Below are 288,358 nucleotides of genomic sequence, written 5' to 3' on the forward strand. Positions count from 1 at the left end.
ACCTAGCTGTGTGGCCTTGGGCAAGCCACTTAACCCCATTTGCTTTGCAAAAAACCCAAAAAAACAAACCTAAAAAAAAAGTCTCAGTGTACCTGTGAGGTCGAATTTGCCTCCTTGCTCTCAGAGTTCCAGTTATCTGACCTTTTGCATTTTGGTCTAGATACTTGAGACCATGGCTTCATCCTCACTTTCTTTGTGTCTGGGAAATTTCTAGGTTTGATAAAACTGTTCTTTGTCATACATTGTAGTGTATGTAGAGGCAGCTAGATGATACAATGAATGGAGCAATGGGTCTGGAGACAGGAAGACCTGAGTTCAAATCCAGCCTCAGACCCTGTGTGACCCTGGGCAAGACACTTCAGTGCTGACTGCCTGAGTTTCCTCAACTGCAAACTGTAGATAGCATTTGTTTCTCAGAGTTACTGTGAAGATCAATTGGCCTAATACTATCTGTAGGTGTGTGACACATAGTAGGGATTAATAAATATTTGTTTTCTTCTCTCTCCCTTTCTCTTGCGGTGTCTACCCTGATCCCTGCAGAGCAGATGAGCTCACCATAGTAGAGGATGAAGGGGTTCACTCTTATTTGCCACCCATAGATGGAAACGGACAGTCAGCCATTTGACAATCAGCAGCTAGACCCAAGCACTTGAAAAACAGCAGTGTAACCCCCTGACCCTGGTCCTGGCCCTGGTCCAACTCAGATCCCCCAGGCATCAGCCAGGGCAGCAAATCTTGTGTAATCCTATAGGACTTGGCAACTGCTTCTGCAGGTGCTGCAGCCCTACCTCCTCAGCCAACACAGCCTCCAAAGGCCTGGAATAGAAAATTCCTGACCCCAAAGCCCTCAGGGACACAGTCAAGTAGTTCAACATCAGAAACAGATAGGATTTTATCATCAGAAATAACTCTAAAGAGGAGGAATTCTCATCTGCTTTAACATTGCATCTTAAGGATTAGGAGACCTTTCCATCTGACTTGTTACTTTTCACCCCTATTAGAATTCTAGTGCCTTGACAACAGGAGAGGTCTTGGTTTTCTATTTATATCACTAGGGATTAATATGATGCTTTTGTACAAAGAAAGTGCTTAATAAATGATTTTTTATTCATTCATACATATATAATATAATATAGATAGGTAGATAAAGATAGAGAGAGGATAGGTAGGTGATAGAAAGATGGCTAGAGCTTAGAAGACAGATAAGAATAGATGGGTGATATATAGATAAACAGAGGATAGAGCATAGAAGATAGAGAGATGATCACTAAAGGACAGACGATCTTTTTCAGTCATATTCAGCTCTTCATGATACCATTTGAGGTTTCCTTATCAAAGATGCTGGAGTGGTTTTCCATTTCCTTCTCCAGTTCATTTTACAAATGAGGAAACTGAGGCCACTAGGGTTAAATGACTTCCTAGGTCAGACAGCTAGAAGTATCTGAGGCCAGATTTGGATTCAGAAAGATAAGTCTTCTTCACTTAATAACTTACCTCCAAATTGCCTAGTCAATAGATAGAAAGATAGATAGCTGGATAGATGGATGATAGATGGATGGACAGACAGATTGATGATAGATAGAGGATAGATTCATAGATGAAAGGAAGGAAGGAAGGAAGGAAGGATGAAAGAAAGATGAATGGATAGATGGATGGGTGTGGATGGATGGATGGGTGGGTGGATGGATGAATGGATGGACAGACAGACAGATAGATTGATGACAGATGATAGATTGATAGATGAAAGATAGATAGATAGATAGATAGACTCTTCTCTCTCCTTGTTCTTTTACAATTAAAGCTTTTTTGATTAAATTTGAAGACTCCAAGCAATTATATTTTAACCAGCTCTTGTTAAGTGCACTTCATCCCTGGTCAAAAATGCATAATTCCTTTATTTTAAGTAACATTCAGGAAAAATTAACCCCCTAAATGGCACCTTCTACAGGCTCTTCACAGGTCTTAAATTCAGTTAAGACTAATACTTTTCTGAACTTTGGTTTTCAAGCTCCACCCACTTCCCCTTCCCTGAAGCTTTCTTTGATGATTCAAAGTCCCTTTTCCTCCTGCCCTGTCTCCTCCCTTTCACCAATCACCTCTCCTCCTTTTCCCCCAGCCAAGGGTAGAGGTTCTCCAGAATTGATTTCAACTTTACAATATTGCAATTACCTCTGTAGAATTCATCAAACCTAGAAGGAAGAACTTTGGGTTTGGAGCCAGGAGACTTGTGCTCAAATGCTGCCTCTTAAACTTAAAACTGCTACGACCTTGATCAAATGGCTCGACCTCTGTGGTCCTTGGTTTCCTCATCACAAAGAAAAGTAGGGCTATTTTTCCTCATGCAACATTATTTTATTAAATTCTGTTCAGTTAATTTTCTAGGCCTACCTGACTCTTCATGAGCCTATTTGTAATTTTCTTGGCAAAGATACTCGAGTGGCTTGTCATTTCCTTCCCTAGCTCATTTTACACAGGAGAAAACTGAGGCAAACAAGGTAAAGTGTTTTGTCTAGGGTCACACAGCTCCTAAGTGTCAGAAGTATGATTCGGACTCAGGAAGAGGAATCTTCTGAACTCTCTATCCACTGTGCTGCCTAGCTGCCCATTTATAATTTCTATGAACCTGAAATTCTCTGAAAGTATATTTACATAAAAGGAGACACTTGTAGCTTGTGTCTTCCTGTGCAGAGGAAGCAACCAGAATTGTTCTGTACAATAAAGGATGACTCTCAGGAAGTCACGTCTCCTCTCCAAACCTCAGTTTCCTCATCTATAAAATGAAAGGGTTAGAGATCTGTAGAATTTTAATGACCCATTTTGTCTGTCTTTCCTTGGAGAGATGAGGAATGATGGTTAAAGAAGGTTGCCTCCACTAACAGTTGGGCTGTCTCCCTTGGCAAGTTTTTGCATTAGTTTCTTTGTTATAAGGGGAAGGCCTCCTAGGTAAGGATCACAGTAAGAGAGAGCTAAGGAATTATGCAGAAATGGTAGCATTTAAAAAAATATCATTCGTCAAACTTTTTTTTAATAAGAGGAAGATAACCTCCAAGGGCCCTCAGCTCCCAGTTCTATGATCTTATGACTAAAGCAGGAGGGAAGCCAATCTGAGATGAACCATTTGTCATAAAAAATCCACAGAATAGATAACCCAAACGTAAATAATTAAAGCATTTGAAGTTACTTTAAAAAAAAGGAAGAAACAATCACCTTTAAGTAGGCCACCCAGCTTGACAGAATAACCCCCAAAAACTCAACACCTTCTGAAGTCCTTGTCTTTGATGATGACCTATATTTAATGTTTCAGGAGAAATTCCATTTACAGTTGGTGTTTGTGGCATCACCGGTCTGATCAATGCCATATATCCGCTGGGTAAGGCTGCTGTAACTCAGCTACGGGCTGAAATGGCATGCCAAGTTTTAATGTTGAGTCACCATGTTCTCTCTCTCTCTCCCTGCCCTTTCCTGACTACCAGGAAGGAATGAGTTGGTTCCCCATGTGTCCCCACCTTCAACACTCTCCCCCATCACCAATAGTCATATACCTTTGCCTTTCCAGAGTCAAAAGGATGCTAATAACGACTTGTTTCCTCCTTCCATCCTTTCCTTTCTCCTTCTCCCCTCCCTCCCCCATCCAATCAGTACTACTCCCAAGTAGAGTTTGATGGCCATGTCTTCAAACTGATGCCCTTTGTACTCTCCTCCTTATCAAACCAATTTTATTCAACAAACACTCACTGAAGATCTTCTGTGTATCAGGCATGGGCAATCCCAAGGAAAAAAAGAAATCATTTGAATACCAAATGGAGGTATTTGTATTCTTGAGTGATAGGAAGCTTCCCAAGCATTTTGAGCAAGGGGATGCCATGGTCAGCCCTATAGATGAGGACTATCCCATGGTAACACAAGGAATAGAAGTAGAACCCTAAAGGCAGCCTCACTCAGGACTGGTTTCCTCCCCATCACTTGGGAGCTCAGCACTCCCAACACCCCATCGAAACTTCAGAGGCATGGCTTGGGATTGACGCCATATGCGGCAGATCATGAGGCTCCCATGCAGGAGGCATGATGTCAGATGATCTGATGAGAGTCCAGATTTCTTGCAGCTGGCAAACTCAGCTGTTTCATTTTATTTCCAATGTCAGCACCACCCTGTTAATCCCACTGGTCTATGAGATCTGAGCACATTTGCCTGGGGGGAGGTGGGGGTGGTATTTCTCTGGATGTCTCACGCATCTAAATAATTTCTCTACAGATTCTCATCCCCAAGAGACCCCCATAAACACTACTTATATCCTTATGACAGACTAAAAAGTTCACACTGTTGTGGAATAAATTAAAGAAAACCATAGTAGACCTTTGGTGAGAAAAGTTGTTATCCATAGCTCTGTGTTCTTTGAATTATTCTTCTACTGTCAAGGTTAAAAAAAATAAAAATAAAAATAAATCAGAAAACATCTCCCTATTTTTCTGGGACTTGAATGAAATGTATGAAAATATTTAACCAAATCTAATGCTTGGGTGGGGGATTTGTTTTCTTTTAAACCATCCAATCTCTTGAGAAGGCAATAAATGTTGGTCATTGACAGGAACACTTTCCCAGGAGGCTCAGAGGGCCTATCTTGGGGGTTATCTTAGTCAATCCTCTGTCATCCAGAAAAAGCCTCCAAGGCCTTCACTCAAGGTGCTTTACCTTGCACAAAATGTCTCAAAAGTTCTCAGTGTCAATTTTGATGTTGGTTTTTGTAAGCCTGGGTTTAGAAGTTGGAAGTTGCTACTAGTAGCTGCCTATGATTTAACAAAAAGTTATATTAAAAATAAATGCTGAGAAGGCACTTTCTGGGTTTCTTTTTTAATTAATGTTGGAGTTCAATGCATCAGCACTTATGAAATATCAACTGTGTACAGAAGTTGGAACTAGATGTTGAGGATGCAAATACAAAAAAGTAAGACCTCAAGAATATCTGAATTCAGATCCTGTCTCAAACATTTACTAGTTGTGTGACCTTGAGCAAGTCACGGCTCTCATCCCTAACCTCTCTTTACTGCAGTTTCTTCATCTTTAAAATGGGGATAACCATAGCAATTATCTCCCAAGGTTATTATGAGCATCAAATGAGAAGACATATGAAAAATACTTTGTAAATCTTAAACTAGTTAAATGCAAACTATTCTTAATAATCACTCATATTCTCAATACAAATAAACATTAGTGATTCATCATAAAATACCATGATTAATTATATGTTAATTATTCATGTGCTGCTCATAATAATATGAATATACTATTATTACTATAATGAATAATAATATTTTCTTAGGTTACAGTTTTTCATGATTTTCTACAGAATCTACCATTTTGCATTTGATCTCCTGTCCTGTTTTAGCAGGTCCCTGTTAATCATAGCATCTTAGAATTGGATGAGATTTTCTAGCTAATTCATTGAATTGTAAATTTAGAGCCAGGATATTGAATCCAATACTAATTTACTGATGAAAAAAGCTAAGATCCAGAGAAGTCATGTGCTTTTCTAAGATCTCAACATACATTTGAATAAGAATTTCATTTACAATTTCTCTGGTGAGCATTCAACCATCCTCTCTTCTTGTGAAGTCCTCAGGGGAGACAGAGTCCAATACAGTCACACTTTGAGATAGGTTCATTCTGGGTCTGAGACTTGGACAATAGGAGGAATTTCATTGAATTTTCCTCCTTTTCCTTATGAGGAATTTCTTTGCATTTACAAAGACTAACCTTCATTTAGGGGTGGGAAGAGGGTGAGGGGAGGAGACATGGCAAGCAGCTGAATTCTGTCAAACCGAGTCCCAAAGCTGAGCATGTATGACCTCTGGTTCTCCTCTCAGAATTCTTGTACTTTCATAGTTCATAGTATTGTTAATCTCGTGCATACAAAAATGAAGAAAGCTTTATTAGGATCCTTATCACAATCTCCCTCATTTAGCCTCCATGGTGTTTGCTTGTTCAATGATTATATCATTTGCATTGTTTTCATTTATTTATTATGGCTATTGTTTTTTAAGATTAAAAATTCAATTACATAGACATTGAGTATGGATGAAGGTTAAAGGAGTATAAATTTGAGGGACTCAAGAACACTTACAATTTGTTCCACTGAAATGAATGTTAATTATATATTCAGTTATGAGAATTTACTCCATGACGTTTTTTTTTCCAGGAATAAATTACTCTCATAAGATGGGAGGTGAAGGATGACTCAATCTCCAAAATATACCATTCCGCTTTGAGACAATTCTCAGTCTGAGGAAGTTTTCACCTAACATCAAACTGAAATTTTGTGTCTCTCTAATTTCTACCTCTCAATTCCAGTTTTGCTCTTTAAAATATTGGTTTGCATCACTCTTCACCATGATAAAGGAAATACATGAAGGCAACTTTTAGATCCTCCCCCCCAACCCCCCACAGACCATGTCTTCTCTGCTCCAGGCTAAACATACTTAGTTCCTTCAATAAGTTTCCTCATATGACATAAAATCAAGTGCTTTAATTGTTCTGGTTACCCTTCTCTGTAAAAGGAAGGAAGGAAGGGAGGCAGGGAGTAAGGAAGGAAAAAGGAGGGGAGGAAAAGAAAGGAAGGAAGGAAGGAAGAAAAGAGAGGGAGAAAGAAAGAGGAAAAAAGAAAAAGAAAAGAAGGAAGAAAAGAGAAAAAAAGGAAAGAGGAGTTTATGTTCTAACAGAGAAAGATAACATGTAAAAGAGGGGGAGATGTATGTGTCATGGGAACAGAATGGGAATAGTTATTGTAGTCATAGGGTAACAGACTTTCAGATCCTTTCCTAGAATGGTGTTGATTTGATTACCAATGGACTTCCTCTCTCAAGTATGGTGCCCAGAACTGAATTAGGTACCTCAAAGCAACAGCAGGATGGTCATCTAACTAATCTTAAGATCTTTTTCTCCTTTACCCAGTCTAATCTCTCTACTTAGAGGATTCTGAACAAGGAAGCCTCTGTCTCTGTATGCTCACCAGCATCTAGCAGAGTCCTTGGCACCCAGTAGGTGTTTAATAAATATTTGTTGACTGACTGGAAGTTAGTTGATGAGGTGAACTAATGTAGTTCATATGACAATAATTCCTCCCCATAATGCTCTATTGTGTTTTCATAATTTTGGATAGAAAAAAATTATTTCATTTCTCCTTTTGCTCTTGTCTTTGGAAAAAGCAAGAAGCTTCTACCTACTAAGCAGCTCAGGGGCCCAGCTTTAATCCTGGCATGTCTGGATTTGTGAACTAGCAAACACCCTGTGGCGAGTTTTCTGCTGTCGTAGGACTTGGGGTTGGAAGGGACCTTTGAGGTCTCTCTCTGGTCTAACCCATTCAGGTTTTTTATGAGATTACTGGATCCCTGGAAGCCCAAGATCCTATGGGTCTGATGGAGCTCTCCCTTCAAATCTCCAGCTCTTTTCACTACCCCCAGGCTGCCATGTTGGCTCTCTTCTGTATTTGGCTCTGGTTCTTCTTAGATCTGTTCTTTCACCAGGGTGGGGATCACCCAGTGAGGAAACCGATTTCTACCCAGAGTTTATCAGGAACCAGTTGGGCTCCAGAAGTTGGCCTGTGGGCAGAGAGGTCAAGTAACTCTCCCAGGATGTGGCAACACCAGAGTCACCTGGATTCAAGGCCAGTTCTCTGCCTTGCCTGTACATACTTGGTCCAATTAAGTGCAGGTGGGGGCTATTTCATTCTTGTCTTCATATCTCTGGAATCTTGTATCCAGGGCTAAGTACATAATACAAGTTTATTAGATTGGATTGGATTCAGTTTAGAAACTGGTTCTTAATATTGGGGTCACTAATTAAGCTTCTCAGTCTGAAGTGTTTATGACAATGATTGGGAATTATTTCAGAGGTCCTTGAGGGTAGAGTTTCCTGGTGGGGAAAAAAGAAAAACTGACTTTAGTGGTTGGACACTTAATGTTTCAAGGATCTTGAACCTTTTGCCTGTGAGTGAAATTGTGACCTTTGATGGGGAAGACCACTTTTTTTTAGGGTTTTTTTTTTTGCAAGGCAAATGGGGTTAACACAGCTAGGTAATTATTAAGTGTCTGAGGCCAGATTTGAGCTCAGGCACTCCTGACTCCAGGGCCGGTGCTCTATCCACTGTACCACCTAGCCACCCCTGGAAGACCACTTCTAAGAGTGATTATAAACAAAAAAGTCATAGTCCTGAAGTGGGGAGTGGGGGAGGGGAGGATGTACACAGAGCACCTACATTATTATAATTTTCTTTCAGTACTTTTTAAGTCTAGACAATCAACAAAACAACAAATCAAGCCCTGATCTACCACCTTTACCAATTTTCCAGGTAGAAATAAACACTCCCACTGAAAAAATAAGTGTCTTCCTTAAACTGGTTCAAGATGGTCCCAGGACACCCCTTCCTGAAATAAATCAGCTGCTGTTGATCCTCTCCAAAAGCTGATCCCCAGTCAAAATAGGTGTCTACAGCTCATCTTTATATACATATGTCTGGAGCCTTTCCAGCTTAGTAGGACCTCCCTGTGATTATACTCTGCTAATAGAACCTTTGGGAATTCAGGATCATCTCCATGTCATGGCAGCATCAGAATCTTTGTGGCGGCATCAGGGAAAGGTAAATATATATACATGACAGATGAGATGGTGATTATAGATAGGTAAGTAGATTGATAGATCGATGGATTGATGGATGGATGGATGGATGATGGATGGATGGATGGATGGATGGATGGATAAATAGATAGACAGACAGATAGACAGAACACTCATCAAATGTTTGTTATGTTCTAAGCAACCTGTAAAGTGATGAGTTTACATTCTACTGAGGGGAAATAATACATAAAGGGATACTAGAAAGGGCAGAAGAAGAAGGTACCCATGAGGGTACTTGGTAAGAAGATAGCCAGGAAGTAGAAGTATGGGCTATGGAAAGATAAGGCTTACCTATTAAGGGAGGGGAGTGAGAAATAGAAGCCAGGTTTTCCTTGGAGTGAAGATAGAAGGAAAGTAAGGCCCTTTTTAAAAGTATAAAATGAGGTTGGACTAATTAATCTCTCTCTTCTTAGTCTCTATCTCTGCCTCTCTGTCTCTGTAACTCTATCACTCTGTCTCTGTCTCTCTGTCTCTGTAGCTCTCTCTATTGCTCTGTCTGTCTCTTTGTTCTCTGTTTCCCTCTCAAGTTTTTGAAGTCTTCCAGACAGATTTTGTTGCTTTATTCCCCACCCTTCTTCTCTCTCATTTCTCCCAAGTCCAACTCTAGGAGAACTGCTCTGCTTTGGGTGGCCCTCATTATTATTTTTTTTTTGGGGTTTTTGCAAGGCAAATGGAGTTAAGGGGCTTGCCCAAGGCCACACAGCTAGGTAACTATTAAGTGTCTGAGATCGGATTTGAACCCAGGTTACTCCTGACTCCAAGGCTGGTGCTTTATCTACTACGCCACCTAGCCGCCCCAGTGGCCCTCATTCTCAATGGGGCAGCCCTAACCACACTGCATTGACACCTTCCAAGTTTCCTGACATTTTCAGGAAGCCCTGGAATGGTTGAAAGGAGGAGCCTCCTGAGACCAGGGCTGGCCTAGGTTTGGGCTGCCAGTGGACCTCGGGGCTTGGCACTTCTCACAATAAGGCAGGCAAGTTAATGCTAGTGCTCATCTAGGAAAATGAGATGATTTGCATGGAGGCCGGATGGGAATCCTAGGAGTCATGCCCACTCCCCTTGACTTGTGAAAGTCCCAGTTTCAGATCTCAGTGAATGAGCTCAACTAGGGATGTGTCTGTGGAGTCCTCATGATTCACACTCCCATCAAGCTAAGCTTTTTATTAGCACTCTTATTGATTGCCTTGTGATGAATATGGATCTTTTGAAGGAGGACTTGCTGGAATCTGCCACTTGTGAAATTCTTTCACAATTTAAAAAATGGTATTGTATCACAGGTTGGATTTTATGGAGTTGCCTTTTAAATCAATCAATCAAACTATCAGTCTCTATGTATCATCTAGCTATCCCTCTATTCATCTTATCTATCTCTCTATTTATCCATTCAATCTATTCATCTACTTTTACATACTATCTTGCTATCTATTCATTCTATCTATCCATCTATTCATCCTATATACATCTCTCTATACATTCTATCAATCTATCTACCTATCTATTCATATATCTTTTATCTCTCTCTATCTAGTCTATCTCTATCAATCCCCCATCCCTTCACTATCTATCTAATCTATCATCTCTCTTTCCATCCATCTATTCATCCTATTATCTCTGTCTCTTTATTCTATCTAATCTATCATCTCTCTTTCCATCCATCTGTTCATCCTATCTCTCTATCTATGCATTCTATCTATCCATCCGTTTACTTATACCACCCATGCAGTCATACTGTATTTCTCACTATCTCTTAATCCATTATATCTATCTCTCCATCCATCATCCTATCTATCCATTCTCTCTCTATCTATTCATTCCATCTCCCTCTCTATCCATTCTATCTCTCTATCTATATCTATATCTATCTATCATCTATCTATCTATTCTGTCATCTATCTCTCTATCTCTCTATTATTTTTACAATGTTGCCTTCAAATTCCCTTCCAACCCCACACCTCCCTTGAACTTAATAGATGACTCATCCTGGAACTGAATCAAGCTGTTAACGCTTTCATTTAAGACAATTCTAGACCTTCTACGATGGGAAGGAAGGACTGCCACCCTTCTCCTCCATGGAGCTAAGTGTCCTCAGAACTTTTGCGCTAGCTAACTTTCTCTCTCTCTGAAGTTTGGTAAAAGATGCAAAGGATGATGATTTGCTATAACAGATAGCAGGGATTGTTTCCCTTCCCCTCCATTCCACTAGTGTCTCTTAGGGAGGAGTGTATGTATTCTTCCTGCAGCAACTCTCCCATCCTGGGGCGGGGGGCTGCAGAGTAGGCCGGGCTGATTTGGATAATCTCATCCAGTTGTCCCCAAGTGAAAGTTGAGAAAAAACAAAGAGAAAATGAAGTGTTATGTTAAGCTGTGAAAATAGAGGTTCTTAGACTTAGGCTGATGAGCTTTAGGAAATGCTATGTTGTATTTTGCTATCCTTTGATTTCCTTTGTAACCCTATGGATTTGATTTTGTGCCTCTAAAAATATTATTTTTGAGAAAGGATGCATGGGCTTCATCAGCTGCCCAAGGGGTCCAAGAGATACAAGAAAAATTCAGAATCTCTGACTTGGAATGTTAGGAAAGGCTTAGAGGGCAGGAGAAGTGCTGGAAGGATAGACAGGAGATCTCAGTATTTGGATCACCCTATGTGAATCTGGGCCTGTTAACAGATGTAATAAGAGGAACAGTGTGTTCCTAGACACTCAGCAAACTTCTGGGAAGTCAGAAGTTATTGGGACCATTAGAGCCAGAATGAAAATCCAGGGTACAAGCTCCTTAACCAGCATTAGAGCTGTGTCCCTAGAAAAACTATGTCATCTGCTAAGATAAGGACATTATGGAATATTCTTGGCAGAGGCATGATGAGGCTCATGACAAAAACAGGTTTTCTCTGGCAAAAGGCAATATGGACTCCACCCGATGGTCACCATGTAGGGTGACCAGAAAGACAGAGTGGCATGAACCAACCCAAGGAGAACTATGGAAATACCATCTGTGGAAGAAATGAGCAAGGCAGAGACTGCCAGGAGCCTCAACTAGTGAATGAAGAAATGACTGGGGCATTAGGCATATCTCTGGGGAGAGCACAGCTCATTGGCAGGTGTCCTGAGTTTCCATGAGTTCTGAAGTGAATTCCATGCTATTTTCTTCAGACTCTAAATAAAACTTCCCTTACTTGAGCTTTAGGCACTATTTGAGCATAGAGGAGATGGTTCTCTTTCCAAACCTAGAGTCCTTTCCACCACACACCACACGGGATGACTCTGTCTTTATAGGCAGACTGGTGGTACCTTGGAATCAGGAAGAGTGAATTTCAAATGTGGACTCACACATTTACTTTGTGACCCTGGGTAAGTCACTTCACTGCTGTCTACAGTTTTTCCTACTGTAAGTGGAGATACTACTTCCCAGGATTATTGTGAGGAATAAATGAGATATTTTTAAAGCACTTTTGCAAACTTTAAAATACTTTACAAAAGAGAATTGTTATTATTATTATTATTATTATTAATGTGGTAGGTAAGAGGATCTCATTGGTGAAGGAAGTCTCAAAGAGGAAAACCCTTACCTGCCAGTGTCTGTCAGTCAGTTTGGTCATTCATCATTTATTTTGCTTTATTTTTGTTTATTTTTATTTCATTTTTAAAATTAATATCTAACTTTATTTTTTTCAAGTACATGCCTTGATAGTTTTTTCAACAATCATCCACTTGCAAATCTTTAAGTTACTTAGTTTTCTATCCCTCTCCCTCCCCTCCTCTCTCCCCTTGGCAGTGTGTGTTCTGGTAAAAGTTGTGCATGGACATTTACATATTAGTCATTTTGTGTAAGAGGAATTAGAAGTAAGGGGAAAGAAAAGAAACATGAATAGGAAGGAAAAACATAAGAGAAACTTTAAAAACCACTCATCATTTATATAGTCAACCTGAGAATCTGTTTCTTCACTTGGACTCTTGTTCCTCTGTTCTTCCTACCCTCAATAGAATGCAAGCTCCCTGGAGCCAGGGACAGTTTTATTTTTGTCTTTGTCTTCTTGGAGCTTAGTATGGAGTCTTGTAGGTTCTGCTGTTCCAGACCTGTGTTTCCATCAGCCTAGGAAACTTCCACCGAGGAAGCCCCCTTGTGTCAGTGTACATAAACAACTCATTTCCTGCTTACTTAGGGGCAAGAAAACCTAAGAGTGTTGTTGACCACTGAGTTAGGTGTTGCACACATCAAATGGTGACATGCAGCAAATTTCTCAGATCTTCTGGGAAAGGGCTATAAACCAGAGAGGGAGAGAAAATCTCCCCAAATATTGTTGTATCCTTCACATCAATTGATAGCCTCTGACTCCAGGGTCATCAAGCATGATGTGTAAGGCCTCCCCTTACTAACTAAAGGCACAGTATGGATCCAAGAAGAAATACTTTCTTTGGAAAACTATCACCCTCACCTCCACATCAAAAGTCCCTCAGCATTATCTCCTAACAACCTGTATATCCCAGAATGAGGAGGCTGGCCTTCAAAAAGACTATGGAGGCTAATTGAAAATGACTAGTAGAGGCAGGAGCTGAGGCAAGCATAGAGTAGAAGAGACACGCTTTTGTCAAACAAGGCTCATGTGGCTGATTTATTTTGCCTTATTATACTTATTATGAGGGAAAGTTCTCCAGAAAGCAGAGGAGGGGGAAGTGAGAGTGAAGAAGGAGAGATCAAGGCTCAGGTCATTGAGCAAGACAGAAACCTTAGTCAATGATTAAAATATCTATTTGGTCTCAAGTAAAATCTGTCTAGACACATAGAAATGGGGAGTTAGGGGAAGATAAAGGGAGGATGGGGTAGGCCTTATATTTTGGACATCCTTGCCCTATGGTTCAATGATGAATGCCTCTTCCACATCCAGTTGGAAAATCTGGGAACCAAACGGGATCCCAGAAATGGAATGTGGCAGCCAATGATATCAAAGAAACTCTGGTGATAAAATTCTCAATGGTTGGGAAATATTGCTTCTAAAATGCCAGGGGCCCAGGATGAGAGGACATTTCCCCAAGGAGTAAATGTAATTTTCAGTCTGATAGATCATATATAGCAGAACACTGAGAAGAAAAAATAATTATCATAGTGGCAACTATCTATATTATTTTTTTCCCCCGGGTTTGTTTTTTAAAGAAAGCTAACATAGGAGAATGTGGATGGAAACAAGATTATCTTGAGTTTTAAAAGGATCAAGTTTAGAACTCAAGCTCCCGGGATTCTGAGAATATTCTTGGTTTGGTAATAACTCATCTGAGATATGAAGAGGAGTTGATGGGTGAGTTTGGCCTGAAGACCTAGGATATCAATGGACTGGACTACAGCTGCATCCTTCCCTTCCCTCTCCCAGATGTCTACAACTACCACTGGCCTTTTTTTGCTTTTTTAACTTCTAAATGAACCAATGTTGATCATAAAGAGGGCACAAAGGAAAAGAGTTCAAATTTCATAGGCCTTGGATTCAAATCTTACCTCAAGCACTTACTACTCTTGAGCTTAGGAAAATCTCCCAGAGCTGTTTCCTCTTTTATAATATGGAAGTCAGTGGGTTAGATGATCCTCTAACCTCTTAAGAACTATCTAATCTTTCATAGTCACAAGTGCTCCAGAAAGTCTCCTAAGTTACTTTCCAGAATGCAGAGAACTATAGGGGTAGCAGTTGTACCCTGGGCAGGCTTGACAGGCTTGACAAAAGCTTCCACTCAGGGGATGATGAAGAGGAGGGCAATCTGAAAGACAGAATGCTAGGTTTGGGGGAGAAATGATAGTGATTGAGAGGAAGGCAGTTTGCCCATTTGCCTTAAAACAGAGAGACTCAGATGGCCAAACAATAGAGAAATTCAATAGACTTCTCTGGAGAAATCCAACATTCCCTCCCCACCACCTCCCCAGTATTGGAGGGAAAGAGGCACAATCAAAACATGCATCTAGTTTTTAATCAAGGGCAAATCTAATGCTGCACATGGTCCAGGCAGGACCATTGACAATACTTGGGATACCTTAGAGTTCTAGCATTCTTGAGAATAGTCTGAATTTATTTGAGAGTTTGAGAGACCACACCTTCTGTGAATGAATTGCCTTTGTTCAATCCCCCCCCCCCCCACTATGCTCCTCACTGGGAGCTTCTGAAATCTGAACTTCTGGATTCTTGCCTGGCCTGTTGCTTAGGAAGTAGAGAAGGGCTTAAAGAGGCACAATATGGGATGCCTATTTTGAGAATTGCATACTTATGCTTTTTTTTCCCTTTGTCTTTGCAATCTGGCTTCTGACCTCCTCATTCGTCTGAAACCTCTCCAAAGTCAATGACAATTAATTGCTAAATCAGATGGTCTTTGCTTAGATCTCATCCTCCTTGACCCCTCTGCAGCAGAGGAAGTTGGTCATCCTCTGACCCTAGATACTCATTCCACTCTGAGATATCATGATGCTTCTTTTTTCCTAGTTCTTTTCTCATCAATATGACAATACCTTTTCGATTTCCTTTGTTGGCTCATAAACCATAAGATACTCTTTTCCTGGTTATGTTCCCCAAAATTCTATCCTAAATCCACTTCTTGTCTCTCTCTACACACTCTCATTCATGAGACCCTCAACAGTTTGCATGAATTTAATTATCATTTCAATGTAAACACTGACCTCAGTTTCTCCCCTGAGCTATATAGTTCAAATCACCAATCGCCCATTGAACCTTACGAACTGAGTGCCCTGGAAACATCTCAAACTTCAAACCTCAAACCAATTCCTCTTCCTAACTCTCTCTTTCTGTTGGTACCACCATATAATCGTCATCATTATTCTCAACTTTCAACTTTCATTCACCCCAAATAACCAATCAGTTGTCAATTCTTGCCATTTCAACCCCCTTAGATAGTCCCAGCATTGACAATGTCTTGTCTCTCCTCTTACAGCTACCTCCTTAGATCAAGACCACGTCCCCTCCTGCCTAAATGGTCTCCTCACTTCTTCTCTCTCTCCTCTGGTTCATCCTCTACATTGTCTCCAAAGCTATTTTCCTAATTGGAGACCTAATCATGCTCAATCACCTTGAGGATCAAAAGCTCTGCTAATTTTTTGAAACCCTACATAGCTTGACTCTACAATGATCCTGTCTTCCCAGTTTCAGTGTATGTGATTTCTCTTCCTGCCTGCAATGATCCAGTCACCCTGCCTTGTCTCCATTCCTCTATTTCTATTTCTGTCCCTCCTTCTCTCCACCTGAGAATCCTTTGTCTTCCACAGCTTGAACACCACCTTCTATAGGAAGTCTTTCCTGATCTCCTCCTCTAGCGCCCTTTCTCCCCAGTTATCCGGATGCCAATCAGCCTTTCAACAAGCATTTGATGTTTACTATGTCATGGTGCTGAACTTGGAGGCACCCTGTTCCAAACACCCTCATGGAACAGAATTCCTTGTTTGCTTTTCCATAATATGTGCCAACTCAGGTGAAATGCTTCTGATTTCATTTTCACTGTGGCAGCAAGTTCATGTCCCATAATGCCACCATTTCTATAGTATTTATTTCAATCCCATTCTCTGTGTGTGTGTGTGTGTATGTGTCTCTTCTTTTTCCTCTCCCCCCTCTTCCCCTCCTTCTCTCCCTCTCCCTCTCTCTTGTCCAAACACAGTATCCTAGATAGTATGACCCTGACTCAACCCACAGAACTGTCTGAACTATTGGGCTTTTTTTTAAATCAGTGACCACGAGTCTTGAATAATCCGAGCCTATTAAACTTCCTATCATAATGACAAACATATTGGGTAATCATCATAAGCAACATCCTAGGCAGATGTCAAGCACGATTTCACATTTTTTCAAAAACTAGACAGTGTGTACTCTTGCTTCCCTGGTCCAGCTCACCAGTTGTACATTTTGAGATGCTGGGTACTTGAAATAGTCCGTAGGACAATACCAAGGGAAATCGGCTCCCTAATGGTGACCAGCTGCCCCTACTGAACATTCCCTTTTGGTTTTCATCACGTCAGATTACCCACAGCAGCTCGAAAATGCTGAGGCAGCCAAATATGGGCAGAGCTGATGAGTGAACTCTATTTAACCTTGAGCACAGGCCCTCCCCGCCATGCCGGACCCCTAGCCGAATTGTCTACATGCCATTTTGTATTTGGATGAGAGGACTAATTGCTTTTGAACACTATCCTCTCTCATCAGAGATCTCATCAGCCAACTTGGGGCTGGGCTGTTTTGCTGGGTAGGGGTCAAGATATCAATTTTGTTTTTCTTTTCTTTTTTTAAAGACGCTATAGGATTTCTTCCAATCACTTACTTATTAAGGGTTTGCTGAAAACAATGATGCAGGGACTTGATGAAAGTTTGGGGGTCTCTCCTTTGCCTCCCAAGGAGAATTTCTAGATAGAGACATTTGATAAATAGCTGCATTTGCACTTAGAAAGGAAACTGTAGAAACTGGTTGGCTAAAGAAGATGGGATAGAATGAGCTGGATGACTTTTCTTTGGAGCAATTTATGGGCAAGCTAGAAGCAACATCAGACACAGGAGAGCCTTTATTACCTGCAAATGGAGGCCAGAGTGACCAGCAAAACAAATGAGAATAAATATACCATGGTTCTATATATTGTTTAAAACATCTACTGTGGAGGGAGAATAAAACAAACTTCCATAAGATTTCACCTGATCTTGTCATTATTCTGCCTTGCCAAATGGGGCAAAAAAGGGTCATGCTAAATTAGAATGCTAGTAGATGTTTGTAGGGTCTGTAAAATGGGTTTAACCCAAGTTCCCAATGCACACAGAAGAAGGAAATGAACATACAAATCATATATGCCAACCTTCTTAGAATAATTTTTCTTAAGAATTGAGAGAGCTTCAAAGACAATGAATTTTAAGAAGGAAAAAGGGAAGGTGATTCTCATATAATCAGGGTTTATTGTAAACCAAATTACTCAAGCCTAGAGCCTGTCTAAAGTTCAGAGTTTCTCAGAGCACAGGCAGAGTTTTAGAGAATCATAGAATATTGGAATTGGTTTCTAGGCCAGGGCTTCTTACCCTTTTTTGAGTCATGCTCCCCTTGAGTAGTCTAAAGAAGCTTTTGGACTTCTTATAGTAATGTTAGATGCAGAAAATAAAATGCATAGGATTACAAAGGATTATATTGAAATTACATTATCTGGAAACAGAGTTATCAGAATATTTTTAAAAATTTGATGAATCTGAGGTCCAGAGGAGGAAAGGGCAATTGCTATGTACCAGCACTATGATAAGCACCAATACCCTCATTTTACAGGGTGAGGAAACTGAGGTACTTGAGTCAATGGATATTAAAGACTTGGCCAGGACTAGGAGGAAAAGAAGAACCTTATTCAGACAGATTCCTTTCACTGGCTCTTTGATACACCCTTCCACAGCCTCATCTGGGAACATCCCAAACATGACAATGGACAGCTTTGTCCCATATAGCTTCTGAAAACAAGACAAGAGAATGCTTAGTGGGGCAGCCTATACTTAATTCCTGCTCTTGTTTAAAAACACATGTCAAAATAGTCAAAGCAAGCCAAAAAGAGAGTTCAATAGATGGAATTTTGCTTACCCACAATTCTTCAGATATGTTTCTAATTTTGTGTACCTAGAGATATATGTGTTGTCCTGACTCCCGACTGGGAATGTCTTTACCGGAAGTTTTGTAAAGGAAGAGGCATCATTGGTTTGTGGATTGGGGGTTGGAAGGGAATTTTAGAGACCATTTGGTCCCACATCCTCATTTTACAGATAAGAAAACTGAGATTGAAAGAGGCAGGGCAACTTTACAAAGGTCACATAGGCCTTATAGGCAGTAAGGACTCTAAGTCTTCTTTTGACCAATCCAGGAGTTTCTCTTCAAAATCACTCCACCTCTTGTGAAAATTATCTCCTCCTTCTATAAAGGGGTAGGAGTGCCAGTGACTTTTTGATTGGTTGTTAATGAGCTGGGAGAGAAGATGGAGCCATGAGAAGGGAAGAAGATGAAGGGAGGGAAATTCAATGTGTAGGTTTGTTCTGAGCAAATAAACCCCAGGAGGGGGTTAGCCTTCAGCATTTTGGTCTACTCAGGAGAGAGGTTGCTGACAGCATTATCTCATCTGCCATCTAAAGGGACTCCAATCCCCTATAGCGTCTCATAAGATTTAGATCACTCTCATCACCTGCATGAAAGAATTCTAACTCCACAGTCACTGAGCCATAAAGTACTTTTCTCCATTTTCTAAAATTACCACTTTGAGAAAAGAGTAACCAGAATAAAAGATGTCATCAAAGCCATGTGAATTTAAAAAAAAGATAGGTTTGTTATGAGTGAGATTGAAATATAACTGATGACTGGTATGCCACATTATTATTTTTGGAAGGTTGCAAAGAAAGCATCTAGCCTGTTGGGTAGGTGAAACCCTTTGTCAAATTTATAATAGAATAATAGGATAAGAAAATACACCTGGTAGGCAGATATGATTGGGAGGGATCTACCCATTGAAAGGACTACCCCCAGCTGATGAGATCCCAGTTTCATTGGAATATTGGAAGTTTAAGAAAACAGAGACGTCACTTGGAAATGAACCAAGAGTTGGGAACCATAATCAGCTTCACACAGTAGGCTCTATTCAGTATTTCAGAAGAATAACATGACTCATGACTTGGTTTGTTCACAATGGATATCTCAGCTCTTAGTCCTCTTATGTGACAATCCAATTTTTAACCTAAAATAGGAGAACTTAGCAAGTTTTAATATTGTGTGTGTGTGTGTTTGAGGAAATGCTGTACAGCCAAAGATATGAACCTTTTCAAAATTTAATTAAACATGTCTAATCCTTTTTTAGAAAAAAAGTATTGAGTTGATGGTTAGTATTTATATTCTCATTCTCTTGGTTTACATTATTGTTGTAGTAATAATAATTCAGATTCTGGCAGTTTTGAAATAGAATTACAGCTGTTGTACTGTTTTGTTGGCTCATTGTCATGCCTAACCTTTTCCTCATTCCAGCCTGGACCTGGGATGTCATAGGTGTAGACTAACCAACTCTTATGGACTCCATGGATGTGATGAATCCCAGGGAACTTAGTTCTGAGTTCCCTGGGTTCCTGAGAATCTGTACCTAGCCTATCTAAAGAGAGAGCTTGACTCAAAAGCCATCCTTAAATCCACTGTCCCCAGATGCTCCCCACATATGCTCTTACTAAATAAATGTTAGTAACACCAAATAAATATTACCTGTAATTCATATTACACAGGAAGTTCAAATTATGCTAAATCAAATAAAAAGACATCTTCTTTGTTCCATTTGAAATTTTCTTATTTATTGTCTTATTTATTCATTCAATCAACAAATGTGTAGTATCCACTGTATACAAAGAGTTTATCGAGTATGTAGGGGCAGCTAGGTAGGTAGCACAATGGACAGAACATTGGACTGGGAATGGGGAAGATTCATTTTCCGGAATTCAAATCTGGCCTCAGACGCTTACTAGCTGGGTGACCCCGGGCAAGTCACTTAACCCTGTTTACCTCAGTTTCCTCATCTATAAAATGAACTGGAAAAGAAAACAGCAAACTACTTTGCCAAGAAAAAACCTCAAATGGAGTCAGAAAGAGTACAACACAACCAAACAACAATTCCTGCTGTTAAGGAGTTTACAGTCTAAGGAAATGATAAAACCCAGAAAGGGTGGACAGTGGGGACATCAGGGGCATGACTGGTGGAGGGAGCTGAGAAGCACCATGGAGGCCTGCTCTCCTCCCCACCTCTCACAGGTAAGGCAAAAACTGACCTGTCAGAGCCAAGGGATCCATGAGCAGAATCTAAGCTCCTCCTGCAGAGGAGGTAGAGATGATTGAGTAGAGAAAGCATGCCTTACATTTACTGGTGCAGGTGGGGAGAGTACAAGTCTACACACTTGCAATTTAAACAAATTCAATCCAAGGCAAGGCAACAAATCTTTATTTTGCATTTACTCTGTACAAATTACTGTGCTCCAAAACTCCAAATACAAAGAATATAAAGGAGATGGGCCTTGCCCTAGAAGAGCCTTCTGAGATGGGGGAGAATACAACATCTTCATCTTCATTTCTACCCAATTCAAGTGTTAAAATTATGTAATCTACATTTAGGCTGGGCTCAGGGTCAAGAAAACCTGAGTTCAGACCTAATGTCAGAAATGGCTTAGCGGTATGACCTTGGGCACTTAACCCTGTTTACCTCAGTTTCCTCATCTGTAAAATGAACTGGAAAAGAAAACAGTAAACCACTTCAGGATCTTTGCCAAGAAAACCACAAATGGGGTCAGGAAGAGTCCAATTCAACTGAACAACAATTCCTGCCCTCAAGGAGTTTACATTCTAATGATAGTAAAAACACTGAAAGGAGATCTGGAAAAGCTGGTTGTCTATGGATTGATGATCCATTGGATAAGGAAATGGCAAACCACTCCATCATCTTTACCAAGAGAGCCTCATAGAGATGCTGTGGTCCAAGGGACAAGAAGAGTTGGACATGACTGGATGCTCTGCATCTACTCCATCTGAGGCACTGGACTGGGACCTGGAGAGGTAAAGGCAACAAATAACACAATCCCTCCCTTCAAAAAGTCGGCATTCTCCTGAGAGTCAATACTATCTCTGTACACAGATTCAAATTACTTTAACAAGCACTTATTTTACTAGGCATCTATATGCCAAGTAATAAGAATATAAAGACAAAAAGAGAATCATGCCTGCCCTCAATGAGCTTCTATTCTACCAGAGGACATACAATGTGTGTGCTGGTACGGTTCCTCCAATAAAGTCCTCCTCTGTCCATCTAGCAATGTGTTTACTATAGTAGACACAAAGACAAAAATGAAGAGTCCTTATTCTTCAGGAACTTTTACTTCTGGGGAGAAATAGCATAACCAGAGGGCAATTAAATATGAAACATGCACAATGGAATTTCAAGAGGGACCATCCTTGTTCTCTTGCCCTTTTTATGTTCCCCCCACCAAGGGAGGATAACTGCCATATACCTCTATCAAAATAATTATGCAGAAGTTTCACTTTCCCATATTTTTTATTTTTATTTTTTAAATAGAGAGGACATTACATCTGAAATCAATCAATGTCTCTTTGTCCAGATGAGATGGGAGCTGTCCTCCATCTCTAGTCCGGATGGTGTGCTGTCCTCCTCATTGCTTCCCAGGCCTCCATGTCTTGGGACCATCGCTTTTTTTCAGATGTTCTCTCTAGACGTTTGAACATGGGTTAAACTGAAACAGAAAACTTGTATGGGGCTTCTTCTTGTTTTTTATTTCCTCTGGCGAGCATGCAGCCTTAGTAAACAGCAGCAGCCTGCAGGAAGTGAGTCTAGCCACAGCAAATCTGTAGTTGTTTTTGTGAGAGAAGATGGGAAGAAGGAATATTTGCCCCATGGCATCAATTTCCTGTTTAAGATTCTTTCTCCAAGAGCCATTTGGAAATGGCTCCAGAAACACAGATGTTACATAAATACCATACATAACTGGTTTTCATGGATGGAAAGAAAGGTTGGTAATATTTGAAGGAGACTCATTTAAGCCTCACCTCAGAACCAGTCATGAGTCACCCTACCTTTCATTTAACAATTTGAGAGTAGATTATTCCAGGTGTCAGTAATGGGTTGTTGTGAAGGAGAGAAATAACCTCCCCTCTTGCCCCTAAGCCTTTGGGTCACATTCTGTTAAAGAGGCTTCCATCCACAAACTTGCCTGTGGTTGCTGATGATGGCCTACACATTTTCTGCAATTAAATTTATAAAATAATATTCATTGCCATTGACATTTATGTAGCATGTTAAATTACAAAGCACTATACACCTTCGCATACAATGACAGATAGATTAAATACACATACACACACACGCACACACACACACACACACACACCTACAAAGAGTCTGACCTGAGCTTCACAATAGATCTGTAAGATGAGTACCACAGGTATCATTAACTATTTTACAGATGAAGAGATTTCTCAGAATAGTTAAGGGACTTGCTCAAGTGACCCAGCTAATAAGTGATAAAAGTGCACTTTGGTCTTAGGTCTTCCTTTTGTCAAATCCTGTACTCTTTCCTCTTTGCCACCCTACATCAGGGCTGTTTTCTCAAGAATAGAAATAACTCTGGGGTGTGATAGACAAAGGTTTTTTAGAATCAAAGGACCATGTGTATCTCATCTGATATCTACCCCAGGAGGCTTGAGCCAAGGTTATTTTCAAAATGTCTATAGGAGCTTAGGAGATGCAGCTGTTGTCAGATTTTTTTCAACGATGATCATGCCCAACGTTCATTTTTTTTTTATTTAGCTTACATTGTGTGAGTATCTAAGTCATCTGGAGAAGTAGAAATGGAAAGGTAGGTTTGGACAGAAAAAAGAATTGGTTTAGCAAATGGTCCCTTTGAACATACAGCATTGGGCCACTTTCTCACATTAAGAGGGGGAAAAAAGCACATATTCTGGGATGATCAAAAGGAAGACAACCGTCTGCTCATGTGCCCTTTCTCTCTTTGGTAGATGAAGCGAAGATGAGATTTTCCAGAATCAATGGTCTGACTTTGAATACTGAAACCCATTTATCAAAATTGTAATTGTGAAATGTAGTTGATAATTGGGTTAAAAGTACTTGGGTAATAGATGAATAAAAGGCTTCAGAATCTCAGATAATCTCTTCTCCAGGCTTTTCTTCTTCCTTTCGTCATGGACTACACCAGTACAGACACATGGAAATGATGTGGATGCTGGCACTTGCAGAGGGGTAGAAGGGGTAGGGTTGGGGTGAATGGTGGGGAGAGTCAGAGAACATTAAACGGGACTGGGATGAGAGGGAAATGGAGCTCCACTCATGGTATTGCTATGTTATCCTGTCAGCACATACGCCTATAATTGTAGCTTGGTAAGGAATGATTAAACAGGGATCACGAAAAGAGCTTAGACCTCAGAATTTCAATCAAGTGTTTCCTCATTTCCCCTAAGCATCCCCTCCACTCACCTCCCCTGGTTTACGGATGTGGCTAGTCCAACTCAGGATATTTTAGGAGGAAGGTGTGAAGCCCAATGACTAAGCATCACTGCCTAACAATTATAATAATTTTGTTCTTATAACCACACCTTAGAGCTAAGAATCTCTGTGGTTTCCAGCACCCAGCTTAGGCAGTCTCCTGTCCCTCGAGGGAGAAAGGTGTAAAGATCTTATAGTATGATTCCTTCCCCTCCCCACCCAACTTCACAGCTTTCAGATAAAGAAACAGTCACACAATGATCTCAACGTCAAATGCAGAAAGAATGGAAAGATGAGTTTTAAAAACAATCAAACAAATTTAAAAAAAAAACAAAAAAAATTCTCCCTTTCCTTTTTTTCTGTGCTTTTTCAAGTCAAATGCAGAAAGAATGGAAAGATGAGTTTTAAAAACAATCAAACAAATTTAAAAAAAACTCAAAAAAAATTCTCCCTTTCCTTTTTTTCTGTGCTTTTTCAAGTTTTTATCCCCACCCCCAGGATGCCCTGTGTCACCTCTCACCTTTCCCCCCATTAGGCTCTACCTTAGGAAGCCCCTTGAGGTTAAAGCTGCTCTGCTTTACCCCTTACCTTCCTTCTCAACAGGTTCCACCTTGGGGACCCCTTGAGGTCAGAGCTGCTCTGCTTCATCCCTTACCTAAGGGTTGTTGTGATAATCTAATGAGATAATCTTTGTAAAAAGCACTTAGCACTAGTATTCAGTAGGTACTATCTACATGCTTATTCCCCTCCCCCTCACTCAACTGAACATGCATGCAATGAGCAACTACTATTTATCAGAGACAGTAGCAAGACTGAGGATGAAAACTAAAAATGGTGCCAAACCATAATGGTTTTACATTCTTCCAAGGGAAACTACATGCACAAAGATAAATCAACCCCAAATTGATTAAGAGGCAGGGACAGAGAGCTAATAATGACTCTGGAAAGGTCTTAAATGTCATTTGGACTGAGTCTTGAATATCCCAGGATTCCTAGAAGTCCAGGTGAATAAGGGAGAGCATTCCAGACCCAGAGAGAGGTGGGAAACATAACAATATTTGAAGGAAAGGCAGGAAAAATGGAAATCAAAAAATAGAAAGGAAGACACCTACCATGCTTTATAAATTGTATCTCATGAGGTCCTAACAACATCCTTGGCAGTTTTGGTAGGTGGCATGATTACCCCCCATTTTACAGATGGGGAAACTGAGATAGAGGTAAAGTGACTTCCCCAGGGTCATATTGCTAGTAAGTGACTGATAATGCATTTGAGCCTAATGACTAGAGGTCCACTGCTCCATCCACTCCACTACCTACCTGCAAATGGCAGCATGAAGGTCACTAGTTATTCAAGTACCGACTATGTGAAAGGAGCTGTACTTTACAAACTAGTTGGGTTTTCTTTAGGTTTTTGCAAGGCAAACGGGGTTAAGTGGCTTGCCCAAGGCCACACAGCTAGGTAGGTGATTATTAAGTGTCTGAGACCGATTTGAACCCAGGTACTCCTGACTCCAGGGCCGGTGCTTTATCCACTATACCACTTAGCTACCCCCTACAAACTAGTTTTAATATATATGTGTATGTGTCTCTTTTAGAAACTAGGAGATTTGAAAAAAAATTAAGAAAAAAGGATTTCTCTTAAAAGAACCTTATGGGGTGGCTAGGTTGTGTAGTGGATAAAGCACCGGCCCTGGAGTCAGGAGTACCTGGGTTCAAATCTGGCCTCAGATACTTAATAATCACCCAGCTGTGTGGCCTTGGGCAAGCCACTTAACCCCGTTTGCCTTGCAAAAACCTAAAAAAAAAAACTTATGACTTCACTATTAACAACTCACATTTTAAGGGTTACTTAAATGCCTTCCTCTTCCCAACAAACCTGTAAGATCAGGTTTACAAATTTACCAATGAAGAAGCAAGTCTCTTTGTGTCTCTTCAATGACACAAAACAGGTGTCAGTCTTTCCTGACCCCAAATTTCTCCTGACCCAAATGTCTCTTAGTCAATATAAATTCTAAGAACCCTACAAATCTTGATGAACCACAGGGCACCTAAGGGACAAGGTCACTATTTCGGTCTAACTATTCCTCAAATTCAATATTCCACCTTCTCTCTCATTCCTGAACTTTTTCAGAAGTTGCCTGCCCCACTTCACCCCCATTGCCCAGGGTACCCTCGTTTATATTTCTTCCTTCAAAGCTTCAGCTTCCATGAAGCTCTCTCTGATTCCCCACAGTTCCCCACACACTCCTTCCTCAAATTCTCTTGCATTAACGTACTTGGCAATATCGTATCCTCCAGAAGAAGGGAGTGCAGGGACTGTCCAATTACTGTCTTAACTTTTCCAGACCCTAGCACAATGTCTGGTAAATAATATTCACTTAAAGTTTCTCAAACTGAATGAATTCTCTCCGATGAGATGTCTCTATAATCACACTGACTTGGTTTTTATTGCTAAGATGGCCATGAGTCAAGTGAAATCTCAGAGGAGATAGAAATAATCTTGGGATCAGTGAGTCCACAACTACCTTCACTCTCAAGGCCAGCACACTAGAGCTAATAAGAGAAGTATTTGGGAGGAGGGTTTACGTCCCTCATACCCACTCTATGTGGATCCATTGAGGAAACAAAGAAATGGAGCAGCTTTGGGCATGGGCAGGGATGGTACTGAGCTGCTTGAAGACTGACTCACCATCGGCAAGGTGGCCCATTACCTTAGAAGGTCATGAAGAAATCCTTGGAGGACGTAGAGAAGGGTTGGGGAGCAGCAGACAATCAGGGAAATGGGGCTAGGAAGGCATGCCTCTGGGAGGCAAAGAAGACTAAGTGGAGGGTGAGGGTAGAAAGGAATGGAAATATTGGAGGCCATTCAGGATGAAAACCCTCAAAGGCAGCATGGCAGAAGAGACTAGCTTTGAATCCCACTTCTAACACTTTGATACTGTGGACCTTTCTTAGGCAGGTTGCATTTCATTCACATGTAATTCATGTTTAAAATGAGGCTGGTGATATCAAGAAGGTCTACCTTGCAGCACTAAGTAAATCAAGTAAATAGGGATTTATTGAGCTCCCATTACGTCCAGACACCGTGCTAAGCATGGAGAATATCTAAGTGCAAACGATACATACACCCATGAGTCAGGAGGACAGTAGTTTGAATTGGGTCTCAGACATTTACTAGCTGTTTGACCTTGGGCAAGTCACTTAACCCTGATTACCTCACCTCCAGGGCCACCTAGTCATCCTAATTCAGATCTGACTGCTGGATCCAGATGACTCTGGAGGAGAAACAGGTTAGTGATGTAGCACAACATCCCCTCACTCAAATCCATTTCATGTGCTTGTCATGGCATCACCTCCCTGATGTCATGGTCTTCTTCAAGAGTGAAGGACAACTATTATTATTAAATGTATATAAAATAGACACATATACATAAAGGCAGACCTACTTACATCATGTTTCTGTGTCACAATTTGGTGGTTCTTTAATATATCAAACTTTTTCATTATTAATGTATCTGTTATAGTAATCTCTGATCAGTGATCTTTGATGTTACTGTTGTCATTGTTTGGGGGTGCCACAAACCACACTCATCCCAGACATAAACTTAATTGATAAAGGTGTGCGTTCTGAATGCTCCCCTGACCGACCTTATCCCCATCTCTCTCCTACTCAGACCCCTCTATCCTCTGAGAACCAACAATACTGAAGAATATTACATAAACCTAGATGATAAAGCAGTAGCAGAGTTTGAGAGAAGTGCCTCAACTTTTGAAAGAAGTTCGAGGATGAGTAAACTTATCAAAGAGTATTGCATGCTGCAAAGAAATCTTTCATGAAAAATTGTAAGAAAGATTGAAAGAAAGTAAGAAACGGACTCAGTCAACTCACCCTTCAGTGACCACCCTGATCAATGAACAGACATCAACATGGAGGCAAGACCTTCCCGTGGTAAAAAGATGACAACTCACTGAAAACTCAGAAGATGATTGGCATTTTTCAAAACAATGAAGTATTTTTAATTAAGGTATTACATTGTTTTTTTCCAGACATAATACTATTGCACGCTTAATAAACTATAGTAGAGTATAAATATAACTTTTATATGCACAGGGAAAGCAAAACCCTCCACTTTATTACCACATTTGCTTTACTGTGGTAGTCTGGAACTGAACCTGCAAAATCTCTGAACTAGGCCTGCATATTTCTACAAACATCTGCACACATGTTCAAGGAGCTTACACTCTAAAGGAAGACAATACATATAAAAGAGCTGAGATGGGTGGAGGGAGAAGGTCCCCAAGGAGGGGCCTGGTAGATAAAATCTATGGCAATCCAGAATAGGACCTAGAGAGGAATTAATACGGCTATTTAGAAGAGCTCAGACCCTGAAATGTTTGCTGCCCAAAGCAGAAACTTGGAACAAAGGGTTGAAGAAGGGTCAAGTGACTTTCTCTTCCTCTGCAGGGTCTCTTTTATTCCCATGGGGTGTTCAAAGAATCTTGGAGAAGGGCCATGAGAGTCAGAAAGTATATGACAGTCATTGAAAGGTGATATCTAAAATTGATATTTAAAGAGGGTAGGTTGGCTCCAAGAATGCAAAGGAAAAGAAGGGGACTTCCTTGGCCTAATTCAGACTGGCTGAGTATAGACATCTTGATTATTGTAAGAAGAAGGAAATGAGAATCTTTAAGTGCCTAGAGGGACTTCTTAGCTATTGCTATTTAAAGGACCTGCCTCCAGTAAAGAGCTGAAGCTTAAACCTCAAGGAGATGACCCCTTCTAGGAGGACTCCAATTAAGTCATTTGCTTAAGGGAGTCAGAGAACCACCGAGCAAGGATTGCAGAATAGGCAAGACCAGAGCACTGGGGAGCAGCTCCATCCAAGCATCACCAAAAGGCAATGGTGGCCTTGCAGTGTCAGAGGCAAAAGTTGTCCCTCCACACGCATACCTTAGCTACACATGTTCTCCCTGCACATGCAAGAGGGAGGATGCCCCAAGTGCCACAGATGTCAAATGCTATATAATTACCAGCTATTTAGGGGAAAGTGGGGGTGGGATGCCTTCCCTTTCCTGTAGGTCAGACTATAAAGCAATGAGATTGAGATGGAAATCTATCTCCCAATTTACTGTCAGATCTCACAAATACTTGTTCTCACTACTATTTTTAGACCGCAAATTTTCAGAGGTAGGGCCCAGGTGGTTTTTAAGTTTTGCTTTTGTAGATAAGCGAGAAAAGGTTTGTGGTGCATGTGCCGGTGGTTGAAGTGGGGGGGGGGGGACGCACAACTGTTATTTGTTTTGAGGAAGAGGAGGCTTGTGCAAATTTGAGTAGGTGGAAAGGGTTGATGAATTTGTCTGTGGTGGAACGATCTGAGTATTTGTAGTGAAGAGGTTACTTAGTGAATCAGTTCTGATGGACTCTTCATGACCCATGGATCTTGTTGTCAATAGGGTTTTCTTGGCAAAGATACTGGAGGAGTTTGCCATTTCCTTCTCCAATGGCTTAAGGAAAACAGAGATTAAATCACTTGCCCAGGGTCATGCCGCTAATACATATCTGAGGCTGGATTTGATCTCTAGTCTTCCTGACTCTAAGTCCATTCTAAACTCAGAGTCACCTAGCTGCCTCCTATGAAAATGTAGGTTAAGTGACTAGCCCAAGTCACACAATTAGTAAGTGTATGACGTGAAATTTGACTTGGGTCTCCTGACTCCAGGCCTAACACCCTATCCACTGAGCCATCTGGCTGCCTTTGTAGAAAAGAGAATCAGGGTTCAAATCTTAGTAGGGTCTGTGTCCCTCTGAAATAAGCCACTTAATTTCTCTGAGATTCCATTTTCTCACCTATAAAAATGGAAAGATTGAACTAGAGGATTTCTATGATCCCTTCCAGCTTAGGTCCCAATACTTGATGGAGATGCCATTCCTTTGTTGACATCCTCTGGCAATATCAGTTTGTTGACTGGTTTATTATTGTGAAAAGGTGTATAATAATGAGAGTATTAGCTTTGGTATCAGAAAACTCAGGTTTGAGCCTTGACTAATGGTCATGAGCATTATCCGGCATTTACTAAGTATCCACTATGTTTTAGGGCTTAAAACCTAGACCCTGTGTTGGTCATCAAACTTCTCAGACCTTCCATTCCTTACCTGGAAAATGGGCATAATTATGCTAGTAGGACCCAAGTCATGGGAATGAGGGTCAAAAAAGAGATTGGCATAAGTTTTCTGTGAATGTCAACTATTTTAGCATGAAGCACCATCCCTAGAAGATAGTTTAAATGCAGAAACACGGCCTTTGAGACAGATTTTGAGCTAACTTAAAGATGTAAGCTTGTTTAGATCCACAAGTTGAGGCCATATGTTCAGTGTCTTAGAATGATGATGGCATGTGTTTGAAGCACCAGTGTGAAGGATGAGCTGCCGTTCAGTCACCCAGGAGGCTTCCGAATCACGATAATAAGGAAACATTCATTAACATCAAACAGCCTGGACTTCCTTCCTGGGAGATCGGGCCAGAGCGGTATCATCATGGTTCCTGGATATGTTCCAGGCTCAGAAAGGGAAGGAGAGTCCCCGAGAATGTTAAAAGGAAGAAGTCAGACTACAGACCCTTCTGCCAATTGCAACGATATGCTTTTTCTTGCAAAAAGTTAGACTTTAATGAATAAGGATATATTTCTAACCCTAAAACAAAAAGAGTAAAAAAACCCTCACTCCTTCAGAGAGGATATATACATATATATGTATATATGTATATGTATATGTATATATATTACTTGAATTATGGAATCTTAAAAGAAGTCTATCCCTTTTTATGAAAAAAGTTATCACATGTGTTAACTTTACATAGTTTGACTTATAGAATCCATGTGAGGAATTTACAAGCTGATGTCAATGCTCACAAGTTGAATGGCTACTGAATGTATGAGAAAATCACAGTCAGAAGAGCCCTGACTTTAGAGTCAGAACATCTGGATTTGAAGGGGTGCCATTTATTAATTTATTCTCTATGTGACCATGAGCAGATTAAGTAGCCCTGTTGAATCTCAGTTTCCTCAGCTGCAAAATGGGAGTAATCTCCTCTTGTAGTAACTACTTGGGTGGTAGATGAGCCCTCTCTACCTCCAGTCTCATCTCAGAGTTGTCACAGATTTCCTCTGACTCCTTTCTGTGAAGCACAAAAATGTTTAAGCAATGACTGATCCTGAAAGCAATGAGTCCTACCACATACATGTTGCCAACCTTGAGGCAAAAGAATGATTCTCTGATTTCAAAGGGTAGGAGGGAGATCTTCTTCCACCATCACTCCCCCCCCCCCATTCTCCTGGACCCTTCTTTGTGGATACATGATCTTTCAGGTAAGTTTGAGTCTAGGTTGTAACCAGCTCTTCTGTATGTCTTCTTTCTTTGGTAGAGGGTCTTGTGATATCTCAAAAGGAAGTTGATGTTCTCCTGTCCTTGCCTCCCTAAGCAGGGGACTGGTTCCTGATCAAGAAGCTACCAGAATCAAATGGGACTACTCAGGTTCATTGGGGTACCTCAGGGTGGTGGTGAAAAATAGAACAGTAAGTGCAGATCCTTATTACAAATGGTCCAATGTTATACACTGAATTGATTACAATCATTCTCCAAGTATGTGATGCTTGAGCATTCCCAGTCCACACCTGTCTCTCATTTGAACATTTGAATTCTGGATGCCCTTTGTACCTACCTTCCCCAACTGATCTCTCCCCTCCCCCCCTTAACCCCTCCTATTACCAGCCACTGGGAAAGATCCCTCACACTAAAGCCAAAAATAGAATCATTTCTCAGGAATCCAAAGTGGGCTAGATTGACAGCACTAAGCAATTTGTTTTCCTATTAAGGAGACTGGAAACCCCAGAGCAAGAAACCCAGGGGGAGTTCATGAGGTTGCCAGTTTCTGTGCCCTCAGCCTTAACCATACCAGGCCAGGAAGGAGCCAGATTTGCACCACCTTCCTTGAAGCATTATGATTTGCCAAGTCATAATGCTTAATATAAATTGGATTTGAAACTCCTTGAGAGCAGGGGCTGTCTTTTACCTGTTTTTGCATTTCCAGTACAAAGCCTGGCTCATAGCATTGAATATCAATAATTCAATATTGATGGATTGATTGCTATTAAATAGGAAGTATTCCTGTTATCTTTTCAGTGAATTTCAGTTAGAAATGGTCCTAGGACATATTTTATGACTATTTTTAAAAATAATTTAATATTCCACTAGTAGTGAAAAAATTGCTCGTGTTTAGTTAAATAAAAGTATTGAGATAGATGTAGAGACTCAGAGTGGTGTGGGGAATGGAGAACTGATCATGAAACCCTAAGATGTCCGACTTTAGATGCATACAAAGTAAAGCACCAGAGTCCCCAGGGTTCCCCTAGACTCTCTCTAGATCTGTAAGCTTCACAGAAGATAGAGGGAGTTTTCTCACCATGTTCCTGCACCATTGACATGTCAGCTCACTTTTGACCCTATGGGGGACAAAATTATATCCCCCACAGGGATATAAAAATTCCTAAATTCCTAAAAATTCCTTAAAATAATCATCCTTTTATATAAGAATATTGTGTGTTTGGTATAGCTAAGCAGGTCGGGTGCGGCTCACCCTTTGAGATCTGTGCTTTCTCTGTAAAAGAGAACCTCAGAAATGTGGAAAATAAATCCATCACTTTGTGGAGAGCAAACCCAGTACCTTTGTTGGCCTCAGTGTCCCCACCGAGGAAAGGATGGAATGAGATGGGCTCTAAGTTTTCAGCTCTAGATATGGTATTCTAGAGTTCTTTTAAATTGTATTTGTACTTTTTATTTACTTATTAAGCTGTTTTTCTCTCATAAAAAGTATAAAGATGGATTTTAGTTCAGTCTCTATCCAGAATTGATTAATTTTCCAGTAAATCAGTCAATTGATAAAACTTTGGGCCAGGCACTGTGCTAAGTTCTAAGGATACAAATACAAAAAAGGAAGTCCTCAAGGAGCTTGCAGTCTAATGGGAGAAGACAACTCACAAAAGGAAGCTGAAAGGGAGGGTACAATGGAGAAGTCAAAAGGGCTATAGCCATGTGGGAAATTAAGAGATTCCCATCCTGGGCACCCTCCTTAAATGATGGTTTGGGAAGAAGAGTTTCTCTCTACCCTGCAATCAGAGGGGCAGAGGGCACTGATGAGATGTGGCACCTAATCCTTTCACTGCACAAATGAGGAAACTGAGGCCTTGAGGGATTAAGAGATTTTCCCCAGATAATTGGCAAGACTAGAATTCAGATATAGGTCTTCTTCCTCCAAATAAACTCAGTGCCCAATGCCTAAGTAGTAGAGCCATAACTAGGACAGTGTGCCTGGAGCTTTGACTCAGGCAGCTGATCTAGAAAGGGCGCAAACACTTATTACTAGAGTTCCCTCCCTCACAACAGCATAAGGAAGGATAACAGTCAGAAAGAGAAGGTGAGTTTCAGGTTTCAGGGATGCTGGTCTGTGCAAAGGTTTCTACTTTGGGGATTCTAATGCCAGACTTTTTTTAGATACAAATAGAAATTAGGAAAGAGAAGGTTCAGATTCTTGGCATCTGTGGGGACAAAGGACTACAGCTGTTCACACCCTTCACCTACTAAAGAAATCCTTTTATGTACTCTAGGGTTTCCCTTTCCTTCTCTGCCTTCAAGGTAGACCCACATCTCTCCAACCCTTCCTCCAGCAGTAGTGACACTACCTCCTCATAAATGCAAGCCATCTTCCCTGCCATGCTTCAAGTGATAGGGACCCTGGCCCTAGTCTTTTTACTGAAGAAGAAAAATTCATGGAACCCCAAATTCCAGAAGATGGATGATCTATGTGGTCCCTTCCAATCCTCAAATTCTATGTCCTCAGCATTCTAGTCACTCATTTTCCTTCCCAATAAATAGAATTAACCTTAATAATTTAAATACTTGTAGTATTTCCCCTATGAATGAATTAGAGTTAATTTGAGATCATATTGATTCTATTTGACCCAGTTGTGTTTCCTACAACTTGACCTAGCATCAAAATGGCTAATTATGACTGTCCCTGCTCTCCACTACTAATGACATAACACTAAAAGTACCTTTCATTACCAGTACCACAGTAGGCAATCCCTGAGAAATATTTTTTTAAAAATAACATTCATACCCCTCCAAGGTGAGGGAGATAGTTTATGCCAAGAGAATAAGGGCTTGGGAGTTCCCTGATTTCTGGCTTGGACAATACTTATCCAAAGTCTAACTTGGGTTACACATCTTCTCGATTAGATGGAACCTGCCTGCCTCCCCAGAACCCCTTCTGTTCATCTGGGGGACATACTTGAATTTAAGTTTTTTCCTTTAAAAATTAATGAATTATTACAAGAAGAATAATGGGATTTATTAAAGATGGCAGGCCAGAGCCCAGCCAAATAGTTTGTGGTTTTTGTGGAAACACAGTAAAGGTAGTCATTGGTATTATAATAAATGAGGGTCTAGGCAAGTCCCAGCTGCTAAACATATGACTGTTACTTGTAAGGACAAATAGGAATATTTTTTCCATCTTCTGCTCTAGAAACACCAGCATAGCTATAATTAACATTAATGAGCATTCTATACAGAGAAAAGAGACTCGATTTCTTTTCTGCTGCTTCTATGTAACTACATTGATTCTATATCCGAAAGCAGGCCATGACTGTCAGTAAGCATTTATTTAATTGCACAAAGAATTGATGGTACAAAACAAGCAGAAAGAAGACAGCCCCTGCCTAAAGGAGCTTACATTCAAATTTGGGAAGACAACACATCAAATGAATCTGGAAGGGGTGTGGGGGAAGGGAGAGGGAAGAGAAGAAAGCATGCCATGGTCATGAAATACAGACAGGAGACCACATGGAAGGGGAATGAAGCCTCCCTTCCATCATCCTGGCTTTGCAAGGAAGGGGAATGCCCAACCTGGCCCATGCTCAAGGTGGAGACCCTGGAGAAAGGGAATAAGAAACTCTCTTAATAGTACAAAGTAGGGAGTGGATTATTTTTATAACCTTAGACAAGTAACTTAATCTTTCTGGGTCTTGGATTTTTAATCAACAAAATGAGGAGTTTGGTCCAGGGACCCTCCAACAGCACTTCAGTTCTAAAATTATGATCCAGCAAAGGAGCTGGAGAAGCAAAGGTCAGACATGTAGGAGAACCAAGGAAGACTAGAGTCACAGAATCCAAGGGAGGAGCGGAAGGACTATCTAGGAGACCTAGTCAGGCAAGACTCTCATTCTTCTCAATCATTTTGGAAAAATGCTAGGTGGCAGAAGTAAATCTGACTGAGTGATGAAGTCCATGGCAGAAGTTGACGGAAAGATTTATTGGTTTGGAGATTGGGGAGGAGGAGGAGTAATGGAGAGGAGAGGTTCTCGGGTCTCAGACCTCATGAATCCTATGGACTCACCAGAATGGGACAGGGACAACAGCTGAGAAAATAGAGAGTGAAGGGGATGGCTGTGAGTGAATCAATCTGAAGGCTCCTCCTTGAAGGCAAAGCTCTGAGGATTTCCTGGGTAGGCCATCATGCGGTCAATGAATCACTCAGGTTCTAAGGATGGCTTTTCCAGGCAGAGCAGGGCAGGGAAGGAGGCAGGAGTTAACTTTGGTAGGGATTATGTGGAGTCAACAGTAGCTTTCTGGTCCCTCCTATAGACAATGAACCTTCCCCTTTGGCACACACATTCAGAAGTGAATGAAATCTAAGAGGTTCAAGCCCCTCATTTTTTGTGAGTAAACAGACCCAGAGATATTAAATAATTTGCCCGAGTTCATACAGGTGGGGATCTGAGCCAAGGTCTCTTAACTTAAAATCCAATATCCTTTCCATTGCACCATGTTACCCCAGCATAAAGTATCCACTTCCACCTGGCATCTCTACTCTTGGATGATGAGATGCTGTGGGCTGTGGAGGTCTAAATGGCAGCAAAGTCTTCTCTGTTTTTGGAAATAATTTTTAGCCTCATTGTGACCTAATCTAGGCCACTTTCAAATAAAGCCTGAGGACACAATACAAGTCCTCTCCATTGGCCCATTCTGAAGCCTGCAAACTTTACCTTGCCTTGAGAAATCTATTCCAGTGCAGAACAGTAAATTGTGGTAATAAAAGAGGCCTTTTTGGAGTAAGTTGTCATTTAATTTTCCACTTTCCTCTGTCCTGTGAATGGTGTAGCCCTCCCCGGAATTTTATCTGTGTGTCCATATAGAACAAGGAATCCTGATTTGCTGACTCCCAGAGACAACCCTTTGCTGTGGTACATTTGCAAAGCCAGGATGATGTAACACAGAGCTAGAACATTTGTCCCGTTCCCACCCAGCAAGTCAGGATTCTGATTTGGATTACTGAGAATCTTAGTAACACACATGGAATGCTACCTGGTCCTCCAGTCTTTGTTTAGAGATCTCCAGTGGCGAGGTCCCTTCTCAAAGGCAGACCATTTCACTTCTGAATCCTGTTAATTGCTAAGAAGTTGTTTGTTTTGCTGTCATTAAACCTATTTGGGGCCCTTTGCCTTTCATACATTGCTCTAAATCCTCTCTTCTGGAGCCCAGGACAACAGGTCTAATCAGTCTTCCACATAACTCTGGAAATTCTTGAAGTCACCTATCCTGCCCACTTTCCCTTCTCACTCAAGGACTGGTCCAGATGAGATGGGAAAAGTAAACTTTTCTTGGAAGTAATGAGAGAGATTGGGAAGGTGGGAGGAGAAAAGGAAGCAGATAGTGGAAGGCCACCACTGAGGACTGAGGAATGTAGATGCCATACGGTAGGCCACAAGAAGTCATTACTAGTGAGCAGGAGAGTGATTTGATGAAAATTGTGTTTAAGGTTGAATATCCAGAGATGAGCAGAGGAACCAGCTAATAGATTATCCCAGTAATCCAGGTGGGAAGGAAAGAGGACTGGACTGGACTGAACTGAGAGCAGGAAAATAAAAATGAAGACACGGGATGACATTATCTGACTGATGACTGAGAGGTGATGCAGAGAAAATCAGTGTGTGAGAGATCCAAGCTTTAAGGCTGGGGAACAGGGAGGACAGAGGGATCACTCTGTTGGAATTTAGAGAGAAAGAATGAGGGGCTGTCATGTGAGAAGGACCAAAATCTGTAATAAGTCGCATATTTGTGTGTATGTCTATGAGAAAGAAAAGAGAGACAGAGACAGAGAGAAAGAAACAGAACAGAAAGAGACAGAGAGGGAGAGATAGATATACAGCAGTGAGGAGAGAGACAGAGCCAAATAGACAGAAAGGCAGAGAGAGAGAGAGAGAGAGAGAGAGAGAGAGAACAAACAGAAAGACAGAAATGGACAAGCAAATGGAGAGACAGAGAAAGAGAGAAAAATGAGGAGAGAAAAGAGAGGAGACAGAAATAGAGACAGAGAGGGGAGAGAGACAAGCCCAGACAAACGCACAGATAGACATACACACAGAGAGACTGAGATAGAGGTAGAGGTAGATAGCATGTGTATATTTTAAGATATGAAAACCACTTTACGTATATTATTTCACTTGAGCCCTACAAAGTCCCTCAGTGATATAATGATTTGCATTTTACATATGAGAAGCATGACACTCAGGACAAGTGACTTGTTCATGATCACCCAGCTAAGAGCCACAATGCAGGATTCGAACCCAGGTCTTCTAGAATCCAGGGTTTGCATTCCTTTCACAGTCTCACCCTGAAAATGCTTTGTTCCTAACCTTCACTACATCATCCATTTAGATTTGGGAATTTGCTCATTATTTCACACTTTGGTTAAGAGCTCCAATTATGATTTGTGAATAGTTTTGGTCCTGATAGGAAATATAGTAAGAAGTTCCAATGCAGAAAGCCTTTGGATCATTGCCAAGCTCCATCACTGCCATTGGTGCATCAAGCCTATTAATCAGACCCATGTTACTGAGATGCTTTGAACAGATCCCTGACCAATTCTTCATCTTGAGATATGTCTTAGCCGACCTTTCACACTCTTGAGTCCTGGCTCCTAGGATCTATTCTTCTTTGTTTTAGCCGATATATATAGTGTGCTTTCTGCTGATGGAACCTTACTCTTGTCTGGATATTAGACCTCATTGGACAGCTCAGTGTCTCTGCTTTCCAAATTTCAATATAACAAAAAGTTCTGTGGAAGAAATATAGACTTGTGTGGTAATAGTAGGAAAGTCATATGAAAAATGGCTACACATCCAGAAATAAATTTATATAATAGCATCTACTGGTACTCATGCAAATTATATGTGAGTCTTTATAACACAGGGAATAGTTGTCAGGGTCCATTACAATAGAGAAAATGCAGAAAGGCACATATTCCATCTTCTCCTTTCTGCTATCACTCTAGTATATAATCTTGATCTCATCATTGTCCACAAGACTTCCACTTCCATAGTCCATAATTCCAAATTCCTCTGACTGTAACTATTTATCATTCCATCCCTTCCTCTTGTTCCTAACCTCTGACAGACAATCCTGTTCTTCTAGTATTTACTACATTGCCTGGTATATAACAGCAGCTTAATAAGTATTCATTAACTTATTCACTTGACTCCCCACAGCCTCCAATCCTTTTTTCCTCCAATCCAAACATGCTTCCCTGGTTTCCCAAGTTATCATCACTGCTCTGGTCTTCTGAAGGAATTTGAAGGAATATCTGCATCAAGGAAGTCCTACCTCATACAATTCCTAGTTGTATGACCCTGGGCAAATCACTTAATCTCGGAGTAGGAGTTAGTAAGAGCACTTATTTTCCAGAGTCATGGTGAGGATCAAATGTGATGACATGGCTAAAGTCCTTTGCAAACCTTAAAACGCTACATAAATAATGGCTATTATTCTCCATAGTAGTAGTACCAACCTCATAGGGCTACAGTGAGAAACCAATGAGGGGATATGAGAATTCATTTTGCCATTTTGAAAGTGCTATAGACATGTTATATGTTGTTATCTTCATTATTATAATTTTGTGAAGCCCTTAGCACAGTGCCTAGATATAGTATTATATAAATGTCTTATTTGAAGTTTTAAAGATTGACAGGTGTACACAGGGAGATTCTAGTTTCTGAAGGATTGGTTTTCAGAAGTGTGTTGTTTGTTAGTTTGGAACTTGGAATCCAATTTCTCAAGGAAAAAAAGGTTCCATTAAATGGTTGGAGACTCAGACTAGCCAGCAGACATCTATTTAACCCATAATACAGCTGGGGTCCACTACCATAAACCTTAATCATGTGGATTGGAATTTCTTTAAGGAAATAGCCTCTGAAATGCACTTGAAATATTTCCTGCCACCCCAGGGGATGGAGGATTTCCCTTCCATTTCCATATCTTCTGCCTGTCCAAGCAATGGATATATGGGGTCTTCTTGTGCCAAGATATTGGTAGAATGCCTAGAACCAAGGAGAGGTGGAGATGGAAGCTGGAGGGCAGGGATAGGGGGAGAGTACTCCAGAAGGTCATGGGCAAAGATCAATCTAGAATCTCCTTTTGATATAAACTGCCTCCACCCCCTGGTTCTCAGCAGTCTTCATGCACACAAAGAAATGAGACTAGGTACCGCAAATCTTAAGAATTTCCTCCTCCTAAGATTTCCTTCTCCCAGGAATGGAAGGAAAAGGGAATAAGCATTCATTAAGCTCCTACCATGTACCAGACACTGGGCTTTATAAATAATATTCCATTTGATAATACCTCTTCCCAGGAGCTAGAATACAATGTCTCGGGATGTCAAAGGTTTGGTATGTTAAATAGCTAGGTATCCGTGGATCTGGAGATTCTGCTAAAGAACCCAGCTCTAGGATCATGGAAGGCAGCAATTAATTAAAAAGCATCTCTTAAGGGTCTGCTATGTATTTGGTATAGCACTTAGCAAGGGACACAAAACCAAAATAAAGCCATCTTTCCCCTTAAGATGTTTATATTCTAGGTCAAAATTGCAACTGTGACAGGACACTGGGAAATTAAAGTATTTTGGGGGAGAGCTGATTTTTAATCAACCAGAATTTGTTCAACCAACCTGCTGTTGAAGCTGATTTTTTTCTTTTTGTTTTGATATGTAACCAATTGTTGCTGTTGTTTTTGTTGTTGCTGTTATTTCTGTTCTTGTTCAGTCATGTCCCACTCTCCATGACCCCGTTTGGGGTTTTTGGATAGAGATACTGGGATGCTTTGTCATTTCCTTCTCCAGATCATTTTACAGATGAGGAAACTGAGGCAAAAAGAGTTAAGTGACTTGCCCAGGATCACACACCTAATAAATCTGAGAATAGATTTGAATCCAAGAAGTTCTTGACTCCAGACCTGACATTCTATCCACTGTACCATCCAGGTTCCCCTTATGTAATCACACATCCATGTAACATGACACAACTGTGTAATCAAGGACTTTATTGTAACCTCTTAGATGCTTCAGGAAACTCTCTCACTTATATCTGGATTCTTCCTCCTGATTCCATTCTTCTCATCTGTCATATTGTTCTGAGGGGACAGGCAAGGACCAATAGGATTGATCTCCTAGAGTATACCTGTCCCTTGTCCTATCCCTATCTGACACTATGTGATGACAACTTTTCCTTCCTCCCTCCCTCCCTCCCTCCCTCCCTCCCTCCCTCCCTTCCTTCCTTCCTTCCTTCCTTCCTTCCTTCCTTCCTTCCTTCCTTCCTTCCTTCCATCCTTCCTTCCTTCTTTCCTCCCTTCCTTCCTTCCTTCCTTCCTTCCTTCCTTCCTTCATTCTTTCTTTTTTCTTTTCTTTTTTTTTTTTACCAAGTTAGGCCCAATATTTTCACACCATTTATTAAGATGAGAAAAAATAATATAAAAAATAAGATAAAGTTGATTGATAGAAGACAGAAAGCAACAGTCAAAAACTTGGTTCCATGGACTCTGAAGGCTTTGAGCTTTTGGACAAACTGCAGATCTTTAGCCTAGGAAAGAAAAGATAGCAACTTTCAAATATCTAGGAGACTTTCCAGTGGAAGAAGGATTAATGTGTTCTGTTTGGCCTCAGAGAAAAGCACTTGGCACAAGAACCTACAGGAAAACTTCTTTTTTCCTTAATTACATTTTAGCAGCAAGTCTGTTATAAGTTAGGTATGTGTGAGGACAAAAGAAATTAATAATAATGACTTAGAGAGAATTTACACTAAAGCACCTACTGCATTTCACTCTCTCTTGAAAAATGACTGTCTTACTTTCTATATCTCTGCTTCTATTTATCTATGTATACGTTGGATTGTGGGTAGAGTGAAAGCTTTCCAAGGGCAGGAAGAACTGTGTCATTTCAATCTTTGTATCCTTGACACCCAGCAGAATTCCTTGCAAATAGTAGGAACTTAATAAATGCATGTTGGATTGAAATGAAGCCAGGAAACAGTAAATTACTTACTCAGAGTTATACAGCTAATAAGTATCAGAGGCATGACTGATGCCAGGCCCTCTTGATTCTGATGTAAAATAAGGTGTTCCTTCTACTATACTATACTAGTCCCCAGGGGAGGGGAAATTTGACCAAAAGACCAGGTATGTATGATCATATTGCCTTGGTTCTTACTTAACTACATGGGCACAGTGTTCACCAAAAGTCAATAATTTTCTACAATATAATTTCTTTACTCAGAATTGGAATTATCTCAGAAAATACAGAACTTAAATTTGTGCTGTATATGAATTCATGGATCACTGAAGTAGTCTGAAGTATTCTAATTTGAACTACTCAGTAATTTAGCTAAATTCGAGAAGTGATGTGTGAAGAGATTTGAAGAAACTCTTAAGGTTTTGTCAATTCTGACTGGTTTTCTTGTTCATCTGAAATGCTAGTCCAAGATCTATGTACAGATGGATCAGTAATACAGGGCAAATATCCAGATCTAGACAACAGGCATTTTTCATGCACTTGAGTTTTCCTGTGTGGATAGTTAGACTAATCTCATTTGGGAGAATATAGATTTAATAAAGAATCGCTGCAATGTCCCTAGGACTTATACAATCCATATGCTATCAACCATAGTAAAGCTGCATCTGGAGATGCATCACCACCTATAAAAAGCTCATGCTTTCATTTAGAATCTAAGATGAATATGATATGACTAATGCAAACAGCTTTGACCAGTAGCTTCCTGCATTATTCCTTTCTTAAAATTAATAATCAGAGGATTGCCTAAAAAAGGTGCCTCTGTTTCTGTGAATTGTGGAATATTTAGATATGTATGAAGCATTCTTCATTGGAGGAAAACTTTTAAGGGAGCATTTTGTTTGAACTAATCACACATGGGTGTTTTTCTAGTAATTGTGTGATGATAAAGATGGATTTGTCATAGTAATATCTAACAAAACCTGCTGAAGGTTTTGAATAATGAAGGATATCCTGAATAGGGTAGGAATAGGGACCTAGACTAAGGATTTCCTTGGTAGATGACACTCTATGGGGAGGATCCTCTTACTAATGCAAATTGGCACTATAGTCACAGAGAGCTCCTAGAGGAATGAAAGTTTAAATGACATACCTAGGATCACAAGATCGATATGTATCAGAGACGGATTTCCCTTATTGAAAGGCCAGCTCTAATCACTATACCACATTACCTATAGTGTCCATGACAAGTGTTTCAATTAATAAAGATTTTGTGGAGTTGAGAACAGAGGCACATGGGCAAGTAATTGTCAATATCCTCTTGAGGATCACTATTTTTGGTAGTAATAAAATCGATGGGGGTTTTTCTCCCCAAGCACTTGTATAATTCCCTCTTTCATTATTTGTGGACCTGGTTCCATGATGCTCTTAAGGTTGTGTCATGCTGTGTAAAGAACACCTCACTGCATGCTTATCCAGGCTGACTGCTTTTCCAAGTCCCATTTTTGCTTTTTCACACAACACATGGTATTCAATGGCCCTCAGTCTTTTGCATGAAACCATGACTCATCTTTTTAACATCAATATTCTTCCATTGAGGTCTGTAAATCATGAAATACCGTAGTCTCCAAAAGATCAAAATTATTGTGTCTCAAAGGACATGGTGAATGCAAGAAGGCTATGTTTTATTACCAATGTTGAATTGTGGGAAAAAATAAACAGCATAAAAGATTTCAAAGAAATATGAGAGAAAGGAAGGTGGGCCAGTCATATAATGAAAGGGAGTAACTACAGAGGGACAGGCTATAAGATCAAAAGACTTAAAAGGGTTTGGTGGACCTCCTATGGAGGATCTCTGGGAGGGCACAGATGATAACAGTACCGGATGAGAAGGGTGAGAGTGGGTTTCACTCTGTACTATGATTGGGAGGAGCACTAACATCAATGCAAACAGACTCACTGAAGAAAAATGGAAAAAAAATGGAAAGATTTGGGTGTGTCAATAGGTCGCTTTTCATTGTAATGACTAACAATGAATCACTTTAAAACTTTATTATATTTTTATATATATATATATTCAATTTTACTATGTCTTTTCCTTCAGTGGTAGAGCTTCTTGCTTTCTTCATATTTATATATTCCTTTTTTCTAGCATAATATTTGGCACATTGTAGGTGGTTAACAAATACTTTTTGATTAATCTATTTATGCAATCAATATAATTGTCAAGGTACTAGGAAGAGACCAACCTGCCCTATGGATGACTGTATGAAAATGTATCACTTTGAAGCTATAATACTAGCTATGTCACATAGTTAAGTCTTTTGTCCTCTTACAAATTGAATGCAGTTGTTGAGAAGCCTGATCTCTATTAAGTTGACTGTCTGCCTTCAATGCGGGTATGGATTCTTTAATATTTCTGTTTCAAGTACCACTTGGCAGGCTCAACAGCAGCTCAACTGAACCGTGAACGAGTCTGAATACTCTTAGAATAAGGACAACTCCCTGGGTAGGATATTTTTCTTATTTATTAGAAATTCCAAATGTGGTAATAAACATGTGCTTATTTGCAACGTTTTGTTTGGTTGCCCATATGTTGCCTTAAGTCTTGGCCATTGATGTCTGCCCATAGTGTTCCTTCTAAGACTGATTAACAGAATTAAGGCTTTACAAAAGTAGGAATTGAGGACCATTCCTTAGGGTTCCTCCTAGCTAATATAACATAGCAGGGGAAGTTTCTGATCCAAGTCTCCTCTTTGTCTTCCTGATTTCCTTTCTAACATTCCCACCACTCCTCCTAGGAGATGCTAGGGGAGAGAAGATTCAAAAGGTAGTAAAGCACCCCGAAGCCACATGAAATCGAATAGGGAGACATGCTTAGAAGATGCAATACAGTAGGGCCTTTATTAGCTGAGCCGCCTTTTGCCCCAACATACAGCTCTGCTCAGGGGTGAAGAAGGACTAGAATATTGGGCTGTATTTGCCTGCAGTGGTAGCAAAGAAACTCTTCCAATTTAAACGTGAATAGTTTAATAAAACACACCATATCAGACCAAGAGGAATGCAGATAAACAGGATAGCTTGTCAAGTTACACATTGAATCAATTATATTTTAAAGAAGAAAATCAAGCTGACCATAGTAGGAATTCTCAGTTTAATATACAACCCTCCCTCTCTGCCCTACTGTGTGTTTGAAAGTGCCTGTTTTAATTGGTGTTTGTTCAGTTCAGAATAGGAAAAGGGGAAAACCATGAAAACCTAAAGCAAGTAAATAGAAAAATGGCCTATTACATGATTGAATTTAGTTGCCACAAAAACCAGGGGTCAGTATAATGGATAAAAGCTGGGAAGTGAGCAAATAATGAATGTGACTTTATGTCACCATAGTGAGTGCTTAATAATTTGTCATTCATTCATTTAAACCCTCCCCATTGCATTCTTAGTCAGTCAGTCTCAGCCCAGTTCTCTCAGTTTTGCAGGGTACCTACTCCTCCCTAGGTGGGTCAGCTTTATTTCCATTTGAGACCAGAGTGAACTTTGTCCTCCAAAAGTCACACTAAGCCACTGCCCCAACTAAATGAAAGGGAAGCCCCTAAACCTTGGTTGTGGTTTCTGATGGCTATCTTCCAGTTTCATTGTTTCTGCCTAAAGGTAGAGACACGATCTGGCCCTCTGGGGAGTCATAGTAATTCCCTTTGGGGTTGCAGGTGGGAGGGCCTTTAAATTATATTCATTCCTACACTTAGTTCCAATCTGTTGTTGCATTCTCCAGGCATGTCTTGATTGATTCCTACATTCCAACCCAACACAGCCTGCCTTGTCAGGTCTCCATGACTTATTTTGCCTTTTCTGGGATAGCCCCAAGGTGTGGAAGCTGATTTTCTTTGACCTGGACTCAGCCCCACCCTTCACTTGTTTAAACACCATCTGTAACTACTTCATCTAGCTCTGAGGTATCTGATGACCCCTACTTGGCTTTCATCTGGAATTCTCCCTTTTTCCTTATTGCTCATATAGGTCATTTTTCATTCAGTTTAAGGCTCACTTAGGGAGAGCAGGGAGGGCCCATATAATAATATAATAGTTGACATTTCCATATTACTCTGTTTGCACAGTGCTATGCATCCATTGCCTCCCTGGGAATGAGGTAAGGACAACAGGTCACAGGGTCTTAGATGTATAGCTAGGAAGAAGGACCTTGGAGGTCACCTAGTCTACCATTTTGTAGATGTGACTTCCAAAGCCCAGGTTGGTTAGGTGACTTGGAAAAAATATGTGTTGGGGAGACAAAAACACGAAACCATGCTGTTCCTTTCTTTTAGTGATTAATTCTACTGAAAAAAAGACAATGTGAAAAAGGACTCCGAAAAAGAAGCAAATGGATCTCCACAGAGTCAGAGTTTGGAAGTGGTTTAAAGGGTCTAATTTCTGGGTAAAATGAGGTGACAGTTCACTGTTTAGAGCCCTGTGTCCCATGGGCAGAGAATAAAGTTCTGGTGGAAAGGGTATGAGAAGGATGAGGAGGAAGGTCTAAGTGTGAGGTAGCAGGGCTTAGAAATGACCCCTATCCCTGCATCCCCTAAATTGCTTTGTTTTCATTTCATTTGTATTTTGTGTATTCTTCTAGGTGTACAGGTTTAGAGTGTAAGATCCCTGAGGGCAAGGATTGCATCAGTTTTGTGGCTGCATCCCGGGATCTAGTATAATGGTTAATTGCAGCAACTAACCTTGCTTGCTGATCACCACTGCTATTTTGGTGGCAATGTTTAAGGTGCTGTGGGAAATGAATACAATTGTCTGGCTATTAGATCATCACCCTCCTTATGACCTGATGTTTATGAGATTAACCTGTGGTGTGTAAAGTGCTGTCCTAGGAGCTTGGGACCCTCTATTAACATCACCTAATGATTTCAGAGAAGGCATTTTCATGACCTGATTCAGGTCAATAATTACATCAATCCACTTAGTTGCATAGATCACAGGATAATTCTTTCAACCTCTTTGAGCGAATTTTCATGTCCTTCAAATACTGATCTCTCAAGACTCCATTACTTTATTACTTCAGGAATTTTTGTTGAAAAATAGAAATTCTCTAGTTGGTGGTTTTTTTTGTTTTTTGTTTTTAAGTATTGAAAGCTTGCTTTCTTCATAGATCCAAAGCTGGAAGGAAAACTAAGAGATCATGTAATGGAGTTCAACTGCCTAATGTTACAGAAGAGGAAACCGAGAGCTGTCCAAGATCACAGCCACATCCAACCTGAGAGGTGAGATGTGAACTCCAGTTCTCTGACTACAAAGCCAGTGTATTTGCTTTTCATGGAATCACAGTTTCAGAGTTAGATGGGACTTAATGGCAGTCATCCCTAGCTATCCCTCTCACACCACACTGGAAGATGGTCATTCAGCTTTACTCCTAGATTTGTCTTTATTGAACATGATGGGTGATCTGCTACCTCCAAGGAAGACCATTTCACTTTTGAATAGCTGTAATAGATGGGAAGCTCTAATTTACCCCAACTTAAATTTGTCTCTTTCCAATTGTAAATCCTTATTCCCTACTCTGCCCTCAAAGGTACCGGGAAAAGCAAGTCTAACCCCTCCCATTCACGAAAACCATAAAATAGTTTGAAAGCAGCTATCCTGACTCCGGATTGTTCTCTTTTCTGAATGTTCCCAGGGGCTTTGATGAATTCTTATTCAATATGATCTCAAGGATTATAAATTTAATCACCAAACTGACTTCCCAACCATCATTAGAAAGAGAATGAATTCTGGGAGCTATTATAAAGTCATAATACTTTTATGATGCCATTTTACATTAATGTCAAATTGCTATTTATAGTATCCATTTTATGGAAACATGTACACTTGTTCCTATGTTAATAAGCCATATATAATCTAATTTATGGTCATCAAAACTCAATAACAGCTAATTGACCTCATGGCTAAAGTTCTAGAGCAATGATCATAACTTGAAAGCCCAATGAGACATTCGCTCTTACCATCCATCCACCCAGGATTTCAAAATCAAATCATTATTCAGGGCCTATTGAATCACTCATCTATTTGCATCTTTTTCTGTCCAAGTATGGCCTAGTCAGGTCACTAACTCCTGAGCTGGGTATTATTTGTGTGTTGTTTGCATCCGTGGATCATGGAAATGAAGGAGGAAATCAAAACAAAACAAAATAAAAACTTATATCACTAAGGCTACCCCCTGGATTTGATCAACCAGAATTTCCAAGGGAAACTCTAAAAATCTAAAAGCAAATGATCGGGTATCAAGTCCTACCAAGGAGCTAGGCCAAAAGGTGGAGAAATGGGTTGTGTTAGCCGATTTTGGGCATGCCGAGCTGAGCCAAACTGATGGAAAGAAAAGCATTCTAAGAACACCTGTTCAAGTTGGCAGAGAGAAGCTTGGAAAGTCCTGTCTTGCTTAGTCTGGAGAAAAGAAGACTCAGCAGGGACATGCTGGCTTTCTTCAAGTATGCCAAAGGCTGTCATATGGAAGAGAGATTCTAGGATTGTAGATGCAGAGATGAAAGGGACCTTGTGAAATCCTCGATTCCAACCTTTTTCTAGTACAGTTGAGGAAAACAGAAGGCTAGAAAAGCAAAGTTAGTGGCAGAACCAGAATTTCAACCTGGGTAACCTACCTCCAAAACTACCATTCTTCCCCTTCTTAACTGCCTCTCTGGAGGCAGTTCTAGGAGTTCTAGGAGCAAGAAGTCCTTTTCTAAGAGGGAAGATGTAGGCTTGATAGAAGTATAAAAAAATTCTAACAATGAAAGTGGTTCAAAAGTAGTATGAGCCCTATTTTAGGGAGAGGGATGTTACCTCTTTTAGATCTTCAATAGAGTCCCAAACACCACTCATTGAGTAGGTTGTGATGGACAATCTTTTTAAATATGGGAGGGTTGGACTAGATTGTCACTGAGTCACATTCATCTAGAAAATTCTGGATTATAATGATTACTACCCTTTGTTTTCTTTTTCAAGCGACTTTATGTCCAACACCATAAAATAATTTGCTTTCATTTACCTAAAATATCTAATGGAAGTTCATGGAAGTCAACTTTCTTTTCTCTTCACTGCTGTTGTAAAGAGGTACAGTGGATAGAGCACTGGCCTTGGAGACAGGACAGGAGTTTAAATGCATTCTCAGATACTTGATTCTTATTAGTTGTGTGACCTTGGGGCAAGTCACTTAACCCTGATTGCCTCACAACTCCAGGGCCATCTCCAGGAATTCTCATTCATATCTGACCACCGGATCCAGATGCCTCTGGAAGAGAAAATGAGACCGGTGACTTAGCACACCACCCTGCTTCCCCTCACTCAAATCCAATTCTTGTGTTTGTCTTAGCATCACCTCCTTGATGTTGTGGTCTTCTTTGAAAATGAAGAACAAACATTATCTCTTCCTATCTTGTACCATGACACCCAGGAGGGACATCAAATTCTTCTCTGTAACTTTAGTGGATCTGGGAGAGTTCATCAATATGGGTGATCCTCTCAAACTCTTTCTTATTCCCTCTTCATTCTCATCTGTATGAATCCTTGGGAGAAGAGACATTAGAAACCTTACTCTATTTCATGGGTACGAAGGCCAGTCTAAGGCACTGAGCCCTTTAGTTTTATTGTCAACATCAGAGCTCATAATTTCAGGAAATCAGAATGTAGTAAGCCCTCAGCAGTCATTTGAAGCCACTGTCTTTGACCAAGAATGCCTTTTACAACATTCTTGGATGACAATCATCCAATCTTTGTTTAAAGTCATCCCATGAGAATTAGTCCACTGGCTCCCACGATGGCTCATTCCACTCTCTGAAACTTCTAATCAGTAGAAACCAGCTTCTTGCATCAAGTCTAAATTGAGTCCTGCCATCTCTGGTTTCTAGCTTTTCCCTCTGGGACCACAAAGGACAAGTCTATCCCCCATTCCAGGTGATCAGAACCATGTGTGTCTTGTCATACAGAGCCTTGGTAATGTCTCTGAAGACTTTTATACCCTTTCTCAGCAGGAAATGATCACCTCCTACCCCTTGCATTTTCTGGTTGGTTTTGGGTCAACCATAATTTTTATGTTTTGGAGATCTTGATGCTCTGGGATTCATAGCCACGTTGTATCACTGGAAGATCACTGCTTTTTGTTCTACAGACATAAACCTCACAGAATAGCTATGAAGATTTCAAAGTTATCTGAGAGATATTTGTTGTTATCAAATGTTTGAGGCTTTGATAGCGTGATCAGAAATCTTTGTGGCAAAGACCAAGTGTTCCACACACACACAGTCACTCTATTATGCACTTATTGATGACAAATTCTTTTTTAGCCTGGGAGGTCTGAGATCAAGTCCCATCTGTTACAAATATTATCTGTATGATCCTGAGCCAGTGATGGCTTCTTGGGGCTCCAGACAGTTCTCAAGGATCCTAATATGAAGAGGTAACAATTTGCTTTGGTGCAAGGAGTTTCACATTGCTGAAATGCAGGTCTGGATTAAGCCAGAAGAAATGTTTTGAAGTCTCAAGAATGTTAGGGCATTTAGCTAGAGTCCTAAGCCTGGAGTCAATACAACTCATGATCCTGACTTCAAATCTGACCTTAGACACTTACTAGGCTTTGTGACCCTGGACAAGTCACTTCACCCAGTTTGCCTTAATCTCCTTATCTGTCAAATGATCTGGAGAAGGAAATGGCAAACCACTCCAGTGTCTTTGCCAAGAAAACCTTAGATGGGGTCATGAAAAACAACGAAACAATAACATAAACATTATATGTTACAACCCACCTTTCCTTTGAAATTTCAGCATCTTTGAAAGGGGGACAGCTCAAAGTACTCTTACTGCCCTCATATATATCGCTGAAGGAACGAAGGTGTCAAGGCGCAGCTCTCCTAGAGGTCGTGTGAGAGGAAGCCGCACTGGGAAGGAAGCCCAGCCTGGACTTTATGGCGTCCTCCTCTGCAGCTCTATCTCCCTCAGCATTACCGCCTAAAAGATCATCCAGAGTCCAAATGAGTTGCTGGCTGTTTCTCAAGGGACTGGCCATGGCATTGCCCACTTCCCTGCTTTTGCAGAGGAACTCCCCTATCACTAGAATGCCATCCTTTCTCAAGCATGGACCACCCAAGGGGGTTCCTTTTTCTATGAGTATATCTCCTACAGTCTCCCATCTGCAACAATGCTTTTCTCTAGGCAATCATTTGGAATGCATGCTTTTTGTGCAGATAGGATGCATTCTTGTCTTGTGATCTGGGGTTTATTCTGGATGCTGTGGAGAACACACTTGCTGTGTGTGTGTGTGTGTGTGTGTGTGTGTGTGTGTGTGTGTGTGTGTGTGCGTGCGCTGAATTGCAAGGTGACCCCAGTGTTCATGTACTTGTAGGAGATGTTGTAGAGAGGAAGAAAGGAATGCAGTGACTTTTCCCCATCATGAACCAATTTGGTCCAAGGCCTTGTGGTCATGTTAAGCACATTTGCTCCTCAGACCTTGTCTTCTTCCTGAATGCTTTGCATAATCTCTTTTTAGACTTGAATGTGTAAACTAAAGGAACCCGTTGACTCCGGGGCGTGCGTGTCCTTGTTTCCAATTCAACATGTATGAAGTGCCTACTGTGAGCCTGGCAATGAGGAAAGAGAAAGTGCCCTTGTGGAGCTTCCATGATAGAAGAGGGCCTCCAACTCCTGGCATGGTTCAACAGATTGGAATGAGATAAGAAATAAAAAAGAGGGGGGCCAATAAGTGAGATCTAAAAGGGGGGGCCAATAAGTGAGAACTAAAAGGGGGGGCCAATAAGTGAGAACTAAAAAGGGGGCCAATAAGTGAGAACTAAAAGGGGGCCAATAAGTGAGAACTAAAAGGGGGGCCAATAAGTGAGAACTAAAAGGGGACCAATAAGTGAGAACTAAAAGGGGGGCCAATAAGTGAGAACTAAAAGGGGGGCAATAAGTGAGAACTAAAAGGGGGCCAATAAATGAGAACTAAAAGGGGGGCCAATAAGTGAGAACTAAAAGGGGGGCCAATAAGTGAGAACTAAAAGGGGGGGCCAATAAGTGAGAACTAAAAAGGGGGCCAATAAGTGAGAACTAAAAAGGGGGCCAATAAGTGAGAACTAAAAAGGGGGCCAATAAGTGAGAACTAAAAGGGGGAGGGGCACCGTGGGGGAGAAGAGCCAGTTCCAAGCGGGAGCCCTGTTCCTCTATGACCCCGCTGCTGATGCTGCCCCCCTCTTTCTTGGGGTGCTGCCATGGAGTGTTCCAGGCCCCCCTCGGGGGCAAGGCGGTGGGGGGCTCTTCCCGACCCCTTCGGAGTTCTCTTGGCAAAGCCACCGGAGGGGTCGGGCTTCCCCGTCCCTGGCTCGTCTGACAGAAGAGGAAACTGAGGCGCCCGCACCCCGCCGCCTCCTGCGTGACTGGCCGCCGGCCGGGGTGCCTCCAGCTGATGTCATCGGCCGCCCCGCACCCGCTTCCCCAGCGCTGACGCGGCCATCGCGTGAGAGCGCCGCCCGCCGCCCGCCGCCCCCCACCCGGGTCCGCCGCCCCCCTCCCGGGTCCGCCGCCCCCCTCCCGGGCCCGCCGCCCCCCACCCGGGCCCCCGCCCCGCTCCCGGGGCCGGAAGGCTGGGGGGCCGCGCGGGCTGCCGATGTGCAAAGCGCCGCTCATCAAAGGACCCCGGGGGGCGGGGGCGCCCCCAGATGTGTCTCCGACCCCCCGTCTCTGACTCTCACTTTCCCCTTTCCCCCCCTCCCCTGATGGCCCCCCGGATCTGGCAGCCTCCCTTCCAAGCCCCCCCGCCGGCCCGCTTCTGGGTCGCGGCTGCGATGCTTGGGGGCCCGGCCGGGGGCTCCCCTTAAACTTCCTCATTTCCCCCCGGGCGACTCGTGTGTGTGGGGGGGGTCGGACAGACTCCCCCAGACCCAGACACCCATCATGCCCCATCCAAGGCAACACGGGCGTGAGGTGCGGTCCCCGCCCCCCAACTTACTCAAGCCACGTGCCCCCGGCCCCTCCCCACCTCATCTAGGCGGTTTGGGGGGCCTTTCCTACCCGGAGAGAAATCGCAGGGCTCCGGGGGCGCAGGGGAAGGGGCTGCACTCGGGACCTTAGACCTGAGTCCTGACCCCCCCGACGGGCCCGTGGCACGTTGCGCAATGGCTTCAGCTCACCACATAGCTCTGGTTTTCATCCCAAAGAAAGACTTGGGGGTCCCCCAGACCTCCGAGGTCTTTTGCGGCTCTAGGCCATGCTCCCATGTGCTGCCTGAGCCTCAGTTTCCCCCTCTGTAAAACGAGGGTGGTCCGAGTGGACCTCTGAGGTCTCTTCCAATTCTCCAGCTCTAATCTGGGGCCAGTGGGAGCCTGAGCACCCCTTTTCGCCATCTCTGGGCCTCAGTTTCCTCTCCCAGCCCTCAGAACCCGCCTGCCTGGCACCCTCACTTCTCCCAGCTGATCCGAGGGGGGACCCGAAGTCCCGGGGAAGGAAGAAGGGAGGAAGGAAGCGGGGCGCAGCGGGGCCAGGCCCTTCTCACAGCACCCTGGGCCAGCTGGCCCGGACTATCTCCTGCCCCCCTCCCCGGGCTGCCCCTCCCCGGGCTGGCCCCCTCCCCAGGCTGCCCCCCTCCCCAAGGCTGCCCCCCTCCCCGGGCTGCCCCTCCCCGGGCTGGCCCCCTCCCCAGGCTGCCCCCCCTCCCCGGGCTGCCCCCCTCCCCAAGGCTGCCCCCCTCCCCGGGCTGCCCCTCCCCGGGCTGGCCCCTTCCCGGGCTGCCCCCCTCCCTGGGCTGCCCCCCTCCCCAAGGCTGCCCCCCTCCCCGGGCTGCCCCTCCCCGGGCTGGCCCCCTCCCCGGGCTGCCCCCCTCCCCGGGCTGCCCCCCTCCCCAAGGCTGCCCCCCTCCCCGGGCTGCCCCTCCCCGGGCTGGCCCCCTCCCCGGGCTGCCCCCCTCCCCGGGCTGCCCCCCTCCCCAAGGCTGCCCCCCTCCCCGGGCTGCCCCTCCCCGGGCTGGCCCCTTCCCGGGCTGCCCCCCTCCCTGGGCTGCCCCCCTCCCCAAGGCTGCCCCCCTCCCCCCGGGCTGCCCCTCCCCGGGCTGGCCCCCTCCCCGGGCTGCCCCCCTCCCCGGGCTGCCCCCCTCCCCAAGGCTGCCCCCCTCCCCGGGCTGCCCCTCCCCGGGCTGGCCCCTTCCCCAGGCTGCCCCCCTCCCCGGGCTGCCCCCCTCCCCAACGCTGCCCCCCTCCCCCCGGGCTGCCCCTCCCCGGGCTGGCCCCCTCCCCGGGCTGCCCCCCTCCCCGGACTGCCCCCCTCCCCGGGCTGCCCCCCTCCCCGGGCTGCCCCCCTCCCCGGGCTGCCCCCCTCCCCAAGGCTGCCCCCCTCCCCGGACTGCCCCCCTCCTCGGACTGCCCCCCTCCTCGGACTGCCCTCCTCCCCGGACTGCCCCCCTCCCCCCGGGCTGCCCCCCTCCCCGGACTGCCCCCCTCCCCGGGCTGGCCCCCTCCCGGGGCTGCCCCCCCCACTCTGTACAGAAACAAGTCCCACTGGACTTGTGGTTGGCCTTGGCCGCACGCGCTTGGTCTGCCCCCCTCCCCAAGGTTGCCCCCCTCCCCAGACTGCCCCCCTCCCCGGGCTGCCCCCTCCCCCCGGGCTGCCCCTCCCCGGGCTGCCCCCCTCCCCCCGGGCTGCCCCCCTCCCGGGGCTGCCCCCCCCCACTCTGTACAGAAACAAGTCCCACTGGACTTGTGGTTGGCCTTGGCCGCACGCGCTTGGTCTGCCCCCCTCCCCAGGGCCAGGAGAAGCAGGCAGGGCAGCGGACGCAGGCGGGCCGCGCCACTCGGACGCAAGAAGCCGGCCTGCGGAGAGCTTGGCGGGGCCCAGGCAGCCCGGCTCGGCCTCGGGACCCCGCCAGACAAGGCAAGTCCAGATAAGGGCTACCTGGATGGGCAGGGGATGCCCGCTGGGGGAGGGAAGGCAGCAGTGGGGGGCCCTGGATGGGCACCGGGCTGCCTAGCCAAGGGGAGGGAAGCCCGGAGGAAGGGGCCCTGCATGGCACCGGGATGCCCAGGAACGGAGGGGTGAAGCCCGGGGCAGGGCTCCCGGGGGCGGGGGTTCGCGTGCCGCCAGCGCCGGGGCTGACACGCACCCGTGTCCGGTCCGGGAGCTCTCGGGGCGCCCGTGGGGGCCGGCGCGGGCGGTGGCGTGCCAGGTGCCGGGGCGCAGCCCGGCCTCCGGAGTCGGCACGCTAGGCTCCGGGCCCGCCCAGACCTGAGGATCGTGCCCTGGGTCCCACCGCCCCTCCCCCGGTGCCACCTTCTCCCAGTCTGGCCTCCCTACTGAGCCCCCTGCCCCTTCAGTGTTGGGAGCCAGGACCGGCGCCTCTGCAGGAACGGGGGTGGGGGTGGGGGGCAGGCAACCATCAGGAGATAGGTGATGATGATGATGTTTGTCTCATCTTCGAAGAAGACCACCACCTCCGGGAGGGGATGCCTTGACATTCACCTGAATTGGATTTGGGGGGGGGGGGCTGTGCTAAGACACCAGCCTGTCTCCTCCAGCGTCCTCTGAGCCAGTGGCCACACCTGAGTCAGGACCCCTGGAGATGGGAGGCAATCCGGGTGAAGTGACACAGCTAGTCAGGATCCCAGGTTAGATTCGAACTCCTGCCTTCTTCATATCCATTCTGCCACCTAGCTGCCCCAAACATTAGAGGTGGGACAACTGGGAGCCCCTCAGACACCTCACCTCAGCATCACCAATTCTTTGGGAGATACAAGTACATTAAAAAAAAATCTCTGACTTCCATTCTTGCATTTAGACTCTCTGAGCCTGGAGGCATCCATACCCCCACACCTCAATGACACCCATCTCCAGCCATAAAATAGGGGGTGAACTTCAAAAATGTCAAGAAGCCAAATTTAGATCAAGGGATCCTGGATGCATCCACACTCCCCAAATTTCAGTGACACCCATCTACAATCTAAAATGAGGGGTGAACCTCAAAATGTTAAGTCAAATTTAGACCAGCTGCCCTAATATGTATCTATATCCTCAAATCCCAATCACACCCATCCACATTGGTAAAATGAACATCAAAAATGTCAGAAGTCAAATTTAGACCGTCTGATCCTGGATACATCTATACCTCCAAATCACAACACCCATCCACAACCATAAAGTGAGGGATGAATCTTGAAAATGTCAGAAGCCAAATTTAGACCATCCATCCAAGATGCATCCACCCCCCCAAATCACAATGACACCCATCTACAGCCATAAAATGAGGGGCTGAATCTCAAAAATAGCATGAGTCAAATTCCAGCCTAATCCCCAGACAAAAGTTATATTCCTCCCCAAATATCTGATTACCTCTAGAATTCAGATGTTGGTGGATATGTAGGTAAATCGGAGGTAGGAAGGGGGGGGGGGAGATTAACACCTCAAGCAAGACACCTAAAAGGACAATGAAAACTTGACCCCAAATTTGCTTATTTAAATCTAGATTTTGTGACTCTCTGGCTTTTAGATACTGTTTGAAGGGACATTTCCTTAGGGTCCCCCTGAGCCTGTGACACCATTTCCTTAGTGTTCCCCCAATCTTGTGATACCACAGGTTGGGCATAGAGTGCCTTTGATAAATGGATACATATTCAACTTAATTCAAAAAAGCATTTATTGAGTGCCCACTGTGGGCAAAACAATGATCTCAGGAGATAGAGGGAAAAAAACAAACTAAATAAGGTCTGCTCTCAAGGAGCTTACATTCTACTGGGATTGGGTGAGACAACATAGCCCTTAGATATGAATGTCTAAATATTTAGAAGAAATAAAATAATTCTGAGCATTTACTTTTTAGTTTTGTGGAACTCTGTCAGGATGCTGCAAAAAAAATATGAATGTAAAATTTAGGTAAAAACATGGCAAGATAATTGGATCTTGGGTGGCTAGGTGGCGAAGTGGATAGAGCACCAGTCCTGCAGTCAGGAGTACCCCAGTTCAAATCCAACCTCAGACACTTAATAATGACCTAGCTGTGTGGCCTTGGGCAAGCCACTGAACCCCATTGCCTTGCAAAAAAGAATAATTGAATCTTTCTGTAAACTCAGTCTTAAGTTTTCTCAAAGTATAGGATCATGCACCCTACATATTTACACGCCCCCCAACGAAAACCAAGCAATTGTCAGTATCTGAGATGCTCTTGTAGGAATCAGAGCTTCACTAAAACCCAGAATAAGGCAGAGCATTGCAAAACCATTTCACAAACATAGCTTAGTAGCTATCATTTTTACACCAGTTAATTATGAGGGTGAGCTATTTTGAAGGACCCAAAGCAGTGAAAAGTTTGTTTTTCAGCTCTGAAAAGATCCCTCTCAGCAGAACTGAAGCACAGGATGGAAGGGGCCCAGTTAATTTCATTGGTCTAGAGTTACTAACTACCCTATTTCTGGAAGCATCCAATTCAGTAAAACAAATGGATGTCATGGGAGCCTGAACTTTGCACAATAAAAAAATATGAAACATATCTACTCATTAATTTGCCAATAACTCTATCTACCTAATTGTCTATTTATAATATCTACTGATGCCAATCAGGCACACCTGTGAGTCTGGCAGTGATGGGGTGAACAGACCATGATTACAAAGGAATTCATTAAGATCTAAGACACCCACCTTTTATGAAGCTGGCCCTATCTTGAACTCTTGGGGATGCTCCTTTTCTCTTATCTAGACTGACATGTTTCATCGGTTGTTTATTTTTTTTTATTTTTTATTTTTTTTAGGTTTTTTGCAAGGCAAATGGGGTGAAGTGGCTTGCCCAAGGCCACACAGCTAGGTCATTATTAAGTGTCTGAGACCGGATTTGAACCCAGGTACTCCTGACTCCAAGGCTGGTGCTTTATCCACTACGCCACCTAGCTGCCCCTTTGTTTATTTTTAATTGAAATTTTATTTTATTTTCCCAATGATAAGCTACGGTAATTTTTCAGCATTCATCCATTTGCAAATGTATGAATTACACATTTTTTCTAACACCCTCCCTTCACTTTCCCCAAGAGTCTGGTGAAAGTTGCACATGTACATTTGTGTTTAACATATTTACATATTAATTATTTTGTGTAAGAGGAATTATAAGTGGGGAAAGAAAGAAAACCATGAGATGGGAAGGAAAAACAGAAGTTTCAAAAAAGTAGACATAGTATTCATTTAGATCCTGTGGGTTTTTCCCCCACTCTGGATGTAGATGGCATTATCCATAGCAAGTCTCTCAGGGTTGTCCTTGATCTCTGAACTACTACAAGGAGCTCCTTCTATCATAGCGGATCATCTCACAAATTTGTTAATGTGTACAGTGTTCTCTTGGTTCTGCTCCCTTCTCTCAGCATCAGTTAATGTTATTCTTTCCATGCTTCTCTAGAGTTCGACCATCCATGGTTTCTTATAGAACAATAGTACTCCGTAACATTCATATACCATAACTTGTTCAGCCGTTCTCCAATTTATGTCTAATTCTTTGCCACTACAAAAAGAGCTTTTTTGAATATATGAGACTTTGCCCATTTTTTTGATATAGGCCTAGTACTGGTATTGATGGGTCAAAGAGTATTATCAGTTTTCTTGCTCTTTGAGGATAATTTCAGATCATCTGGATGCTCAGAAAATTAAAATGATTCTGCATTCTAAAATTTATCTTAGAATAGACCCTAAAGCACTGAGTTCTTAGTAATAAGAGCTATTTGGGCAATATTGATATCCTATTTTTATAGGTCACTTGTTTAATTAGATTAAGACAAATCAAGAATTTCAATTCAATAAAGCAAACATTTTTTTTAAAGCTTTTTGCAAGGCAATGGGATTAAGTGGCTTGCCCAAGGCCACATAGCTAGGTAATTATTAAGTACATGAGGCTGGATTTGAACTCTGGTCCTCCTAACTCCAGGGCCAGTGCTTTATCCACTGTACCACCTAGCCACCCCAAAATAAACATTTCTTAAGTGCCTCTGATGGACTCCACAAAGATAGAATGGAATAGTCCCTTACCTTCAATTAATTTACCTTCTAGATAAGAAAGGCACAAATCATAAATTGTGCACTCAGCACAAGGCAGCGAACTAGTTGGGGTTAACTTTACAGTAAGAAACTAGTCTGATGAAAAACGTTTAAATGCTACTACAGCAGTTTTAAAAACTGGAACAAGACAGAGAATGCAAGTCTTCTATTTGCAATAAATGAGACTGTCTGCTGAGACAAGAGAAAAAGTGACCTGAAGCTGCAAGAATTCTGCGAGACAGGGCTTTGTTTGATACTGGGAAGCAGAAGCAAGAGGGGGAAATGATGAAAGAAATAAGTATACAGGCTAAAATTAATTTTATAGCTTCTTCCCATAACAACTTTTGGGCAATTATTTTCTTTATTTAGGTATTATAAGATTGGTTCATTACAGAATTCCAGAAGTGGAAGAGATCTCAAAGATTACATAATTAAACCCAAATAAGAACATGGTAACACAGAAATGGTTAAAAATGACCATCCACTTTGGTCAGAAACTTTCAGTAAAGGGGAGAGCCCCCACCTCTGAGGTAGCCTGTTCTATTTTGCGAAAGTCCTGTGTTAAAAACCTTGCTGTTATCAAGCTAAATTTTACCTCCTTGTAACCCAATTCACTGCTCCAAGATTGCTCCCTTGAGGTCCAAAGAACAAAAAGCCCAGATTGGGAGGCTGAAGATCTCTGATACTATCCACTTAACGTCACCTTGGACAAGTCACTTATCCTCTGGGAGCTTCAGTTTTCTCATTTTAAAATGAGGGAGTTGGGCTAGATGATCTCAAATGGACTGGAGAATCTCAGACCTAAGTAGATAATTCTATTTCCAATTTCATATCATAAATTGGTAGAAAACGAAAGATTAGGAAGGCAAAGAAAAGGAAGGGAAAGGATGGAAATAAGGACCAAGAGACCAGCAACGTAAACAGAAAATGGAAAAGATCAGCTAGAAAGAAAAAGGAAGATAGCAAACTTCTGTATTCTAGCTCTTTGGGCTTCAGGGCACTTCGGGTGTCCCATGAAAATACTCTTTCAAACATTCACTTATCATGAATTAAGCACGTAATAAATGCCCTGGGCCCCAGGGCATCCTCCCTCCCCCGCTTCACCACGGGGATTCCACACACATGCATGCGCGTGTGCACATGTACACATATGTAAAACACAGAAGCCATAACCCTGCCCCTTCCCTATATAGAATTTATAGGATATATATTTACACATAATGTGCGCCCCTTCCCCCCTCCTCTTGGGCCTGTCACAGTTTCTCCCCTCCCCCTCTTCACCATGGGGCTCTCCCACACACGCATGCATGTAACATACATGTGGCATGTAGAGGCCATGCCCCTCCCCTACAATCTTTTCTGTTCATACACACACATATATGAAATATGCGCCCCTCCCCCTCCAGGAAAAGACAAATCCCTCTGGGGGCGGGTGACGTCACGAGGGCCGGCGGCCCAGGAGCTTCAGTCGGGCCTCAGTTTCCCCTCCTGTCCGTGCGGGGCGGGGGGGCTCCCGGGGGGGGGGCTCCCGGCCCCACTTCCGCCCTCCGCCTCCCCCGCCCTCGTTCCGGCCCGACCCCGGCTCCCGGCGCCCCCGAGCCCTCTCGGCGCATGCGCGAGCATGACGCCCGCCCGGCCCGAGGGACCTGCGCGCGCACTCCAGCGCGTGGGGGCGGGCCGGACCCGCGCTTCCGCGTAGGCGGCGTGGGCCGTGACGTCAGCACGTTCTGACGTCTCTCCCGGGGCGCGCGGTTGCCCGGGTGACCGGGAAAGCCGTTGCCGGCCCCCAGGAGCCCCGACGAGGTGAGACGCCGCCGCGCTTCTGCGGGGCGCAGCCCCCCGCCCCCCGGGAGCCGCCGGGGCTGTGCGGGGCGGTCACGAGTGGGGCGGGGGGCGCCCTCCTCCACCGGCCCCCTGCCCACCCCCCTCCATCCCTCCACGCCCCCTCCCTGCCCACCCCCCTCCCTGCCCACCTCCCCTCCCTGCCCACCCCCCTCCATCCCTCCACGCCCCCTCCCTGCCCACCCCCACCCTCCCTGCCCACCCCCACCCTCCCTGCCCACCCATCCTCCCTGCCCATCCCCTCCCCCTCCCTGCCCACCCATCCTCCCTGCCCACCCCTCCCTGTCCCTGCCCACCCCCCTCCATCCCTCCACGCCCCCTCCCTGCCCACCCCCACCCTCCCTGCCCACCCCTCCCCCTCCCTGCCCACCCATCCTCCCTGCCCACCCCTCCCTGTCCCTGCCCACCCCCTCCATCCCTCCACGCCCCCTCCCTGCCCACCCCTCCCCCTCCCTGCCCACGCCCCCTCCCTGCCCACCCCTCCCCCTCCCTGCCCATCCCCACCCTTCATCCCTCCATCCCCATCCTCCCTGCCCATCCCCTCCCTCCATCCCCACCCCTCCTCAGCCCCTCTCCTCTCCCTTGGCCATCCCTCCTTGCTCCCCCTTCTCCCCTTTTCTCCTCCTTTGCTCAGCCCTCCTCCCTTCCCTCCCCTTTCCTCTCCTCCCTCCTCTTCCCTCAGTGTCCTCCTTCATCCTCTCCCCTCTATCCTTCCTGTTCCCTTCCCTCCTCACCTGTTGCCCCCACTCGCCCCTTCTGTTTCCCTCTTCTCCTTCCTCTGCCTCCGTCTCCATCTCTCCCTCCCTCCTTCCCTCCATCCCCTCCAGCATCCCCGCCTTCTGGGGGTTCTCTCCCCAGCCCCTCCATTGCACCCTTCGCCTCTGCTTCCTCTTTATCCGCCTCTATGCTGGCCACGCGGTTGGCACCGGCCTACAGGACTAAAGTCAGGAACACCTGAGTTCCAATGGGACCTCAGCCGCTTCCTAGCTGACTGACCTTGGACAGGTCATTTGACCAATATTTACTATAGTTTCCTTAACTTTTCAGATTGTTATGAGATTAAATGAGGTAATCTGTAAAAATCACTTAGCACAGTTCCAGTGCATAGGAGGTGATTTATCGCCTTCGAACTCCCTCCTCCTCCTCCACTCCTCCCTTTCCCTCTTCTTTCTGTCTTCCTCATCTTCATTCCCCTTCTTCCCTTTCTGAGTTCCCCACCTGTCTCTCTCTCCACCCTCTCAAAACCTTCCCCCTTCCCCGCTTTCCCTTTTTGACTCTTATGGGCTGACTCCCTTGCAAAATAGGTGGCTCCAGAGGCATGAGGACTCTCTGTTCACCTCCCCATCCTTTCTCTTCCTGCTTCCACACTCCATTCTTGTCCATGGTCCTTCAGGAAAGCCCAAGATGCCGAGGTTTACAAAGCACCATTTTTTAAAGCCTTGCCAATTTTCTGGCAGGCCTGGTGGGAACTAAGCAGAGCACTTGACCCTTCCGAGGAAGACTAAATTTAGGCAGGATTTATATTAGGAACATTGCTCTCACCTCCCGAAAGGCCAAGGGGATGAGTCAGTAAAGTGGGGTAGGCTCAGTCATAGCTTCTGGGCAGTTCTGTGGGGATCTTGGATGGTGGATGAGTTCAGAGGAAGCTCCCCAAGCCATGAGGGATGTCAGAGGACAGTCCCTCAGCAAGTAGAAAGGACTCTGGCCTTCCTCAATAATTGCCTTACCTCAGTAAAGGAGAAACCAACGCAAAAACGGGAAGTTCTTTGGTGGGTCTTTAAAACTGCTCTTCTGCAGTCCTGAAATCACCCTTTTGGGTTCCTATCCATTTTCCCTCCAGCAAATGGCCCATCCTGTTCTCTTCAGGTTGCCAGCCCAACTCAGCCTCCTGGCTGGGGACCACCCTCCTCCTTCCCCAAGAAGATGGACCTCGACAAGAAATCTCTCATGTCCTTTCTGCTTATAAATTCTCTCTCCCTTCTTCTTTGCCAAGATCACCTACCACCTTCCAAGTCGGCACTTAAGCAAGCAAGTTCCCAAAGAACTGCCTTCACTGATCTTCTAATGTCTTCTGTGTGTGGGGGGCAATGAGTATTGGGCAGAAGAGTCCTGGGGGCAGAGGATCCCCCTTCTCCTTCCTCTTCTGGCCTGGGTGCAGATTGCTTCATCAGGAAAGCCTTGCCACGGTGCCAGGCTCACCCGCCCTTGAGCCCTTTGTCCTTTTCCTAGGAACACATGCACATCTTCTCTGCCTTTTTTCTCAGTCAGCTACACCCTGAATCCACCCCTTTCCTGAAACTTTTCTCTGCTACACTTGTTGAAAAGGCAATGTTGGCATCTGCCTCTGATGCCTCCTTGTGTGGAGGCAGCCCTGAATTCTTGAAGTCTATGTCAGAAGCTTGAGGCTCCTGGCAGGTCCTGCCCCTGGAGGGGCAAGAAGAGCTAGCTTGTATTGGGGTGGCCCCAACTCTCAGACGAGTAGATGGTGTTGTCCTGGAGTACCATCTAATAAAGTACCCGGCAAAGTACCCGGCACCTTGAAAGCATACTTTTTCTCCTCTTCTCTCTCTCTCTCTCTCCTCTCTTTTCTATATATGTATATATGTATTACCACGTTGAGAGGGTACCCTGTAAGGCCTCTGTTGTTTTTTTTTAGGTTTTTGCAAGGCAGTAGGGTTAAGTGGCTTGCCCAAGAAGGGCTCTGTTTTGAATCTTTATTCCCCAGGCCCAGCCTCAGAGAGGACAGTAATAATAACTAACATTTCTAACACACTATATAGTGGAAAAGCTCTTTTCTATTATCTCATTTGTCCCTTTCAATATTCCTATGAGGTACTTGGTATTATTCTCATTTACAGATGAGGCAGTTTGTATCTAGTCCAGGGTCTCACATTTGGTGTGTCAGGCAGGATTTGAACCTAGGTTTTTCCTGACTCCTCAAGTCAATGTTGTATCCATTCCATGATTCAGTTTGACTGGGAGATGCTGGAATTTTCTTCTTTTTTTTTGAATTATGAAGATTTTATTTATTTTGAGTTTTACAATTTTCCCCCTAATCTTACTTCCCTTCCCCCCACCCCCCACAGAAGGCAATTTTCCAGTCTTTACATTGCTTCCCTGGTATACATTGATCCAGATTGAATGTAATAAGAGAGAAATCAGATCCTTAAGGAAGAAACATAAAGCAAAAGAGATAGTAAGATCAGACAGTAAGGTATCAGGTTTTTCCCCCCTAAATTAAAGGTAATAGTCCTTGGTCTTTGTTCAAACTCCACAATTCTTTCTCTGGATACAGATGGTATTCTCCATCACAGACAACCCCAAATTGTCCCTGATTGTTGCACTGATGGAATGAGCAAGTCCTTCAAGGTTGAACATTACTCTCATGTTGCTGTTAGGGTATACAGTGTTTTTCTGGTTCTGCTCATCTCACTCAGCATCAGTGCATGCAAATCCCTCCAGGCTTCTCTGAATTCCTATCCCTCCTGGTTTCCAATAGAACAATAGTGTTCCATGACATACATATACCACAGTTTGCTATGCCATTACCCAACTGAAGGATATTTACTTGATTTCAAATTTTTTGCAACCACAAATAGGGCTATTATGAATATTTTTTTACAAGTGATTTTTTTTTTAGGTTTTTGCAAGGCAAATGGGGTTAAGTGACTTGCCCAAGGCCACACAGCTAGGTAATTATTAAGTGTCTGAGACCGGATTTAAACTCAGGTACTCCTGACTCCAGGGCCGGTGCTGTATCTACTGTGCTACCTAGTTTCCCACAAGTGATGTTTTTACCCTTTTCCATCATCTCTTCAGGGTATAGACCCAGGAGTGGTATTGCTGGATCAAAGGGTATGCACGTTTTTGTTGCCCTTTGCTCCAGACTGCTTTCCAGAAAGGTTGGATGAGTTCACAGCTCCACCAACAATGTGTCAGTGTCCCAGATTTCCCACATCCCTTCCAACATTGATCATTGTCCTTTCTGGTCATATTGGCCAGTCTGAGAAGTGTGAGGTGGTATGTCAGAGATGCTTTAATTTGCATTTCTCTAATTAATGATTTAAAGCAGTTTTTCATATGATTGGATTGCTTTGATTTCATCTGTAAATTGCCTTTGCATATCCTTTGACCATTTGTCGGTTGGGGAATGACTTTTTTTTAAAATTTGACTCAGTTCTCTGTATATTTTAGAAATGAGTCCTTTGTCAGAAACATTAGTTGTAAAGATTATTTCCCAGTTTACTACATTTCTTTTGAACTTGGTTACAGTGGTTTTGTCTGTGCAAAAGCTTTTCAATTTAATGTAATCAAAATCATCTAGTTTGTTTTTAGTGATGTTCTCCATCTCTTCCTTGGTCATAAACTGCTTCCCTTTCCAGAGATCTGACAGGTAAACTAGTCCTTGATCTTCTAGTTTTCTTCTAGTTTTGTTTTTTTGTCTAAATCTTGTATCCATTTGGATCTTATCTTGGTATAGGGTGTGAGGTGTTGGTCTAATCCAAGTTTCTGCCATACTAAGTTCCAATTTTCCCAGAAGTTTTTATCAAAGAGAGAGTTTTTATCCCAATAGCTGGACTCTTTGGGTTTATCAAAGAGCACATTACTATATTCATTTCCTGGATACTGGAATTTTCAACCAAAGGAACTTTGGCACTGATAGAGGGATTGTACTGGTACCAGTCTATTTTTGTAGTGGGAGCATCCATACCATCAAGATCGCACCTCTCCTCCTTTGGCCTCCTTGCCTTCAACCTTGGTTCTTACTACCTTATAGAAACCCTTTATTTAGTGCTTTGCTCATTTATAAATCAAATTGGGGGGGTTCATCCTTGACCTTCATTGTCATTTGACCCTGTTCATCATCTTGAGATGTTCTTCTCTTGGCTTCCACTAGTCTGGTCTCCTCTTCCCCATCTTGACTGCTTCATCTCTGCTTCCATTGATACTTCATCTTTTCCACCCCACACTTTTTGCTATTCCATAAGATTCTGTCTTGGACTTTCTTCTTTTCTTTTCCCTGGGACTCTGACTTAGAGGGGAAGTGCTAACTTTGAGGTCCAAAGACTTTGCCATTTATTGGTTAGGTGAGCCTCAGCATTTCAAAACTTCCCTTCCCTTTTCTGGTAAATGGAAATTAAAATATGTGTGGTATCTACCTCGTATAAGGAAAGACTTTATAAATCTTAAAATACTGTAGGAATGAGGATTATTACCATTACCTCATCAGTTCCCACATTTTCTACTATCTGCCACTTTTTTGCACACCAGTGTGTCCCCAGTAGAACTCACTGTTTCACCCTTCAGTAAGCTTCTCCTCTGTATTGCTGGTCAGTCATTTCCCAGTTGGGGTTTTCCTGGCAAATACTAGCCTGGTCTGCCATTTCCTTCTCTAGGTAAGGCAAACAAGAGGAAGTGACTTGCCCAGGGTCACACAGCTAGGAAGTGTCTGAGGCCAGATTTGAACTCGGGTCTTCTTGACCCCAGGCCTGGGGCTCTATCCACTGCAATGCCACCCAGCTGCCCTGCCCAGACTTGAAACTTTAGACAAAATTTCAATCCTTTCTCTTTACCCTGCACATCCAATCTTTGTCAAACTTCTCTTGTTTCTATGTCACAATTAGCTCTTCCAGGTTTACCCTGTCTTCTCTATTCTCACTGAGGCATGCAAGACCAGGTCAATATTACTTTAAAAACATTTTGGGGGGTACCTTTTATCATTATGTTATAGTCATTTCTGGGAGGAAGAAAAGCTCAATCCTCTCTCCTTAAGATTGAACTTTATCTTGAAACAATAATAAATACAAATAACAAGTGAAAAAGCACCCAGACCATTACCCGCACCTACCACTGTTTAAGGCCTTTTGCCCTAGTCCCTTGTTGCTGAATTTGGCCACTTGGCTTTTGGGCAGTCCATCCTTCATGGTGTTGAGAGGGGCTTCCTGCTCTTTGGAAAACGATCCCTCTTTTACAGCCAAGCCACAATAATTCTGCTGAAGCTTCAGTCTTGTGTTGCTTCTTTATCGCCTCTCAGTTGAAGTCCAGACTCTGAACTCTGGTGTCTGGCCCCAGGCCACCATCTCTAGCCTTATCTTCCTCTTCTTCCATAAAGGTGACCCACTGATCACTTCTCAGGGACTTTGTTAATCCTATCTCCTTTCCTCAAGGAACCTCCCCAGCCTTGCCATCTGTCAGAGTCCTAGCCATTCCCCAAGGCCCAGCTCAACACTCTCCTCTTTAGGAAGTCTTTTTTAGATCCTTCAGCTCCCACCTCAGAACTTCCATTATACTTTCTGGGCATCTCTTGTGAAACTTATACTCAGGCTTGTATTATAATTATACATGTATACATATGTATAAAACATACAAATTACTAATCTGGGTATCCATCTTAACCCATCCTTAAAGTCTAAGTTACTTCATCAATAGAAGTTGCTTATTTTTCTTCTTTGAGTCTCTCGTGAACAATTACTACAGTGACTTTCCTATTATAGCTGTTCAATAATATTTATTGAAAGAATGAATAAATGAATTTTCTTCAATTGGCACATTGTTTGAATATGCATGGAATCATGTGGGAAGGCATTCTTGTATTATGTAGAACCACAATAAAAATAAAATCTACCTTATCACCACATTTCCCATGCTAATAAAAGATTTTTATGGGCAGAGGAGCCTTGGCTGGTAAATGTCTATAGCTATGTATATATTATATTTGAGATATAATTTGAGATTATATTTGAGTTTATTATTTTATACTCTACCACTGAGTTTTCTTCTTTCTTTTTTCTTTTTTTGCAAGGCAATAGGGTTAAGTGACTTGTCTAAGGCCACACAGCTAGGTGATTCTTAAGTGTCTGAGGCCAGATTTGAACTTAGGTCCTCCTGACTCCAAGGCCAGTGCTCTATCCACTGTGCCACCTAGCCACCCCCTCTACCACTGAGTTTTAAGGAGGTCCTGCTACTGTTAAAAAAAAGACATCAAATAATCTAAATAATGTTTTAACCTCATATAGTATTGAGTTTGAAAATCCAGTGTATATTGATTACAGTAAGAAAAAAATCATTAGTATTTGTCTTGGCAATTTTCTATCCTAACTATAGGCTATTGTGCATGGCTTGGTCTGTTGTATGAATACTAGTTTGTTCTGAGATATAGAAGGTAAATGATGGTAGAATCTGTTGCAGTCTATGGGGACTATGCTAATATTCTACTTTTTTCACAATGACCTCGAATAGCTAGGAAGTGTTTATATTAATAAATAAAATAATGAATCCTTCCTCACCCCACCCCCTACCCTTTGGCATCAAACATCTTAATGATATAAAAGGACCCAAAGTGCTGCTAAGGCAAGAACAGTATTTGAATAGTAATTGATCCATGGAGCATGTGGGCAAGGCATTCTGTTCCCTTGGCCAGTGGTAGGAAGAGGGAAATACTTTTAAAAAAAACCCCAAAACCACAACAGCAACCCTCCCCAATCTTTAGAACATTCTGACCCTTTGAAAGATTAAGATAGAACTTAAATCTTTATTAGGGGATAATTTTCCAGTAAAGGAAAATGTTTGCATTAAGAAATTATCCTATCTCCATTGACAATAAAATAATTGGCACAATTTTTAATGCATTGATAAAAAGCTTCTGGCCCACTATCTGTGTATTTTTTTGGCACCAATTTTAATGTAAGAAACTGAAATACAAATATTTTGACTCTTACTTTTTCATTAAAAAAGTATGCCAGAATAAATTGTCATTCTCATCATCTACTGAGTTAAAATACTATGTTTAATCATTGTTTTAGTAGTGTTTTTTCCAGAAATCAAGACTTTCAAAATAAAACGAGTTTATACACACACACACACACACACACACACACACACACGTGTGCTTACCTATGCATAACTTAAATGTTCAAAGTTTAAGATATCGATCCGTGGTTACTATTCCTAAGCAAGTAGTGGTTAGAAATTCCTAAAGAAAATCCTTTTCCGCTGTAAGATCCCTAAGGAAGGGATTAGCAATGTTTTCTTGAAGAGTGGAACTAATGAGAGAGCACATTGTTTATTCGACAGAACATCCAGTAACATGATTTTTCCTATGATTTAGGCCTAACTAGTTATTGTGAGAAAACCACCATAACATCTCCTGACTCAAGGTCAGTGAAACTTCTGTTGAAATAATGATTATATAAAAATACATTTTCAGAAATTCCCACAAATTTATATTTGCTGCTTCACTTTCCCCTCAATTTGTTAAGAAATTCTGTCTGTGATTAATATTTTTTAGATTTTACCTTCTGACTTCTATAAGCTGTCCTGGGAAAGTATGGACCGACATGTTCCCATACATGCATTGCCTGAAGAAATCCAAAAGGTATGATGCTTTTGTGACCCATTGAGACATAAGGACCAATCTAGAATTAGAAGAATTAATTGGCTTTTTTATCTATCTTCTGTCCAGATTGTGCAGGCCCTGCAAGTCTTGGAAGGGTTTAAGGAGGATTATGGCTGTGCCACTTAGGATTCTTCTCACAAATTTATAAACCACCTTTTTGTCTGGTTGTTTCTTACAGTTTTGTAGAAGAGGGACCTGTCATGGGTATCAATGTGGAGGCCCCTTTGGCATGCAGGTGGCCCCATGGCCTGGGCTCAGCCACAGACCAGAGACTTAGACTGAGTAAAAACTATAGTTCTCTCTTTCTGGGCCATCCTGGACCATCCTGGGCTCTGGACCACCAATTTCGTGTTCAAGCTCTTTGTCTTTTCCCCACCCTTCTCTCTGCTGACATCCTGATCCTGCTTCCCAAGGTCCCGAGCTGGAGGCCGTTGAACCCCGGACTCCATTCTTAACCACCTCAGATAGTTGGTCGTTTAAACCAAGGCTCTGAAGTTGCTTTTCCTCTTTTGTTCCAGTGGAGGACAGGAGTTGAGAGGGGCTTGGCTGCTTAGAGACCAGGGGAGGAGGGTGGTCCTGTCCTCCATCCTGGGTGGAGCGGTCAGTCAGTAGGATTGGACAAGCCTGAAGGAGGAGGAAGATGGAAGCTTTTCTTTCACTTGATGGGAGGGCATGCTGTGGGTCCCTACAGAAAGGATGCCTAGATGGACAAAGAGGGTCCTACCCCAAAAAGTTTGCAGTCCAGTTCTAGAGGAAAAACAGCCCCAAAGGAATAATGCCCAGGAAGTGGGTGACTTGAGTGGTGCAGGGTGATACCCGGGGAAGGATCCAGGAGAAGCCAAGAAGTGTATGGGTCACTTCCTGAAGGGGAGAAGAGGAGACCTGAACATGGCAGGATGTTCAGGTTGGAGGGGCAGAGGGAGGAGAGAGCATATTGTGGGGTCTGGAGCTCCCGTGCCAAGCTCTCTAGCCAAGGATTGGCAGATGCCAGTCTGGCTTGTAAGAAACAGCCCTTCTTGGTCCTGCTTGGAAGTCAAAGGCAGAGAAAGGCACCTTCTCTAAGCCTGTTTTGCTCAGGCTGCCCCCACTCCCTGTAGGACAAGGAGGAGCTGGAGGTTAATGGCCAGGCCTATAGTCCTGGGTCCGTTCACTTGGAGACCACCTCCATCTCCTCCTCCATCCACAGGCCTTTGTCTGCTGAGCAGGAGGAGGGTCAGGCCAACTTCTACATCCCAGGCTGTTGGGTCTCCCACCTGTCTCTGACCTCCTGGGGAACCCCTTCCAGTGGCAGCCACCTCAGCCTGGGGCCAGGATCCCACCCAGTCATAAGAGGAGAGGGGTTGGATTGTGATCTGATATGGATAACAAAAAGGAAAAGTCGCGATTTTAAAATCCTTTGAGAAACAAAAATAATCACAAGAATATTATCCTTATTAGCAAAAAGCAATAAGTTGTTTTTCTTATTTTTATGTAAATTTAAAAAACACCTTAAAAAACATGTGCTGCTCATTTAGGAAAACTGAAACAGGCTTCTTTCGTTTTCAAATTGGTGACAAAATGAATGTTTGTCATAGGGCTTTTGCCCCAGGAGTTCTTTATTAGCCTGGTACACAAAGTAAAATAAAGTGTCTTTGAGTTGTTTATTTTGCCAAACAGAAGAGGTGGTGTGAGAGCTGGAGAGCAGCCTGTTCTTGGGATAACAATCCCTTTCCTCCCTGTAATGGCTCATTTTGTCCTCTTTCAGTAAAGTAATTTTAGTCCTTTGGAACTTTGAAATTTATTCAGAATAACAGTTTTAGATTTCTGAGCACAGATTGTGACTGCCAGAAGAAATAAACTTAATTTTCTAGGTTGTTCTAGGCCACTGTAGCTAGGGTCAGATTTTGTGTTGAATCTAAGAAGAGGGAAAAGAAAATAAAGATGATCGTTCATCAGAATCCTGGCTCAAGTGGCCTGGAAAGCAAGGTGTGATGCTTGGTTCTTTGGTTTTGTTTTTGACAAACCATTTAAAACAGAAATTTTAATAGAAAAAAAAGGAAAATCAAGGTTATATTTTTTGAAAACTGCTCTTGCACAGCTTGCATTTACCCTCTTCAAAATTAGTTATTTTGGTTTGCCTGGAATTCTTTATTTTTTCTTTGTCTTGGAACTATTTTTTCTTTAAATCTTTTTCCTATTCATCACCAAATTATACTTTCAAATAATATTTTTATTAGATTGAATAATACTTTCTAGTTATTGACTTTTAAAGCACTGGTTGATGTTGAGGGGCATGTGATCATGGGATCCCCTGGGAAGGTGAGGAAGCTCTTGTCTTCAGTGAAGGTGATTTTGGAGAGCATCTTCTACAAACTCCAGGAAAGGATTGAGAGAAATTTGGGGATCTTCAGTACTGGGTGGGTTGGTGATGGAGCAGATGGCTTGGCTCTGTGTCTTTGGAGGATGGTGGAGTTGAGAACCTAAGAAATAACTCCATGTTCTGGGGCAGTTTGGATCTCTAAGGGCCCTGCCACGTGATCCTTCTCTTGAGTTTAAGCTTCTTCCATCTGTACAATGAGTGTGTGTCCTAGATAGACATATATATATATATATATATGTGTATATGTATATACATATATATATATATATATATATATATGTCTAAAACTGAAATATTTTACTTTAAATGTCTTCAAGTCACATTAATTTATATTGACCAGAAAATTTAAGCATCATTAAAAAAAACAACTTTATGAGGTAGAAATTATTATTTCAGGCCCGTTTCCAGATTAAAAACCTTAGAAAAGTTAAGCAACTGACCCCTAGTCACTTAGCTAGTAGTGTTAGAAGGAGGGTCTGACCCTGCTTCAGTGCTCTTTCCCCTCATATTTAGTAGCCTAAGCAGTGTATAGAATTTCTTTCATTTCTATAATTTTTGCAATCTCATACACTTCTGGTCTTCAGGACTCACAACTGGTGGAAGATGTGTTGACTGGTTATAATTTCAGGGAGAACAGAACTGGACAATTATAGAACCGAAAGGGACCTTATGTGCCAGCCAGTCCTACACCTGATTCTACAGATGGACCAGAAAAAAGAGAGCTTAGAGTCACACAGATTCCTGAGAAGACTCCCGAAGGCCCATAGGGTCGGCTATGTCCATTCATTCAACGTACTTAACATTTCCAATATTGTGTTTATTCACAATGACAAAATCCAAGTTTCTTGGTATGTTTAGAAAAGATGAATATTCCCCCATATCACCCAACCCAGCTGGGGGGTTCCCCAAGCTGTGCCCTCTTTTTTGAAATCTTAAGGTTTTTTAAAATCTTGTTTGTTTGTTTTTTTGTTTTTTAGGTTTTGCAAGGCAAATGGGGTTAAGTGGCTTGCCCAAGGCCACATAGCTAGATAATTATTAAGTGTCTGAGACCGGATTTGAACCCAGGTGCTCCTGACTCCAGGGCCAGTACTCTATCCACTTGGCCACCTAGCCACCCCCAGTTTTTAAAATCTTAACTTTTTGAGGTTGCTAGGTAGCTAGCGCAGTGGATAGAGCACTGGCCCTGGAGTCAGGAGGACCTGAGTTCAAATTTGACCTCAGACACTTAATAATTACCTAGCTCTATGGCTGCTTAACCCTTTTGGCCTTGCAAAAACCTAAAAAAAAACAAAACAAAACAACATTTTAGGCTGTTGGAGTCTACAGAATAATGTTTCTCATAGGAAGTGTTTATTTTTGTAAAATGTGTTTTATTTTTTCCAAATATATGTAATGATAGCTTTTAACATTCATTTCTTTTTTGTTTGTTTTTTCAAGGCAGTAGGGTTAAGTGGCTTGCCCAGGGTCACACAGCTAAGTTATTATTAAGTGTCTGAGACCGGATTTGAACTCGGGTCATCATCCTGACTCCAGGGCTGTCCCTTAACATTCATTTTTTTATAAGATTTTGAGTTTCAATTTTTTTTGTCTATTCCCCCCCCAGGGTAACAAGGAATCTGATATAGGTTATACATGTGTGATCATGTAAACATATTTCCACATTAGTCATGTTGTAAAAGAAAGAACAAAAGGGAAAAGCCACAAAAAAGGAAAAAACAAAATAAAAAAACCTGAAAATAGAAGCTTTGATTTGCATTCAGATTACATAGATCTTTCTTTTGATGTGGATAGCATTTTCCATTGTGAGGTTTTTGGAATTGTCTTAGATCTTTACATGGCTGTGAAGAGCTAAGTCAGGCATAGTTGATCCACGTACAGTGTTGCCTTTATTTTGTACAATGTTCTTCTGGTTCTGTTCACTTTCCTCAGCATCAGTTCATATAGGTCTTTCCAGGATTTTCAGAGGAATGTTTTTAAATTCATAAAATAAAAATAAATAAAATTTCCAATGAAACCTCTCTGTTGAAATACAAATATCTTCTCCAAATCACTAGAAATGAAAATCAAAACAACCCAAGACTTCACCTTACACTCTACAAACTGTAAAAGATGACAAAAGATAGGGATAATGAATGTTGGAAGGGTTGTAAGGAAATAGTCATTCTAGCACATTGTTGGTGGAGTGAGCATCAGTATAACCATTTTGTCAAGCAATTTGGAATTATGAAATAAAGTGATTAATATATCCATCCATGCCCTTAGACCAGTGTCTCCAGTAAGGAAGCCATCAGTAAGAGGAAAGTTATTAGAGTCACCAAATAAGTATAGCAGTGCTTTTTGTGATAGCCAAGAAGTAGACATGGAAGGGTTAAAAAATTTAAGGTCCATGAACATGATGGAATAAGACCCTGCTGGAAGAAATTAAAACTGTTGAATATAGAGATGCAGGCAAAGAGCTCTGTGACCTGATGGAGAGGGAAGCCAAGACCCCAGGCCCACCACAGCTCAGTGGAGACAACCCTTCTCTCCAACATCCAAGGGAGTGGAACAAAGTTATAAAGAGTAAGCATGACTCCTGAAGAAACTTGAGTAAAGGCTCAGTCCACCCCTTTGAAGAGGCAGAAAATACCTAAACATTATATATTATTCATATTTTTAGGCTTTTTGATGTATTTATTAGTTTTGTTTTTCCCCTTTTTGTCTAAAAATCTTATTTTGTGAGATGACTCTTTGGGAAGGAGGAGAGGGGGATGTTGGGTGAAACTGATGATGTAGAACAAAAAGAAGCTTATTTACAAATATAATTACTAAAATATTTCAGGAAACATATACAGGCTCTAGCATAAAAACCACTGCTGTAATCAATACTAAGAAATTTGTTAGTTACTAAATTACTGTATGGCAGGCTTCTGGGGAAGTCTGTGGACTACCCTTCTTAGAATAATGTTTTAAAATAAAATAAATGGGATTGCAAAGTTAACCTATTATACTGAAATACATTTATGAAAATATTTTATTAAATTCTTTTTAAGGTAATGGGGTTAAGTGACTTGCTCAAGGTCATACAGCTAGTGTGTGAAAGCCTATATTTGAATTCAGGTCCTCCTGACTCCAGGGCCGGTGCTCTCTCCACTATGCCACCTAGCTGCCCCAATTAGAAAATATTTTTAAAAACCTAATAAATCCCAGATTAATTTTAGAGAACTTTTATGATTTATGTGGGCAGAAGCCTTTCTCATTGGAGTATCTCTTGCTATAGAGATAAAATCGTGGATTCCTGTGGATTTCCTTTCCTACAAATAAAAGTAGTATGCTTAAACCAAAGAGGTGATTCAGTTTCTTAGTATTGTAATTCAAGGTGTCTTCTTCCAGAAATCTTTTTGTTGCTTAAGTGACTTGTCCAAGGTCACTTGACTGGATTTGAATTCGGGTCTTCCTGACTCCAGGACCAGCTCTCTATCCACTGCCCCACCTAGCTGTCCTGTCTTTTTTTATTATTGATATTTTATTTTTCCCATTACATGCTATGAAAGTTTTTCAATATTCATATATATATACACTTTTAAGTTATAAAATTTTCTTCCACCCCCTTTCTTCCCACCCCCTTCCCTTCAGCAGTGAATAGTCTAGTGAACATTGTACAGGTACCATTTGTATTTAACATGTTTACATATTAAGTCATTTTCTGTATGAGGAATTAGGACTAAGGTAAAAGAAAGAAAACCATGAGTTAGGAAGGAAAAAGGTAAGAGAAATTTTTAAAAAGTGAATATATTGTTTATTCAGGTTCTGTAGTTTGTTTTTGTTTTCTTCCTCTGGATGGGGGCAACATTGTCCATAACCAGTCTAATATAGTTGTCCTAGCTCTCCGAACTGCTGAGAGGAGCTGTTTCCATCAAGGTTGATCAGTTCACAATGTTGTTGTTAATATATACATTGTTCTCTTGGTTCTGCTCCCTTCGCTCAGCATCAGATCCATAACTCATTCCAAGCTTCTCTAGAATCTGATCATTTATGGTTTCTTATAGAATAATAATACTCCATAGTATTCATGTACCATAACTTGTTTAGCCATTCCCCAATTGATGGGCATCCCTTCAATGTCCAATTCTTTGCCACTACAAAGAGAGCTGCTATGAATTTTTTGGAACATGTAGGACTTTTCCCATTTTTATGATTTCTTCAGGATATAGACCTAGAATTGGAATTGCTGGGCCAAAGGGTATGAACAGTTTTATGGCTCTTTGGGCATAATTCCATATTTCTCTCCAGAATGGTTAGGATCCATTCACAATGCCACCAGTAATACATCAGTGCCCCAATTCTTCCACAACCTCTCCAACTTTGATTGTTTCCCCTTTTTTCTCATCTTAGCCAATCTGATACCTCAAAGTTGTTTTAATTAATATTTTCTAATCAGTAAAGATTTGGAGCATTTTTCAAATGATTATATTATAGCTTTAATTTTTTCATCTGAAAATTGCCATTCATATCCTTGTAACCTTATAAATTTGATTCAATTCTCTCTATATTTTAGAAAGGAGACCTTTATCAGAATCCCCTAGCTGTGAAAATTGTTTCCTAGCTTTCTGTTTTCCTTCTACTCTTGGCAGCATTGGTTTAATTAGGGCAAAACCTTTTAAATTTAATATAGTCAAAAAATCTATTTTACAATTTATAATATGTTCTATTTCTTATTTTGTCATCAATTTCTCCTCTCTCTAGAACTGACAGATAAAGTATTTCTTGATCTGTTATTTGGTCTGTGGTATCACCCTTTATTTCTAAATCCTGTACCCATTTTGACCTTATTTTGGCAGAGGTTGTGAGATGTGGATCTATGCCTAGCTTTTGCCATACTATTTTCCAGTTTTTCCAACAATTTTTGTTGAATAGCGAGTTCTTATCCCAGAAGCTAATGTCTTTGGGTTTGTCAAACAATAGATTACTATAGTCATTCACTACTGTTTCTTTTGTACCTATCCTAATCCACTGATCCATTATTCTGTTTCTTCACTAGGCTGTTAAGTAACTGCAGCTTTATAATATAATTTTAGATCTGGCAGAGCTAGGCCATCTTTCTTTACATATTTTTTTCATCAGTTCCTTTGATATTCTTGACCTTTTGTTTCTCCAGAGGAATTTTGTTACTATTTTTTCTAGTTTAGTGAAATAGTTACTTGGTATAGTTTGATTGGTATGGCACTAAATAAGCAATTTAATTTGTATAGAATTGTCATTTTTATTATATTAGCTCTGCCTAACCATGAGCAATTGTCATTTCCCCCCAAGACTTCTAGTATAAATCTTAATATATCAATTTGTTGACTTTCGAGTGAAGAGTCAGAAACATTTTTGCTAATAGGTCAGAGAGTATCCTCAGGTATGAAAACAAGTATTATGATAGGAAATATCCTTGGAGTAGATACTTGGTTTGGGACAAGTTTGTGAATATGCATTTTATAGGTGAGGGGAATATTTTTAGAAGTTTTTTTACTATTTATTACTATTTACTATTTTTACTATTACCCAGCATAGGTCAACCATGAAACAGACTTTCGTTTCTATCCTCTTTGATTGGCTGAAAGTACTTGAGAATGAGTTCCTGTGGTGTGTTTACCTAACTTCAGAGGGTGACTAGAATTCCAATGGACTGGGTTCACAATTGATTTTTAAATTGAACCATCACATTATTATTATTATTTTTGTTCTTTATTTAAGGCAATAGAGTTAAGTGACTTGCCCACAGTCCCACAGCTAGGCGATTATTAAGTGTCGGTCGGATTTGAACTCATGTCCTCCTGACTCCAAGGCCAGTGCTCCATCCACTGGACTACCTTAGCTGCCCCATCACAGTATTATTAAGGAATAAATCAAAATTAAGGGGCTTCCTGCCATCTAATATCTTTAGCCTATTAAAGAATATAGTTGCACCTGTAAAGATAAATTCATGAAACTGCAGCCAGCAGTCCATTCACTGATCTGTATAAATTAATTAGATATCTTTCTTGAGTGCTTGATGAGGACAAGGTGATGATGATATTCTCCCTCATTCCATTAGAGAGGTGAGACCATGACAAGCACATGCATTGGCTTTGAGTGAGGGGGGCTGTGCTAAGTCCCCAACCTCACTTTCTCCTCCTCCTCCTCCATCTGGGTCCAGTGGCTAGATATGAACTAGGAAGACTAGAGATTGCCCTAGATGGGAAGCAGGCAGGGTGAAGGGACTTCCCCAGGTCACACAGCTAGTGAGTATCCCATCCTCCTGACTCCAAGGCCACCAGGCCCTCTAGTTGTCCAAAGACAAAGGCTTTTTGATTGAGGAGTACCAAGGAGAGATAGATAATTCTGGACCAGGGCTGAGAATCCCGGTAACCAGAGTGAGGATGCTGGGTGCTGAACAACCAAAGAGAGAGATTCTCAAAGAGAACTTTCTCTTCTTTTTGATGTTGCCAAGTTTTGGATCTGAACAAGGGGCATCGTTGCACCACAGAGCGTCCAACTTTCCAGCAGTCCTTTATTGGAATCCTCCCTCTGCAGGGCTGGCTCCCGCTCACCCTCTTGGCCTGGAGGACAGGGCAGCCCCTTTTTTTTTTTTAGCTCACGTGCTAACAAACAATTGGAGAAGGGCTCACCTGGATTTCTCACCTTGTCTTATTGGATAAAGTAATTCTAGTCTATCACATCATTTCAGTCTGCCAGAAGCCTCGAGTTCATTAGCTTTTTTTTTTTTTTTTTTTTTTTTTGGTAAGGCAATGGGGTTAAGTGGCTTGCCCAAGGCCACACAGCTAGGTCATTATTAAGTGTCTGAGGTCACATTTGAACTCAGGTCCTCCTGACTCCAGGGCCAGTGCTCTATCCACTGCACCACCTAGCTGCCTCAAGTTCATTATCTTCTAAAGTGAATGTTGAGGGAGTTAGGAAGCATGGCAGTCTTCAAGATTGTTGATAGTTTTAGTGACAGAAAATTATACAAAGTGTATGGTATTGCAGGAATCCATCATTTAGCACAATGGCTTGTTATCATTAAGAAGTTTCAGGTAGACTTGGCCAGGGCTGGGCCTCATAGAGGACTTCACTATATATGTAAAGTGATATCCTGCAGCCTCCCTGGGAGGCCTTGATCAAACGACCAAGGTTTATTTAGATCTTGGTCTAATATTCTGTAATCCTGAGACCTCTCCAGCTTGGTTACTTTATAATCTTTTGATCATAGTCAACAGCATTTGGTTCATCGGAACTCAGACTCTCAAGGTCAGATAAGACTTTGTCCCTACTTTAAAGGAACTCAAATTCAAAGGAGGAGATGATGTGCAAACAGCTGTGGACATATAAGTTAGAGAGACTGGAAATGGAAGATACTCAGAGGAAAAATGCTAGCAGCTGGGGAAGGGGGAAAGGGATGAAGAGAAGGTACAGGAAAGGTCTCCTGGGAAGGTAGTTAAGGAAGCCCTGATTCTAAGGTGGGAGGACTGACTGGCTGCCACTGAAAAGATGGGGAGCAGAGATTACTGTCTTGTGGAGGAGCAGCAAATAGGCCAGCAAAGCTGGGTTGAAAAGAGGGGAGGGGGAGGTACCTGGTCCAGGAGAAGTCCAAAAGCTGTATAGCTGGTGGTAAATGGAGAGAAGACGTGAGACTCCCTGTTTAAAGAGAGCCCCTGAGCCCATGCCCTTGCGTTCCAGCCAAAGGGTCCAAGCAGATGGGCAGAGTGTATTGATGAGAGGAGTAGTGCATGGTAAATTCCATCTTGGAAGGTAACAGGATTTCCCAGAAATGAGTTTACTGGGGTAGGAGAACATGATGGAGAAAGCCAAAGAAGTCCCAAAGCAGTACAGATGTGTGGAACAATAGAGAACCAAACTGGGTTAGCTTTTGCCTGGTCCTAGGCTCTTTCTCAAATCCCCTTTCTTTGCCATTTTAAAAAGGTATAAATAATTTTGTACATGCTTAGAGTTTGTTTTCTTAGGAAATATCCCTCCCTAAACTTTTTTCTCACTCTAATTCCCCCTTCTCCGTTGTACCCATCTCTGTGTATTTGTATAGGTGTTCTTCTGTCCTCTGACCAGTTCAGATTGAGAATGATGTTCAGGTGTCAGCCAAGTGTCCCCCATGCCCTTCTCTCGTTTGTAGAGACGTATACTTCGTGTACTTACACATTCTGATTGTAGGAGATAATTTTCTTGACCACCTTTTCCTTCTCCCTCTAATGTATTCCCCTTCCCCTCTCTTGACAGTCTTCTCTTGTTATCATCAAGGCATAATAACCGTTTCCAGGCTATGTCTAATTAGCCTCCCTTGATAACCCTAGATGATGATAAAGTTCTGAGAGGAACACATTAGGTCATTTCCCCATATTTGGATGGAAGTAGTTTATACTTAGAATAGTCCCTTAGAATTGTTTCTTCATTTTACCTTTTGTGTTTCTCCTAGTCTCATAGTTTCTATTCAGTTCTGGCCTTTTTTACCAGTCCTTTAATTGACCAAAGATCCATTTTTTCCCATGTCGGTTTATACTCAGCTTTTCTGGGTAAATGATTCTTGGCTGTAAGCCCATATATTTTGACTTCTCCTTTCTTTTTGTTATTTAATTATTATAATTATTTTAAGTAATATATAATAGACCATAATATATAATTATATAAATATAAAATGTATATAATACATTTCATTATAACAAGATCATAAGATATATAATAGATTATACTATAACAATATTATTAATATTTTATTTCCAACTCTCTGTTCCCTTATAGTGCTGACTGCTGAATTGTGTGGGATCCTGACTGTGACTCATTGGTTCTTAAATTCTTTCTGAATGCTTGTATCTTTTATTTTACCAGGAAGTTCTGGATTTGAGCTATGACATTCCTGGAAGTTTTCGTTTTGGGATTTCTCTCAGGAAGTAACAAGTGAATGAATTTTTTCTATTTCTACTTTGTCCTCTGGTTATGAGAATTTTAAGCTTTCTTGAAATATGACAGCTAGTCTCTTTTTTTCCTGTTTTTGGTTTTCCAGCTTACCCCACTCCCCTTCCCTACCCCATCGTCTGACTTTGCTTGGATTTCTTGTCTCATGAGGTCACTGGCTTCTAATCAGTCCCTTCTCATTTTCAGGGGGTTTCTTGTTTGGCAAAGTATTGTTCCTCCTGAGTCAAGATGTTACTTCCCTTTCAAATCCTTTCTTTCATAACTCTTATTTCAATTTATTCCTCATTTCAGTGCTTAACACAGAACCTACATCAAGTAGGCACTTACTAAATGTTGATTGATTGTGCCCAAATTCCACGCAAAAAAAAAGCAGCTATGTTTTCCTTTGAGGCTTTGCTTTGTAGATGTTTTGGAGTTCTTTCCTTCTTTTGAATTTGTGTCTTGAGCACCCTGTCTTCATTTTTGTTAGTAGTTCTTGGTTTTTTCCCTAACTTCAGATTTGATTTTTAGGGTTGGACTCTGCATGCTTCTGGAGGGAGGGTCTGAACTGGTTTGTTTTTCTGCTTTCTTGGGACATTGCATGTCATTCTGTGATCTCAAGGACTTCTCCCGCTAGTGACCTGTAAGGTTTCAGTGCCTCTTTTAGTTTCAGTGGAAATGAAAAAGGCAAGGGTAGCAATTATGATCTCTGGGGCAAAGAAAAAACTCAACATTCAAAGACAGAAAGAATGAGAATGCATCAAGCTGAAAGACTAATAAAGGGAAGGTATTAGCATTACATCTAAAAATTGAGAGACATTTTTTAAAGAAATAACTTTCTGTATACATGTAATGGTACATTCTTACATGATCATATTGGATTCTAATTAGATATATTTTCTAAGGGTTACCTCTGGTTCTTCTGTCATTCATGTACTTCTAGTCACTGTTATACCTGGTGATCTGGATTTTCTAGTGACCTAGGTATAAGGAAATGCATGTGTCTTTACATCTATTTATAATACCCCATAGAAGCAATAGCTAGGTTTGGCCAGTCCAAAAGACTTCTGTGACCTTCATTTACTTAGGAGTAGGGACACTTTGACCTTGGATCTCATCACAGATTTATCTTCATCTAAGAAGTCCATGATACTCCTGCTCATTGGAGATCATCTTACCAAGGCTATATATATTTCCTCCTTTGTCATAGCCTCGCCATGGCCTTTCATCTAGATTTCTTGTTTTTGCAAGGAACTTTATGCTTCTGTAGACTCCTTGGTTAGGACACCGGGCTCTTAGTTCTTGTCTTAGTTTTGGCAGGCTCTCTTCAAAACCTTTTGAGTAAATAGGAGCTGCTCATCCTGATTCTAATTACAAACAAGAAGGGACAAATGGTATAGACCAAAATGCTTGAACCGTATCTCTGTGGTTATTGTACCTACAATCAAGATAGATGACCTCTCTGGATATAGCAGAGTTTGTTTACCGCAGGGATGTTTAATGATTCTACTCTGAAAATACCCTTATACATGAATTATAGGTTTGAACCCACTCCACAAACTTTTAATGAGTACTTCTTATGTGAGAGACATGATTAATTTACCAACTCTTGCTATTTTTGAAGTATTTATTAGCCATAAACCATGATCTTGCAGAGCCATCCAAACTAACCCTCAAATGCCTTGGTCTCCTAGTTGAAATAGGCTTGCCTACCATCCTCTGGGATGGAGGACAATCAGATCTTTGTAGGTGGGTGGCCTGTTGCAATTACTTGTCCAACTTTATTTTTAAGTGTAGTGAACTATTAAAAGGTAAAAAATTTGTCCTCAGGCACTTAATAATTACTTAACTGTGTGACCTTGGGTTAGTCACTTAACCCCATTGCTTTGCAAAAATAAAACCAAAAAAGAAGTTAACAAATTATTTTTGAAATTTTTAGTATTTACCTACATTCTCAATCCACTTAGTAATATTTCAGCCAGTGTTTTTGGCTTCTATGAAGGTGTTCAATGCCTTTCTTTCTTTCCTCTTGTGTTGTGTAGAATTAGAGATAAAATAAATTCTTATTTTAGCCCTTCTTGTTTGCTACCAATTATGATGGACCTCATAGAAATATTTGAAATTTTAAAAGATCCAGGTCATATACATATATATATATATATATATATATACATATGCATATATATATATATATATATATATATATAATTGCTTGTAATTTCAAGACTTGATTGATGAAAAATTGACCTAAGTACAATACATAGCAACCCATTAGTTATGTTCATGTACTATTGCTAGGCCAAGCTCTTCAACTAGTGTCCACACTTTAGCAGAGCTATTGCTATGATGCTCCATCACAGCACTCTTTAAGTGGGGGTATGATGGCAGATTGTGGTTAAAGTGACCTATCTTGACAATTTTTGAAAGCCAAGAACAGACTACAGGAGGAAGCTGAGTCTCAGTAACTAGGGCTTTTTAATAGCCTTTCTGGTTCCCCTATTTGTTGTTCCTCTTAGAAGAGACTGATTAATAGAGTCTGGTCAGAAGCCAGTAGGTGCCCTTTTTAATACAAGAGAATTTTCCAGGTAGGGCTGACTGAAGAGGGGAAGCAGGTATCCAAGCAGCCAATCCATTGACCACGACAGTCCTAGGCTCCAAAGAGCATCACTGCCTTCCTTGGCCACGGACCTTTTCAACAACCCTATCCACTTGGTGTTCACTTCCTCAGAATTTTTTTTTTAGGTTTTTGCAAAGCAAATGGGGTTAAGTGGCTTGCCCAAGGCCACACAGAATTATTAAGTGTCTGAGACCGGATTTGAACCCAGGTACTCTTGACTCCAGGGCTGGTGCTTTATCCACTGCGCCACCTAGCCGCCCCACTTCCTCAGATTTTAGACCCAGGAATCCATCTCTCTGCATTTTATGGTGGTGATATAATGATATGGCCCAGACTGCAGCGAGGTGCTTGACTTGTAGATGATGCTTGGTGACTCACCTGGAGACCGAGGGCTGCCCCAGACTTAGCACGGACTTGGCTGGAGTTTTTCATTCAGGTTCTGTGATAAGCCATCAAGTCAAGACAGGTCTAGTCAGCAAGCAAGAAAGAAGCTTCCATTTGGTGCTCAGTCTCACACCGAATGCTGGGACTATCAATTCAAGTAGAAAAAACAGAAAGGCAGCTCTTGCCCTCTCTTTGGGATACAGACCTAGTAGAGTATTGCTGATCAGAGGATACACACATGCAGTGACATACCCCCCACCCCACTAGACTGTGTCAACTAGCAAGTCCTTCCACCAGAAGAGGGGGATTCGTATTTGTCAAATAGTGGACTGCTGGATTGGTTTGCTTCTGTATGTCATGAAACTAGTCTGTTCCAGTGTGTGCTATCTTTTTTTTTTTTAAATCAACACATGGTTAGAGAATTACTGCATTAATCTATAGTTTGAGATCAGACACTGTTAGGCCCCTTTTGTTTCCCATTTATTTTTGTAATTTTCCATATGATTCTTGATCTTTTAAAATTTCATGTAATTTTTTTCCTTTTTTATAAAGTAATCAATTTGCTGAGCAAGATGAGTAGAACCAGAAAAACACTGTACACCCTAACAGCATCATGGGGGCAATGATCAACCTTGATGGACTCACTCATTCCATCAGTGCAACAATCAGGGACAATTTGGGGCTGTCTGTGATGGAGAATACCAGCTGTATCCAAAGAAAGAATTGTGGAGTTTGAACAAAGACCAAAGATTTACCTTTCATTTGGGGGGAAAAACTTGATATCTTATTGTCTGATCTTGCTATCTCTTATACTTTGTTTCTTCCTTAAGGATATGATTTCTCTTTCATCACATTCAATTTGAATCCATGTATACCATAAAAACAATGTAAAAACTGACAAATTGCCTTTGGGGGTTGGGGGGAAAGATTGGGGGAAAAATTATAAAACTCAAATAAAATCTTTAATTTACTATAAAAAATAAGGTAATCAATCCTTTTGTAGTTTGATTGGTGCAGCACTGAATAAGTAAATTAATTTAGGTACTGTTGTTATTTTTATTAGGCTTATTCATCCTATCCATGAGTGATTCATATTTTTGCAATTAATTAAACCTGTCTTTATTTCTGTAAACAGGGGTTTGTACTTTTATTTTTATAATCCTTGTATATATCTTGGTAGGTAGACTCCCAAGTATTTTATGTGTTTTTCAGGCACTTTAAATGGAATTTTACTATCTCTGGCTGTGTGGTGTTTTATTGGTATAATATAGAATTGGCAATGATTTATATGGATTTATTTTGTATCATGTAAGTTTGCTGGTTGTTTTGATTAACTTTTTAGGATTCTTTTAAGTATAATATCCTATCATCTGCAAAAATTGATCAGTTTATTTCTTATTTCCTGAGTTTCTTTTTTCTTTGTTCTTATTACCAGCATTTCTCATACGAGATCAAACAGAAGTTAATAATACAACATACAACTTTGTTTTTATTGAAAGGATTCTAGTTTATCCCTATTACATAGAATGGTACCTTGGTTTTAGATTTATACCATTTATCACTTTAAGGAAAGGTCCATTTGTTTTAAGATTTCCTATGTAAGGGGCGGCTAGGTGGTGTCTTGGATAAAGCACTGGCCTTAGAGTCAGGAGTACCTGGGTTCAAATCTGGTCTCAGACACTTAATTACCTAGCTGTGTGGCCTTGGGCAAGCCACTTAACCCCATTTGCCTTACAAAAACCTAAAAAAATAAAAGAAAAAAAAGATTTCCTATGTGTTTTTGGTTTTTTTAAAAACTAGAATTGGGTATATTTTGTCAGATACAATTTAAAATTGTATGATATAATCAAATGATTTTTATTGATTTATTATTATAACCCTGCATGATTGATAAAATTCCAAAGTGTTCTTAATGATAGATAGTTTTAGTGTATTTGATCACATTTATTTAAAATTTTGCATTCATGTTCATTAGGGATATTTAGCTACACTTTTCTTTTTTCTTTTCTATTTTGACTGTGTAGCTAGACAGTATTTGTATCAAAGAGGGAATTTGGTTATAGGAATGCACAAGAAAGGAAATATTCTGATAGAGGTCCTCTATTCTCTGAATCAAGAGGACTCAGAATCTTTGATCTTACATAGATATTTATGATATATCTTATAGGGTTTAGAAGAAACTTGTGAGGGGCAGCTAGGTGGCGTAGTGGATAAAGTACTGGCCCTGGAGTCAGGAGTACCTGGGTTCAAATCCGGCCTCAGACACTTAGTAATTACCTAGCTGTGTGGCCTTGGGCAAGCCACTTAACCCCGTTTGCCTTGCAAAAAAACAAAACCCTAAAAAAATAAAAAAAAGAAGAAACTTGTGATAATATAGACTCAACTTTAACATATATATATGTATGTATTTTAAAATTCTACTACTACATTGTCATTTTTTTCTTCATGAAAAATATTTCTAGAATGGATCTTACAGACACAGTGGAAAATAACCTGAAGTTATTTTCATAGTTGAAAATTTTTCCATAGGTTTTAATATTGTGTCCATTTTTAAAATTTTGGACAGATGCAGAAAATGTCTATAATAATGATGACAATTCTAGGCTATATTGCTGTATGTTTTTATCCCATTCAATTAATGTTCCTTGTATCAAAATCTTGAATTAAATTTTTCTTTTCTGAATTTAACCAGCTTAAAATTTTATTTTCTAGATGCCACGGGATGAGACAGTCTGTAAATATTGTGGAGTCAGCTATCTGATCCTCCATGAATTTAAGCTTATGGAGGAGAAGATGAAAGCAATGGAGGCAGACATGAAATTTTATCAAGGAAGTGTTGACCGGGAGAAGTCACTTCAAGAAAAGCTACAGTCTCTTAACAAAGATTTTCAACAATACAAGGCTGATGGTGAAGTCCAAACAAAAAGGTTGGAACCTGTTATCAATTTTAATTTTTCATATAAGCAGAATCATTAAGCAATCAAAAACAAGTTTAGATAACAAATAGGCTTTGAATTCTTTGCTAGAATTATTCTATATCAGGTAGATTTTACAATGACATTTGAATTTGTTAATAAAACTACAAATTATAAATACATACCTGGATCATAATTATAATCTTGAATCCAGATATATTTTTACCACCCAGATAATTTGGAAGCAGTAGAGTACAAATAAATAAAATAAGTTTTTTAAAATACATGTCTTTCTTTTCTCATGTCATTATCTATTGCTGACACAATTTTTCTTGTCAAGACTGCCCTGACAAGATTGGATAATCTAAATAAGTGAAATTGCTGAAAATAATTTTAGAATATTAGGATTTTATGGGTAAGAATTGCATATCTTCAAAGTATTTGAGAATATTGAAACTGGTATAAAGTCAGATCAGATAGGGAATAAGTTGCTAAGGTGATAGATAGCCTCTTGCCCAGCATTCAGATCTCCCTGAAAGTATTTGGGGGAGGGCAGGTCAATGTGGGCATTAGATCTTCTTATTTAATTCCCAATATTCTCATTACAGAATTGGGTCTTACTGGTATATTTGTTTTTTAATACTGCCCTTTATGAATGAAAGTCATTAGCTTGTATTCTTAACTTTGGACTTAATAATTTAATTTTACCCAAATATTTATTTGTAAATGGAGAACTCTTCTTTTCCTTTTAAATCTTTTAATGATAGCAATAATAGTGTTTTACTGCATTATTTATTTCATTGGTGCCTCTTGACAGCACTGCAAGGTAATCTATGTACAGGCATATATATATATATATATATATATATATATATATGACATATGTGTGTGTATATATATATATACATTAGACATATATGTGTGAATATAAAAATATATTGACACATATATGTCCAATGGGCTCTTGGGAAGTAGCCAGATGTGGTAGTGAAGGGATGGGTTGGAGTTAGCAAGTCTGTCCCAGGTTTGACTCTCTATGTGAGTGACTTTGAACAAGTCCTTTAATTTCTCCATCTCACTTTCAGCCTATCAAATGGGCATGGCAACACAACTGCCTCGTTGGTTTGGTGCCAAGATCCTGGGGATGATGTCTTACAAGACTCCGCCAACCTGGAAGTCTGGGTCAATGGCAGCTGTCAGGAATATCCTATCTAATTCGAGTCCTTGGGGCTACTACTGTTAAGATACTGGATGGTGAACCCATCTCTGGCCTTCTACCAGTCTTGGGCCAACTGGGGATCGATTATTTAGGAAAGACTCTTAGAGAAACTCCCAGGAATTCTCTTGTTGAAGACAAGTCCAACAGGTCACTATGACCACCACTATTGGTGTTGGTGGTTTTAGAGTTATGGTATTTTCCAATTGGTATCTGACAAGTTCTATTTTATCATAGAAAACCACAGCTAAATATTTGATCTGCTTCCGAAAACCAAAGAATTAGTCTAGCAAAGATCCGGGATCAAAAATAAAGGGTTACTCAAGGGCCCAACGAAAAAGTCTTAAGGAATAGGTATGAGATGCCAGCTGCATGGGTGGCTCTTGGTGTTGCTGGCCTTTCTGAGCCTTCAGCCCTGGCCCCAGGTGCCAGTTACTTTCAGAGGTAAGCAAGATGAGACAATCACTGGAGGAAGTGAGCCCCTTTGGACCTAGAGAGACTTGAGAAACGGTAGGGAAGGAGGCAGATTCAGTGTGGTGAAGTGTCAAGATTTGCCAGTCTTGGAGGACCACCTTTGAAGATTACACTAGCTCTCTGCTGGCTCACCATGCTGAAGCTCCCTGAACCTCCGTTTCCTCTTTTGTAAAATCAGGATAATAAAACTGGTAAAACTGAACACATGGGGTTTGGAGGCTCAAATGAGATTGTCTATGTGAAAAGTCTTACAAATTGTAAATCTTAAATAGCAGTAATAGTTATCATTTCCCCAAATTCAGCTTCTCTTTGGGCCGATGAAGATAAGGAGGTGAGGGGAAGCATGAACTCAGGGTGAATGACCTCAGTTTGTTAAAGTGAAGTATTTGTTGGGCTTTTCAGTTGAGAAGTGGGAGCAGGAGAGTAATAGAAGATAGGAGGAGGAATGTGATAACTGTGATAGTGGATTAATTGTTGTTATTGTTTAGTCATTTCAGTTTTCAGACTGGCTCTTTGTGACTCCATTTGGGCTTTACTTGGAAAAGCTCTTTGGAGTGGTTTGACATTTCCTTCTCCAGCTCATTTTTTCTTTGTTACAGATGAGGAACTGAGGCAAACAGGGTGAAATTATTTGTCCAGGCTCACACAGCTAGTGTCTGACACTGGATTTGGGCCAAGTGCCCTGTCCACTCTATCCACTGCACTACCCAGTAGACTATGGTGTATTGATTAGGGATGTGAAAAGTGGGGGAACAGTTGAGATTTTGCACTGTAAATTTGTAGTGAATGCATTAGCATGGTCTTGTGTTTTTTTTTTCTCAATCTTCATACAGCAGCCCATGTGTAGGAACTGATAGTTGGTGGTAGAAGTAATTTAGGACTGAGGCTTGGCATGGCAGGGTGGACAGGAGGGACTTCTGGGAAATGAGGAAGATGAGAAGTGAGAAATTAGGGTGTTGGAGGGAGTGTCAATACATATACTCAAGTCCTCTAGCAGCAGGATAAATGTGGGGAAGAGAGGAAAACCAGAAGGTAGGTCCTGAATTCATAGAGGAAAGAAGCAAGAGGGACCAGGTGAGTGATATTATCAGAAATAGCTGCCACAATCCTGATTGGGGGGAGGTTTAATATGGATTGAATGAACCTCAAAGAAGAAGTTACTGAATGATGGTAGTAGAGGGAGAGCCTTGAAGGGGCATTTGGGGGAGGAGTACTCCAACGTCCCCACCACGACTGGTATATGTGTGAAAAATGAAAGCAGTGCCCAAAAAGGTAGACAGAGAAGCCCAGTCAGTGGGAAGGAAGCAAAGAAAAGAGGGATTGAGGAAAGAAATGGTGCCAGATAGAAGCAAGCATATGAAGCAGACCCAGTAGAAGGAGTGGGGTGACTTTAGGTACTGGGGGGATGGGAACAAGGGAGGAGTCATTAGAGGGCCAAGGAAGAAAGGGTTTTGAACAATGGTATCCAGGAGTTCAGAACCATTGGTTTGGGGAGAGTGAGTATCTTAATCATTAAGGTGTTATTAGTCAGTTTAGTTAACATTGACTCTAGAGGTTCAGCCTGGAGGTGAAGCAGCCCTGGGTCATATGTGGGGGGCAGTGTCTTCGACACACACACACACACACACAGAGAGAGAGAGAGAGAGAGAGAGAGAGAGAGAGAGAGAGAGAGAGAGAGAATTTATAATGGATCCTGATCCATTGACTGCCCTGGGAGGCCAGGAAGGTTTCAAACAACTGGCAAGCTGAGGTAGTAGGTGTCTGTGGCAGTATCTGAACCAACTAGAATCAGTGACACCCTGATGAGCCAGAACCCAGCTGTCTGGAACACTCAGTTAAGTGGAATTCTTTCCATTGGCTTTCATGGCTCACTATCTCAATTCATGACCTATAGTTATTCCTGAAAGGTATGCTGAGAAGAGAGCATGGGCCAACCACGTGAGGGAAGGCCTTGACAAGGACAACAGATGGATTGCCCAACCAAAGATCAGAATTTGTGGAAGGAATTATCACACAGAGGCAGTCACGAGTGCGTTGAAGTGTTGAAATGTACTCTACCTTGGGGAGAAAGAATAAAATCCAAACAAACACATATGGAATCAGAACATTTCAGATCTATATCCACATCCATCCATCATCCATCTCTCTCTTTCTCTCTCTCATCTATCCATTCATCCATCACCTATCTAGCTATGCATATATAGAGAAACCCACATACCCTACATACTTCTACTTATCAGCTCTTTCTCTAGAGGTGGATAGCATCTTCCTTCAAAGGTCCTCTGCTGGGGTTTCTTCAGAAAATGTCAAATCTTGTTCTGACATTCATTGTCCCTTCAATCAGAGATCTGCTGCTTAATTCTCCTGGCCCTTTGTGCTGAGGGAGCTTTGGTGTTTGGCGCATGATCCTGCGTCTCTGGACTGACCTCAGCCATCCAAGTCTTGAGACTACAGTTTCAGAGCTAGAAGGGAAAGACTTAATTATATTTACAGGAAAGTGCTAAAAGTCTGTAGAATGATCTTCAGGAACAGGGGCCTGAAAGAAAAGTGGTTTTTTGCTTGGCCCTAAGTTAACCGAACATTTTAATAAACATAGGACATTAGTGGCACAAACTTATTACTGAAGTTTTATTGTGCTTTGAATTCAATTGGAAATATTTAGTTCTTATAAAAGGCCCTTTTACAGTTGTAATTTTTATGTTGAAAATGATTTAGTGCTTTTTTCTGGTAGAAGTTTGCTAAAATCTTGGCTAATCAAAATATTAAGAGAGTGAACACTTTGTTAATGTCAGTTATTATTATTAGGATTAATAACTCAATTTTAGAAACTGTTCTCACCTTTGTTGTGCAAATCTTTTGAAATGTAACAGTCAGGGCAGCTAGGTGGCACAGTGAATCGAGCACTGACCCTGGAGTCAGGAGGACCTGAGTTCAAATCCAACCTCATACACTTAATAGTTACCTAGCTGTGTGGCCTTGGGCAAGTCATTTAACCCCATTGCCTAAAATAAAATAAAAAGAATTTTTTAAAAAAGAAATGTAATAGTCCATTTTCCTATCTGAACTCTTGAGTGGTGTGTGGTGTTGGCAGTGGGAGCCATTGTAGATAGAGCACTAGAGCTCAAGACAAGAAGACCTGACAAGTCACTGCCCCTCTCTCTGCCTCAGCTTATTCATCTGTCAAAGGGCAGTGATAATAGCAACCACTTCCAGGGGCTGTGGTGAGGATCTATGTAGAAAACTCTTCACAAAACCTAGAGAGACGCTCTTGTCTCTTGTCGAGGACTGGCCTTGAAGCAGGAAGACTCGGGTCAAGTCTTGTCTCTGATGGGACGTGTTTGACCTTGTAAGCCAAGTTCTCAATGCTTTAGACAGTTCTCCAAAGCCATATTTTACGTGGGACGCACTGATCCATTTATATTGGGAACTAGAATTGGCTACAGTAGGATTTTCACACATGTAAAAATAACAGGCTTATCCCACTCCCCTTCAGAATACTCTATGTTGACTCTCCTGCCACAGTGGGGAAAAGTGCTGGGCCTGGAAACAAAAGATCCATGTTCTGGCTCCCACACTGAAATCACTCAATTTCTATTCAACTCGAAATCCATTCATGCCCTAAATATTAAGGTGCTTGGCTCAGCCTTGGGAATAGAAAGACAAAGAAAGGAAGCCTCTACCTTCAAGGAACTCAAATCAAAACTGGTGCTTCCCTGGAGAATTGTTGACAAAGCAAATTTGTCAAGATTTCCTTATCTGTCAAATGGGAGTGATAGTCATGTCTAATCTAAAGCACTGAATGTAGGCTGTTATTATCTTTATTAATGAAGGAGTTCATTTTGGATATGAATGATTATTGTGTAGTATTGCAGCTAGAGGAGTTCGAAGATACTGGCAGGGACTTAGAAATCTACTAACTTCCCCATTTTACAGTTGAGGAAACTAAGGCTCAGAAACATTAAGTAATTTTTCCATAGTTACATCATTAAAAAATTTTTTTTGATTATTTAAGGCAGTGGGGTTAAGTGACTTGCCCAAGGTCACACAGCTAGGCAATTATTAACTGTCTGATACTGGATTTGAATTCAGGTCCTCCTGTCTCCAAGGCCAGTGGGCCATGGAGCTGCCCCAGTTACACAATTAATAGGATCAGAGGTGGAATTTCAAAATCCAGTTATTCCATGCTATCCTCCAGTTAAGCTGTGTCTCAGAAATTTAGCTATGTAACAAGTGCAGTTGTCTCAAAGCCCAACCCATCTTTTGTATTTGGCATGGGGAGGGTGGGAAGGAGATAAACACAAAATAAGCAAATTGCAGCCAGCCTGTAGCCTGAGACCAGTATGGGGGCTATGGAAGCCTGTCAGGAAGTCTGGAATGTTGTCTGCATTGGAAGAAATTGGCTTAATATGCCCACCAGAGGGATTGAAGCTTCTGGGAATCTAAAGAAATAAGGCAGAGTACAGTCCAACAGGTGGTCCCATTTGGAACTGGGATGGGAATCAGCTTCTCCTTTTCATTCTGGTCCCTAAGAAGGCAAGATATGAAGGAGAAAATTAATATACCACCTATAGGAAATGCTTTAGTGAAGATGCTGTGAATTAACATGAAAACCATGAGTGCCCATGAAACGGATGGATGATATGAAGGCCTTAAAGATGGACCCCACAGAATTAGGAACAGTTAGAGCCTTAGCTCCAAATTCTACAACCCATTGCATGCAGATCAAGGGGAAGCTATCATAACTAGAAATTTGTTTCCTAAGCCCAGATGGGAGGAAATGAGTGGAAACTGAGAAGTTCCTTATGTCTAAGGAGGTAAAGGGCAGCTAGGTTCCTTAGAGGATCATCGGACCAGGAGTCAGGACGACTCATCCTCATCTTCATGAATACAAATCTGCCTTAGACACTTTCTTGCTGTGTGACCCTGGACAAGTCACTTAACCCTGTTTGCCTCAGTTTCCTCATCTGTAAAATGAGCCAGAGAAGGAAATGGTAAACCACGTTTAGTATCATTGTCAAGAAAATTTCAAAATGCGGTCATGAATAGTTGGACATGACTGAAAAATGACTAACAATTAGAAGGAAAAATCTGAAAAAGCTGAAGGTAATAAAATCTGCATTTGACACAAACTCCAGAAAGGTTACAGAATATAGAACTGGGGATCAAAGGCAATACCAGTGGTTCAAATGATTTCAAAAAGGAAATGGGCACACTTTAAATGGATTTGTGAAAAACCCTTTTGACTTTAATGGCATTAAAAGCTGGTGGTTGCTATACCCATCATAAATGAATTATTTCACAATACTGGACTTATACTTATATACAATACTTAAGACTTATATATAACAGTATATTCTGAGATCATTGCATACAAAGGACCATAAGGGGAAAGATAAAGATATTTTAGACCCTAATATACCTAAAGAGAGACATCAAATACTACCATGGCAGAAGCAGCTTGAGATAGCTATGGGGAAAATATGGGAATATTTCATCAGTGTCCAGCTAGTAAGCATAGTCAGAAACTTGAATCCTATTGCCTGACTAAAGGCAGCCAAAAAAGAAACACCTTGTGTGGAATTAGAAAAACAAAGATCAGAAATTCTTAAATATCCTTAATCAAAAGATGAAAAGTAAAGGCCAAAATGGTAAGGTGACCCCAGGAATTATAGCTGCACAAACGAAATAAATTCAACATGAACCAAACAGTGTAATTTGAGGTTTGAGAAACAAAGAAACTAGAGGAGAGAGAACTTTCAAAGAAAGAGGATATGGAAAATTTCTGATCATTTAAATGCTTGGAATAAATCCAACACAATAAAAATATGCTAGAACAAATAGTAAAGCTTATACAACATTAATACATAAATGACAGAACAGTTAAGCAAAGGGAAGTGACTAAAGAGCAAGCTTCTCTGTGAAACTGGAAAGTTATGGGTCTGAATAAGTTCCATAATACTAGTTCAGATGTGACACAGTGGCACATGAATTATCAGGAGAAAATCTTACTAGCTTCCTCTTTGCTGCAAACTTGACTATATATATTTTTTTATTTTTTGCAAAGCAGTGGGGTTATGTGACTTGCCCAATATCACATAGCCAGGTAATTATTAAGTGTCTGAGGCTGACTTTGAACTCAGGTCCTCCTGACTCCAGGGCTGGTACTCTATCCTCTGCGCCACCTAACTGCCCCCTGATGCGATACTTTAACAAGATATCTCATATTTGTTACTAGAAAAGAATAATGCCAATCTCTTCAAACTCAGGATAATGATGTTTTTATATACTTTATATGAAGCATTCATAGTTTGTATTGCTCAAAAAAAAATCTATAACCCAAGAAGCCAGTATTTTGGCTGAGGAGTGAAAAGGATGTGCTAAAAATGCCCGGAGGTGTAACAATATTATTGATTTGCTTATTGTTGAACAAATAATCTAGAAATGATAGAATATTTATACTAGTTTAATAGACTATTGCAAAGCCATTGATCCAATTCCACACTAATAGCTTAGCTACAAATATAGAAAATGATTCCTTCTAAGACTGGTGGAAATGATTTGACATCCATAAGGAAAGTTTTCTTCTCTTTAAAACACAACACCAACACAATAATTTTAAGAATGTATTCTATTCTTTAAATAAAGAATTTGAAGAGTAATATAAAATATAACATCATCTAAGAAGATAGTCTAGGCCTGCTCTTGTTCTCACTCCTTAAATCTGCTAGCATTCATTACTCCTAAGAGAAGTTAGAATTTTTCAAGTCATAGACACATGCAAAAAATGGGATCCTAATCACTTAATGTTGATGGTGACAGCAAGTTGTTTGACTCCATTGAAAAGCACATTAAATAAATCAAAATCTTTGGGATTGATAAATATAAAAATCTTATTATATGCTAAGGAAGAATTGATGATGAATGCTTTGAAATTATACCTAGAATTTAAATCAAATGAATGAATGAATGTAATAGGTTTTCTCTGGCAAAACAAATTGAACATCAGGCTGTCAAGGAAAAATCTAAATTTGTATATGATAAGGGACTAACAGGCATCCTAAAGCTTAATGGGAGAAAGAAAGCAATAAATACCTACAACAAAATTGGTCTTAAAATATACCTTTGGCATGGTAAAATGGACAGTGATGGGTCTCAAGAGAGTCAAAAGACCCCTGTAGTTATTAGTGAAACAATTCATCTCCCCAAGGCATCAGTACTTCTCAGGGCACTTTATAATTAGCTTAAAACATACAGAAATACTTTTGGAACAAGTAGCACTCACTTCTCCAAACAGTAGTAAAGGCTGACAACAGGGATCAACAGGCCTGGAGTCAGAAAGATCTGTGTTCAAATGTGGCCTCAGACTCTTCCTAGCTGTGTGATCCTGGGCAAGTCACTTCATCCCGTTGACCTCAGTGTTCTCATTTGTAAAATGAACTGAAGAAGGAAATAGCAAAGCACTCTAGTGTTTGCCATGGAAATACCAAGTGGGGTCACATAGGAAAACATCTGAACAACAACAGCAACAACATCCCTGGATGGAATTTATGCTATTGCTGCCGTCCAAGAACAGGCTCCAAAGGCCGTCTCCATGATCTCAGACAAATGACCCAGTCGTGTGGATTCCTTCAGAGAAGCTGGGCTACCTTGATGTTCCTGCTTCAGGACCAGGTCCTAGCTACTAAAAGTTAAAGAAGAGTTATCCTTAGGGATTATACAGTGAAATAGTGGGTGCTCTGCAACAAACCATGGCAGACGCCGGATACCTAGAAATATATAATGAGGTACATGGACTTACCAATAGAAGCTCGCTCTCCCTTACAAACTAACAGATGACAAATTCTCGTGCTACAAATGAAAACCACCAAATAGCTTAGGGATTTGAACTAAAATAAATCTATAGAGGAACTGCCAACAGTTATTTCCAACCAGCAGCACACTCAAGAAGACTTGACCCTCACTCCTGGGCAGGACCCTCAGTGGCCTCAGATCCTCAGAAGTTCTCATTTCTGACTGCACCATCTTCTCATCCACTCTGGTTAGACCCCAGCCCTGGGCACCTTCTCTTGCCTACCGCCCTCCCCAATCTCCTTTCACCTTTCTTTTCTGTGTTGTTCTCCCCCATTAGACTGTAGGCTCCTTGGGGGTAAGGACTTCTTAACTTCTTTGTATTTGGCGTGCCTGCTATGTTTATTGTATTATGTTGTGTTGTAATTACCTGGGCATAACATTGATTCACAAAGAATCTTAAAAACAACTTTTAAAAATGGTTATCACAGGGCAGCTAGGTGGCACAGGATAGAGCACCAAACCCTGGAGTCAAGAGGACCTGAGTTCAAAGCCGGCTTCAGACACTTAATTATTTACCTGTGTGACCGTGGGCAAGTCACTTAACCCCATTGCCTTAAATTAAAAAAAAAAAAAAAACAACAGAAAACCTTGCAAAAAAAAATGGTCATCACCATGCTTAATACTAGTAACATTAAAACTTCATCCATGACATGAAAAGCTTGTGAAATACAGAAATCTAGAGAAAGAATCTAGAATCTTGGAAACAAGACAAGATCCTGTTTGCTCCTGCAATCAGTCTGAAGATGCTTTCAGAGTTTCTACAGAGGATGAGTTTAGGCCCCCCATACTCTCATCCAATTACAAAAGCAGAAAGTTTGTCCACCTCTAAAATAGTTTGTAAACCATTATAATGTCAGCCAGGTGGCCCAGTGGAGGGAGCATACTCCTTGAATGACCCTGGCCAAGTCACTTCATGTCCATTTGCCTTTGTTTCCTCATCTATAAAATAGAAATAAAAATAGCCCCTCCAGCCTAGGGCTGTTGTGAGGGTCAAATGAGGTAATATTTGAAAAGGCCTTAGCACAATGTCTGGCCCATAGGAAGCACTACAGAAATCTTAGCTATGATTAAAGAGATCATTAGTATGATAGTGCCTTGTTCTCATATCTGACTATGTGGACTACATGAAAAAAAGACTAGAAGAACAAGATAATAAGTGTAACACCCAAATTGGTTTTTTTGTTTGTTTGTTTAGGATTTTGCAAGGCAAGTGGGGTTAAGTGGCTTGCCCAAGGCCACATAGCTAGGTAATTATTAAGTGTCTGAGTCCGCATTTGAACCCAGGTACTCCTGACTTCAGGGCTGGTGCTTTATCCACTGCGCCACCTAGCCACCCCCCAAATTGTTCTTTAACTTCTAAATGTATAGTTGGAGGACTATTTTAAAAATCCCTAATTTTTAAAAAAAAATTAAAAACATTTATATTCTTTTCCTCCCATTAGTGGAAAAAGAAAAAAAAAGATACAAACAAAACAAACTTGCCTTGTTGGTCATGTACAAAGATCTATGTCTCTTCTTACATAAACTGATACAAAATGAAGTGAGCAGAACCAGGAGTACATTGTACAAAATAACAGCAAGATTGTATGATGAACAATTGGGAATGACTTTGCTGTTCTCAGTAATACAATGGTCTAAGACAATCTCAAAGGACTTATGATCAAACCTGCTATTTGCCCACAAAGATAGAATTGAAGTTGTCTGAATACAAACTGAAGCATATTGTTTTTCACTTTTCTTTTTTTTTTGTTCTAGTGTTCTTGCAAAAAATGACTAATGTGGAAATATTTTTACGTGATGTCAACGTGTATAATTTATAAAAGATTGTTTGTCTTGCCCAAGAGGGTGGAAAGGTGGGAGGGAGGGAATAATGAAATTTGAAATTCAAAACTTTAAAAAAATGAATGTTAAAGGTTATTTTTACATGTAACTGAAGGATAATATATTTTTTAAAATGTATTTCTCTTTCTATGTCTTGAGTCTTCTCTTCCAACCACACTTTCCTTTTTTTTATAGTTCTTTAATTTTCCAGACAGTTATCTTTATAACAAGTAAAAAAGAAAGATTTTTAAAAAGCTGTTCATTAAAACCCACATTTCTACTATCTCTGACTGTAAATAAATATATGATATGCATTGCCCCTTTTCTGCAAAGAAAGGAAGAGACTTGTTTTTTCACTTTTTCTTGGTAATTGTTATAATTACAGTGTTCAGTCCCCATTGTTTTTTCTTCTTTTTATCTACTTTATTGTGGTCATTGGGAATATTTCTTTCCACTTCTGCATATTTCACTTAGTATAAGACTCCCCATATATCCTTAAATTCTTCATATTTGTCATTTCTTAGTGAAATAATATTCTATTAATTTGTGCAGCCCAGTTTGTTTATCTTTACCTCAGTTGTTAAATAGCTACTTTTGCTCCTTTTTGCTCCTACAAAAATTACTTTTCTGAATATTTTGGTGTATAGAAAAGTTTTCCTTCTGGAATTATTTTGGAATAAATGTAGGATTGACAGATCAAGTACTTGGAGCGTGGTAATCATTTACTTGATATATATAACCCCATACTTTCATAGAATAGTTGGAATAATTCCAAATGCCACTCAATATTTTTGGTAAGAATTAGTCATAAGCTAAATCTCATTGCGATGCTGAAGCTGACTCCTAGAAGATTCACCAAGTCCAGTGGACTCTGCCTCAATAACTCATCTTTTGTCTCCCCTTCTCGCCAATCCCCCCCTGCCTTTATTCTAACTCGGTCCTTACCGCCTCACTTGGACTATTGCAAGAGCTTCCTAGTTGGGTTTCTTCAAGCTAGATGGGAGCTAGATGGCGTAGTGGATAGAGCCACAGAACTGAGAGTAGGGCTTCTTAAGATCACCTTGCTTAAAAAATAGTTGGATAACTATTTCATTATTTTTGTTTCTTTTGTAATTCTAAGAATTTTATTTTATGCAGTGAAAAACATTCTGAGTAGAGATCCTGGGTTTCACCAGGAGGGGATCCTTGAGTTCACATCCTACCTAGGGCATCGTTACTTGTAATAACTGGCACAGTCTGATTAGAGCATGAGACAAAAAGTCATTTTTTCCAAAGCTGCAGATTAGCTATGTTCATTGTCCAGTGAATTCTGATCAAATCTGCCAGTGAAAGGGGAGAGGTTTGGTTGTATTCTGGTAAAAAATGCTCTAGTCCCTTGCTGGCAGTTCTGTGACCACTACTGTTACCACACCTTTACTGTCCCCTCTGGAAAATATTCAAATGTTTCTAGTAGGCTCTGCCATCCCCTCTGGAAGGTCTCCAGACCTTTCAGTTTCAAAAAAGCCCTTTCTAGTAGACAATCATGCCCTCTGGAAGATCTTCAGACCTGTCTGGTAGGCACTGACATCCCCTCTGGAAGATCTCCAAACCTTTCCAGTAGGCACTGCCTCCACTGCTGGCAGGTCTCCAGACCTTTCAAATTCATAAGGGAAAGGAGATACAAAGGAGAGGCAAAGGGAGTCAGAGACTTCCAGGAGGAGTCCACCTAACTTAATTTATGCTCCATATGGGCAGTGACAGACAGATTATCACACTGGGATAGAGAAGGGATCCCTTCTACTCCTCATTGGAGTTATAGGTTGTCTCACTGGGAGCATTGAAGCTGAGATATTCCAGTCAGGAGTGCATTGAAAAGGTTTCCTCGGGCTCCATATCCAAATTAGGTAACTCTCTAGAATAAGTAATCCTCATGACTGGAGGTTGGCTCCCCAGAACACTCATGTGGTCCAGGTACAACCCACATTACACAGGGATTTCTTGCTTGTAAATACAGAATAAATTTTGTGTAAACTATCAGAATCTTTGTTAACCAGAAGAATACTATGTTGTGACAACTCCTTACACAACAGTAAAACATTCTTATGGGTCAAGACAAGTAGACAGTTAAGATCATTTCAGTTAGGGCAGAACACATTTTACTGAGAGGCGCCTCAGGTCTCTGACTGGGTTGTCCTTTCCACTCGTCTCTGCCTCAGACAATTATTGCTCTTCTTCCAGAACCAACCATTCCAATTCATGGTACCTTTCTGTGGTCAAGGAGAGCTCTTAATGCTCTTGTAGCTCACCCTTGCCCCCATAAAGCCTTGCATAGTATGGGACACAGACTAGGTGCTCAGGAAATTTGGTGTTTAATTGAAAAAAATATAAAGTAATTTTTTTAAAAGAATTGACCATTTTTATTCTACTTCTCATTCAAATATTATCAACTGTGCATGTGTGGATTATGGACGTAAAAGATTTTTCATGTCAGGTCAGGAAGCAATAGATGTTGGGTATCTTTGATTGCATCCTCTATTTTCAATTACTAACAAATAGAACTGATATCATTGTTATTAGCTTGGAGTGTGTCCCCAGGACATCTGTTTCTCTTTGATAGTTATACTTATTGGTAACTATAACATATATTTGTTGTTTCTCAGTTACTTGGACAAGGCCAGGAATAGAGTCTTCTGATTTCCCTGTAGTTGGAATGACTCCTGCCAGTGTGGGTTGGCATCTTCCTTTTTCCTTAGAGCTTTGGAGTTACCTGGAGTTACCTGAAGGACTGAGAGGCCACATGATTTACCATGGGTGGGCAGCTGGTTTGCATAGGGGAAGGACTCAGACCCAGGTCTTTCTAGCTTTGTGGCAAGTCTTTCATGATTTCAAAGAAATAAGAAGATAAGCATACTGGGAAATGTTCTATGAAATATTATAACATAACTTAGACAGACATGGACTATATATCATAATTTTATTAATAAGTATGAATTTTTATATTTGATTTTATGTTAGCCATTGATTATTTTTAGTTGTATTTTGTCCTTGCCTGCCATGGAAAGGGTTGTGACACCTGATGCCAGCAACATGCCAGCCAGTTGGGCCCTTCTGAGATTCCTGTGTGTGAATTTCTGCTGGCAAGGATTACCAGGGAAGCAATTACAGAAAAAAATGTGGAGGAGAAAATTATGATGGGAAATAATGGTTAATTTATTGTCTTAACTGGGGGAGGAAGGAGAATTTAAAAGTAAATAGGAAAACTGTATTAGCAGTTAGTTAATGGATCTTCAGTGAGGCAAAAATAATATTTTTTTCTTATGGTTAATTATAAATGTTTTATGTGTCATCAGTAATTTTGTAGATGAGGTTTTTTCCAATGTTAATAAGTGGCCTTGGAAAGTGTATTTTCTCTTCAGTGGCCATAGACAGGAGATAGGAGAGAGAAATGTAGAAAATGCATGCTTCATTTTTGTCATAGCTGAATGGGCCCAGTATCACTAAAATAACACAGGTGGGTTTTTCCCTTGTGAAATGCACAACAATACAACAGAAACAGAAGCAAGTACTAAATACAAGTGTTCTGCAATATTTTATAGCTATTTATAAAGGGTTTAAGTTTCTACATGATTAAGAAGTTAATATGGCTGTTACATTTTTATACTGATGAAAGTAAATCAAATCCCAGGCTTGGGCTTGTCTCCTTTTTCTTATGGAGAATATGATGAAAAGTAGAATATGATTATTATTTTTCTAAATTTATTGAAGGAAAATGTAAAAATTAGACATAAAACTGCCTTCTTTTAGTTGGGTGGGGGAGGAGAATGTGGAAAGAAGGAAACAGAGACAAAGAGATGATTGCTTCTTACATGAAAATGATATATAATTTATTCAAATAAATCTCTCCTAAAAAGCATCATGTTTCCTATGCTCTCTGTATAATGATGTTGATGATGTTTGGCCTTCCTTGGTTCAAAAAAGACCATGACCTCAGGGAGGTGATGCCATGACATGCACATGCTGTGCTAAGTCACCAGCCTTACTTTATCCTCCAGAGCCATCTGAGTCCAGTGGCCAGTTAGGAATCGGGATGACTGGAGATGGCCCTGTGAGGCAAACCGGTTTAAGTGATTTGCCCATGTTTACACAGCCAGTAAGAGTCTGAGGTCAGACTTGAACTCAGGTTTTTCTGACTTCAAGGATGGCATTCTATCCACTGTAGCACGTAACTGTCTCCTCTATGCATATAAAGGCTTCTTTAATTTGTTGGACTAAATTAAACCTTTTCCAAAACAGACTCCAATTATTCCAAATTTTTGTCACTTTATTATACATAAAGGCATGTTAAGCAGATTGATATTATACACAAGGTTACAAAGGGACAATTTAATCACCTTTATCCATTTTATATGTGTATATATGTATTTATGTAACTGCTACTCTAAAACATTCATTTGGGTTTTTTAGAACAGATTTCCTCATAATCTCTATTAGCTAAGTTTGAATTACTACATCTATCTGGAAAAATGCAAAACAAAACTTTACCCCTGTTGCTTTAACATTTGTATGCTTTGTTCCAACTGACCTTTCCTTCTAGTCATTACAAATTAGTGAATATTTATTAGTTTCTACATTTTTATTTAAACTAAATCATGCTTGGATGGAAAGCAGAAAATAATTTGTTGGAACAATTGAGATTTCCCTATTTAGAACACTTTGTCAACCGTGGGCATCAGCATAGTCTTTCTGTTACCCTTCTAGTATACTTTGGAACCCTTAGCTTGAATTTTTCTTCCCCTTTGGTATTTGTTGTTGTTATTATTTATTATTATTGTTATTATCATTATATATACACACACCATCATATTTCCATAGACACACTGCTCAGATGGATGAGGCGTTCATACTGTGACGTCATCTTTTCATGTTGTGGTGAACAGGCATTATTCATCCTCTTGGTTTTTCCAGTGTGGATAGTTAACTGCTGAACCTTTTTAAGTAATTCTGGATCTTACTTAAGAAGTGCCAAGATTCTGAGGCGGGAAGCATTCATCATGATGTTCTCCTCAAACAGGAATATCTTGAGGGGTCTACCAGCTGCAGGAATTTCCTCTCATACTCTGTACTGAAATATTTCCATGGCAATGCAGAAAAGCTACAGCAAATACCTGCCAGCCCAGCTCTCTTCTTCTTCCTCCTTTCTTGACTCCCTGCCCTTTACTCTTTGATCCAGTGACACAAGCAAGAGGCCCCATCTCCTAACTATGAGCATCTTCTTTGATTGCCCCCCATGCTTCAAATGCATTCCCTCCTTAATTCCATCTGTTGACTTCCTTAACTTCCTTTCACTCTAATATGAAATCCCTCCTCCTACTGGAAGCTTTCTCAATCCTTCTTCCCCCCTCTTCCTGATTTCCTTTTTATCCTGTAGATAGCTTGTTTTGTGAACGGCATTAGATTGTGAGCTTTTTGAGGGAAGGGACTTTCTTTGACCCTTATCTGTATCCTCACACTTAATGCACAGTGCCTGCCTGGTATATAATAGATGCTTGATAATTATTTATTAATTGAGTAAGTGAGAGTGTCAAGAGGACTTTCTATCATTTATCTATTCATCTATCTATCATCTTATCTATCAATCTGTCTATTATCTATCTAGCTATCCATCTATCTAACATCTAAATATTCATCCTTCCGTTTATCTGTCTATCCATCCATCCATCTATCTATCCATCATCTATCACCTATCATCCATCTGTCATTATCTATCTATCTAGCATCTATCTATATATCATTTATCTATCATTATCATCTATCATCTATCAGTCATATATTTCTATTATCTATAGCTCTTCATTTCTTTCTTTTACATCTATCCCTTAGAAAGACTCAATAAAGTACTTAGAAAAAGATTCTCCAGCAAAAAAAGAAGAGAAAAGGGATTCTAATTTTCACTTTAGGTAATGACATTTTCATATCATAATGGCATTATGAGCAGGCATGAACTCCAGGGCAGCTATATGATTTGAGCTAGAAAGGATGCCAGTGAAAGTTGGCAGTTGATCAAATAGGGACTTTAGATTATCATTTTGTGTTGTTAATATGGGACTTCAATTTTATGTAAATTGAATTAAAACTTTTAGGTAAGAAACATTTAATTAAACTTGATTTAGTCACTTTGTGGAATATAAACTAATTTGGACATGGCTTTTGAAGATTTAAAAATTACTATCTTACAATACTCAGTTTCCCATATTTATGAGGTGTCCCAAAATTCTAAGTGATATTTTAAGCTATTAAAGTGCAAAACTGTACTAAGACTTTTGGGACATGTTTTATATCAGATTGGTCTTGTCAGGAGTGGTTCTTTTTGAATTTGTATATATTATTGAATTAAAATTAAAATATATCAAATGGTTTTATCAGGAAGTTATATTAAAGCAAACATTCTTCAGTGTATTTGCAAGATTGAGCAACTAGTTGGCCCTGTGGATAGAGCCTGGGGCCTGGAGTCAGGAAGACTCATCTTTCTGACTCAAATCTGACTTCAGACACTTCATAACCATGTGACCCTGGGCAATTCACTTAACTATGTTTGCCTTACTTTCCTCATCTGTCAAATGAGTTGGAGAAGGAAGTGGTAAACTACTTCACTATCTTTGCCAAGAAAATCCCAAATGGAGTCACAAAGAGTTGGACTTAACTGAAATGACTGAACAATAACAGAGAGTCAGATATTTTGAAACAAAATAAACAAAAGTGTTTTTAAATATAATTACTTTTTCAGTCCCGCCCCCAACACACACACACACACACGCGCGCGCACGTGCACACACACACGTGTGCGCGCACACACACACGCACACATACATACACACACAATGAAAGAACTTCAATATGACCATCCACTGCATCCCAAGCCATCCCCAGTTATCCTGACTTTTGTCATGCCACTAGACTTTGATGACTCAGGAAGAGAGAGAGTGAGGGATTTTGTACCACTCTGCCTCACTTAAACTCAATTGATGCACAAGTCAAGATGCCACCTGTGATGTCATTGGTCCTCTTTGAGAAGGAAGAATGAATTGTAACAGCCTATGACACTTACAGTTCTTTGGCATCCTGCTTGTCCTCCTGTGGGTGTTCTCCACCAATGTCTTTTTCTAAATTGTGATGTTTCTGGAGAATGACTCAAGTTTGCCTTAGAACTTTTGGCTGCCATATTGTAGTGGTGACGTACATGGAGCTTGCAGTCCCTAAAACCTCTCATCCTTTTGAGACAAGCTGCTGTTCAACCATCTTCTGTATTGTTCCAAGGAGTTGATTTTTAAAACCAAGAACGACTTGCTATTCCTCCTTATTGAATTTTATCTCATTATTCTCAGTCTAGTGTTCTAGCCTGTCAAGATTGTTCAAGACCTTGACTTTGTCTTCCAGTTTATTAGCTATTACTCCCATCTTTGTGGCTTTTGCCAATTTGATAAGCATACCATCTGTGCCTTATCCAAATCCTCTAAAGGAAAGTTAAGACATACAGCATGTTTCAGAATACTTCATTCTTGGAGACCTTGTCCCAAATTGACATCAAAGTATGAATGAGACTCCTTCCTGAATCTTACTTCAAATAATTGTACTATCTTCTAGCATATGTCACGGTATCTTTTCTACAAGAATAGCTTGAGATTTTTTTTAAGATAAACTCTATCTACATGATTTCCTTGATCTATTTGTTTAGTATTTGGGCCAAATAAGAAAATCAAGCCAGTCTAGCATAAAACTCTTTGTGATCCCATTCCTCACTCCTGAATCATATGGTTCTAGGATTTTGCCAATAATTAAAGTTCAGGTTACTGTGAGCTTACAGATTCTCTTCCCTTTGTTGAAAATTGGAACCTTTGCCCACCATTCTTTCAGTAACTCTCCTATTCTCTGCAGTTTTTCAAATATAATTGGACTGAGCCAATTCATTCAGTACCTGAGTCAAAAAGTCAAGTCCATAAATATCTATTAAATACCTAAATCTTTAGCCCAGACAGAGGGCTAAGATCAGAGACCCAGAAAAGGACATAAATAGACCCTTTTAGGAGCTTACAGTCTAATGGAGGAAATAACAAGAAATAACTCTATATGAATGATCTGTCTCCAGAATAAAGGAGAGATCATCAGAGGGAAGGCCCTCACATTGAAAGATATAATGAGGGGTGGCTAGGTGGCGCATTGGATAGAGCACCGGTCCTGGAATCAGGAGTACCTGAGTTCAAATCCAGCCTCATACACTTAATAATTACCTAGCTGTGTGGCCTTGGGCAAGCCACTTAACCCCATTGCCTTGCCAAAAAAAAGAAAGATAATGAGTGACCTCTTACAGGTGGAATTGGAGTTGGCATCTGAAGAAAAATGTGAGGCAGAGATGAAGAGAGAGAGAATTCCAGGCATGGGAGATGCCAGTAAAGAGGTACAGCTGGGAGATGGAGTGTTATATGAGACCAGGACTGCTGGGCTGTAGCAAAGTATAAGATGGGAAAGATAGGAGACTGGCTTGTCGAGGACTTCAAAAGCCATATCAGATTTTATATTGGATCCTGGAGGTAAAAGTTACTGAGTTGGGCTGATATGGCCAGATTGGTTCTTTAGCAAGATCAGTGTGGTATCTGAGTTGAGGATAGATTGGTGTGAGGAGAGATTTGAGGCAGAGAGATTAGCCTATTGTAGCACACTGAGAATGAAGCAGTGAGGGTCTGGACCAGAGTGGTGACTGTGTCAGAGAAGAGAAGGGGTCATAGAGGAGGTTGGAGATGTGGGATGATTGGGAATGAGGAGATGAGGATGACACCTAGGATGTGAGCCTAGGTGACTGGGAGGATTATAGTAATAGGGAAGGTAGGAAGAAGGGAGACTTGTAGGGAAAGATAATGAGTTCATTTTGGGACAGGTTGAGTTTAAAATGTCTGTGGGATATAGGTGATTAGAGATGAGACCAGAGGTCAAGAGAGATGTTAAGCTTGGATAAAAAAAAAATCCAAGAATCATTTTCATAGAGATGTTAATGTACGTGATCCATGGGTACTCATGAGATTGCCTAGCTAAACAGAATAGAGAAAGAAGGGGATTGGACAAAGGTAGGCTCTGTCAAGATTAGAAGGCATACCCTAGATGAAGATCTAGCAAAAGAGAGGTAGGAGGAGTAATGAGAGATCAGTGGCATGAAAACAGAAAGAGCATCAAGGAGAAGAGGACAGTAGTTTCAGAGACTACACAAGAGGTCAAGAAATTGAGGAAAGACTAGTTAATCTGGTGATTCAGAGATTATTGGGAACTTTGGCAAGAGCAGTTTCATTGAATGATGCTGCCAGAAACCAAACTACAGAGAGTTTAGGAGTCAGTAAGGGGAAAGGGAAAGAAATCTTTAAAGGGAAGAGACATAGGATAGGATAGATCAAGAGAAGACTTTTTAAAGGCTGTGGAGAGATGATTGTGTCTGTAGGAAGCAGGGAAGTATCTGGTAGATAAGGAGCAAATGAATATTGAGAGTTACTAGGATTGGTAGAAGGGGCATTCTGCTGGACAAGATGGGATGGGCTGGGATGGGGTTAGCCTTGGCAAGAAGAAAGGCCATTTTTTCATTTGAGATGGGGTGAAAAAGGAGTTAGTGGAGAAAGACTAAAGTTAAGTGAGATGAAAAAAGCATTTGGGTTAACCATGTGAGTGGCATAGTGGGTTGATTAGGGAGGTTAACAAAGATTGTATTATTGTAGTAGTAAGGTCCCTAATGAAATGATGTAGCAAATTTGTAGTTCAGTGATTTCTAGTTCCATTCAGTAACATGGAAAAACAGGAAGAGTAAAGGTGGGGGGGGGTGGTTGGAGTAATCCAAGGTTGGGGATCGGCAAGCAACAACATGACACAGTATCTAGTAGGCATTTAAGTGAATGCTCATTCCCTTCTTCCCTTCCCCAGGAAAGAACTGAGGGGTGGAGGAACTGGAAGTCTTAGTGAAGATGAAGAATTCGGATTTGGAAAGAAAAGGCAGAAGATGATGGAATAATTAAAGATTATGATCAGAGTTCATGATCATAGAACTGAAGTCCACTAGTTATGGGTTTGGCTGTCTTATGTAGTTGAGGTGAGAGTAAGTCATGGACAATGAGTAAATGAAGGGGTACAGGATGTTTGAGGGTGTGTCAATAATGTAAAAGTCCCTGAGCATGAGAGCAGGAGCAAGAGCAGAGAGATTGTAAACCGGGCACTGAATTCATTGATGAAAGAAGAAAGGGTCCTGGAAGTTGGTGGATAACTATGCTCATAATCTTAGTTGAGTGGATATCAAAGAAGAGGGGATACTGAGTGATAGGGGAAAATCCTGAAAGTGGCAATAGGGAGCAAGAAATACTCAGCCTCTCTCATGACCAATGAATTTGGTTAGAGAGATGCAAGTCAGAGTGAGAAAGGAAAGATTAAATATGAAAACTGCAGAACAGGCAATCCTGAGAGAAGAGAAGAAAGGAGTTGAGAAGGTGGGGGAATAGGAGTTGGGTTTGGGAAATGATGACTGAGGGATTCAGAATCACTGGGTAACTTGAGGAGTGTGCTCTCTTTGAATTCTGGAAAGGCAGCTAGGTATTCTTTTAACATCGACTGATTTGTCTTGTTTGTCAACCTTCTATAAGCCATTTTTGTTCCATCCTTTGTGGCTTCAAATACGTTCTCCTTGGCAGAAAAACAGAAGTAAGAATGAAGTAGTTCTGCCTTCTCTCTGCTGTAAGTTATCACACACCCCCTTTGCCCTAAACTTTGCTCTACTCCTTCTCTGAATCTCCTCCACTCCCTCAAATAGCAAACCAACCAGAAGGCTCTTTGATCTTCCTTAATCTTTCTTATTTTGAACTTTAATTCACTCCCCATCCCTTCAGTTTCTGTGAATGTCTTTAAAAACCTTATTGAATTGTTCAGTTCTCTGTGAATTCTTTGTGGTCAGAATGAATCATTGCCCTTTGGACGACTCCCCTTTTCTTCCTCTTTGGAATTGTTTCTCATTATCTCTTCCTAATTTCATTCTTGAGAGTTTGTCATCCTTCCTGTTCTGACTTCTTTTGTAGAATTTTCCTCAGTGGGATCTTACCTATCATTCCTTGGTACCCTTTGAAATCCTCCCCAAATCTAAGGGGCACATCCAGCACTGTATGACTGATTTCCTCCTCTCTCAGAACCTTAAGGAGTTGTGGGCATGTCCTCATGTGGTTCCCGTCATTTATATATATTCTTCCTCATTAGGGAGAATAAGATGCAGAAGAGAATTTCCCCTTCTTGGTTCCTCTATATTTTAAAGGATAAAACTATCATTTAAAATGAAAAAGAGAGAGAGAGAGAGAGAGAGAGAGAGAGAGAGAGAGAGAGAGAGAGAGAGAGAGAGAGAGAAAGACAAACCAACAGACAGAGTGCTTCAGGAGATTTCTGGTTAATTGAAATCCTGAACTCTTTGTCTAGTTCTTTCTGTCCAAATGGTCCATATTATATTCCAATAACAAAATCACTTCTATTTTCCCTTTATTAATATTCTGTGCTTTTCCCTGCACATTCCTATATTTCTTCACATGACCACACCTTCCTAATATAACCACTTCCTCTTTTATTCCTTTTTCTTTTGAGTGAGGATTGCCCATTTAGGACCATGTTCTGAACAATATCTGTGATATCAACAGAGATTTCTTTAATGAATTTGCTCAATGAACTTGACTCAATTAGTAATTACTTCCCCCTGGCTAGGGTGGAGAGATGAGGAACTCCTTTACTTCTGCCAACCTGTCTCTCCCTTTTGGTCTCAACTCTGGGCAGGGTATAGGCCTGTTGGGGCCTCCAGATGTTCTTGTACTCTGTTTAGAATAACAGAAATAAGCTTTGGGGTTTAGCAACTTACTGGGGCATATTGCCCTAGATCAAAGATGCTTGAACCCCAAACATGAAACTTGAAAGGACATTTTAGAAGTAAATGTCACTTTTGGTCACACACATTTCTTCTCTGATCTCAAACATATACACAAACACTCAATCTTTGACATGCTTTTCAGAATTGAGAAATTGCCATATATAAAATAAGAAAAAACCCAATTCCATAGACCAACTTTAAAACAGTAATATTTGAAATCTATCCAAGAAAGTTCCTTCATTCCTTCATTTATCCATGTCATTCAATAATGCAAGTGAAACTATCTCAAGCAATAGAATTATTGAGTTTGCAAATGAAATCATGTTTATCAAGCTCTCAGCACATAGCTCTACTTAATAAAAACTGATTTTTCTTCTCCTTCCATGACTTTATGGGCATTTCTATACCCTCCATTTGCATTTGTTTCTGAATCACCAAGCCACTGACTCAAGCCCTCTGGGATCCAGGCTGCAGTGAAATAAATGGTCCTTTTGTGGTTCTCCATTCTAGCATCATGAACCATCCAGGGTCTCATCCTAGAGTTTGTCTCTGTCTTCTTGGGGAGTTCTCTCCTTGTTGCCTGAACATTCTAGAAGATTCTCCCTGTGCTTCTTTCCTTTTTATCCTGAGTAGCCTCAAGCTTCTGAAATATAACTAGCAGTGATTTTTGAGTTAAACATAAGGTTTATGTTTTCTATTACTTTTTCAGATTTTCAAAAGCAAATTTGTAAATAATGATTGAAGTTTAAGATCTAAAAGAAAGCCTACAATTGGAATTAGTACAGAATGAGGGATATGTTACAATTCAGTTGAAACCTGAACAGATTTAGGATCTGGGGCAAAATGTTTTGAAAGCCAACCAGCCTAAATTGCACAACACTAATATTCTATCATGAGATGCCTGGGTTAAGAATGTCTGCAGCGTGACCTGGATGAGCTGCAGTTTGTGAAGGTTATCAACATTGTCCTTAACAAACATTTTTTTTAAAGAATCAACTCTTCTCTAAAGTTGTATCATCTCTTTTGAGAGTTTTCGGATTTTGCTTTAGATTGTGAGTTGTATATTAGCTTATTAAAAAAGAAATAAATTTAGATTGTGATAAAATTTTCAATACATCTAATGTGTATTATCAATACAAGGATTCCTATATTGGGAAGGAGTTTGAGTGGAATCTTCCAGTTGACTGGCAACTCTAAGATTCTATTCTTTTGTGACATTTATGCTTTTATGTTAAAATTTATTTGATATTCATTTTCATAAAATGGTAAGTCACTTTTCCTGGTTGCCCTGCCAAAAATGTCTTTAAAGTTTAGAGAAGTAACTTATTTAAGATTCAGTTAAGGCTTTGAATATCCTGACTTATCTGTTAGTAGTTTCAGAAATGAATGTGGAAAAGAGAAAAAAGAAACTCTTTTAAAAAAGTTTTAGGTTAGAGATGACAAAGATTGGTGGAGATTGTGAAGGACTTTAAATTTCAGGCTGAGAGTTTATATTTTAACCTAAAGGCAATAGAGAATCATTGAAAATTTTTGAGTGTTAAGTGATGTGGTTATGTCCATGTTTTATGAATACACAATTATGTGGGAAATGGATTGGAGGAGAAAGGACCTATTTGTCCAAAAATATAGCAACTCTTTTTTTTTTTTTTTGCAAGGCAATGGGGTTAAGTGGCTTGCCCAGGGCCACATAGCTAGGTAATTATTAAGTGTCTGAGGTCAGATTTGAACTCAGGTACTCCTGACTCCAGGGCCAGTGCTCTGTCCACTGTGCCACCTAGCTGTCCCCTATAGCAACTCTTTTTGAGGAGGCAAAGAATTGGGCAAAATGCCCAACAACTAATGGTTGGACAAGTTGTGGAATATGATTTTGATGCTGTGCTATAAGAAATGATGAACAGGTTGATTTTAGAAAAACCTTATGTTATGATTCAGAAAAGATTTATATGAACTGATGCAAAGCAAAATGAGCAGAATCAGGAAAACATTGTATATAGTTATAGCAATACTTTATGATGCTCATACATATATGCAAATAACTTATGCTTAGCAATACCGTGATCCAAGACAATTCCAGATGTTATCCACAATGAAAAGTGCTATTTCCAGAGAAAGAACTGATGGAGTCTGAATGCAGAATTAAGCCTACTGATTTTTACTTTCTGTATTTTTTCATGTTTTTTTCCCCTTTGGGTTTGTGTCTTCTTTCACAACATACCTAATAAGGTATTGTTTTTCATGACTGAACATGTATAACCTATATCAAATTGTTTACTGGATCAAGGATGGGGGAGGTGAGGAAGGAAGAAAAAAACTTTGAAACTTGAAAATTTTAAAAACTTGATGCTAAAAATTGTCATTACATATAACTAGGGGAAGATAAAATGTCATTTTAAAACCAAAAAAAAAAAAAGAAAATGGATTGGAGAGGGGAGAGACTAGAAACTTATAGACCAATTGAAGTACTACTAGGGAATCTGAGATATGAGAATCTTAATCAGGATGGTGATTGTGGTAATGAGAAGGGAACATGCATGGAGATAGATGCTGTTATTACTGCCATTTTATAGATGAGGAAAGTGAAGTGTATAGAGGTTAAGAGATTTGATCAGGATCACCCAGTTTCAAAGTATCTGAGGCTGGATTTGAACTCAGGTCTTTTTTGGGGGGTTTTGCAAGGCAAATGGGGTTAAGTGGCTTGCCCAAGGCCACACATCTAGGTAATTATTAAGTGTCTGAGGCTGGATTTGAACCCAGGTACTCCTGAGTCCAGGGCTGGCGCTTTATCCACTGTACCACCTAGCTACCCCAGGTCTTCTTCTTATCTATTGCACCACCTTACTGCCTAGATCAAGAGAAGGAAAAATGGATGCAAGATACTATGTGGAGTCAGAATTGTCAAGATTGGAAAACTAATTTAATATATGAGATAAGGGAAAAGAAAAAAATTAAGAATGAATGAGATTGTGAAACTGGTTGACAGAGAATGGTGGTGTCCTTAAGAGAAATCTAGAAGTTTGGAATAAGGGTGGGAGGTGGTGTGGAAAGATACTGAATTGTTTTTTGATTTTTGTGTTTTTTTTATCATTTTGACTTTAAGACCTCTACAGGATGCCTAGAGATATCTAATAGGTGAAACTTGAAATGAAAAGGAAGCCTAAGCTCAGATGTAAAAATCCAAGCATTATCTTCAGAGAGCTGTCTGTTGAAGTCAGCTGGGACATGGTGGGATCAACAAAGGAGAGTCGCAGAGAGGATTCTTGGAAGTTCTTTTGATTTTTGTTGGTCTCTTAACTGGCAATTTTGCTTTACTTGTTCTCATTTGAGGCACCAGTGTTGCTTTTTCTTCCACTTGTCACAATAATTCTTCCTCTGTATTGGGTGTGCCCAGGCTTGATCCTACTTCCAAGTGTGAAATTCCCTGTACCAGGGGTAAAAGGCCTTTTTCCCCCCCTCCCCATTTAAGGAGACTTGTTTTGACCTTGTCAGGGTCCCTAATGAAGTGTAAAATTCCCTTGAGGAAATTAAATTCTTGCTACTGTCTGAATTCCTGTCTTGTTGTCCTAGACTTTTTCACTGACCACTCATTGAATGCGTAGTTTGGACTTGACTATAAATTTAAAAAAGCCAGAGATATGAAGTCCCAGACATTGAGGCAGACAGAAGGGACATGTATGTCCACTGGGTTTCTGATTAGCACCTCCAGGAAGCCGTGTATTCTAGCAAACCAATGCGACCCTGGGAGTCAGGTAGAGTTGGGGAGTGCCCGAACCTCACTGGCTCAGCAGTGCCAAGAGCCAAGAACATGGTTGGGATTTTTTTCAATTTTTTAATGTTGCAAGATGTATCTCTGCAGTAATGAGATTTCTTTCTTATATCTACATTTCTTCAGTGGCTCCAGTATTCTTGAATTTGCTGATGGGAGCATTCTCTTCCCTTGTTTGGTTCTCTAACCCTGGACTGTCCAGGTCCTTTGACCTCTGACATAGTCATGCTGCTCAGATTGGGGAAGAGTTCAGAAGGTGTTATCAGACACAGCTGTCAGTGACCTTAGGACAGAGTCATTACTGCTCAACTATTTGTTTTTTTCAGGCCAAGGCCTCAGAGATTTCAACAGCAGAGCTCATCAGAGATAGACTCTACCCCAGGGATAGAGAAGCAGCATAAAGGAAACCCTTTAGGTCCCCCTGGCCCCCTGGGACCTCATTGCCCCCTTCATAGAGGTCTCAGCTGCTTCTCTGTCCTTCAAGGTTAACCACCCTTGAGATGTTGTGCTACAGTGAGAGGTGAAATGTGAAGGAATAAGAAGGTGGTGATTCTATTGCTCTCTGCTCTGGATACCACATCTAGGATATTGTATTTAATTGTGGGTACCCTCGTTTAGGAAAGACAATGATAAATTGGAGACCCTCCATAGGCTAGTCACTGACCAGGAAAGGAGGTTAAATCCATGACAGATGGGGGAACTAGGGAGAGTTAGCCTGGAGAAACCTTGACAGAGAAAAATAGTTGTTTTAGAGAGCTGTCATATAAAAGGCAATTAGAGCCTTCTGTGAGCATGCATAGTCAAAAAAAATAAGAAGAAAGCAAAGTTGGACTTAATGTCAAGAAATAAAAGCTCTAAGGACTGGAGACAGCCCAGAGGGCAGTGGGCTGCTCCCTTTAACAGGAGGAGTTCAGACAGGGGCTTCCCGATCAACTGTCTGAGACTTGACAGTGCAGACCTTTAAGGATGGCTCTGATGCTCAGGAGGCCCCTTCCAACTCTGAAATCCTGCAACCCTGATTCCAAACCTCTCAGAAAGGGACAGTTTAGACACCATCCTGGAGCTTCCTGTGGGAGGCAGGATGATGGCAACTTCTGCCTTTCTGCTTCCTCATTGGAGGAAGAGGGCCAACACTGGCACTGAACAGATGGTTGAATTGTGCTCCAAACATGGGTAGCTCTGTGTCTCTGCCTGAATTGACCCTTTGCACTTTGCTTGGCATCTCATTAGGGCTTCTCCTCTGGAATCACCTTCCCCACTGCTCAGTGCAGTCCACACCAGAAAAATCAGACTCCACCTTTCACTGATAGGCTTCATTTTTCAATTCATTTCAACAAATATTTGAATTATTACTATGACTAAAGTACTGGCCTTTTCCCAACTTGTTCAACCACCAGTAGACGTGACTGAATAACTTCTGAATTCTTTTTAAAAAAGATCCATTCCCCTGCTAGCAGAGGAAGACTGCCTCCTATTGAAGATAGTGCTGCAGTCTCTGAAGGCAGTTTCAAAAGAGGAACATGAAAAATGGTTTGAACAATGGGGAATGTTCTAATGCCCATAATTTTACAAAAGATAACTTCTGATGGACCCGAAACTTATTGAGGTGTTTAATTCAAGTAAATTTTTAAAAATTTGATTAAAAAAATCAGTGGTTACTCTATAGTCATATTTCATTAAGTGTTTCCAAGATTTCTACTTATATCTTAATTTGTGGACATGAAATCACCTTTCTATGAGGTATGAAGCAGTGTCAAGTATAGCAAATTCCCTTGCAATTACTAATGGCAGCTCCATTTTTTTCTGTGTGCTTTAAAATAAAACCAACATTCCTCATTATGGGTAATTTCTTGAGTTGTAATTCACTCCTCAAGGACTTTGGCCCAGCCCCAATGGATGTTTTTGTATTTCATGTATGTACTAGCCTCCCTTGGCTCTATGAAACACTGTATTGTTCATTTACAGCTGTTTGCTTCAGGGTTTTTCTCCATCTTGTTAGAGTCATGATAAATTCTAACCCTGTTCTCTAAATTACATTCCATCCTTCCTAGCATGAGATCTGACACAGATTTAATGAGCATGCTCCCCCCTCATTCTTAGGATAATTAAATTTCTAGTTTTCTCAAGCATTTACTTAGAAAACAGTTTACTCTATGACAGATTTATTTTAAAATAGCTTCTGCTGGGAAGGGCCACAAAAAATACAAACTCTAACATACCAGGGAGTCTAATCTTTGAAATTCCAAGAGTCTTGGGAATTCTTTCTAAAAAGACTCTCATCCTTTTCTGTTCAAAGTCAAATATTTCAGGAATTCCTAGGTGAGTTTTGGAGGCCAATGCCACAAATGAATTTTTCCTTGAATATTTCCTTGGGCCAGTTCAGTTGAGTTGGAGGAATGGGAAGACCTAGAAGTCAGCAAAAAAAAAAAAACTGAAAACAATCCATCTTTTTCCAAATACTTTTTTTTTTGGTTGGTTGGTTTTTCAATTTTGGATTCTTAATTTTTTAAGACTTTTGAATTAGATCTTTTATCTAAGATGCTTATGTATTGCTTCTAGACTTCACACCCCCTTATAATTCTAAAAGCCCTATACAGAATCATTTTATCTAAAGTTCTTCCACATTGGACTATTAAAATTCCTTATGTATTCTGATGTTTGGTAATACAATATAAAATAGAAGCACCAAATCTATGTTACGTCTTCCTCTAGGAGAAACTGTAATTTCAAGAAGTGTTGTCTGCTTATGAGGGCATCAGCTTTCAGTCACTGGCATGGGGACGTGCACTTGGAGTGGCAGCCAGTGGTGGACACTCACATTATCATCCATTTCTTCTGCTGCAGATTAGATTAGGGCCAAAAGGGTTTGTTCTCTATGTCACTAAGAGACTTGAAGACTTAATGTCTCTGCTTCCATCACTCAACTTGGAGGGGCTTCATTTGACTTTTCTTGGATGACCTCAGAGCTCCCTTCCAGCTTTGATGCTAAATCTACATTTTTTGTCATTGGAAAATTTGTCATTAGAACCTGACTTTTCCTGACTTTTTGCCTAGGTTCACACTAAAGCCATGTGGGAGGCAGACCTTGGAACAGAGGTCTTCCTAGATCACTTTCTATTACTCCATGTACCTTCTCACAGACAGGCTGGTTAGGGACATAGTCTGTCTACTTCCCATGGCCTATATTTGGACCAACATAACAGACCTTTTTTTGGTAATGTAATAATACTTTAAGTGTTTTTTTTATTCAGAGTGTTCAACTCTTAATTTATTTTTGACAGCTATGGGTTTCAGCTATCCAATTTCCAAGAAGTCATATTCAAATGATGACACCAAGCTGCCAAAGATCATTCTGGTGGAGCCCAAGGTTGGACAGGTTCTCCAGGCTGTACAGGCTTTCAGGTCCAGGTCTGGTTATGATCATCTGTGTACTTGTCATGTAAGGGCTGGCCTGGTTCATTGACCAAACACCGACTAGTGGACGTTTTTGACCCTAGCAACTCCTGAGGATCATCTGTTTGCAGGTGTCAAAAAGTTGGTGTACAAACATTGGTAGAATTATAGACCACTCAGATATTAAAAATGTGTAAATCACAACCAAATCCCTATCAGTTGTTTTATGAAAATCAGTGAAAAAAAAGGAGGAAGCTCAGAGCCTTACGAAATCATCTACATTTAGTTCTGTGGGAATATCACTAACATGAAACTCAAGTCTTTATGTGAATATTAACCAAGAGATGACATCATTTCTTTCTTCATTCTTCCCCAAGACACAAAATAAGTTGGGAACTTAGAATAATCTTGTTATTTCCCACCTTCCTATTCTGTAGGACTTGTTTGTATGTTCTTGTAAATCCTTCATAGGAAGTCCATCCAACATTTGCATTAGTCTCTGAACATTCCAGGGTGCCACTGTGTAGCCCATCTCTGTCCATAGGTAGTCTCTCATATTTACTGACAGAAAGGCCACCTCTTTCTGATCATACATCCCTTTGATTATATATATATATATATATATATATATATATATGTATGTATGTGTATATATATATATATAAAATTTATGTCTATTATCATATGTCTATGATATATAATATTGGTATATCCAATATATGTTCACATATTATAATGTAAATATTTTTAACCACTTGTTTCAATTCATCATGGTTTTATGCTGAAACCCATTCCGTTTTACCATTCATCTTCCTATTAATCTTCCTTGAACATTATGGGGAGACTATGGCATTCTCTGGTTCCCAGTCATATAGAACTACCCAAAGAATACTGGTGGTAAAAAGAAAAAAAAAATGGACCTTTATTTCATGAAGACGATTGGAGCCATTAAATGTATTATGAAATTTCCCAAAGATATTTTTTGCTTGTTCTCCTCCCCCTGTTCAATTCTGGGCCCAGCCCATTCTCTTTCTCTCTGTAATGTATGTCTAAGACAAAGATGAACCCAATTGACTTCCCATACAATTGCATATTATAGTCTAGACAACAAGTATTTTAGTCACTTTTTCCCCCGTATGATTCGTTATTTTTCCTCCTCCTAGTTCCATTAATGATTAACTGATCTTGGGATAATCTGGCTTAACAGGGTCTCTGGCAAAGCTCACTGCAGAATTGTTTTTATGTCAACCGATTCTTGTTGTTTTGTGAGACAGTATTGCTCATGAATATTCACTGCTCTCCCAAGATCTTGCAAATGAGCTTGTGTTCCAAAGTGGTACAGCCTTTAGCTGCCTCCCTCGCCTTCTGATTTTCTTTGTTGTAATGTAGTTTTGTGTATTATAATATATGCATATGTGTATAGATTTCAGGACTCTATAGAGTATATATTTTTAGATGTACAATGAGGCAGCATGAGGATTCTAGACACAGAATCAGCCTTGGAGCCAAGAAGAGCTGAGTTCACACACTGCTTCTGGCGCTGCCTTCTCTGCATCATCTGGAGCAAATGAGCTGGCTAGCCTTCCTCTTACTGATCTGGACAGTTTTCCTGGACTACAAGGTGAAGAGAAGGTACCCATCAGGATCAGTAGAGGGAGTGCAGTCCCTCTCCTGACATAAAACCATGTCTCCCTACTAGCTTAGAAGCCCCTACTGGCCCCTGGCAGGGTGCCCGCCACTTAGGAGGTCTCTAGTAAAATGCTCATTGATTGATAGAATGTTTGGCCGCCATATCTCTAGCAAGGAAATGAAGAAAGTTTTGAGGGATAGTTGAAGTAGAGTGGCTAGTGTCTAAGTATTTTTGTCTTTTTCATTGTGGAAATTGTTTTCTTTCTGTTAAAAACGCTGATTATTCTTATGAAAAGATAGAAAAATGTGAACTAGACAATAGATCCTTTTCATAGATTTAAAAATGGATGAATGGTTAGACCCAAATAACATCATTAATTATTAGATGCCAACTTGGAAAGAAGAAATGAGAAGGCCACAGAATGTCCCACTTCAGAGGCTTTGTCCCTAAAGAGCGTGAAGACTTCCTTCAAGAAGAGAGTTGGGAGCTTCTGGTCACTGAATAGTATCACTAATTATATATTCATATGCAGGAAACTAATCCTTGAATCTGGTAGCTATTTCTACATATAGACCATTAAGTTGTTAAGAGACAAGATTTTTTTTTTTTAAATTTTAGACAAAAGGAAAATAAGATAGTTACTTAGGTAACTACTATCTCATCTATGTAAGTATTAGGTGGAGGCTGAAAGTAGCAAATGAATGACAAAAGTGCAGATTATCACTGTTCTCTAAGGAAACAATGTCAATAGGTCCTCAGACTGAGGAGACCAAAGGAACCCCAAAACAGCTTCTTCCAGCAAACACTTAGCTTCCTTGCAAAACAAAGAAATATGGTGGCCAAAGGCAGCTCTGATTTCAACTATAAGACTTATACAGACAAATGGTAGAAAATGATGGAAGATAAAATGATGATAAATAGAGAATGAGAAAATGAATTTACCAAATGTATGCACCATCTGGAAAACATTTAAAGATGAAACCAGAAAGACAATATGTACTGCAGATAAATAGAAAAGATGCAAAGGCTTCCATTATTTTTTCCATAAATGACAATGGAACCACCATATTGGTTCTCCTTTACTTCCTACCCACACTATCCAGAACCCTTTATATTCTGGCTTCTGCAGACAGACTGATGTTGAAATTGCTCTTTTAGAATTTACCAATACCCTCCTGTGTATTGAATCCAGTTTTGTTGTACTCATTCTCCTTGATATTTCTCCTATATTTAACACTGTTGATCAACCCAAACCATTGAATGTTCTCTCCTCCCTTAAATTAAGGGACATTATATTCTCCTGATTCTCCAGTCTCTCTCTGTCAACTATTTCTTTGTCTTCATCCCTACCTTTAAGCTGAGTGTTCATCAAGGTTTTGCTTTAGCCCTCTCCATACTTTACCTCCATACATATCCATTCGAATCTAAAGCAACGAGTGTAGTTAGATTTTCACAGAAATTTCAAGTGAAGTGAAGAATAAAGATGGAACAGTAGTTGGATATGGTCTGATGAAACCTAACCAGCCTCAGAAATCAGACTAAAAGAGGTAGTAGAGGGAGAGAGATTAAAATTCATAAGGAGAAAGAATGACTGTTAGCCCAGTCTTCTGGAGAAAGAGTTAAGGGGTCAGGTACAGAAATCATCCTTAATGAGGAAAAGAGTCTGTCATCTTCATGGTGAAGAAAGTACCCACTTTGGAAAAGATTATCTGAAAGATTTTTTTGTCAGTCAAACTGTCCTCATCATTTTGTTGGGTTAAGAACATTAAACTGAGTTATGTGTAATTTAGTGTCTTCATTAAAAATCATGTTTGGTATATTAAATTTAAAAGTCTAGTTTATTTGGACTACAAGCACAAACTTACAAATGGAGCAGCCAGCTTTATAAATTTAAGAAGTATAGGATTGCTTAATTTTTGTTTACTTCTCAGTGACAAAATGTTAGCTTGTAGTGCTTGTCCTACTTAATCTCTCATTGCATCTGGAGTCATTGTCCCTACAGATTAATGTAGGCTCTGTTCACGTGGTCATTTCAGCTCTGTGGCATTCGATCTCCTTGGGAGAAAAATGAGAGAGATGATTGAGGTAGATGACCCCATAACTTTCAGATAGAATCCATCTGGGGGAGCCTGGAAGCTCCAGGTCTCAAACACCAGTACAAAACTGTAATCATCAAAGCAATCTGGTATGGATAAGAAATAGAGTGGTTGATCAATGGAATGAAGGGGGTTTACAATATACAGAAAAACAAATGAGCACAGAAGCCTGGGATTTGATAAACTCAAAGATCCTAGATATTAGGGAATTTAACTTTTTTTTTTCACAAAAACTGCAGGGAACTTTGTCAACCAATCCAGGGTGCCTGTGTAAATTGTACATTTGATGGTTAAATCCTTAATAAAGTTGCATTGTGTCTTCAAAAAGAAAAAAACTGCTAGGAAAAACTGGAAAGAAGTCTAGTAGAAAGTGATCATAGACCATCATCTCCCATTGTATACCAAGATAAGCCAAAAATAGATAGATAATGAAAGCACAAAAATTGATAAAATTGGGGGCAGTTAAGGTGGCACAGTGGATAGAGAACCAGCCCTGGAGTTAGGAGGATCTGAGTTCAAATCCAACCTCACACGTAATAATTACCTAGCTGTGTGACCTTGGGGAAGTCACTTAACCCCATGTCCTTGTTTAAAAAATTGATAACATTAGGGGAGCATAGAAAAAATTACTTGTTAAATTTATGGATAAGGGAGGAATTTGGGATCAACAAGACAGATTCATGAGAGGAAAAATGGATAATTCTGATTACATAAAATGAAAGTTTGTTGTTGTCGTTCAGTCATTTTTAGAGCTAACTCTTCATGACCCTATTTGGGATTGTCTTGGCAAACAGACTGGAGTGGTTTGCCATTTCCTTCTCCAACTCATTTTACAGTTGAGGAAACTCAAGCAAATAAGGTTAAGTGACCTGAGTTGTTCAAGGTCACACAACTAGTGTTTGAGACCAGATTTGAACTCAAGGAGATGTTTTCCTGACTTCAGGCCTAGTATTCTATCCATTGTCCCTAAAAAGAGTTTACACAATGAAATGAGAAGAAAAGGAGGACCTTGGAAAAATAAATAGCAAAATTCTTTTACAAACTCAAATACAGAGAGAACTAAGCCAAATTTGTAAAAATATGAGCCGTTCTTCAATTGATAAATATTCAAAAGATATGAATAGGCAGTTTTCAGAGAAAGTTTAAACAAAAATATCAATAATTGTATGAAAATATGTTCTAAATAACAAATAATTAGAGAAATGCAAACCAAAAGAACTTTTTAGGTACCATTTCACATTCTTCAGATTGTCTAAAATGACAGAAAAGGAATATGACAAATGCTCAAGGGGAATGGTAAAATAGATTCACTAATACCCTATAGGTGGGGTTGTGAACAACTATTCTGGAGAACATATTGAAACTATGCCCAAAGGACTACAGAACTGTACATTCCCTTTGGACTCAACACCCCCTACTAGATCTATACCACAGGGAGATGAAAGAAAAAGGAAAAGAATCCCTATGTACAAAAATATTTTAGCAGCTCCTTTTTTGAGGTGGCAAAGAATTGAAAACTGAGGGGATGTCCATTATTTGGGGAATGGCTAAACAAGTTGTAGCATATGTGTGTGATTCTATTGTGTAATAAATGATAAAGGGGATGGTTTCAGAAACCTTATTTATAAGAATTGATGTAAAGTGAAATGAATAAAACTAGAACATTGCACATTGACAGCAACATCCAAACAAGAATCAATTGTGAAATACTTAGTTACTGATCCATAAATCACTAGTATTCCAAAAGACTCAATATGAAAAATGCTATCCTCCTTCAATTGATGGATTCACAGTGTAGGTCGAAGTCTATTTTGCCCCTTGAATATTACTAATGCAGAAGCTATTTTGCATGATTTTATGTGTATAATGGAGATCATATTTCTTATAATGGAGGAAGGAATGATGGATGGAGGAAGGGATGAAGGGAGGGAGAGAATTTGAAATTAAAAATAAAATAAATTTTAAAAGATTCTCTAGAATTCATCTTTCATGCTAAATTATGTTTATGATGTACAGATCTGGTCATATAACTTCTCTCCTCAAAAAGCTTTATTGGTTTTCTGAGGAAAGCTTAAACTCCTTCACCTGATAGGTTTAAATTTATGGATAAGGGAGGAATTTGGGATCAACAAGACAGATTCATGGGAGGAAAAATGGATAATTTTGATTACATAAAATGAAAAAGAGTTTTTCAAGGCTTGTCCCTTGTTATGTTATCTGAGCTTCAGCCCAAGTAGACTTCTTTCTTCTGTCCTTGACTATTCAGGACTTTTTATATGCCTGCAATGTCTTCATTTCTCTTTGTATCTATTGAATCTCCAACTAACCTTTAATTCTTCCTTTTTCATGATTCTCTCCCTAATCCATTTCATTTCAGTTCAATTCAGTTCCATTCAACAACTGAATCTTTAGTAGTCAGCATCGTTTTCTCCTGGGACCTCCTCATATCTTTAATTTTTTTTTAGTTTTTTTTTTTTTCTGTTTTGTTTTGTTTTGTTTTGCTAGGCAATGGAGTTAAGTGGCTTGCCCAAGGCCACACAGCTAGGTAATGGTTAAGTGTCTGAGAGCAGATTTGAACTCAGGTCCTCCTGACTCCAAGGTCGGTGCTGTATCTACTGTGCCACCTAGCCTCCCCCATGTCTTTAATTTTTACATTGTTCTAAGTCCATTGAGAGAATAAAAGAATGAATGAAACGTTCTATTCATTAATAGAAAGTCTGGGTGAATTGCAAATTAAGGATCACTAATGCCCTCCTAATCACCAAAACCAATAGTAGCCAACTAGGAAAGATTGGGCCTTTGAAGAGGGAAGCTATTAATAAATTTAATGTAGGATCTGTAGGATTGAACTGTGTGTGTGTGTGTGTGTATGTGTGTGTGTGTGTGTGTGTGTGTGTATGGACTGGCGGTGAGCTGGGCAGGCAGATTTATCTGATGGTATCAAAATTTACTAGAAATTTTCTTTCTCCAGTGAGCTGACACCAATCCTGCATTCTTCCTGCGAGACGAATTGCTTCTTATTCATGTTTGCAATTTCAGCTTTTTGCTCTCTGGGTCAGCAAAGATTGGGAGCCTTGTAGAGCAACTTATTTAACTTTTGATAGGAAAAAAAAAAGTGTTGTGTTTGGAGAGTGCATTTGTGTGTCTAAAAAGACTTCGAAAATCTATTGAGCAATCAAATGCTTGAAAAGGACACAAATGGGATTTTAATTAAGAAGCAATGTTGACTCAAGCCATTTCAGTACCATTCCCCCCCTATTCTGCCCAGCCAAAATGTTGGGACCAGTAGACATCAAAGCCCACAGAGAAGCCCTTGTCCTTGTTAGACTCTGGCGAACCTGGCAATCATCGGGAACAAATATCCCCAGCCCTCAGCTCGACACGGCAAACATCCTTTTTACTCAGAGAAGCCGATACTGTGTGTTTTTATTATCAAGTAGAACAATAACCCTTTTGGATGAAATGAAACCGGCCTGGACAAAAGGCTAAATCTCAGGACTCTGCATCGAATTCAGAGCTGGCCTGTTAAATGGGAGGTTTGGCGTGTCTGGCACACATGTTGGTTTCCTGGTGGCCCAGTCTCAATCTTGCTGCTCTTCTGTACACATCTCTGTCTCTAATATTGGCATATACTGAACTTTTCCTTGGTAGCATTTTCTGAAGGCTTTGGGGCTCCCAGTTCTGCTTCTAGCAAGACTTGCTTCTCTAGTACCTGCCTTTGGGGCTCACAAGAAACCTTGAACCTTTTTCTGCAGTGGTAATTTTGGCCTCTTGGAACTCTCATTAAATAGTTTATTGGTCACAAAAGCCCTCATGACTTGTCCCCAAGAGATGATGTTTATAGTTTGATGTAGGAATCAGATGGCCGATTCAATCCAACAAGACTTTATTAGATTGTTGGTTTTAAAGGACTGAGCTGCCAACGTCTGGAAGCTTATGTTCTCTTGGAGCAATACCCCATGGATTTTGTTGTTGTTGTTCAGTTATTTCAGTTATGTCCAACTCTTCATGACCCCATTTGGGGATTTCTTGGCAGAGACACTGGAGAGGTCTGCAGTTTCCTTCTCCAGTTCATTTTACAGATGAGGAAAATGAGGCCAATGGGACAAAGTGACTAGCAAGAGTCTGAGACTGGCTTTGAACTAGTGAAGAAGAGTCTTCTTGATGCTCCACCACCTGCAACACCACCTGTCTGCCCCATGGCAGACAAGTACGTGCACAGTTATTTGCATAGGAAGAGCAACGATAGGTGGCAGGCCCCTGAACTGAGCCTCGAGGTCCACTCAGAACTCTAGCAGGCCCAGGGGAGTGGAGCATTCATTCTGAGGAAGGAACATCAAACGACTTGTGGACTTTGGTTTTCTTTCATCTAGTGACACCAAACAGAATAAAAAGCAGCTGTTGGTATCTAGGGTTGTTGTGAGGATCAAATGAATGATCTTTGCACAGTGATTAATAAATGCTTGTTCCCTCTTTCCACCCTCTCTCCTTTCTGCTTGGTCTCTGAAATGGATTTGTCAAAGTAGAGTGTGCCCCCACTTCCTGAACCCTGATGTCTTCATGCTCTTGGAATCCCTCATCTGGGCATCACCTTCATGTACACTCTTTGTTCCTGCGAATGTTAAATTTTCTCCTTTAACAATGATCACCATAGTAACAATACTTTATATTAACATAGTGGCTTATGGTTTACAAAATTCTTGAAATACATTAATTTTACCTCAGAGCCATTCTGTGAGGGAAGTATTGTGAATGTTGTTATCCCCATTTTAGAGAAGAGAAAGCTGAGGCTGGGAGCAGTTAAATGAGATGTGTAAGTTCATACAGCTGATGTAGGAAAAAGCAGCATTCCAACCCCAGATCTTCTGGATCTGAATCCAATGTCTTTACCTCAATATTACGTTAACATAAGGTGGGATTTTTTATGGGAAATACAATAGAAAAAATTCAAAAGTCTGATGATCTACTTCTCAACACTGGTGAATAGTCATTGCATAAGTAGTTCTATCAATTCCAAAATTATATTTCTTAATTATTTAAATCTAAAAGTTATAGTTGAAGTAGGAAGTGGTAAAATGGAATTTTGCAAGTATTTTTCCCCCAAATTCATCCGAAACAAGCAAAGGGAATGGAAGGACAGCTAGGTGGTGCAGTGGATAGAGCACTACCCTGGAGGCAAGAGGATCTGAGTTCAAATCTGGCCTCAGACATTTAATAATTGCCTAGCTGTGTGACCTTGGGCAAGCCACTTAATCCCATTGCCTTAAATAAATAAAAAAAAATTTAAAAAAGTTAAGGGATGGCTTAGCCATTGTTAATATTGAGTGTTGACTCTTAGGGCCTTCTCTATTAACCCAGAAATCCCAACCCAACCCTCAGAACCCAGGTTAGCCCTGCCACAGAGCCTGGGAAGCAAGGAAAAAGTTGTTGAGGCAGCAGTTGTGAAACTGGCAGGGAATTCTTGTGCTGGCCATCAAGCTCATAGGCCACAGAACATGCTGTTAGTCCCTACTCTATTCAGGAAGAGCCTCTGACTTCCAGTAACCTGTTCCCGTAACCAAGAGTGTTCCATTCTGTGCAGGGCCATGCCTATGAAGGAAAAGTGTGTGATTGAACAGGACAGACTGTCTTGTAATATTTTATGATTTGACTTCACTAAGGTGAAATTACATTTATGGTAAAAAAAAAAAAGTGAACATATTGCCTTCTCCTTTCTATCATTATGACAATTTTCACTTGAAAGGATCATAGTGGATGGTATAATAGGCTCAGTCTGAACTGATGTGACATACCCAAAGAGTATTGTTACAGAGCCTGAGATGCTGGTTATATAAAACATTCATTAGGGGAATCTATTAAGTGAAGAGTTGCCAACCCAGAGGTCCTTGAGAGGATTTTGTATTGATTTTATTTTTTGTTAAAGAAGAAAAATGCCATGGGAAAAACACTGATGGAAATACCTTTCTTAGGAGACATCAGTAGAGTGTTCTTTTGATTCGGGATATCGTGTCAGGCAAGTCAGACAGTCACCACTTTCTTAACTGTCTCAAACACTGATCAAGACAATATAGGACCCTTAGAGGATTTTATGAAATGATGTTAAAGATGTTAAAGTTACTTTGTCACTATACTCTATGGACCATTGTATTTGAAACTGAACCTGCCATGTGTGTTGTCTCCCCTCTTTAGAGCAAGGACTGTCTGACTTTTCCATCAATATCTCCTGCACTTAGAAAAGACATGTTTAATAAACCATTCATTAACTGAAAGGCATATGGTACACTGGCTGAAGGCCTATGTTTCATTTGCTACTCTGGGCAAGTCACTTAATTTGTTCTTGTCCTAAGACATTGCAAAACAGTAACTGATTTTCCTCACTTTAAGTGATTTGCATCCATAAAATCCCAGTTTTGAGCAAAAAAGGAAAGCATATTTTAGCTTATTATCATTTTAACTATTTTATTTTTCCTAATTACACGTTAAAACAATTTTTAACATTTTATAAAATTTTGAGTTTCAATTTTTTACCCCTCTTCCCCTTCCTTCCTTCCCTCCTCCCTCCCCGAGAAAATAAGCAATCTAATATAGGTTAGACATAGATAATCATGTAAAACATTTCTGTATTAGTTATTTTATACAAGACTTTTTTATATACAAGAAGAACAACAACAAAATAAGGAAGAAAGTGAAAAATAGCACATCTCAGTCTGTGTTCAGACAATATCAGTTTTTTCCTCTGAAGGCAGATAGTTTGTTTCATCATGAGACCTTTGGAATTGTCTTGGATTACTTTATCGCTGAGAATAGCCAAGTCATTCATGTTCATCATACAATATTGCTGTTACTGTGTGCCATGTTCTCCTGGTTCTACTCACTTCCCTTTGCATCAGTTTGTGTAAATCTTTCCAGGTTTTTCTGAAGTCATCCTGCTTGTCATTTCTTATATCACAATAGTATTCCATCACCATTCATATTCCACAGACTGTTCAGCCATTACCCAAATGATGGATGTTCCTTTGATCACCAGTTCTTTACCACCACAAAAAAAGAGCTGCTATCTCTCTCTCTCTCTGTCTCTCTCTGTCTCTCTTTCTCTTTCTCGCTCTCTGTCTCTGTTTGTCTCTGTCTCTCTCTCTCTGTCTCTCTCTGTCTCTCTGTCTCTCTGTCTCTCTGTCTCTCTCTCTCTCTCTCTCTCTCTCTCTCTCTCTCTCTGTGTTTCTTTCATATATTTACAAATATGTCCTTCACCCTTTTTTATTGCTTTGGTATTGTTATTTGTCCTTTGTTCTCAGAGGAGACTATAGTGCTGGGATAGGAACCTAGCAATGGTATTGTTGAACAGTTGTGTAGGCCTTGGGACATAGTTCCAAATTGCCCTCCAGAACAGTTGGACCAGCTCACAAGTCTATCAGAATTGTATTAGTGCCCCAGTTTTCCCCATAACATTTCTCCTTTTTTTTGGATATAATAGGGAATCTGATAGATGTGAGATGGTACCTAGCTCAGAGCTATTTTAAATTACATCTCTTGAAAGAAGAGTGATTTAGAGCATTGACTATAGATAAACTCTATGACTATAGATAGTTTTGATTTCTTTGTCTGAAAACTGCCTGTTCATTTCCTTTGATTGTCAAATGGGGAATGACTTGTCATCTTATAAATTTGACTCAGTTCTCTATTCACTTGAGAAATGAGGCCTTTATCAGCAATCCATGCTGTAACATGCCCAGTCTTCTGTTTTCCTTCTAATTTTAGTTGCCTTGGTTTTGTTTGTGCAAAACCTTTTAAATTTTATATAATCAGAATTCTCAGTTTTTCATTTCACAATGCTCTTGTTTGATCCTAAATCTTCCCTTCTCCATAGATCTGACAGGTAAAATAGTATTCAATTTTCTTATTGTCAGAGCCTTTATGTGTAAATCATGTATGGTCTGTACCTCATTTCTACTTTTTTTCCAGTTTTCCCAGCAGTTTTTGTAAAATAATGATTTTTGTCCAAAAGCTTGGATGTTTGAGTATATCATATATTGGATTACTAGGATCATTTACTTTCTATTATTATAATTATTAGTATTAAGAAACTAAAATAATAGGGACATGTGGAGCTTTTCTATAGGCTTGCAAAATTGTTTTACCAAACCTTATAATGTTTTACTTATTAAGATGCTTTATTAATATTGTAATTTGACCCATCCTCCTCAATGGCATCCATGTAGGAGTGGGTCTGGGACAAGTCACTGTTCTAAATGTTTGCATCCTGCGGAAAGTGACACCATTTGCATAAGTGGTACCATTTCCTTGTGTAATCTGTATTCATAAGCTGGGGCGTCTTGACATTTCTGTAGTTTTTGGTGGTGATGACCTCATGTTGAATCAATAAAAGAAGTCCTCCCATTTCTATAAACAAATCTGCACGACCCACACCTATGTTTGATGCTTTTTATCACCCTAATGCTGGATGTGTTCATGTTGTCCATCTTGGATCTTTGTATATCATGGTCTTTCCTAAGCAAGTCATTTTTAAAAAATTTTTTAGGTTTTGTTTTTTTTTTTTTACAAGGAAAATGGGGTTAAGTGGCTTACCCAAGGCCACACAGCTAATTATTAAGTGTTTGAGGCTGGATTTGAACTCAGGGACTCCTGATTCCAGGGCTGGTGCTTTATCTACTGTGCCACCTAGCCTCCCCTAAGCAAGTCATTTTTGATTCCATTCTGCAAACCTAGTGGTTTATTCCTATTGAAAGCCTTTAACTATTGGGAGGATGGGGAATGATGTTGGGTTTTTTGGTCAAAAAATTCTGTAACTTTTTACCTCTTTATCAAGAGTTGTAAGAACTTTTATAAATTCTCCTCTTCCTTTTTGATGGGAATGTTAATTATTCCTGATGATGGTAATGATGTTGAACTGTGGCTCTGCTTCTCATTCTTTAGTAGAATTTTAGCAGTGAATGAGCCTGGAGTAAGGGGGACCTGAGTTCAGATCCATCCTCTGGCATGTGACCCTGGGCAAGTCACTTCACCTTGTTTGCCTCAGTTCTTTCATATAAAAAATGAACTAGAGAAGGAAATGGCAAACCACTTTTGCCAAGAAAACCCCAAAGTGGGATCATGTAGTCAGGAATGACTGTATCAACTCAGCAACAAAATTAGAAACCAGAAGTGTCCATGCATTTGTTTGTGTGCCATAACTGTAAAAAGATAGCAGACATATGGAGTCAGATGCTGCTCTTTCTTAAGGAATATGAGTTTTTCATGTTAGGCTAATGTTAACTTAGAAGAGAAAAACCCTCTGAAGGGCAGAGGTCAAGGAGGAGAATATCTTGTACCTTCCCACTGTTTGGTGTGCTTCTATGTAGCATAACAAGACAGGCACAACAAGTCTTTTATGTATTCCTGTTTGGCGATGTGCACTATACGCCTACATTAGAATTATTCAAGGAACACAGATCCTATCGTCCTAGTTGTGTACTTTCAGAATGATTCCGAGACAATTTACCTGTTACCTACATAGGCGTCTCTCTGCCTCTTGGAATAGTAACCTTTTATTTGTTTCAAATAAATACAAATTCCCTTTACATAGAGAACCTGGAGAGGAAAGAAGGAGAACTTTATTTTCCCCTCTGGGGCTTTGTAAAACACACTGTTGTTAAATTGTGGGACTGAAAGGACCAAAATATTTGATTTTCAAAAATGTAAATATTTTCTCCTTGGTACTTTTCAATAATTTATAAACTTGTATTATGTAAGTGCTACTAAGTAATAATCTTGAAAGCAATTTCTTATATATAATTCTGATTTATGTGTATGCATGGATGTATTATATATATGTATGTATATATATATATATATATATATTTATTCTGCTTTAACAGCAGATCTGAGTTGTTTCAGATGTGTCTGATTCTGTAACTCTTATTTGGAGTTTTTGGCAAAAGTATTATAGACATTACCTGATGATTGTATCAGAGAGTAATCAGTCAGTTAATATTAACTGACTACTTGGCATTAGGTCATTTGATACTGCACACATATTCTTGGTTTGTGGACTAGGAAGCATTTACATTTGTAAATTTTCTTTCTTTTTTTTTTTTTTTTTTGCAAAGCAATGGAGTCAAGTGACTTGCCCAAGGTAATTATTAAACTTGCTAGGTAATTCCGACTTGAACTCAGGTCCTCCTGACCCCAGGGCTGGTGCTCTATTCACTGTGCCACCCAGCTGCCCCATGTAAGTTTCCTTTGTCGTATTTATCACTATACTGGCCGAATACAAAATGTTCATGTTTGTGTGCACATGTATAATGTTAATAAAAATAACTGTCCAGGCAGCTATATTTTTCTTAAAAGCTTCCTCTTCTGGACTCTGTAGATCGGGGAAGGGGGGTCAGGGGGAGAGCTGAGAGACTTTTGTTCAACATTCTACCTTAGTAAATGTCTACTTTAAAAAAAACCTGATTAAGTCTTATTGGGTAATAGAGATCAATTGATAATCCTTGAGGGAAAGATACCTTTCATGACCTTTAGCACTAGAAAATCTTAGCCCCCAGAACTCTGAAAGGATCTAGTACCATGGCAAATGGGAGAGTAGCCCCAGAACCTCGACTGTGTGTGTGGCTGATATTAGGGAAAACAGGAGGGTCTTCTTGAAAGCAGGATAATTGCAGGGAAAAGAGAGAAGGCAGTTTTTTATTCTATTTTCTTTGTATTTGAGAAGAATAAAAGAGGATCAAAGAAGGCCTCACACTAGTACTTGGAATAGACGATGAACAACACAGAGAAGGCAGAGCTGCTCCAGAGCATGGCCTTTGGATTGGGATGGTCAAGATTGTCAGGGAAATAGTAAAAAGAGAAACTGCCTGCTAGGGTGATTGGCCAAGCCACTGCCAATGATCCCTCTGCAGTTGTAGATCATGGGAAGAGACTACAGCAGGAAAGAGAATGGCACCCAGAAGTGTGGGACAGTGGGTTGTACTCTGACTTCTAATCAAACCCAATAGTTAATTGTTGATTACTGAACATCCAGAAGAGGGAGCATCCACATGGCTTCTGGAAGAGCACTGTCCACACACTTGCCCAATTTCCTCTTTTGAGAAGGTTATTAGTGTGTGTGTGTGTGTGGGGGGGGGGGTTGCCATAGATATCTAGTACATCTAAGTTTCTTCAAAACATTTGACAAAGCCTTTCCTGTTATTTTTGTGGTAAAGGCAATGTGTTATATTGAAAAGAGTCCTAGAGTTGGGACCAGAGGATCTGTTACTGCCTGTAGGTCTTTAGCCAAGTCACTCATTTCTCTGCTTCCTTACCAGCTTTTTGAGAGAGTTAAATTCTATATGTGATGTCTCTGAAATGTAACCTATATGACAGTGCAATTAGGTCGCTCTTGAACTGGTCAAATGACTGAACTCAGTGAGTGGTCATCCTTGGCTTCATGATGGAAAGTCATGAAGTTCCCCAGTTGAGTGCCCCAGTTATCTAAGCTGGTTCTTGTGCTATTTAACATTCTCAATGATGACTTGGAAAGGGGCCATGCTTGTTGAGATTGAGATTGAGATTGGCAATAAACTGCATTACAGAATCAGAATCCATAAAGATCTTTTAATATATTAATCTTTAATAAGACTACAGAGGTATCAAACTCACATAGAAACAGGGTCAACTGAACCATCCAAAAGAATCCCTACTGGCTTAGAAAACCACACATCTTTACATATTTCTTTTTTGGGAGTGCTATAAGCCTGCAAGTGGTGTATTTGATGCCTCTGGTCTAAGTCATTGGACTTAAATTAAATCAAATCAAACTTATTAAATGTAAAGTCTTCTATTTTGTTTTAGAAAATCAACTTTGGGGTGGCTAGGTGACGCAGTGGGTAGAGCACTGGCCCTGGAATCAGGAGTACCTGAGTTCAAATCCAGCCTTAGACACTAAATAACTACCTAGCTGTGTGGCCTTAGGGAAACCACTTATCCCCATTGCCTTGCCATAAAAACCCCTAAAAAAACCCAAAAAAAATCAACTTTGCAATTTAAAAATGGGGGAGGTGTCCCTATCTAGCAGTTTTCTTGAAAAAAGACCTTAGAGTTTCAATAAAGCATGATTTCAATATGAATAAATGGTTTAGGTTGGAGGCCCAAACAGCAATCTCATGCTACACTAAGAGAGACATAGCTTCCAGTCATAGAAAAGTGAGAATCCTCCCTTATTTTCTTATCAGACCACATCTGGAATATTGTGTTCAGTTCTAGATGGCATATTTTAGAAAAGGCTCCCATAAGCTAGGAAGAATCCAGAGAAAAGCAGGCAAAATGAAGAGCTTCAAGTTCATTTCCCATGTTAATGGGTTGAAGGAATTGAAGACGTTTAGCCTGTGGGGAAAGTAAGATCAGGGATGATATAGCAATAGTATTACAGTACTAGAAAAGCTGTCTTGTTGAGAAGGATTAGATTTATTTTGTTTGGTCCCATGGGGCTGTAGGAAGAGCTTAGTAAGTAAAAGCTGTGGAGAGACAAATGCTGACTCAGTGTGAGGAAAATGCGCTCACATTTAGAGCTGGCCTAGGGAATGGGTTGCCTTGGAATAAAGATTATGGTCACTTGTCATTGTGACCAAGTGGTCCTAATAAGAAATTCTGTCATATTTGATTGTGGGAGTGAGATTATTTAATGTGGGGAAGCTTTAGGGGAAAGATGAGGGTAGTCTTCAAATATCTTAAATACCTCTTATGAGAAGAGAGGCTCTTTTGGTTCTCTCTGGAACCAGAGGCAGGGCTTCAGTAATGAGAGGCAGTTAGGGAGGACAATTGAAACTTGATCACAGGAGAACCTTTGTCACAATTAGAGTCGCCTCTTAAATGATGGGCTGCCTGGGAAATCTGTGGGACAAGGGAGTTGGACGCAGGATGCCTTTGGAGGGGGAGGCCTTCCAGCAAAGATGTTCTGCGGGAGGTGCCTAGCCACCTTTACTATAGTGCTGTGAGAAAATGTGCTTTGTAACACATAAAGCACATAGACATATGAGTTATCATAACCAAAATGACATTTATTTCTTTTTACAAAACAATGCTAATTGTTGAATATTTTAAACTTTTATCAAGAATAATTTTTCTTTATATTTTTAGAATTAGAGATTTAAGCACACAGTTAGAAAATGAACAAAAAAAATGTCAGAGTGTGAATGAAGAACTGAGACATTTTCAAGATGAGCTGAAAACCGCACATAGAAAATCACAACAATACAGGTAAGACCTCTCAAAGGGAGAAACAGTGAATTAAGATATTTCATTAAAGGGTCACAAATAGGGGGCTGCTAGGTGATGCAGTGGATAGAGCACTGGCCCTGGAGTCAGGAGGACCTGAGTTCAAATGTGGCCTCAGACATTTAATAATTATCTAGCTATGTGGTCTTGGGCAAGCCACTTAACTCCATTGCCTTGCAAAAAACAAAACAATCAAAAAAAAAGGGTCACAAATGTAGGAGCATATTGATTGAAAAAAAACAGTGTCACTATGATCATACTAGTAATATTCTTTCTGAACTGTGTGAAATTAAAAAAATATAGATATTGCATCAGTTTATTTCCTATAAAATAATTGTGCATTAGCACTAATTTATTATCTTAACCACATTCAGAATGATGATCAATTGGTAGAAAATGAATAGAATAAGGCAAATTTCAGAGATAATACTCTACATTTTAAAGTTTCATCAGTATGAAGCACCAGGAAAGGGACTTGTTACTACCCCTCACCCAAACAGTGAAGAAAGTTTTCAAGAGACTGAATATTTGCTTTGCTAAGTAGAGCTGAATAAACTGGATGGAGTCTTCCCTAAAAATGGTTGTTTTTAAAATTTAATTTTAGTTTCAGTCAATTTTTGTCCCTAAAACACAAAAGATGAGCATTACAGATGGGCATTTGTTGAGGATACCTGAAAGTATGCCTAATGAGTAGAAAAAAACACCCATTTTATTTATTTTAATACCTTTGGGGAAAAGGTCTAGTAAAAACTTCTCTAGGTTGGAAATATTTTTGCTTTGAATTAGACCTTTCCCCTAGGAACCTATCAGAGTAGGATGTGACGTGACCTTGGCTTCCCAAAGGTGATACTAGAGGAGGCTGAGCTTGGATAGGGTCCTACTGAGCCAGAAGGACCTACGTGCTCAAGGTCGGTTTGCCAGAGATCAGCCTTGGAATTATGAAAGGCTTTTTCACTAGGAGATTGATCACTAGCTGATGGACTCTTTTTTTTTTTTTTTTTTTTGCAGTCCCAGAAGCTCAAGAAAACTGCCTGCCCCTAGGCATGGAAAGATTGTGATTTGTGTCAATAAAGGGAATATCCACATTGAGGACATTCTGGTCCATTGATGTATTAGAGAGACATGATGCAAGTCATGTTGATAATTTTCATGTCTCTCTTACTCAGAGATTGAGAGACATTCCCTGGCTTTAAGAATGTTGGGCATTGAAGGCCCTACCTCATCACCTTTCCCAGAGGGCAATAATATCCCAGCTCATTGTCAAAATGATGTGGCCCCTGGCTATTGAGGAAGTCCTACTTTGGAGTATCCCACCCTCTCTCCCTTGGTCATCATAACCTAATTATTGATTTAGAACCTGGATTCTCCTTTTTAAACCTCTCTTTTTCTTCCTACTTTTTATTCTCTCTTGCTCCGTTGTCATTAAGATAGATAGAAAATGATGGAGTGTATTTTCGAAGTTAAGAACTGATCCTGGGGCATGGGGTGGGGTGGGGAGATAAGTCTCTGACCCCTTGGTATTCATGTGAAAGAGGGAAGGTCTTTTGGCTATAAAGGAAACCACATGAATCTAGGTTTGGAAGGGACATAGAGAGAAGATACAGACTGAAATTGGTCTATCTGCAGTGGCTGGTCAAATAGTGATGGGATTCTGGACAGTAGGAGAAGTCTGTGGGGACCCAAGAGGAAAGAAATTGAGACTAGACAGTGATGGAGACAGCAGGCTGCATGGGGAACTAGAGAGAAGCATGGGTTTCTTTTGCCATCACCTCTGGAAGAAAGGAGGCCATGCCAATTGGGGAGAGTGGGCCTCCATACAGTCCCTGGAGGAAAGTGGCCAGTCCCAGGAAAGGGGATGTTGAAGTAGTAGCAGAGGAACAGAGCACAAAGAGTAATGCAGATTAGTACAGCAAAGACTCCTGACCCTGGGGCTGATGAGTGGGAAGGAGTGTGTAGTCCTTGTGGGAAGCATAGTGACTGTTTTTGAACTGGTCTATATTTTATTATATAAATAAATAATTTTCTCTTGGAGGAAATGTGGGAAAACTGGGATACTGATGCATGGTTGTTGGAATTGTGAACTGATTCAACCTATCTGCAGAGTAGTTTAGAATAATGCCCCAAAGACAATAAAATGGTGCTTACCTTTTGATCCAAAAACAGTCCACTTCTAGTTCTGTATACCGAAGGGATCATCAGAAAGGGGAAAAAACACACACATATACTACAAAAATATTCATATCAGGCAGCTAAGTGGCGCAATGGATAAAGCACCAGCTCTGGAGTCAGGAGTACCTGGGTTCAAATCCAGTCTCAGACACTTAATAATGACCTAGCTGTGTGGCCTTGGGCAAGCCACTTAACCCCATTGCCTTACAAAAACCTAATAAAAAAAAGAATATGGGATTAAGGGGCAGTAAATATTTAACAGCTAGTCCTCAAAAAATGTATTTATGACACACTTTTAAATTTTTGTTACAGTATTAATCTTTATCACTTTAGGTCTAGATAACCAACAAAATAATAAATCAAGCCCTGATGTGTCATATTTGCTGAAAAATAAATAAAAAATATTTATATCAACTCATTTTGTAGTGGCAAAGTATTGGAAATTGAGGGGATGTTCATCATTTCAGGAATGACTGAACAAATTATGGTATATGAATGGGATGGAGTATTATTCTGTAAAAAATCATGAATGGGGGCGGCTAGGTGGCACCAGCCCTGGAGTCAGGAGTACTGGAGTTCAAATCCAGCCTCAGACACTTAATAATTACCCAGCTGTATGGCCTCGGGCAAGCCACTTAACCCCATTTGCCTTTCAAAAACCTAAAAAAAAAAAAAAATGAGCAGCCAGACTAGAAAAATCTAGAAAAACTTACACAAACTGATGCTGAGTGAAGTGAGCAGAACTAAAAGAACATTGTACACATTAACAGCAACATTGTGTGATGAAAAAGTATGATGGACTTGTTCTCAGCAGTACAATGATCAAAGACAATTCTAAAGGACTTGGATTGGAAAAATACCATTCACATCCAGAGAAGGGACTACAGAGTCTGAATGTAGACTAATTTCCATTTTTAAAATTTGTTGTATGGTTTTTCCCTTCTGTTCTTATTCTTCTTTCATAACATGCTTAATACGGAAATGTGTTTAACATAGTTTTATATGTAGATATGCATATATATATATATCTTTATATATATCAGATTACTTGTTATCAGGGGAGGAGGGAGGGAAAGGGAGAGAGGGAGAAAATGTGAAACTCAAAAACCTTACCAGAAAATGAATGTTGAAGATTATCTTTGCATGGAGTTGGAAAAATAAATAAATAAATTTATCTTAAAGAATTATTTTCCATCTTTCATGCTCATGAACTTGAGGGCCATTTCTAAGAAGCAAAACGAACCATATTCTGGCATTGTCAGGGTTTCATAGAATCAGAGAATTTGAGTTTGAAGTACTGACCATTTGGTCCAACTCATGCATCAGATATCCTATGAATGGTTGTCTTTCCTCTACTTGAAGACTTCCAAGGAGGAAGGGATGGGGGTAAAAATCAGATTTGTATAAGTGGTGTCATGTCAGGAGGGTTGCTCCAAAATAAAATATTGTTCCTTGTCATTGCTATGCAAAAGTCTACCTTTTCAGGGCCTGTGTTCTATTTTCTCATCATTTCATTAGGCTCCAAAAATTATTTTATGACATTTGTAATATGGTTTGGAACACAAAAAGTCCCATTAACCCTGTTTGCTTTAAGTATGTGTGTGTGTGTTGCACATGTGTGTGTGTGTGTGTGTGTGTAGAGGGGTTTGTGCTGAGCAGTTGTGGAGGTCATATGACAGGACATAAACTCTTGAGGTTGGGGGTCAGAAGGGTTTGTCAAAAAGAGGAGATGGAGAGAGAGAGAGAGAGAGAGAGAGAGTGTAAAGGAGATAATGGAGTCCTTCCTGTATTTCAAAAATTTTGCCTAAAGCAGCCCCTGTCCCCTGCCCTCCTCCCAGAGACTTGTCTGGGCAGACAAGTCTATGTGCAGGAAGTTGGGGGGTGGATTATGAGACTGTGTTGACAACTGGGATCCTAATTGTGTAGGGGGGAGGAATACAGAAGAGTACTTTTAAGGAACCAGTCCAGAACTAGTTGTGCCTATCAAAATGATGGCATGAAATCCTCCTAGAACGTCATGTACATAGAGCCTGGCATGCATATAAACTAGAGGGTGCAGGGGGGCAGGGTTGAGGATGGCCCTAGAGACTTGTAAAAGGAAAACTTTAGTTGGATGAGGTTCCTTATCTCTAGGGCCTTCTGGGAGGTTGTTGGATGGCATGACTGTCAGTTTGCCACCCTGCTTTTTCCCCGTGGAAGCCACATGTTCTCTCTCATCTGTGGCTTTCTGAAGAGACTGGGAGAATACTCATCTCTGTCTGAGTCAATGCCTTGCATAAGTTATAGATGAATTAAATATTTGTTGAATGACTGACTGAGTCACTGGAAGGAGGTTTGTACATGCATGGTACCTGCCCGATAGTTTTCTGTCTCTCCAAGAGTTGGGATCCCTGCCTATGTCTGGATATTCCAGGCCCCTGAATAAGCAGGATCTTTCCTGAGTTCTTCTAAAAGTGAACAGGATTGTTTGTGGAGGGACAGACCATGCATGCCATTTTAGATGGTGCAACAAGAATTGGGTAATTCAGAAGTCTCAGACCCACTCTTGCATAGAAAAGCTACATTAGAACCATGGTCAAAGGCAGGGGATGCTATCACCTGCTTTGTAGAAAATTAGAAATATAGATATCAAAGGGATGTTAAGGATCCTTGAATAAGATCCCATTATTTGGAATTTGAAGACAATGAACTCAGGGGAGGAAACCTTTGCAAGGTCACCTGGTTAGTTGGTTAGCAGCAGAGCTCTTCCTGGGGAAGAGCAATGCTAGCGAAGTCTAGAGGTACAAACTATGGAGCACCCCCCTCCATTCACCTGGTTTTCATAAAGTTATCCCTGCCTGGAAATGTTTTATTATTGCTAAAGGAGATAGCATCATCTATTAGTGGCCTGGGCCTACCCAAAGTACACCCAAGTTAGAGGTGGTTCCCTTCACCTTTCTCCCCTCTTTATTTTGAGTGGGCTTGAATAAAATTGTGAATGTGTAAAATAATGGAGACCATTGAATCTATCTGCTTCCAACCTTGTATTTTTTTACTTCCCTTTTTAGAGTCTTCTACATTTTCCTCCTTCCTCCAGGTACTCAGGCCCCTGGGATGCTTTTGGGTCCCCAACGCAATCCTCCATCTCTCTTGCCCTCCCTGTTACCCATATATTCCCCAATCAAAATCTGCTGGCATTATGTCTCATTCCCTGAAGTAGTGCTAATTATTGGGTTACCTTCCTTCTAAAGTCACATTTGCATTTTAGGAGGCTATTTAGGGGATAGGCCAGTATAGCAGAAAGACAACAGGATTAGGAGTCAGTAACCCCGGAGCCTAGACCATGTTTTATCAGTTACTAAATCACAGTGTGAATATGGAAGCAGTGAGGAGATCAAGTGAGTAAGGTACAGAGACTGGAGTCAGCAAGAGCTGAATTCAAATCCAGTCTCAAATATTTACTAGCTGTGTGACCCTTCTGTCTGCCTCGGTCTCCTCACAGGGAGCATATTAGTACCTAGCATTGAAGATTGTGGCATGTATAGTTGTGAGATGATATTTTAAAAGAGATTAGCACGGTGACTGCCACATAGTAAATACTCAAGAACTACTTATTTTTCTTTGTCTATATATTAGTCATTTCTTTCTATTTTCTCATACAAATAAGCTTTCCAAACAGTAAAATAATGGGGAGTTCCCTTTGGAATCTTAACATTTGAGGGCCAAATTAAAAAAAATGATTCAGTCAAGTATATGTTATTCACATTTTTGGTATTTAATTTGCATATTTCTGGAATTAATAATCTTTTATTTTTATGCTTAATTGTTCCTTGATTTTCTTTCAAGAACAAAAAGAGAATATTTTCATATATTTTAAAATAATATCAGTACCTTGCTGTCTGTGAGCAAACTGTGAGTACAATAAATTATAGAGAATTTGTTGGGGAACATAAGAGCTTAATGAGTCAACTTCTAGGGATTCGGAGAAGGGGGTGGAAGAATGAAGGGGAAGAGAGACAAAATGAGGCTGATGGCAAAACCTATTCACCCTCAGAAAATCAAGAACTACAACAATTTATAACTGAGGTTGAAGAAGTGAAGAAACAAAAAAAAAGGAATCTTAAAACAAGGATTATATTTGATGAAGTAAGATAAGTTGAGTTTAAATCTACAGAAATTTCACAAACATTTATTAATTACTTAATATGAGAAGAGCATTGTACTGGGCTACAGGGATAAAAAGGAAACTCTTTAACCCTAGGGAATATATACCCTATACATTGCATTTTATTCTCTAGATGGTTATAAAGGCCATTTCTGACAGGCTATGGGTGACTGTCTACTCTTGATGGAGAGTGACTCAGGTATCTTGAAGGATCCATCAATAAGGTACCTACTCTAACAGGGCCTGTCAAATTAGCAGGTCTCAGAATGGTCTCAGTCAGAACTTTTGGTCACATACAAACCATCAGAAGAAGCTCATCACCCCCTTCCTCTCTCCCCTACAATGGTTGCTAATAATGAATTCTTTTCTAGTCATCTCAAGAGTCTGTTTCCTTTGGCTGAAGGAAGTTTCCCACTGATCAAAACCCATTCTTGAACTGTTGAAGAGATGCCATATAACAATTTAAGCCATATAACTTCTACACCTGTGTGTTTCTTTTTTGTTGTTGACACGCAACTCTTTGTGACCCTATTTGGGTTTTCTTAGCAAAGATGAGAAATGAGGAAACTAAGACAAATAGGGTTAAGTGATTTGCTCAGGATCATGAGTAAGTATCTGAGACTTGGAACACATAGGCCTGGCCACTTTATCCACCATACCACCTGGCTGCCTGCCTCAGGTTTTTTCAGATCAGGCCAAAAGATCATCCACTTTAAGAGCAGTCAGCATTCTGATTCCTGTGACAGAAGATCTAATTACTTCTTTTAGAATACCCATCCTGCTACATGCATGAGAGAAATGACCCCCTAGGCTGATGTAGAGGAACCATTTCTTGTTCAACCATTTCTTATTTCACCACCAAGAAAGCTGGGGATGGAAAGACTGACAGGTCAAAAGAAACCCAACCAAAAGTGTGAAGGATCCAAAGAGTTTGTTGTAGGATTTATAACTTATTTATAACTTATCTTAAAATAGCTTATCCTCAAGATTCAGAGCAGAATGAGTCTGGAATCTTGTTTGGGAATGTGAGGTAGAGGAATGGGATATTAAAGTCTTTATTTTTGGAAAACATGAGGTCCATCTTTCAATGGAACACTGAACCATGGCCAAAGAGATCTTTGGATCACATTGCTCTTTTCAAGTTTTTCTCCTAATGGCTTAATTGCAATCAGACTTCATCATCTAGCCTCCAGCAAGGCTTTGTTCCTGCTCAGCATTTCCCCTGACATCATTTTCAATCAGCCTCTTGGAAAGAAGCAATTGTAAACAGGTGGACCATGCCTTGGTCCAGACGACTCACGTGATTTATCCTGTCAGGTGGCACAGAATTAAGACAAGAATCCCGAAAGTTCAAAGTTGAAGGAGGTCAACGTCTTCCTTGTCTAGGACCTGTAGGTTCCTAGAGAGCCACAATGGAGCATCAAGGACTTGCTTAGAGTCTCCTAATTAGGAGCTGACCAAGTTGGAAGCAACCTCTTATGTTATTGTTTGTGAAGTTCACCTTTTGTACAAGTGTTTCCTTGATAGAGTATACCTTTCCCTGAAAGCTGTTTGGAACTCAGGGTGCCCTTTCTTATAGAAACATTGGAATAGTCACATGAGGAGAAGTAATAAAGTTTACAGTGATATTGCATTTCAGTTATTGAATACTTTTTTATTATACATTGTAATGACACTGAAACCCACTTTTCCAATCATGCACTGTGGCTATTATAGCAGTGGAGTCAATCTAGGGGGTGCTTGGGCCATGCAGTACAATCACTTAGCCAGCACTATGGTCCCCTGAGAACCTGGACTACCAACAAAGGTAAGCATGGTACCTGCCCTCGAAATGCTGAAGGAAGAAGATTTTCTCCATTTTTTCCTAGGAGTATCATGTGAGTACAGACTTGAAGGGAACCAAGCTAGACTAGAGGCAGAAATGAGCAGAAAAATATCTATCCTCAGTTGTAGAAGCTTTTCCTTCAATGCCTCATTGTACCATGGAAGGACCCTGAGGTCATACAGTTTGCACAGCCAAACAATAAATACAGCAAAGTCTAATGCTAAATCTTAATGTTAATAATATTATGGTCCTAATGCTAAAAATAGCATTTGTGGTTTTAAAAAACATTAAAAGGCATAGTAATAGAAAATTTTTCTTTGCTGTGGTAAAAATTTTCATGGCATTTTTTCCTACTTCAAAAGTCCTTAGTGAAAGGGAGGTGATTCTGAAGTCTTAAAAGTCTATAACCAGAGTCTAAACTCTGGTAGATCCTACCAAGCTAGAAAATCTTTGGATACAGACCTGATTATGGTCTTTCTCCTCCTCTCCTCCACTTAACTCTACCAAGGGTGAAGCACATCCTCTTCTGGAGAACTTCATCAGTATTGTCTGTGAGTCTCATGATGGCATGCTTGCCTGGCTTCTGGATAGTGGTTGATGCTCTTGTGATTCCCAGTAACCAGTGGAGCGAAACTAGGAGGTGTCCTTGCTCCCAGGCTTTTAAGCATGGTGTTTTCAGCCATGTTATCAAATACCTTTGCTGAAGGTCTACTACTGCACTGATGGTGAAGTCTTTAACTTGAAAAAATTACAAACCAAGACCAAAGAGGAGGAAGTGTTGGTGTGTGATCTTCTGTTTGCAGATGATGGTGTATCTATGCAGCCTCTGAAACTGAGAGCCAACAAAGTATGGGTCGATTCTCTGCTGCTTGTGTTCATTTTGTTCTAACAAGGAACATCAAGAAAGTCTAGGTATTCATCAGCCAGCACCACCCCATCTACATGTGGAATTAGTGATGACAGCAAATGGAGAAGTTTTGAGGACTGTGGACAAGTTCACTCACCTTGGCAGTGTCCTTTCCTGGGAGTTACATATTGATATTGAGGTTGACACATGCATTGCCAGAGCTCAGCATTTGGGAGGCTTCGAAAGAAAGTGTGAGAGAGAAGAGGTATTAGACTAACTACCAAACTGAAGATATGCAGAACTGTTGTGTTGACCTCATTACTAAATGCCTGTGAAACCTGGGCATGTCAGGAAACTGAAGGGCTTCCAGTTAAATTGTCTTAGGAAGATTCTGAAGGTCACCTGGCAGGAGAAGATCCCAGACCCTGAGGTCCTTTCTGGAGCTAAACTGCCTAGTATTCCAACATTACTACAGACAACACTATAATGAACTGGACATGGAGTTAGAATGCCAGATGTACTCTTGTCAAAAAAACTATTTTTTGGAGAACTCACAGGGCAAGTGCTCACCAGGGGATCAGAAGAAGTGATACCAAGACACCCTGAAGTTCTCTCATAAGGATTTTGGAATTGATTTTGCAGCATGGGAGATCCTGGCACAGGACCATCCAGTATGACATACTCTCATCATAGAGCATGATTGTGCTCTATGTGGAAGGCAGAATGGAAGCAGCTCAAAAGAAACAAGCATAAGCACCCCAAGTGTTTACATGGGTTATTTGTGCCCAACCAATGGTAAAGCATTCCGAGATCATATTGTCTGATCAGCTACAATCGGACACATTGTCATTTGTCTCAAATATAGTAATGTGCTTTTGGCCTAATTTGATAACCAAGGACAAGAGCCACACCCTCTCCAAAATACTATCAACTGGATGATAAATGTAGTGTTGATCATAGCAACTAATGAACTTATGCATCACTGGAGGGCGAATAGCTCTTTGGAAGTTGTGAAATAGATTAAAAACAGCTAAATCAAAGTAAAGAATGAAGTGTCAGGAGTAGAGATTTTAAAATATTTTTCCTTGGAAGAGGCACAGCTATATATTTAGAAAGTCTAGAATAATACAAAAGTGCAACAGTCTCTCTAGTAGTTATTGGAGACTCACTGAAAAAGTTATAGTAGGTTAATGTTAGAGAATGTTATTATGTCAAAATATTACGACTATGAAGATGAGAGAAATAAGGAAAACAACGATATGCAAAGCAAACATATTGAAACTTTTGAAATGTTTGACTGGAGATTTTATTTATATTTTATTCCTTCAGCTTGTTGATCTGAAGGAAATCAGAGAACATTGAATGGAGCTCAGTGGACTTTTTTCTGGGAAATGTGCCAGAAAAAGTCAGAACCAAATTTTACCCTCAGGGTGAAAATGATAACTAGATTCTATACCAGCAACTAATATCCACACGCAAAGGTTGCTTTGAATCTAGAACCCAATCAACTAGGTTTCAAAGGCTCTTAAAGATCATCTAATCCATCTCCTTAATTTTAGAGATGAAAGAATGAATGTTCTAAAAGGGAAATGACTTACTTCAAGGTGGGCAGGTTAATAAGCAGCAAAATCAAGATTCAAACTGGGGTTTCCTGGCTCCTAATCCGGGTCCCTGTCAGCTTCACCAGCCTACTTTTCCTTAGACTGTTGCCTGCCAAAGTATTGGCCATTCTTATGCAGACACAGTCACAGAATCGATGGATTCAATTTTGTTTTTCAACTACAAACTTGTGTGTTCTAAACCACAAAAATGGAGTATTTCTGAGCATCCAGAGTAGAAAAAAAGTACCATTGTTACTGAGAAAATTGCCCATTAAGGCATTCTATTGTCTAGTGGGATTAATAACTGTATCCTCTTAGAATTCAAATAATAGTAATAAAAAAGAAACTAGAATATTGCCATTTTCAAAATTTGAAAACTTCCTACTGATCCCATTTTCTTTCTTTACAGTAACAAGCTAGAACAGCACCGTGCAATGCACAAGAAGACACTTCTGTTTCTCAAGTTTTCTAAGAGAGAACTAGTGAGCTTTAAAAATGAAGTTACTTACACACTCCAGAACTGGATTATGCTAAGTGAAGAGATGTTGCTACATATTCAACCCATCAGTGAGAGAGCAATTTCAGCAGGTTTGTCTCATCCCCATCAGGATAGAAAGGTCTCTGTTTTGAGTGGTGGAGCGCAAGTTTAATGAGAGATAGTTTTTCAATATGAAAAATAGAAATATGAATTGTTTTTCTTCCCAATTATTTTTCTTTCTCTCCACACCCTTCTTCTTTAGCATAATCCTACATATCACCTGAAAAACACTTATTTATAGAACTAAATTTGATGCTTGAGTTAAGTATGCGCTATATTTTTCTAAGGAACATCTTAAATTCTTTAACCCCAAATTCCTTTCTTATCCATTATTTCTATTCATGAGAATCTGGTCACATACATCCATGAGAGAAAGGAAGGCATTTGGAATAAAAGATTAATGCTAAAGTTAGTAGATGGGCTCTCTGCCATTCTTCTTTTTGTTGCCCTTGCCCTTCTTCATTTAAGTAGGAACCCTAAATGATTGGTATTGAGGGGAAAACTGATGTGCTCTAGACTGACATGGACCCTTGGGAAGTTTCTTTGGCAGAATCTCCTCTCTGAATGGATATTAAGGACACAGAACCTCTAGTATGGGGTTGAATGGGCGTGACTAGGAATTTTTAATCCTAAATCAGATAGAGATTTGGATGTGAATGACTTTTGATGCAGATAAGCACGGTGAGTAGTATTGTGCTCTCAAGAGTCTGGCCTGTGGAGAGGATTCTTCTGGAGGAAAAAAAAAAACTACTGTAATAGGCCTTTCCTTTAGAGAAAAAGGTAACCCTTAAAAAGCTCCTAGTACAGGGCTATTCAAAATGCATCCCAGGGCAGCAGTGTGAATTTTTGTGACCCCTGTAGGTGAAGCAGAGCTACCATAGAGCTCTTGCTAAAATAGCAAATCAAAATATATGGTCTGTTGTTTCAATAAAAACTTTTAAAATCTATAGACTTGCTGTGGAAGGATCTCCCTCACTCTAAGAGTTAAGCTTCATTTTTTGGGTTCTAAGCTAAAATGGAGATGGAAGAATCTAGTTTTTTGACTTGTGAGGAGAGAAAATACCTTATTGGCAGACTTCACTTGAAGAAAGACCCTGGAAGACAAGAGAATTCACCACAATGTGCTGAGTAGAATCATTGATAGAGGCCACCCTCTGACAAGAGACCAGGACCTGAAAGAACTAACCCCAGAAACATTGCTGACCCATTAGAGATGGAAGAATAAATGCTCCCTCTACATGTGGGCCCTAGCCATAGACATTTCTAAGGATGGGCTCTTTTAGGCCTAAATTCTGGTCACACCTGCCTTAAATGTGTCTACTCTCCGCAATGATGTGATTTGTATAAGGGAAATGTTCTATTGCTACATAGGCTATCTGGCTGACTAGTAAAGAAAAATAACAAACAACTGCGGGGGTTCTTGAGCCAGGACATTAAGTTAATGTGTGATCACAGATTATCCTGAATATGGGATAGTTTTTCTTGGACTCTCCTTTGAAAGGACAGACCCTGGAGTGTTATGAAATCTGTTAAATGGAATAACTCAGAAGAAATGGCTAGTCAAAGAGGCAGGCAGGTCCCAGCAGTTCTTCAAAGAGTGACTCTTCTTTTTTTCTAATCTCTGAAAAAAATGCATGAATTAGCATTATATCTAGCTGTCAAGATTCAAATTATCTATTGTAAGGGCACAATCCCCAGTCAGTCTGAAATGGCAGCATAGCCTTAGCTTAGCTTTTTTTCATCAATTGCTGGTTACACAAAAGACTGGCACAAAGAGTGACTAGAGACTAAAGTTATTTATCCAAGCAAACAGAAGTCAGAGAAGTTCTACAGATATAAACAGGTTCATCCCTGGGAGACCCTCTCTCCAGGTGGTTCTGCAGAGATACTGGGACCAACTTACCAAGTCCCTGACAGATCTGCCACATCAGGAGTCATGTCTCCCCTACATGCAGTGCTAGCAACTCTTCAGAAGCTTACATTCTAATAGGAAAGGCTTCAGAGATACCAACTTTGGAGTCTGTTGAGTAGGAAGAAGAGTGACATGATCAGACTTCCACTTGAGGAAAATCCCTTTGGCATCAGCTTGAAGCCTTTAAGAAATGAAAGAGAAAGATAACTTGAGTAAGCATACTTAAGCATTGACCAAGCTAGACCTGGATTAGCAGGATTTAAGCAAGCATTATGTCATTCGCACATCTTAAATCCTGCTTAATAGTCATCACATTGAAAGAACAAAAGTTGAAAGTTGTACCTTGAGATCTTTGGTATCACTGAAAGAAAAGATAGTATTGGAAAAATGTCCTGGGCCCAGACTGCAGGAGATGTGGGTTTGGCATTTACCTGTGACCCTACTTCAGGACTGTGGATAAGTTACCTGACCTTGCTGAACAAAATTATCCCTGTGGTACCTGCTCCACGAGGCCATGGCGAGGCTCACCTCAGACCATCTGGAGCCTGATGAGCCTTTTAACTCACGTGAATGCCAGAGGATTGGCTGTCACTCTTTTTGAGCTGTGGTGTCAAACTTCAATAGAAATGGGGCCCCTAGACTTCCTTAGGATCCTTACCAGTTACAGGGTGACTCAGAAAACTACATAGCAACACTACTGTGTTTTGATTTACTTGGTTAAATAGCCTCAATTAAATTTTAATCTGGTTCAGACTGCCCTTGGGAGTGTTGCAGGTGGCATTGATGCCTCTGTTTTAGAGCATTTAATCAAATTTCTTTTAGAAATGATCTACTTAATGAACACACAGGTATGAAATGCTTCCTATTTACAAGACACTATACCAGACCCATGAAGTATACAACTCAAACTCCTCAAAACCCAATGGGCTTACTCCTTAAAGTAGATAATCATCTTGTTCGGCAGATAAGACACCCATGAAAAGATGCCCAGAATATCAGACAGTGTTTAAATGTCAAATGAGTGATGTGTGAAATAAAGTGACTGAAATTCTCTTTACTTGTAGAAACTTTTAAAAAATATTTTATTTTTAATTAACCGGTCTTATTAAAAAAAATTATAGTAAGGGCAATTCAGTAGGAACTTGCTAGAATTTATAGCTAAAGATTATTTAAATTATAATTTGTTACCATTTTTTTTTACTATTGCAGTTAACTTCACCTGGTTCTTAAACCTGGCTTGTTTCCTTGAGAATGTAAATCAATCCCTACTAAATTTGATTAGGTGAGGCAGGCTCAGATTCCAGCAATATTAGAAGCAGCTGGTAAACAGCAGGAAAAAGACAAACTTTGTCCGTATTAGCTGGAGTGGCTTTGGGAAACAGGAAGCAGCTCCTGCCTGCATGAGATGGCTGGGAGCCAGTTAACCAGGCTTCAAATCCTCCTCCTTCTGCATCATGGATGCTCAAAAGTAGAAGGGACCTTGGAAGTCACTGAGTTTTTCCCACCTCTGGAAAAAAATCTCCAACATGCCCAGATAATGGTCTTTTAGCCTTAAAGTTAAGACATCACCTTGGAGAACCTTTGAGGAATCTTCCATGCATCCAACCTATATCCATCTCTTGCAGCTTCCACCCACTAAACCAATTAGCATGAGCCAGACCCCACTTCAGGGACAGCCCTTCAGAAACTCATCTCCCTTGAGTTTCTTCTCTCCTCCCTTTGACTAATCCTTGCATGACATGACCTGGAGATCTTTTGCCAGGCTGATGACTGCCCATCTTCCAGGCCCTTTCCAAAGCCATGCCCAATAGTTTGTGTAAAATGTAAGATGTCTGAGTAGAGAATACAATGGCATCATCTGGGGATCTTGAGTTCTGGGGAGTGCACTAACAGAGCAGAGCAGCATAGACCTAGGAGTGGTAAGTGGGCATTGCCCTTCTCTTTAAAGGTCTGAGAAGAAAGGCTGGACTGTTGATTAATCCATCTCAAGACAGATCTGGATTAACTATGTTGTTGTCTGAGACAACAGCTAAGATATAATGGTGCCTCGTATGCTGTGTCTCTATTTTGTCACTAGATATAACATACTGGTGCTTTGGTGGTGCTGGAGTACCAAGATTGCCTTGCTGATATGAGTGGAAAAAAATCATGCTCAAGAACCAAGGTCCCCTCAGCATCCAGACAGTCACCAAAAACCTTGTTTCCTAGCAAATCAGGCCACAGGGTGAAATGGTTCTGGTAAAGACAAGTGAGAAAGATGTCTTTCCACAACACTGCCCTCACTCTTAACAAACATAATTGTTCCAATCATGTTATCATGCATTTGTTGACTTGATCCTCTTCATTTACGAAGGACTACCATCATCACCATCTATCCCCTTTGTCACTGCTCTCTGCTTCTCTTTCCACCCAAGGTTCTCAGCTCCCATTTTACAGAGCTTCCTGTCTAGCAAGGCAGCCTGGATAGAGAGTTGGCCTTGGACTTCAAAAGACTTGGGTTTTAATCTTGCCTCCAACAGTTAACTGTGTGATTTTTGGCAAGTAATTTTGTCTCTGAACCTCAACTTCAACTATAAAATGGGAATAAAAATATGGGTGGTGCCTACCTCATAGGTTTGATGTGAGATTTAAATGAAATGGAGCATGCATTATAAATTGGAAAGAACCATATAAATGCCAGCAATTCTCATTTAAAATTTTAGATTTTTTTACAAGGACTTTTACCTAGCCATATATCTCTTCCATCTTAAAAATTGATAAGGTTGATTTTTTTAGTCCAAGTGTAGGCATTTCCTCCCCATTATACTTTGATTTATAAGATTCAGCCTAATTTTCTTGACTGTTTAAGCCTTTTAAAAAAAAGTTTGGTTCCTGACTATAACTGTTTTAGCTATTCCCACTCAATTTGGTGTCCCCTGCAAATTTGATAATTATAGGATAGATGTCTTGCTCCAAATGCTGAAGAAAACTTTTAAGCAGCACAGTGCCAAAGACAGATTTCTGGGTTGATCCTGGAGACTGGTGACATCATTGCTGGAATGTTGAGTCTTCAGATCTGGCTGTTCAACCAGTTCTTAATCCAGCTAATCTGTACAGTTATCGAGCCCACATCTCACCATCTTGTTCACAAAGAAAACATGAGACACCTGGTTAAATGTTCGATTGACCTTTTAGGTAACCCTTATTTCTATCAATCCACAGTTATACTAGTCTAATTGCCCTGTCAATGAAGGAAATGAACTTAGTCTAGCATAACCTATTTTTTAAGGGTTTTTTTTTTGCAAGGCAATGGGGTTAAGTGACTTGCCCAAGACCACACAGCTAGGTAATTATTAAGTGTCTGAGGCCGGATTTGAACTCAGGTACTCCTGACTCCAGAGCCATTGCTCTATCCACTGCATCACCTAACCGCCCAGCGTAACTTGTTCTTGAAGAAATTGTGCCAGTACTTTGTGATCATGGTCTCTTAATTATCATTAACCAAGAGCTCTATCATATCTAATTTCTCTAAAATTCTCTAAAATTTTGTTCTTCGTAATTTCCCTCTTGTTTATTTTGTGGTTTGATTCATCTAATTCAGAGAGAGGGAGGGGGCGGTTCCCCACAGGGGTAGTTTTGCCAACTGTCTTCCTGTAACTCATTTAGTTTCTCTTCTAAGCATCTGGATGCTATACCACTTGTACATATATGTTTATTGATATTACTTCATTGTCTATACCTTTTAGGAAGTTGTAGTTTTCTTCCTTATTCCTTTTAAGGAGATCTATTTTTGCTTTTACTTTGTCTGAGATAAGGATACTACCCCTCCTTTTTTCACTTAAGCTGAAGCATAGTATATTTTCCTCCAATACTTTACCTTCACTATGTGTGTATCTCTCTCTGCTTTAGACATATTTCCTATAAACAACATACTGTAGAATTCTGATTTGTAATCCACTCTGCTATCCTTTTCTATTTTATGGGAGTGTTCATCCCATTCACATCCCCTCATCCTATTTTCCCTCCATTTGCATATTTCTCTCTCCCTTCACCCTATCTCTCCTTACCAGTGTTTCATTTCTGATCCCCCCCATCAATTTGCCCTCCCTTCTCTTAGCCTCCCTTCATTTTCTTTCCCCTTCCCCTCCTACTTTTACAACACCACCCTTCTGCCCTAATTTCTGTAAGTTCCTCCTTCCCTTTCTCTCCTAAGTCCCTGTAGTAAGTTTTTAAACTCAACTGAGTATAGATGTTATTCCTGTTTTGAGCCAAATCTGATGAAAGTAAGATTCAAGAAATTCTCACCCCTCCTCCCTTCTTTCCCTCAACTGTAATAGGTCTTTTGTACCTCTTCATGTAATGTAATTTACCACATTCTGCCTTCCCCTTTCTCCCATTCCAGTACAATCCCTTTCTTTTAATGTCTTAACTTTTTAAAATATCATCTCATCAAAATCAACTTATACCCATACTTTGTATTAATATTCTTTTAGAGAGATCCAGTTCTCAAGAGTTATAGATGTCATTTTCCCCATGTAGGGATGTAATCAGTTTAATCTTACTGAATAACATTCTTTTTCTTTTCCCTTCTTCACCCTTTTATGTAGCTCTTGAGTCTCAAGTTTGAAGATTAAATTTTCTATTCAGCTCTGTTCTTTCCATCTGGAAAATTTGAAAGTCACCTCTTTCATTGAATGTCCATCTTCTCCCTCTGAAAAAGTATGCTCAATTTTTCTGGGTAGTTGATTCTTGTTTATAATCGAAGCTCCTTTGTCCCCCCAGAATATCATTTCCCAGGTTCTTTGATCCTTTAATGTTGAGGGTACCAAGTCCTGTGTAATCCTGACCATGACTCCTTGGTATTTGAAATGTTTCTTTCTGATTGTCTGCAATATTTTCTCTTTGACCTGATAATCTGGAATTTGGCTACAATATTCCTTGGCATTTTCATTTTGGGATTCCTTCAGGAGGTGATCAGTGGATATTTTCAATAATTTTTTACCCTCTGGTTCTAGGATATAGGACAGTTTTTCTTGATTTCTTAAAGAATATTGTCCAGGCTCCTTTTTATCATGACTTTCAGGGATTCCAATAGTTCTCAAATTATCTTTCCTGGATTTGCTTTCCAGGATAATTGCTTTTCCCACTGAGGTATTTTAATCTACTATTTTTCATTTTTAAAAATTTTGCTTAACTGATCGTTGATATCTCAGAGTCATTTGCTTCCATTTGCCCAATTCTATTTTTCAAGAAATTATTTTCTTCAATTAGCTTTTGCAACTTCTTTTTCATTTGACTAATTCTATTTTTAAGAGTTGCTTTATTTTTCCATTTGTCAAATTATATTTTTGAAGGAAGACTTTTCTTTTTCCATTTGCCTAATTTCATTTTTTTTAGGTTTTTGCAAGGAAAACGGGGTTAAGTGGCTTGCCCAAGGCCACACAGCTAGGTAATTATTAAGTGTCATGAGACCGAATTTGAACCCAGATACTCCTGATTCCAAGGCCAGTGCTTTATCCACTATGCCACCTAGCCGCCCCTCTAATTTCATTTTTAAAGAGTTGTTTTCTTTGTCCATTTGCCCAATTGTACATAAAGGAGTTGTTTTCTTTAGTTAGTTTTGTGCTTCCTTTTGCATGATGTTGAATTTCTTTTGAATTCCTTTTTCCAGTTTTTACACTTCATTTTTTAAATCCTTTGTCTTTTTGACATTGGTCTTTTTGAATTGGAGACCTATTCATATTCCTCTGGGGTTTCATATGTATTTTTTTTCTGCCTTTCTCTTCTGAAATGGTATTGCTTTCTTCCTTATCTCCATGGTGATTTTCTATCACAATTTTTCTCTGACTTTTCTTACTCATTTTGAACTCTGCTCCTGAGCCACAGGGATACTATCCCAAGCTTCTTATACTGGGAGAGGGGCCTGTTGGCAGACTTTGTGGGTTGGAAATGCCAGCAGCTTGCTCACTGGGCTGGAGCTGTCCAACCCAATTTTATTGACTCCACTGAGGGCCTTGTGGCTTTCAATCTGGGGTCTGCACCTGTGTTGGAGCCCTCCCAGCTGTCCCATTTTGCCCTTGGCCCACTGAGCTGGGACCCAGAGGCCCCAGCTGAAGATCTCTTCTGTGGTTGAGAGCCTCTGGCTGGACTTCTCTGCACCCTGCCCATGCTAATCTCCTCCCTGTGCTGAGCTCTATTCCCTGCACCAAGTCACACTCCTCCTCTACCCTGTCAAGACAGACCTTTCCTGATATTTTAAACTGAAAAATGTTTTACTCTGTTCTTTTGTCACTGCTGTAGGTTCCAGAATTTGTTTTGAAGGAACCTCAGGAGAGCTTAGGGAAGTTCCTGGTTTTCTCTGACATTTTGCCCTACCTCTCCCAAGTTACGTACCTCTTAATGGTGCTCAAACTCACATTAGCTTTGAGATGCTATGTCAGTCCCTGAAAATGCCCAGATCTTCAGTGTATAGCATGGAAACAATGTAAAGATTATCAGACTCCCTTCCGTGGGGGGGTGGGGGGGTGGGAGGATGGGAGGGGAAATTGAAAAATTCAAAATCTTACAAAAAATGATAGGTAGAAACTACTATTGTATATAATAATTGGAAAACAAAATGTTTATATAAAAAAGAAAAAAAAATTCCCAGATCTTGTTTAGAGGAATTGCTGTATGATAACGTGCCTCCTATCATTTACTTGTGACTTTTGGTATGTTTAAAATTCTGTATGAATTACATTTGCTCCTATTAAATTTTTATCTTCCATTTATTTCAAGATTCTTGTCTTAGGCTTGGATCCATCTTGTGAGCATTTACACTTCAGAAACTATCAATCACTATAAATCAGGGCTAGATTTATTGCTAATTGTCTAGACTTTAGAAAAAAGGGTTTAACAATGCAGATTAAACTTCAAATTGTGTAAGGATTTTCTTCAAAGCCTAGTTATTAAGCATTTCCAAATCTATGCTAATATTCCTTTGCACAGACTAATTTAGCTCAATAGAAGGGCATCAGAATGATTGGGAATTGAAGACCTGGGAACTAGAAGCTAAATAATAATAATAATAATAATAATAATAATAATAATATGATAATGATGATAACTACAATACTCCTACTCCCCCCTCTTACTGGTATTTATATAGATAGCACTTTAAGATTTGCAATGTACTTTATACCAATTTTCCTCATTTCAATTTCACAATGCTGTAGATTCCAGTATATAAAGATCTTTTTGAAGTCTGCCTTAATCAACCAAAAAGCATCTTATCTACCTACTATGTGCCAGACTCTATTATGCTCTGGGATAGACCAAGATTTAATTTCTATTTTAGAAATTGTGAAATAGTCATTTCCCTTCTGGGTCCAAGATCAGAAATGTAGGTCTTCTAATAACTTCCTCCACCATCCTGGTCAAGGAAAGACTTTAATTCTGAAGGATCATTTTCCTAATCTTTAAAATGGATATAATAATAATAATAATAATAATAATAATAATAATAATGGCAATAACCATTTCACTGGACTATGGTAAGAATGAAATAAGATTTCATATATACATAGATACATATATATGTATATAAGGGTATGTTTGTATATATACAAACATTTGTGCATATAAAACAATATATAAACACAAGGTAGTACTATTCCATGTTCTGCTACACTTGTCTTTTATGGCTAGATTAAACCATTATGCTGGGTGGTGGTTGTTTTTTTTGACAAAAAAAGTCTTGGTGTTTATATTAGTGTTTATAAAGGATTCCAAACATGTCTACTGGTATTCAACTTTAATAATTCATTAATTCTTAAAGTCAACAAATTACCAGCTTTTATACAAATTTTTGGTAGTATGTTTATCATTTTTTCATATTACTACAAGAATCTTGTGAAGGTAAACATAATCTCCCTCCCCCCCACAAAAAATAGAAAAACCTTAAGAAAAATAAAGTGAGAGGAAAAAAATCTTCAGATATCATCAATTCTGTCTTTGGGATAGATCACTTTCTTTATCATAAGTCCATTAGAGAAATTTCTTCAATATTTTTCCCCACTGTTATTATTGCTAGCTGAATTTCCCTCCATCCTCTTCCTCCCCACCTCCATTTATTCTATTCTCTCTCTTCTGTCCCTCCTCAAAAGGGTGTTCTATCTGACTTCCCTCTTCCCTCTCTTCTATCACCTACAGCCCCCCCCTCCTTCCCTGTCCCTGTTCTCTCATCCCTTTCCTCTCCTTTTTCCTCTAGGGTAAGATAGATTTCTATAACCAATTGAGTATGTATGTTATTTCCTCTCTGAGCCACTTGTGATGATAATGAAGACTCACTCATTCCCCTTCACCTTCTCCCCTTCCACTCCATTGCAATAACCTTTTTATTGCCTCTTTTGCATGAATAACTTAGCCCATTCTATTTCTCCTTTCCCTTTCTCTCAGTACATTCCTTTCTTGCCCATCTTTATAATATATTATACCTTCATATTCAGTTCCTTCCTGTTCCTAGTTTAAATATATTTCTAATTGTCGTCATAAATGAGAAGGTTCATAAGTGTTACCAGTATCATCTTCTCATGCAGGAATATATGCAGTTCATCATTTGCCCTTGCTGTTCACCTTCTCTATACTTCACCTGAGTCCTGTTCACCTTCTCTATACTTCACCTGAGTCCTGTACTTGAAGATCAAACTTTCTGTTCAGTTCTGGTCATTAAAATAGGAAAGTTGGAAAGTTCCCTGTTTCATTGAAAGTCCATCTTTTCAGGGACAGCTAGGTGGCATAGTGGATAGAAAACTGGCCCTCGAGTCAGTAGTACTTGAGTTCGAATCCAGCCTCAGACACTTAACAATTACCTGTGTGACCTTTGGCAAGCCACTTAACCCTATTGCCTTGCAAAAACTAAAAAGGAAAAAAAAGAAAAAAAAGAAAAAAGAAAGTCCATCTTTTCCCCTGAAAGAATATGTTCAGTTTTGCTGGGTATTTGATTTTCGGGTTTTAATCCAAGCTTTTCCAGAATATTATATTCCAAGTCCTATGAGGTCTTAATGTAGACTCTGCCAAATCCTCTGTAAACCTGGCTGTAGCTTCATGATATTTGAGTTATTTCTTTCTGACTGCTTGTAATATTTTTTTACTTGACTTGGGAGTTCTGGAATTTGGTTAAACATTCCTAGGAGTTTTTCTTTTGGAATCTCTTTCAGGGGGTGATATTTTATCTTCCGTTTCTAGGCTATAAGGGCAATTTTCCTGGAAAATTTCCTTGAAAGATGAAGTCAAGGCTTTTTTCCTGGCCATGACTTTCAGGTAGCCCAATAATTTTTAAATTATCTCTTCTGGATCTGTTTTCCAGGTCAGTTGTTTTTCCAATGAGATATATCTCATTTTCTTCTAGTTTTTCATTCCTTTGGTTTTGTCTCATTGTTTCTTGATTTCTAATAAAGTCATCAGCTTCTCTTAGTTCCGTTATACATTTGAAGGAGGTATTTTCTTCAGAGAGCTCTCTTGTTTTCCATCTTCCCAGTTCTGCTTTTTAAGGCATTCTTCTCCTCATTGGCCCTTTGCATTGTTTTTCCATTTGATGCAGTATGATTTTTCATATATTTTCTTCAGTATTTTTTGTATCTCTTTCACCAAGGTGAAGACTTGGTTTTTGTGATTTTTCCCACCCCAGTCTCATTTCTCTTCCCAATTTTTCATCTACCTCCCTCACATGATTTTCAAATTTTTTTTGAGCTCTTCCATAGCATGAAACCCAATTCCTATTTTTCATGGAGGCTTTGGATATAGAAACTTTGACTTTGCCATCTTCTGAGTGTGTATTTTGATCCTCCATGGGACCAAAGTAGTTGTCTGTGGTCAGACTATTTTCTTTTTGTTTACTCATTTCCCCAGCTTATGACTTGATTTTAATGCTTTGTTAAAGTCCTTTTCCCCCTTAATAAAGCTTCCAGGATGGAGAGTGCACTACCCCAAGCTTTTGAGAGTTTTTGTGGCTGTTTTCAGGGATACCCTCCTTGGGACCTTATGAGAAGCTCTGACTGCTCTGCTGATCTGTGATGTAGCCTGTGGATGACCACAGGCACTCCCCTGTGCCCTGGAACTGTGAGAAGGGTCCCTGTGCTGTTATGACAGTAAAGCTCCCCTTTTGAAGACCAGGATCTGAGTATAGAAAAACAACAGAGTCCTACCTCAGAGATAACAGAGAGACCTCTCCCCAGACCCCTTTATCTTCCATGGGCTGAGTACTACGGAAGCAGCTGCTGGGTAACTCTGCAGACCTGCTTCCAGTTCCCAGGGCTGGGACTATGCCAAAGTCTGGACTGGTTTGGCTTCCATGCTCACTCTGGTGTGGCAGAATTTTCTTGTTGACCTTCCAAGTTGTCCTTGACAATTCCTGGGCTAAGAGACCTGGAAACTGACCCTGCTGCTCCAGACCCAGGTGCCCCCAGGGACCCAAGCATCCTATGGGCTGTTCCTGAATGGCTGGAGCTGGTTTTCTTCTGCTCTGCCTGGGCTGCGCTGTGGCCCTTTCCAACCCCAGTGTAACAAACCTTTCCTGAGGATCTTCCAAGTTGTCTCAGGCTGGAAATTGTTTCTCTCAGTCTTTCTGTGGGTTCTGCTACTCTAGAATTTGGTTAGAGTTATTGTTTAAAGGCATTTGATGCATTTAGAGTGGTCTGGGGAAGAGTTTCTGGGATTCCCTGCCTTCACTTCATCATCTTGGCTCCACCCCACCCTTATACAAATTTTTAATGATGATAATAATAATCTCTTTTCCTTCTTCTCCCCTCCCCTTTGACCAATGATTTTTATGATAATAATCTCCTCTTTCTTTCCTTCCCTCTCTCTCCCCTTCCTTCCTCTTCCCTTGTAAATAAATAGATAAAAAGGTCATTGAATTCAATTCTGAGGTCATTTGTGGTCATGGAAACAACGTTTTTTTTTAGAGTGAAAGGAACTGAAAGGGGTATCAGAAGTTAAGTGACAATCTTTTGTAGCATGGTGAAGAGTGTGGGTGTATGGGCACAATATACATGTGTGTGTGTGTTTGTGTGTGTGTGTGTGTAACAGGGAAGAGGAAGGAGATAAGACAGTACTGAAGGGGAAACTGAAGATGTATGAGAAATGAAATTATTGATGGAACAAGGTCACAGGGGAAACTGTAGGGAAGGGTATTATTATTTCTAGAGGGCTTACCCTTGGCAATGGGGAGAACTACCCATTCTTCCAAGGCCAAAGAGGAGAATATAGGTGAGGATATTGAAAATATATTGACACATGTAGAGCCTTTATTAGATTTCTTTTTCTCAGGGAGAGAAAGGAGGGAAGGGAGAGAGGGAGAAAAATGTAAAACTCAAAACCTTCAAAAAAACAGATGGGTTAAAAATTATCATTGCATGTAGTTTGAAAAACAAAAATATGTAAATTATAAAAAAGAAACTATATTGAGATTTATTGAAAATTTTAGTATATGACAGAGCAGTTGGGGAGGTTCCTAATGTCTTTTTATCTCTGTAAAGGACCTCTGCTGAGATTGAAAGAAAGGAAGGAGATGAAGGCTTGACAAGAGAGAATGTTTAGAACATCATCATTTGAGGGGAATGCAAGAGTTAATTAGCAATGAGTAAAAGATGTGACCTGTTTTGGTTGTTAGGAGTCTTGTTCACTTTCTGCAGTAAATGTTTACAAAAAAAAGCTTTATACACACTGAATGTCTCTAAATCTAATTAGGTTAATGCACAAGACAGACACTCTTCAGATATTTTGTGGTGAATTATTTTGTAAAGTGAAGAACTTCTTTCTAATTGCTCTTATTTTACCTTAAAATATTGTAAATTTAACTGTTTATCCATGGGTAGATTTAAAAAATCAAGGCTACATTTTTTTTTCAAAATGAATGTAAAAGACATTATATATTAATACTAAGCTATACTTTTTAAAATGTGTAAAGTATTTTTTCTATCCCCTTCTCCATACCAAATTGATGATTGACTTGTGCTTTTGCAATCAAAGTCTAAACCAATACTCAATAAGGGATAGAGGGTCCCAAAAGAAAGTTAGTCCATGTTTTTCATGGAATCCTACCTATCAAGAGTGGACTAGAGAGATTTTTTTAATGCATTTACAATGATTCTTTGATCCAAGGTGGCTTCTAGACTAAATTAAAGAGCTCTGAAGATGGATCTTGGAATACTTCAAAATTATACAAAAATTATACAAAATACTTCAAAAATTACTATTTACCTGATTGGAAAAGCTTTAGGATATTGGGTTAATGTTTTTCTGGAAAACCATTTAGATATTTTTCTGGAGAATACAATATTTTATTTAATGAATATTAACTTATTCTTTGAAAAGTCCTGAGAGGAATAAGGTACAGTCCTAATGTTCAAGGAATTTACACTCTAGCAAAATAGAAAGATCTACACCCAAATCAGTAACTCTCATTTGAGGTGGTTTTGCAGAGTCCTAGAATTGAGGAATAAGAGAGAGGTGGAGAGATGGAGAGAGAGAGAGAGAGAGAGAGAGAGAGAGAGAGAGAGAGAGAGAGAGAGAGAGAGAGAGAGAGAGAAAATGAGGTCAGAAAAGCAGGTTGGAACTGAAGCATGGCAGGTTCTCAATTCTAGCCAGTGAGTCCAGGCTTTAAGAAGTAGTCAGTGGGGAATCACTGGAGATTTCAGAGCTAGGGGAGTGATACAATGAAATGTTTAGGAACAATGTGGAGCCTGGGAAAGACTGGAGTGGCAAAGAGCAAAATGAACAATTTGGAAATAAAACAATCAAAGTTATAAGTTGTTTGAAGAGCATTTTTCCATTTGCTATTGTGAAGAATGGACTAGTTGAAGTATTTGTTTAAAAATAGTTTATTTGAATCTAATAGTGTTAAAAGGTTGAACAAAACAAAGACCTGACATTTTTAGAAATGGATTTTCAATATAGACAAAGGACAAAAGGAGGAACCAGTATGTAGAGCTCATAGAGTTCTTTCATTTTGTGAAAGAACAGATAATAACTTTGAGACAAACAGAGTAGATGCAGGCAGAGCCTGGCCTAGCAGAGCTCAGCACATGGGATCACATCCATGGACACGTCAAAAAAGTCTTAAAAAATTTTTTTCACCATCTTCATTTCCAAACATCTTTCTTTCCTCTCCAGTACAGTAAGTTGCCATTTGTAAGAAAGATCAAAGAAGGAAGAAAGAGCACATCTGAAAACTAACACATCAACTGTGTCTAGTATTCCATAGCCATAGTCCCTTTGCAAAGAAGGAAGGAAAATGTATTTTTTCAACTCTTCTCTGGAGCAAAGCATGGTCATTCTAATTATAGCATCCAGTTTTAACTCTTAGTTGTTTGTTTTTACATTGTTGTAATCATTCTGTATATTGTTTTATTTGTTCTACTCACTTCACTCCATATTGGTTCATAGAAACATTTTAAAATTCTTCTCATTCATAATTTCTTATAGCCCAGTAATATTTCATTATCTTTGTCTACTGCCATTTGTTTTGCCATTTTGAAATTACTGGATATGTACTTTTTTAGTACTTACTTGCTAATTCAGAAAGGATTGCTACAGATTTGGTGTCTATGGAACATTTCTTTCTCTTTGGCCCCCTTGGGGTATATGACTTCTAGTGGACTCTGACTCCAAGGGTAGGTTAGTTTTTTTAATCCCTATTCCAAATTGTCTTACAGAATGGTTGGACCAAATACATCTTCACCAATGATGTATTATTTTGCCCTTCTCTTCAACATTGACTGTTTCCATCTTCTGTCATCTTCATCAAAGTTATGAAGTCAAACTTTAGTGGTATTTTGATTTGCACTTCTCTAATTATTAGTGATTTAAAGCAATCTTCCACAGAGTTGCTAATAGTTTGCAATTTTTTCTTTGACAACAATTTATTCATAACTTTATATATTTTTCATATCAGCCCCTTATCAGAAATTGGTTGTATTCATTAGGCATATTATTTTCCTAGCTCTACTTACTGTCCTCTATTATTTTATTTAAATCTTCCTATACTTCTTTGCTTTAAAATTATTGTTTCTTACAATGCAGCTCATCCTCTGTTATATTCATGTACCATAATTCAAAGCTCAGCTTTTTAACATTGTATGTTTTTAATTCTTTTAAAACAAATTCCTGGTGTGACTTTGGGCAAGTCACTTAACCCCATTGCCTTGTAAAAAACAAACAAAAAAAACCCAAATTCCTGTCAAAACCAAAGGGACCCAAAAGGCCATATCTATGGGGGGCACAAGTAGGCAATGATGACTATTGCAAGAAATGTTTTCTCTCCTCTCCCTCTCTTCTTAAGCCTTTAAGCCCTTCTGACCTTTTCATTCCACTAAACTGCTCTCTCCAAGGATACCAAAGGACTCCAAGTTGCAGATCCAGTGGCCTTTTCTTAGTCTTCCTTCTCCTTAACCTCTCTGCAGCCTTTGACACTGTTGATCAGCCTCTCTCCCTTGATATTCCCTTCTTTCTAGACTTTCGGCACAGCAGTTTTTTCTGATTATCTTCTACCTCTCTGACTGTGCCCTTTGTTGGATCTTCTAGAGCATTCCCTCTAACCATAGGTGCCCCAGGGTTCTGTCCAGGGTTCTTCTCTCTATATTACTTCACTTGGTGATCTCATCAACTTCCATGGATTTACTTACCAATTCTATACTAATGATTCTCAAATCTAACTATCCTGCCTCAGACCCTGCTGACCTAAATTTAATCTTGCGTCTTAAACGGCCTTTCAAGCATCTCAAACAGGATGTTTAGTAGAGATCTTAAACTCAATGTTTAAAGCAGACTTATCATCTTTCCCTCTAGACCCTCCCCCCCCAAATCCTACCTTTCCTACGACTGTAGAATCTTCTAGTCTCTCAGGCTCACAACGTAAGATTTATTCTAGATTCCTCACTAACCCTCTCCCTTCCACCAATATCTATTTTGTGGCTAATGCCTGCAGATTTCATCTCTGTGACACCTACTCCCTTCTTGCCTCTGATGCTGCCTCTATCCTGATATGGGTCCTCATGGTCTCAAATGTCAGCAATAGCTGACATTTGGTGGGCCTGCTCGCTTCAGGTGTCTTCCCATTCCAATCTTATCCCATTCAGCCACTAAAATGATTTTATTAGAATGTAGGTCCACTCATGTCACCCCCCACCCCCTCACTAGACCTCAGTGACTTCTTATTGCCTCCAGGATCAAATACAAAATCTGCTTGGCATTCAAAGTCCTTGATAGCCTAACCCTCTTCCACTTTTCCAGGCTTGTCACACCTTCCTCCCTGACTTGTAGTGTTCATCAGGTTACACTGACCTTCTGGTTGGTCCATGCTTGGAATGCTCTCCTCCCACTCCCCCTACTCACTTCCCTGGTTTCCTTAAGTCCCAACTAAATTCCTGTTTTCTACCAGAAGCCTTCCCTAACCCTTTTTAACTACAGTAATTTCCTTCTGTTGATTGTTTCTTATGTATCTTGAACATAGTTTGCTTTGGGTACATTTATTTGCGTCTTGTCTCCCCCATTAGATTGTAAACTCCATAAGGACAAGGACTGTCTTTTGCCCCTCTTTGTATCCCCAGCCCTTAGCCCAGTGCCTAGCACATTGGAGGCACTTGATGATGCTTATTGGTTGATTGACTGAGGCTCAAACACTTAGTAAAGCTGCCTCTTCAGTTCCAAAGCCATCACAGAATAATCAGTGTCAGCTTCTCTGTGAAAAATCAAGGAAGGCAACGAGTTCTAGAGGAAGACTTTGGATCCATCAGGAAAATACTCTAGGGAGAATTTCTGGGAGGACACAGAAAGTCAAGAATCACTTGGGGGGGGCGGGCGCAGCTAGGTGGTACAGTGAATAGAACACAGGCCCTGGAATCAAGAGGACCTAAGTAAATCCAGCCTCAGACATTTAATAATTACCTAGCTGTGTGACCTTGGGCAAGTCACTTTAATCCCATTGCTTTGCAAAAAAATCAAAAACAACAAAAAAGAATCACTTGGGATGAGAAAGAATAACTGGGTGATGAATGGCCCTTTGACAGGAAGGAGAGAGAAAGTGGGAATAATAGAAAGTAGATATTACAGATAATGATCATTTCCATGATTTAAAGATCATAAGTGAGCACATTTTTTCTATTAGAAAAAGTTTGCTACACTCAGTTATCTGAACTCAAGCAGTTCAATGAATGGGCACCACTGTTTACTTGTTTTTTGACAGTCCCCCAAGGTCAAGGAGGCCAAATGAGGGAAGGGAATTCTCTTTAGATCCGGCCTTGCCGCCTTGATCTTAATCTAGCAATAGAAACATCACAGCTAACTCCTAACTCTAAGCTTTGAGATCTTAACAGTAGTTTTCCATGTGTGAGAATAAAATCGACATACATTTGTGTTACAGATTCCTCTCTTAATGTCAGCTAGAAAGTCACATTGACATAAGGAGTTATTTTGGTGACTGATAGCACTGTCAGCGTGCAAAGCCACTAGCGCTATTTTACCAAATGATAAATACATATCTGTGTGTGCCCTCTGTCCTCATCAGTGTCATTCTGACTTATCCATAGATAGAAATTGGTAGGGTACTGTACAGTTGATTCAGCCAAGAGAAGTCACATTTATAGCTTTTTAATACTAAGAAGAAATTCTAGTTACAAAGAAATGCCAGCTTTCTTTTCTTTAATATTTATTTTGAGAACAAAACACAGTCTTTTTTGAAACTGTGGCCTAGGATAAATTAGTGGTTTTCATGACATAATTGGTGGTTTCTATAATTTTTCAATGTATAAGATAGTGGCAGTAAATTTATCTTTATCTTTTTTGGCTACTGCTCATTTTGATCTCCAGGTCTCGAACATAGATTGAAAAATACTGGACATAAACCCATTTCCTTCACTTGTTCCCATTTTTCTTCCACAAGCTACTTTCTCCCCAGACAAAGCTCTTCCCCATTATGTCAGTCCATCTTCCTGGATGGTTGGCCAGCTATGTGCAGTTTCTAAACTCGTCCCCTACTGTAAGCCATTCGCAGGTCCCACCATCTCCCTGCCCCACACTGTTTTATCACTTGCTGTGGTCACTGACTTGGCCTTCCCCTTTAGTCTCTAAGACCAGCTCCATATTATAGCAAAAATAATAGCCAGGGATTAAGTGAATGCTTGGTGAAGCATTGTCATCATCCACATGGAGTTTGCTCCCTTGAGTCAATCACTCTTTATAAATACATTTCCACTTTTGTTCAAGAATCTTATTTATGTATCTTTTGCTTTTGGAAAAAATGTTGGGTCATTATAATTGAGAACTATGTATTTCCATCATGATCCTATAGAATTTGGTCCTACCAACAGTTTTGATGCATTACTTCCTATTCAAGGAAGAAAACAAAAAGGTTAGTGCTTACTGCAGTGAATTCTTTTCTTGGGCACAGTATTATCAATACCCATATACAGATTCCAAGAGTAGGAAGAAACCTCAATGGTCATCTATTCTGACCTAGACACAAAAGTAAATGTCACTGTTGTCTTATTCTGCAAGTGATCACCCATTGTCATCACCTCAGGTCTTTGAAGATGGCCATCATGTCCCCCCTGAGTGTTCACTTCTCCAGCCTTAACATCTCCAGCTCCTCAATCCAAACAGATTTGAAACCTTTTGCCATTCTGGTTGCCCTTCTTTTGATGTTCTTCAGGTTGAAACCATCCCTTTTCAACTAAGGAGGCCAGAAAGGAGCATGGTGCTTCAGTAGAGTATAACAGAGGGAACATAATTTTTTTGTTTCTGGAAGTACCTTCTTAGGCCATTTGGGAATAGTCTTCCTGGTCCCTTTGTACTTTGATGACATATATTGGAAATCATATTTTTTCTTTCATTTTTATAATATATCTGTCATTTCTCCTTGTTACTTCAGTAGTGATATTCTCATCCCTCATCTACTTTATCATAAGGCCAATTATTTGTATTTATTTTAATGAACCCTGTTTCTGGAAAACCAATCTAAATTGTAGAAAGCCTGGCAAATTATGAACATTCCATTTCTTCAAGAATGTCTACATTTACTAAGCAGGCTCTAGAGACATTTAATAATGACATAGGATAATAAGAATTGCATAAATAGTTTATCCAACTTTGGGACTGGGACCTTTTGTCCTTGGTTTCTTTTTTAGGAAATAAAATAGACTTTTGAGCTATACCTCTTCAGTAGGTTGTAATGAAATGTTTCAGCATTCAGCCATACACACCTATGAATATTGATTTTTCTTCACAGAAATGGCCAATCTGAACAAAGCTTTATCATTAGTCCAGCGAGATAAGGTGCGCCTGGAGGAAGAAGTAAAAAATCTGAAGATGGTCTCAGATGCAGCGATATTGAAATCTCAACAGTTTCAGGTTATAGGCCAACAAGGAGTAGCCTTGCTAAAGAGATGTCATGAACTTCAAAGTGAAATACTAGGTAAGAAAGAAATAGTTTGAGTTTTCATCAAAAAATCATAAATATATAAATGCAAATAAGAACCTTTAGGATTCATCTTCCTTTATAAGTACAGTTCAAAATTAAGAAGAATATATACCCAACTATTTTATAGATCTACTTTGTGGTGTTATCTCTTGTATTCATAGGAAGTAAGGTATTTCTAGGATCAGGAACATTTATCTCCCAGTGTAAAGAATGAGGCTTTGGGGTGGCTAGGTGTCACAGTGGATAGAGCACTTTTGCCTTGCAAAAACCTAAAAAAATTAAAAATTAAAAAAAAAGAATGAGGCTTAAAGAAGGACCACAGTCTGGAACTAGAGTTATGACAATTTGGCAAGCAAGAGAGTAAGAGAGAATAAGATAGTACTATGTTGTATGACATAGGAATAATAGAACCTTTTGACAGAAGAGCAATCGGACCAGTCATTTTGTTTCTTACCATTAGGGAGCAGTGGGGTGAAGCACCTTACTTTCCAGAGGCCCTTAGTGCTTCCTCTTTTTGTAGCCAGGGTTTGGGGTATGTGTCTACAGGATTATATAGGCTTTAGGGGAGATCGGTTCACTTGAGAGGAAAGGGGAAATGTCTTAACCATTAATGAGCTCAGGCAAGATTTCTTAGCATTTCCTGTTGATGCCCATGCTTTCCCATTTTGTGCTTGATGTCTTCTGCATCCCTGACAACAGGCTGTGTCTGTTTGCCGAGAAACTGTCTAGCTGAATGATTTTCATGGAAAAACTTTTGAAATAAGTGAAGTGAGACAGACACACAATTTCTGCACCCCAAAGTGAGCTCTTCTCCCTCCCTGCCCTGAAAGGAGTTTTAATCAAAAGATGAGATTGATCTCAGGCCAGCTGTTCAGCATCAAACTTCATCAATGTATAAGTGCTAGTATTTTTTTTGCAAGGCAAATGGGGTTAAGTGTCTTGTCCAAGGCCACACAGCTAGGTAATTATTAAGTGACTGAGGCCGGATTTGAACTCAGGCACTCCTGACTCCAGGGCCGGTGCTCTATCCACTGCCACCTAGCCGCCCCAATAAGTACTAGTATTGATAGTTTCAGGTAAATGCTAGTTCAGTCCAAATGTATATATGAAAGCTCAAAAAGGGCACAAGCTACCTAGAGATCAGAACTTTTCCTCTGGGTCCACCTGGATCCCTGAAAAATAGCCCCAGGCAACATTCTTTTTGCATATGAACACAGTTTAGAAACACTGAGCCAGTGGCATGGATGACTATATTTATTTTAAAATAATGGCCTTCAAGAGAAATGTTGAACTCTATTTTTAAGTAGCCTCCTTATCACAGTAAGAAAGAACAATCACAAAAGTTCCTATGGTTTTTATAAAAATAACTGTGGATAGAGACGAATATTCCCTGGATCTATATTTGGACACTTGGGCAAAGAGAACAGAGTGGGTTTTTTTTTTTTTATCAATCCATTCACTTTGCCACTTCCGTTTGAAAGTATTTCATGTAATAACAAACCTCCCCATTGACATTTTAACTTTTATGCATTGGTGAGAGGAAGTCAAACCCAACTAATCCTTACCTAAAATTGGGCCCTCCTAGTTTCTAAAGTCAATACCACTTCAGGATAAAGATTGAAGATGTCTATAAAAGGGAACCTGAAGGGGTGGTGCAGGGGATAGAGCACTGGCCCTGGAATCAGGAAGACCTGAGTTCAAATTTGACCTCAGACACTTAATAATCTAGCAGTGTGACCTTGGGTAAGTCACTTAACCCCGTTGCCTTGCAAAAAAAAAAAAAAAACCCATAACAAACAAAAATGGAGCCTAAAGCTTCTTGGGGTTATGTATATGTGTCTAAACCAGGAATGGGGAATGTCTGGCCTGCTGGCCATATAAAGCCCGTGAAATCATTTGATCTGGTACTGCCATGGCAACCTCAGGGCAGGACTTGAAATTCAATAAATCTAGGAGTTTTTTAGGGGTGAATTAACTAAATGTTTGACCACATATAGCAGAAAAATTTTTAAGTTGATAATTTCATATGAACCATGAATGATGTTATAAATATCCAAACATATCTAGTCTAAACACAGACTAGAATCAAGGCACTTCCCCTTGTCTCTCCTAAGAAAAATGAAGCCTCTCTATTCATAAGCTACCTGAATCTGTCCAGAGACACCTCCCATTTTAGAACTGGCCAAGGGCACAGGGCTCAGACTCAGACATCCATTTGGTTTAGTTCAGAGGCAGCTGGGGCCAATCTGTTATTGGAAATCATTTTTCCAAGTAGTGGCACTGGTGAAAATGGGCTCAGCAGATTGAGTTTAAAGCAGGATAATAGCTCCATAATGCATAGGATGATGTTTTAGAGGAGAGCCCTGGCCTTTCCAGGCTGCTGTCAGCGAAGAGAGCCACCCCCTCCCACAGTTCAGATGGCCCTGCCCCTCCCTCAACAATGAGACAGGCTGGTTGGTCTAGGGGAACCATGATAATTCTAATATACAAAAATGGGAGCAGGTAAAGAAATGGGTTTAAAGGACAGTATTTCCTGTAGTAGACTACTGAAATTCACTTGTTTTCCTTCATCTGAAAGACAGTGTGCCATGATAGATGAAGTCTTATTTCTTATGCCTCCTTGGCTGTGGATAGATGGGCTATTCAGAAGAAGGAACACCTCCAATTTCAGGGTTGCTGAGTCCTTTCGGGGCTGCTGAGCCCTTTCAGGGTTGCTCATCTCCGTCTTTTATACCTACCTGTTCCCCATTTCTCATCTGTGACTCTGAGAAGCTGACATCCCCAGTTAAAACTGTCTCAGCAGATGAACTAAATCAAGTTGGGGAAAACTGACAGGCCTCAAACCCATATTTGAGTTAAGGGACTGTCCACCCCAAGCATGTGAAGACTTCCTCCAGCAGAATGGATGGATGAGAATGGAGGCAGCTGAAGCAGGTGCCAAGTGTAGAGGGCTTGAAGCCTGGACTGACATCGAAAACACCAAGGTCATCCAGTGCATCCCAGGTCATCACCTTTTGTCATCTTGACTATTGTCTTGCCACTGAACTTCAGAGGGGGATGTTGCCTCTGTGCAACTCTGCCTCACTTAAATCCAATTCACAAGCAAGTCAAGATGCCTCCTGGGAAGACCTTGTGTTTCTTCAAGGCTTAACAACTGAAAACTTAGCTGTGAGAGCTGTACCCACCTGTGAAACAGGGATAAGAGGAGCTGGAGTTGCTGCCTCCCAAAATGGTTGTGCCGTTCTAATGAGGGAATGTGCATAAGGGGCTTTGGATTTTGGGGCTTGGATCACTCTCTGACTTTGTTCAGAATCCTTTGGCTAAAATAAGTGCCACTTCCTTGGGCTTTTCAGCATCTTTAGAAAGCATGAAACAGTGCAGTTTGAATTAGCTCCTAGTTCTAACCCCTCTTCAGCTTCCCCTTCCTTGGGGACTGCATTCTCATCACTAGTCCAGCGGGAACCTGGGCTCCAGCTAGTGCTGGGGTCCATGGTGTGCAGTTTCAGGTTCAGCCTAATTCCTGAGTCATGTAGCCCATATACAGTAGGGGGTGCCATTAACAGCTCTTTGCTAATGATGGTGGATGAATCCCCTCCTTAGGTAACCCACAATCTGGAATAAGTGGAATAAACCATTTCCAGGGATCTGTATTGTAACACTGTGGAGGGACTATTGACAATGACAATGAGGAGACCCAGGGAGGAATTGCCTAGCAGAACTGGCCCCAACTACAAGAACACCAGATCCCCATGCACCTGTTAATGAAATATGGCTGGGGGGTGGGTAGAGATTTTTTCATATTTTTTCATCATTTTTTTTCAGTTAGCATCTCAATACTGAAATTATTAAGACATTCCAAAAAATGCTTCACAAAATGGTAAAACAGAATAAAGATGGTCTCTGGCCATGGCTTCACTCTCCAAGGGGCTTGCTTAGCTGTTGAAAAGATATAATCCCACCCCTGTGAGGTGAAGGGATCTGATGTCTCTGTGTGTTCTGCATTTGAGTAAAAAGAGCACTGGATTGGAACTCTGCCTTGACTATTCGAATGTGTAAAGACTTTGGACACATCATTCCTCCTTTTCTTCTTCTAGAAAACAAGGACAGTGGACTAGCTCCCCCCGGGGTCCTTCTAGCTCTAAATGAATGATCCTGTGATAGCATTCAGTTGTTTCTGGAAATGAGACAGAGAACTGGAACTGATAAGCTGGGAGAGTTGTGACTGGGCCCACTCACTCTTCATCTCCTCTGCGGTTGCTGCCCCCACTCCCCAGGGCCTTTCCTTGGTCTCCCCACTCTCCTGGCTGCAGCCCTATTAGACCCTTCTCTTCTCCCCTGCAAGACCAATCTCCTCCTACTTCCAAACCAAGGCCTGGGATGGACGTCCTTAGCTGGACAAGAAAAAACTTGTCGTTTGGGGTAGGAGCCGCCTCTCTGGTGATCTTTATGTCAGTGAGACCTCCTGCTTAATGTCCTGACAACTTGCCCCATTTCTGACTTGTAAAGCGTTGGGACCTACAAAGCTGATGTGGTTATTGTCCACAGATTCTCCCCCCCCACACACTTCAGATTCATCACTTCGGGTCTATCTGTGGGACCCCTGCCTATTCTGACTTTGTAGGAGTCAGATCTGGTTAGGGTCTTGGATTCTGGGGTGATGGCACAGGCCTGGTTCAAGAGTGCCAGTAATTCCTGCTCACTTCCAAAGATGGGGCTCTTCTTGGGGAGATCTTGATTTTACGTCTTTCCTTAATGGCTTTCTTTAGCTGTTTGCTTGTCGGCATTAGCTATTGTTTGAAACTCTAGAAGAGTAGGGGTGGTTTCATTGGCACTTATTCCTCTCCCCAGACACAGGGTCTGGCACATAGAAAATGCTTAATGAAAACTTGTTGCTTAAAAATAATGATAATGATAATAATAATAATAATCTATTTTGCTTGTGACTTTTATTGATTTTAGATGGAAAATCTTAATGAAAGAGAGAGGCAGAGGAGAGAGAAACAGAGTAAGCTAGAAAAGAGAAAGATTCCATGTTTTAAAAAGAAAAAAATCAGTGTTCTAGGCTAGTGAAGAAGTGATTGATAGTAAAAAAAATAATGATAAAGTTTGGGGGAACAAATCTATCATTTGTGAGAGTAGAACAGGAAAGCAGTACAGGAACAAAGAGAAATAAAAGTAAAAAAAATGAGAAAACTGAGAAAGGAAAATTTCCTTCTAAACAAATGAATCCCATGTGTAATTTCTATCTTATCCAGTGACATGACTATGATACAGGGTTCTATTTATCATCCTCCTATTTCCACTGGGTAGCAAAATGTTAGAGCATATTTGGGAGACTTAAGATCCAATAAATATTGCTCTGGTTTGTGTTTTAATGCAGGCCAAGAGAACATTCTCAATCTCAGACATGCATGTCTTTATCAGCCATACCGGGATTCTAATCTTTCTCTTCTTTAAGCAGGATTAGTTTTTGTAATAATTTTGAAAATCTTTATATTATTCAAGCCTAGCAATGCAGCCTAAACCCAAATCCATTCCTTATGGCTGTGGGGACTAGTCTTTTTGTCTTCAGTCTTTCCACACTTTCTGTTTTCTGTAGTTTTATTTTATTTAAAAAAAAAAAACCTCCAAACCTATAGATCTTCTTAGCACTAATGAAGTTGTTAGTTGAATTATATTAATTTTGCGCTTGGAGCTCGGGGTCTGGACTCATTATCTTAACTCTCAGAAGCAGTAGTAGATTTGATCTCCAGCGTTCATTTAGGACCAGCGGAGAAACACTGAGGATTTGCAAGTTTCTCATACTTTCCCTTATGAGCAGGCCCCCACCAGTGTGCTTCTGGACATCATTTAATCAGTTAAAGTATCCCCAATACCTTCCTAGTAAATATGCCTTTGTAAGAGCTATGTCAAGGGCCAAAGTACACAGCATCCTTGCATTCTCCCCTCTACACCTGGTCCCTAGGGAAGAGTTATTGTTGAGTCGTGACTGATTCTTCGTGACCCCATTTGGGATTTTCTTGGCAGACATATTGCAATAGTCTGCTATTTTCTTCTCCAGCACATTTTACAGATGAGGAAGCCAAAGTAAACAGAGGTTAAGTGACTTGCCCAGGGTCACACAGCTAGTCCTGAAGCTGGATTTGAACTCAGGTCTTCCTGACTTCAGACCTGGTGCACTAGCCATTGCCCCACCTCGCCACCCCCTGGGGGAGAGTAGTTGCCCTTTAAAGTGGTTACTGAACAACATTCCCCCTTCTCCGATCAAGCTGTGTGTATGATCTGACCAGGGATGATTTGATCCCTTGCTCAGTTGTTCTGACTCCTGCCGGTCTGGGTCACACAGGCTTCCTCAAAACTTTGGCAATTGTCACTTACCCAGGTTCTCAGTGAAAACTCCCAGTGCAATGGTAGATCTCCTGATCTTGCTGACTGCCTGCCCCTGGAGAATCTCCTAGTCTCCCCGATTGCTGGGACACTCACATATCAAGAAGTGTAGATGCTTAAGACCACAGGAGGACATCCAAATGGTACAGTGGATAGAATCCCTGGCCTAGAGTCAGTATGATCTGAGTTCACATCTAGTTTCAAATACTGAACTAGCTGCATGACCCTGGATAAGTCATGTAACCCTGTCTGCCTCAGTTTCCTCATCTGTAAATGAGCCAGAGAAGGAAATGGCCAACCATTCAAGAAAACCCCAGTGGGGTCATGATGAGTTGGACCTGACTGAAATGATTGAAGAACAAGAAAGAACCTCAGGAGGGCCAGAGGTTCAAGTGCCTTCATGGACTCAGGCCCAGGTGGGAGACAAAGTGGCCAGGTTTGCTCCCTGTCCCAGCCAGAAGCTGAGCTCTGTTCTTTTCTGTGAAAGCCGTTGGAGAAGTGACCTTCAATCTTTTGAAGGTATCCTCTATCCCAGCCTGGCAGCCATGCAGGAGGCCAACAGGAAACCAGCAGAGAAGACCTGTCCTTGCTCCCAAGGAAGGAAAACAGCCCCTCTATGATGATGCATACCCCTGGGACCAGGACCCAGCAGGGCACATCCCCCTATAACAACCCGATTTTTTCTGATCAGCTGTATGATATCTCCTTCCTCTTATTTGATTATATCACTCCAAAAAACAACCCTTGAATGTCTGCCTTGTGGTCAAGAAACCATAGCATTTGAATCTCTCCAGCAAATTATAATCTCAAAGATTCTTTAGACTTTTGGTAATTGCCATCCATAGGATCTATAATTCAGAAACATCTTTCCAAAAACATGCCAGACATTTGGGAAGAGGAAAAGATCTTCTGTGAAGTCTTTGTATATAAAGTAAACCTGATCAAATTTGTTATTAAGTCAACAATTCTATTTTCATCAACATAATGCTTTGTCTAGGCATTTTCAAAGTTAAATAGAAATTTATTTGCCTCTATCTAAATTTTAGTTTTTGTTACATCCTTTGTCACTGTTGAATAGGCCTAATGTCTTCTTAGAAAACTTTTAGTCACTGTTGAATATGCCTAATGGCTTCTTAGAAAATACAAACACCCTGGGGCTTAGAAGTTTGATCCCAACTCTCCCATTTTTCCTTGAGACCTTGAGAAATTGAGTCACTTGCCAAGGTCATACACCTAGATGGTAGAAAAGCAGCTGCAGATCAGTGTTATACTCACTAGAGAATTGTCTTTTTCTTCTTTCTCCTCCTTTTCTATTAAGTCATTCTCCTTTGTTGTTGTTATTATTACTTGGGATTTGGAAACTGACATTTTAACCCCCTTCAAATGATGGAATTGGTAGCTTTTCTTAATTCTATTTGTTAATCTTGATTTGTAGGGAAAATAGTGGAAACAGAAATCAGTTTTCCAGTGAATGAAACCTTCCATTCCTATCTGTAGATTTAGTTACAGATGGTTATGTAATTTTGTGTTTGGTTTACACTGATGGAACTTTCAAAATAAGTGCCCCCAAATGCATAATTTTTCCCAATTGGCAATGCTCTTCTCAGAGGTCAGTGTGACCAGTAAACCAGTCAGCTTAACTTATTTCCCTTCCACCTGGTAGGATAGAGTGCCCTTTAGTTTCTTTAGTCACAAATCACAAGAGGCAGAGTTCAGATAAATCACAGCAGTATTAAAATCCTTCCCTGAAATTCACTTGGCCAACTTGCCAACTTTCCTTTCAAACCTGGTTCTGAACAGAAAACCTTTCTGGATTGGGTCTGACAAAGAAACTTTTGGGTTTCAGAACAGATAGGAAAATGAGAATTTTTTTTTTCTGAGAAAGATGACCATTTCTCTTGTGCTGTTATTGGTGGCTGGGGGAGACCATAGGCAATAAGGATGGGATAGAGGAGGAACTAGAATAAGATTGGGCTGGTACTGACCTGGGTCCTGTTTGGCCTCTGCCTTAACCCATTGACCCAATCTCCAAAGAAGCCAAGAAACATTTCTCTGCCTGTTTCTCCAACTTAAAAATATTAATAGTAATGCTCCCCAGCCCCCAAAATATGGTAACATGTTGCATGAATGTAAGGCACTGTTCTAAAGTCCATTTTCATGCATTTCCTCGGGAGACTGATGCCAAACCACAAGATTATCCTTAGAATGAAACAAACCAGGATTTCAACAGGGATCAATTCTTCCTCAGGCTCCAGAGGGAGACTGTGTAGAACCCATGTGCCTGCTCTCTCCAGAAGCCTCCCCCATCATTACTTTCCTCTATTATTTTCTCTGCCTTTTAGACTTATCTCCTTATCTTTAGTTGGAAGAATGCTAGCAGCCACTGTAATCTTATCTGCCCTCAAAATAGGGAGCTAGAATCAGGGAGCAGTTATGATTCATCCAGCCCCGCTCTGCCTAGCTGCTGGAGGAGAAAATAATCAGAGCAATGTGGTAAGTGAGCCCAACACCCAGGCCTGGTCCCCCCGGGAATCTCATGTTGGGAACCAGACAGCAATTGTGGTTTTCAACTGACCTGTATCAGATAGAAACCAATTGAGCCAGATTTCTGAATGAAGCTCTTTCTGTTGGTGCCCCCCCCCCCCCGGCCCTCCCCTGCTCACACCCTCCATTTTTATCCCCTAGTATTTATTTTGCACATAGCCTACATAGGCCTTTATTTGTGTCTTTGCTCCTGGAGAACTCCTTCCACTTCCCCGTAGACAGATTTCCTTTTGTCTGTTCCTCATTCATTCCTTTCACAGTATTTACGGATTACCTTCCAGGGCTCCACTTTCAATGGAGGAATTAATGTGAAGGACACATATTTTAGGATACATATAAGGTTAAAAAACTTTTCAAGTTCTGCTCCAATCACAACCAGATAAATCTGTACTTTGTTTTGTGATTTGGCATGTTCTGTAAATGTTGATTTTCCAAGGATAAGTTGATCTCTCGTCAGGGTGGGGGTGGGGAGTGGGAAGCATGCTGCTTTAAAAAAAAAAAAAGAAAAGAAAAAGACCAGAAGGTTTCTAGGTACACACCATGCCATTTTTTAATGTAAATATTAAAACCCCAAAGTAGGACTGGAAGAGCTGGTCCTCCTCTCCCCTGAGCCTTCAGAGCTTCTGCTGGCTCCCCTCCTCACTGTTAGCCCCTTTCTGCTACACACACACACACACACACACACACACACACACACACACACACACACACACACACCAGCCTCAAATGGTCCATATGACAAACCCACACTGACACTCCAGTACAGATGAGAATCAGTTACTAAGCAGTTGCACTTGATGCTGGGCATGCAAACACTCACAAAAGAAACAACACCTACTATTGTAGGCCTTTTATTCTTTTTTGTAAACAGGTTGTACATATATAAGTAGATAGAGAATAAATTCAAATAATTAAATTGGAGTGGGTTGTAAGACAGGTGAGGAGGAAAGGTGTGTCTTAAAGAAAGGAAGGGATTCTGTGAAGCTGAGATGGGGAGGGAGGACATTCAAGGATTGGAAGATGGAGAAACAGAGAGGACAGTCTGACAGGGCTAGCAAGTCCGGAAAGGGGAGAAATGAATGATAACCCTTCAACAGCAGGCCAGAAAATGGAGGGTTTTAAAAATCAGATATTTATATTTGATCCTAGAAACAAGAGGGAAAAACTGGGGGGTTCTTGAATGGGGGGGCCTGGTCAGAATCTATCCTTAAATAAAATCCCTTTGGCACCTGGGTGGAGGATAACTGCAAGGGGGCAGGGACTTGAGGCAGGGACATCAATAGGTGAGAGATGAAGAGGACCTGAACTAAGATGGTGGCTCTCCAAACCAAGGCAATAGTTACCCACTGTGCTGGGAGAAATGATGAAATTTGGCCCCCGATTCAGTGTGAGGGAGAGTAAAGAGACCTGTCTGATACATGTGTGTGTCTGAGAGGATGCTGGTGAGGGTGTTTGGATGAAGAAGAGTTTTGGAGGAAAAAGTTATCCATTATGCTTTGGACTTGTTGAGTCTGAGATGTCTCTAGTAGGCAATGGGCTCTGCAGGACTAGAGCTCAGTGGAGAGACTGGGACTGGATTTATAAAAGGATCCAGACCAATTTCTGATTCCACCAGAGAACGCTCACCAGGTGAGAATACCTTGTTAACTGCTGCCTTGAATGAATAGCTCCTGTTTCGGAGTGTCTCCTTAACTCCATCCATGAATTGGAGGGGGCCTTTCCCAAGGCTGTTTTTAGCTCTGAACAACACTAGCCAGTTGATGGGGAGATGCCTAAAGGGGAGACTTTCTCTGTCTGTAGATAAGAATGAAGGGATTTCAAAATGCCTGTGCTACATTGACATGTCTGTATTGGGTTGTGTGTATGTGTATGTGTATCTGTAGGATAAACAGTCTTTTTGGTGTGTGTGTCAGCCCCTGACTCTCAATGTGGTGAAGCCAAATAGATCCCTTCTCCAAAAATGTGTTAAAATGAATAAAAAAATATGTAGGTATATGAAGTAAATAATATCTAAATATAATTATCAAAATACTGTTTTCAAAAAAATCATGGTCTCCATGATAAGAACCCCTGCCCTAAAGTGATAAACTTTCACTGTCCTGGGTCATTTTCCCTAAGGGACCTTTACCTTATAACCATCACTGCCAACACCTGGATTTGCCACACCCATCATTGGATAAAATAAAATAAAATAAAATAAAGCCTATGTTTTCTTGATTGTGGGAAGAAAATTCTATCAGGCTTAGGGATTATTTATATAGTGAAGTTTTCCTCCCCTTGGACTTGACCTTGGGCATTTATTTATCTTCTCCATAAGAATCTAAGTATTTTTACTTCTCCCTGCTCCTTTCTATCCCCCTTTCCCCATACCTCTCCCATTGTTAGCATCTTTTTATCCTGAAAATTCCCAATATATCTTAAAGGGGAAAAAAGCTCCTTTTCTCACTGAATGAAATGCTAGTCTGAAGTACTCAGAGCAGTACCAGAATCAATCAGAATATATCATTCCTGTGAGAAGAATGATTCTAAAAAATATCATCATTTTGCTCATTGAGAAAATGAGGCAAAAAGTAGTTAAAATAGTTTACCCAGGGTCACAGAAAAATCAATGAGAGATCTGAAAATAGAATTCAGGTTTCCTGACTCCTTGTCTTTATTCATGATATGATAGATCATATAATTTCCTATGTATTTCTTGTGATTACATTCTTAGGTGGGGTTAGGTTAACAGTATTATGATTGAAAAAAGCTTGGCATTTAAAATACTTTATGACAAAAATCTCAGAAGTAAAAGTTTGATTACAATGGTCATGAAAATGATGGAGACTATTCTTCTTATAATAAATATATAAGTATATACAAACACACACACATATTTCCCAGACATCTCCTTTCCATGATTGAGCGCCACTCACTCTCCCATAATCTTCTGGACTTAGAATGCTTACATCTGAAATTCTCTCTCTCTTTTTTCCAGTCTCCTCTGACATTATGCAGAAAATGTTAAGTGAATCTCCAAGAATGCTTGTTTCAGTTAAGATGTGAATCAGACCTTCACTATAGAGTCCCTAAAGTGAAAAGAATTATGAGTGTCTGTATTAGCATCAGAGCTTTGCAGAATAAGTTTGTGAAAGCACCTTAATCTGTGATTGAGATTGTTGAATACTCATCAAAGTGCTTCCTTCCATTATCAGCCTTTTATTATATCTGAAAAGGTTTCCTCCTTTGAATGTCATTTTTGTATTTTAGGCAAGCTGTTCTTTTATAGATGGTAGAGAATTCATTATATACAATTTACAAACCCCCACAAAAAAGTTTCAAAGGGTGAAACTCTTGGTCTAACAATATAGTAAATAAAATAACTGGGTCATACTGAGACCAAGTTTGTCCCCTTCACTCTTTGAATTTGATTAATTTTCTTTCTCCCTAGTCTGTCAATACCTTCCCTTATCCCCAAAGTTTCTTTGGTTAATGTACATTAATGAACTTTGAGAAGGAGGGAGGATTTCATGGACTCTCTTTCCTTGAGCAACCCTTAGGATGTAGCCTGAAGCACATGCAAGTTCAGTCTTGGGGAGGTCTGGCCTCTTATGGGTAAGTTAGGTTAGGAACCCTATTCTTACACCTTTTAGCATATTGGTACTCTGATTGTGGCTCTACTTTATCTGAATTATTCCTTTCTGACTGCTTGCAATGTTCTCTCCTTGACCTGGGACCTCTGGAATTTAGCTCTATTTTTCCTGGGAGTTTTCATTTTGGAATGTCTTTCAGGTGGTTATGGTGAATGCTTCAAATTTCTACTTAGTTCTCTGATTCTATGGTAACTGGATAATTTTTCTTTATAATTTCTTGAAAAATATGATGTTAGGTTCATTTTTTGATCTTGGGTTTCAGAGAGTCCAATAAATTACTTCTCCTTGATCCATTTTCCAAGTCATTTCTTTTTCTGATGAGGCATTTCATTTTTTTTCAATCTTTTGACTTTGCTTAATTGTTTCTTGATGTCTCCTGGATTCAGTAACTTCTACTTGACCAATTCTAATTCTTAAAATCCTTTTCTTCTCTCAAGTTGCCTTTAATATTTTTAAAAAATTTCTTCCAAACCCCCAATGACACTTATTGAATCTGGAATTTTTCTCTTCTATATATTATAGATTTTGAATTTTTTTCAGTTTTTTTCTTTACCAGCTTTAATTTCCTTCTCACCTGAAAAGTTTTATCATGTATTTCCTCAAGTATATCTTCCCCCAAAATGAAAGTTTTCTATTTATCTATCAAATAATTCCCCAGATGAGTACCTTTTGTATTTGTAGTTTCTAGAAACAGTTCAGAATCATAAGATTCTTTTAAATGACTAATTACCAAAAATCAGATGAGGAGCTGCTCTCCAGCTTGCAGCTGTTGGCATGTGAAGAGAGGCAAAGAGCTCCTTTTTTGTCTTTTTCATTTTAAATCATTTGCTTCTTATTTAATATCTGCAAAGAAAGCAGTCACAGTGCAGTTGAATTTGCTGTTGTAAGTTTTGGATTGTTTCCATGTGTTCCGCCTTGCATCTGCTTGGTGTTTAACGCCAATGGTGCCTTTCTTTCTGGAGGCATTCAGGGCCATTTGCTTCATCATCCAATGGCATGCTGAATTATGGGAAATTCAAGTCAAATTTGTTTAGCTTTGGAGAAGGACACCCGAGAACAATCCACTTGTTTAAGGATTCCTAACAGCAGAACTGAAGGAGCTTCCTCGTGCAGGTGGCTTAATCTTCTATCCACAGCCTGCCCATGTGTCTTTATTTATTAAGAGAAAACAGAACTCACTGCTTTATTACCAGAATATACAATAACCACTAATAAGACCTTTTTGCAAGAGGCAACACTAGTCGCTATCACAGTGATGGGAACCAAAGCATATAATGCTGTGAAAGATTAGGACTATCTCTGCTAGTGCATTTTCCATTAGCAAATATTTCAAAGTCTTTGTGTTGGCTCTTCTGTTACTTAATTGATTCCTTTGTTGACATTATAATTTCTATGTCCTCTTGCTCCAGATAACATATTTTCAGGATTCCTTCCTTCCTTTTAAACTAAAATACTGAATTACCTCTAACCCCCTCATCATGACTCCCTCCCCATCCAGGTAGAGGGCAGGGGTAAGTGGGATAGTTCTCAAGCTTGTATTCTGCAGTGATGAGATTCATATCTGTGGTGACTTGGAGAGCATGGAGGAGTTGAGCAGGATGAAGGAATGGGCAGCTGGGGCTTTAGGACATAGTGGTTTCATTATTTTGCTTGAAATTCTGAAATCACCAAATACTGTAGCTATTTTAACAATCTAAATTACATACAGCAACCTGAATTTCCAGCAAGGCCACAACGCAAAATCACAGTGAAAATCATAGAACCAGAAAAGACCCCAGAGGTTATCTCATACCAAGCTAGCAAGGGCTTTTAAATCATAAAATCTGATGGGCTTTTATCGAACATCATCCTTTGTGACCATTTTATTATATCTGATGCTTGTCTACTGTTTTGGCTTCCATATTTTAAGGTTTTTTCTTCCCTCAGCTTTGTAATGAAATGGCTCTCTTTTTTCTTTCTATGCCTCTGATCACTCCTTCATCACTGATATCATAACTCTAAACTGTAGGGATAGTATTTCCCCAAGACCCTCTGCTGGGTATCTTTCTTTTCTCTCCCTAACTTTCATTTAGTTTCCTCATTAGCTCCTCTGATATCATCTCTCTGTGGAAGACTATCACATATCTATATCTCATCCTTGTTTCTCACTTGGGCTCTGGTTGTACATGAACAACTTCCTTTGGGATATCACCTGCAAGTCCCATTGATATCTCAAACTTGAGTGTCAAAAATAGCACTAACTATGCCCCCCAGCCCCTCCTCAATCTTCTTTATTTCTGTTGAAGGCACTACCAACCTTCCAGTTTCCCAGGTTCCCAAACCCTCTGCCAGTCTTCAGCTCATCGTATTCCCTCACCCAGAACAGTTAATCTGGTACTAGAGCTTGTTCTTTCTACTTTCTCCTTATTATCATTTATCTTTCCAATGCGGCCATCACCCAGCTTCCAAAAATCATAGATTCTGCCTTGTCACCCACCTCCCCCCCACTCTAGAAACTCTTCTGGCCCGTAGTGGTGGCCCTTCAAACCCTTTCCCTGGCCCTGCTCTTGCAGCTCCTGAGGCTCCAGACAAACTGACTTGCTCACTCTCCCACATGCACAGGGCTCCAAGCTCTGGATGTGCTCCCACCATGCCTAGAATTCACCCTCTTCTCTGCTCTGCCTCCTAGAACCCCCTCTTCCCTATAAAGTTCGACTCAAGCACCAACTACTTTCCTGATCCCTCCTTCTTCCCAGAGCACCTTATATTTCCCTTGTGTGTACTGTTTATATACTCAGGGATGCATGTGATATCCCCAATAGAATGGAAGCTCCTGGGGGCAGGGACAGTCTCACTTTTGTCTGGTGTAGTGGCTGATTCATAGTAGGGCCTATGCTCTTGTTGACTGGGAGCTCCATTTTTGACCTTCACCTTCCCTTGTTGTTCAGGCCTGGCATACCGTGTGGGGTTTTCTTGGCCAAGATCCTGGAACACTTGGCCATCTCCTTCAGCTCATTTTAGATGAGGAAACTGAGGGAAACAGGGTGAAGTGACTTGCCCAGGATCACCTAGCTAGTGAGTATTTGAGGTGAGATCTGATCGTTCTAACCACTGCACCACTTGGCTGCCCTTCATCTTCTTAGACCCAGCTTATTTCACCAAGGAATCTTCTTTCAATTCTGTATATCCTATTCAAAAAACCAAATAACCTTTTAACCATCATGTGGTTTCACATTGTCCTTAATCTCCTAATTTTCTATTTTATATTTGCATTATGAGAACCTCAGAGTGAGGGTCTGGTTTCAAGTCCTGCCCCTGATACATACTAGCTATGGGTCCCTGGGGAAGTAACTTAAATTCTCAGGGCCTTCCAGGCCACTCTCTAAGACTGTAGTGCAGAGCGGTAATTTGTCTTTGTAGACCAACTGTATCACTGTCCCCCCCAACTCCAGAAGAATACAAGATTCTCATGGCAGGGCTTATTTCTTGTTTAATCTCTATATCCCGATTACCTAGAACAGGACTCCTTCTCGTAGATACTTTATTATTTTGTTGAACTGAATTAAGGTGAACATTGAATCTAACTCTGTGTCTTGGAGAGGAAGCTTGACCTAGTGGAGAGAGTGCTTGGACCTGTCAAGGATCAGTGGATTATAGTTTCTTCTCTAAATTGAGTATAACTGTACCTGTACTGCCGCCCTCCACAGTTATGGTAAGGGGTAGCTAGGTGGCACAGTGGATAAACCATCGGCCCTGGAGTCAGGAGGGCCTGAGTTCAAATCTGGCCTCAGACACTTAATAATTACCTAGCTGTGTGGCCTAGGGCAAGCCACTTAGCCCCATTGCCTTGCCAAAACCTAAAAACAAAATGAAATAATAAGTTATGGTGAGGCTTAGATGAGGTGATGTTTGTAGTCTTTGACGTTCTCAAGACACACCAGCAATCATGATGTCCCCATTCTGTCTTTTTAGTCCCATGAAACAGGTTAGAAGGAAAACAGCCAAAATTCTCAGATCTTGTCATGACATGTTGAAAGAGGGGAGAGGGGTGGGGAAAGAGGCATACTGACTCCTTTGGGGCTTACTGTTTCTTATAGGAAGGTCAAAGGAGCTCTCCTATTAAAGCCTATTTTTTAAAATGAGCCTTTTATTATTGATGCTGTTTTTTGTTATTGTTCAGTTGTTTGAGTTGTGTCCAACTCCTCATGACCCCATTTGGGGTTCTCTTGGCAAAGATCCTGAAAGGGGTTTTCCATCTCCTTCTCCAGTTCCCTTTACAGATCAGGAAACTGAGGAATACAAAATGAAGTGACTGGTCCAAGATCACAACACAGGTCTGTGTCTGAGGTTGGATTTGAATTCAGGGAGAGGTATCTTCCTGACTCCAGGCCCGCCATGCCTGTGTCACCTAGCTGCCCAGGCTATCATTAGAAAATGCTAAAAAGCATTCTGAAATATTTTCACTGAGACAATTCCTCCCAAGTAGGTTTTGACCTACCTCTGGGGGAAAAAACGTTTGGAAAATTCAGGTATAGAGAAACTCTAGTAATCGGCTTTCGTTGAATTGTTGCTTTTGTATGTATGTATTTTTGTTTGGCCACCTACACCATATTAGAAAGCAAGGAGCCTATAGCCTATTTCTAACTTAATCAATTGTAGTGATTCGTAGGAATTGTATATGTGGTCAGCCTTCTGAATGATTGTTCACTTCTATATCAGCAATGAGCCTGGAAACAAATCTCAAATTGTGAATATGCTCCATTATTTATTGTTCCTAATCCAGTGAATAGTTACTGATAGTCTCCAAGCCAGTCTGGCAGGCATGGTGAGGCATCTTCAAGGGAATCAGGGCCAAACATGAAATCATCAGGGCCAGTCACCAATAGCATGGGGTCTCTGGGAGCAGGAACCATACCCTGTGCAACTTTCCAGTCCCCTTTGAACCTTGCCCTTCTGGGGAAAACCTGAAGGGAATGAAATGATTTCTTAAGACAAGTCATTTCTGGTGGGAAGAAAGGGGAGCTGATAAAGGAACAGCTCACTAAATATTTGTTCAAAGAATTTGTGGACTGTCTGTCACTACCAGGATGCCCAAGTCCGATGGCCAGACTGCCTGGTAACATTGGTACCTGAGGTGGGGTCTGGAGCTAGAGGGCACAAATGGATAAATCATTCACTCCATGCCCTTTGCAAGGTGGGAGTGGCCCCCGGGGGGTGAGTCAGTTCAAATCAAACTTCAGGTATGCTCGAGCCAGCTCACCCTCAGCAAGTCATTTCACTTTGATTGCCTCAGTTTCCTCAACTATCCAATGAGGCTATAAAAGCCCTGATTCCCCAGGGGTGAGTGAGGATCAAACGAGATCCTGTCTGTGATGGGCCAAGGACACAGTAGGTGGTTAAAGGATGCTGCTTCTCTCCCTTCCCTCACACCTTTGGGGCGGAGGTATGCCTTCCTGGTGTAGGTGCCAGAAGCCCCAGGAAGCCCCTGCTGTCTGGAGGACAGGGAGAAGCAGGAGGGAGGCAGGTAGGTTGAAGCCTGAAGGGAAGAAGGCCTCTCCCTAGGGCCTGGTGGATCTGAGTGCAGGGGCCGTTCTCTTGCTGCTCCCGGAAAGCTCTGGGCCACAAGATGAAAACCTGAGTGCCTGGATCTCGTTTGTCATTTCAGATTTACAAAATCAAATAGAGGCCATGGGACTGAAGTTTCAGAAGGCCATCGAGGAAGCCAACCGCTACCAAGAAATGCTCATGCAAGTAACTTTGCGCTGTTACCCAGCAGCCCCAGGGGAGCGGGGCTGGCCAGGTTGGGCACCCTGGAAGTTCTGGCCAGGATGCCCACCGCCTGAGTGAAATTGGCTGTGGCCAAGGAAGCGAGGGCAACTTTCCTCATCTTCTGCCTCTTCAGGCCTCCAAGGGCAACCAGCTCAGAGACAAATGGGGGTGGGGTGGGGCTGGAAGGGAAGTGACTTGTCCAAGGTCACACAACCTGTTGCAGCATATTTTTCCTCCCCAACTTTGAACCAGTTGTTCAAAGGCAAATCCTGAATAAGCTAATCTGTATCCCATGACACAGATCCTACTCAGTTTCTGGGCTGTCCTTAGAAAACTAGTCGCATGGTTATATTACTCCTAAAAATTACTTCCAAATGCAAGGACTCTTCAAAATGATGATGATGATGATGATGATGATGATGATAGCTAGTATTTGCAAAGCACTTTGAATTTGCAAAATGCTTTACATGTTAGTTCATTTGATCCTCAGAATAGCTCTGGCAGGGAGGTGAAAATATTATCCCCAGTTTACAGATGAGAAAGTTGAGGCCCAGAGAGGCTAAGGAATTTCCCGGGTCACACAACTAGGGAGTCTGAGTCAGAATTCAAGCTCAGAAGAACTTTGTGTTTTTCCTTGGAAATTTGCTTCTCTATTTTGGTAAGAAACAACCAGGTCTTATAAAATCAAACAATATGAGGAGAAAAAAGCCCTGCTCCATCGCATGTCCCTCGTACAGCTCTTTATGAACTCCTAGATTTATTTTGGCATCTTACTGAATTTTCAGTATGCTTTCAACACATTCATAATTTTCTGCTACTAGACAAGGATTTCCGTAGAGTATTTGACAAGAAAGAAGGTTGACTTTATGGTATATTTGGTAGCTGTAATTTTCAGTTCCTGTATTCAGAGAGAAGGATCATAACAAATCGCAAATATTTAGAATGCTTAGCAACAAAACTTTTGTTTTGGTAATGAAAATAAGATTGTTACTTAAAGGAAGACTGCATCTGGGGGCAGCTAGGTTGTACAGTGGATAGAGCAGCCCTGGAGTCAGGGGAACCTGAGTTCAAATCCAACCTCAGACACTTAATAACTACCCAGCTGTGTGACCTTGGGCAAGTCACTTGACCCCATTGCCTTAAATTAAAAAAGACTACATCTATTAAATGACTTGATCATTCAAAGCAAAATTATAGCAATACCTAAGTATGGCTCGATTATTTTAGCAAAATAATATCTCTTAAAATATATAGATATAAGAACCGAATTGACATGGAATAAATCCCTTAGTAACATGACACCACTGAGCTATGGAAGAAGCCAAGCTGAACTGGTCCAGCAGGGTCTTGATTGCTCATTCTGGCTCTTCAGTCCCTCAGATGAGAGTCCAAAGGGCAAAGGGAAGCATCCTGTGTCTGTCTTTGACCTGGCCCGGTGACTCCAACCTCAGGCAGGCCCTTCCCTCCCTGACCATGTCATTTGGTCCTGCAGGCTCAGTCTTTGAGTGGGTCACCTGGTTGCTTTCCAAAACTCTCCTATGGCAAATGGAGGCTTGTGGCATGCGCTGTCTGATTTTTCACAGGCATGACCTAGCAATGATTTAAGATACTGGTTTCTCAGGATAGCTAGGTAGCACAGTGTATATATAGTGCACTGGCTCTGGGGTCAGGAGGACCTGAGTTCAAATGCGACCTCAGACACTTAATATTACCTAGTTGTCTGACCTTGGGCAAGTCATTTAACCCCACTACCTTACCAAAAAAAAAAAGAAAGAAAATTTAAAAAATAAACCAAAAATTGCTGGTTTCTTTAGTTTTTTTTTTTTTTTAACTTGATCCTGGGGAAATCTGAAGTCTTCATGGAACTTACAGAAGATAGACTGTAGCAAGTTCCTCACATTTTTAGATCTCACCTTTTCTTTTTTCTTTCATTCTTTCTTTTTTGGTGGTAATGACTAGGCAGCTCTCTAGCTCAGTAGTGGAAAGAAAGGGGTGTGAAGGTCTGGGTCTTTGACTGATCCTGACTCTATTGCTTTCTGACTGTGATGCTGAGCTGGTCACTTGGTTCTCAGTGTCCTTCCTTCATCCTTAGATGGAATTGCCTCACCTGAAGTTTCCTGTGCCAATGAAATTACAAATTTGACCCTTATCCCCTCCTCTATGTGAATAACCAAACATGAAGGGACAAGGGCAAGAAAAGCCAGGTGCTCTGGTAGCCACTTAGATATTAAGAGACCATGTGGTACAATGGTTAGGATGCTATCCTTGAGGTCAGCACAATTGGACTCAAATCATACTTCAATTACTTATGAGGTCCTTGATCCTGGGAAAGTCACTTAACCTTTTCTGTGACTCAGTTTCCTCACTTGTAAAAAGGGGTTGAACATGGTGACCTCTGATGACTTTTCTAACTCTGAGAAAAAATTAGATTTCAGTCTCCAGACTAAATCATTGCAAATTATTACTAAATAATAAATGCTGCTGCTGAATGTTGGGACTTGGGGTTCCTGCATCCCTTTTCCATGTCAGCATGATGGATTTCAATGTAGTCTAAGTATCGAAGTGGGTCAGAATAAATTGTTAACCGCCTACCTAGTGATTTTTGTCTTTTTGTAAAGGTTTCCAGGAAAATCATTTTAAATGCAGAGATTTCAGTATACTCTCTGAAAAGCATACTTTTCTCTGAAGAACTCTCACTATAATACTGGGCTCCTGAGATATGATTATTTGTCTACTCTCAAGAGTTTATACTGAAATGCCCCTCTGATTGGGATTAATTAGGTAGCAGACCCAAAGTGACTCTGTCATAGCCAAATTAGGAAAAATTGATTAAGAAAATGTAGTTTTTGTTCTTTTCACTATGCTGTAGATAGTAACATAACAAAAGGCAGTTCCTAAAGAATAGATTGCAAAGGATTTGTAATTGCCTTGTCAAGTGTTTATAAAAGGTTGTTTCTAAGGTGATCACTGACAATATAATTTCTTATCTGATTCATTTATTTATTGGCACAGCCAAGCCTGTTTTCTTAGTTAGAACAAAGGTAAATTTCAGTCTCCATTCTAAATCATTGCAAATTATTACTAAATAATAAAATTTCACTGTTTTCCTATGGTGGACCTGATTCTAAAATGGATTTAGCATCCATAATTTTCAGAAAAATGTAATCAAAATTATGTTGGGGATTTAGCCATTGGAATTTATCCAAATGGTGATTGAGGAACATCAAACTTGAGTGGATGAAGGAATAAGAAAGTAAATATGAAATGTTTTCTATGTGTAAGGCATTGTGCTAAGCTAGGAATGCAAGTGCCAAAGAGGAGCCTTTTACTTATATTCTTTAAGATGATCTGGAGAGTCATAGCAACTGTGAGTTGGTCCATAGAGTAGCCAAGTGACACACCCTTCCAGAAGCATTTACAATATTGATTTGATTACCAAGTGGAGGAGGAAGACGAGGTGAGGAGTATAATAGAAATGTTAAATATGACCCTGTTTCACACATGCAATTATTCTAGCCTCTTCTCCCTGGGTGTCCTCCATATCCTCTTGCTGATCTACCTGGTCTTCCTTGGCAACCTTAGGAACCCACTTGATTTCAGTTATCTCCTGTGGGGAGTGAAGCCCTTAACCTATGTTGACCACTCTATTCCGCCTTCTCCCCAAAGCCCTTTCTTTTTGACTCTGTGTCTTTTCCCAGATGACCCACCCACACCTCAGTCCCAATAGGGATCAAACTGATCTCATCACATTTCCCTAAATCTGACTGTCACCTAATTACCATCCATATTTGCAGTTGTAAATAACCTTGAAATCATCATTGGCTCCTTTATCCCATACATCTATTTCTTGCCACCCATGAAGAGTTCTAGGTTTGGCCCTCTTCTTTTCTCACTTAGACTGTTCTAAGTACCTCACAACACAGTTCCTGCTTCTGGATTCTCCCTTCTCCAAGTCACTGACCATCCTGCTACTTTATCCTCTATTTACTATCTTCCCATCATTTAGTAAATAAATTTTTTAATTACTAAAGTTGGCTTTCAAGGCTCCCCACAGCATTGCTTTAACCTACAGATAAAGATTTGTCTCCTTACCTTTTGTATAGTGGCCCGTGTTCCAAACCAAATTGATCCACCCTATTTCTTGCCATAATTTACCCTGTCCCATCTGCATGCCTTCATCCTTCACCTCATTCTCAATTTCTTTTACCTTATCCCCCTGAAGTTCATCCTTTTGGACTCAAATCAGACACCACCTGTCCCATGAGACCTTCCTGATCCTTCTAGGATCTTTCTCCTCAAATTTCTTGTGGCACTTTGCCAAGTTCTCACCAAACCAAACAAAAAAAAAACGGTGAAATTTTAGGATTAGAATAAACCATTGTTGGGGTGACTAGGTGGCATAGTGGATAAAGCAGCAGCCCTGGAGTCAGGAGTGCCTGGGTTCAAATTCGGTCTCAGACACTTAATAATTACCTAGCTGTTGTGGCCTTGGGCAAGCCACTTAACCCTGTTTGCCTTGCAAAAACCTAAAAAAAAAAAAGAATAAACCATGGTTTGCAGCCCAGGGATCAAAAGAGTCCCCTTTGTCTCTATCACATTCAATCATGGGTCATGTTTTACTTACTCATAAACAGGTATATTAGTGTAATACCCTTAGCCCAGAGCTTTATTCAGGATAGGCACACATTTAGTGAATGATTATTGGGTTGAACTGATTGAGAAATAACCTGAATAAAATAGACATTGGAATAGTCCAACGGACTATAACATACCTGACAAAAAAATCTGCCAGCTTCTGTTGGAAGAACTCCAATCAAGGAGTTTCTGTTTGATCCTGGAGATAATCACATGAACTTTGGGCCTACTGCATCAGACCATTGGCTCACATTGAGAAAACTCCCCCCTGTTTCTCAAACTGCTGTCTAACTAATGCCTCACTTCTCTTGTAGGTATCATGGTATTCTTTGAAACCAAGGGCCAGATCACGTTTATCCCTATTAAGTTTTTATTTCTGTAGATTTTATTATTTATTCATCCATTCATTCATTTATTTGTTTGTTTATTTATTTCTGTGGGTTTGGGCCAATGATCTAGCTGGTCACAAACTTAAACTTTTTATATTCTGATGTTAACAAATACTAACTAGAAGGAATATGCAGTAGAAGAGAAACAACAGGATTATACATGAAATTATGAATCTCGTCTATAAACTTGCTTTTCTTTTTTAAGTCACAATTTAAGATTTGCTTTTTAAATCTGTCCTGCTTATCTGACCTCCTTTGTTTTCTCTTTGTTGCATAAGAAAAGGATCTTCTTTCCTTGCTTTTCGTTAGTTTTTTTCTTACCTTCCTTCCTTCCTTCCTTCCTTCCTTCCTTCCTTCCTTCCTCCTTCCCTCTCTTCCCGCTTCCTCCCTTCCTCCATTGCATCCTCCCTTCCTCTTTTCCTTCCTTTTCTTCTGTGTCAATCTCATGTCTCCATCTCCTCTCTCCAAATGAGAAAAAAAAGTAAAACAGAATCCTTGTAAGAAATATGAATAATCAGGCACAAAGATTTCCCACATTGACCACGTCCAGAAAGCATGGCTCTACTCTTCTCCCTGTAACCAACACCTCTGACAATCAGTAGGTAGTAAGCTTCATCATGAGGCCTCTGGAATCATGATTGATCACTGCAATTGTTCATGTGAATGTCTTCAAGATGTTGTTTTTGTATAACTTATTCTCTCTGTTCTGTTCTTGTTACTACCCTTCTCTTATCATCTCAGGGATTGCTGGCTCTGCTAGCTTTGTCTCACCTACAAATCCAATTAACCACTAGGCTTTTATCACCCAAGTCAGTGATAAAAATGGTTTACAGCCCAGGAACCAGCAGAGTCCCCTTTGCCCCCATTCCCATTCAATCGTGGGTCATGTCCTACTTTCTTGTAAACATATCTCAGCATTAGGCCCTTAGCCCAGAGCTTTGCCTGGGACAGGCAGGCACTTAGTGAATGATCATTGAGCGGAACTGATTGAAAAATTATCTAAATAAAAGTAATATTTCTTTTTTATAATCATGGACCTGCTCCAACTAAAATAAAAAATCTTTGGTTTCGAATACTTAAAAATAACTAGGGAAAAATTCCCTGAATATATTTCACAAAATTTTATAGTCAACAAGAGAAGAGAATACGAATGAGACAGTCAGTGAGACGGAATCCCAGGTTAAGGAGAGCAATGCCCAAATAGAAACTCAACTCCGCAGTACCAGGCAGATAAAGAGCAAAGATGAAACAGAGACTTCCACTCCAGAGATTGTGCTCTCTTGGGACTCAGCATTTCCCTGGGACTTGCTTTCCAAACAGTAGGTTTGGTTACCCCTTCTTTATAAATTGGATGGATGTCTCTTCAATGACTTTTAGGTTTTTTGGGGGTTTTTTTTTGTTTGTTTTTGGCAAGGCAAACAGGGTTAAGTGGCTTGCCCAAGGCCACACAGCTAGGTAATTATTAAGTGTCTGAGATCAGATTTGAACCCAGGTACTTCAATGACTTTTAAATATTATTTGGCCACCTGTAAGATGTCGAAATTTTACAAAATAGATACAGCAGGCAGCATAGCTGTAGTTGTTCCTTCCCCAAATACTCATTCATTGTTCATTCTTGCCATTTCCTGAGCTGACGCCTCACTGTTTCCAGAAGTTCCTAGAGGCTTAAGCTAGGATGGCTAGTGACTGGTACGGCCTTTTTCAATGATATTTTCCCCAAAATAATTTATTCTCAAAATATATTCAAACTATTCTGGTTACTCATACTTCTCTCTCACATACCTATTTTTGTTCCCACTTCCCAATTTTTGGAATTGTTCTGTGACTTTTCTCCATATTATTCCTCTGGCTTCCCCTGCTAGCAGCAGCAGGAACCATTCTTGGGGCTTGATCAAAACCCTTGAAGGCATATAAATAATTGCCTTTGCTAAAAGTAAAAAGGACAAACATTTGAAGAGATAACTCTTCTTTATGATTATCTGTTTCTAGGACTGATTTATCCATATGACCAGTACGATATCAGCTTAAAAAAAGGAAATTATGAGAATAAATCTGACACCAATACTATTTATTGTCATTTTCCCTGGATCTTAAAATTTATATATTTGTTTAACCATCTCTGGACTTGATTTGTTGAATAGTCCAGCAAATGTAACAAGTCAAAGAGGGTTTGGGGTTGTTTTTTCTGATTTCAAATAGAAATTAAGTCAGCTGTGTGATATTTACAAAATTGGACTTTTGTGGCCTAACTCTTTGATTTCTAAAAGAGAGAATTTTATTGCAAACATCCAAACTTCAGAAGATCCTAGTTATGGGGACTCACTGTATGTATGTATGTAGATCTCAATCCCTCCATGGTTTAGTAGACAGTCTTTATGAGTTATCATTGTAGGATGATGATGATGATGATGATGATAATAATGATAATTCCCTTAGGATCATTCTGCTGAATAAAGGCTCTGAGCTAATCCTGATTAAGCCTCCCAGTTGACAGACTTACAGTTTGTTATTTGTCTTTGTAGTTTGGGAAGGCTTCCAAGAACTTGGACCCCATTGGCACCCCCTTTGATGCCACAATGTTACATTGGAATGGAGGAAAGAAAATAATGATGTGAGGTATTCTCTTCTCCATGGTGGGGTGTTCCTCCCTCAAGAGATGAACTTCAAGTTCCTCATCAGTCCTTAACGGTCCACAGGTCGGCTCATGAGAATGTTATTTATACAATCTCCAGTTCCTTCTCCTCACACAATTCATTTTGGTGAGGAGAATCACATCCAAGTAGCCAAAGGCCTAACATTAGAGCTCAACAGTGAGCTAATTGACCCTTCCTTGAAGACAGGGCTTCTGGTGGTGGTTCCGTGAATAAAAAGTGCTAATATTATTGTTTGTTGACCTTTTAACATAAATGATATAGTTATGTGGATTTACCTGAGAAAAACCCTACCTAAGAAAGTTTACTGGAGCTCCATAAAGTCTTTTGTGTCCATGGTTTGAATAAAGTTTCCACAAATGAAGTGGAATCTAGAAGAGCATGCTTAAGAAAGGAAAAAAGAGAGGAAAGGGGAAAGGGGAGAGCTGCATGAGCTTTAGATTCCTCAAAAGGTTTCATTCCTTCTAGGTGATCAGAATTATTTAATAATTACAAATAAGTCTCTGAACTAACATGTAATCCATTGACTGATATCCCTAACTAAAAAATTATAATCTCTAGGTAGCTTCGACTTTTTGGTATTATTTACAAAACAAAAAGGTAATTCTTTGATAAAAGGTAATAATTGGATAATACAATTGCCTTTAAAGATAGTGGGAAATGTCTCTAAAAACAATCACATTAAGAAAAAAGGCTCGGCTTTTCATAACTATCAAATAGTGAGATGAAAACAAGTATGGAACTTTTGCTTTCTTGGAGAAAGTCTTTTAATGAATTTTGTTTTATCTTTGTTGTTGTTTTACTTAGGACTAAATCAGATGAAGCGGAGGAGTATCAAAGAAAATTTGATAAACTGAAGTTTGAAAGCAAAATTTCTGAAACACGGTATACATCCTGATACTTCTTTATCTTACGGTGTTATAATAAGTGGATTTAGCGCCCGTGTCTGGCTTCATGTGTGTGCTCCTTGGGACTGGCCATGGCCCAGCTCCCAGTGGTGCCCCGGCATTTCAGTGTGACTGGTCCCCACTCTGGCATCCGTCTCCTTGTTACCACGAAGCTTTAGCAGGAACAGAGAGTGGCAGCTTGGGCATCTTGGTGGCTATATTTCTATTCTTTTTTAGACATGCTAGAGAGCTAAAAGAGAAGAAAGACTCTTTGCTGGCTTGTCAACAAATGTGCAAAAATTTACAGGAAGAAGTGGCTGCAAAAGAAAGGCTAGAAGAAAACTTGAAGAGAAGAATCAACTCCTTAGAGAATGAAATGGAAATGACAAAAATCCTTCTGAATAAGGTGAAGGAAGAGGCTGTGTCCCTGAAAAATGAAAGGTAAAGATAAGCCATCCTTATTGGTCTTTTCTTGGTGAGGTCCTCCCTCTGGGGGTGATGTGTCATGGGATCCTAGCTCTGACTCTGGGGCAGGGGTGTTTCCAGAGACCTTTGGGTGCAACATGTCTCAAGTAAACTTGAGACCTGCCTATGACCACTCAATTAGTGAGTGGAAAAACATGGACAAACAACATCTATTACATGTCTACTATATTCTAGATTTGTACAAAGCTTTAGACATACAAAAAGAAACAAAAGACAGTCCCTGTCCACAAGAAGCTTTACCAATCTACAAAGAAATATATTCAAAGCAAGCTATTTTGAGGAGACAACTCTTCCTCATCTTGGGGATTGAACCTCCCTTCATACCAGAGAAGTCTGAATTATATAATATTAAAAGATAAAAGATCAGTTGATATTATAGGATATCTATCTATCTATCTATCTATCTATCTATCTATAATGCATTTCTGAGTTTTTAAACTTTTGCTGCATCATCTGTTAGCCTTTATGTTTTGTCTGCAGTGTCTGCAAAATTCCCCCCCCAAAAAATTCCCATTTAGTTTCTTATGCTGTCCCATAGTATATAAAAATTAGAATGGGGAAAATTGACACATGGGAAGGATAATGGACAACAACAGTAAGACAGAAGGTATTGGAATTAAGAAATAGTTCAATTATTTAAGTGTGAGGTGATGAGAGTCTACACCAGTGTCAGAGAAGAGAAGGGACATATTAGGGAAATATTGCAGAAGTGAAATCAATAAGAAATATTGAGGGTAGGAGGGGGTAGCTGTGTGAAATCACTGGACCTTAGGTCTGGGGTATGTGTGAGAGTGAGGTGTCAGGGATAACTCCTAAGTTGGGGACCTGAGGGACTGGGATGATGGTGATATAGTGATAGGGAAGGTGGGAGAGAGAGGTTGGGGGAGGCTTGGTAGGAGAGAAAATGACTGGTTCAGTTTTTCAGTCTAAGATGTCCACTGGACAGTCAGTGTTAGATGTCAGAAAAATATCTATAGGTCAACAGAGAGACTGAGTCAGGATAAGGAGATTGGAGAGTCATCAATCTAGAGAGGGTAATTAAATCTATGGGAGCTAATGAGATCACCAAATGTAGTAGAATAGAGGGAGATGAGGACCCAAGATCTAAAAGAAAGTAAGTTAGGAAAGTGCCCCCCTGCCAGTCGTCCAAAGAGATAATAGAAACTGGCTTGCATTTAAGCATCCCAGTTTTTTCTCATTGGAGGGCCCTTTAAGCCCTCACTCAACCCATTTGCTCTTATTTTACACATAAGTCTAATGAGCTTGGTGATGAGGCTCAGTAGTTGAGAGAATGTTAAGATACTATAGAGAAGGTAACAGATAAGCAACTAGTAATACTAAGATGACCAGCTAATTTTTTAGGGACTCTTCCTTTTTTACCTTCAGTGAATGGTGTTATCGTAACTCTCCTACCATCTTCTGTGAGCAACTGTGAGGTGCCTACACATCAAAGAAGTAGAACCAAAAAACCAAACAAAAAGGGGCAGCAAGGTTGTGCAGTAGATAGAGTGCTGGGTCAGGAGTCAGGAGGACCTGAGTTCAAATTCAGCCTCAGATATTACTAGCTATGTGACCCTAGGCCAGTCACTTCATCCCTATTGCCCTCCCCACCCCCCCCAAAAAAACTTAAAAGGTGGAAACAATAGGAAAGAAAAATGGTATTTTTTTTCCTTTCTCTAAATCTTTTAGCAAGAAGTAATTGGGAAAGTAGGAGAGAAGTGTCTGAGCAAATAGGGATATAAATATAAAGAGAATTATCCTACCACATGTAAGATGGGGATATCATTGTGTGGTTCAGACAGAAGCAGAATTGACTCTTCTCGATAGTTCTTTCCCTACTCCTTTCCCTGCCTGTAGGGGAGACCAAAAACTCAGGCATGCTGCTCTCCTTTGAGAATTTGATCCATTTGCTCCCTTCAGTATTGGGCTAGGGGACATGAGTTTCAGTTCCAAGATCACATTTGATCACTGTTACTGTAATGGGGAGAATGAGGGCCCAAGTTCTCTATCTAAGGCTTGACCCCTTTAGCATAAAGTATAGATCTTCAATAAACCTATGCAGTAGGTTACTAAGAAGCCCATTTATTCAAATCATAGCAAACAGGAATTACAGAAGGTGAATGGAAAACACCAACAGAGTGAAGCAGTTTCCCCCTTGGGAGTCAGATAACTCAAGAAACAGGGAGAAGTTGAGAGTGAAGCAGTTTTCCCCTTGGGAGTCAGATAACTCAAGAAACAGGGAGAGGTTGTCGCTAAAGGGGAAATTCGCTGAATCTGTAAGGAACCAGGTTGGGATCTGGCAGAGACCACTGGCTCCTGTCATACCAGCTTCTTCCTACTGTCAACCTGAAGAGGGTGGTTTCTCCCATCTTCTCTACTGAAGCTGGAACCCAATAGTTCTGGAAGGGGCCCCCAGAGAGTCCTAAGGGAGCAGAATTCTCCCTGTGGGCTATTGTTGTCTACCAGAAGGATATTCCAATGGTCTTTAATACACAAATATGGGGGGAAAATGGAGATAAAGTATCTGATAAAGTAACCCGGCAAGCTCTCTTGGAGATTGGGCAGATTCAGGCCACAGGAACTTGGGGAAACCTTAGATCTCAGTGATGGGAGGCATTCTTCCAAGGACACACTCAGTGAAGAATGCCAATGTTGTGGTTTCTGGGAGCCAGGGATTCACAGATTCTGCCCCTTTGGATTTCATCCAGAATAGACAGCAGCATTTGAAGCTGGTGAAGCTGACTTTTGATGACAGGAAAGCATTGAGCTTGCCATAAATATGTGTGGTGGGTTTTGATGTGTATAGCCCTTTCAGAAATACCCATTTCCATTGTACAGACCACTCATGTCAGTCCCAAAGGGATCCCAAAGGCAACATGTGACTTAAGGTAGAGACTGACCTGCATCAGGCCCAAATCCAAGGTCTTGAAGGAACAGTCATAAAATGTTTTGTTTTGTTTTTTAGATTTTGGCAAGGCAAATGGGGTTAAGTGACTTGCCCAAGGCCACACAGCTAGGTAATTATCAAGTGTCTGAGACGGGATTTGAACCCAGGTACTCCTGACCCCAGGGCCAGTGCTTTATCCACTGCACCACCTAGACACCCCCCATAAAATGTTTATAGGAAGATCAATAATATGGCCCATCAGTGTATGTGAGTTGTGGCCACTGGGTGACTTTGCATGTTCTCCTTCCCCTCTCTTGGCCTCAGTTTCCTCATCTATAAAAGGAAGGGATTGGACTCGATGACCTTTAAGATCCCATTGATGGTTCTCTGAATCTAGATTGTACATAGTTGTTGAATATTGTCTCCCCCATTAGACAGTGACCTCCTTGAGGGCAGGGGCCCTTTTGGGGGGGGTCTTCTTTTGAACCCCTAGCATTTAGCACAAAACCTTCTCAGTGCTTCTTGATTTAATCTGCTGTATTAGAGGGCAGGGAATTTCAGAAGTTCAGCCCCACTCACATTGTATATGTAGCTTGGGTGCATACAACATTCTTGAGCCTCAGAAACTGGGAACTTTTTTTTAAATAATATTTTATTTTTTCCAATTACATGCAAAGATAGTTTTCACTTTTCATATTTTTGTAATATTTTGAATTTCCTCTCTCTCTCTCTCTCTCTCTCTCTCTCTCTCTCTCTCTCTCTCTCTCTCTCTCTCTCCCCATGACAACAAGTAATCTGATATAGATTATACATGAACAATCATATTTGATGTATTTCCATATTTGTCATGTTGTAAAAGAAGAATCAAAGCTGGGGAGGGGGGAATCATGATCTGGTAAAAGAAAACACTAAATAAGTGAAAACAGTATACTTGGGTCTGCATTCAGACTCCATAGCTTTTTCTCTGGATGTGGATGGCATTTGCCATCACAAGTCTTTTAGAATCATCCTACATCCCTGAAATGCTGAGAGAAGCTAAGACCATCCTAGCTGACCATAGCCCTCATGATGATGTTAATGTATACAGTGTTTTTTCTGATTCTGCTCACTTCACTTAGCATCAGTTCATGCAAATCTTTCCAGTTTTTTCTGAAGTCTGCCTGCTCATCACCAAACTGGGAATCTTGAAATATCATTTGCTCCAGAGCTTACTCCAAAGATCACTTCATTCCTTATTGAGAAACCTTTTAGTCTAGATGGACTTCCTTTCTTTCACCTCAATTTGTCCACATGATTTTTTTTCCTGCACCAGAATCTGTCTATAAAGATGCGACCTAACAGGAACTGTAAAGGGGCTTCCTCTGCTTGTCCCTACTCCCAGAACCACTGCTTCCACCCTATCTGACCTAACTGGAAAGTTTCCTTCCAGTTATCTGCTTTTCCCATAGCCAGATTAAAAGTAAGGCTATTTTCAAATGGAACAAGAAATTAAAATACTGGCAGCTAGATCAGCATAGTTCAGAATCCTTCATCAGACACTACAAGTTACTTAACCCTCTCACTGTTGCCTCAATTTCCTCATGTGTAAAATGAGGATAATTTACACATAATTTCCTACTCAGGATTGTTGATGTGAAGATCAAATGAAATGACAAACTTTAGAACTCTTATAGGAACCATTAACAGAGTTCTAGAAGAGACAAAAACAAAATCCCGTTTCTCTTTGCCTTCGGAAGTTTACCACTCCAGTAGAGAGACAGAGTCCAGTGAATCCCATGGCTAAGGGGAAACACAAAGGGGATCCCTCTACTTAGGAGTGTTCCCGACAGTATAAAGGCAGGTGGCATACGGGCTTCTCTTTCCTGTACCTTGCTTTTCCATTGCATAGTTAGCCCACTGGATTTAGCAACTAAGAGATCTTTGGTAACTAGAGAGAGCAGTTTCAGTGGACTGACCTAGTTGGAAGCCAGGTTGTAAGAGGTTAAGAGATTGGAGGGAAGAGAAAACAGTTTTTGGCATAGTCATCATTGAAAAACTGCCATCACCTGCTTGTGCCCACCCAAGATCTACAGGCATTATGATGTTAAAAAGCTTTGAATTAATTATGCTATACAAATATAGGAGAATATAGGCTGCCCTGTAAGAAATAATGACAATCCAAATCTCATGGAAGGACAGAAAGATTTAAATAAGGCAAAGAGATGTAAGCAGAACCAGGAGAACACTCTCCTGGTGAATACAACTGTGTACATGGAGACAGTAACAAACTATGTTGCTGTCATGATGGTTTGTCTTTTCTGTTTATAGGGGGAGGCCCATTAGGTATCCACACTAAGTCTGACACCCATTTGGTGAGACCTACAATGGGGAGCCTCCAGGCTGTCCTGGGAGGACATCCTGATGCAGTCCAGATTGGAAGTGCAGCAAGTCAAAGCTTCAGAGGGGACCCCCTGCTGCCAGTCTGAGAGGGAGACAGTCTCAAAACCACTAATGACCAAACTTGTCTCCAACTATGTATCTATAGTCCCTCATTTCTTCAAAGTATGGAATGATGTTTAATATTGTCATACTCTAATGTATTGGCTAGTTTTGCTGAACTGCTCCCCCCCTGCCTCCACCTACCCCTTGTTATTCTTTATTATAAGGGAAAGCTACTTGGGGAAAGGAGATGGCTATATTTGGGAAATGAAAGCAATATAAAAACTATCAATAAACATGAAGTGCCCTCTGTGTACAAGCATTGTGCTAAGTAAACCTTGATGATGCAGAGGAAACAAAAAGATGGTCCCTGCCCTCCAGAAGTTTATAATGGGGAAAATGAAAAGATGGGGCACTGGAAAAGGATGATTCTGTTGGAATGCAGTTGTTTGCTCTCTGCTCCAGGCACAGGATGAGGGCCAACACTAATGCAATCACACATTATGATGAGATTCCTGGTGCTGAAGATCCTTGGAGGGGCAGGATCATGATGGAAAGACCTGCTTTCAGGACCGGTGACCCTGCTCCATGGGTGTTCTTGTGTTTGCTTTCCAAAGTTCAGCTACTTTCTCCAACATCATCTTTTCAAGTTTCATTCTGTTTCCTGACAGAGCAAGACTGTATTTAGATCTTAGATGTAGGATTGCTAATGTGGTGGTAATACTGCCAGTGACTGTAGAAATACAACTTAAAGGAAACCTTGTCAAATCTCTCCTGTTTTCCCTGTTCTTGTTATATTCATTCTAGATTCATCCATGAATTCTATGGACAAATATGACTTCACTGAGTTTCAGGCTGAACCTTTTTTCACACTTGTTTTCCCTTGATTATTTTTTTATTTCATGAGACAATACTTTTACATGGTAAGCCATAAGCAAAAATAGGCCTAGGAAAAAATGGATTGTTTTGGGTGTATAGAATTTGTAAATTTCTGTAACATTGTCTAAAATGGCACCTGGTTGCATTATAGCAGAATTGTTAGACTGAAGCAGACAGATTTCAAAATAATGTCATTATATAAGCTTGAAGCTGTCATTTGGAATTGCTTCCTGTTCAATTTGTACTTTGTTGGATTTGTGATTTTCAGGGAGTTGATGCTGGTTTCACATCAGAAAAAACTTGAGCAGCTGCAGGAAAACTTCAGGCAGAAGACGCTGAGTGATGATAATTGGAGAGAGAAGGTAATAATGATAGTAATAATAATACTCTAACAATAACAATAATACCCTTCTCAGTGACTAGTGATTTGTTTATCCTGACTTCTGCTCATTTGCTGGGAATTTCTATTCATTGCCATACTGCATTGGATTCCTCCTCGAAATTCACTAGTCCAAGTATGTTTATAATACTTCTCTTTTCTAAAATTTTAGGAAACATCATAGGAAAACATTTTGATCAAAAAAAACTCTGAATCACTGAAAAGTGAATTTATTGTGTGATTCTCTGCAAAACAGCTTTTTATTATAAAATAAAAAGCATCATATTTGGGTCTCATTAAATGAGATTATATCTGGCAACTGAAAGAAATTTATGTAAAATTGGGGGGAGCATTTCAGTACTTTTGATTTGAAAATATCTCAGAGTCTGAAAAAGGGGAAAAGATGGCAAAAATAATGTCTTTCAGAGAAACTTATAATAAATTGAAAAAGTTGCCTTTGGAAAAAATCTCAGTGGTACATGTCAAGCAGTTATTCCAGTACAATAAAAGTTGATAAAGGTTAACGTTCAGATTCTTATATAGAAAATATTTCTTATAGCATAGAAATCATGCTTATAAAATATTCCAGTAACTCTTTTTCTTCTAATAAAACTCACCATCATGAATTTTGCTTTGCGATTTTTACATTTTTGCGCTGAACCCTTCATTGCCTTTCCCCTCAAACAAGATCCTTTTTGTTACCAGCTATATTATGTCATTATCACTGATCTTAAACTTTATGTAAAGAAATGAGAACATTAATAAACTCAAATTTTAAAAAAAATATGCATTTTCTGGGGTGGCTTGGTGCCACAGTGAATAGAGCACTAGTCCTGGAGTCAAGAGTACCTGAGTTCAAATCTAGCCTCAGACACTTAATAATTACCTAGCTGTGTGGCCTTGGGCAAGCCACTTAACCCCATTGCCTTGCAAAAAACCTAAAAAAAAAATGCATTTTCACATTGCTTTCAAAATGTGAATTCTACTTATGTAAACAGATTATAGTAATTATAGCTAGTGACTCGAGTCCTGTTTCTCAGCATGTAGTATCTTAACTAAAAAAATGAACACCTATTCTTTCCTCTATTGCCAATAAATAAAATTCTCTAGATTAACAATTGATTTAATTCTTTATAGTGAAGTGACAAGGTGAAGCTTCATTCAAAATGATCACTTTAGCACTCCCAAAAGATGAGAAATTGAAGGGCAGAGGCCCTGACTTATCTAAACCTCAAATTGTAAAATGCCTAATAAATACTTGTTGAGTTGAACTTAACATTTTGTTCATGGATAGGGTTTCCTATTGACTTCTTCTGTAATCCCCATACCTCCTTTATTTCCTAGGATCATAACTTCTCTCAGGCCAATTAAAATGACTCTCCTCTACTTAATCCCCTACTCATATCTTTACCAGACCAAGTCTGTACATTAAGAGACTGGATGGGGAGAGTGGATAGAAGGAAGAAGGTGAATCCTCTTTGGAAGGAAGAAGAATCATCATCTTTCTATTCTTCGGATTCCTTTTCTCAGTTTCTTTAACTCTTAGTTAATAACAACAACTATAATTATAACAATGTTTGACAGTGAACTCGGCTGTTTTGGCGATTGTCTACATTTCCAGCTGTTGTTTCACAGCTCAACAGAGTGTTTCCAGATGATTTTGATTTTAAAAAATAGTTTTGGAAATGCCTCATCACCTTGCCTTCAGACTTGTAGAACCAGATCTTTCAAATTGGTTCTAGTGTTATCCATATATAGGCATTGTTTGAATGGGTGTGCTAAGTGAGGGTTATTAGATAAATTGACAACAACAAAGCTATAAAGAAAAGTGAATTCTGCCAACATTTCCATAAGCTCCAATATTTTATTTATAGGGTAAAGGCACCTTGGTAATTAAATAAGTCTGATTTTCTAGTTTTTTAAATTCCTTCTAGATTCATCCAGGAATTCTCTAGACAACATATAACTTACTGAGTTTCAAGCCAAACCTTTTTTCACACTTGTCTTCCCTCTTATTATTTCCCTCTTTTTTTATCAGAATGTTTTCCTATGATGTTTCCTAAAATTTTAGAAAAGATAAGTATTATAAACATACTTGGACTAGTGAATTTTGAGGAGGAATCTAATGCAGTATGGCAATGAATACAAATTCCCAGCAAATGAACAGAAGTCAGGATAAACAAATCAATAGAAAAAGTTTCTATTTTCTATAACTTTGCTGTGCCATGGCTCTTGATTAGTTGCTCATCATGTAGGTTGAAACACCATACCAAAATCTAGACACTCAGACTAAATTGGAATAATGTCATCCATGGAAATGTGCCTCCAAGGGTTCTGAAATCTTTCCTAAGAAAGAGAAGTAGCTGTTAATAAAATACTGCTATCGTTAACATATAGAGACCTTTTATCCCAGGTCACTGTGCCTTATATAGCAATAAAATATATAATATAGGTTTTTTCAGCCTTTAATTTTTTCTCACCACTTAGAAAACAGTCCAATAATACATTTCTTGAACAATATTTTTTCCATTCCAATTCTTCCTGTACATGGCTCTTACTGACTTTATTTTAAAAATAGTTTATTTTAATTTTTCAAATAACAACCCCCCTCTATGGAGCCTAATGGTGGTAGGGTTCAGAGGAGGGATATGTCCCTCCATGTTTGAATGTAAATGCTTAATCCTTGTTTAATGTTCATTCATATGATTATTGTTCATTCATATGATCCCAACTCCAATCCTTTTTTTTGGTTTCTTTTCACATCTGTGTTTGTACTTCATAGTTTCTCTATAGCTCTGATCTTTTCATCAGGACTCCTTAGAAGTTCTCTATTTCATTAAAAATCCATCATTTTTTCCTGTATCATTACATTCAATTTTGCTGAATAAGTTTTCTTGGCTCCATAAGAAGGCAGATGAAATTCAGTTCAATACAGATAATAACAATCCAAAGTAATTTTATGATGCCCCAAAGGCTATTTAGAATCCAAAGGATATAAGGTGCATCTCATTTATTCAGTGTTGATGGAACCACATTGATTAATGAGCTATGATCCTAGAGAGATGGGCTGAACACTTCCATAGTCTTCTTAACAGACTATAATGAATCAATGCAGAAGCCACTGACCATTTACCTCAAGTTGAAGTCAATCAGTCCCTGGCTGATGTCCAACTGAAGAGGAGGTTTTGAATGCCATTAGGCTCCTTTTTAAGTGGCAAAGCACCTGGTGCTGATTCTATTCCAGCTAAGGGTGGGATCCTTGCTCATCCAAAAGTTGACTGAAATTTTCCAGGTCATATAGCAAGAATAGGTTATTCCCCAAGATTTCAAGGATGCTTCCATCAACCATCTCTATAAAGGTAAAAGGAATAGATTTTTCTGTGACAATCACAGGGGTATTTCTCTTTTACTCTTGCTGGTAAGTTTCTTGCCAGAGCCCTTCTCAATAGTCTGATCCTTCACCTAGAAGAGGGTCACCTCCCTGAGAGCCAGTGTGGCTTCAGAAAGGATTGAGGAAGTCAATGTGGTGTTTGCTGCCTGACAACTCCAGGAAAAATGCCAGGAACAGAACTGAGGTCTGTATATAACATTTGTAGATCTGACCAAGGCCTTTGATACTTTCAGTCACGAGGGTTTATGTAAAATTACATCCAAATCTGGTTGCCCAGAGAAGTTCATCAGTATTGTCTATCAGTCTCATGACTGGGTTCTGGATAGTAGATGATGCTCTCGAGATTTCCCAGTCACCAATAGAGTGAAACAAGAATATATCCTCACTCCCATGCTTTTTAGCATGACATTTTCAGCCATGTTATCAAGCATCTTCAATGAGGATGAACACAGCCTCAAGGTCAGTCATCATACTGATGGCAAATTCTTCAACTTGTAAAGGCTACAAGCCAAGACCAAAGTAGAGGGAGTGCTGGTTCATGATCTTCTGTTTGCAGATGATTGTGTGTCTATGAAGCCACAAAGTATGGATCGATTTTTTGCTGCTTGTGCTCATTTTCGTCTAACAGTGAACACTAAGAAAACCCAGGTGTTCCATCAGCCAGCACCATCCCATCCATATGTGGAACAATCGATGACAGCAAATGGAGAAGTTTTGAGGACTGTGGACAAATTCACTTCCCTTGGCAGTTTTCTTTCCAAGGAAGTTCACATTGACAGTAAGGTTGACCCTTGCATTACCAGAGCTAGCTCAGTGGCTTGTCAGACCTGGACAGTTCACCAGCACCATGTCAGGAAACAGAATCGCTTCCACTTAAATAGTCTGAGGAAGATTCTGAAAGTCACCTGGCAGGAGAAGATCCTAGACACTGAGTACAGCTAAACTGCCTAGCATTCCAACATTACTATAGAGAATGCAACTATGATGGACTGGACATGTTAGCATGCCAGATGTACACTTGCCAAAAAAAACCTCTTTTATGGAGAACTCACACAGGACAAGTGCTCACAAGGGGTCAGAAGAAGCAATACCCAGACCCCCTGAAAGTCTCATTGAAGAACTTCAGAATTGGTTGGACAGCCTGGGAGACACTGGCACAGGACCACCCAGCATGGTGGGCCCTCATCAGTGAGGGGGCTGTGCTCTATGAGGAAGGCAGAATTGAAGCAGCTCAAAGGAAACAGGGAATACCATATTTCCCCATGTATAAGATGCTCTCATGTAGAAGACACACCTTCATTTTGGGGCCTGAAATTTGAAAAAACTATTACAGAAAGTTATTGAACTCAAGTTTTATTCATCATGAAATTCAAGGACCTTCTCATAGCTTTCAGGCATCTTTTTGGGAGGCAAGTCTGGTGAGTGGATGCATATTTAGTCCATTCTGTTTCATGAACCTGAAGCACAATTGTGTCCTCCTTGGAAATCCGTCACCTCTTTTTCATCAGCCATTCTTCTGGCCTCCTACTGAACCATCTTGGTAGACATAGGAATTCCAACAGCCTTCTGCTATTCAATCCATCTCTTCAATTCCCTCTCAGGTCATTTGGCTGCTTGCCTTTCATGGCCTTCTGCTGGGGCCTTTTCAGTCAGGTTTCTTCTGCCTGTAGTCAGTCTTGGATTGTTTTCTCAGTTGGAGGAGGACCAGACTGACATTGAGTGAATTTCCCATTCATTTGGGCAAAATTCAGCACTGGTCAAAAATCTTTTCTGAGTCATTTCTGGGCAGAATGTGGCAAAGTGTCACCTAATATTCTGCTAACAAATGTGAAACAATGAGCACCAAGACAATATGAAAAAGTAGGAAATGCAAGTCAAAAAAATCTATAAACACTGTAGAAGACACTCCCCATTTTTAGACCCCAAATTTTTCTAAAAATAATGCATCTTATACGTGGGGAAATATAAGTACATAAGTTTAGAGTACCCACCCCAGGTGGACTATTTGTGCCCGACCTGTGGTAGAGCATTCCAAGTGCATATTGTTCTGATCAGCCACAGTCAGACACACTGTCATTTGTCTCAAAGTAATCTCAATTTGGTCTTCTTTGATAACCAAGGCCAAGAATTATTTCAAGGAGATACTACTAAAATTATGGGTGACTCCAGCTGTGACTCCTCAGTCCTTGAATTCTTTTTCTAATTGCTTGAGGTATTTTTTCTTTGACATGGAAAAATCTGAATTTTGGCTACAGTTTTTTCCAGGAATTTTCATTTTGGGGTTTCTTTCAGGAAGCGATTGGTGTATTCTTTCTGTTTCCTCTTTACCCTCTGATTCTAAGAGATCTTGGGCAGATTTCTTTTCTTGGGATTTCTTCAAATAAGATATCTAGATTCTTGTTTTGGTCATGCAACAACTATTCCAATGCTTCTTAAAAGTTTTCTCAATCTGTTTTCTCAGATCAGTTGTTTTTACCCTAATATAACCTTACATTTTCTTCTATTTTTCTTTTTTTTAATTTAAATTTATTTTTATTAAAGATATTATTAGAGTTTTACATTTTCCCCAATCTTGCTTCCCTCCCCCCCCCACAGAGAGCACTCTGTCAGTCTTTACTTTGTTTCCATGTTGTACCTTGATCCAAATTGGGTGTGATGAGAGAGAAATCATATCCTTAAAGAGAAGAGAAGTCTAAGAGGTAACAAGATCAGACAATAAGCTATCTGTTTTATTTTTCTAAATTAAAGGGAATAGTCCTTGCACTTTGTTCAAACTCCACAGCTCCTTATCTGGATACAGATGGTACTCTCCTTTGCAGACAGCCCAAAATTGTTCCCGATTGTTGCCCTGATGGAATGAGCAAGTCCTTCAAGGTTGAACATCATTCCCATGTTGCTGTTAGGGTGTACGGTGTTTTTCTGGTTCTGCTCATCTCACTCAGCATCAGTTCATGCAAATCCCTCCAGGTTTCCCTGAAATCCCGTGCCTCCTGGTTTCTAATAGAACAATAGTGTTCCATGACATACATATACCACAGTTTGCTAAGCCATTCCCCAATTGAAGGACATTTACTGGATTTCCAATTCTTTGCCACCACAAACAGGGCTGCTATAAATATTTTTGTACAAGTAATGTTTTTACCCTTTTTCCTCATCTCTTCAGGGTGTAGACCCAGTAGTGGTATTGCTGGATCAAAGGGTATGCACATTTTTGTTGCCCTTTGGGCATAGTTCCAAATAGCTCTCCAGAAGGGTTGGATGAATTCACAGCTCCACCAACAGTGTAATAGTGTCCCAGATTTCCCACATCCCTTCCAACAATGATCATTATCCTTCCTGGTCATACTGGCCAATCTGAGAGGTGTGAGGTGGTACCTCAGAGAAGCTTTAATTTGCATTTCTCTAATAATTAATGATTTAGAGCATTTTTTCATATGGCTATAGATTACTTTGAGCTCCTCATCTGTAAATTGCCTTTGCATATCCTTTGACCATTTGTCAATTGGGGAGTGGCTTTTTGTTTTAAAAATATGACTCAGTTCTCTGTATATTTTAGAAATAAGTCCTTTGTCAGAATCAATAGTTGTAAAGATTGTTTCCCAATTTACTACATTTCTTTTGATCTTGGTTATATTGGTTTTATCTGTGCAAAAACTTTTTAATTTAATATAATCGAAATCATCTAATTGGATTTTGGTGATGTTCTCCAACTCTTCCTTAGTCATAAACTGCTCCCCTTTCCATAGATCTGACCGGTAGACTAGTCCTTGATCTTCTAATTTGCTTATAGTATTGTTTTTTATGTCTATGTCCTGTAACCATTTGGATCTTATCTTGGTAAAGTGTGTGAGGTGTTGGTCTAATCTAAGTTTCTTCCATACTAACTTCTAATTTTCCCAGCAATTTTTATCAAAGAGGGAGTTTTTATCCCAATGCCAGGCTCTTTGGGTTTATCAAACAGCAGCTTACTATAATCATCTCCTGCTTTTACACCTAGTCTATTCCACTGGTCCACCACTCTATTTCTTAGCCAATACCAAACAGTTTTGATGACTGATGCTTTATAATATAATTTTAGATCAGGTAGGGCTAAGCCATCTTCTTTTGCACTTTTTTTCATTAAGCTCCTGGCAATTCTTGACTTTTTATTTCTCCATATGAATTTACTTACAATTTTTTCTAACTCGTTAAAGTAATTTTTTGGAATTTTGATTGGTAGGGCACTAAACAGATAGTTTAGTTTTGGTAGAATTGTCATTTTTATTATATTAGCTCTACCTATGCATGAGCAGTTGATATTTGCCCAGTTATTTAAATCTAATTTAATTTGTGTGAGTAGTGTTTTATAATTGTTTTCAAAAAGATTGTGAGTCTGTCTTGGCAAATAGACTCCCAAGTATTTTATATTGTCTGAGGTTACTTTGAATGGGATTTCTCTTTCTAGCTCTTCCTGCTGTTTCTTGCTAGACATATATAGAAAAGTTGAGGATTTATGAGGGTTTATTTTATAACCTGCAACTTTGCTAAAATTGCTAATTGTTTCCAGTAGTTTTTTAGATGATTTCTTGGGATTCTCTAGGTAGACCATCATGTCATCTGCAAAGAGTGAGCGTTTTGTCTCTTCCTTCCCAATTCTAATTCCTTTAATTTCTTTTTCTTCTCTAATTGCTGCTGCTAACATTTCTAATACAATATTAAATACTGGTGGTGATAATGGGCATCCTTGTTTCACCCCTGATCTTATTGGGAATGGCTCTAGCCTCTCCCCATGGAATATAATGCTTGTTGATGGTTTCAGATAAATACTGCTAATTATTTTAAGGAACAGTCCATTTATTCCTACATTCTCTAGTGTTTTTAATAGGAATGGATGCTATATTTTGTCAAAAGCTTTTTCAGCATCTATTGATATGATCATATGATTGCTGATAGGTTTGTTGTTGATATAATTGAGTATACTAACAGTTTTCCTAATATTGAACCAACCCTGCATTCCTGGAATAAATCCTACTTGATAATAATGTATTATCCTAGTGATGACTTGTTGTAATCATTTTGCTAAGATTTTATTTAGGATTTTTGCATCTATATTCATCATGGAGATAGGTCTTTAACTCTTCCTGGTTTAGGTAACAGTACCATATTGGTTTCGTAGAAAGAGTTAGGCAGAGTTCCATCTTTCCCTATTTTTCCAAAGAGTTTATATAGGATTGGAACCAATTGTTCCTTAAATGTTTGGTAGAATTCACTTGTGAATCCATCAGGCCCTAGAGATTTTTTTTTAGGGAGTTCAGTAATGGCTTGCTGAATTTCTTTTTCTGAGATAGGGTTGTTTAGGTATTTAATCTCTTTTTCATTTAACCTGGGCAACTTATATTTTTGTAAATATTCATCCATTTCATTTAGATTATCAAATTTATTGGCATAGAGTTGGGCAAAATAGTTTCAAATTATTACTTTAATTTCCTCCTCATTGGTGGTGAGTTCACCTTTTTCATTTATGATACTAGCAATTTGGTTTTCTTCTTTTTTTTAATCAAATTGACCAGAGGTTTATCAATTTTATTGGGTTTTTCATAATACCAACTTTTGGTCTTATTTATTAATTCAATAGGGTTTTTTTGCTTTCAATTTTATTAATTTCTCCTTTAATTTTTAGAATTTCTAATTTGGTATTTAATTGGGGATTTTTGATTTGTTCTTCCTCTAATTTTTTTAGTTGCATGTTTAGTTCATTGATTTCCTCTTTCTCCAATTTATTCATATAAGCATTTAGAGCTATAATATATCCCCTGAGAGTTGCTTTGAATGAATCCCATAGGTTTTGGTATGTTGTTTCATTATTATCATTATCTAGGATAAAATGGTTAATTCTTTCTATAATTTGTTTTTTGGTCCACTCATTTTTTAAAATGAGGTTATTCAGTTTCCAATTTGTTCTGGGTCTATATCTCCTTGGCCCTGTATTGCATATAACTTTTATTGCATTGTGATCTTAGAAAGATGTATTCACTATTTCTGCCTTTCTGCAGTTGATCATTAGGTTTTTATGTCCTAGTACATGGTCAATTTTTGTATAAGTTCCATGTACTGTAGAGAAAAAGATATATTCCTTCCTATCCCCATTCAGTTTCCTCCATAAGTCTACCATATCTAATTTTTCTAACAATCTATTTACTTCCCTAATTTCTTTCTTGTTTGTTTTATGATTCGATTTATCTAGATCTGATAGCGGGAGGTTGAGGTCTCCCACTAGTAGAGTTTTGCTGTCTATGTCTTCCTGTAATTCTTTCAGCTTCTCCTCTAAGAATTTGGGTGCTGTCCCACTGGGTGCATATATATTCAATATTGAAATGACTTTATTGTCTATGGTACCTTTTAGGAGGATAAAGTTTCCTTCCTTATCTCTTTTAATGCCATCTATTTTTGTTGCTGCTTTCCCTGCTTTTTTTACTTCAGCTGAAGCAAAATATATTTTGCTCCAGCCTTTTACCTTTATTCTATATGTATGTATCTCTCTGCATCTCTCTGCTTCAAATGAGTTTCTTGTAAGCAGCATATTGTAGAATTCTGGTTTTTAATCCACTCTGCTATTTGCGTATGTTTTAAGGGAGAGTTCATCCCATTCACATTCAAGGTTATGATTACTAATTCTTTATTGCCCTCTGTGCTCTCTTCCCTCTGTATTTTTCCCCCTTCCCCCCTTTTATCCATATTCCCCAGTCTTTTGTTTCTGAAAACCACCCCCTTCAGTGTCTTTGCCCTCCTATATCACACCCTCCCCTTTCTTTCCCCTTTCCCTTTTCCCTTCCCTTCCTTTTGTTATTTCCCCTTATTTCTCCCACTCCCCTTCCCTTTCTCCGTTCCCCCCTCCCCTTTTTCCCTTTTAATACTTGAAAGGTTAGATGTTTTATAAGTTAACTGAGCATGTGTAGGTTGACTTTAAGCCAAATCTGATGAGAAGAAGATTCAGGTGTTTCTCCTCTGCTCCCTTCTTCCCCACTATTACCATAGGTTTTTTTGTACCTCTTAGTGTAATGAGATTTACCCCGTTCAATCCCCTCCCTCCTCCCGTCTCTTTTCTGTCCCCCTTTTTAGGGCGGTAGTGTTTTTTTTTAAGATCCTTCTAAGTCATAGAAAATTCTGAGTGTCTGTCCCTTCTAGTTCTGTACATTCTGTCGAATAGAGTCAAAATTCCTGAGAGTTATTAGAGTCTTTCTCCCAAGTGGGGTTAAAGCCAGTTACATCCCATTGGATAGTAGTCTCATGGATAGGTCGTGAATGTCCATTATTTCTGGCTAGGTGTATTCTCTCTGTTAGAGTTACATGTCTCAAGGTTTATGAGAATCTTTTTTTTTACCCCCATGCTGGGGTTTAGCCAATTTCAACTTACTGGATTGCATTTTTTTTCTTTTACCACCACCCCCCCTTTTTTTTACCTTTTCATGTGTCTCTTGAACCTCCTGTTTGATGTCCAAATTTTCTGTTTAGCTCTGGTCTTTTCACCAGAAATTTTTGGAATTCTTCCATTTCGTTAAATGTCCATCTTTTTCCCTGGAAGAGAAGGCTCAGCTTTGCAGGAAAGTAGATTCTTGGCTGCATTCCAAGCTCCTGTGCTCTTCGAAATATCTCATTCCAGGCCCTTCGATCCCTTAAAGTTGATGCAGCCAGGTCCTGTGTGATCCTTACTGTGGCTCCTTGATATTTAAATTGTTTCTTTCTGGCTGCTTTCAGGACTTTCTCTTTTATCTGATAGTTCTGCAGTTTGGCCACAACATTCCTTGGTGTTTTCATTTTAGGATCTTTTTCTGGTGGGGATTGATGTACTCTTTCAATAACTACTTTGCCCTCTGATTCCATGATATCAAGGCAGTTTTCCATCACTAGATCCTGTAATATTAAGTCCAGGCTTTTTTTTTCTCTTCAATGTTTTCAGGAAGTCCTATAATTTTCAGGTTGCCTCTCCTCGATCTATTCTCAAGGTCAGTGGTTTTGTTTATGAGGTATTTTACATTTGCTTCTATTTTTTCTACGTTTTGATTTTGTTTAACTGACTCTTGCTGTCTCATGGAGTCATTAGTTTCTGTAGACTCCATTATTTTTTGTGGGGAGGAGTTTTCTTCATTAACCTTTTGCAACTCCTTTTCCAATTGGTCAATTCTACTTTTGAAAGAGCTTTCCATTTGACCAATTGAGGTTTTGAGAGAATTAATTTCTTCTTGTATTTGTTCGTTTGAGGATCTGAGAGAATTATTCTCATTTTGTAATTGTCCAATTGATGATCTGAGAGATTTATTCTCCTTTTGTGTTTTTCCAATTGTACTTTCTAAGGTATTAATTGTCTCCCACAAATTTTTAAGCTCCTTCCTTATTTCTTCAAGGAAGTCTTTCTGTGCTGGAGACCAGATTGTATTCTCCTCAGAGGTTCCAGGTCTCTCTGAGTTGGGGTCTTTTCCTTCCAGGAATTTTTCTATGGATCCACCTTTCCGCTGACCCTTCTTCATTATGCTAAGACCTTGAGTTGGGGAGGGCTGGTTCACCTGGGCTTGAGATCACTGAAGGCTTTACTGAGTGCAGCTTCTCTGGCTGGCCAATAGGAGGTGCTGGTTATCCTCTCTGGAGTGTCTGTGACCTTGGTTGGGAGGTCTTCTCCCTTTGTTCAAAGGCAGGAGTTGGAACTATTGAATTCTTTTGCCTTCAATCAATGGTAGGCTTTACCCTGGCCTGAGGTCATTCCTCAGCTGGACTGGTTCTTTTGCTCACACACCTGGGCCTGAGGCAGAAGTAATTTGCCTTTGTTTGAGGAGAAGCCTCTGTGGAATGGAGATGTGCCCTCAGAGTTTCTCAGACCCAAGAAGCCTAGGGATGGTGTCTGCTGTTCTCCTGCACCAGAATACTTCCCCCAGCCTGGTCCTGGAGCTGCAGGGGGACAGCACCAACACCAGTGCCTCTGCTTCCCTGCAGACCCAAGCCCCTTTCATCCAGCCCCACCGCTGATCCAGCAGGTCCGCTCTCGGGCCCTCAGACTTCCGGTTCCAATTCAGCTGTTAATCTGGCTGATCCAGGGCAGATCCTCCCTTGGAGCCCAGACTCACCAGCCCGGATTCGTCCAAGGCTGCTGTGGGAGACAAATCCTGAGGTAGCTGTTCTTCTGGCTTTTCTTTCTGGGTTTTCTGGATCAGATTTCTTTTAAGAGGTTTGTTTCATGTGATAGATGGGGAAGAGATCAGGAGACTTTAGAACTGTGCCTGTCTTCTCTCCGCCATCTTGGCCGGAAGTCTTTCTTCTATTTTTCAAACTTTTGATTTTGTTTTGATATTTATTGTTGTCTTGTGCAGTTATTGGCCTCTATAAGATCCGTTCAAATTTTCAGAATTTGTTACTTAGGTGGGTTTTCTTGTTTCTTGAGCCAAGCTGTTAATTCCTTTCCAATTTTTTCTTCCATAGCTCTTATTTCTCTTCTGTTTTCCTCATGTGTTCTCATTCCATTTATTTTTTCTCTCTTATAAAGATTTTATTTATTTTGAGTTTTACCATTTTTCCCCTAATCTTACTTCCCTCCCCCAACCCCCACAGAAGGCAATTTGCCAGTCTTTACATTGTTTCCATGTTGTACATTGATGAAATGTGAATGTGAAGAGAGAGAAATCATATCCTTAAGGAGGAAACATAAAGTATTAGAGATAGCAAGATCAGACAATAAGATATTGGGTTTTTTTCTAAATTAAAGGTAATAGTCCTTGGTTTTTGTTCAAACTCCACAGTTCTTTCTCTGGATACAGATGGTATTCTCCATTGCAGGCAGCCCCAAATTGTCCCTGATTGCACACTGGTGTAATGAGCAAGTCCATCAAGGTTGATCATCACCCCCATGTTGCTATTAGGGTATACAGTGTTTTTCTGGTTCTGCTCATCCCACTCAGCATCAGTTCATGCAAATCCCTCCAGGCTTCCCTGAATTCCCAACCCTCCTTTTTTTCTAATAGAACAATAGTGTTCCATGACATACATAGATCACAGTTTGCTAAACCATTCCCCAGTTGAAGGACATTTACTTGATTTCCAATTCTTTGCCACTCATTCCATTTATAAAAACATTTTTAACTCTTTTAATTGACTTCAACTCTTCCAGGAATGCTAATCTTTACTTTTATCTCCAAGCTCTGAAGCATTTCTTGGAGTCATTCTTTTCTATAACTGTATTTTGGGCATCCCTGTCATCACACTAGCTCATTATGGTATTTTTTTTTATTTGCTCATTCTTCCAGTCTCTGACTTTGGAGTTGATCTGAGGGCTTGGCTCAGTGTAATTCTGGAGGGAAGGTCTGAAATGGTCCTGGTGCTGCTCTCTTGGAGTATTGGATGTTGTGCTATTCTAAGATCTCAGGGATGGCTTAGGGACCTAAAAATTTTCTGGGCTTCCAAAGAGGTCCAATCTAGGGCCAAGAATGAGCTCTGCAGGTTCTTGCCCTGGCTTTGGGTCTGTGCAAATGTTGATGCTGCTGAATCCTGTCCATCTGGCAGAATTGTAAGTTCCTCTTTGGGCCAAGATCCTGCCTTGGTTATTGCTCTCAGATTCCCATTCTACCATTCTGTGACATCGTTTTTCAATGAAAGTTGCATCAGTAATGTCCATGTTCCTTATTGGCTGTGAAAATGAGTATCTTTCTGTGTGTATGTGTGCTAACCTCTACTTTCCAGCTTGAATTTGAACTCAATAAAGAGCGGCTCCAACACTGTGAAGAGTATCAGAAGCAAACTCTGCAGCTGAAAGAAGAAGCCAAACTGCAGCTTGCTACTGAAAAGGAAAAACATCAAGAAGTGATAAAACAATATCAGAAAGAGCAAGAAAAGCTTCACAAGAAGGTTTGTAGCATGAAGGCTGGGCACTGATGAGGGAGAGGGAAAGGGTAAGAGCCAGATAGAAATTTGGTAGAAGAATGGCCATCCCAACTTGACCTTGATGACTATATTTGCACTGAATTAGGGTGTTCCCAAAGGGGAGGACAGACTAGGGGTCAGATCTTGAAGAGCTAAGCAGAGAAGATTAGCAAAGGAGGACAGATCTGGCCTGCAACCTCAAGCAAATTGTGATTGTCTTCTATTACATTTAACTCAATTATCCATACCAGTGATGAATACTGATAGAACAGAAACGTGGTCAGAACTAGATTCGTTTGATCCAACTTCTGTTGTGATCAAAAATGACATGGGTGGGGGTGGCTAGATGGCACAGTGGATAGAGCACTAGCACTGAAGTCAGGACTACCTGAGTTCAAATCTGGCCTCAGACACTTAATAATTACCTAGTGTGTGACCTTGGGCAAGCCACTTAACCCCATTTTCCTTGCAAAATCCTTTAAAAAATGACATGGGAACAATTGAAAGATGTTTTAATCATTTATAAGTTATTAATAGTACATTATCAAAAAATACTAGCTGTGGTAAATAGATTTTTTAATGTGTCTTTCACATTTGGAGGAAATTTAGACTGAACAGTTATCTAGAACAATGTTTCTTCAGCTGCTATTTGGGGACCACTAATTCTTTACAGGAATCTTGTGAGTTAAGACTTATAAAGTGACAATATCTATGTCTTTCATGATTTTAATCTGTAACAATTCTGATTTCCTTATTGATAGATCATCAGAAATAGCTTGAATATTGCTCTGCATGATTTTTTCCCATTGTTTAGCAGAAAATAGAGGTTGTTTGATTCTTTTTGTCCCTCCATGAAAATGGGCTGTGGACAAACCATTGCTTTACAATAAAGGAGAAGATTTTAAACTCAAATAATACAGGCTTCCTCAAATTTTCATGTCACACTCTCATCTAGAAGACATTGTGATAAAGTAATATGGATATCCAAGGTTCCAAGATGGTACATAATACTTTGGTATCCTCTTTATGTGAATAATTTTGATATATATAAGAGTTGCTTTTGACCATGACATTGAACTCTGGCCTTCCACTAGGATGACCACACTCAGGGGCAGGGACATGACTCCAGAGAAGCAGATTCAAATTATTTTGTTCAACATTCATTCAAAGACCATTCGCTAAATGTGCAAAGTGTCATGATAGCGACTGAAAATCAATTGAAACCAAGAAACCAATTTTTGGAATCTGCTGGTTCAGTCCTGGACTGCTCTTTTCAAAGCCCACAAGAGCAGCCATAGGAATTTAGAGAAATTTCTTTTAGATTAAATTAGTTTTTGTCTGATAGCATTTTGGGGGATAAAATTAAAACCTATAGAAGAAACTATAGTTTATGTGGTTTTTTTAACAGTTAAAATATAACAATGTAATGTAACATAATATAACATATCTACATGTAATAATATGAGTATAAATAAGCAATCTATTGTCATCCAACATCTTTGGCCTGCAAACTAACATTGCTTTGCCTTCTAGATGACTGACTTAGTAGCAAATGCTACCAGTGATCTTAGGATGGAGGTTATCACTCTAGAGAAGAAGCTCCAAGAAGCCCAGACAAAACTTACTGAAAGAACAGCAGAGAAAGAAGAGGAGATCCAAAGGCTTAATGTTCTAGTTTCAGATTTTGAACCCCGCCTGAAGGAGATGGACAGTTGTGACTCCATGACAGAGGATCTAAGGAAGGAGATGAAGCAGAAGTCAGATGAATTAGAGAAAGTCACCCAGGAGCTGAACCAGATCATGCAGCAGTTGAATAAGGTCCAGGAAGAGGTAAGGGCAAGCACATGTTTGGGATGACAGATGGGAGAAGTGCCAGGAAGAACCCTGACTGATGGGAGGGCAGACACGCTTCTGACTCCAGTCATGACACCTGGAGTGGATCCCTTCTCTTCTCTAACCCATAGTCTCCTCTTCTAGGAGAGAATACTTAGAGAGAATATCCAAAGATATTCTCTAGTTCTAGAGAATATCTTCCATTTCTATAATTTTCTGTCTCCAGACTACTCCTGAAACTGACCCAGTTATATATATATATATACATATTAGTGATTAAATTTTTGCCAGGGAATCATTTGGGATGATTATAATCCTTTCTTTTTTAAAACCCTTTGCAGTATGCACTTTATGTAATTTTCCTTTAATGGTGAATCTTTCTATTAACCTGAATTGTTAAAGAATTAACTTTTTGGTTAGGTTTCTTGCTTTTTTAAAAATAATTTTGACCATGTTTTTACATTTTGGTTTGGCTGACTGTTTTAATTATGAAAAGGTTTAGTTCTTTTCACATTATAAATTCTTCATTATGTTCTGATTTCTAAGATGTTCAGAAATGTCTATCAGTTAGTGATCACTTTAATCAGGAAGATTGTTTTATATTTGGAAAATTTGCTCCTGTTGGAAGACTTTTGTGGGCTACAGAGGTAAATGAAGAGAAGATGGAACAAGAGGGTGGGTGTCGTTTGGATGTAAATTGGGTGATATAAATTGTGTGATACTTTCTCGACCACACTGGAGAATAGCGGTCAGGAATGAAGAGACAGATGCTCTCAGTAATTACAGTCCTGGGCAGATAAAATAAGACAAAAAGCAAATAAAATACTGCTGTCTTCAGATTATTAGGCAAAGTCGATAAAAAAAGGCAGTCACAGACCTCAAAGGACACCTGAAAATAATGTAGGCTGATGGAAAGAACAGGAGATAGCTGTGCTGGGCTAAGCACACCAAGGCCTGGTTTCTAGTTCAGCTCCTTCATCTCTGTGGCCCTTGTTTCCTCATCTGTAAAGTGGGGCAATAGCACCTGTCCTCCAAGCTCACTTTGCCATAAAGAGGGAATGAGGAGGAGGAGGAGTGACTCAGAGGGAACCCAAGAGATGAAGGTCCCTGAGGAGATGACCAAAGCCTGGGAGCTGGAGGGGAGAGGCAGAAGTGGAAGTGTGGGTAGAGAGGAGACTGCCAAGGTAGCATGTGGCCAATCTCTGGAAGTCTAGTTGAACCTGACAGATGTGTGTTGAGACTCAGCTGTCAGTTGTGAACAGAGGAGCAAAAGGGGTGGCAGGAAGAATGGGCCCTGGGCAGGACCTTGTTACAAAGGTAGGAGCAGAGGGCAAAAGCAACCAATAGGAATACTTGGTTGAGTTTGAGAAGAAGGCAGAGGAAAAGGCCTGGGCAGGCTCTGGGTGGAGACAGGACAGCTGGGGAGCCTCATTTGATGGCATCTTTCTAGAAAGGGTCCATGTGATGGAGCTCCAACTCATCAATTCACTCGAGATGAATCTGAGGTTCATCCTTGCAGACCTCTAAATCTTGAAATGAGGTGGGTCCTCTCTGCCTCAATTCAGTAGAGGAATTGTATTTATTTTCTAGTCTATATAACTCAATGGTGATTCCACTGAGGCATCAGTGATGAGGAGGAGAAATGAAGGAGAAATGAAAAAATAGAAGTAAGGGAGGTGAACTGCGTTTTGTGATAAATTCATGGTCCCTATCAAACAGTCCCCAGATTGGGGTTTGGACTGCTAAAGGGGACATAAATGGGAACTAGAACTAGGACAACGAGAGGGTAGGATGACTGAGCATCAACTGATTTTCATTAAAAGATAGATACAATTTCTGGCCAATTTCGGTCGTAACTAATCTCTAGAGGTGCCTCTGGAAGTCCTCTTGGCATAGTAATTTGTAAACAGGAAATGCATTTCAAATGTAGAGGACACAGCACTTCCTCATGCCAGAGGAGACTGTCTGTGGCCTCCCAGGAGGAGAAAAACATTTTCTATCCCCAACCTAAAATTCTGTCACAATAAAAGACCTGAGGGGAGGTGGAGGACGGGGTATAAGCTTCCAATCACCTAGACCTGCTCACATTGGTCCAGAGGAGTGCTGAGGAAGGGGAAAGCTCCAGCAAGAAATAGAAAATATTAGAGGGGAATACTGAAAATGAAGGAGGGAGAAGGCAAGGGCAAAGAGAGGTCCCTGGTTGGGAAGAACACAAGGGAGAGAATAGAGAGATGCTGAGAAGAGAGAGGATAGATGGAAGGAAAGCAGAAGGCTTGCGAAGAGAAAGTATTCAAGGGCAAAGGAGTGAGAGTGAGACTTCTGTACTCAGAACTCACATCCTTCTCTTAGATAAGTTATTCTCTTTGACTATTATCTCTGGTTGAAGGGGAAAGAGATAACTTTAAGGAAGTCTATCAGGACAAATAAATGGACATCAAATAAAGATTAGCTAGGGAATGTATTAAGGATACAACAAATAGCTACAGCTGAAGAAAAGTCATTGTAAGTCTAAATATCCTTACTTACATGCATATATGGATATGTATGCTTTTATATACATATGCCCTAGAGAAGAAAAGGAAAATACAATAGTTATCAAAGGAAGAATCACTCACATTTATCTAGGTTTCAGTTTCTTTAGAAAGATCAGATTGTAGTTGATAGAGACCCAGCTGATCTAGGAGTTAAAAAGTCCTGGGTTCCAGTTTAACTCCTGTCCCATCGTGGGCAAGTCATCAGCCCTCAAGGGCCCCAGACAGGTCTCTTAAGATTCAGAGAAGGAGGGGGCGGCTAGGTGGCACAATGGATAGAGCACCAGCCCTGGAGTCAGGAGTACCTGGGTTCAAATCCATCCTCAGACACTTAATAATTACCTAGCTGTGTGGCCTTGGGCAAGCCACTTAACCCTTGCAAAAACCTAAAAAAAAAAAAGATTCAGAGAAGGTGACCATCAGAATCCCCTATGTCAGTGAAAGCACAAGCTCCACTCTACCCTATCCCAAATGGCCTTCCTTAGACCATTTCCACTGAATTCTCACGGCAGCCCTTTGAGTTTGGAGCTGTTCCCTCTATGTTACAGCTGAGGATACCAAGGCTAAGATGACTTCTGGCCCTTGCCCAGAGTCACATGGGGCAGGATTTGAACCTTTGGCTTCCTAATTGCAAGTCCATGTTCAAAGCTGAACCTTGCTGAGCTTGCCGTGAATTATGTGGATCTCTATGGAGACCCCCAAACTGTGTACAGAAAGGTACACTTGGGAATCAGCCCATGCATCTTCCTCTGGAAGATTCCATCTTCCACCTTCACCTGCCATGAAAAGACCACTAAGAAAGACTAGAATAGAGACGACTCTGGATAATAAGGACAAAGAACCTATGAAAAACATGGGAGGGCAGACAGACAAGGCCAAGGGCAACTGGGAACTTGTTTAAGCAGCAGAGGTTTGTGCAATTTATCAAATAGGACTTGTTAAAGCAGAGGATGAGAATATTAAACAGTTTTTGGTTATAAGAAATGAAAGAAATAGGGCAAACCAGAAATGATCTACCAAAGGTCCAAAGCAAGATCATTTCGGGCTGAGATGCCAGCCCTAAGAACAGGGTTCATGGAGAAGACGCCAGAATACTCCTAGCAAAGAACTTTCAGAAAGCGCTTGGCCAAGATTATAGGAAAATGAGTGTACAATTGTGGTGCCAAAAAAATGAGCTTGTGGGACTTTATTAAAGGACAAGGGAAAAGAGGAACCAAGAATCTGTGACCTTGGGAAGAAAAACTCCCTGAGACAGCAGAAATGTTGAAGTCTCTGAAAGTGTAAAAGTTAGGAGAAATGAGTTAGAAGAGTATTGCGCTAGAGATGAGAAGAATGAAGAGGAGAATTCCAGGGCTGTAGAGGAGAGAAGCCCTTGACAGACAAATCTTTGATCCTTGAATCCCACCTCCTACCTAGTCCAATGCTCTGCTTTTACAGTTTGACAAATCTAAAATGTACAGGGTGTAAGTTGGAGGAAGTTTTGTTAGCACAAAAGACATGTCCCACATGTTGGCTCATAGGTCTCTGGAGTGGAGGAATGTTTGTTAAGGTATTAGGAAAGTATGGTGAGAAGGCCCCATTTAGGGTGCAGGTTTAGAAAAACTGCTCACCAAGTCCCTCACACAACTAGAACCCAGGAGGTCTATGGTGCCTGCTCCATGGCCAGGGCCTCCTTTATTCCCCCCACAGCAGAGGGTTGAAATGAAAATCAATGATTGATTCTTGAAAGGAAAAGAGAGAATTTCTGCAACTTAATCATTGCAAATAGGAGCTCTGTGGTTATGAGACTATTACTCGGAATTGTCCTGGAAAGGACAGGGAATATGAAGCCACTTACTCAAGACGTCTTCTAATAGGACTGATAGAACCCAAGGGAAATGGCAGATTTGAGAGAATGAGCATCCATGGTCTTGGACTTATAACCGAGAATGGAGCAGAAGAGGGGAAGTAGGGCCAAAAGAACCGGACCAATACAAAATACAGGATCATTGTGCTTTCAATGTGTCAGTGTCTTTCTGACAAAAAATGATAGAAGGTAAACTCCCTGAGGGCAGGGACTTTTGCCAGGGGGAGGGGAGGACAAGTTCTTTGCTTTTCTGGTTTTTATCCTGATATACCTAATGTCTGGCATATATTAGTCACTTAATAAGTATTAGTTGAATTTAAATGCCACTTGAAGGTTTGCAAAACTCTTTGCATATAAGATGGCTATTGGCATTGACCTGGGTGTGTTTCCCCCAAGACCAATTTATGAACCATTGGAATGGTATGCCCTAAATAATCCTGAAAAAAGGTTTAAAAGTGGCACCAGAATGACCCTAAATATACCATTTTATAATGCTTTTTTTAAAAAAATCTGCAGTTTTGATTAATTATCACTGCAGAACCTTTCCATTTGGCAAAACTAGGTTTTTATGATCCCCATTTTATAGAAGAAAAACAGACATGACTGTTGGAAGGTCTTTCACAGATTCTCTTGCTGCCTGTCAGTGACAGAGACAAGGAAAGAACGAGGAGTTCCCTCTCCTGATCCTGCCATGGGTTCAGAGGACCATCTGACCCCAAGAATGGATTGAGGAAGAACTAATCCTTTGCCTTGAAGGCTAAGAAACTGAATGATTTTTTCCCTAGTTTAGCCCTTCCTAGTTCCCTTAATATAGATGATTCCCACCACAAATGAGATTCGCGCCTTCAGAATAATAAAGTTGCTCAGCATGTTATTTCTCTTGTCTCACCTCATTTTTTTGGAAATTGAAAATAACAGCTTTCTACAGGCAAATAAAAAAAACCCCTCACATCTGCAGTGGATATGGAAAGTTGGCCATTTTTTAATATAAAAAAAAAACTTGGACAGATGGAAAAATCCTTTATGTTCCTTTTGACGATTATCTATAATTTTTCTTCTATATAATTTTTATAACCTTTCTGGTTGGAGTGAAATTAAATTACACTTAACATGTCCAACATGGTCCTCATTTTAAACATAGACACAAACTTAGTTCTTTCCAAAGCAGCCTTGAAGTGTTGGAGCCTTCAAAATAAGGGACTTTTCTCAACTCCCCTCAACCTGGATTTATGGGTTATAAGTGATTCTAGAGTTACAAGGAGTCCCTTTTGGAAAATAATTACTTAGTGCCCTGGAAATTAAATTCAATTTACTGGTTGTAAACATTTCTCAAGTGTTCTTAATCTTTTTTTTTTTTTTTTAAATCTTGGAGTCCTTTGTCAGTCTGGTGCCATTTTTAAACCATTTTTTCAGGATCATAGAGGAAACCAATTATATTGTGTTCTTAAATCATTTTTTAATAATGAACCTTAAGTTAAAAACTCCAGATAGAGATGTATCTTAAGAAACAGAATACCATGGTGGGTAATGGACTGACTTTGCAGACAGGAAGCCCTGAGTTCAAGTCCTCCTCTGGACAACATGCTAGCAGCATGACCAAAGTCAAGTCACTTAACTGGTCACTGCCTCAAGACATACTATTACAAGTTGCAAAATAGACACTTATCTTTGCAGAATAACAAATGTCTCCATCATTTTGAGCATTTGTGTTTTCAAATTACTGAAGTTTATAATGTTCAGAAATGAATTTAATGTTTATCTTGGGTTATGATTTCAAATTTAGATGAAGTCTGCTTATCGTCTTTTACTAAGCTAAACTAACCACAGGTATTTTTAAGATTTTAAATGCATTGGAAAATTTGGATAGTGTTGTTCTCACTTTTTTAAGCTATTCATTTCATAAACTAAATTGAACACAGTCTGACTTTATTCTGTGTTGTCTGTGGCATTCAAACAAAAATAGAACTTTTCAAAAATGACCCCAGGGATTTCGTTTTTTTTTTATTTTTGTTTTTTGGGGTTTTTATTGCAAGGCAATTGGATTAAGTGACTTACCCAAGGTCACACAGATAAGTACTTATTAAATATCTGAGGCCTGATTTGAACTCAAGTCCTCCTGACTCCAGGGCCAGTGCTCTATCTACTTCACCACCTAGTTGGTTGGCTCCCTGGCAGTTTTTATAGATAAGTTATTTCCTTGCTTAGGAAGCTAAACAATTTAATTTGAGGAGAAGCTAGTTCTCTCTCACTTTTCATGGCATGATACCACTGAGGCACATCTCATTGCCAAGTTCAGTCCCATGCATGAGTCTTCCCTAGTAGGAGCCTAAAATAATCTAGAACCTTCCTGTGAGGCACAACTGAGTTAGTCTCCAATATACAGAAGAAGAAATGAAGGCAGATAGGACTTTCATATGCATTTGCTCCAGCAAAAATAGACAGGAATAGAAAGGGGTGCAACCAACTTTTTCAACCCCTGAATCTTCAGGTCAGAAGACTCCTGGTCTTTGTTCTGAGGGACCTTCTAGTTCTAAGAAAGAAGAGAAATGGAACTAATTTCTTGCCCAGAAAACTAATAAGCTTGAAGACTGGATTGCAAAGCAAACCTTCTTGCAAGGACAGCTAGTTCCTACCATCCAAGTCTGACTGAGGCCTATTGCAGCAAAGGCCTGGTTTCTTCTCTTCTGATTCTCTTGGCCTTGAACATCTTATTCTCAACTGGAATGGCCCTTGCCTGAAACAATTCCAGTCTTGTGTTCTGCATGGGTTTCTTCAAATTTCTATTCCTTTTCTATTTGAAACTTGATTTTATGTCAATGGAGTGAATTTGACTTTTCCTTTTAGCAACACTCTACCCTTTACTTCAACAAGATCTCCCATTTTTTGTCATGGATTCACTGATCCCATTGTTAGTTGCATGGTGTAATGAAATTGTCTCAACTAGGGGGCTTTACGTCTCAACTCTACTTTGGCACCTGATCTAATTATGCCATACATTGAGCTAGGCCTCCCTAGGTTTTGCGATCAGACTTCACCAATGGACTTAAATGGTAGACAAAGAACAAAGTGAGACTTTCTTTTGATAAGAATCCTATTATATTAGGGAAAACTTGGGCAGAGCCATGTGAACATTATAGAATGTTCCTTATTGCTGTAGTGAGATAGGAAGTCAAGCAAATGTTATCTGCTAATGAAATATTAAATTGAAGTAATTTTACAAGGTTTTCAGGGATTGAGAAGGAAGGGAGAGGGCCAGCTAACAAAGCTCAGCATCTCAGAAGAGCTCTCAGGTGCCACATAGTTTAGTGCAAGTCCTAAAACAAAAAACAAAAATACTACTGAGAGGTGGTTCTCCAGTTTTCCTCCAAATCCAATCATTCTTCATATGAGAGCCCTTCAGTAGAGCTATCTGAGAATGCCAATCCCATCATCCACATCTGATTTCTTCATGTGCTACATCTCTAGGCCCTTCAACCTATTGTCATCTATGACACAGTTTTGAGTGCCACCACCCAATCATCCTTATGCTTTTCTAATGATTCTGGTGCCTGCTATCTTGGGAACAAAGAAAGCCCAACCCCCACCAGGTCCCCATGAAGGAGGGAGCCCAATGAATCAGTTAGATGATGGAATCTTATCTCCAGAGGTAGAAGGGACCTTTAAAGATCATTTAGTCCAATGCCTTTATTTTACATATGAGAAAAGTAATGCCCAGATAGCCTGCACTTCCAGTTTCTTTTCCAGCAGCCTATCTCCGGATTATGTTAAAATTATCCTTAAAATAAGGCACCTAGGAAGAAGAACAATGTTCCCAATGTGGCTGGACCAGAGTGGAGTAGAACAGACCTATCCCTGCCCTCTCTGTCTGGACTTATTTCTGTCACCAAAACTTAGGAATGCAGAATCCTTTTTAGCTGCCATATTATTCAGTTAATCCCTGGTGAGTTTAGCTTACTAAAGCCCCCTGGCCTTTTTCATCTGAACTGTTGTTTAGCCATGCCTCTACCATGTGATACATGGACAATTGATTTTTTTGTATACATATTCATATTTTCCTCTTCTAAAGGCCATCATTATTCACCTCCCACTCAAGAAATTGTTTTAGGTCCTGACTTTGTAATCTAATGTATTGATTCTCCCTCCTCTCACTGTATCATATGTAAATTTGATAAGTCAGCACACATTTGTCTTCACAGTGCCAGACATAGTGCTAAGTGATAGAAATGCCAAGGAAGGCAAAAGACTCCTCCTGCCATCATCAAGAGCTCATAGTCTTCTTCATAGACACTATGCCAGCTTATATAAGGTGGGAGTTAAGCTGGGCCTTGAAGGAAGCCAAGAGATGGTGAAGAGGAGAGATAACATTCTAGTCCTGGGGGCAGCCAGTGGCATGTTGATGGAATAACTAGGAGACCATTGTCACTGGACCACAGAGTATGTGTGATGGAGTATGGGGTAAGCAGATTAGAGAGGTAGCAAGGGCTACAAAAGGCTTTAAGGATTTTATATTTGAACCTGGAGGTAATAGGAAGCTGTTGGAGTTTGTTAATAGGCACGTGACATTGTCAGACCTGTTCTTTAGAAGAAGACTTTGCCAGATGAGTGGAGGATGGACTGGAGTGGAGAAAGACTTGAGGCAGTTTGTAAAAGCTTGAGAATTACTGCTCCACCTTAATCTAAGTCATTAATAAAAATATCAAACTGCACAGGGTCAAGGATAGATCCCCAAGCTACCCCTCCAGAAGCTTCCAAGTTGACATTGATTCAGTAAAAACTAGTAAAAAAAATACTCATTCAGCTATTTCTAAATCCTTCTAATTGTATTTTGCTAACGTATATCTATCCATAGCTTTTCCACTAGAATTGCATGATTTTATAAATTTCTCTATTAACATGTAGATAAACTTTATCTGCCACATTCCCCTAACATACCAGTCTAGTAACCCTATTAATAAGAATTTTAAAAAGAAAATAAGGTTAATCTAGCATGATTTCTTAATGAAACCATTGTGGGTTTTATGATCACTACTTCCTTTTCTAGACATTTACTCACCAGCCTTTTAAAAGTATCATCTAGAATTTTGCCAGGAATCAACGTCAAACTCACTCTTTTCTCTTCACTTTTTGGACAGACAAAGCACCATTAATACTTTTCCAGGCCTGTAATACTATTCTACAACTCATAACTTTTAAAAAATTAATAACAGTGACTCAGCAATCACATTTCCCAGTCCTTATAACTTCATTGGATGCCATCCATCTGATTGAACTTAGGCAGCTTAATTGTTCCCTTACTATTTCCCTATCTTTGGTATCAACTCTTGATTGGCCATTTTTATTCTGTTCTCTCCAGTCCAAAGATCTTTCTCCTTGGAAAACAGGAGCAAAATTAGCACAAATAGTTCTCATTGTTACAATGGCCCCAAGCAATTCTGGATACTCTTCTCACAAGGCTGTAACAGATTCTCAGTTCTTCTCATTTATGAAGCATCAACCAATTGGAGGGCATCATACCATGTTCTGGGAGGGGGTGGAGGTCAAAGGACAGAAATGACATTCTGTGACTTGTCCTTGCCATTCATCTTCCTTATATCTTTTTTTCCCAAATTAAATTGGCCCTTTCCTAATTGTTTTCCTTTCTGTCTTCAGAATTTCATTTATGGATGTTTCCCATACCTGTTAGTTTTGACATTCCCTGTATAACAATAGGTCATTGGAGTCTACTTAGTTCACACCTTTTGATATCTACTATCCCAAAATTTGAGGTACGCGTCAAATTATGCCTAGCTTTCTTCTCCTCAAATGTAATTTCTTCCCAAGGCCTGTATCATTTCCTTTCTCAAACAAGTTCCTCTCCTTTAGTTAGACCTGTAGGAGAGAGCACTGAGATGGTTTTAAGTTTGACATCAGAGGACTTAGGGGCCAGCTCTAGGTTTGCCACTTAACTGCCTCTTGGTAGTGACCTTGGGCAAGTCATTACTACTCTCGGAAGCCTCAGTCTTACCTGTCAAATTAGGGGGTTGAACAATATGTGACCTCTTAGGTCCCTTCCAATTCTAAATCTGTGACTGATGAACCAGCTTTGAAGTTCCTAATGTCAGTTCTTCCACCTTTAACATTTTTCCTAAGGCAAGCCAAAAATCATTGACAGTTACTTTGTGTTTGGAAGAGAGTGAGGCACAACACACACACACACACACACACACACACACAGAGAGAGAGAGAGAGAGAGAGAGAGAGAGAGAGGCTAAAAGACAGAGATCTAAAAAAATTTACACAAACTCTCATGTTTTTTTAAATATTCTAAACCGTTTTGGTGTAACTGATTTTCTTTGTAACCATACATATTTTATTTTATACATTTAAAGGCATTCTTCTGAGAAGGGGTCCACAGGTTTCTCCAGACTGCTCAAGATGTCCAAGACCCAAAAAGGGATAGGAATGGCTACATCAGGAAGCTGTCTGTAATAAATGAAATATCCCAATGCCACTGTCCATCTTCCCTGCTACTTACTTAATACTTACTCTTCATGCATTTCCTCCTTCTCTTCTCCTTGTCTTTGGTTTATTCTGATGATGGTTTGTTTCTGTTCCCCTTCATTTTTCACTCAGATGCTTTCTACCCAACTCTCTGCCCACCCCCTGCCTCTGAGCCCTGAATTACCTCACAGGAGTCTGTTCCCTTAATTCTCAAAAACTACTTTGCCTTCATCCCATTTTACTAATTTCATTTCTTTGAAATTAAAGTAAACCTTTCTAGTGACATATATATGTGTATATATGTATGTATAACATAGATGCATTTGCATACATATATAATATATAATAATAATAGATATTTATTCAACTGTATATACACATTATACATACGCACATACATACCTATATAGATATCTAGATCTACACATTCCAGTCAATATTTTTGTGATCTCCATGAGGTCAAATTTGCTTCTTTGCTTTCAGATATCTTGCTTATCTTATATGAATGGATTTGTTCATCTGAAGTGTGTAGTTCAAGGTGTTCCAAAGGGCATGCCATTTTAAACTTTAATAGTTGTGTATGAACTATAGTTCCTTTCTTTCCCTCCAACATCCACTTGATTTTATTCACAAATAACAATGTTCTGACCTAGAATTGCTGAGTTTTTGGCTCATTATTTTGATGACCAACTCTGGATCGTATCAAATTCTCCCTGTCTGTTATAAATTTAGTTACCAGGTGGCATTGTTAGCCACTAACCTGATTCTAGTCCCCAAAAGGTCCACTTAATGGGAAACCACACACTCAACCCAGTGGACAGGTGCTTCTGTCCATGAAGGGGATTGGATTATTTGGATGAATTCCAAGATGTCTTTGGCTCTCAGTGAATGAGCCACTTTTTGTCTTCCAACTCTGAATCTCCTTGGGTGCCTGCATTCATTTGGTCAATCTAAAGGGTATGGTTAGTATGAAGTCACTCAATTAGAAAATTGCTCTTTGGCCCCCTACCAGCAACCGGACATCTTTTTTGAATCTTCAATGTTTCATGGCGCCTTAGTCACGTGACCTCAGATAATGGACCTAGCCACCCATGCAAACAAATGATCTTGATTAGTTATTGTTTACACCATTACTTTTGGATTACAACAAATAAAAGGGATTATACAATACATAATAGAATACAGCATCTCTTACAGTTAAGCAGACTTTAAATCACTGTATCTCTGGCCCAAACTCAGGAAGTTTATAATACAATTCAAGATTCTAGCAGCCACTCATGTGTCCATTGTAAGAGTCTACCAAAACCTCCCCAATATAGGAATTAGCAAACCTTGTCCATGCTGCCAATGCCTATCTGGACTCAGCCATTGATTTTCTTTGTTGCTCTGTTTAGAACAAGCTGGGGCCTATCTTATGTCTTCCCAGGTAACTGAAACAATATTTCCACCCTCCTGTTGCCTTCCAAGTGTTTCCAACAGCTCAGGGTTACTCAATATTTGTGGTGGCACAGAGGGCATGGATTCAAAAGGAATTCCAAGAAATTAGAGGATGCTTCTCATCCTTGAGCTTGAAAGCTCTATGGCACCCCCAGCCCAAGTTGACTGTTCAAGCCTCATTGGCTCCTCTGTCTCTTCCTATTGCTGTCCAAACATGAATGATCCTCCATGAAGGGGAGGAACCAAAAGAGCAGAAAGTTTCTGCATAAAGTACCACAGTTCCTACCACCCTCCAGTGGATTTGAGGTCTTGTGGATATGGTGATATCCTTGACTGTTAGAGATTTAAATCCCCCATACCTGCTCATCCTGTCATGAGATCCACCCACTATGCAAGAGCAGTATCCTAATTTCTTTTTTTAAAAAAATCATTATCATGTAAACAACACATATCAAGGACTGGAGGAAAAAGAAATCATATCTGACACCATGGGTCTCTATGATGGACAGTTTACTTTTAAAGAAATATAAAAATATAAAGATTTTCATAGTAGTTCCAGCACTGTACTGCTTATTGTCTGTGTCCCCTGCCAAATTCCCTTCCATTCACTTGTATTTGTTTTTGTTTTGCTATTACTACATTCCCCCCAAACTCCTTAATTATTCTTTTATCCACCCACCACTCCCAGAATATAAAAGTCCTGTCTGGTCACAAATGCATTTTGTCAAGCAAATCCAATGGCCACATGAGCCACTTTTTTCTGATCCCTCTAGTGACTCACCTCTCTCTGCCAAGATCTGGACGTTATCAGTTCTTTGGAGTCATGTTTACTTACTGCATTGATCATAGTTCACAAATCTTTCACAGTTGTTTTTGCAATGGCACTGTATAAATTGTTCTTCCAATTCTGTTGGTCTGAATCATTTCTGCTCTGAATCATTTCATAAAATTCTCCTAGATTTCTCTGAATCTGCTCCTTTCATTTCTTATAGAAAACAATAGTTCATTATTTTTATATGTTCATTCATTTTTTTCGTTTTTTGGTTTAAAAGTACTTTCCTTTTTCTTTGATCTCTTTGGAGTATACCTCATGCATAGTTTCTTTTTTTTTATATTTTATTAACAAGGCAATAGTTAGCATGACTTGCCCAAGGTCACACAGCTAGGAAATTATCAAGTGGCTGAGGTCAAATTTGAACTCAGGTCCTCCTGACTCCAGGACTGGTGCTCTATCCACTACACCACCTAGCTGCCCCAACCTACCTTATGCATAGTGGGTGGGCAGTATAATTCCAAATTACTTTCAAGAAGGATTAGAACAATTTAAGTGCAGTAGTGTCAGGATTGAATTGAAAGGAATCATAGATGTCCTCATTTTACAGATGAAGAAACAATGGGACAGAGAGGTTAAATCACACTTAGGACGACACAATGGTCTGAGGTAAGATTTGAACTCAAGTCTTACTGACTCCAGGTCTAGCACTCCTCTATATACCACCCATCTTCCTTCATTATGATTTTTTTTTTGGTCACCTTTGCCAATGGGTATAAGATAGAACCTCAGAATTAATTTAAGTGGTGTTTCTCTTATTATTAATGTTTTGGAGCATTTTTTCATAAGGTGTTTATAGCTTAAGATTGTACTTTTGAGTAATGCCTGTTTGTATCTTTTGACCATCGAGAAATAATTCTTCGAAACTGTAATCTTGGGGGTGGAGCCAAGATGGTGACAAGAAAGGATCGAGTCTTAGGCACTCTCTAAACTTCTAAACTAAGGACTCTAACTAAACTTTCGGGAGACAGAACCCACAAAGGGACCCAGAGAGGCAGTTATCCTACTCAAGGTAACCTTGAAAAGAGCAGAAAGGCTCTGCTCCTAGGGTTGGAGGGGCTGCCCGCCAGAGCGAAAGAACTTCAGCCTCCCTGAGGCAGCCCCAGGGTGCTGGGAGCCCCAGCTCACAGCAGCGGGGGAGTCTCTTGAGCTACACCCCGGGGAGCACCGGGCACAAAGTGGGGGAACAGCGGGGGACCTCTGCCAGAGCGAGCACGTGGAGCCCAGCCCTCAGAGCACACAGTGAGCAGCCTGGTCTTTCGGCAGACCAGATCCAGGAACAGAAGCAGGCATAGCCTGCCCCCAGGGCATGAGCCCATTGAGCTGAGGGAGGGGAGTGAAGAGAGACTGCAGAGCTCTGTCCTCAGCCCCTGGAACAGGACTCTGGGGCTCTGATCACATTCAGATACTGATCACAGTCTAGGCCCCAACACAGAACAGCAGTGGCCCCTTCCACCTCAGGCCTGTTGCAGATGGGAGCGCATATGATTATTCACAGACCAGGAGGGAGAACAGAGCCTCACACACACTGAGACCCTTGTGGGAGTGCCCCAAAAGCTCAGGAAGCACCCCAAAAACAGGCTTAGGCTGGGAAAATGAGCAAGCAGAGAAAAAAGAGGAACACCATTGAGAAATACATTATCTATGATCCCAAGAAGGATGAATATACTCAGTCTGAAGATGAGGAAACACAAGCTTCTGCATCTAAAGACTCCCAGAAAAACAGAAACTGGGATGAGGCTATGACAGAGCTCAAAAAAGACTTTGAAATTTGAAAATCAAATGAGGGAGTTAGAAGAAAAACGGGGAAAAGAAATGAGAGAGATGCAGGAAAAACATGACAATGAAATCAGCAGCTTAGTCAAGGAAATCCAAAAAAATGCTGAAGAAAATAGCATGCTAAAAACCAGCTTAGGTCAAATGGATAAAGCAGTTCCAAAAGTTATTGAGGAGAAGAGTGCTTTAAAAAGCAAAATTGGCCAGATGGAAAAAGAGATAAGAAAACACTCTGAGGAGAACAAATCCTTCAGACAAAGAATAGAATTCAGGGAGATTGATGAATTTACCAGAAATCAGGAATCAATACTTCAAACCCAAAAAAATGAAAAATTAGAAGAAAATGTGAAATATCTCATTGAAAAAACAACTGATATGGAAAACAGGTTTAGGAAAGATAATTTAAAAATTATTGGAATACCTGAAAGTCATGATCAGGAAAAGAGCCTTGACATCATTTTCAAAGAATTACTACAGGAAAATTGCCCTGATATTCTAGAAGCAGGGGGCAAAATAGAAATGGAGAGAATCCACTGATCCCCTCGAGGAAGAGATCCCAAAAAACCAACCCCTAGGAATATTGTAGCCAAGTTCCAGTACTCCCAAGTCAAAGAGAAAATATTACAAGCAGCCAGAAGGACACAGTTCAAATATCATGGAGCTGCAGTCAGGATCATACAGGACTTAGCAGCAACTACATTGGAAGCTCGTAGGGCTTGGAATATAATATACCAGAAGGCAAAAGAGCTTAGAATGCAGCCAAGAATGAACTACCCAGCAAGGCTGAATGTCCTCTTCTGGGGAAAAAGATGGACTTCCAATGAACCAGAGGAATTTCAAATGTTCCTTTTGGAATGGCCAGAGCTGAACAGAAGGTTTGATCTTCAGATATAGGACTCGGGTGAAGCATGGAGATTGAAGGAGAGGGGAAATATGAGGGACTTAATGAGGATGAACTGCATGTATTCCTGCATAGAAAAATGGCACTGATAATACTCATATGAACCTTCTCAGTTAATAGAGCAGGTAGAGGGAGCTTTTATAGTTGAAGCACAGGAGAAAGCTGAATTCAAAGATAAAATATGGTGTAAAAATGGAGTCAACAGAAAAAAAGGGAAATGTAATGGGAGAAAGAAAAAGGAGAGGGGGAATAGGCCAAGATATTTCATATAAGATTTTTCTTTATTACAATGAGCTATTGTAATGATATGGAAGGGGAGAAGCAAGGGGGAATGAGGGAACCTTTGCTCTCATCAGAGGTGGCTAGGAGAGGAAACAGCATATATACTCAATGGGGTATAGACATCTGAAGTAAGAAGGAGGTGGAGCAGGGAGAAGGGGTGGGGATGTGAATAAAGGAGGAGAGGATAGACCATGGAGGGGAGAGTGGTCAGATATAACATATTTTCTTTTTTACTTCTTGCAAGGGGCTGGGATTGAAAGGCATGTCCAGGACCATGGGGCCAGGTGGATTCTGGGCCTAAGGGGTGGTATGGGGGCTCAGGGCCTCTTGGCCCAGGACCAGGGATCTGCCTGTTGCGCCACTCAGCTACCCTACAGCCGAGTCAGAGTGAAAGGAGAGAGAAAATATAGTACATGGTAGTGGAGAAATAAGAAAGGAGGGAGTTGCAATCAGCAATGGCAACATTGGAAAAAATATGGAAGTAACTTTTGTGATGGACTTATCATAAAGAATGTGATCCACCCATGACAGAATTGTTGGTGTTTGAACAAAGACTGACATTATTATTATTATTACTATTATTACTATTATTATTATTATTATTATTATTATTATTATTAGGGGGAGGGTGCAGGGCAAATGGGGCTGGGTGGCCTGCCTGGGGCCACATAGCAGGGTGATCTTTGGGTGTCTGGGGCCAGATTTGGACCCGGGTGCTCCTGGCTCAAGGGCCAATGCTCTGTCCGCCACCCAGCCACCCCTACTATTACTATTTTATTTTATTTTGGGTCTTTTTTTCCCCTTCTTTTTGGTTTTTTCAGGGCAGTGGGGATCAGGTGGCTTGTATGTCACACAGCTGGGTGATTGTTGGGTCTACGGGGCTGGATGTGGGCTCGGGTGCTCGTGGCTCCAGGGCTGGTGCTTCGTCCATTGCGCCACCTGGCCATACCTACAGTTATTACAATTTTTTTATTTTAATTTTTTCTCTACCCTTTACTTTATCGCTCAAGCAAGGCTATATTCATGGGGGGGGGAGGTATTTCATTTACTCTTAAACAAGAATATTTTATTAATGTAAAAAACATTTGTACAAAATGAGAATAAAAAATAAAATTTGTATAAAAAATAATTCTTCACATATGTATTGAATAGGTTCCCAATATATTTTTAAGAGAGCAGACTTTTATTAGAGAAATTTAATTAAAATATTTTTACCAGTTAACTAATTCCTTTCTAATTTTAACTTTTGATTGTTTTTTTTTAGAAAAATTTTATGTAATCAAAAATATGCATTTCGTACTCTGTGATCCTCTCTATTCTTTGTTTGGTCAAGAATACTTCCTTTATCCATAGTTGTGATAAGTATTTCCTTTCTTCCCTACCTTTCCCTCCTTTCCTTTTCTTTCTCTCCCACCTTTTATATGTGATATTGATCTAAATCCATTTTTTTTCTAGTTTGCCTTTCCAGTTTTCTCAGCAGTTTTTACCAAGTAGTAAGTCTGTCATATTCAGTTTCTTCTGGGACTTGGGCATCTTGTCTTTTTTTTTCTTTAAAATCAAAAATGGATAAAAGAAAAGGAAAAACCCCTCCTGGCCTCTGGGTTCCTGAGCTACTTAATTCACTTTCCTGGGAGTCAGTTGGATTATGAAAGGACATAGCTGTTTTCTACCCATTAGAAAGCATGCCTCTTCATCATCATTTTGCTCCTTCCAGTTACTCATATGCTATTGCTTTCCTCTGTTTCTATTGGTTCTTTTGTTTGCATTCAAAGTTTTTGCTCAGTTCTGGGATTTTTTAATGGAATGGTAAATCTAAACATTTATTAAGTCTCTACTATGTGTTGGGAAACAAAAGGGACAAAACAACCCCTACTTTAGGGAACTTCCAGGCTAATGGAAAAAAACAGGAACTATGGATAAACCAGTTTTATCAAGAACAATAATCATAGAAGGAAGACATGAGAATTGAGAGGGATTAGGAAAGGCTTTGATTTTAGCTGAGACTTGGAGGAAGTCTGGGAAACTTGGAGTTTAAGATGAGGACCCTAGGTATGAGGACCTAGACCTTGGAGGTCTAGGTATAAAGGACAACCTGTTGAAATTTCCCAGTGTTGGGAGATGGAGTATCTTGTTCTCCATGTAGCTAGCCCATGAGCTGACTCATGAAACCACAATTACATGAATCCTAAATACTTGGAAGAGCAACTTTCCATGATACTTTCCTACCTGTCCGAGTCAGATGATAATAGCAGATCACCCTTAGATGTAAGCAGCTAAAAACTGAAGAACTAAGGATTTGAGAAATAAAGCTCTCTAAAGCCTTGGCTAAATTCACAAACAGAAATTAGTTGAATAGAATTCAATTTTTAAAAAACCAACAGTTCACTAAATTAGTAAAATAGCCATTTTAATTTTGGATCTATAGTGGCTCATTACATGGATCATAAATGCATCATATTGGATCATCAATGAAGGCTGGAAGCAACTTCAGAAGCCATGTAGTACAGCCCTCTTGTTAGACAGATCAGGAAAAGAGACCCACCTAGGGAGGTAAAAATGATTGGAATGACCCGAGCTCAAGTCCTAGATCTGTCATTTGCCCGACATGTAACAAGTTGGACAAGTCACTGAAGCTTAGACTCACTGTGGATTACCTCCTTCATTTGTAAAATGTCCTTTCTATAGTTGTGAATGAAAGGTAATCTTTAGGAAAGCATTTTTAATAGTGCAAAATGTTCATTTTAATCATAACCATTTCTTATCATTTGACCTTGAACTAATTCCAACAGACAACATAGTCTCAGAATAATTAAAATGTTATACATGTATATATGTATAAATGTGTATATTATATGTTATTATATTACAAACACATCTAATCTTCACATGTATATATCTACATAGATATAGATGGATAGCTAGATAGACATTTTTGTGTTCAGTTCATGGTCTCCAAGGCACAATAACTTTTCCTAGAAGTTGGTTTGGTCACGTTTTGTCACAGTGGAGCCCAGTGTCAGAGACCAGGACATGGGAGGTTCAAAGACCACAAGATTAATCAGGTGCACCTCTGGGTTCTGGTCATGCTTCTCCTAGGGTAGATGGGTGACAAGCCAAGCCTCTTCCAACACATTGTAGACCCTTACTAAAAGCTTGAGGACTTGACTGGTCTCTTGGCCTCCACTCCCTCCTTAGTAAAAGGAAGGGGCTGGCCTCGCTGGTCTCCAAAGTCCCTTCCAGCTTGCCTGCCCATGAGCCAATTTGGCCCATTTAGGATGGTGGTGGGAGCCATCACCAAGAGAATCCCAAAGCTGGAGCTTGGGCCCAGATGTAGTACCCACTAGCCAGCCCTCCCTGCTCTACAACTCATAAGGGGCTCGCTCTCTTTCCTATTTTCAGAACACTTTTCTTCAAGAAACAGTGCGGAGAGAGTGTGAGGAACGCTTCCAACTGACGGAAGCTCTGAGCCAAGCCCGAGAGCAGCTGCTGGAACTCCAGAAGCTCAATGAAACCTTCCCATTATCCCACTGTTCTCACAACCAGAGCAACCTTACCTGCCCCGGGTCAATGGTCAGCAATGGAGACAAAACCATGGCCAACACAGCCCTAGGAAAAGGAATTAAAATTCCCATCCTGCACTGCATCTCCAAGTCACCTAACTCCCAGAGGCAGAGGTGCTCCCCAAGTGGGAGCATCAGAAGCTTCCCTATCCCCAAACCTCCAAGGAGGAAGGTGTCTTCAGTCAGCGAATCACAGCAGAGAATCGCTGCCATCCTACAGAAGAGGCTGAGTCAGCAGTAGCCAAAGAGATGGACTAGCTCATGTATATTGGTGAAGGTTGAGCATCCCTGCATCTCTTCAGGGAGGATGTAAAGGACTAGAGTGGTTTAGGTTTAAACTGAAATTCTCAATTAATCGTGAAAGATCAGCCCAAGAGAGTCAAAGGGACTTAGGAAGAAATTGAGAGAGGGCCATTAGTAACTTTGTCTTTTTTAATAAACTACATTTTCAGAGATTAAGATTTAGGGGCATTGAAAAGCCTGTTGCTTGATTAAAAAAAATGCTAATCAATGGATCAGTTGTATAGTCAATGTTTTCCAAGAAGCCAAGAGCTGAACTCAGAAGTTGCTTGGGAAATCAAGTCATAGAAATCAACCCAACACCAGGCTGCTTGACACCCAAACAGGTATGTTTTTAGAGATCACAGCAGAAATTTGCCACATTGAGAATCTTTTCTATTTCTTGTAGGTCTCTGCTTCTAAACATGATAGTGCTTTATACTTTTTTAGGTGAAATGTATCATATTAATTGGAGTAATCATTCATAGAGAGAAGGAAAGCACTTGGAATTTTACTTGTACTTTCAGAGTTCATGGTCCTCACTGTCATAAGTCTGCCTCATAGCTGTGCCTTAAGCCCTTTGATACAGTGGATGCCACCACAGCCTTTATAGTTGTCAACCTTTTTGTTAAAGTGACAATAAAGGTAATAACTAGGGAGCTAGGCATCTGGGTGAACCAGGTTGACAGTCTGGATAGAAGGGGCTAGAGCTCTAACAGAAAATAATGACTTCGATTTTTATAGGCAAAACATTTTTTTTAAAGGTAGTTTTCAGTAAATGTTATTTTATACTTAGAGTGGTTTAAATTTAAATTTCAAATTTTCAAACAATTGTAGGAGAAGATCCGAATAAGAAGCCAAAGGGACTTAGAAGCTAGGAGGACACAATTAGTATCTTTGTCTTTGGACTCCAGGTTCATATTTTCTCTTCTCAGACAGTATTTTATTAATCAATTTAGATTTGCTTAAAATCTATGTGTACTTCAAGACTCTTCCCCCATGTTAATCTTTTCTCATCTTTCTCTTCCTTTCTTCTTTGATAAGAATCTATCTTTCCAAATAAAGTTTATCTTTAAGTCTTTCATTAGCTACCGTATCCAGATGTTCTAGCCTTCAAGACCCTAGGTTGGAATGATAATAACAGATGTGTAATAAATCGTATGCTGTTATACTTGCCTATGATATGTGACATTCTTATTGAGGAATGCAGGTGCCTTAAATCCTATCCACGTATAAAACTGAAGGAATTGCTTAAACAAACAAACACCATTTCCAGTCTCAAAATCTTAGGGACTTTCACTGAGACTCATAGAACTTTCGATAATTCCCACATGAGGTACAAGGAGCCCTGAGAATATGTTATTCTTTTGTCCTTGAACACAACAAATAACATTAATTGCTTCCTTAATCCTGCCTAATGCCTAACCCCTGCCATTCTAAGATGAAATAGTATAAACAATATCATCATATAATGGGACTTGATTGCAATGAATACCAAGGAGCTGTCCAAATTTGTCATCTCAGAAGTTTTTTAAAGGGATTGGAACAGGAGCAACTAGATGGGGTCAGTGGACAGATCTCTCAACCTGGAGTCAGGAAGAAGATCATTTGAAATGCTGGCCATTGCTTAGGGCTTGGAAATATTTTTTGTCTGTTTTACAGAGAGATTTTCTTAATCATGGCATTTGACCTAAACTAATAGAATTATTGAATTTAAGAACTGACGGGCACTTAGACTTTGTAATCCACCCTGCTTTAGGCAGCAAGCTTTGCTTATAATTTAGAACTTAAAAGGAATCTTAGAGATCCTTCAAGTCCCACCCCATCATTTTATAGATAAAGATCCTGAGGCCCAGATGGACTAGGACATTTGTCCAATGTCACAAGTACAAGAATTGGGATTTGAATTCAGGATCTCTAATTCTAAGTGTAATTCTCTTATCTACAAGCATGTCTTCATACAGATGAGAAAACTAAGGGCTACAGAGGTTTAAGAACTTGGCATGGATCATATAGATAGGCAGCTAAACTAGGGTGAGGACTCAGTTCTCCTGCCTTCTGGTGAGTGGGTTTCCCTCATACTCTTCTTTCCACTCAGGGATTATCCATCTTCCATCTGAAAATTAAAATTGTTCCTTGAAAGAGGACAAAAATCATGATATTGATGATGGTAGAGTCATCTAATCTGACCTCATCTCCCATTATCATTACAAAATATATTATTTTATCATGTGAAAATAAACAAGGTCAACTTTCTCCCATATTCAGTTTAATTTTTGTTTTGCTTTTATATGTTTTTGTTTTGTTTTTATCCCTAAATTTGGTTTGTTCATAGAATCCCCAACAGAATTGAGTCTCTTAAATTTTCTCAGGTTACAAACTTGATTTTGAACATCCAAAGAAATTATGGATAAATCTCAGCTTCTTCAATATATTCCAATCCAAGCATTTATTAAGTGCCTACCATATGTATATTCAAGGTACCATGCTAGATAATGGAGACGCAAAGACAAAAATGAGGCAGACCTCACCCTCGGGAGCTTTCCTTCTTCTAGACTTGCTTTACAATAAATAACTTTTAGCAAGTCAAGTTTACCTGCTACATAAATCAGCCTAAAAACACGCCCCAGAGTTCTTGCTAAATTATTGTCCACAGAATTAATTCTGGAGAATTCACAGATTTTTCCTCATTCTAAACCTTTGAACACCCAATCTGAGCTTTATATTTTAACACAATTGGAAGAAAATGGCTTAAGGGAGAAAAAATGGAAATAAAACAAGTATGTAGATAATAAGGAAAAACATCGAATGGCCTCTCTTGCTCTTTCTCCCAATCGATGACCTACTAGTCTCAAATAATAACATAAAATACATATATTCTTGGGAGGAAATCTTGTAATCAGATCCAGCCCTCCAATGTACACAGAAGGTCAGGATTCTTTTAATTCCATACCCTCCAAATACCTGGACTTTCCAGTGACCTCAATGGAAGATTTATGCATGTATGGAGAATAGAGCATCACTTTGGAAATTTAAACATGGTCAGAGAATTAAGCATTCACTGGTGAAATTCTAAAACACCATTTTATTTTCCCCAGCATCAGGGTTATTTTTTTTTCTTTTTAAAATGAAAATTAAGGGATTCTTTTAAGCAATTTTAACCTCCTGAATAAGAACACTGAATATTTTGCTCAGAATGACTTAAAAGTTATATTTTCTGGTGATAGAAATGACTGGGAATCATATTAATATTTTAAATTATGTAAGATTAAGAAGCTGGGGTTCCATTAGCCTTTAAAAGTCTCTGTAGCCTTTAAAAGTCATTATCAATCAATTATAGTGATAGCAAAGTTCTCTATGGTATAAAAGTTATTAAACTTTATCACATAAGAGCATCAGTAGTCTTCCAAGTTCATAGGACTTTAAAGGACAGAATTGCTATGTCTTCCTATTCTCCTGAAACAGATAATGCCCAAGAGTTGGAAGCATCAAACTTAAATCCCTCAGTTTTTATAGTATTGCAAGAATCTGGTTTAGTCTGTACTGAAGCCTTCCAAGTACCTCCATCTGTATGGGTGCTTAGTCTCTGTTCCTTCCATGTGTTTTTGAAGTAGATCTAAGGGAACATCCATTAAAAGTTTTACATCTTAAAGACAGCAGCTCAGTATAGAAAGAAATCTTTTAAATTGTTTCCAATGTGTTAGCTTCTTTAGAATCTTCAATATGTATATCTATATTTTTGGAAATTCTGATTTTCATTTAACAAGTTTCCTTGACAGTGTCATGGTCCTCTTAGAAAAAGTTTTCTTGCTATATCATATTTCTTGAATTCTATAATCCACTTAGCACTTATACATAGCACTTTGTATACACTAAAGGATTACAATATTGTAGCAGAAATTCTGCAAAATCCTATTGAAATGAAAGTTGAGAAGCACCAAGATGAACTCATTTGCCCAAGGTTTGGAGTGGTTTGTGTGGGTAATTCTTCAAATGGACGATGGAGGAGGAATTAACACCCCAAGAGGAAACTATAGGAATAGAGGATTTACAAGAGTGAGAAGGCTGTTGGAGTGGGGGTGGAGAAGTAATCCAGGGATCAATGGACCAAGCAAGGCAAACATGATCATTTCCTCCAATAGTGGTTCTGGGGAAGAACTGAGCAATTAGGGCAGAGATGGAGAAACCATTCAAGAAGTCATAGGTCACATGAAGTTCAGTGGGGGAAGTATTGAAGCTAGAGAACAGGGAAATGACATGGTTTTAAATGCACATTAGATGGATCAAAGTGAGGAAAGATCGGAAGAGAAGTTGGTGCTTCAGGCCAGACAATTGTGAGACTTGGCTGTTTCCTATTCCACTACTACCCCAGTTTTGTTTTTATCTGTAAATTTTGAGTGAGGATGAAATCTCAGAATGCTTTAGATCAATCTGATAAAAGATTTTCCTCTCACCATGTACCAACAATGACTCCATTTACTCAAGATGACTTTCAAAGACCAATCTGCATAGACCAACTCTCCATGAAACAGAGACGAGACATCATAAACCAATGAGTCAAAAAATCTGATCTTGGCCAGGTCACCAAGGAGAACCCATGAATCACAGATCTAAAGAGACCTGAGTAACTCTCTGGTTCAGTCTTAACCATAAGGAATCCCCACAACAGGTCACCTGACAAGTGAGGTTCCACTAAGTAGAAACCCTACATTATTTTCTGTAACTCTTGTCAGTCTCCTGGAGTTACAGAAAAAGCTTTGTATAAATCCTGTGATTCTTCCAGATGAGTGTATGACAAGTTGACAAGCTATCACAACTCTTTGAAATAGCAGACATGTAGAGATGATAATCAGCAGGAATGAGCCCCCTCTGCTACTTCATGAAGGTGAATGGGCAAGTTACTCTTACTTTTTCCTCCTACCAGCAGCTGTCTCTGATTCTGGGGCACTTAGTAGCAAGGATTAAATTTCACAGGTGGTTTCATACTTAGGGTAACAGAAGTTATGAGCATGGAAACCAGTGGCATAAACCCTGAGAACTAGGTGAGCTGAGGAGAATATCAGAGCTTGAGAGGTGAATATGGACAAAAGGGGCTGACACTAGTCATGAGGACCAAGGAGTGGGGATGGATGACAATCCAGGTGAGGACAATCAAAAGGCAAATGATGTATATGGTGGCATGTCTCCTTTGAAGGGCAGTCATGTTATCTAAGAGGGGTGTCATGGAATAAAGGATAAGAGAGAGGAATGGACCTGTGGCTTCACTGAGAGATTTCCTGAATAAGGAACTCTCCTCCACCAATGCAGGCCAGCATTTTCCCTGAAATTATAGTCTTAGTTGTCCCCTGAGCACTGAGAATTTAAGTGACTTGCGCAATATCATTTGGCTCCTCTGTGTCAGGGGCAGGACCTGAATCCAGATCGTCCTGATTGCAAGATCAAAATTCCATCCCCTATCAATGCCTTTGGAGAATCAGATCCGTTTGAAGAGTTATCCATTGCCATGGTAGATGTTTGCCCTTCATTCTCAAAGAAGACCAGGAGGTCAGGGAAGTGATGCCATGACAAGCACGTGAATTGGATTTGAGTGAGTGGGATGCTGTGCTGAGTCACCAATCTCACTTTGGCCAGATAGGAATCAGGACAACTGGAGATGGCCCTGGATGTGAGGCAGTCAGGGTTAAAGTGACTTGCCCAAGGTCACATAGCTATAGGCTGGATTCAAACTCCCATCCTCCTGATTCCAAGGCCAGTGCTCTATCCATTGCCCGTGGACAGCTACTGCTACCTTTTTATTGGGAAGCCAGATAGGTTACTGATTTCTTAGGGGCTGATTTCCCATTCCTGGGTGGTCACTCAAGCATCAACAACTGCGTGCTGACAAAAGGGCCACTACCTGAAGGGTGTTAGCAAGTGAAAGTCTATTCAAATGAGAGTTCTATTATCTCAGAGAAATAATTTGGAAACTAGAAGCTGAGTCCAAATCCCCATGGAAAAACATGTAACTATCATCATCTTCAATTCAACCATTCAACAAACATTCATGAAACCCCTAATAAGTACAAAGTGCTATGTTGGGTACACGATGTTTCCATAATCTATTATTAAGCACCGATTACTTTTCAAACTCAAAAACAGAAATGAAATAGTCCCTGCTTTCAAGGACTTCCCTGATCTCAAAAAGCTTGCAGCCTTAGAGAAGAATAAAACATACACAAGTAACTATAAATTACAGCAGTTCATTAGAAAAATGCAAATTGCTGAGACCAATAATCAGATGAATGTTTGGTAGTATTTGGTGTCTCATGATAACTTCTTAATCAAGATTCTTAAAGGAATAACCACATTTCTATATAGTTATTTGCCATTTACAAAGTGCTTTCCTCACAACCTCATGAAAGGGGTTCAACTCTCATTTTCTCCATTTTTCATATTAAACTGAGAGCTCAGAAGAATGAGGTGTTGTGACAAATAGATAGTAAATGGGAAAGGCAGAATTCCAACTCTGGCATTCTTGCACCAAATCCAATGTTCTTACTCTATTATTACACTGCAACAGCAGAAATGAAAAATGGGGGCTAAGAGAATCTTGGAAGGGATCTTTGACATCATTAGTGGAAAGAATACTGTCTTTGGAGTCGGAGAAGCTGAGTTTGAATCCTGCTTCTATTTTCTACTTGTGTGAAATCTTGTTGTGCCCTGGTTCTCTCCACTGTAAAATGAGTTGGAGGGGTGCAGTTAGGTGGCGCAGTGGATAGAGCATGGGTCTTGGAGCCAGGAGTACCTGAGTTCAAATCCAGCCTCAGACACTTCATAATTACCTAGCTGTGTGGCCTTGGGCAAGCCACTTAGCCCCATTGCCTTGCAAAAACCTAAAAAAAAGTTGAAGGAGATGACCTTGAAGGTTACCTTTATTTTTAGGAGAGGAAATGACTTGCCCTTGCATTATTACATTATCATATTGCCAGTCCATGGCAGAGCCAAGGCTATCATCCAGTTGACCATGAGAGTGATCTTATTATGACAGCCCCATTTCCTTTGATAGGGGGGCTGAATTGTAGATCACAGATTAGAAATGTGTAACATCAGCTCTACAGAATTTGGATTTGACCTGTATCTCCCCACAGCCACAGGTTGTGAATAATTTTCCAATACTTAATATATGAAGGGCAAATGAATAGTCAATCAGTCGACCAGAATTTATTATCTACTCTGAGCTGACACCATGTTAACACAAAGAAGGAGACAGCCCTTACTTTGAAGGAACTCAAAAAGTCTAATGGGGAAGACAAGAGGTAAATTACTATGTACAAACTAGTTACAGAGAGGTCAGATTTGGAGTAGTCTTGGAAGGAAAACACTAGCAGTAAGGGGAATTGGAAAAGACTCCTTGCAGAAACCAGGACTTCAGCCAGGAATCGAAGGAAGCTCAGAAGCGGAGTGTATGGATGGGGCACAGCCAGTGAAAACACCACAAGTCAGGAGATGGAGTGTCTTGTTCAATCAAGTAAGCAAGCCAGTGCCACTGGATTTCAGATTCTTCCAAGAAGATTGGAAAAGTAGAAAAGGTCCAGGAAATAATATGTCTTTTAAAGGCAAACAGATTTTTTTATCTTGGAGGTAATAGGGAAGCATTTTTTGAGTGGGGAGAAGGGGATATGATCAAACTGGGCTTTAGGAATATTAAATTTATTTACACTGGAGGACAGTGATGACCATGAACTAGGACCCCCAATGTGACCCAAACTCAAAACAATGCTTCCTATCGACTTGTGTATTTATTCCCATTCACTGTAATCCTATAAATCTTGAGGAAGCTCAGTGAATTGAAAACAAATCTGGCCAGTATCATGTGTTCATTCTTTTGGGCCTCTGACAGATTCCCTGCTTTCAATCTTCTGCAAATCTCTAAATGTTTTGTTTTGACTTTTTTGACCTGTGATTTCATGGGTGTTAGGAATTTGTAAGGAGAGAGGAAAGGAGAGGAGGGGAAAGGAGAGGAGAGGATTAGTAGCCAAACAGGATTGGCAATTCTAAAGTCTGTGTTTGGCATAATAAGTGATTTTGCTTATTGTGTACCAATTAGCCCAGGAAGACAAATATTTAAGTGGGCCCTTGTCCAAATACCATCCTGGTAGCAGGAGTTGCCGTTGAATATTTTAGAGCTTAGCATCTCTAAGTGGAAAGTGGTCTCAGCTTCAAATCCAAACTGAACCAAACCAGACATCCCCTCTGTAGGACTTCTGCTACATAGTCATCCAATGTCTGATGTGAATCTGTCACAGTGGGAGAAGTCACAAAACATATATCCCCATTTCATTTTGGGACAGTCCTAATTTGGGGGGAATTTTTTCTTTACATCTAATTAGAATTTGCCTTTGGTATTGCTTCTATTTTACAAAAATAGTCCAACATCATATTCAATATGACAACTTTTCAAATACTTGAAGAAAACTCATGCTTCTTCCTACTCTGCTCCCGGTTCCCTTTCATTCAGATAATCCTTGAGGGACCTGGTTTCCAATCCCCTTTACCATCCCACCCCGACCCAGTTTATCAATGTCCTCCTTAAAACACACCCAGAACTATAAACAGTCCTCCAGATGTGGTTTGACCAGAGCAGACTCTCACTGTTTCTCATTCTAAGCAGTGTTTCTACAATTCTGACCTCGAATTCCATTAACCCTTGGGTTGCCATGTCTCACCATTAATTCCTTGAACTAAATGTCTCCTGACCTTTTCCAATAAATCGAGGGCAAGCCATTCCTGTGTTTGTGAAGTTGCCCCTTTTGAGTTCACTTGTAGAATTTTACATTTGCTATTTCATTTCACCTTCTTAGATTTTCTCCAATTTTGAAGCCTGTTAGACTTTTTAGAGTTTTGGTTCCCAATTGTGTTTCAAGTCATCTGAAAAGTTTATTAAGTTGTCATCGATATCATTAACAAAAATGTTAAGTTTGTGATGAGAATTTTAGGCATTTTCCTTTGTCAACTAGAAGTTTTTTAAGAAATATTTTTTAAACAATCAACATTTGGGTTTAACGTATTATAGCTATTTATTCTGTCATTTTAATAGTTGAAAATAATAATTTATTATATATTCCATTGTACATAATGTAAATCCAAGAACTAAACAGAAATATTATTTGAAATTTTGAAAACTTTTGAACAGGAACTTGGCATAAGAGATTCATGTGAAAGATTTTTTAGTTCTTTCTGGAAAGGATCAACATCTGGCATTACATTGGGTCCCATTAGGAGGCGTACCTACATAAACACATTCATCTCCCACATGGGCTGGGTCAGCCCCAACACATTCATCTTGTCTGTCTCCAAAGAGACTTCCTCTGTCCCCTCACAATGAATGAGTTCTACAGTTGTAATTTTCCAGCCTGAACCTTAAATTACTACAGAATTAAGGTCATTGCCAGTATTCAAGTGACTATTACTTTCCACTGATTTAAAGGAGGATTTTTATTTTCATTTTTGAAGCTCAGGGCAGCTGCTTCCATGATATATAACTACACCCTCAAATGGTACCATTAGGGTTTAAATTAGAATCTTGTCACATCTCAAAATGGGTGTCTTTATTCTGGGCAGGGGAGGGAAGGGCAGAGTGAAGAAAATGAGTCAGGTTTAAAGAAAGGGACACCTCTGATTTTAGGTTCATCATTTGAGCCCCAGTCATAATATTACTGGAGGAATAAGTCTTCATCCCTTTTGGACCAAAAGAGACTTTCATCATGTGCTTTGCCACTAATTGAATCATAAAACTCTTGTTGGAGTCCTCTCTGAATTGCACTTAAGAGTCATTGCCAGTTTTTCATTTGTAATTACTTGGAAACTAGTCAACACCTATTACACAAAAACATCTGTATGCCCATTGATTGAAGAATGGCTAAACAAATTGTGGTACATGAATGTAATGGAGGATTACTGTGTTATAAGAAATAACAAATGTGATGAATACAGAAAAGCCTGGAAAAACAGACATGAACTAATTCTGAGTGGAGTTAGCCGAGCCACAAAAATGATAGACTCAAAGAATGACAGTAGTGTAAATGGAAAGAACCACCCCAAAAGACATCAAAAGTTCATAGAGTGCAAAATTATAAAGAACAAAGTTGGATTAGAAGAAATATGAGAAGGTACCTCCTAGTTAACCCTTTTGCAGAGGAGGGAAGGGACACAAGTAGTGGACATGACACAGTTTTTTAGACTTTTTCCAAAGTATTAATCAGTTACGCAGAATTTCTTCTCTTCCTCTTCTTCCTCATTCTTCTTCTTCTCTTCTTCCTTCTTCATCTCCTCCTCCTCCCTTTGTCATTTAAAAATACTATTTTATATATGGAATCCCTTTGTGGAAGGGACTAAGGAAGCAGTACTAGAGCAAATTATGATGATGTAAGAAGGCTATGGGCCATGAGGGTAATGAAAAACCAGACACAACTGAATAGTTGAATGACAAAAACCACAACAAATTAACAAACACCCAAAACCTGTAATATCTATGAGGAGAACTCAGAACCATTCTCCATTTCATTACTGTATTCTTTCCAACCCTAACTAAACTGGTGAGGTCAACTCCTGATTAAGAGAGGCTTAAGCTGTTTTATGCATTTCCATATTATTTTTTAAGTCTCTTCATCCTAATCTTTACCTCCCTTGATCCTGGGCAGTTGGCATAGGATAGGGGATGGGAATGGGGAACAGAAAAAAGGAGAGTGGCCGTAGAGAATATATGACTTCATTTGCCTGACTACTGAATCTGATTACAGATAGAAAAACCTGTCATAGACATTTAGAAGCGTTTGGCCACTTGATTTAAAGAGATAGTTTTATATTATATCTGTGTGTCTTCTCTCTACAATGTGATTTTTAAATTTCATAATTTGTATATTTTATACATTATTACATATATAATCATATTGTACATTAATATGTCAAACTGTATCATGTGTATAATGAAACTTATTTACATATGTATAGTTTTTACATAGTATTTATACTATGAAATGAGTATATGTTCAATATAGATACCTTTTCCCCAATATATTGAATACTCCATCCAACAATCAATCTGCAAGCATTCAGTAAACAAGGGCAGTATGGCAGGTACTCTATTGGTCACTGGAGATACTATAACAAAATTAGTCTCTGTCTTCAAGGGTGACTTTCTATCTGGGGAGGCCACATGTCCATTAATAAGTAAAGACAGTTTGTATACAAAAGGAAGGCAAGGGAATGTGGGGAGAGGGGCTCCTGGGGGCTTAAGGAGTCGAGTACAAGGTGGTGCTTAAGCAGAGACATGAAGGAGACAAGGGTTTCTAAGAAGTGGAGGGAAAGGAGGAGATTCCAGAGAAGTCATGGAAGACGGGGTTGGAAATGGAGGGTCATTTGTGAGAACTGGCCAGTTTGGCTGGATTGTAGAGAGCAGAAAAGGGATGAATATATAACAAGGCTGGAAAAAGAAGCCTGGGGCCAGGTCGTGAAGACCTTTAAAGGCCAAATGAGAAAGGTTCTATTTATCATTGAGGCGCTAGGGAGCTGCTTGGAACTTAACAAGTGGGATGTCAGATCTGCACTTAAGGAAAATCACTTTGGCAACAGTGTGAGGAATGGATTGTAGTGAGGGGAAACTTGAGGCAGGGAGGTCATTTAGGAGGCTAGAAGTGATGAGGGCGTGAACTAGGGTGATGGTGGCCATAAGAGTAGAGGGAAAAAGATGTTATGGAGGCAGAAAGAAAAAAGAATTTAAAACAATTTGTATGAAAATTCAAATTTCATCCAAGTAAAATTCAGAAAGGTTGATAAAAGATTAGGGGAAGGAGTGATTCTATTTTTGGGGATAGAAATTCATTGAGCTTTAAGAATAATGGACACTGATACTGATGCAAATGTTGTACCTTGACCCTCTAAACAAGTGGGCACTTTGAACATAAAAAAAAAACTCCTATCCAATGTACATTAAACATTTTTTAAGCTCTAAGTCAATAATAACAAAAACAACAAACCAAAACCAAGCCCCGCCATATTGAATTCAGCCTTTTACAAGTGGAATTGTTTAAAATTAAATGTTCACAGCTGTCTTCTACATATACATCATTGTGACCTCCTTTCATAGCCCTCATATTAGCAGTGTGGAGTGGTGCAGTTCTGGTCTTGGAGCAGTTCAAATCCTGTCCCACTTACTTAAGAACTTAGCAAATCTTTTAACTCCTCTAGAGCTCAATTTCCTCATCTGTAAAATGAAGGGATGGGGCTCACCAACCTTCATGTCCCTCAAATCTCTGAATCAATTATCTCATTTTATCCTCTTTTTTCTGGGAAAAAAGCAGTTTTATTTTTCCTTGTATCTTGTGCATTTTGCAGTATCCTTAACAATACTTTACTTTTTGAGAAAGCCTCCTTATAGGGAAAAGTATTTTGGAATCAAGGTGACTCTTGAGTAGTGAAGACAAATGGTTGACATCTTCCTTCTTTCCTCTCTGCATCCACCATGTTACAGGTGTATTTTTTAAATTTTTTAAAATTCTAAATCTTTTTTTTAATTCTAAATCTTTTTTATCATTTAATTTAAATCATTTTTTAAAAATTCTAAATCATTTTTTCTAAAAGTAATCTTAAAATCAATCAGGGTCTGTATGTATGTGTGTGTGTCACACATATATGTGTATATATATATAATATATATATATGTAAATATGTGTAGGGAGTGGAAGGTTGGTAGACATGCATATTCTTCCTTACTATTAACTCTTTCTTGACTTACTTTTTAAAAGTTTTTAAAAACTAAATGATGAGGTAGAGCCAGAAGGTTCTAGAAGGAAAGGAACCAAAGGGAAGCATGCAGGGCTCAAGAGTCCACTAGTTGGTTACTCAGGCAATAGTGTATAGTTTTACAGATTTATGGGCTCACTTCCCAAGGGAAATTGCTTTCCCTCCCATCCCTGTAGATGTGAGTAGAGCCATAAAAGTGACGCTGGGAGGAAGGGCACAATCAAAGCAGGTGTGGGGCTTGATTTCAAAAATCTTCCCATTGCTGGGCCTCTGGGCCCCAATTGCTTTTCCTTTCATGTTTCTCTCCTCCCCTGCATCCTTCTTTTGTATTCACTTTGGCCTCTGATCCTGTCATCAGACAGGAAGCTGAATTTTTCTCTGTTGGAAGACGGGAGAGTAGCCTTTCATTTGAGGCAAAATAATTTATTAAAAGGGAAAGAATGAGACTAGTGGGTAGGTTCCCCAAAGACTCCTACACATTCCAACAATTGCCACAGAAAACCCACTGAATTTGAAGTCTGAGGGACTGGATTCAGCTCTTGACTCTGTTGCTTACTGACTTCATGTCACTGGGCCTCAGTGTCCTCACTGAAGAAATGAGCAGGATGGACTCTGTGAGTGGAGGTCCCTTATAGTCCTACGTCTTTGAGACAATCTATTTTATGAATTCAAATGAATTCCAGTTATCATAGATTCCCAAAAGTCTTGGATGATTCTATAAATTTTATACAAAGGTGCTGAGTAGAGAGAACTTCTTGAAGAAAGAAATGAGCTATGTGGGCCCCAATGAATAGCGAAACGTGGATTCAGAAAGGGTCAGTGACTTCATTCACACAATCCAGTCAATAGCCAACACCCATTGAAAAAGCATTTGGGGAAGGGGAAGTTTGAATGATTTTTCATCCGAAAAGCACTTATTGGAACATTGATTAGGACAACCGCTGCCCAACTTTTACGTTATCTACCCTTCCATGCTTCTGCCATTGTTTTCACAGTCAAAGCAAAATCAAACGGCCTCATCCACACGCACATCTCTTGTCATTTGCTGAACTAGCCGAGGACCCGTTTGTCTGTCTCCAAACCACTCAGCCAAGACATTAACTGGGTCTTCTAAAGACCTTCCCTCCCAGTGCACCACAGCTGGATGACTTTTTATGTTACATAATCAAGTCCCATTTATTTAAAATGATTCTTTAATCTCTGCATCAATGATGCATTCAGGGAACATTGAATCCTTTCCAACAGTAAGCAGTGATTGAATGGTACACCTAATGCTGAAGCACCAATTGGAGAAGAAGACACGCTTCAAAGGAACCCAAGACTACAGCTCCCCACATCTGCTGTTTGATTATCCCAGAGCTCAAGACTATCCTTTATTAATCTGTGGCCAATTGAAAGGGTAAAAATCAGGGTTTGACAGCCTCCCATTCTTATCTTTATGTGTCGACATTTGGAAATGTCTGTGTTCCTCCTCTTTCATTATCACGATGATTCACAAGAGCCCCACGCAGTTAATTGCAACCAATGAGCCCCCAGCATCTCCGCAGAGGAGACAAAGAGCCCCAAGCTGCTGTGAAGGGACTTGAATTCACTAACAGGTGCTAAGCTATGGCCCAGACTCATAAAGGGAATAATTACACCTGGTTCTGTAGGAAAGAGCCTCGACAAAAAAGGCCAGGCTCCTACTTGCCTGTTCTTTGGAGGTAGGTTTGGATTATTCTTGAATGTTCTTATTCTTGAATGAATTATTCCTCTGTAAAATATGATATTGGGGACAATATTTGTCTTCATGTCAATACCATGGCCCCTTGGGAAACTGGATCTAGTCTCCCCCTACACGCGCACACACACACACACACACACACACACACACACACACACACACCCCAAATACAATTCTGGAAAGATTCCTTTTTTTGATTGACTACTTAAAGTTTTGAAACTTATAGAGGCAGAAATATTTTGTCCAACTGGAGAATTGTCTATGTGGGTAATTCTGCCAGCTACTAGAGCCTTCTGTTCCCACCCCCACTCCCCAATTATCATATGGACTTTTTAGAGAAATCAAGGGGCAGGCTCCAAGGGCCTGAGACAGGCAGACCTCAGTTCAAATCTTACCTCAAATGCTTAACTATTTGACTCTGGACAATTCACTTCATCTCTGTTTCTCCTAGTTTCCTCTTCCATAAAATGGCTGTGATAATATAGCACCTATTCACCAGGCTGTTGTGAGAGTGAATGAAATAATATGTAAAGTGTTTTGTAAAATTTAAAATCTAAATAGATGTTAGGTATTATTTATGCTACATGATATGTTAATGTGTTATATGTTAAATGTTCTTGTTGTCTCCTTGTGCCCCCACTCTCAACTCCAAGGGTCTAACTTTTAGTTTTGTAACCCCAGCACTCAAAATAAATGATTGTTGATTAAGTTATCATTGATTTGCAAATGGGGGCCTTTGGGTCATTTTGAAGTTGGTGAGTTGAGTGAGATTTAGGGACGAACTGGCTAGCAAGGTGGCCATCCATTAGGTGAAAAGGAAGATTGGTTGAGGCAGAACCTGATCATCTCATCACCAGAATCACAACAAGAAACCTCAGGTCTGCCTTTGAAGGGTGGATGTGGCAAACTGGAAAAAGAACTCAGGAGCCTTGACAAGCTGACCCCACATCTCCTCAGTTCCCCTCCTTCCCCCATTCCACATCAGCAGTATAACCAGGTCACCACCAGAACTTGGAACTTTGAAAATCCTTTTTTTCCAAGCTTCCTAACTTTGGGTCGTGCTCTCTCGTTGACTCTCAGCTGATTTTCCCTCATGGATGGGGCACTCCCCAAACTCTGGCAACCACATTTCCAGTGACTCACAAGCCCCTCAAGCTCCACATGTCTTAAACTCAGTTTTTTATCTTGCTATTAGCCTTCTCCTTTTCTTTAAGCTTCCATCTCAACTCTGTACTGTTTCAATTAGTCCATCCACTCCACCTTTCATCCGGCCCCTCCTAGTAGCCTTCAGAATTGCACTATGCAGGCAAAGCCTTCAAATTCTCCCCTTTTCTTAAAGAAGGAAACATTAAATGCTTTTCAAGATGTGACACGCTACAGAGGATGGAGACTGCTAGCTTGTAAGTCAGAACGACCTGGCTATGAATCCGATACGCACACACTATCCAACCAGCAAACTACTTCACTTCTCAGACAACTCTCTAAGATGATAAACTGACAAGGCAATTGTTTATTTGCATGGACAAAGAGGTTTTCCACACCAGGAGATCCCCATATGATGAAGTCACAGGTCCAGATCAAAGCAAACCAACATTTTTGTTTGGTTGGACTTTTTGGTATGATACTATACTTTAAAAAACAACAAACAACAAACCAAAAAAAAAGGATGAGCTCTGAGGAAAGTTTTGGTGTCTCCATCCTTGGAACATCTTAGCTCATCTCACACACACACACACACACACAGAGTTGCTATGGGCTATATGGAGATGAGAAGTGGGGAAGATGAAAGATTCTGAAATGTGTTTCTGTTAATGAAGAGCATTTGAATTCTGAGGAGCCATGACATTTCACAGGCTGCCAAGAGGAGAGAGACTTCAGAGAATGGAAGGATCCCAACTCTATATGTCCCCAATCACAACAGGGACAGGAATGCTGATTGTGTGTCCATCTTTCATCCATATTTCTGGATATATCTGACTAGTGATCTCCTTGTAGCTGTGGAAGGAAAACATTTGGTCCTCCTCTCCCTCTATCCTGTTTTTTCCCTGAAAAAATATAAAACTCCAGGGAGGGGCCCCTGGGGGCAGCTAGGTGGCACAGTAGAGTCAGAAGGACCTGAGTTCAAATCCAGCCTCAGACACTTGATTCTTAACAGCTAGCTGTGTTACCTTGCGCAAGTCAAAGAAACCAAAAACAAAAGAAACAACCATAAATCACTCCTTCAGTGATGCCAACCTTCTTACCTATCAGAGACTGTGGGAATTTTTTCTCCTTTTTTTGGACTTGACTCTTTTGTCTGGAACTCTGGTGGGTAGATTAAAATTTACTCATGAGTTAGGCAAGCCAAAGGGAAAAAATGTAAAGCAAATACAACACATACACACACACACACACACACACACACACACACACACACACATACACATGCTACCTCAAAATGAAACCCAAAAGCAACTTCTGATACTTTCTTATGATAGCAATTAAGTGAAAGGGCACCATGGGAGAGAAAAAGATTTCTCACATCTCAGAGTTAGAACCTATCTTCCAGGGGATTCAAAGAATAGGGCAGGGGGTCAGTTAGCTCTCTCAAGGAACTATGTTGCCTTTCCCTTTTGATTCACCTGAAATTTTCATCATTTGTTGAGTTCCCATTTCAATAATTCCATAAAATTTATAAAATACTTTCCTCGCAACTCAGTAGGTGGGTTGAGAAAGTGTAATTATCTCCACAGCTTATTTTAAGAGATGATAAAACTCAGGCTTAGAGAGGTTAAGGCAGTTACCTAAGGTCATGGGAGGATTCAAACTCAAGCCTCAACTGTAAATCTTGTACTCTTTGGGTATCCTGATTACAAAAGTGATTGGATTGGCTTCAGATGAAATACATCTATCCTTCCTGGGATAGCCTCTGGAATTCATTATTTACCAATAGACACCTTCAGTCCCAGGGTAATGATGAAATATGACAGATACATTTTTTTCTTTTTAGGATTTAAATGGTAGGAGTTTATTTCAAAATTTCACCACTTATTTCTGACTAAAAGTAGATTTAAGGTAAACCAGAAAATGTCCTCCTCATAATGCCCAAAGCTTGAATTAGCATTCTGGTATGTTGTCCATAGGTTTAGAAAAGGCAGGTCATTTTCCACCTTACAAAGTACCCCTTCCCACTCTGTATATCATTTATTTTTATTTCATTTAATTTTTTCAATGAACAAAAATCTATTTTTTCTCCTCCCTCCATTCTCTCCAAATGGATTTCCCTGTCCTTATAACAAATATGCCATGCAAATTTCTACATTGGCCATATCCCAAAACAGAATGTCTCCCCTACACCTTGAGTCCATTATGTCTCTGTCAGGAGACGGATAACAAATTTCATCTTGTCTTCTGGAATCAGTGATTATTAGGTTGCCCCAAGTTCGTCAATCACTCAATGTTGTCTTTACAATATTGTCAGTGTATAAATTGTTCTCCTGGTTCTTCTCCCCTCACTTCCCATTGGTTCACAAAAGTTTTCCCACTTTCCCTGAAACTATCCCATTCATCATTTCTTACACTACATTGGTAATGCATTACATTCATACAGCATGATTTGTTCAGTTCTTCCCCACTGATGGGCATCCCCTTCAGTTTTTAGTTGGTTTAAATGACTCAAGGGTGGCAGTAGTAAGCCATGGGTCCTCAGGTGGTGGTGGTGGTGGTGGTGGTGGTGGTGATCACACTCTAAAGGTATAAGTTAGAACAGGCAGACTTTTAGGGGATCCCCAGAAGGAAGCAGAAAGGGACAAACAAGCAAAAAATAGTGTGGAGCCATAGAAATGAGGTTGAAATTAAATTTAGACCAATTTACATTTTTGCCATGAATAGATTCTGCTTAGTTTCATGAGATTATATGAGGGATTTTGAGTATTGTTGTTTATGCTACATTATCTCAACAGCCTAAAATAAGGAAGGGGAAATGGAAGAACCCAAAGATTTGATCCTCCACCTGATCTTCTGTCAAAAGAAGGGTTAAATTATTTGACCGGAGATACAGAGAATACAGGAAGTAATGGTTCTAGACACAACCAATAGGGAAATGTAATACAAAAGTTCCTTTTTTCCTTCCTTCCTTCCTTTCCTTTTCCTTCCTTCTTTCCTCTCTTCATTTCTTTCTTATTTCTCAGTGGGTGAAGGAAATGAAAAACAAATAAAAGAATGCTTGATAATTTTTTAAAATTTTAAAAAGAAATATATCTACACATCCCTTGGAAGGGGTCTACAAGAAGACCCCAACCATTGGAATGAACCTTCTTTTTAAAATTTTTTTTAAAATTTAAGACAATGGGGTTAAGTGACTTGCCCAAGGTCCCATAGCTAGGCAATTATTAAGTGTCTGAGGGCAAATTTGAACTCAGGTCCTCCTGACTCCAGAGCTGATTCTCTATTCACTGCACCCCCTAGCTGCCCCTGGGGTGAACCTCCTATGAACAACTTATGGGAAAATATAGACAAGGATGAACTGACATCAAGAGACTGGAAGCATTTCATAGCCCAAGGAGATTATAAGTCTATTGGAGTATCAAAGAGTTTGGCCACCAGAGAGGAAGAGCAGAGGGTCATAGGAGGACCAACTAGTAGGCACTTAATAAATTTTGATTGATTGAGTGATTGATGAAAAGCACAACAATGGCAGTCTGGGCAGGAGAGAGAGGAGAGGCCAACCAACCAGCAAGCACCAGATAGGAAGAACCACCAGACTTGGAAGCCCGCTGCTTCACATCTGCTGCCCTGACTGGTTTCAACTTCAGAGAGCAAGCTACTCCTTCTAAGTTCATCATATCTAAGCTTACTACTATGCTACTAACTCCAGCCTGGACTGGTTCCATCCTTCCTCCTCCTCCTCCTCCTCCTCCTCCTCCTCCTCCTCCTCCTCCTCTTCCTCCTCCTCCTCCTCCTCCTCCTCCTCCTCCTCCTCCTCCCCTCCTCCTCCTCCTCCTCCTCCTCCTCCTCCTCCTCCCTCCCCCCTCCCCCCTCCTCCTCCTCCTCCTCTCTCTCCTGTCCCTGAAGACACTGGCAGATGACTCCACTTGGTAGCTGCTGCCCTACTGGGGTCCTCCACGAAACAAGGTTCTCTTGTGCTTGCACCTCCTTGGTGGCCCTTCCCTCCATGTGCTGTTTCTCTTTAGACTGTAATCTGCTTGAGAGCAGAGACTGTCTTTTTATCAGCTATATCCCTGGTTTTTCATATTGTCCTTCACATCCATTAAGGGATTACTATTTGTTTATTGGTTTGGATCAGAAGGACTGTGCCTGCAGTTGGCCAAGCAATAGGCATATCTAGGTTTTCCTCAAGGCTGGTTGCCCAAGATGCCCTCTAACTGCCCTGGACTTACCTACGAGGACAGGAAGCAGGAAATGAAAACCCCCATTGGGCCAGAGAAAGGCAACATACAGGTGGCAATGGTTCTGGTCCTGATCAAGATGGAGATGTGGCACAGGGGCTCCTTCCTTTCTTTCGTGTTTTCCATCCTTCCTCCTTTCTTCATTTCTATATTTCTGAGTGAGTGGGGGCAGAATGAAAAGAATGCTTAATAATTTTTTAAAGTTTTCGAAGATAACTACCCACAGACCCTCCACAGCTTATTGCCTCAATCCTTGTTGCAAAACTCATTTTTTCTAATCCGTGTAGGGGTGGAAGAAGGAGAACCATGTGGAGGGGTCTCTCCTGGGGATTATCTTGTTTGACTATTGGGCAGTTTCCTGACATGATGCAGTGTTTTGGTTTCCAAAGGAAGTAACCATGGGGGTCTTTTTTAAATTTAAAATGTTCACTTTCTCATGTCTCTCTCTGCCTTGAGGCTTCTGACTTTACCTCAGGGGTCCATAAGGATCTCCCCTCTGCATCCTGAGCGGTTTCAGGGTTGGACATCCAGTGGCTGTGCCCCTGAGAGCTTTGGACCAGAGAAGCTCTTTCCAGGAAGGAGTGGATAGTTAGACAGAATGAGACATAAAAGCTGTAGACAAACTGTAGATACCACCTAGCATGTGACTACCCATTGCCTCCTTGCCACATCATGCCAGAAAATATTATAGAGTTTGGAGCGGTAAGACCCGAGTTCAAGCCTCAGCTCTGTTCCTTACACTTATGTCATCTTGGGCATGTCACTGTGTCTCTGTGGGCTTCAGTTTCTGATATTCTTGTTTTATTTGTTTTGCTTTTGCGGGGGGGCAGGCAGTGGGGTTAAGTGAATTGCCCAAGGTCACACAGTGAAGTAATTATCAGTGTCTGAGGTTGGATTTGAACTCAGGTACTCCTGACTCCAGTGCTCTATCCACTGCACCACCTAGTCACCCCAAAGCTCCATTCTTTACACTGGGAGATAAATGATTTTGGAGGTAATAGGGAGTCATTGATGTTGATTTAACAAGGGAGTGACATGATCAAATGGACTTTAGAAAGTCCATTTTTGGTACAAGGGTGACTCAGAAGGGAAAGAGACTTGAGGCAGGAAGAATAATGGGTTTAAAAAATCAAGATGTACTTGGAAACAAATCATATTTTCATTTGCAAAGTAAATTAGAAAGACCCAGCCAGGGCAGGGAATCTGTAAGAGTCTAACCCTGTTCCACTAGTAGTATCACTGCAAGAGAGCAACTGTGAGAAAATACATTTGTCAAATGGGTGGGATTGGCAAGAATTCCAGATTCCTGGAGCTGGGGGCCTCAAGAAGAAGGAAAACAAGCATTTATTAGGCACCTACTGTATGTCAGCTACTGTGTTAATGTCATCTCATTTGATCCTCAAAATAACTCAAGTAGATCCCATTATTATCCCCATTGAACAGTTGAAGAAACCGAGGCAAACAGAAGTGAGAGACCTGCCCAGAGGCAGGCAGCTATCAGCATCCGAAACTTTATTTTAATTCAAGTCTTCCTAATTCCAAGGCTCGGACTCTTCTGCACCATGGCAGCTCCTGGATGATCTGGTCCAGAAGCCTATTCTTCGGCAGGAAGGATAATAGTACCCTTTTGTCATATATGAAAGACCAGAAGATAATGATAATAACAAGACATATTTATATGGCACCTCAAGGCTTCTAAAGCATTTTAAATGCTATTTACATCTAAAATTCATAACAACCCCATAAGACAGGTGCCAATACGAATCCCATTTTATAGATGAGGAAACTGATGTTGAGAAGTTCATTGAGTTGCCTGGGGTCACTCACCTTTGTTGTTTTAGAAGTTGAAAGCCTAACTTTTTTTAACAGTGTGTTTCTGACATTTTCCATGGGGTGGGGGTAAGTGAATCTCCTTCCCCTCCCCATCCCACTCCTGCCCCATCAATCTCACAGGGGTCAGAGGCCCTGATGCTAAAGGTTCCTCTATTGACCCTGTCAAATGTCAAAAATAGAGGCTGGGAAAGAGAGCCAAGTTGATGAGAGGTTTCTTTGAGAAACATTTTTCATAGGACAGTAGAGAGGAGGCAAAGAATACAGACTAGCAAGTCAGAGGATCTGAGTTTGAATCCTACCTCCATGTGATCTTAGATGTATCTCTCTCTGTATCCCAGTGACTTCATTATAAAATGAAGGGACTGGATCATGAACTCATGATCTAAGGCACGAAACCATGTAAGCAGGGGCTCTCATCAATGAAATTCTATAAGCATTTATTAGGCTACACTTATATTCTAGACAAATGACATTGTGCTGGGGATACAAAGGCAAAAATCAAAGTCCCTGCATTCAGGAAGTTAAGATTGTACTACAAAGAGTCAGGTGAGCCAGTCAGTCAGTAGCCAGTCAACATTTATTAAGCACCTATGTGCCAATCACTGGATTTATAAAAAAGGAGCACTGTGTTTTTCATCACTTAACTTTAGGTGGAATGTGGTAATTTGATTGATTTGCTCCGATAACTCCCCTGACAGAGATAGAGATAGATAGATAGATAGATAGATAGATAGATAGATAGACAGACAGATAGACAGATAGACAGATAAATGATAAAAAGATAGATAGGATCAATGTATAGATGATGGATGGATGGATGGATAGATGGATGGATGGATAGATGATAGATATAAAGAGGTAGATAAAGAAGTATTTTGTTTAGCTATTTTTAGTCATGTCTGACTCTTTGTGACCCATTTGGTGTTTTCTTGGCAGAAATACTGAAGTGGTTTTCCACTTCCTTCTCCAGATCATTTTACAGATGAGGAAACCAAGGCAAACAGGGTTAAGAGACTTCCCCAGAGCAACACAGCTAGTAAATGAGATCAGATTTAAATTCTGGTCTTCCTGACTCCAGGACCATAGGTAGACAGATAAGTATCTAGATAATAATAGAGAAAGGCAGATAAACAGCTAGTAGACAAGCGGATGGACACATGGACAGATAGACAGCTAGATATATAGTAACTAGCTAGATAGATCGCTAGATAGATAAATAGATATAAGAAGTAGAAAGACAGGCGGATAAATAGATGGATATAAAGAGGCAGGAAGAGGCACAGACAGGCGGATTGATATAATGAGATAGAAAGGTAGGGGTAGATAAATAGGTAAATAAAAAAAGTAAAAAGACAGACAGACAGATTGATAGATTGATAGATGATCGATAGGTTAAAGTAGAAATAAAAGTACGCAGAGACAGTTAAATGGATAGAAGTAGAAAGACAGACAATAGATAGATGATAGAGACATTGGTCAAAGGCCCCCAGGTAATGTGCCATAGATAAGATTCAAACCAGGCCCTCCAACTGCAGAACCAGTGATCTTATCCCAGGAGGCAAGGGACCACATGGCATCTGAATGGAAACTAAGAAGAGGCAAATCTGGCTATTGCTTCGATGGGAGACCTTTTGGGAATACTAGATGCTGTATGACCCTTGGAGAAATCACCCTGGGTCACAGTGACATCATGTTGCCCAGCCAAGCCTGGCACAAGGGCAGGTTTCCCATTACTTCCCAAGGTGGCACTGACCACACAGTATTGGCCAAGACATCCCCCACTTAGAACAAGGCCCTGGTCTTTCTCCCTGTGAGATCGTCCGAGCTCCAAATACCAAACAAATGGAGCATTGTCTCCCACTGGAGGATTCCTGGGTCCATGACTCAGAATTCCTGTTGTCTGTCCAGGAGACAGTGTTAGGAAAAGTGTGGGAAAGTCCTTACTACTCAGCAGCCCTAGACACTGTTTACTCACATGAGCTTTGCCCTCTCTGCTTACTAAAGGGACTTTGGCTGTCTTCTTTGTAGAGCAACTGGGATCAAAACCAGATGTGTCTACCACACCCATCTTTTTTTTTGCCTTTTTATTTATTTTTTTTTGGTGGTATGGCCTAAATGCTTCATTATGTCTTTTTACAGTTCCTTGCCCAGAGCTGAAACCTCTCTGTCCTGAAGACAGGTCACACCTTTAGGGTCTGAGGTGGAATTCTAGACCCCAGAGCTTCTTCAGGGTGAGGTCTCTGGGGATCATCCATGAACTCCTCCTCCAGCTTGGCCCTGGCCAGGGAGAGTGGCACTGCGTCGTGATACTCAGATGAACCGCAGGTCACCCAACCACAGGCCAGATGCCTGCCAGGAGATCTCCCATCACAAACACTGGAAATAAATACTGGTTTCTAAGTGTGTGGTAATCTGGAGTCAGGAAGAGGGTTTTGGACTAGGGAACTCCAAAGGTTCCCTCCAGCTCTGGGTCATTGGGTCTATGATTCAGTTTCAAAGTTCCTTCCCATTTTGCTTGGGATTCAGAAAGATGTTAAGTTTCTGTTTGTCTTGGCAAGTCTGGGGTGCGAAGGAAGCGCATTGGGATATTGGAATATTCCACTCTGAACCAGGCAATGACCCAGGTAGATGAAGTGAAAACTGACACATCTGGCATATTATTAAAATTGTGGATGACTGTGGAAGGAGGCAGAGGTTGAAAGCAGGTTTAGCATGTGGGCTGAAGGTATCTGGGAAGTCCATCCATCTCGGTCAAGTGCTGGCAGAGGGAAAAATGCCCCAGGTTTGGAATAGGTAGTAACCAGATTTCAGCTACATATGATATATATGAAAAAGCCAAGGCCCCTACCAAAGTTGAGTGACTTTCTCAAGGTCCAACAGCTTGTGTCCGAGGTCGGATTTGATCACAGATCTGTGTAGTCATGGCTCTGGTGACTATACCGCCCAGCGGCCTCACTAGTGCCTTCTTGGGAATATGCTCCCACGTCAGTGAGTAGAAGTAGGTGGAAGCCCAGAGAGGCATAAATCTAGACCTGGAAGAGATTTTGGAGGTGAATAAGAGCTCTCATTTTATAGACCCTGAGTTCAGAGTGGTGAGGTCCCTTTTCCAACAAGGGGTGGAGAATATGGGAGAGTCAGAATTTGAACCTGGATCCTGGGACTCCAGATACAGTTTTTTCTCTCTGCTCCACACCACGGGATGAAACCTTATCAGAAAGAACCATCAGATGTGGACCAATTGGAAAAAACTCCCCCAGAAAATAGAAATAGAAGAATATTTGGGGCTAGGAGGTTAGCAAAAAACCATGACTTGTGGAGCATGGAGAATAAAGAGTGGAATGTAGAAAGAGAAGGAAGACAGAGGAAGAGAGGGACAAGGTTCCCAAAGGACATTTGCTATGTTTTTCCCAGTGATCCTTTGGACAGATTGGCCAAGGAGCTGGAATCTAGAATGGTCCCATCTTGACTAACTGGAAGAGCTGGAGTCCATCCAATCATGGAAGTCAAATATGGAGGCAGCATGACCTCGGGGGCCATCAAGTCTTTTTACAGATCAGAAGGGGAGGGAAATATGAACAGAACCAAGCTTATAACTGGTCCTGGCGCCAAGGCTGGTGTTCTTTCCACTTATCATGCTAGCAATCTTCAAACTCAGCACCTCAACTGAGGAGGCTTCTGAAATCTTACCTTATGCCCATGTGTTCTTGTGGCCATCCCTACCTGGAGAACTTTGACCAACTGCTCAGGATATCCTTTTGGTCCAACAACTTAGCTAAGCTTCTCAGAGGCAGCTAAAAACATCTGAAGACACTCTGCCTTAGAAATAAACCTTAACTTCTCCCAGGACCAGAATCAAGGCCTGAAGTACCACCACCTTCAAAGATGGAAAAAAGAGGAAGTTAACCACAGGGACCAGAATATGAGGAATAATAATGATGATAATAATAATAATAAATTCAGATTTCTATATTCCTTAAAGTTTCCAAAATGCTTTACATATATTATCTCCTTTTGAGTCCCACATTGAAGATATAATGTGGGTGATTTGGATATTATGATTTCTATTTTACAGATAAGAACCCTGAGGTCAACTTACCCAAGTAATTCAGTGTCAGAGACAGCGGTTGAACCCAGATCAATCTACCGCATCTCATTGCAGAGATGAAAGCCCTGTGGGTGGCTGTGCTCCCAATGAGAACAGATCAGAACCTAGGGGATAATTCTGTGAAGGAGAAAGTGAAGAATCCCTGTTCTAATTCTCTAGGCTTTACTGGGAAAAAAAAAAGACTAGAGTCCTACCAATTCAATTCAGCAACTTTCCTTCACATAATGGTCATTGAAAGGCAGGGCTTTGGAAGCCTAGATGTGCCAGTGTTTGGGGACAAAGATTCTGATTGTGGGTCTCATTGGTGCCAAGTTCACTTGACTCCCCACTGTTCAGATTCATGTTTTTCCATTACTGCCGACATAATTTGAATAACGGGCCTCAAAAGCAGCCCTGGGCCTGTGCATTCAGTTCTTTTATTGGAAAAGAAATCGCATTTTCTGGGACAAAAGTTGCTTTGACAAAGACCCAGCAACAGTCCAAAACCGTTCACTGTCCTCATGAGCTCGTCTTTCAGACTCACTTATGAGCCACCACCTAGTTGACGACATAAGGAGTGAGCTAGCCCAGTCAGACACAGGAAAAACCAACAGGGCCAGAGTTTCTTCTTTGATTCTCCTCCCTTCCAGTTAGAAAATGAATTTTTTTCAGGACCTCTTCCCCTTTTCCAATACCCATCAGCCCAAACATGGGGCTTCTTCTTAAGAGAATTGGTATAAAGAGAAAAAAATAAAAAATAGTTATTTTTTTCCTCTTCTCTCCCCTTTCCTCCTCCATCTGGGCTGTAAGAAGACCCAGAGTTTCTCCAGCTCATTCATGGGCCTTCTGCAGTCTCTTCTAGCCCTAGACCTAGGATGCTATCCTTTTGTATATATCAATGTATAGGATAATATATACAAATGTATATAAAACCAGACTCGTGATGGCTCCAGAAATGGATAGCCCCAACGACACAGATTGTGTCACCCTCAGCTTGGGGCACACCAAGACCATCACATAATTTGAGAGCAGCAGGGCAAGGTCCTCGACCTTGTCATAGACCATTTCATAGAGGAGGATGCTGAGGATAGAGAAAGATGTGATCTACTCATGGTCATTCGGGGGATCACTGGCAGACCTAGAGATCATTGATTGGATTGGGTGGATCCAAGAGAAACTTGGAGCAAAGGGGTAAGTCTAGGCCACTTCCAACCTCAGGGGTTTAAGACAAGGAATGTGAGGACAAAGTGAAATGCAGAAAAGTAAATTTTAAGCTTCAGAAGATTTTGGAGATCTGGAAGGGATCTTAGAGATCACAAGGAAACTGAGTCTCAGGGGGACAAGGACATGTCTAATCAGAAAGACCTCTGGCAAGTTGTAGATTTGGATCTGGAAGTTTCCTGGTAAGCTCTTGAATCCGGTCCCCTCATTTTATGGGTAAGGAAACTGAGGACTGGAGAGTTTGTTGGACTTGACTAGGAGCCTATTACCTCCAAATCACCATATGGTACAGTTTCTCCAAGTGCAATAGCCAACATTCTTAAATGGCACTCACTATCAATGACCTCCTTTAGTCATTAGATGGGAGGTGCTATTATCATTTCTAACACCTCTGCTTTATAGGTGAGAAAACTGTCAATAAGACTGGTGACCTACCCAGGGTCCTACCCTAGGAAGAATTCCATGGCATTTGAGCTCCCGGCTCGTTGACTGCAAGTCATGCCTTTCAGCATGAAACATCTAGGCTGCGCTCCCTGGGATGTCAGCCCAGGGTTCATAGAAGCACATATTCAGTAAGATTCCCCATGTCACATGAACCATGTCCTAACCAAAGAATTCTTCTGAGAGAACTATTTCCCAAACAACCAATAAAAGCCCAAGGAAGGAATGGCTGCCATACTAGGTCAGATGCTAAGGAGAAGAGAGCCTAGTGGGCATTGCCCATGTCACAAGCCCTGCCAGACCCAAAGCCACTCTGGCAGAAAACCCCTGTCTCCAGGACTGGCATAGGGGAAGTAGAGATGAAAGACTGAAAAGGATATTGTCCATCTTCCTTGGGGAGGGGTGTCTCACCCCTACATTATTCCCAGGACCAATAAGAGTCCCAAAGAACAGAGAATGAATCCTATGCCAATCGTCTCCTGACAGAGAAGTGGGGACTATTAGTATACAATGAATATTGTATTCTAGGGATTTTCAACCTGGGATCCCCAATTGGGAGTCCATGGATCAGCTGAACTTGGATGGGAAGAGATTTACATCTTTGTTTCAATATCATTGTTTTCCTTTGTAATCCTGTGTGTTTTCATGTATTTTATCTGTCAACTCTTGAACAGTCTCCTCAGATTTTGAACATGAATTCCCAGTTTCCTGATAAAAGGGGGGAGCAACTGAAAGATGGAGGCAAAAAGACAATGGGAAAATAGAAAAGAGAAATACAAGAGTGGGGAGGAGAAACAGTGAGACAGAGTCACTCAGAGAGAAATAGAGAGAGAGAAAGAGACAGAGAGAGAGACAGAGACAGAGACAGAGACAGAGACAGAGAGAGAGAGACAGACAGACAGACAGACAGACAGACAGAGAGAGACAGACAGACAGACAGAGAGAGACACAGAGAGAGAGAGAGAGAGAGCGCACTGAAGCTGTCATTTGGATTTTTTCCAAAGGGCAGAGAAATGAGCAGGCAGTTTTCCTCCTGGAGAATGTATTTGCTTTAAATAAAAGAGAGAAGTGAGCTCATTAAAGAGCCAAAATGCAGACAAGAATTTGAGTGTTTTTTTTTAATAAAGAAAAGCAATGATTACTTCAGAAAACTCAGGCCTGTTCAAGTGGGTCATTTCACTTCCAAACTCCCAGGCTCTCTAAACATGAGTTTATTTGAATAAAAATCAATATCCTTTTTTGCATTTGAAAAATCAAGGTCAGGAGATGTTGAAATGTGAAAGAAAATTCTGATGTAGGAGGTTATCTCTCAAGTGCAGGGCTCTCTCCTGGCTCTCTTTGGGAGCCTGAATAGCCAATCAGATGGTCTCTTTTTCTCAACATTCTATGATATTGATAGAATCCCTTCGACAATGGCATCTAAAAACTCTACCCACATCTGTGTCTATATATATATATATATATATATATATATATATATATATATTCAAATTTGTTTATGTTTACAACTCAAAATCATCTGATTGTAGATGAATAGCTCTAGGACATCTTTGAAAATGCTTACTTCTAGATCATTCTCAAGAGGGCAATCAGAATGGCTGGAGATCATGCCTGGTGATGGGGCTGGCATTTCTCTGCCACGATGTCCATTGACTGAAATCACCAGGGATGTTCAAAAAAGTCTACTGAATGAATGGGCCTTGTATCAGAATTCTGACTCCTTTGAATAAACTCTCATCTTGCAAAATGATCCCAAGTTTTGAAAGGTTTGAGCATTCAGTATAGACTACTGTTGGGTTGAGTTGTTCCCAATCCTAATCACTTGGACTTGAGATACCAAAGATTCATTGAAGTCCATTACAAACATAAGTTCCTATCAAGAGTGTCAGTTGCTGATGGCTCTTTTCTTTTCTCTGGACCTTCTGGGCGGAGGGTTGGACCCCCAAATACCACCGTATCTCCCAGATCTCATGAACTGACTTCCAGTGTCCCTGGGTGGGAAGTTACATATTTGAAGTGAGAGTCCTTGGGTTCTACTTCTGTGAAGTCTGGGTAATAATCATAATCATAATAGTAATAATAATAACACATTTATATACATGTTTAAAGTTTGTGAGTATTATCTGATTTGATGCTCATGATGGCCTATGAGGAAAGCACTAGTATAGCCATTTTACAGGTGAACAGGCTAAAATTGAGAAAGGTTTGGCAAATTGCTCCGGTCTACACAGCTGGTATTTTTGATCGGCCGATTTGAAGCCAGATCCTCCATAGCACAATGACTGGCCCTGAACTCTCATGGAATAAATATTTATTGACTACTGACTGACTCTATTCACAACACCAAGCTAGGCCCAAAGGTAAGAGCCTAGATTTCAAGCCAGAAGGAGCCTTGGACCCATCTGGTCCAGGCCTCTCACTTGATGGAGAGCAGGAAAAGACTTGACCTATGTCATCCTCTGACTCCAAAGCCAGAATGTATCTACTAAACCTAAACTAAGGGTAGAGAAGAGGAGCACAGAGGGAGAAAGACTGGCCAAATGGAAGCCAAGGAGGGTCTTTCTGATGAATCCCCTCCCTGACCTCTGGAGCTCACATATTTCATCTTTGATTCTTTTCTTCTTACAGTTTGGATCCCAAAAGGACTTTTTGTTTTTAGGTTTTTGCAAGGCAAACAGGGTTAAGTGGCTTGCCCAAGGCCACACAGCTAGGTCATTATTAAGTGTCTGAGACCGGATTTGAACCCAGGTACTCCTGACTCCAGGGCCGGTGCTTTATCCACTAAGCCACCTAGAAACCCCTCCAAAAGGACTTTTGATAGACTGTGGAGCCAGAAATGGAAAGGCCATTGGTCAAAGCTAGCCCATTGCACCCTTTGCTAGTGGCAAGTGAGGCAATGGGGGGTAAGCCTCCAGGTAAGTCCAATGGTAACAGCAATGGTCTCTGAGGGGGTGATGCTCTGGGCCTTGAGAGTGGAAGATCGGAGAAGGACCCTCAGAACTAATAAAGAAGATGAAGTAACTGAGGCTCAAGCACAAAATGACTTACCCAATAAAATGAAGTCAAATAAACACTAAGTATGCTAAGCACTAGGAAGACAAAGAAAGGTCAACAAACAGAAAACTTTGCTCACAAAACAAAAAGGGAAATTGCCAGAATTTCACAGTCTAATGAGGAGACTCCATGTGACCACTATGTGCAAAGGAGATCTATACAGCATAGAAGAGAATTTGAATCTTAGACAGGAGACACTAAAGAGGACTGGGAGAGGAAGGAGGGTTCTGGAACACCCAGTAGGGGAGCACAGGCTTGGATTGGTTTTACCACACTGGAAAGGTTTTGAGGATGTCCAACCCACCAGTTAGACAACAAGTAATTACAATTAAAAGGATAGTAAGTACCAGGAAGCTAAGTGGTGGAGTGGACAGAGTGCCGGCCATGGTGACAGGACAAAGATCAAATCTAGCTTCAGACACTCCCTGGCTGTGTGACCTGGGACAAGTCACTTTACCCTGTTTGCCTCAGTTTCCTCATTTGTAAAATGAGCTGGAGAAGGAAAAGGTAAACAATATCTGTATTTCTGCCAAGAAAACTCCAAATGAGATCACAGAAAGTCAGACATGATTGAATAACAAAATGCCCAGCACCATGCTAAGCAATAGACATACAGATGGTCCCTACTCTCATGAGGAGGACATTTTAAAATTGTCCATACAAGATCTATACATCGTCCATGGATGGTAATCTCAGGGGGAAGGGACTGGCAGGAGGGAGTCATCTTGAAGGAAACTAGAAAGGTGGGAACCATATTCTCCATGTGGGTGGAGAGAAGGAGGAGTCATCTGCAGAGAGGCAATAACCGGAACCATGGTGGACTCTACACATGTGGCCTATGGTCCAATGGAACTGGAGAGATTAAATGGGTGGGTGGGAGAGGGGGCTAACAACCTCCGGCTCCTAAGGCCCAAAGCAGAAAGAGGTACTATTTCCACTGGTCAAAGGAGTACCTTTCCACTGGTGAAGTCCCAGTGGACAAAGTTCTAACTCAGGATTTGGTATTCAAAATTCAAACCATGTGTGACCTTAGACAATCACTTATCCTCGTTGGACCGCAGTTTCCTGATCTGCAAAATGTGAGGGTTTGACTAGGCAGCCACCAAGCTCCTTCCAACTATAAATCTATGAACCTAATGTCTAATTGTTATACTTCCTTCTCCCTCCCCCTTTAAAACTACCATGTACTCATTAACCCAGTTATTCCGGGTAATTGAGGCTAGACTTGGCTAGGGTGAGTAAAACCACAAATAGTCAATATTTGAAGAAAATTAGACATTTAATTGAAGCTATAAATGGTGGTTTTTACCTTTGATTCTGTGCTGCCCTCACAGAGTTGGCCCTAGAGCATCTCTTTGATAACAAAAGATAGGCCTCAGGCCAGCCTGGTTATCTGAGGGTCATGAGGCAGCTCTAGCCATGGGCATGGCAATGAAAAGCTCCTTGAAGGGCAAGAATGCCCTCCTCCTTTGTTCTCCCTTCCTCTGCCTGCCCTCTAGTGGAAACTGGCCTGATAATGGTACTGCCTTTTCAAAGGAGGCACTGAACTAGACTGGACTGGCCTGGACTGGGCTGGGCTTGGGGGCCACAAACTGTAGGGCTTCTCAGACAATGTATGCTGATGTTTTCCTTCCTTTTTCACTCCCCCTTCTTCTTTCCATCCATCCCTCCTTCCTTCCTTCCTTCCTTCCTTCCTTTTCTTCCTTCCCTTTCTCTCCTTCCTCCTTTCTTCTCTCTCCTTTCTTCCTTCTCTTTCTCCCTCCTTTTTTCTTCCTTCCTTCCATCCATCTATCCCTCTATCCTTCCTTCCCTCCCTCTCTCCTTCCTTCCTTTCCTCCCTCCTTCCTTTTCTTCCCTTTTTTCTCTTCCTTCCCTCACCCTCTTTTTTCCTTTCTCTCCTTCTGTCCTTTCTTCTTTCTATTTTTCTCTCTTCCTTCTTTCCTTTCTTCCTTTCCTTCCTTCTTTCTCTTTTTTCTTCTTTTTCTTTCCTTCATTTCCCTCTTCCTAACTTTCCCTTTTCCTTCCTTTCTTTTTCTTTCATTTCTTCCTTCTTTTCCTTTCTTTCTCTTTTTCTCCTTTCTCTTTTTTCTCTCCCTTTTTTCCTTTCCTTTAAAATGCTGTTATATTTTTAAAAATGCTGTTATATTGAATGGATTTCTGGGAGAGGGAAAGGGAGGGATGCCAGGGAAAACTCTGGTGATATGAAAAATAACTAAATCATTGTTTAAAAGAAGTCTACTCAGGGAGAGCCGTTTTCTCATGGCCTTGAGGGTTCTTAATCATCCACTGCTAAATCTGAGGGTCTGCTAGTTGACAGGGTAATCCTAAAAAAAAAAACTGGATGCTAGAGTCAGAGAATCTGTCTTCAAATTGTGTCTCTGAGACTATTTAACTGGGTGAACAAAAGGCAAGTCACTCAACTTCTCTGTGCCTCAGTTTCCTCATCTGTAAAATGAGGACTTGAAAGATTTCAAGATCCTTTTCTGCATTGAATCTAGGATATGCCCAGTTCACTTCCTGGTCCCAGCACTGATGACTAGGTATGGCCACCAAACAAGTCTCTGAGCCTTAGTGTCCCCATCTGTAAAATGGGAATAATTTGAGAGCTGGAAGGAATCCTAGAGATCAGGTAGTCCCCTAACCTCCTCTTACAGATGTAGAAACCGAGGCCCAGAATATTTATGTAAGCCAGCACAGCCAAACCATGATGCCACTGACAAATCTAACAGTCTTCCCATTACAAGATTATTGAATTTGGAGTCTTTCATTGTCTGTGAGATCTTGTGGACAAGTCATTTAGCTTTGGAGGATGCTGTTTTCTTTTCTATAAAATAATGATGATGGTGGTGGTGGTGGTGGTGGTGGTGGTGGTGGTGATAATGATGGTAGTGATGATGATCATGATAATGGTGATGATGATGATGACAGTTTATATTAGGTTTTCAGGTTTTTTAAAGTCTTTGACTTATGCTATCTCATTGATCTTCACAGCTCCCATGTGAGACTAAGAGCTATTATGACCTCCATTTTAAAGATAAAGAAACTGAGGCTGAGAGGTTAAATGACTCGGATCATACAGCTAGCATCTAAGGATGCATTTGAATGCCTATCTCCTGAGAAAATTGGACTGGTCAGTAACTCCCCTAAAGCCTTCTTACCACTCATTCATTCATCCATTCACTCATTCAACAAGCCCAAGTGATGCCTTTGTCCTTTCACAAGAGGCTAAGGACTCAGAAGTCTTCCCTACCTTCACGGGGTTGACATTCAATGGGAGGTGATAATATGTATACTTCAAAATAAGTACAGATCTAATACCATGGAATTTGGGGAGGAGAGCTATCAACCATCGGTGAGCCTCAGAAAATGCTTTGGGAATCATTGGAAATGAAATTTGAAACTAATTCTAGTCCAGGACTCTATGCGGTAGAGGGGAGGAGGGAGGGGACAGGCTTGGCCTACTGTGAGGCCTCCACAGGCTCATCCGATGTCTGCTGATATTGGGTGAGTACCTGTGTGTCTCCCCTCCTCTCCAGTCTCTCCCCACAGGTCCCCAGAAAAGACCATCTCATTGTAGTTACCAAACAAGGAGACAGCTGACCTTTATCATAGAAATGACCTGAGTCACCCCTGTGTCTCATGCTTTCGCCCTCCCTGGGGTGAGCAGGTGGCCAGTTGAGCCCAGTACGGGCAGCTGCTGGAGGTGACTCATGGGAGATGAGACAGTCACAAACTCTAACTCATCTATTAAATTCCTGTATTGGGACTTTGACCACAAATGGTCATTATCTGGAATAGTTTAATCCTAGCCCAGTCACAGGGCTAAGAAGTCATTGCTAAGAGGCCAATGGGCAGCCACATTACCCTGCCTAAGATGATCATAGAAACACAAAGTTGAAGCTGAAGGAACCTAAGAGATCATTTAGTCCAACCCTTTCACCTTAGAAGGGTAGGAAACTGAGGTCTGGTGAGATTGAGAGACACATTGTCTACAGTCACATAGTCAGTAAGCAGGAGAGACCAGACTAGAATTCCAAACCTCCTGATTCATAGCCCAAGAATCTTTCCATTGACTTTTTTTTCTATTCATTGAGGCAAAGTCACAGACTGTAGAGTCAGCATTGGAACCCCAGTCCTTCCAGTTCAAGTCTGAAGGCACTGGAGATCTGAAGACAAAAATGAAATGTTCTCTGACCTCAAGGAGCTCCCATCCCATGAGATGCTCGATACACAGCCAGGGAGACTAGAGGAGAGTCTCCCTCTCTCTCTTGAAGCCTCTTCTTCAAATTAGGCAGAATAAAACTAGCCCTGTTCTGACTCACAGGGTTTGGGGGAGGCAAGGGATAATCAAACCCTACTTCCCCAAGACTCTCAATTCCTTCATGCTAGGTCCTAGTTTCATCCTTTCAAGATCTTCTCCAACCACTCTGGAGTCCCTTCACAGAGGTTTGTGGAGAATTGTCATAATTCCATCTGTGACCCCACTTATCACTTAATTTCCCTGAGCCTCAGTTTCCTCATCTCTAAAATGAGAAGGTTGGATCGGATAGCCTCTAAGATCCAATCTATGATTGGATTGCTCACATTGTTTGTTGGTTAGGTATTCTCCATGTTCATGAACAAGTGGGTGTGAGAGACTCTTCTTCACCTCTCCCCTCCACGCTTTCTCTCATTCCTGCTTTCCCCAGATCTTGAAGGATTCGAAAAGCTGACCCTATCGTTGGGAGTCCGCCTTTCTTATCCCTAGTTTACAGATGAAACAGAGAACAGAGAGAAAAGAGGGTAATTATCTCTGACCTGACTCTGGATCTCTGTTGGGTGACTCAGAAATCGATGCCAAGTTTCATCTGGAGCCCCGAGGCAGTGACCTAGGGATTTGTCATAGGAAAAACCTGGAGAGGGCCAATTCTACTTTTCCAGGCTCCTGACTGGTGCCAAGGGCAGACAGAGGAGAGAACAGGGCTGGAAATCCTGGACCCACAACTTCTGGGGCACACGACTCCCTCAGAGATCAGGTAGGAGCAAGGTCACCCAGACTCTATCATTTGCCCCTTGGCCTTTTTCCTATGTATCCTGGCATGAGCATTCTGGGTGACTGATCCTCCAAGTTAGGGGAAGCCAACCAGAAAACCATCGATTCTATTAGAATCTTGGGTTTTGGTGGAGTCTAAGCAGAACTCTGCAACTATCTGGGTGTGTGACTCTGCACAAGCACTTTGCCCCTCTGAGCCTCAGTTTCTTTATTTGTAAAATGAGGAATTCAGACAAGATGATTTACTAGATCCCTTTCAGGGATAACAGTCTATGATCTTCTGACCCTCCAGCTAAAAAAACTGATAGCAATATTGACTAAGATCTCTGCTGCCGCATCACCTGGTTCCCCCCCCCCCCCCAATAACCTGTAGCCTCACCTATGAGCTGCTTGTTCCCAGATCTCATGGAGCCTGGGATGATTTTGGTGAAACTACAAAATATGTCTAGCCCATCCCCCTCACCCATGGACCAGAACTTTGTCAAACTATCAGAAAAGTCTCTTAATACTTAGATCTGTTCCAAAATAGAATGGGTTAATTTTGGAGGAAGTGAGTTCCTCATCTCTATCCTTCCCCAAGGCAAGGAAGGCTGAAGGAATGACTCCTTTCCAGGGGTGCTGCAGGGGAGATTTTGTCACAGGGATGGTTTGGACCAGATGCCCTCTGAAGGGTGAATAACCATCAGAGTTCTCTTTGGAACAGATTGGAGTCCAATGCAAAATGCTCCATTTGGATATGAAACTATGAAAATGGGTCATAGACCTGGCCATCTGACCAACAAACTGTGTGAATGGGGGTAAGGTCACAATCTCTCTTTCCTCATCTGTCATATGAAGGGATTAGCCTGAATGGTATCAAAAGTGGTTCTTTTGGGCCCTTCCTGAGTTAATTAGTCAATAAACATATATTAAATGCTGCTGTGCTAAGTGCAAGAGGTCTATTCACCAGAATATTCCTGTCCTTTTTAATGGGCATTCCCAAGGTCAGGTTCCCAAAGAAATCCAGCTCATAAGCCCTTGGGGAAAAAAAAACCAAATCTCTAGGTCCCAGCCATTTGAATTTTATTATAAAATTATAAGTAATATATTAATAATTAATAAATAATACAAAATAAAAACAACTTTAGTGCATGGATAAACTTGACCGTTTTTCTCCATTCTCTCTTTACTTAAATTGGCATATTTTATTTGGAGATAGTCTCAAGAGATACCTCCCTTCCTCACTCAACTACTTTCCTCAAAAAAATTCATCAAAACCTCCCAGTTCTGCCTCTAATAGGGACAGGTTGAGGAAGGGAAAAAAGGTACCTTCAAATGATTTTGTGGTCATTTATATTATAATATGTAGGAGGCAGAAATGGGGGGAGGGAAGGAAAGATGACCAGTGGGAGAGGGGGTTGTTTCTTCCCTATATACTCCTGACCTCCTGTAATATCCAAGGCCTTCTCCAGACACCTTGATTCATATCTGGTCTCTGGACCCAGATGACTCTGGAGGAGAAAGTGAGGCTGGGGACTTAGGACAGCTTCCCCTCACTCAAATTAAATCCATGTGTTTGATCTGGCTTCACTCCTTGATGTTTGAAAATGAAGGACAAACATCAAACACAACACCCTCTGTGCACACATCTCTTCCCCCTGGTCTCTTGACATGGACCCTTCATTTCATATATCTAGAAGTTTCCAGTCTACTCGGTACAAATGGACAGGGAATTGAGCCCAAAGTTGAAGAGAAGAAAGAAGAGGGTGGAGTGGATTCTTCGGGGAAATCCCCCCCCATACCCCCCTAGTAATCATATCAATAGTTTTTTGGGGTTTTTTTTTATTTCTGGAAAGGGTGAGTCCAATGAGAATAATAATGTTTGTCCTTCATTGTCGAAGAAGACCACGACATCAGGGAGGTGTTGCCATGGCAAGCATATGAATCGGATTTGAGTGGGAGACGGGGGGCAGGGATTGGGCTAAGTCCCCATCTCACTTTCTCCTCCAGAGCATCTGGGTCCAGTGATCAGATATGGATCAGGACGACTGGAGATGGCCCTGGATGTGAGGCAATCAGGGTGAAGTGACTTGCCCAAGGTCACACAGCTAGTGAGTGGCAAGTGTCTGAGGCTGGATTTGAACTCCCATCCTCCTGACTCCAAGGCCAGTGCTCTGTGTCCTCTATGCCACCTAGCTGCTTATGGGGACTATCCTCTGGTTCCACCCCTATCTCTGGGACCTCCCAGACCAAAACTCTCCTTTTCTGTGTAGTCTTCCTCTTTGGAATATAAGCTTCTTGAGGGCAGGATCTACCTCTCTTTTGATATCTCATCTTCACTTTCCAATAAGTGTTTATTGAAGGCTTCTTCAGTCATCCATTCATTCATTCATCATTCATCCATCATTCATAGAAAACCTGGGATTAAAACTTGGATTTCCTGGTCCCCAAGCCCATAATCTCTTTAATTCTTAGTAATAATGCTAGCTGACATTGCCACAACACTTTAAGATTTGTGAAGCATTTCATACAGTCTTCTCATTTGATTCTCACAAGTGGTGTGGGACGAGAAAAATGAAAGCTTATTACGCTCATTTTAAAATTGAAGAATCAGAGATCAGTCACTTGGCCGGGGTCACACAACTGATAAGTGTCTGAGGCCGAAGGTCAAGCCTTGCACTTTATCCATCCTGCCACCCTACAAATAGACTTAGAGACACACACACATATATTTGCTTAGATTTGCATGTTTATACATATGTGTATGCATATGAATGTGCATATATAATAAATAACTAATAAAGCTCCTTTATGCACTCCTATCACATGCAGTCACATATCTGTATATAGGGACAAGTAGAATTATCTATGATATAATATATAATCATTTAACTTCAAATTATATTACATATGGAATATAGAATGTATATATAATATACAATATAATACATATAATATAGTATGTGTATATTCATACTAAATATAAACAGAAATAAGTGAATAGATAAATGAATGGATTAGTAAATGGATGAATAAATGATTAGATAGATAAATGAATAGTGAGATAGTCAAACAAATGAACAAATGAATGGATGAATGGATAAATAAATAATTTTAGCCTGCAACAACAACCCAGGCATCACCATTGCTGTTTCACTAAGATCATTGATTGAGTTGGTGGCAGCCTCAGAAGTCATCTCAGCCAGTGTGGCCAGGAAAGGCCACTGGATTTGGAACATAAAGGTTTGGGCAGCTCAGCTCACTTCTTTGGATCTCAGTTTCCCAATCAGTAAAATGGGAATAAAACTATAATGTCAGGAAGTAACCCCAACTATAAGCAAAGAATATGCCATCGGGTGGCTAGGTAGCGCAGTTCATAGAGCACTGGCCCTGGAGTCAGGAGTACCTGAATTCAAATCCAGCCTCAGACACTTAATAATTACCTAGCTGTGTGGCCTTGGGCAAGCCACTTAATCCCATTGCCTTGCAAAAAAAAAAAAGAATATACCATCAAAGAGGGTGTCAGATTCTAGAATAAATTGGAAAAATAATGATAATCAATAGACCTGCCAGATCCACAAAGGTTGGGGTTGCTGTGCCCAAGAATGGACAGAAGTCCCATGCATTGATTTCAAGGTTTCTTCCGTCTCTAAAGTTATGCCCTTTTATTTTGCAATTGGGGAAACTGAAGATAGAGTAATGTCTTATTATTATTTTTATTATTAGTGGCGACAATAATAGAGGCATTGTGGTACACTGGGAAGACTTTTAGATTTGTAGAACCTGGATTGAAATCCCATCTCCAATCCTTGACATTGGGTAAATCACAAGCGCTTGGGCTTCAGTTTCTGATCTGTACTGAGGAGCAACAGCATCCCAAGCCCCTCGCAGCTCCACAGCTGATCTTTCATGTAATCACTAGAATACATTTATCTGGGGCTTTAAAGCTTATGAGTGTCTTTACCCACATTGTCTCTTTTGATCTTCCCAATAATTCTGGGAGGTAGGTGCTATTATCATCTTTAATTTACAGATAAGGAAACCAAGGCTCAGAGAAGTTTGTCCAGGGTCAAACCAAAGTGGGATATATAACCACTGTCCTCTGAATCCATATTTTGGATCTCTCATTACACTGAGTCGCTTCTTACAGATGGGGAATGGAGACTCAGAGAGGCTGTGACTCAACTGTAATCACTAGCCAGTGTACAAGTTAGCAAGATGGGATAAAAAGAGGAATGGACCTGAAGTTAAAAAGACCAGAGTTCAAATCCTGACTCAGACAATAGCAATGTGACCCTGGGCAAGTCATTTAACCTTTAGCAGCCTCAGTTTCCTCACCTATAAACTGAGATAATAACAGCCCTTATCTTGCCAGGTTGTAAGGATCAAATGAGAAAATACCGGTAAAGTGCTTTTGCAAAACTCAAAATGTTATATAAATGTCAACTATATACATACATACATACACGTATATGGGGGGGGGGGCGTGTACGAGGGGCAGCTAGGTGATCCAGTAGATAGAACACTGGCCTTGGAGTCAGGAGGACAGGAGTTCAAATCCAGTCTCAGACACTTGTCACTAGCTGTGTGACCTTAGACAATTCACTTAACCCTGATATCTCAGGACCATCTCCAGTTGTCCTGATTCCTATCTGACCACTGGACCCAGATGATTCTGAAGGAGAAAGTGAGGCTGGGGACTTAGCACAGCTCCCCCCCCACTCAAATTCAGTTCATGTGCTTGTCATGGCCACACCTTGCTGATATTGTGGTCTTCTTCAAAAATAAAGGACAAAAACATCAGCTAAATGGTGTAGTGAGTAGAACATTGACCCTGGCACCAGGAGAAGCTGAGTTCAAATCCAGCTTCAGACACTTAATACTCAACTGTGTGACCTTGGGCAAGTCACTTAACTCCATTATCTTTAAACATCAACCAAAAAAACCCTGTAAAATGTTCTATAAATGCCAGTTGTTATTAGAATGATTAAAAGCACAATTTGAAGCTAGAACTCCCTAACTAAAAAGTCCAACCCTCCCCGCCTCTGTGATAAGGTGGGAGTGGGTCTCTTGAAGAAAAGGAAGAGATCAGCTACCAAACTGTTCAGAAAAGAAGAAGCCCTGTCAACCACACCTCCCAAACGAATGGGAACACAACCTCGCCTCCCAGACAGTGGCTCCCCCAGGCAGTGCCAACTTTCTCGGGCTTGGCAGCACCCTCGAGAGTTCCCACACAGGCCCCAAAATAGCAGGCATTTGTCTTGAGGGGGCAGGGTTATAATAAGCAGCCACTAGGAGCCATACCTAGCTGCTCATTCATTTGGAGGCAGCCTATAATTATTTTGCTGAAATTAGATACAAATTACGCCGGCACTTCCGGAACCCTTCCTCCTGGAGGACATCACCAAAAAAGAAAGGAAGTTTGAATTCTCACCACTTAGAGGTTTTTTTTAGCCCATGATTTTGAACAGAACATTCACAAAGGACTGATTATTGCTTTGATGACTTAATCATTTCAAGGGTTAGTTTAAAAAGCATTTTTTTTTTCAACCTGGGAGGTGAATGACCATGGGCCAATGAAGAAGATCTTGGGAAAGAGGAAGGACATTTGGGCGTCTGACTCAGGAGCAGCCTTGTCTCATATCTGGAATCTGTTTGGAGGATGTGGAACCGGTAATCCGAGAATTGTAGAGTTGGGAGGCTGTCCACTGCAACTCATCCCTGAAAAGAATTCCTTCTTCAACATCCCAAGTGATCATTCAACCTCTGACTGTCATCCATTTGGGATCACTCTTATTATTAGAAGTTTTCCCTTGCTATTACACGGAAGGAAGGAAGGAAGGAAGGAAGGAAGGAAGGAAGGAAGGGAGGGAGGGAGGGAGGGAGGAGGGAAGGAAGGGAGGGAAGGAAGGGAGGGAGGAGGGAAGGAAGGAAGGAAGGAAGGAAGGAAGGAAGGAAGGAAGGAAGGAAGGAAGGAAAGGAAGGGAGGGAGGGAGGGAGGAAGGAAGGAAGGAAGGAAGGAAGGAAGGAAGGAAGGAAGGAAGGAAGGAAGGAAGGAAGGAAGGAAAGGAAGGAAGGGAGGGAGGGAGGAAAGGAGGGAGGGAGGAGGGAAGGAAGGGAGGAAGGAAGGAAGGAAGGAAGGAAGGAAGGAAGGAAAGGAAGGGAGGGAGGGAGGGAGGGAGGAAGGAAGGAAGGAAGGAAGGAAGGAAGGAAGGAAGGAAGGAAGGAAGGAAGGAAAGGAAGGAAGGGAGGGAGGGAGGAAAGGAGGGAGGGAGGAGGGAAGGAAGGGAGGAAGGAAGGAAGGAAGGGAGGAGGGAAGGAAGGAAGGAAGGGAGGGAGGAAGGGAGGAAGGAAGGGAGGGAGGGAGGAAGGGAGGAAGGAAGGAAGGGGGAAGGAAGGCAGGAAGAAAGAAAGAAAGAAAGAAAGAAAGAAAGAAAGAAAGAAAGAAAGAAAGAAAGAAAGAAAGAAAGAAAGAAAGAAAGAGAAAAGAAAAGAAAAGAAAAGAAGGAAAGAAAGAAAGAAAGAAAGAAAGAAAAAAGAAAGAAAGCAGGAAAGAAGGCAGGAAGGAAGGAAAGAAGGGAGGGAGGGAGGGAGGGAGAGAAGAAGGAAAGAAGGGAGGGAGGGAGGGAGGGAGGAAGGAGGGAAGGAAGGAAGGGAGGGAGGGAATCAAAAAAAGAGAGAAAGAAAGGAAGAAAGAGAAAGAAGACCTACCTCTGAGAAGGGGTCCCTGGGCTTCCCCAGACTGACTCCCCAAGGGGTCTAGAACACAAGGAGAGCTCAGACCCTCCTGCTTGAACAGATTGATTTCTGTTGATCCCAGTACTTTGGGAGAGAAGTCCTCCTGGCTTCTACCAAATAGAGCCTGAAGATGTATGCAGCATTTCATCACTCATATAGTAAAATAAGTTGGGGGAGTAGCCTTACTACCATTTTACAGATAGGGAAACTAAAAGTTTTCAGAGTCAAATACCTTCTGGAGTTTACCCCATTGCTCATTAGCAGAGGTCCAATTTGAACCCATGGCTTCCCAACTCCAAGGCCAACATTCTTTCCTCTTCGCCAGGATGTCTTGCTCAGTGCACATCAATTTCAGCAATGTTATCAGAGAAGAAATGAGATAATTTTCCATCCTTTCATTGATGAGTTTGGGGACTGTGGGCACAGACTGTTACCCACCATATTGGATAGACTTGGTCATTATATTGGTTAAACTATTTAATATTGTTTCTTGGTTATGACAGAGAATTAACTTGAATGGATGGGAAGTGTAGAGGGGAAGCATGAGGTTTTCTATCTAGAAATTATTATAAAGAAAAGGCATCAAGGCAGCTAGGTGGCGCAATGGATAGAGCACTGACCCTGGAGTCAAGAGGACCTGAATTCAAATCCAGACTACAACACTTAATAATTACCTAGCTGTGTGACCTTGGGCAAGCCACTCAACCCCACTGCCTTGCAAAAACCAAAACAAAACCAAAAAAGGGCATCCACAAAACTTCCTGGTTATACCTCTGTAGATATATATATATATATATATATATATGTATATATATATATATACATATATATATATATATATATATATATATATATGCATAAACATGCATCATTTTGTGGTAACAACCATGTTCTTTGCATCTGGAGTTTCAGTCTTGGCTCCCACACTTATCTGCAATGTGAAGCAGACCTGGAGTCAAGAAGACCTAAGTTCAAATCCTGTCTCAAACATTTACTAGCTGTGTGAACCTGGACAAGTCATTTAACTCTGTTTGTCTTGGTTTCCCCCTGTAAAATGAGCTGGAGAAGGAAATAGCAAACCATTCCATGTTTGCCAGGAAGATTCCACATAGACTCACAGAGTGTGGGTTACAACTGAAATGACTCAATGACAAGTACCTGCAATGTTCCCCATTTCCTAAGTGTGGGGAATACAAAGACAAATCCGAAATGATCTCTGGCGTCATGGAGCTCATATTCTAGCTGGGGAGACAAGGGAATTGGTGTGTCCATACATAGGCTTATCCAAGTTACATGTATGGAGAAACCTGGAAAGATTTAGGGCTGCTCATCATCTTAGGCATTCTTCATTGTCGGCAACATCTTTTTAACTTGACCATGGGCTAAAGCTTGTGGAAGCATGATAAAAGCAGCTCAGATAAGATCCTCTCCTTAAATTCCTTAAACTTAACTCAGGATAATGGAGCTTGGACACCAGAACCAACAGTGTCTGGCAACTCACGTATGGGGAGGTGAATGGAACACAGCTGTGATTGTTCAATCCGGACCAGAGTCAGAATTCTGAGAGTTTTGAGATAACTTGAGAAATGTTTTGCAAGGAAAAAAAAATGTTCCTCCCCTGGATTGGGCCTACAAAACTCATCCGGATTCCTGACCCCTTTGGCCATTTCCTGTGGAAAAGTTGGCATTTTTGGTGGGTGATGACAAGTCACCTGTCATGGGCTCCATTCCTTTACAGTCTTGTCAATATAAAGATCAATTGCCAGTCCCGAGATAGAGCTTCGAGCCAATGTTTTCATGAGAACAATTCCTGGATGTGGGGCCGCCTCTGGTTCAGGCAAGATAATGTGACCAGCACTTGGTAGTATAACATTACATTTTCCCCATAAAATCCATCCTTTATGGGAAGAGAATTCATATGGCAGCTTGTGAGCTGTTGGTATTCCTGAGGCAGTTTCTTTTGAAATCCCTGAATGTAGAGACATAAAATTTTAGAGTTGGGATTGATCTTGTGGACATCTAGTATGGACCCTTCACTTTAAAAGTGAGGAAACTGAGGTTGAGGCTCTTTACCTCAGAGACTTATTTAAGGTTATGTTGGTAGGAAGTGACAGAGAGAGGTTTTGAACCCAACTCTTCCTACTCCACTTCCAACTTCCTTCTATTAAACCGTATTTGTTTGTATCCCATGACGCTCTAGGATACTCTTGGGAGGCAAGGAGGGGCAGAAAGTTTGAAATAAATAAAGGTTTTTTACTAAGGGTAAGGGTAAGGGTAATTGTTATAAGGCTACTTTCTGACTCTTCAGTGTATATATGGCACCCTTTTTCCTACCATCTCCCCAAGACCTTTGGGGTTTATATGGAAGAGATTCAAGAGCTGCTCTCACACCTAGCTTTCCTTAGGGAGGCCAGCTCTTTCCTCCCCATTCTTCCCTTGTCTTCCTTATAAGCACTGGTTTCTCTTGTCGAGCAGAAGGGCAAACTAGTATCATTGGGATCTCACCATCATCAGTGAAAACAGGTCAAGGCTCAAAGACTTTCCCCTAGCAAGAAAAAGACATTTGGGAAAGGTATTTTATTCAGAATGCATGTTGAAAGCTATAATGCCTCAACTGATGGATGGGTCACTGAATGGTCATATGCAACTGAAATGAGAACATATGTTCAGATTCATTATTTTTCCCCTTAAAATAAAAGGGAGATTTCCAAAGCAAACCAATAAGATGACTGGATCCTTATCTATCCACTACATTGATTTGTTGTCCTTTGGAAGACATCTTGGGATATATGTGAACAATTTCCTTTGGTCAGTCTGTTCTAATGGTATGAATGTTTTGGGCTCTGATCCATTGTCAATTGAACCAATTTCTTTAAAAGGTTTTAGGTGGGGTGGCTAGGTGGCGCAGTGGGTAGAGCACCAGCCCTGGAGTCAGGAGTTCTTGAGTTCAAATCCAGCCTCAGATACTTAATAATTACCTAGCTATGTGCCCATTGCCTTGCAAAAACCTACAACAAACAAACAAATGAATGAATGAATGAATGAATGAATGAATGAATGAATGAATGAATGAATAAAAGGTTTTAGGTGCCCCCTTGTCAAGGTATTTGGATTAGATAAGATTAGATTAGAGTAAAACACTTAATTTTGGATCAGGTGCTGTGTCAAGATGGACCATAAGAGTACAAGTACAAGACATCCTACCTTCTAGGATGATTTATCCTAATAAGGAAAGTTAACTCATTAAAGGGAACTGAAAAGGAATTTGGGGAGGTTCTCCAAGGTAGAAAAGTCAGGAATAGGCTGGGCTGACTTGACCAAGTACTTCCTCAAATTAGATCCAGTTCCAGGGAGAAGCTCACTAATTATAGGAGGGGGAAGAAGCATCTTCTATAGTGGATGAGGCATCTTCCAGGATGAGTTGGTGATATGAATGGGAAACATCTCTATAAAGGAAATTAAACATGCAATCTAAAAACAGCATTTGAAATATTAACTGGTCATCATGGGAATCTCAAAGATTGTACCGGAACCTCAATAACTTTGACAATGGACCATATAAAAAATGTTGTGAGATGTCACTTTTTCAATCCACCTGGAGGCATGAGTCAATAGAAATACCACATTGGATTCTGTCAAGGCTTGTCTTTGGAGAGTTTCATTGTGAATCATACACATTAGGTTATCGTACAAGAAAAACTCCCAATAATAGTTTTGACCCAAATGACTCAGTACCTCTGTATCAGCAACAATATCCTCACTAGAATCCTGATTCCATTTGTGAAGTTCAGATTTCTAAACTGATGATGTTGATGGTATCAATATGCCCATATACTATTCAAATGTCTTAGTCTGAGCTGAAAGAGGGGCACTATGGGATCTTATTATGGAAAACGTTTGAGTCCAGAAGACACCAGAAACAAAAGAGACATGATCATAACCATTAGTTTGGTTCGTTTTAATAGAGAAGACCATTCCTTTAGCAGAAGCTGGCTAATTCTTCTATCTGGCCCCTAAAAGACAAATTTATTCAAGGTTCTAGACTTTATTCATAGCTCCTGGTCCACAGAGAGCTTTAACAGAACTACAGTCCAGAGATCTGGCGTCTTGTCCCAACTTTGCCACCTGCTTGCAATGTGACTGTGACAAAGCATGGCTCCTCTCTGCCTCTAAATTTATGTATAAAATGTGATCCTAACTTCTGAGATCTTTTCCAGTTCTGTCCCAATCTAGGATTTTAATCTTTCTCCAGAAAACAGATGGGGGTACCATAGTCCTAGAGTCAGGAAGACTGAGTTCAAATCCAACCTCAGACACTTACTAGCAGTGTTCCCCTGGGTACCCTGTTTGCCTCAGTTTTATCACCCATTAAATGAGCTGGAAAAGGAAATGTCAAACTACTCTTAGTATCTTAGCCAAGAAAGCCCTATATAGGGACATGAAGAGTTGGACACAGCTGAAAGGACTGAACAAATATGGTATTCTAAAGTCTGCAAAATGTTTTATGTTGTCTCCTTTAATCCTCACAACATCTCTATGAGATAGCTGCTTTTTTTATCCCCATTGTACAAGTTAAAAAAACTGATACACAAGGAGATTCACTGATTTATTTTATTTATTTATTTATTTGGTTGGTTATTTATTCATTTAGGAAGTAAGTATCTGAAGCAGGATTCAAACTTAGGGCTTTCCATTCCAAGTTAATGCTTTATTCACTTCGTTGTGGTCAGATGAGCATATCTCTTTGGTGGAATTATAGAATCAATGTATATGAAGGTGTGAACAGTTCCAAGATGGACTCAAGTAATTGATCAAAAGCATAATGAGGGTTTGAGTAAATTAAAAGTCATTCAAATTGGGAAAGAGTAAAGTGTTTCCATTGGGAAAGAATCTGATGACATAATTATGGGAAGAGGTTGAAAAAATGACACACACCTCTGGCACTCTGTGTGTGTATATGTTTATGGACATGTCCATGTATTTATCCATACATATGTATGTTTGAATACACGTCGGAGAATGAGAGTCTAATAATTATTTAGAAAGTCAACTTTTATGACACTTTAATGAAGCAAAACAATTTAACCTTGTCCCAGTTGGAAGCAAAAGACTGGGAGCTGGAGTGAGGAGTGAATGGGGAAATGGAGTTAGCCAGGAGAGAGTGCCACACTAACCCCCACCTCCACCATCACCACTGATTATATCATGGCCAAGAATGGACTAAAACAAGTAATTCACTAAACCAGGAACTGAAGAAGAACAAAGTAGATAAAGAGGAAAGATAGATTCAGGATCATGGCCTCTTTGGAATGAAATACAGCTTTAGGAATCTACTCTTAGAGCCCAAGAGAGAGACATTACTCAGCCTTCATAGGAACTTGATGAGGACTCCACAAGAAGAGAAAAGGATTTCTATCCAACCAGGTAGAAACTGACCCTTTTGCCACATATGTTCACCAAGCCCACTTCTCCCTGGATTTTGTATAGCTTTGTGAGTTATTATCCTTTCCATACCACTTTTACCCCCAACTAAAAACAAAGTGATGGCTTGTTGTTAGGTGGCAGCAGTCCTGTTGGACTCTTTGTGATCCCATTGGGGCTTTCTTGGCAAAGATACTGGAATAGTTTTCCATTTCCTTTTCCAGTTCTTTTTCAGATAAGGAAACTGAGACAGACTTGTCCAGGAAGTGTCTGAGGCCAGATTTGAACTAAGGGTTGAATCCTCCTGGCTCTAGTACCAGCACTCTATCCACATTACCACCTAGCTGTATTGCTAACTGGCTAATTGATATCAACTGAATAATCAACAGAGAGCAGATGAATGGGAACTGTGACCTGAGTGCCAGACAATCCCAATCCCTCAGGCTATCCTGAAAAAAAGAGTCCTAATCAATCACCTTTGGGGGAATTCAAGATTTTATATGAGTAGTAATTGAGAAAGTCAGTTCAGAGGAGGAAGCCCATAAGAATGATGAAGGACCTTAGGACATGAGATGGTCATTATTGGAAGAAACTGGAAAGGACGATCCTAGAGATGAGATTAGGAAGAAAAAGACAGCCATCCCCAAGAATTTGGGAAATTGCTATGTAGAAGGATGAATATGTTCTCCTTGGCCCTAGAGGGAAAACCCAAGATTGCTAAGAATTGCCCAAAAAATAGGGACCAGGTGTATAATTTCCAAGATGAAGAACCTCCCATTCCTGAGGTAAACTGGAGTTATATCTGCAATGTAGAGAGCCGCTAAGAGCATTATGACCTGCTGAGGATCACAAACAACCAGGATATGTCAGAGGTGAGATTTGAACTCACATCTTCCTGACTCAAAGACCAGCTATCAATATCCCTTCCCACAGTGCTTTAGTGAACGTTTGATAGCTACCTGAGGATGTCTCAGAAGGGATTACTGGGCATGAGGTGATTTCTGAGAATCCTTGATTCTATAATTTTGTGAAAGATTTACTCAGATACTGATAGGGGATTTTTTTTAAGCTGGATTATAGGATTATAAATTTATAATTAAAAAGGGCCTCAAAGGGCATCTAATTCAAGCCCCTTATTTTACAGTTGAGATAACTGAGAAATGATTTGCCATGGTCACAGAGATCAAAGATGGCAAGATTGGGATTCGAATCCAGCTCCTGTGAATCTTAATCTAGTCTATGCAAAAGCATATGCCTTTTCCCAAAGGGCAAAGGATGGTGGTGCAGTATTTTAAAGAACCATTTTAAAGGTACTTCAGGCTCATCAAGTCTTGCAAAATGAGAGAAGAGGCCAAACAATCATTGCTAGTGAAATGTCACATGACCCATACATTAACAGAAAATGTCCCTCTTCCTTCTGGTTCAGGTCACTTCAAGTTGAACCCTTAAATAGCGTTCCTCTCAGGTGACCTTTTCTTCTTCATAGAAAAAACCCTCTTCATTCAGTTTCTACTGTTTACTGAGAAAAAGCACCTAGGCGTTAGAAATTCCAGACATCCAGTCACTTAAGTGAGATAGCAAATTCCTCAAAATATTCCCTTTTTTTGTTTCAATAAATATTCCACATCAAATTTATTTTTAAAAATCCCTTTTGTGACAACCTTTTCCAAACTGGAAAAGGAAACTTGCCTCTTTCCTGAGAGGGCTTTCCAAAAAGGAAATAAAATCATTCATGAAATGAAACTCATAACGAGACTTTGGGCACGTCACTGGTTTTTTTTTTTTTAAGCCCCAGTTTTCCCATAAAATAAAAAAGATACATTAGGTAATTTCTAAGGTTGTTTCCAGCTCTTAGTATCCTGCTGATGCCATTATAGCTCTATCCTGAAAAGTCGGTTAGATTTAAAATCAAAGGATATGGGTTCCAATCTTGCCTCTGACTCTACCTGTCATACAGGTCATTGGGTCATGTGATCTGGATGACCTCAGATGACCTTTGCTACTATAAATCTTTGATCTTAAGAGTCTGGAGACCCAAAGCATCCATAGCACCCATCTGCTTAGGAAGGTCAATTTAGTTCTCTAGCTTGAAGGGAAAAACTAATACTCAGGTGCTGGCTGATCCAGAAAAGAAAAAAAAATGTAGAAAAAGGTGCCATCTGGGAAAACGTCCTGCATCTTAGATGCTATATATGGTTGGATTAAGATCTGACTGAATAAGCAGAAGTGTGAAGTCACACCCTTACAACTGAAGAAAGGTAATAATACACTCATTCAGACCACACTCAGTGTTTCAGTAGGGTCACACCCTTTATGGAGTTTCTTCACCATTTTAATATGATTCAAAAAGCCACCTGCAGCTGAAATATCCCTGGTCAGTTAGAAGATAGAATCATAGACTTTAGATTCGGAAGGGATCTTGGCAATCATGCACCCCACTTCCTAGTCCCCTTATTTTACATAGGAAGAAACCCATGAAAATCAACAATTATCCAATAGAATCTGTCTTAGAAACAAGAAACAACTCGGACTGGTATGAGATCTGGATGGTTTTTTGTGCTCCTGGGCCCCATTCTCTAGTTCTGGACTCCTGATGTCTAATTTCCTGGGCTTGTGTCATCCAAGTAAGCCTTGCTTTCTGATGCATATGCTGTGTTTTGTCCTAGGCCCTGGTGAAACAGAAGATAAAAAGTCCTGGGTCAAAGTTCTCAAGGTTTCTGGGTACCTGGGTAAAGAGGAATGAGTCTGCTGCTCCCTCTGTTTGGCCTCCCTGCCCAAGTCAATGTCCTCACTGGTCTTTAAAAAAAAAGGAAAGAAAATCAGCAGAATAATCCCCAAATGGGACATCTCCAGTTTTCTGTGAGATGTCAGCAGACCTTTCGCCCCCGCCTGCCGTAAGAAGCCGGAGTGCTGACGGAGTTAACATCTGTCCTTTGGATACACTCTGCATCATATGTCTAGTACACTGTGCCGAGAGAATGGAACACCCTCTCCTGGGGATCTCCCCCAAAGCCTCTGGGGAGGTCTGTTTCCATGGGAGAGATGACAGCCCATCGAACATTCAGGCAGGTCACAACCTTTCTTCTCATCTCTCTCCCCAGGGCCCTCCCCATAATCACTGAGCCAAAAAGAAGAAATCCTCTGACCTGGAAGGGGAGAGGCTTAGGCAACATGGATGTGGCAGACAGGCAGCTTTGCTGTCCTACTGAGCAATAACCCAATGGGCTTTTCTGGAGTTGGCTTCGGCTCAGTCTCCCTGAAGCATCTGTTGAGAGCCCCCCGTCTTATTTGTCCCTTGCAGAAAAAGGCAGTTCAATGGCCTTCCTTCTGCATCTTAGGCAACACATCAAGGGGAACAAACAGACTCAACAATAAATAAAATTCAACAATTTCCAACACAGATTTGGAGTTCAAAGTTCCTAGATTTGGAGTTGGAAGAGACCCCAAAAGGTCAATGACATTTTGCAATTGAAAAAACTAAAGCACAGAGGAGGGGGAAAGGATTTACCCAAGGTCATGGTGTAGAGCCAAAATTTGACCCAGTTTCATGGATTCCAAGTTCAACAAGTTTTTGTGGATCACTTATCCATTCCAATCAAATCATTCTTGAATTATTTAATATTATTTAATATTCTACTGTAACCTTGGGCATGGAGGAGGAAGTATATAAGACATTGTCCCTGTCCCTTAAGAAGAAATATAGTTGGAAGATGTAACAGGGTCAAATGGATGGGGCCTGGTCTGGGGTCAGGAAGCCCTGGATTTGAATTTTGCCTAAGACCCTTACTGATTGTGGGGTTGCAGGTGAGTTACTTAGAGCCTATAAAATGCTAACTTGCTTCGAAATGGGATGAAAATAACTTGAAAACAAGAGGGTGGGTGTCTGACTGTACTTTACTCTGACCAGAGTCCATCCAGGAGATTGCCTCTAGCTGGATGTGACTCTAGGTGCCAATTTCAATATTGAGCCAGGCCCAGCAAATGACATGGTTGAGTTTGATGTCCTCCAAGTCCCATCCAGAGGTCTCTAATTCTATAAGAATTAAGGTGGCCTTGGGTAGGTGGAGACCACCACAAAATGGTAAGGCAGTCACACCAATCCAGCCAGAGGGTCATCCACAATCAAGAGGTCAAGTGGACTCACCAAGAGAGAGTTCTAGGGCTGAAGTATCCATATCTCCAGAAGATGGTGAGATAGACGGCTCCTGAACTGGGAAAGATGGCCCGGAGCCTTGGGGGAGATTGTTCAAAGCACCAAAGAGAAAAGAACTCCTGAAGTCGGGGGCACAGACCCAGATGGAATGTCAAAGAACATAGTTAAGAAAGCTGACATCATCTTTCTTGAAGGGATCATGGCCACGGTAGAAAGGATTTAATTGGGTGTCGATGGCCATAGACTCTTGGTTCCTGCACCCAGAACTAAGAATAATGGAAAGAGAATCCAGAAAGAGAAAAGAACTGAGCATTTTTGCCAAAATGGTATTGCCAGCTATTAAATGAGAACCAGTCCAAGAGCCAGGTCTAGCAACAGTGGGTTTGATGACTCTGAAAATGAGACCTGATAGAAGAAAATGAGAAAGGAAAGAGGAAGTAAGAAGAGTAAGGTCTATAGGAACAGGTCTAGTTTGACCCTTGCAAATTTATGTCTCCCTTGTTTGTTATTTTTCCTGGGGAGGTTGGGATGAAGGACCTGGGGCAGTGAGCCCCTAAGGTACTGCCTTCACAATGCTTTTAATTGTTTTCCCTGAGTTGTGGATAGTGGCTCAAGTTTCCATAAAAGTTGTAGAATTATATCCCTGTGTCTCCAAGTCCAGTGTTGAACCCTGTCCTAAAAGGGTAGAAGCACTCAAATACAGGTGTGTAGACTAGGTATGTTATCACCAATGAGAAAGATCCATGAAAGAGCAAAACTGGAAAGATCACTGGGTTTTATAAGTATGAAAGGTGAATGTGATAGAATATCATTGTGCCTTAAGAAATGCTGTGGGGGAATAGTTTCAAAGAAATCTGGGAAGTCTTCTATGAATTGATGTAGAGGGAAGTGAGTAGAACTATGAGAACAGCATTGTGAAGACAAACAGCTCCGAAAGACACCTGTGTTGAGAGATGCTAGCCACTTCCTGACAGAGGACTCCATATGCAGAATGAGACAGATTTTGGGGTGTGGTCAAAGTAGAATTTTGTTTCTTGTAACTAAATATATTTTTTACTGGGGATTTGTTTTTCTTTTTTCTTTTTGGTGGAGTGGTAGGAAGAAGGAAATGAGAAAAAAAATCAATTTTTTAAAATATAATTTAGTTTGGAAAGAAATTATGTTATTCTAAAATAATCTATCTCTTCCTGGTTGCATGACCTTGGGCTAGTCCCTTAATTCAATTTCTTTGATAAAATGTGAATGGTAATTCTCGCCCTGAATATCTCACAGGGTTGTTATGAGGTTCAAATGAGACAATGTGGACAAAGGGGTCTGAAAACAGAAGAAATGTGATGATAAAAAAAGATTAATGGTGATGAAGAAGCCAGTTCTTTCTGGCAGATGAGAGGAACAAAAGCAGAGAGAATGTAAGACAATGAAAAGATTGTAGTATTCAGAATTCCACTTAAATTTACAATTTACCTCTGTTTCCGATCTATAGGTGACCCCTGTTGTCTTTGTCAATAAAATGAGGACATACTATTAGATGACCTCTAAGATCAACTAATTAAATCAGCAAGCATTTATTTGGCACCTACTTTGTCCCAGACACTATGCTCCACAGTGGAGAATCTAAGGGCAAAGAATGGAACAATTCCTACTTCCAAAGAGTTTCCATATCGATGGGAGACACAATAGGTTTCAGAGAAGTCTGGGAAGACTTGGATGAACTGATACAAAGGAAAATGAGGAGAACCAGGAGAGCAATATATAAACACCCGCAGTGGAAACAAATACAATATAAATACAAAGATTTTCAAAGTAGCTTAAAAACAATATGATCTGAGAGGGAAGGCACTACCAGGTGGGGAGATCAGGACACGTTTCATTCAGAAGAGCATGGAAACGGAGAGTGGGATTCTTGGAGGCAGATGTCAGAAGGAATACATTCAAGGCATAGGAAATGGCCAGTGCAGAGACCAGAGGTGGAGCTGGAGTAGGGGACCAAAAGCAGGTGAGTCGTATTCGATCGCAGAGTACAGGAGAGGGCATTATGTGTCACGAGACTGGAGGGTTTGGGGCTTGAAAAGACAAACAGCGGGGTTTATATCTGATTCTAGAGACAAGAGGAAGCCACTGGAATTGATTGAGGATGGAAGTCACATGGCCGAATCTGCACTTAAGGAAAAT

The 288,358-nt window shown here is 40.4% G+C and overlaps 1 protein-coding gene and 1 long non-coding RNA gene across 7 annotated transcripts; one reads left to right on the forward strand and one right to left on the reverse strand.

Annotated features, from left to right (window-relative positions):
• Positions 1 to 59,838: 59,838 nt before the first annotated feature.
• LEKR1 (leucine, glutamate and lysine rich 1) lies at positions 59,839 to 235,509 on the forward strand. Of its 6 annotated transcripts, none has more exons than XM_074190807.1 (14): positions 59,839 to 59,910; positions 68,057 to 68,105; positions 68,237 to 68,323; positions 85,324 to 85,538; positions 132,783 to 132,902; positions 143,916 to 144,094; positions 164,198 to 164,383; positions 182,597 to 182,678; positions 191,183 to 191,260; positions 191,500 to 191,703; positions 198,201 to 198,294; positions 212,404 to 212,568; positions 214,117 to 214,413; positions 233,901 to 235,509. In XM_074190807.1, exons 3-14 carry the CDS (start codon positions 68,276 to 68,278, stop codon positions 234,300 to 234,302), a joined length of 2,070 nt encoding a protein of 689 aa, XP_074046908.1. In that variant the 5' UTR covers positions 59,839 to 59,910; positions 68,057 to 68,105; positions 68,237 to 68,275; the 3' UTR covers positions 234,303 to 235,509. The 6 variants fall into 6 exon arrangements, with proteins under 6 accessions (XP_074046908.1, XP_074046907.1, XP_074046914.1 ...); XM_074190808.1 differs by lacking the exon at positions 59,839 to 59,910 and adding an exon at positions 60,526 to 60,954; XM_074190806.1 differs by lacking the exon at positions 68,057 to 68,105.
• Positions 141,622 to 144,220, reverse strand: LOC141490663 (uncharacterized). The gene is made up of 3 exons (XR_012469302.1): positions 144,016 to 144,220; positions 142,063 to 142,142; positions 141,622 to 141,890 (listed from the first exon to the last, which is right to left on the reverse strand). It is a non-coding gene; the product is annotated as an uncharacterized LOC141490663 (long non-coding RNA).
• Positions 235,510 to 288,358: the final 52,849 nt, after the last annotated feature.

The sequence above is a fragment of the Macrotis lagotis genome, chromosome 6 (assembly GCF_037893015.1).
Source record: "Macrotis lagotis isolate mMagLag1 chromosome 6, bilby.v1.9.chrom.fasta, whole genome shotgun sequence".
In the NCBI taxonomy this organism is placed as follows: domain Eukaryota; kingdom Metazoa; phylum Chordata; class Mammalia; order Peramelemorphia; family Peramelidae; genus Macrotis; species Macrotis lagotis.

Coding starts and splice junctions, on each gene's coding strand:
- LEKR1 (XM_074190807.1), top strand. CDS start 68,276: ATGGACCGACATGTTCCCATACATGCATTGCCTGAAGAAATCCAAAAG. Junction 132,903..143,915: donor AGAAAATCACAACAATACAG/GTAAGACCTCTC, acceptor CTTTCTTTACAG/TAACAAGCTAGAACAGCACC. Junction 191,704..198,200: donor GTGTCCCTGAAAAATGAAAG/GTAAAGATAAGC, acceptor TGTGATTTTCAG/GGAGTTGATGCTGGTTTCAC.